Source organism: Muntiacus reevesi, chromosome 18 (genome assembly GCF_963930625.1).
Source record: "Muntiacus reevesi chromosome 18, mMunRee1.1, whole genome shotgun sequence".
In the NCBI taxonomy this organism is placed as follows: Eukaryota; Metazoa; Chordata; class Mammalia; order Artiodactyla; family Cervidae; genus Muntiacus; species Muntiacus reevesi.
Window position 1 is genome coordinate 51,603,540 of NC_089266.1, and position 242,394 is coordinate 51,845,933.

The 242,394-nt window shown below is 38.2% G+C and overlaps 1 protein-coding gene, 1 non-coding gene and 2 pseudogenes across 2 annotated transcripts; 3 read left to right on the forward strand and 1 right to left on the reverse strand.

Moving 5' to 3' along the window:
- Positions 1–3,809: 3,809 nt before the first annotated feature.
- Positions 3,810–216,781, reverse strand: PPM1E (protein phosphatase, Mg2+/Mn2+ dependent 1E). The gene is made up of 7 exons (XM_065909281.1): positions 216,330–216,781; positions 28,492–28,610; positions 21,999–22,198; positions 17,042–17,230; positions 14,239–14,382; positions 13,918–14,011; positions 3,810–6,300 (listed from the first exon to the last, which is right to left on the reverse strand). The coding sequence occupies exons 1-7, from the start codon at positions 216,779–216,781 to the stop codon at positions 5,240–5,242; spliced, it is 2,259 nt and encodes a 752-aa protein (XP_065765353.1). The 3' UTR covers positions 3,810–5,239.
- LOC136149412 (peroxynitrite isomerase THAP4-like) lies at positions 29,150–48,009 on the forward strand (annotated as a pseudogene).
- Positions 167,052–167,161, forward strand: LOC136150419 (small nucleolar RNA SNORA70; annotated as a pseudogene).
- Positions 216,782–225,428: 8,647 nt separating the features above from the next.
- Positions 225,429–225,535, forward strand: LOC136150344 (U6 spliceosomal RNA). Its single transcript, XR_010659779.1, has one exon. It is a non-coding gene; the product is annotated as a U6 spliceosomal RNA (small nuclear RNA).
- The last annotated feature ends 16,859 nt before the right edge of the window (positions 225,536–242,394 follow it).

Sequence of the window (242,394 nt, forward strand, 5' to 3'; positions counted from 1 at the left end):
CTCGCTCTCGCCGAGCTGCCCCCCGCTGCTGGCTCCCGGAGCTGCCCGACTGTAAACCAGGGCCGACCGCGCCGCTCGCCCCGTAAACGGGCCAGCTGCAACTTCAACGCCGATGAGGGTGAAAAAAGTCATAATTTGAAGTTAATCTGGCTTTTATGTAGAAGTGTGGAAGCAGTATTCCCTTTAGCTCTACATTTTAGAATTGGGAAGCTGGAAGTACCGTGGTTCTTATATATTTTAATTAAAAACATAAGTAATTAATTTCAGATTCATGATTCAGAAAGTAATGGGCCATTTTTAGTTTTCTATCCAAAAGTATTTTTAATTATAAAAGTGATGAGATTATAAAAAAATCCAGAAAATAGAGAACTGAAAGAGCCGTGTGGGTTTCTGTGCTGCTGTTTCAGAAAGACGTTCCTTTTGCACTTAGAATACTAATACTAGTAACGTTTTCCAGTATAAATAATACTTAGCAAAATACTGCTTTTCATTCCCTGCTGTAGCAACAAACTCTTACAAATAAGATTCTTTCGGACCTTCTTTTTTCTCAATTCTCGTTTCTTTGAGTTTATATAAAATCACAGTACTGAATGAATTTAAGTGATTTGGAGTTAAAAGGTTGAAATTAATTTTCTAGGACTTAATGGTGGTGAGAGGTGGGTACGAATGCAGTATATTGACTGCATTAGGACGACTGCACTGTCCTATCTCCTATCACTCTCGTAAAGCATTCCTCTGCACAGACTTTCAGCCACAATTCACCTGATTATTTCCTTTCTTCCAGTTTGAAACTAAAAGGGGGAAAGACCAAGGGAAAGGTGAGAACTCTGGCTGGATGCCGAGTTTGAAGACTAAAGTAATTGGGAGATTTGAGGAGTCAGCACTTAGCCACTGGCAGGTCCTATTCCTCATTCATCTATTTTAGGATGAACCCCCAACATTAAACTGATGGGGGAAATGTCTGTAAGATGAGAAAGATCTCTTCTGGTTTTTCTGGGGAGGGACTAACAATTGTAGCAGCACTTAGCAAACTTTTTTCAATGTCCCCACTTTAAAGTTTAGAAAATCGCCACCTCAGGATTTTATTTTCAGTTCTGAGAAAATCAACTTAAATCCTAGAACTACTAAGTAACCTTCCTTTGAACAAAAAGACAGATGACCAATGTTTTTAAATTGCTGGGTTTTATTAAGATATTGGCAAAATTTCAACATACTTTTTACCTGAATGAACAGTTTTAAATAAAATATGAAGGATCACTCATGATTACAACTGAACTCAAAAGTGAGCTGCAGAGAAGGTTTATAAATTGATAAAATTGGCTTGGTAAGAAATGATTCACTTCACTTGCTCAACTCCATAGAGAATTCTTTGCAGAGAAATATCATGAACAAGAGAACAAAGCCTGTCTCTCACCAAAGAGCACCTAGAGTAAGAGTTAGCAATGATGTATCTATAGATTATTTAATACATCAAAGTTGATTATTTTCCTTTTCCAGAACAACTGCTGTGTCAGTCTGGAGTTCCCTATCTTATTTCATATTTTCTAATTAGTACAATAAATAGTCTTTACAATAGAAGATAAAATGCTGCTAGAGAAAGTACCAATTTTTTTTCAACACAGTATCATTTGTCTCAAAAAATAGTCATTAATACTGGCAGTACTTTGTTTTTTGGGGGGAAAAAAACATTTAAATTATTCACCGGTCAGAAGGGAAGAGTGGGTACTTGTCCTTTAACATCATGTGATCTTAAAAGGTGAAAAAAAAGTATGTTCTTTCTTTAGCTAACTGACAATCCAAAGAGTAATTCTCCTAAATTGTAGGGTTAAAACTGTAGTATTCCTTTTTTATGGCCTTGCTTCCATGAGAATGATCACTGAGTGAACAAATTATGTTTAAACATTAAAATAATAATTTAGATCACTTTCTCACAAAGCCTCAGCAAGCCTTTGCTGGGGAAGGAAGTACCTGAACCACAGCAGTTTTATCTGTAAACACTTAACTTCTTTATGCATCATTTCATCTGCCCACCGGATGCTGCGCTTCTTACTGGCACAGTGTTCCAACAAAGGAGTGCTGTTGGCATGAAGATGCAGTGACACTATACCACCACGTTGACAGTGGACCACTATAAATGTGGTCAGAATCAGACTCAGGGTTGACACTGACATTGCTGACATTGTCCTTGGTAAAGGTGTTACTTTCGAGGATCCTCCTAGTTAAATTAAATGCAACAGTAACGGTATATTAATTCAAGGACAATGGATGGCACTTCTAGGTAAAGAAAAGATATATACATGTATTTCCACCCTTCTTTTCAGTACAGACCTAGATGGGATTAACAGCCCCAGTGTTGGGTGCTGTAATGCTACTTAACCTTAGATTGCTCTTAAAAGTCCACATCCGGAAAGTGAACAAAGGAAATTAGGGACCGATTGCCTTTGAAACTCACAGTGAATGTACAAGGAGTTCATGTGACTTCAGTCAGTGACTTGAAGTCTGTTTCCCTAACCAGTACTACACTGTCTTTTTAATATTTGTTTTACTATTTCCTATTCTAACAAAACTTCAGCAAGCAAACAAATTGATGCAGATCATGTTAAATCGTAAAAGGGATACTGCCACTCTTAAGGATTGGGTGTAGATCTTCTCCACCGTCACTAAATTACACAATGAATAGAAGTACAAAACACATGATTCACAGACTATATACCTCAGCATTAACAATTAATATATATTATATACTTTTATATCTGTCTAATATTTTTACAATCACCAGATACACCATCATTAAATACAAGTTACAGAAATGTGTAGATACCATTAGTTAGAGGGGTACTTATTGCTTACATCAGCAAGCAGCAAATAAGGGCACGGGATTTGAACTGAAGGGAGCTACTTTCTATCACCAGTGGCATTAAGGTATAACACTGCGTTTCACAAAGCACTGCTTTTTATCTAGTTTATAGACAGACCCAAGAGCAGCATATGTCAGACCAATAACCACTACTTTAATATGTATTATAGAGTTTTAAAGGACTTACCTTACAAGTGGTACCTAACTACTCTATAAATATGCATGTTGTGAACAAATGAATAGTTGCTAATTTGTACATTATTGGCTTATCATGTGACCACACTAGAACTACTTTTATTTTCTAGAGGGCTACTGGTATGAGAAATGGAGTTAACACTGCTTATGTAGTTACACCTACAAAATTCAGACCCTTAAAGATGCCTGTTACTCCCAATTTCATCCAACCATTTTTCCCACTGAAGAAAACCTATCACTTGTACCTTCTTTCACCTTCTTTATTCTGATCAAAATCATTAGCAATAGACAACTACAGAAGAATCTTTTTAAGATCTTTTTAACTTGGCTAAGTGCTTTGGACTATTATATATACCAATGTTCTGCTGCCTGTTTTCTTGTTTCCCTAGATAATTTGATTTGACACTGACACTGCACCTGATGGGTTGTTAACATGATCTAGGCTTCAGGAAATGACAGATGTGAGTGAGGTCCATGGATGGGGCAAAGCCTCGGGATGGTGAAAAGACTCTGGTACTATGGTTGGATTCATGTGTACTCCCTCCTTTTCAGCCATGTCTCACAAGACTTGAGAAAAGAAATGACTTCAAAAAAGAAAAATACTGAAAATCTCTACTTACATCCAAATTTTAAAAAATAAAATCTGTAGATTAACAATCTGTTGCTGAAGTGAATCTTTTATTTATTTGCTATAGCTACCCTGGCACCCCAAAATATGCTACAGTCCCCTCTGTTTTTAAAGTCCAGGAATCTCAGTCCTCCGTCCTGAGTCTGGGGAACACGCAGTCGTCGTAGCGTGCTCTGTGAACCTCTCGGCAGGAGCAGCCCGTGCCTCCGACAGCACGCGGAAGCCGGCGGCGCCACGCCTGACTGGGAGAAGGCAGAACGTCCTGCGGAGACACTTCGTGATTCTCAGAGCAGGCTGCTACCCTGAATTAACCTGATTATTGGTTTATTTGCTGCCTCTAGTTGCAGAGATGGTTCCTACTTGAAACTGCAGAAATGGCAAAAAGCAGACAATTTCAAAATATCAAATGTAAATAAATGTTGAAATGAGCAACACGTGTCCTAGCCCTCTGGTCTGAAGATGCAGGGCTCAAACTTTCAACTAAACAGACCTCAGCTGCAGTCATCTGCATTCTACTTTGCACTTGGCCTCTGGGCTCACTTTAGGCAGTTACTTTCAGCCTCTTCCATACCAATTATTTCATTCCCTCAGGGGAAACAATTTTAGAGAAGTTAAAACTAGTATTTTTCATTCTCCAGAACGACTTTTTATTTTATTGTAGTATATGCCTTTACTGTCTGCGAACTTTAAAAAAAAGGAAAAAGCCAGAAAAAATAGAAATACTATTTGATTTTCTTTTAAAATGGCAACTTGATTCTAGTATATTTGTACCTGAAATCATCTCCATTAAACAAGTTTTTATTCCTGAGATGAAGGTACAGTGAAAAACATTAGCATAAAGCCAACTGACAGCGGTCTTCTAAAAAACAATTCCGTCAAAAGCACCATACGGGGTATGAAACTCCCAAGTAGCTACAGCCCTAGGAAGTGCTTAATTCAAAAAATTTTCATTGTTGGTCTTTTATGTTACAGGAAAAAAATTAGTGAGTCTTTTTGACTATATACCACCTCACAAGTCTGAGAATATGACATTTTTACACTAGTTTTCTACTTTCATTTTCTCCAGTTAAAACCCATATGGCTTTTAGTCTTTTACCTACCAAAAAAAAAGGGAGAGGTTTTCCCTCATAGTCCCCAGTCTTTTGAGGAACATTCCTCAAGTAGATCTAATTCTGCATTAAGTTTTCCAGATATATATTAGGCACATCAGACCGAATTTCACCTGCATCAAGATTTCAGCACTACATATCCTGACTGAAATAACGTAACTCGCAAGCCTCCACTAGTGACGTGACGGGGTCTTGGGGGTGTATGTAGGTACAGAGACACATCACGGGGACCAGTGTGTAATTTTGCTAGTGAAACCGCCAATACTGTTTTTTATTAGATTGAAAACACTGTATTGAGTTTCCTAGAGATCTATTTACATTTAAGAGTTGAGCCATCCATGGCTCACTATAATGAAGCACACATATTTCAGAAATATCTACCTTGTTTCTACTCTGATAGTGGTATCTTTATTGGGGGAGAGCTAGCTAGCCTACTCTAGAGAGAAAGGATTATATTTTAAAGCTCCAGGCAAGATCTGGGTGTGGAGTGTCATTATTCTTTTTGAGCTTCCTCATCATGTTTTCACTGTATCCTCTCCAGCTATTTTGCCTCCATGGCAGAGAACTTCTTAACATCCTATTTCTCTTCCCATTCCGAATAAGTGAGGACAGGCTAATGCCTGTTTTCTGGGAAGACTCTTGAGCAGAGAGAAAAGAATAAAACTTTGGATTAAACCTGAATCCATGCCGCCTCTTTTTGTAATGGTAGTATAAATGAGACAACCTAGAAACTCTCTTTCCCAGGAACTTGAACTGTTCGTTTTCCAGCCTAGAACAGACAGGAGGCAAGCTCTCCATGCTGCATACCTGCTGCCCTGTTGAACCCACATTAAAAGAAGAGAGAAACTCTCCAGCACCACTCCATTCAGGCAATGATGATGGAACTGATTTTTTCTCCATTATTACCTCATTAATAAGACTGGCTCTCTTTGGTGCACCAGGACCAAACAGCTCAACTGGTGGCAAAAGCTGGGCACCATGAGGCTTGCTTGTTTCTATCTGTGTGAGATCTAGGTAGCCCGGGTCTTCCAGCACGCTGCTTTGGGACCCTGGGCTCAGGCTGGTTCTATCCGTGAAAGAATCCACACGCCCCTCGTAGCCCAGATCGGCCGGGGCGGAGCACTGGTGCTGGGGCCAGGGGCGCTTGCACTCCCCGTGACTCTCCTTGTCATCCCCACCAGCTTCTTGCCCTCCTTGGAAAGAGTTCTCTGTCCAATCTGAGTCCTCACTAACATTTACAGCTTTGTTCATGTCCCTCAGGAAAACCACAATAACAGTGATGTTATCACTCGACCCCGCATCACGAGCTGACGCCACTAACTTGTGGGCAACCATGCTGCTGTCTCCGTTATTCTCCTTCAAGTGGTCGGACACGACTTTCACTGCCTCGTCAGGGTTCACGGTGTCGTAGAAGCCATCGCAGGCCAGAATGAGGTAGTCTTCAGTTCCATCCAGAACAGTAGAGGCAGAATCTGCATCCCCGCAGATATATGGCTTATGTTCAGCATCTCCTGCAGGAATGAGAAAACAGGTCATTCTGGTTTATCTGGCAGGTCAGAATGTTCATGGTCAGCTCTAATGTCCTAAGCAGAGAAGGGCCCTCTGTTGAGGGAACAGTATTAGCAAAGATACACAGGCAACTGGTAGGGAGTACTCTGTAGTTGAATATTTGGTGCAGCAACAGACTGGAGAACTCGGGCCCAGCTAAGCTAGGTTTCTGTCACCAGACTACTGCGGCAGTGGATCATCTGCAATGCATTTCAGAACTTCAAGTCCAGAGCACTTCCAGATCCCTCGTTTATTCCTTTAGTACTTGGGGAGAGCCTCAGCAAACGGGTCCTTTGCCTGTCGGGTAACCAAATAACATCACTACAAGGGATACTCACTGGCTTCTTTATATGAAAAATATGGAGTACTGAGCAACAGTTCCTAGATTAGGGTACCATAATTTGCTGGTAGTTTGTTTGTTTGTTTACAAAGTGCTTTATCATTCTTAAAGTAGTAGCATATAGCTTAGTGGTCAAGGATGCAAGCAGCAGAGTCAGGATGCCTGGATCCAGGTCACAGCACTTTAAAGACTCTCGTCAGTTCCTATCCTCTTCATTGCACTAAAACTGAACTTTCTGACTGCCGCTGCCAAGTCACTTCAGTCATGTCCGACTCTGTGCGACCCCACAGACAGCAGCCCACCAGGCTCCCCCGTCCCTGGGATTCTCCAGGCAAGAACACTGGAGTGGGTTGCCATTTCCTTCTCCATGCATGGAAGTGAAAAGTGAAAGTGAAGTCGCTCAGTTGTGTCCGACTCTTAGTGAGGGAAACATGAAGACAAGTATACTTACTTAAATGATGTGGTCATATTGTCATCGTTTGTGCTATGTTATGGGTTCTCTCTTACCCTAGTAAAGTTCTCTCCAATACTTCACATCTCTGTTTAATCTTCAGATAGGCCCAGAAAGCTCAATAGGAACATTACGGATAGCTCTGTTAGAACCACCGTGGGCCACATGCCCTACCCAGCAGACCACACGATAGGATACCCTAAACAACAGATAACTTAATATTGAATTACCTGGGTTAGTTTATCTGCAAGGTAAGAAGCTAGTCTTTTTCATACAGTAGCAAGACCCATCTTCCTCAAGTATGGTTTTGATCGTGTCAACGTTAGTTCTATACTATGCAGTCTTCCAGTTCAGCTCAGTTCATTTCAGTTCAGTCGCTCAGTCGTGTCTGACTCTTTGCAACCCCATGAATCACAACACACCAGGCCTCCCTGTCCATCACCAACTCCAGAAATCTACTCAAGTTCATGCCCATTGAGTCGGTGATGTCATCCAGCCATCTCAACCTCTGTCGCCCCCTTCTCCTCCTGCCCCCAATCCCTCCCAGCATCAGGGTCTTTTCCAATGAGTCAACTCTTCGCATGAGGTAGCCGAAGTACTGGAGTTTCAGCTTCAGCATCAGTCCTTCCAATGAACACCCAGGACTGATCTCCTTTAGGATGGCCTGGATGGACCTCCTTGCAGTCCAAGGGACTCTCAAGAGTCTTCTCCAACACCCAGTTCAAAAGCATCAATTTTTTGGCACTCAGCTTTCTTCACAGTCCAACTCTCACATCCATACATGACCACTGGAAAAACCATAGCCTTGACCAAACCAACATTTGTTGGCAAAGTAATATCTCTGCTTTTTAATATGCTATCTAGGTTGGTCATAACTTTCTTTCCAAGGAGTAAGCGTCCTTTAATTTCATAGCTGCAATCACCATCTGCAGTGATTTGGGAGCCGAAAAAAATACAGTCTGACACTGTTTCCACTGTCTCCCCATCTATTTCCCATGAGGTGATGGGACCAGATGCCATGATCTTAGTTTTCTGAATGTTAAACTTTAAGGCAACTTTTTCACTCTCCTCTTTCACTTTCATCAAGAGGCTTTTTAGTTCCGCTTCTCTTTCTGCCATAAGGGTGGTGTCATCTGCATATCTGAGGTTATTGATATTTCTCCCGGCAATCTTGATTCCAGCTTCTGCTTCTTCCAGCCCAGCGTTTCTCATGATGTACTCTGCATATAAGTTAGATAAGCAAGGTGACAATATACAGCCTTGACGTACTCCTTTTCCTATCTGGAACCAGTCTGTTGTTCCATGTCCAGTTCTAACTGTTGCTTCCTGACCTGCATACAGGTTTCTCAAGAGGCAGGTCAGGTGGTCTGGTATTCCCATCTCTTTCAGAATTTTCCAGTTTATTGTGATCCACACAGTCAAAGGCCTTGGCATAGTCAATAAAGCAGAAGATGCTTTTCTGGAACTCTCTTGCTTTTTCGATGATCCAGCGGATTTTGGCAATTTGATCTCTTTTTCCTCTACGTTTTCTAAAACCAGCTTGAACATCTGGAAGTTCTCGGTTCACGTATTGCTGAAACCTGGCTTGCAGAATTTTGAGCATTACTTTACTAGCGTGTGAGATGAGTGCAATTGTGCGGTAGTGTGGGCATTCTTTGGGATTGCCTTTCTTAGGGACTGGAATGAAAACTGACCTTTTCCAGTCCTGTGGCCACTGCTGAGTTTTCCAAATTTGCTGGCATATTGAGTGCAGCACTTTCACAGCATCATCTTTCAGGATTTGAAATAGCTCAACTGGAATTCCATCACATCCACTAGCTTTGTTCATAGTGATGCTTTCTAAGGCCCACTTGACTTCACATTCCAGGATGTCTGGCTCTAGGTCAGTGATCACACCATTGTGATTATCTGGGTCGTGAAGATCTTTTTTGTACAGTTCTTCTGTGTGTTCTTGCCACCTCTTCTTCATATCTTCTGCTTCTGTTAGGTCCATACCATTTCAGTCCTTTATCGAACCCATCTTTGCCTGAAATGTTCCCTTGGTATCTCTAATTTTCTTGAAGAGATCTCTAGTCTTTCCCATTCTGTTGTTTTCCTCTATTTCTTTGCATTGATTGCTGAGGAAGGCTTTCTTATCTCTCCTGGCTATTCTTTGGAACTCTGCATTCAAATGGGAATATCTTTCCTTTTCTCCTTTGCTTTTCGCTTCTCTTCTTTTCACAGCTATTTGTAAGGCCTCCTCAGACAACCATTTTGCCTTTTTGCATTTATTTTCCTTGGGGATAGTCTTGATCCCTGTCTCCTGTACAGTGTCACGAACCTCTGTCCATAGTTCTTCAGGCATTCTGTCTATCAGATCTAGTCCCTTAAATCTATTTCTCATGTCCACTGTATAGTCATAAGGGATTTGATTTAGGTCATACCTAAATGTGGTCCACTGGAGAAGGGAATGGCAAACCACTTCAGTATTCTTGCCTTGAGAACCCCATGAACAGTATGAGAAGGCAAAATGATAGGATACTGAAGGAGGAACTCCCCAGGTCGGTAGGTGCCCAATATGCTACTGGAGATCAGTGGAGAAACAACTCCAGAAAGAATGAAGGGATGCAGCCAAAGCAAAAACAACACCCAGTTGTGGATGTGACTGGTGATAGAAGCAAGGTCTGATGCTGTAAAGAGCAATATTGCATAGGAACCTGGAATGTTAGGTCCATGAATCAAGGCAAATTGGAAGTGCTCAAACAGGAGATGGCAAGAGTGAATGTCGACATTCTAGGAATCAGCAAACTAAAATGGACTGGAATGGGTGAATTTAACTCAGATGACCATTATATCTACTACTGTGGGCAGGAATCCCTTAGAAGATATGGAGTAGCCATCATGGTCAACAAGAGAGTCCGAAATGCAGTCCTTGGATGCAATCTCAAATCTCAAAAACGACAGAATGATCTCTGTTCGTTTCAAAAGCAAACCATTCAATATCATGGTAGTCCAAGCCTATGCCCCAACCAGTAATGCTGACGTTGAACAGTTCTATGAAGACCTACAGGACCTTTTAGAACTAGCACCCAAAAAAGATGTCCTTTTCATTATAGGGAACTGGAATGCAAAAGTAGGAAGTCAAGAAACACCTGGAGTAACAGGCAAATTTGGCCTTGGAGCACGGAGTGAAGCAGGGCAAAGGCTAATAGAGTTTTGCCAAGAGAACGCACTGGTCATAGCAAACACCCTCTTCCAACACAAGAGAAGACTCTACACGTGGACATCACCACATGGTCAACACCGAAATCAGACTGATTATATTCTTTGCAGCCAAAGATGGAGAAGCTCTATATAGGCAGCAAAAACAAGACCAGGAGCTGACTGTGGCTCAGATCATGAACTCCTTATTGCCAAATTCAGACTTAAACTGAAGAAAGTAGGGAAAACCACTAAACCATTCAGGTATGCAGTCTTCCAGTAACCTGTTAAAGCTAATTAAAGCTTCCAATCATGGGGATTCAGTGTCCTCCACCAACCCACTTTACTAAATGCCCCCCATCCCCTACTCCACCTGACTGTATTATCATCATCATTATTTTCTGAATTCTAGCTCTAAAAATAAATGTGATCTGAGTCATACTGTTCCCAAAAATCTTGTTTTACTGCTTCAATTAAAAGGCTACTGCAACTGTTAGTTTGGAACAGAACATACAAAGATTTGCACAAGAGAAAATGCTGCCAGAATTCTGGCTTTTCACCTGCTCTACTGTGAGATGTCAAATTCATGACATTTCGCCCCCAAATTTGGTAGAAGGGCATGATTATCCATTTCATGGTAGAAATGGCACCATGGATTTTGTCTTCTACCCCCTCTCTCCATGTGCTAGAAAACATATCATGGCTCTTGTCAACTCTGGATCATCAATCCAAAGGGCTCATGGGGAGAAACAGTTGAAATGCCTTTTATTTTTAAAGTATTAGTGTCGTTTATTTTCTGAGTAGAGTTGAACTCTGCTTAGGAGTCCTTTTTCTTGTCTTTATTTATCCCCCTGATTTATTCCATGAGCTTTCCAAATCTCTCTTACATTCTTCAACTCTTTCCAATTAAGTTATTGGATTTTGGTAGATGGCCTAATTTCCTACTTCAAAGAAAATTAAGTTTACCAGCCCTGAATTCCCTTGACTCCTCCTCCTGACTTAACAAACAATCTCTAGCAATTTACCTATATCCACAACCATTTTCTGTTTTCAAAATTCTGTGACTTTTTTAACTCACTTGACCTCTGCAGCATTTGACCCTGTTGACTACATACTCCTAGAAAAACCCCTTTCCCCAGCATCTGATACCCTGCGTCTGTGTCTCTTCCTGATTTTCTTTACTGGCTCCTTCACTTAATAGCACCCCCCCAAAAAAAAATAATAACACCCCAAATCACTGTATGCTAAAACCGTGCCAGGCAGGGGTCTAAGTGTGTGTGTGTATTATACCATCTAATACAAAAACAATGAGTTAGGTACTATGACTGTTCCTGCTTTACAAAGGCACAAACAGATATAGAGAAGTTCAGTAAAGTCACCTAGGCCCACAGCTGGTGCAGTGGCAGAGCCAAGACACAAACCCAGAGAGCGCGACTGCATGCTCTTCTCCCGTAAGGAATGAGTCCCCTCCTTGGTCTCTCTTCACACTACATATTCCTGGGCAATGCCAGCCATTCCTGTCACTTCAACTACTGTATATATACACACACACACACACATATATATAAAATCACTTCACAGGTTGCTAATATTATTTCCAAAATGGGATGAATTCCCAAATCTCTATTTCCAACTTACAACCCTGCTAAGCTCCAGATCTGTATTTCCAGCTGCATATAAATTACCTTCCAAGACGTCCCACAGGCACCTAGAACACAAATATGTCCAAAATGAACTCATCATCTGCCCTCCCCCCCCCAAACTGCTGCTGCTTTATTACAAACGTTTTATCATCTTAGTGACATAAGTCAGAAACCTAGAAGTTACCTTTCCTCTTTCCCCCCAAAACTGTCATTTCTGTCTCATCAATTTATACCCTCTTCTGTATTCCTTTTTTTTTCAGCTGTCCACATCTCTGAATGATCTCTCATCTAGGTTTTTCACTCTAGTTCATCTTCCATAATCATTACAAATATTTATAATTACAAACCTGAGCACAGGGGCCCTCAGCTTATTCACTCAGCAAAGTCCAGACACCGAGCCTGGCATTCAAAGCCCCTTCACACTCTGGTGCCAACACTTGCCTCTTCCCATCCGCACCCTCCACCCCAGCCTCCTGCCCCTGTCACTGTTCCTGAAACAGGACGTGCCCTCTGAGACGTCCATGTGTTTGCATGCCTCGCTCCGGGGCGTCCTTCTCTAGGTTCTGTCCTCTGGTCCACCTCAGAAGCCACTTCCTCTCTGAAGTCAGCCCTGTTTCCTCTTAGACTCTCACTTATTCAAGGACATTACTTTTTCCCCTTGTGTCATATTTTTAGAAGAAATGCCAAGGATGCTCTAGTAAAGTTGCTTCTATAACAAGCATTAAAGTTATCTCGCAATGCTCTGCAAAGACAGTAGGGTCAAGAGAAAAGGTCTTTGGGGTTGTCAAAAACAATTCTATATGAGGCTGTGTTTCAGAAATCAGAAATTTCCCCCTTTTGGCCTTATTCCAGATTTCCTAATAACTCCCTTGGTCTAAGGTGAAGCCAATTCTCAATTTTTCAAGAGGTATTTGCAGAATCTTTGAGCTTCCTCTTTCTCTCTCAGCCTTCTGCTGCTCACATTTGGGCCACTTCACAGCTTGCCAGCACCTTCCCGAAGAGTGGGAGGGAAATAACATCAGTAGTGAAACGGAATCAGTCCTTTGAGATTTTATTAATGTTCTGGAATTTTTTGGTAATGATAGGCAAAATCTGGGGATCAGACATCAACTCCATTTATCCATGTTATCCTATGTCAAATCACTTCATTTCTTTAGGAGGCAGTGACTGAGAACTGTAGCCTATGTGTATACATGCATATTACCCATAGAGACACACACATTGATCTATTCTCAAAAAAAAAAAAAAAAAAAAAAAGTGAAGCTAAGCCATGAAACCCAATGAAACAGACCCAGGTGCAAAAGTGAGGCAGAAATAGGACTAGAGTCCAGTTCTCTGAACCACACCCTTGCATTTTGTCCAATCAACTGAGCTCTTTACTCTCTAAATCTTCAACAAAGAGTTTCATCGACTTTACCCTTCTTTTAAAGAATTTAGGTTCCAGGGAAGTAGATTCTCTGAAACCCCAGGGTAATCTAACGACTACACTCCACACAGAGTAGAATTAGTTTTCTCATTTTAATATAGTAAAAATTATTTTCACCCAAAAAGCACGTTGTTTGTGTCATTTTAGAATTCAATGAAAAAATAAAGATATAAGCAAGATAAAATATAGGGACTTCCATTTTCTGGAAAATACTGATTTAAGCTAAATTTGACCCAAAATGGAATGGAAAATGAGGATCATTGGGTTTTAAGCAGATTTGTATTCCAGAGATTAAAGGCTTCCCTTTAAAAAAAAAGAATCTAGTAAGTTCTGCATCTCTTAATATCGCTCCCTTTTAAAAATGGAATTTATATAAATGTGTAGGTTAAATAATTAATTAAAAGAGGCATTCAACAATAACAAGCACTCTGAAAATTTAAGTTATTATCTCAGGTTCCCTTGTTGTATCAGATTAATATTAAGAACAGTGTTCTGGAAGAGGACAGTTTGGAGAAAAAATAATTAATTGGTTTTTCCTACCAATAGCTCTGGAGACAGACAGACTTCCATTCACCCTCCAGGCACCAAACCAGACTACACAGCCTCCAAGGGCCTCAATCCGCTGCTTTTCATCCTGCATAGCAATGCAACAGAAAGAAGCAGATAATTGGATTCAGGATTTACTCAGCTACCTTAACAGTACACAACAGACACGATATTCATCGGCTTCCCGGGAAGGGCTCTCTTACTCTTCCTCTGAAAGGTGGGCTTGGTTACTGAGATCATGGTGACAATCATAACTGAGAAGTAACAACTGGAAAACTGCCCGTGGTATGTGCCCTAACAGCAGAGCACACTCACCTCTCTGTCCGGCTTGTGTGGCTTCATCAGTTCGACAGCCTGGCCCTTCCTCACAAGCATAACCTGGGAATCACCTACCCAGGCCACATGTAACATGTTGCCTCTGATGAAAGTCACCACTCCTGTGGTCCCACACCTTAAGCTCTGAAAGTAATATAAATAAAACAAGAGTCAGTAAAAATTAGCAGACGTCAAATTCTCATTGAGAAGCAATTTATAGATAATTCAGACTTTTCAGATGGAAGCAAAACTACCAATAACTTGACAAATAAAATAGCAATTCCTACTTCTCAGTGCATTTTTACATGCTTGGTGTATTTATATGTGCACAAACACATGTAGATTTTATCTGTGATATGCAAGGCAGAGACAATTATCAATTCACTTTATTTATTTTTTGACCATGCCATCCAGCATGCAGGATCTTTCCTGACCGGGGATGGAAACTGTGCCCCCTGTGTTGGGAGTGTACAGTCTTAACCACTGGACCACCAGGGATGTCCTCTATTCCATTTCATACACAGGGAAGAAGACTATGGCAGGTTATGTGACTTGCCCGAGGGCAGGTACAGGTCAGTACTGAACTAAATTTTTCCCTCCCGGTCCAGTGCTAAACCACGGTATCAACCCTTAGAGTAAAGATCTCCATATTCTGGTCTCTGTCTTGTTACTGACCTACTGTATGTTCAGGGGGAGGGTCCTAGCTTTACAAAAGAGCATACAAAGCATCTGGAACCAAGAGAGAACACACATTCCCTGGAGTACTAAGATGCTTCTACCTTTAAAAAACAAAACCAAAATCTACCATAGTTTTAGGGACCTTTGCTTTTGGAACACTGCATGAAAAACTAACATCAGCCTGGAATTTCAGAGCTCAGTACCACTGTACTTAATGCTCTGGATACTACTATCCAAAATGACATCTCCATTTCACATGAAAAAAAAAAGTGAAAGTTACAGTCACTCAGTCTTGTCTGACTCTGTGACCCCATGGACTGATCGTAGCCCACTAGGCTCCGCTGTCCATGGAATTCTCCAGGCAAGAATACTGGAGTGGGAAGCCAATCCTTTTCCAAGGGACCTTCCTGCCCCAGGAATCCAACCCTGGTCTCCTGCATTGCAGGCAGATTCTTCACCGTCTGAGCCACCAGGGAACCATTTGACATGAGTCACCATCAAATAAGCATGACTTTTTGTTACTAAGGACTTGGCCTAAATTAGAACCAGTGCATCTAGGGTGGTAGCAGGCCCCTTGCATCCAATGAGAAAACAACTTCTCCTTTTCCCTATATAGGGACAGTTTGTTACAAATCCTCACCCACCAATAAAATGTCTTCCCACACAGAATGTTCAACACCTCAGCCCCTGGAACACATGATAAACTGAGTGCATATGCCCCGGAGCGAACAGGAGGCAGGGCCGCCGCGCAACGGGAATAGCGGCTGCTTTCTCCCCAGCAGTTAGCAGCGCATGGAAGCACGAGGGGGAGGGAAGGAACTGCTGAGACGAACCCAAATTATTCAAGAGAACTGTTGGCAAGACCGAGAGACAACCAGAATCACTGGCAACGCAAATGAGGTGAACGCGGTCAGGAAGAAAGCCGTGATTCTGAGGACACAGAAGGAAAGGGCTACAACAGAGGGTGAAGGCGACAAGGTCCACGATGGCAGGCCAGCTCGCAGGGGCAGGTCACGTCCTCAGTCACAGTGAAGACAGCCGGCCGCTCCAAGCCTGCTGGTCTCCCCCCAGAGGCTGGCCAAGTCTGAGGGCAACAACTCTGCTGTTTTCTAGCCCTCTATCTGCACAGCCCAGTGGTTACTGTGTTGGGTCTGTGTATTATTCTAAACCCGGGGTGCAGGTGGGGAGACAGAATACTGCCCTTGCTTAACACCAAGTAGAGCTGAATTACTGCTTAGTTAATGCCAAGCCCCATGATTGCCCTATAGCGTAACAATGAGATCAAACAAAAAGATTAAAGGATTACCCTGTTCTGTCCACACCCATTTCAAAAAGAGTTAATGCTTAAGTCACAGGGCAGGGGTCTTATCTTTCTGTATGTATATAATTCTGCAATTACTTTTTAAAATTAAAAAAAATATTCTTTCTGTTGGTCCCTAGCTGGAAATGAGTATAAAGTCCTGTAGTTAATTATGTACCAATGTCCAGAATGATAATTAGATTAAAATCTTTACTTTTAGATCTTAATATAGCCCCTGTCATTCATTCAGAGTAAAACCTTAGGTCTGATTAACCTTAAGAAATTGGGACATGAGCTCTGACTTTTCTTCCTGTTAAGAGAAAACCAGTTCAAGGAGCATCTAAGGATTCACTCTCTCCAGGCAAAAGTTTTCCTCAAGAGACACACAGCGAACACTGCCAACCCATTCAGAACTAAATGCATGGAGAAATCCCAGCTGCTGTTTCTGTTTTAGACCATTGTTTTAATCACCATATCCAGACTTTGTCAGCAAAAGTCTGCTTAGAGAGCTGGTCCTGGTGTGAACCTGACAGGCAATGGTGAGTAAGATAAAACTCACCTGCCAAATCCAGCAACCGACTGGCTTTTTAGAAAATTATAGCTTGGAGATTCTCTACAGTACATCCTAGCACCCCACTAAATCTATTCCTAAAGAGGGAATTAGGCCCACGACGGAATCCAATACTGCGTGTCAGGAACGTAGTTTGGAAGAGAGCTTTAAATAATGTCTATCACAAAAGAGAAAACCTAAAATAGCCCTTCAGCCCCAGAACGAGTGAACTCAGCTGGCGTATCACGGCTGGAATCCGTGTGAAAGCTGCATACCTCCCTGGCAGCCTTCTGGACAAAGCGCTCATCGGTGACGCGGAAGGCGCGGCACAGGGCCTCGGCAGGGTCGTGGGGGAACATCTCCTGGCGCACCAAGTTCACGTGCAGGTGAATGGAGGCGTAGATGGCAGCATCCACCCCGCCGTGGCCATCAAACACTGCAAAGTAAGCTTGTTCTTCCTGGTCCTGTCAATGGAAGCACAGAGCCAGGGCAGGGAGTTAGGTGTGGCAGGCCCCAGATGAGGCAGTCCCCTGCACCGCTGCCCACCCTCCTCCACTGCCCTGTCACCCAGATGATGAGACTAAATGTTTCCCTTTTCTGACGTGCCTGATCCACGGCTAAAATACCTGCAGTATGAGGGCATCTGTGTTTACACACCAGAACACTGGAACACATCATGCCCAATTAGCTCAGGCTGAAGTACCCTCTCTCGCTGTGAAAGCTGTTGTCTTGTACCATGGAAACCACCCACATCCATTTGCTGTGAAGTTGCTGTTACAAGTTGTGGGGAGGGGGAGGAAAGAGAAAGGAGGAGGAGGAGTTGAGCAAAGGCTGTTTTGGATTGAAGATTTTTGTCAAAATGAAAATATTTTAATAATAAATTAGAGACTTAGGACAATAGGAAATAATTGGCCTTCCAAGCACAAGGCCAATTATGTTTGATTATTTAAAATACACAGATAATGAAAGCATACTTAGAAACTATAATATTGGCTTCATAAATCATTCATGATCACACTGTATTCTCACCATAAATAACACAGTCTCTAAACAGGCTACACAAACTTGAACCACATCAGATGTCTACATGCCCTGCAGGGTTATAACCTTGTTATAACCTTGTCCCCTAACTCAAGATTCTGCTCCACATCTCCTTGCCCACTCAGCGCCTGAAGCTGTAGGGCAACTGCAAGAGGAAGGTCTTCCACACCTGTGATTTACCATGACACAGGACGCCTAATCACGACATTACATTTAATTCAGTAAGAACTTGTTTTTTTTTTCTCTTCAACTCCAGTGTTTAAATCTCAGCTCTGGCTCACTTAGAGGAGATCTGTAACTCACTGAACTCTCACTGAGCCCTGTGATTCTTTTAGGCAACACTATGTAAGGATTTTCATTTGGAAGTTTTGACTTCTTTGGGCTCTTGGAGAGTTCAGCTGAGTCCAGACCCTGTCATTCAAAGTAAATAAAATATACCAAGTAAAGCAAGAGATGAAAACATTGCAAGTGTTCACCAATAGGTAAGTGAATAAGGAAAATCTGTACACACACTCACACACAATGGAATATTACTCAGCCATAAAAAAGAATGAAATTCTGCCATTTGCAACAATGTGGATGGACCTAGAAAATATTATGCTTAGTGAAATGCAGAGGCAAATACTTTACGTAATCAGTTATATGTGGAATCTAAAAAATAAACCAAACAAATGTATATGACAAAACAGAAACAGACTCACAGATACAGAGAACAAATTAGTGGTAACCAGTGGGGAGGGATGAGATAGGGATATGGGGAGAGAGATATAAACTACTATGTATAAAACAAAATAAGCAACAAGGATATATTGTATAACACAGGGAATTATAGCTATTATCTTGTAGTAACTTCCAATGGAATATAATCTGTACAAACACTGAATCACTATGCTGCACACTTGAAACTAATATAATATTATAAATCTATTATATTTTACTTTTTAAAAAATGGATAAACAGATATGGTATGTATATATACACACACACAATGGAGTAGTATCAGCCATATAAAAGAATAAAATGTTGCCAACTACAACAACATGGATAGACTGGAGGGTATTATGCTTAGTAAAATAAGTCAGACAGAGAAAGACAAATACTGTACTGTATGTTATCACTTATATGTGGAATCTAAAAGATAAAACAAATGAGTATTACAAAATGAAAACAGGCTCACAGATACAGAGAACAAACTAGTGGCTACCAATGGGGAGAGGGAAGTGGGGAGAAGCAAGGTAAGCGTAGGGGATTAAGAGACACAAACAGCTGTGTATAAGGTAAATAGACTACAAGGATATAGTATGCAACACAGGGAATACAGCAATATTTTACAACAACTTTAAATGAGCTTTAATCCATAAAAATTTCAAATCACTATGTTGTATACCTAAAACTAATACTATAAATCAATATATCTCAAGAAACATTTTTATTTAAAAAATAACAGTAAATCTTAAAAAAATATTTATCTAGTTGGCCACCCCAGGTATTAGCCGTGGCACACAGGATCTCTGATCTTCACTGCAGCACGCAGGATCTTTAGTTGAGGGATTTGGACTCCTAGTTGTAGCACGTGGGCTCCAGTTCCCAAACCCAAGCCCCCTGCTTTCAAAGCGAGGTGTCTTAGCCACTGGACCAGCAGGAAAGTCCCCAATAGCGGTAATTTTTAAAAATGAACTCATTTTTAAACAATTCAATTGGCAGGGTAAGGGTAAAACTTAAAATAGCATATGTAAGCAGTTTTTAAATGAGTGAGCTGATATGGGATCATCACAAAGAAGAAGGGAGCAATAAAAGTCTCATGTGGGCATGAGAATATACTTTAAACAACGTGAGACTGGTGAAGAGATTCTTAAACAATATAACATCAGAAGAAACAAAGGAGCCAACTGGATCTCTTCTTTAAAAAAAAATACTGGTATCTTCCCTGTTATAAAGATAATGGGTCTATGGAAGAAACCTGAATGTCCGTCGACGAATAGGTAAAGAAGATGTGGCGGGGGAGTGGAACGTGCGTGGTGGAATACCACTCAGTCATAAAAAAAGAGTGAAATAACGTAGTTTGCAGCAACAATGATGGACCTAGAGATTATCATACTAAGACAAGTAAGTCAAAGAGAGAAAGACGAATACCATATGGTATCACTTATATGTAGAATCTAAAATGTGACACAAATGAACTTATTTACAAAACAGAAAACATTCTCACAGACATAGAAAACAAATTTATGGTTACCAAAGGTGTAGGAGAAGAATAAATTAGGAGTTTGGGATTAGCAAATATAAACTGTGATATATAAAACTGATGAACAACAAAGTCCTACTGTGTAGCACAGGGAACTATATTCAACATTCTATAATAAACCACAATGAAAAAAATCTGAAAAATAATATATATATATATTCTTCAGGGTATTTATATATAAATATAAATGAATCGCCTTGCTGTATGCTGGAAACCAACACAACACTGTAAACCCACTATATTTCAATTAGATAATGTATGTTTATCTGGACTAATAAAGAAGTGTATGCTGTGGTTCAGCCACCCAGTCACGTCTGACTCTTTGTGACCCCACGGACTGCAGCACGCCAGGCCTCCCTGACCCTCAACATCTCCCAAAGTTTGCCCAGGGTCATGTCCACTGCATCGGTGATGCCATCCAGCCATCTCATCCTCTGATGCCCTCTTCTCCTTCTGCCCTCAGTCTTTCCCAGCATCAGGCACTTTACGTGTATAGAAGGAAATAAATATCTCTAATACAACCATCCAGAGATAACCAGTCTTTTTTCTATACATATAAATTTTTTAATAAAATAAAATTAGAATCATACTGTACATACCTTTTTTTATCTTGCTTTTTGTCACTTACCATATCATTAGCATTTCCCCCATGTCATTAAGTATTATTCAAAGACATTATTTTAAATGGATATGTACTTACAAGCATATCATAGCTATCATTTCCTATATAAGGTTTAGATCATTTCCAATTTTTTATTATTGATAATGTTCTCTAAAACACTTATGTCAAACAAAATATGTAAGTATTTTCTGCTTCCTTATAATATAAAATCAAAACTGAAATTATCAAAGTGTGTGAAAATTTATACAGTTCAAAATACATGTTGCCCAATTGCCCTCAAAGTCTGTTTCATTATAGCCAAGAGCTCCTTTCTGAGTTCGGCCTTTGGGTTGATTTTTGAGGCAAAATGAAAACCAGCTAGGTTAATAAAGAGTAATGATGCCCTCGAACCTGAGTACAGTTTTCAAGGGTGCAGTGACTTCTGTTTATCACATTATAGCCTTTAGGGGTTATGTTTGCATGGGCATGGTATCAGCTGATTTATCCTGTAAAATAAGCACCAGTCACCAGCCCACCATCGCTGCTTGACAGTCAGTTAAAATTTAACTTTAGCTGCCAAATGAAGGAAATAGTGCGCTTTGTATCAATCACTACATTGTAATTTTAAAGTTATGGACTTGAGTGAAGAGGCAAGTGACAGGCACAGGAAACAAACCTACCTCTGTTTGCATTAACATAATAGAGAAAGAAGAGGAAGATAACAAGAAAATGGTTATTAAGTTGACAAGGCTCATATGATCCAATTTGTCAGTCACAGGGATTCAGGAAAAGTAATTCCGGCTACTTTCCTATCTCAGAAACCAAGATTTTAAAAATAAAGTCATGTGAAATCAGAAAACTGTATCTTAGTTTCAAGCTCATTCTTTTATGTTTGTGTTCTGTGTTGCTTCAGCAAAATAGTACTGTGGGCACTCAATAGACAATGTTTGATTATACTATAGAAATAGTTTCCTTTAAAAAACAGCTTTATTGAGATATAACAGTTTTCTTTTTGGCTTGTATGTTTATAGAATGTCTTTGGAAGGTTACACAAGGGCTGGTAACTGCCTCCGCAGAAGGGATCTGAAGTGTCTGAGAGACAAGGATAGACTGGGACTTTTATTTTCCAATTCTAAGCCACGTGATGCATTACCTGTTCAAAAAAACATGGAATAAATAGTTCTTTTCCTTTTGTCTAATGGAAGAAGTGCCACTTTGCCCTTAGCCCTATTCTAAGCCATCAGGGATATTATTACAGTTTATTACAACTTCTCTTATTAGAACACAGGTCTGTGATGGGGTTTTATTTTCCCAATCTCACTGACACGTCGGAAGCGCCTTTTACCTCGAGGTTGAAGAGCATGTTAAAGTCGGGAATGCAGACATGCTTGTCCTCCATCTTCCTGCGCATGTTTTTGATGGCATGGATCGAGGTCTCGTAATACAGCTGGGGTCTCCTGCGGAGAGGGAAGTCTTTCACCCAGCTGCAGCAAATCTCGTGTAGTTTGCTAAAGACAGAACGGGCCAATTTCACTGTCTCAATCTCTGTGGAAGAAAGAGAGACCCCCGATGAAGAACCTTGTAAAACTGCTTCTCACTTGCCTGCCTAGGAGAGACAGAAGTCAAGTTCCGCCTTGGTAGAAGAAATTCCTCCTTCTCAAGAGAAATGAAATGCTGCTCCTGAGGAGAGAAAATGACAACCTGTCTGATGGAAAATCATCAGCCAGCAGCTGCCACTAAAATACCCTTATGTCACGAGGAGAAAACCTCTGAGCAGGGCTGGATCTAGTCCTAGGCTGGAGTCCTTCCAGCCTGTGAAGCGCTCTGGCCACGCTATCTACTTCGGAGCACTTCTGTTTGGCTGCCAAGGTTATCATCTGGAAACCCAAGCCCCCTGTGCGTAGGAAAATGACTGAAATATGAACAATGGTTATCCAATGAACTGGAATATGAGAAGCTTATGAAAATATTGCTTATTTACCAAGTAGAGGAATAAGAAGGGTTTACTCTGACTACTGTCTGTCTTAGTCTCTTTCTTTCCTGATCTCTCCCTTTATTTTACTCCAGTTTCCTTTCTCTCCTGTAACTGATCATAATTCAGAGTTGAGCTTTACATTTTTTGTTATTTGATGTATTTTTTAATTAAAGTTTTGGACAACAGCTTATATAGTTTAACCAAAAGGTTAACAAATGAATCTTAAAAGTTCGATATTTCTCTAAGGAAAATGTACTTTACATTCTGTCTCTGTGTGTAACCCTAGGCTGAGGAGTCTTCACCGTAGACTACCGAGTCTCCTACTTGGCCCATTCCGTGGAGTGGACTAGCTCACTTCTGAGTCTCCCTGCGTCCCTCAGTGGACGGACAGATGTGTAAGCTTTCAGGCAACACTGACGAGTACTCAGGAGACTGTATCTCACACCATCTCCACTCAAGCTGTCCTCTACCCAAGCTGCAGCAGTTGAAATAACCAAGGGAAGATTAGGCTTTCCCAGGCCAGTATTTTAGAAGTTCCCCCTATATCCCCGTGAAGTGAAGTGAAAGTCACTCAGTTGTGTCCAACTCTTTGCGACCCCATGGACTGTAGTCTGCCAGGCTCCTCTGTCCATGGGATTCTCCAGGCAAGAACACTGGAGTATGTTGCCATTCCCTTCTCCAGGGGACCTTCCCAACCCAGGGAACTGAACCTGCGTCTCCTGTACTGCAGGCAGATTCTTTACTGTCTGAGCCACTAGTAATTTAGAATTCTCAAAAAAACTGTTTTTCACTTTACTAAGTCAGATACAGCTTGACAGGCTGAGAAGATGTGTACCAGATGGGCAATGGTAGCACACGCCTCTTCGGATCTAGAGCACAAATCTCAAAGAAGAGAGACTGTGTGTTCTAGAATGGCCTGGGAACTGAGATTCCCTTTTTTTTTTTCATGCTCTACCCTGCTGCTGCCTTAATCTGTAACTTTACCTGTTTTCTTATTCAAAATTCTTTTAAAAATGACTATATTCAGAAAGCTGGTCTCAAGGTTTTTGTTGCTTTTATTTTTCTCATTGGCATAGTACAGGGTGGCAAACCATGTATGTGACTTTGTTTCCTTTGCCATTTTTATATAACTGAAAATCAAGGGTACATTTGGAAGAGAAAGAAAGTTCAAGGAGCAAAAGAGGTGTGTATAAGGGAAAAACTGAGGCCAGCAGACAACCTAACATTTTGATTATTTTTAGCAACTCCAATCTTTTTGTTTGTTTAAAGCACCAGCTGCCAGAGACTGTCTCTTTCAGCTAGCAATTACCTATTTCTATCACTTTCAACCCATCTGGTCTCTGCAATAATATATTGCCCCAAATCCAGACTGTTGATTTGGGTAGGCATTTGACTCAAACACAAGGGAAGATTGCAAAATAGTAAGTGAGTTCAGAAACTTTCAGGGAGCATGGGGTGAGATGAAACCAATGACTGATATTAATTATCAGGATAGTTTCCAGATTCTCAGATAATAATATAAAACATATCATATTTTGGTTTATTACTTTTTATCTTACTATATGGGCTTCCCTGGTAGCTCAGACTGTAAAACGTCTGCCTACAATGTGGGAGACCCGGGTTTGATCCCTGGGTCGGGAAGATCCCCTGGAGAAGGAAATGGCAACCCACTCCAGTATTCTTGCCTAGAAAATCCAATGGACTGGGGATCCTGGTAGGCTACAGTCCATGGGGTCACAAAGAGTCGGACACGACTGAGCGACTTAAAAAAAAAAAAAATCTTACTATATAGACCTCTACTGTCCAACAAAGTAGCTTACTAGCTACATGTGGCTAGTTAATTTTAATTAAAGTTACATAAAATTTAAAACTCAGTTTTTGGTCACATTAGCTATATTTCAAGTACTCAGCAACTATATGTGGCCAGTGGCTACCACACTGGACAACGTGCAGATAGAGAACATTTCCATCATGTCTACTGCACAGCCCCGGTGTAGACAGATTAAACTGGTCAAGGGAAACAATACCAGCTTCCTCTATTATTTAGTAACCCAATAGATCTTTGTTCACACCATCTACTACAACTCTGATCATACTTTTAAGCAAAAGATCACATTTACTGAGTATCTGCTACATTCTGTGTCTCTGGAACGTTTCACAAACAGGCAATATCACACTTAATCCCAGGTCTATCTGACTCACACCATGCTCCACTTTTCCTAAGTTAGATTGCACATGGACACTGTATTTTTACTGTCCTTGATTAGTCATAGTATAGTACCTAGCAAATAGCAGAAGCTCTAAGGATATTGACCAAATAAATGAATATGCAAACTTATAAAATTAAATAACCACTAATAAAGTATTTGTATGCTTCCTGGTTGTTAATTCTGCTTCCTTGATCTCTCCAACTGTTTCTGCAATGATGCCATTCTTTAAAAATTACTGTAACTCTAAAACATGCTTTAATATAAGGAGGACTGACTTTTCTATTATTATTAACTTTAAAGATGTCACCTGCATAGTTCAACATGTTTATTCTTCCAGATGAACTACTTATTTTGCCAAGTTTGTGGGGGAAATATGTTGCCATTATATTTGGGATCACACTGAATTTACAGAGTTATGTGGAAAAAATTGACTTCTTTTTCATATTAAGTCTTATTCAGGAACAAGTTATACTGTTTCATTAATTGAAATCCATTTTATCTTGCTCAACAGAGTTTTAACATATGTCCTATTTCTTACTGAAATTATTAATAGTTATTTTACTTTATTTGTTACTTTGAGTCAGAACTTTGTTTTAATGTGTTATTTGGCACCTAGCAAACATTCCTCTTTCTACCAATACTTTCTTCTCTACTCTCAGTCCATGTGCGTCAAGGGGTAAAATATGATTCAGGTCTAACCAATTAGAGACCACATTCCTCTGGCCATAGTTATTGGTTCAGGAAAGGGAAATAAACCAAGATGGACTGATTAGAGTGAGTCCTGTGACTTATGTAAGAGCAACTGAGTAGTTACTCTTATTTTGCTGCTTGATTTGAACCTGGGCAGATGAAGAGCTGATGTTCCTAGCAGTCATTTGCCATCCATGGAGCCTGAAAATAAAATCCAAAGGAGAGAGTACAGCTGAGAGTTGGAGACATGCCAGGTCTTTATGACATCATGTGAAGCCTTGAATCTAGCTGTGTAGCCCTTATCTTGAAGGATGGCCAATAAATTGTTTTGCTGAAGTCAGTGGTTACCTGCAACTAAAAAATTCTTGAGTATATACTCTAAACATGCATACTAGGTTTTTGGTGTAAGCCAAATTTTGTCCTACAATGTCCAGTGCTATTCTATTAAGTATATTTTAAAAATTAGAAATAAATATTAAATTTTATCAAATGCTTCTTTGGGCATCCTCAGAGATTATTCTGTTTTTTTCTTTTGACCTATTAATATAAAATTATGCTAATCAATGCCCCAATATTTTTTTTCCGGCTGTTTCCTAAGTAACATAGTGCTAAGCTATAGTAGGCCCTCAATAAAATATTCATCAAATTGTCATACTAAGTATACAAATATTTCACTTAAGATTTTTCACATTGATTATTGACTCATCTCTTATTTCTTGGTTCTGTCTCAGCCAAGTTTAAGTATCAGTGTTATGCTATGCAAATTTTCCTCTTTCCCCGTATAACTGGATAATTCATTTTAAAAAGCAATGGAATTACTATCTTTGATTGTTTGAAAACATTCACCTATAGAGTCACCTACTCTTTTTGTCCTTTTTGCCAATCTTCTCAATCTCTTTCTGCTTAGATAAAGTTGCATTAATTTGTATATTTCTAGAAAATACCCAGGTTTTCAAATTTATTTATATAAAAATTTTCATAATTCTTTTAATATCCTCTGTATTAGTGATCATTTTCACCTTCTTATTTTTAATTTTTACATTAGGATATTTTACATTGATTTTAGATAGTCTGGACAGGAGTTATATCTGTCAACAGAAATGCAAGGTTGTTTAAGAAACATTCTGTTAGGGATGGCATAAACATAAAAAGAACTTTAAGGTAAAATTTCTTGAAGTCTGTTTTTGGAAATACCTAAGACGAGAGTCACAGGGCATTTCAGTGGGGACTTCCGTGGCTTTAAGGCAACGACCGCAGGCATTACTCACTCACTCAGTTCATCCCCACTCTGTGGTATGGATAAACACTATATGCCCTGTAGAAATTCTCCACTCAGTGATTTGGGTTAAACAGATTAAGGACATGCAAATAGTTTGGAACTATAATAGATCATTCTAAATCACAGCAGTGGCATGGAGACATTACTGGGTAATCTCTTGGAAAAACATAAAATCAGGATGATTACTGATATCCACCACAAGAAAATCCCTGCCTTTCACATTTGCTATCTTACAGGGGTTCAGAAAATTCTTCCAAGCTAGGCACACAGGGCAACACTTCAATCTTAAGTATTCTCCTTGTACAGGAAGTGGTGTAAGAACATCAGTATATAAATAATTGCTGCTTGAAATGGAAAAATAAAATCAAATAAAAAAGGGTCCAAAAAAGGGAAAATGGTCCAAAGTAGCAGTCCACCCCCTCACAGCTGTAAATTACTCATCAGTCGTTGTCAGTGTACTGAGCTGGAGCTGAGTCAGTGATCACCCCGGCTGCAGTGAAGCAGAATTTAATCTCCCTCATCTTTTCATTACAGGGCTTCTACTTCATGCATCAGTACAAGAGGAAAGACCAATGCTGTGCAGCAGGAATTCCATCCAGCTTGACTCTGGAACAATTTGGTTCCAAGTGAATCAATTACTCTCAGTAAAAACAAGAGGAATTCCTTCCTTGCTAGCTTTCTATCAAAAATTCTCTAGAGAGATGAAGGAAGAACAGGAATGTTTATTTTTATATCTGCTTCACAGTTTCTGGAATCTAGCTGCCCTAATTCATTAATATATGTTTTGCTCCCTCTGTCCCATGTTTAAAGGCAAATGCTTAAAACGGGACAAATAGAATGAAATATTAAAATTCCTCAACAATTCCTCATTCCCTAGTTTTTACAAAAATTGCTGTTTTTTAATGTGTTAAATATGTATAAGCCTAATACATTAATAAACATGCCTTCATTAATAAGCATTCTCATAATTTAACTGAAAAAGATGCCCATGCAATTAAATCACATAATTGTCATAAAGAGCTCTATTTATTTATTGGTAGATGTAAAAAAATTGTAACTAATTTAATTAATTTATTTATCTTATCTTTGGCTCTGCTGGGCCCGCCTTGCTGCAGGGGCTTTTTTCTAGCTGTGGCGAGCAGGGGCTACTCTCTAGTTGCAGTGCACAGGCTTCTCGCCGGGCTGGCTTCTCTTGTTTTGAAGCCACCTGGGAAACCCGGCAGACATAAAATTTAATAGGATTAATGAGAAGTTTTGTAACAACCGATCTCCTGAATTTGTGTATCTGATTTTTTTTTACTTGACTTCTTAAAGATGAATTAAAACTTTAAAATAGATTTTTCTCAAACCACCCTTCCCTTCACTTATTCATCTTTTTTGTTGTGTCTTCACATTTCTCCCTCCTCTTCATTTACCTAGATATTATTTATGATAACATATTGTTATCATAATCTCCTGCTCCAGTTAACTGCACATGGCTTCAAAATATGCCTGTATTTTCCCCTTCTACTTTTACTGATTGGTTTGAAAAAAACATGTTTCTGAAATTTTTCTCTTGCTACCACTATAAAATATCAACCAGTGGGTAAACATAATTAGATATAGTATTCTGTAGATAATTTCTATGGATCGTTCAACAGAAAATTTTAATATTTTAAAACAAATACTGTAGAAAGGTACTTGCCTACAGTCCCTTCTGTGCCATCTGTTTCCTTTGGAATATAATGTGCAGAAAGATCACTCTGAAGGACTTCGTCTGATGTGGCTCTGGCTAAAGCGGCAGCCAAAAAAGAAGGGCAGTTACTGAAAGAAAACAATAAATGGTTATTCAGCAAGAATTAGAAACATCCCATTTAAAATTATTACTAATTACTTTATTATTAACATATTGTTTCAAAACAAAATTATACCTTTAAACAACATTCGATGCACATTTCTTGAGAGGATATCATATGCTACGCATTTTGTCAAGGCACTGGGTTATACAGTGGTGAATTAACACAGACATGGCCCCTGACTTTGCGGGGCTTACAATCTGGTTGGGGAGACAGATGATGAATAAGTAAACAAATAGGATATAATTTCAAGTTGGGATAACTTTTATAAGGGAAACAAATAGGATAGAGAGCATTAAAGAGAAGTACCTACTTAGAATATTCAGGAATGCCTTACCTTAAAGGACAAGAAAGACTCAGTTATATGGGGGTGGGATTCGGGGACAGTATTCCAGGTAGAGAAAATAGCATTGTGTTCAGATCCTTTCTGAGAGCAAGGTATGTCTGAGGAACTGGAAGAAGTCCAGGAAGATGAAGTACAGCAGGTAACGGGGAGAGTGGTGAGGAATGAGGTCAGAGGAGCGGGAACAGGCCAGTTATATGGATCTCTTGGATGGTAAGGAATTTGGATTTTACTCAAAGTGCAGAGGGAAGCCACTGATGATTATAAGCAAGAGAGGATCATAATCAGATATAGTAAATAAAATAATATGTTGACTGCTGTGTCAAAGGGAACTGGCAGGGAGCAGGAATGAAGGAGAGTGATCAATAAGGAGACTGTTGTAATCCAGATGATATTTTTTTAAAAGTGATTATGTTTTAGAGAAAGAAAATAGAGAATTTGATTATTATTGTACGCAGACGTGAATGGCGGCATCATTCACCTAGATGGAGAAAACAAGAAAAGACAGATTTGTGGAGGAAAAGGGTAAAGTAGAAAATGAGAATTCATTTTAGCCATGTTAAGTTGGAAAAAATCTCTGCAATATCCTAGTGAAGGTGTCAAATGGTTAATTATATATTTTAGTGTGGAGCTAAGAGATGTAAGGAAATCTGGAAGTCATGAATGTATGGATGGCATTTAAAAGTAGAGAAGTAAAGGGAAATTCCCTGGTGGTCCAGTAGTTAGGACTCCGAACTTCCACTGCAGGGGGCAGAGGTTCCTTTCCTGGGTGGGGAACTAAAGATCTCACAAGCTGTGCAGTGTAGCTAAAAAAAAAAAAAAAATTTAAACTATGGAAATAGAATAGATCACATAGAGAAAGCAAAAAAAGAGAACTGCTGTGGACCAGTGACTTCTATGTGCCTCTGTTTTCCCCCTTTGGATATAGTTAAGTACCTCCTCAATATACCTACTGTATGTTGGGTAGTGGCAGGGAAGGGGGTAGATAATATGCCTCTACAGTCCCTAGGTGTCAAAGTCAAATGGAAGTAGACTCAGGGAGCTATCATCAAAAAATTATACCCAAGGAATCTCATCTGGACTTGACTTCACTGAGATCCTGAACCTCAAGCCTAAGTCTGATGCCATTAAGGGATGAAATTTTGGGAGACTCTGAGGGGAGGGGTGAAGGTTTTTTGCATGTGGGAGGGATACGAATTGTGTGGCCAGAACGGACTGTGGCAAATTGTTTTCCTAAAAAAGATCAGAGCAATATTTCTGGTGCTACGTGCTCTATAAGAATCTTACCATTACACATGAAAGTGAATGAGCCTTTGATGAAAAAAGAAGTGGCAAAAGTGATGCTGTGTGGCTTCTGAGGTTTGGTCATAAAAGGCTACATGACTTTCCCCTGGCCTTCTCGTCTCTCTTCCTTCACTTTCTCCTTTTCCTCCCCCTCCTCCTCCTTCCCTTCCCCCTGGGACACAGGTTCATGTGGGTGTTAGCTGAGGCTTCCAGTCAAGAGCTGTTATTATCAGTTGCTTGACATGGTAACAGCACAGACCTTCAGAAGATACCAGTACCAGCCTGAATTTTCCAGCTGAGGCCCCAGACATTATGGAACAGAGAAAGCTGAGCCTGCTTTGTCCAGTCTTAATGCTCAAAGAAACTATGAGTATAATTAACGACTGTTTCATGACACTAATTTCTGTGCTAATTTGTTACACAGCCATAATAACTGAAAACCCAACATTTAGAAGCTTAGCGGAAGATAAGGAACCTATAAACACTGAAAAGAAATGGCAAGATAAGTAAAAGGCAAACCAAAGGAGTAGAATATTTGAGTGAAGGCAGGGTCAAATGCATTCTACTGAGAAGTCTGATAAGGGAAAATTAGATACTGAATTTAATAACATGTAAATAGATCATCACTGACTGGGTGCCAAGATAATTCAATGGGGGAAAAATAGTCTTTTCTACAAATGGTGCTGGGACAACTGTGATATTCACACACCAAATAATCAATTTAGCCTCTTTCCTTACACCATATACAAAAATCTACTCAAAATGGATCACAGACCTAAATGTAAGAGTTAAACTATTAAAATCTTAAAAGAAAGCATAGGGGACTTCCCTGGTAGCACAATGGAAAAGAACCTGCCTGCCAATGCAGGGGACACAGGTTCGATTCCTGGTCTGGGAAGATTCCACATGCCTCAGAGCAACGAGGACTGGGTGCCACGACTCCTGAGCCCACACTTCAGAGCCTGAGCTTGGCAACAGGAGCAGCCACAGCAATGGGAGGCCCAGGCACCACAGCTGCAGCGTGGCCCCCACTCAGCGCAACTGGAGAAAGCCCTTGCACAGCAACGAAGATCCAGTGCAACCAGAAATAAGTAAAATTGTTAAAAAAAAAAAAAGAAAGCATAGGAGTAAAACTTCATGACTCTGGATCAGGCAATGGCTTCCCTAAATATGACACCAAATTTACAAGCAACAAAAGGAAAAAATGAGTTAAACTGAACTGTATCAAAATTTAAAATTTTCATGCCACAAATCAAGAAAGTGAAACAACTCACACAACAGTAGAAATATTTGTGAATCACATATCTGAAGAGGAGCTGGCATTCAAAATATATAAAGAACTCTTTTAACTTCATAATAAAAAAGACAATGCTATTTTAAAATGGGCAAAGGACCTGAATAGTACTTCTCCACAAAGAAGATATACAAATGGACAATAAACACATGAAAAGATGCTCAACCTCATCAGCTGTTAGGGAAATGCTAATCAAAACCACAGTGAACACTGGGTTCACTGCAATACTGTTTACAATACAAGATACAGAAGCAACCTAAATGTCCATCAACAGAGGAATGGATGAAGATGTGGTACAGTGGAATATTACTCAGCCATTAAAAAGAATGAAATAATGCCATTTGTAGCAACAATGGATAGACCTAGAAAGTGCCATACTGAGGTGAAGTGAATCAGAGAAGGAGAAATATCATATGACATCCCTTATAGGTGGAATCTGAAAAGAAAATATACAAATGAACTTACTTACAAAACAGAAAGAGACTTACAGACTTAGAAAACACACTTACGGTTGCCGAGGGGAAGGGATAGTTAGGGACTTTAGAAAGGTCATGTACACACTGCTATATTAAAATGGAGAACCAACAAAAACCTGCTCAATGTTATGCGCCAGCCTGGCTGGGAGGGGGGCTTGGGGGAAAATGGATGCATGTAATGTATGACTGAGTCCCTTCACTGTTCATCTGAAACTATCACAACACTGTTAATCAGCTATACCCCAATCCAAAATAAAAAGCTTAAAAATAAAACCTATCACTAAAAGTTAATAAACACAGAAAAGTAACCACAATGAGATACCATTTCAAACCCACATGATGACTATCATTAAAAAGGCAGGTAATGAAACAAGGTTGACAACTATGTGGAAAAATCGGAACTCTCATGTATTTCTGGTAGGAATGTAACATGATGCAGGTGCTTTTGGCAGTCCTTAAAATGTTAAACATAAAGTTACTAAATGGACCAGCAAGTCCACTCATAGGCATACATCCAAAAGGAACGAAAATAAGGCCTTCCCTAGTGGTCCAGTGGCTGAGATTCCATGCTCCCAGTGCAGGGGGCCCGGGTTTGATACCTGGTTAGGAACTAGATCTCACAGGCCATGCTAAAAATTCTGCACACCATAACAAAGAACAGAGATCCCATGTGCTCCAACTAAGACCCACCAGTGCAGCCAAATAAATAAATAAACAGTACCCCCCCAAAAAAAACCTCAAAAGAAATGAAAATACACATCCACACAAAAACTTGTACATGAATGCTCATAGCAGTATCATTCATAATAGCCAAAAAGCATAAACAACCACATGTTCATCAACTGATTATGGATAAATAAAATAGGCAGTACATTCATCAGCCAGAAAAGAATGAAGTATTAATATATGCGTAGTATTAATACAACGTAGATGAAACTTGAAAACATTACAGGAAATTACAGAACCTGGTCACAAAAAACCACAAACTGTAATCTTCCATTATATGAAAAGTTCAGAATTGACGAATCTATAGAACTAGTAGGGTAGTGGTAGGCTAGGGCTGAGGAATGAAGTGAGAAGGGAACTATTGCCAATGGGGAGGGGGCTTCTTTTGGGGGTGATAAAAATGCTCCAGGGACTTCCCTGGTTAAGAATCGTAGCCTTCCAATGCAGAGAACTAAGATTCAATCCCGGGCCAGGGAACGATGTTACGACATGCTGCAGTGCAATTAAGTCTGTGCGTTGCAACTCCTGAGCCCAAGTGCACTGGAGACCCGGCGCACCGCAGCTAAGACCAACCCAACGCAGCCAAATAGTGGTTTCAGTATGCTGAGGATGGTTTCACCATCACTCTAATCTGTGGTTCAGAGCAACTGAAGAAATATTTATTCAAATACATAAATACAGTCTTAATATTCAAAGTCTTAGATTATACTGATGGTTAAACCATTCTGAATATACTAAAACCACTGAATTGTATACTTTAAATGAGTAACTTTCATGGTATGTGAGTTACATCTCAGTAAAGACAGCTGGAAAAATCACTGACTTTGTTAAGAACCACTGAAGAGTGGAAGTGAAAATCAGATTAGAATGGGTTAGTTAAGGAGGGGCAAGGAGGTGTGACAATGGACAGAGTGGCGTGGTAACTTAAAGGGGACCTGGGCCAGAGGAAGTCTGCTGTTTTAGAATGCTGTGGAATCTGACCGCATACTAAATGAAGTCATCCAAAATGAAAGACCGAGATACTGTGGGAGAGAGGGCGTGACCAAAGGAGCAAAGTTCTCGAGAAGGTGGAAATGGATGAGGTGCAATCCGGGCATGGAAACCCTGACATGACAGGATGTGGCACATTTCCTTAGTTGGAAAAGGAAAGAAGAAAACGGATACAGAGGCAGGTAGGTTTCAAGATTTCTTAGAAGGAAAATAACAGAATTCCCATCTAATGGTTTGATTCCACCATAACTTATTGCGGCTTACAGTGTGGAAGGCACTGTTCGTGCTCAGGATATACATAACCAAAAAAGACAAAATTCCCTATCTGTGGAGCTTACATTCTAGAGAATGGTTTCCCAATGAAGTATGAGGCTAGATCGGTAGTTCTCAAACTGTCACACGGATCAGAATCACCTCCATGGCTTGTTAAAATACAGATTTTTGGGTGCAATCCTCAGTTTCTGACTCAGGAGGCCTGGAGCAGGGCTTCAGGATTTTCTTTTCTAACATGTTGTGGTGCTGGAGAAGACTCTTTGAGAGTCCCGAGGACAGCAAGGAGATCAAACTAGTCAATCCAAAAGGAAATCAACCCTGAATATTCACCGGAAGGACTGATGCTAAAGCTCCAATACTTGGCCACCGATGAGAAGAGCCAACTCACTGGAAAAGATCCTGATGCTGGGAAAGATTGAAGGCAGGAGGAGAAAGGCAGAACAGAGGATGAGGTGGTTGGATGGCATCACCAACTCAATGGACATGGGTTTGAGCAAACTCTGGGAGATGGTGATGGACAAGGAGGCCTGGTGTGCTGCCGTTTACGGGGTCACAGAGTCGGACACAACTGGTGACTGAACAGCAGCAGCGTGTTCCCCGCTGATGCTTATGCTGCTGGTCTGGAAACCACATTCTGAGAACCACTAGGTCAGGTCATCAGCTGAGTGGTGACAGCAGAAAGCATGTGGGGGAGAACGGATGGAGAGAAAGTAAATAAGAAATATCATTCAACAGTGCTAAGAGATTGTTTGAAGTTTGAGACACTTTTTAAATTAAATCAGTCCTTCTGCTTCTATAATCATAGAATAGGTGATTTCTCTACCTGTGTTCATGTGCCATATATAACATGTGTGGGTAAAAAGAACTCTAGTTCATCAAGATTTGAAGTTTTGTGAGGTGAGTACTATTAAGCATAGATGTGGAAGTTGAGCAACTTTTAAAGGATATGATTACAATGTTAGACCATGAACTCTAAGTTGGCTGAGAAAGAAAGAACAGATATGAATTGTAGATCAATGTGGTCTAAATGCAATTAAAGAACTGTAGTGGGAATACCTGGACACATAATCTAAAAGGAAAGAATGCTGTAGTCTGAGAACAAGATACTTGCATGTATGATTTTGGAGCTGGTGCAATTTTTATAACAAGGTTTAGGTGGGACCAAGAAAGTGAGTGGCTTAGAAACAGACAATATGGCAAAGTTCACCTCCTAAGTCCCCAAGAAAACTCTGAAAATTTCGTTTATCATTCATCAGTATTTTTCAAATTGTAGATTATGACCCATTAGTGGGTAATAATATCAACTTATGAATTGTGAGCCACATTTTTTTTTAAAAAAAGGAAATAGAATAAGGTACAGGAGGTAAGGCTAAGTATTCCAGATATATATTAGGGAAGTATATACCGAATCCTGATTATGATGAAAAAAATTGAAAGTTACTGCATTTTACCAGACTACCTGACCAGTCTCTTGAGAAACCTGTATGCAGGTCAGGAAGCAACAGTTAGAACTGGACGTGGAACAACAGACTGGTTCCAAATAGGAAAAGGAGTACGTCAAGGCTGTATATTGTCACCCTACTTATTTAACTTATATGCAGAGTACATCATGAGAAACGCTGGACTGGAGGAAGCACAAACTGGAATCAAGATTGCCGGGAGAAATATCAATAACCTTAGATGTGCAGATGACACCACCCTTATGGCAGAAAGTGAAGAACTAAAGAGCCTCTTGATGAAAGTGAAAGAGGAGAGTAAAAAAGTTGGCTTAAAGCTCAACATTCAGAAAACTAAGATCATGGCATCCGGTCCCATCACTTTATGGCAGATAGATGGGCAAACAGTGGAAACAGTGGCTGACTTTATTTTTCTGGGCTCCCAAATCACTGCAGATGGTGATTACAGCAATGAAATTAAAAGATGCTTACTCCTTGGAAGGAAAGTTATGACTAATCTAGACAGCATATTAAAAAGCAGATACATTACTTTGCCAACAAAGGTCTGTCTAGTCAAGGCTATGGTTTTTCCAGTGGCCATGTATGGATGTGAGAGTTGGACCATAAAGAAAGCTGAGTGCAGAAGAATACATGCTTTTGAACTGTGGTGTTGGAGAAGACTCTTGAGAGTCCCTTGGACTGCAAGGAGATCCAACCAGTCCATCCTGAAGGAATTCAGTCCTGAATATTCATTGGAAGGACTGATGCTGAAGCTGAAACTCCAATACTTTGGTCACCTGATGCGAAGAGCTGACTCATTTGAAAAGACCCTGATGCTGGGAAAGATTGAGGGCAGGAGAAGGGGACGACAGAGGATGAGATGGTTGGATGGCATCACTGACTCAATGGACATGGGTTTGGGTGGACTCCGGGAGTTGGTGATGGACAGGGAGGCCTGGTGTGCTATGGTTCATGGGGTCAGAAAGAGTCGGACATGACTGAGCGACTGAACTGAACTGAACTGCATTTTAACAATTATGAAATAAATTGATGACTTTCCCTGAAACACACATGCTATATAAACAGTATTACCAATTATCCTTTCATGCTTATCTGATTTTTCTTGATGAGTCAAAATCTTCCTTCACAGATCTAAACTCTTTGTTGGCATTGCTTGTCTTTACCTTTCATTATGCTTTAGTTTGATTAACTGGACACATTTAGATATTTTGCCTAAGTGGACTTTTAGACATTTATAACACTTATTTGGTCCCTTAGCTATTTTAAAATTTATGTTTTAAAAAATCTGAAAATCTTGATTGCAATCATTTCCTAGAGTTCACCCCAAAAGGATATCTTTTTTTATAGTTATCAAACTATCTGGATCTTGGTTCACTAAAGGTAAGAATGTGAAAACTTCACAGAATAAGGCAAGAACCATTAGTCTCATTTATGTGTCACCTGCAATACATTTTTAGACACAGTTAATGCAATTTTTTACTTTTTGACAGACAGAATGAAAATATTTTCAGTGAAGGAGGGAAGAAGATTAGCTGACTAATACCTAGATATAAAACATCAAGCTAGACACCTCACCCACATCAGCTATTCCGACATGTCAAAAAGCTGTAACACTTAGCATGAATAAGTTCTTATGGTTTTGATTCTGAAATGAAGGTGATTATTTCTAAAAAATCAGAATTGCAAATATATTTTAAAACATAGTCACATCAGAGAAAATTTTATCAACTCAAATAAAAGCTTATCATTAAAGCCTGTCATCTTTAAGAGAACTACCAAGAGCAACTAATATGATAATAACATAGCAAACCAACTTACTTCATTGTTTCCTCATACAATATTTGAAAGAACCCAACACAGAAGGCTTTAGAATTTTAACGTTTGGCAAATGTATTATACAGCAAATAATAGAGGAAGGCCAATAATCAAGGCAATCTGGGGAACTGGGGTTTCAAATGTTATTATGTTGAGAACACTGCTGAAGAAGAGTGTGGTTAGAAGATTTTTAACTTTTGCAGTGTGTATCATTTTGGGGGACTGGCTCTTTTAAAATCAAATTAATCTTAAGGCCCTTCAGATCCAGTCAAAGAACACTCTTTTGCTACTTTAAAAATTAATTAATTAATTTGAGTGTATTGGGTCTTGGCTGCAGCTTGCGGGATCTGTCACCGTGGTATATGGATTCCAGTTGTGGCGCATGGGCTTAGCTGCTCCATAGCATGTGGGCTCTTAGTTCTCCAACCAGGGATTGAACCTGCATCCCTTGCATCGCAAAGTGGATTCTTAACCACTGGACCACCAGGGAAGTTCTCTCTTTTGCTATCTACTTATATTAACAGATATTTCTGAAGTGCTTACCATTTCTATCTCAGTCAATTCACATCCTGCAAACAAAGGAAGTATGTTTTCCTACATTTCAATTTGTTACTTTCTTGTTCTGAGAATCAAAGTACAAACTTTATATATTCACAGATAAAAATAAAATCCTTTCTATTTTATGTCTAAATCATATACAAGATATATGCATAATCACTTTTTGAACAATGTTGAAATATCATTAATTAGGGGTCTGGTTAATTTTTAAGCTTAATCACATACGTAATTCCAATTCATGGGAATTCCCTAGAGGTCCAGGGGACCTCTTGCTCTCACTGTTAAGGGCAAAGCTGAGGGCCTGGTTTCAATCCCTGGTCAGGGAACTAGGATCTGCAGATCATGTGGATTGGCAAAAAAAAGAAAAAGAAGGAAAACGTTTCACTTCATTGAAGTCATCTGTCAATCAATACATGAATGCATATTTGGATTTCTGTGTATACTGACTTTTTCAACATTATATATTGTGAAACAGAAATCCAGCTCTATTAAGTTTCATAAACTGAACTCTGTGAACAAAGCATGGGGTCTTGTTTTAAATAGCTCAGTTGGTAAAGAATTCGCCTGCAATTCAGGAGACCCCAGTTCCATTCCTGGGTCGAGAAGATCCCCTGGAGAAGGGATAGGCTACCCACTTCAGTATTCTTGGGCTTCCCTTGTGGCTCATCTGGTAAAGAATCTGCCCGCAATGTGGGAGACTTCGGTTTGATCCCTGGATTGGGAAGATCCCCTGGAGAAGGCAAAGGCTACCCACTTTCACTTTTTTTTTAAGATGATAATTTTTTAAAAATTTATTTAATTGGAGGCTAATTACTTTACAATATTGTAGTGGTTTTTGCCATACATTGACATGAATTAGCCTTGGGTGTACATGTGTTCCCCATCCTGAGCCCCCCTCCCACCTCCCTCCCCATCCCATCCCTCAGGGTCATCCCAGTGCACCAGCCCCAAGCACCCTGTCTCATGCATTGAACCTGGACTGGCGATCCGTTACACATGTGATAATATACATGTTTCATTGCTATTCTCTCTCACTTTCACTTTTTTCAGACACACAAAAATAAAACATAGATTCACAGTTTTCCCTGTTGCTCATATTGGCTAGTATCACCTTTATCCTCAGACTATTTATCTGAGTAGGTAAATGTTAACTCCTCAATTCAACTTCAGAAATAACCACAGCCCCAAATATGTTTGGCATAAGATTTTGAACTATAAAAATACAACTGTATTTACTGAGCATCAACAGTTCAGTACTTATCAATGTTTATACTATTTTATTTTTATCAGCCTTTCCCCAAATTGGTCTTTTAAAAAGCTATACAGAATATCTGGGAGCAGTATTTAAGGATGAGGCAGATGTTAAGTATCATTATGGACTAAAAGTTTGTCTCCCCGCCCTAAATCCATATGCTGAAATTCCAATTCCCAAAGTAATGGTATTTGGAGGTGGAACCTTTGGGAGGTAATTAAGTGATGAGGATGGATCCCTTGTGAATAAGATTAGTGCCCTTATGAAAAAGAAATCCCAGAGAGCTCCCTAGTCCCTTCCACCAGGTGAGGACACAAGGAAAATAGTTATCCATATGCCAGAAAGCATGCCCTCACTAGACAGTGAATCTGCCCATGCTTTGATCTTGAATTTCCCAGCCTCCAGAAAGGTAAGAAATAAATTTTTGTTGCTTGTAAGCCTTCCAGTCTACAGTCATTTGTTAAAGCAGCCCAAATAGACTAAGATAATCATGTGTGCACGCTCAGTAGCTCAGTCATGTCTGACTCTTTGTGACCCTATGGATTATAGCCCACCAGGCTGTTCTGTCAACGGGATTTTTAGGAAAGAATACTGAAGTGGGTCGCCATTTCCTTCTGCAGGGGACCAAACCCAGGGATGAAACCCGCATCTCCTGTGTCTCCTGTATTGGTAGGCAGATTCTTTACCACTGAGCCACCTGAGAAGCAAGACAATTATTATAGGAACTACTCAAATCACTATCATAATCAGTGGAGCACAGAGAAGGAAAACGTCTGTTCTGAGTACGCTCATTTCTTATGCTCTAGATGAGCAAGGATTTCCTTAGATTTCATCACAGGACCAAGTCACAGAAGAATCCAGAGCATTCCCTTCACCTAAAGTGCTTCCAGGAATATTTTTAAAAGACGAAGAATAATTAGGGATCACTACTGACTTTGAAGCCTGGACATAAACAGTTGCACACAAGCAAGACCTAAAATTTCTGCCAATTTATCCTTTAATTGCTATTCACTCAGTATTCTGGCCTGGAGAATTACAAGGACTGTATAGTCCATGGGGTCGCAAAGAGTCAGACATGACTGAGCAAGTTTCACTTTCACTTGTTGGAGAGAGGTTTTAGCAGAAATATGAGGAGCTAGAAAGCTTGGTTCTAGTTCTAGCTGGGTAACCTGAGAAAAGATGCTTAAATTCTCTGGATTTTAGTTCCTCAACAGAAAAAGGAAGAAACGGGAATAAAATGACTGTGAAGTCTCTTCCAGGTTTAAAATCCTAATTCTGTAATTCTATTCCAATAAGGTTTTGAATTTCAAAGATAAAACAAAGGCAATTTAAAGGTATAAATTAACACACTTCAGATCCAAACAAATGTTTTTACATACATACACCAAAGAGAATGGAAATAAATTCTATATATTCCTTATGTAAGCAATATGGGGACACTCTCCTTTATGTACCAGGTGTATTGTTAAAAGCTGAACGTGTATTTATTTTGATAAATGCGATCAATCCTTGCAGTGAATCTACCAGTTAAGGAAAGAATCCTTCAGATTTTACATACTGTTTTCCTAAAGAGACATGCCTATGCCATAAGCATCATATGAAATAATATTGTCACCAACTGGTTATGAAGTTTTACATTTCACTGCATTGGGTCTTCGTTGTTGCACAAGGGCTTTCTCTAGCTGCACTGTGCTCGCTTCTCACTGCCGTGGCTTCTCCTGTTGCAGAGCATGGGCTCTAGGGTGTGCGGGCTTCAGTAGTCACCGCACACAAGCTCAGTAGTTGTGGCTAGCTTTATATTTAAAACAAAAGAAAACTATTTCCTACCTCTTTAAAAATGTTTATTTACAAGAGCTTATAATTCTTTCTCCACTTTATAGGTTGACATGAATCCAGTCCAATTTTTCCACTAGAGAAAAGGAAAGAAGTCAGATTGGAACTGAATATGAAAGCTGACTCTCTTTCAGCACGGTATATTGCCATCTTGGTATGAAGCATGAACCAAGAGCCAAATAAGATTATTCTAGCATAAAATATCTAATTTTCATTTATTTTCAAATATTTGGGTGGATAAGTTTTGTTAGATGGACAGGATAGTATTTTAGTCGGATCTTTTCCCTGAGTTGTCTTGTTAGTATCTTCTACTTGCATAATAAGACAATACACATTTTAAGACTGCACTCTGAATTCTTGCTATAAACCAAGTCAGGAAGCATTTTCCTCACAATGCCAAACCTACACAAATCACTAAAGACATTATTAGATAAATTAGAGGTTTAAAAGTACATCCTTCCTGACATTGGCAACGTGGGCGTCGGCAAAGCACCCACAGCTGTGTTTCAGCAGTCTTGGCAGAGCATTCCTAAGGTGATGAAAATTCTGGAAGGTGGAAGTTTCCATCAGTTAACTCTTAGAGAGACTTGTCTAGAGCAGCCTCATCTCAGCCCACATATCATGATGCTGTCTACTCAAGTAGGCCCTTGCTAGGGTGATAACATGTAAATGTTAAATTTCTGATCATTCCCCTCCCCCAGATTAATCATATGTATTTTAAATCTAGAATAACACATTAAATTAAAATAAAGAAGGCAAATTTTCTACCAGACTTGGTATTCTTTTTCTTAGTGGCCCAAATGGAGTTAAAATCAGGATTGAAGTTTTTCCTCTTTAAGCTATTTTCTTTCTTTCTAAAACAACCTCTAGGAATACCACCTGGAGTCAGCTGATTATAATACCCACACATCACAGATTCTCTTAGTGAGCTTTTCTGAATATAAATAATGTTAACTACCAAATGACTAGCTTCTGAAGTTCTGGGTTTAAGGTTCTTACAACAGAAATTTCATTCCCTACTGTTGCTATCAGTATAATTCTAACAATCATTCATTCACTCTGAACAGGTTGATATTCAAGCAAAGCCAAGAGTATCCTAAGTTTTCTGTGAAGAGCAGTCTAGGCGTTACACAATCACCAAAGATCAAACTCGCACCAGTGGCATAAGACCACAAAAAGAAGACAGCTTAGCAGTAACTCTTTCCTCTCATTACTCTTCCATGGCCAAAAGGAATTAAACTGTACAAGTTACTGAAACGTGTCCACATCACCAGTGTTCCTTCTAGAGGCTAACTCCTACAGTCTAGTCTCTGGTCTGACACAGTGAGAAGCATCTGACTGCTGATTACTCCCTCTGCTTTGATACACTTCCTTTTCGAGGTTTCCAGAACATCACACTCTCCTACACGTTACTCACAGGATTCCGTCTTCTCAATCTCATCTGATGGTTTTCTCTTCTTCCTGCATTTGGTTCCTTTTACCATGTTGCAAGTCTTTTCTTCTTTTTGCACAGACTTTATCAATTTTTAGTATACAATATATGTTTGTTATTATGTTTATCATTTATTTTAGACTTTATTCTTCTTCCCACTAGACTGCAGATTTTTAAATTTATTTTTGTTGGATTATAACTGCTTTACAATGTTGTGTTAGTTTCTACTATATAGCAAAGTGAATCAGCCATATGTATACATATATCCACTCTTTTTTGCATTTGCTCCTCATTTAGATCACCACAGAGCATTGAGCAGACCACAGATGTTTTGGTCTACTTTTTGTCATTGATACCTAATGCCCACATCTGTGCCTGGCACACAGTGATCAGCAAGTATTTGCTGAATTAATATTGAATAAATAAGCTTCTGTCTTCCTGATTTATATATGTCTAAGTCAGGCTTCAGCAATACGTGAACCGTGAACTTCCAGATGTTCACGCTGGTTTTAGAAAAGGCAGAGGAACCAGAGATCAAATTGCCAACATTTGCTGGATCATCAAAAAAGCAAGAGAGTTCCAGAAAAACATCTATTTCTGCTTTATTGACTATGCCAAAGCCTTCAACTGTGTGGATCACAATAAACTGTGGAAAATTCTGAAAGAGATGGGAATACCAGACCACCTGACCTGTCTCTTGAGAAACCTGTATGCAAGTCAGGAAGCAACAGTTAGAACTGGACATGGAACAACAGACTGGTTCCAAATAGGAAAAGGAGTACGTCAAGGCTGTATATTGCTTCCCTGCTTATTTAACTTCTATGCAGAGTACATCACGAGAAACGCTGGGCTGGAAGAAGCACAAGTTGGAATCAAGATTGCCGGGAGAAATATCAATAATCTCACATATGCAGATGACACCACCCTTATGGCAGAAAGAGAAGCAGAACTAAAAAGCCTCTTGATGAAAGTGAAAGAGGAGAGTGAAAAAGTTGGCTTAAAGCTCAACATTCAGAAAACTAAGATCATGGCATCTGGTCCTATCACTTCATGGGAAAAAAGACGGGGAGACAGTGGAAACAGTGTCAGACTTTATTTTTTTCGGCTCCCAAATCAATGCAGATGGTGACTGCAGCTATGAAATTAAAGGACGCTTACTCCTTGAAAGGAAAGTTATGACCAACCTAGACAGCATATTAAAAAGCAGAGATATTACTTTGCCAACAAAGGTCCGTCTGGTCAAGGCTATGGTTTTTCCAGTGGTCATGTATGGATGTGAGAGTTGGACTGTGAGGAAAGCTGAGTGCCAAAAAATTGATGCTTTTGAACTGTGGTGTTGGAGAAGACTCTTGAGAGTCCCTTGGACTGCAAGGAGATCCAACCATCCTAAAGGAGATCAGTCCTGGGTGTTCACTGGAAGGACTGATGCTGAAGCTGAAACTCCAGTACTTCGGCCACCTGATGCGAAGAGTTGACTTGTTGGAAAAGACCCTGATGCTGGGAGGGATTGGGGGCAGGAGGAGAAGGGGACGACAGAGGTTGAGATGGCTGAATGGCATCACCGACTTGATGGGCATGAACTTGAGTAAACTCCGGGAGTTGGTGATGGACAGGGAGGCCTGGCGTGCTGCGATTCATGGGGTCACAAAGAGTCGGACACGACTGAGCGACTGAACTGACTGACTGAATTGAAGCCATTCCCTAACTTTTCATGATGAATGTCCCGAGAAAGGAGAAAATCAATACATTTTACTAGAGTATCCCACAAAACATGGTGTTGAATTCTTCCATGTAGGCTATGGAACCTGGGCTAGTAAACAGGTGATAACTGTTGGCAAACAGGGACGATGGTCATATTTACACCTTTGCTGTCACACTCAAATAACTGGTTTATGCTGACACTTCATTTATAGGTGTCTTTAGCCCCTTTCATATTAAAAGATATATTATAGCCCCTTTTACATTATAGCCCCTTTTATATTATAATATATTGAAAAATTTAAAACATATATGACTCTTTAATAGGAGCTAAAATAGAACCAGTATTTTTATTTTCTAAGTTTATCACTCTCAGACTGGCTTGCTGCATTTTTTTAATATATAATTTTATCTATTTATTTATTTTTGGCTGTGCTGCGTCTTGGTTGCTGCAGAGGCTTTTCTCTAGTTGTGGCAGGCAGGGGCTACTCTCTGGTTGTGGGTGTGTGGGCGTCTCATTGCATGGCTTCTCCTGTTGTCAAGCGTGGGCTCTGGGGCACTTGGGTTCAGTAGCTGCAGCTCCTGGGCTTGTCTAGAGCACACGTTCAGTAGCTGTGGTGCACAGGCTTAGCTGCTCCGCAGCATTTGGGATCTTCCTGGTTGAGGGACTGAACCCGTGTCTCCCGCATTGGCAGGTAGATTCTTTACCACTGAGTCGCCAAGAAAGCAGGTGCTTCCAAACTCCTTAGGCTACGCCGACAGCCATGCAGGGCCCCAGGCTCACCAACCAGGAGGTCAGCAGCAGCCCCATGCACCTCCTGGGTTGGACAGGCAACCTGCCCTCCCAGTGGGCCTGGCCCACAGCCACTGCCCAAGGTTCAGCCTCACACCAGCCAGGCTAGAGGCCAGCCCTTCCTACCAGAGCCCCACAGCAGTCAGCTCATCCCAGCTAAGGGCCCATGCAGCCCACACAGGGAGCACAGCTAGACCGCACAACTCTAGTGGCCATAGAAGGCTCTCCTAAAAAAAGCCGTTTTCCCAAGATCAGGAAACATCATTGACCAATCTAACACAAAGAAATAAACAGATATTTGGGCAATATGAGGAGACAGAGGAATATGTTTTAAACAATGGAATACGACAAAAACCTCAGAGAAAGATTTAAATGTGGAGATAAGCAATCTATCTAACAAAGAATTCAAAGGAATGACCATAAGGATATGCACCAAATGTGGGTGCATAGGAAGGAAGACAGTGAGAATTTTAACAGAAGCACTAAACAGAGCTAAAGAACACAGTAACTGAAATTTTAAAATACACCATAAGTAATAAATGGTAAATTAGATTATACAGAGGAATGGATCAGCGATCTGGAAAACAGATTATAGAAATCACCCAGACTGAATAGAAAAAAGAAAAAGAAATTTTAAAAAAAGGCAAGATAGTCTAAGAGACCTCTGATAAGACATTAAGCATACCAACATTCATATTACAAAGGTCCCAGAAGGAAAGGAAAGAGGGGCAGAGAAATTTCTTGGAGAAATAAGAGCTGAAAACTTCCCTAACCTGGGACAGGAAAAAGATATCCAGGTCCAAACAAGATGAACAAAGAGATTTATACTAAGACACATTATAATGAAAATGGCAAATATTAAAGAGAAAAGCAAGAGAAGAGCAACAAAAGAGAAAATATAACAACTAATACTCTACACCTGACAAGGTTATCATTCAGATTTGAAGCAGAGATAAAAAGCTTTACAAACAAAAGCTAAAAGAGTTTAACACCATTAAACCAGCTTTAAAAGAAATGTTAAAGAGACTTCTGTAAGCAGGAAAGAAAAGGTCACAACTAGATATATCAAAATTATGAAGAGAAAAATCTCACTGGTAAAGGCAAACATACAGTAAAGGTAGTAGATCAATCACTTATATAGCTAGTAGAAAAGTCAAAAGACAGAAGTATAAAACCAGCTGTATCTACAAGTAGTTAAGGGATATACAAAACAATAAGATGTGAAATATGACATTAAAAGCATTAAATGTGGTGAGGGGAGTAAAAATCATTCATAAATATGAATAATTATTTTAAGGTAATGATCTCAGGTTCAAATGCAGTCTAACCACCCTACATTTTTACTCCCCTCATCACATTCAAAAAATGATTATTTTAAATTGATATATATAAGTATATATAGATATACGATTGATTATTTTAAGTTGATGATCTTTATAAACACAGACATACACTGTTATATATGAACTTCATAGTAACCACAAACCAAAAACCTACAAAAGACACATATACAAAAAAGAAAAAGGAATCCAAACAAAACACTAAAGATAGTCATCAAATCACAGGAGAGAGCAAAGAAGAAAGGAACAAAGAACTACAAAAACAAGAAAACAATCAATGAAATGGCAATAAGTATAAGTACATACCTATCAAGAATTATTTTAAGTATAAAAAGACTACATGCTCCAATCAAAAGACACAGGGTGGCTGAAAGGATAACAAAACAAGAGTCATATATATTTGCTGCCTACGAGAGACTCGTTTCTACTCTAAAGACACACAGACAGGTCTAGGGCTGGATGCCCAGGCGGCAGGCAGCTGGGTGCTGCCACTAGCCACACCGCGGGAGCCACGTGCCTGCCTCCCGTGTGCTGTAGTCATGTAGCCTTGCACCCTCCCCTCAGGGCAGTCCTGCCCTGGCACGGGATCAGTGAGGCAAGGGCCAGAGTCTGATGCCCGAGGTGGTGATTTGTTATGTGGCTGTGAATTATTCCAAGGGCAGAGCAAGGACTCAAAAGGTCTGATCCAGTTATTAAAAACTGTTCAGAAGCATATCTGGATCCCCCACTAAATAGTCTTTCCCCAGTAGTGAACAATTCACCAAAGAAAGCTTCTCCACAAGGCTGGGGGCTCAGCACAGACTACTCGAGCTTACGGTCATCATGCCTTCCATCTCCCACCTCACTGAGAAGAGGGAGGCTGGTCATCACAGCTGCACCAGGAGAAAGGATACCAGAAAGGCCTCGGCGGGGCGAGGGCACATGTGAGTGAAGCAGACAGGAGAGAAGCTGCACGGTCATCAACAACCTCAAGTGAAAACCCAAAGGCCACGCCAGAGTCCTGCCAGTTGAACTGGGCAGCCTTGCAGAGTAAACTGTACCCAGGGCCACCCCAGAAGCCACCTGTCAGAAACTGGAAGTACTCCAGAAGGCAGTCTGGCCATCAAAGCGTTCGTCAGTGAGGGAGAAGCAGACACGTCTGCTGTAGATGCTGGCGATGGGAACACCGCGTCCCCTGACAGGCCTGGTAGATAAGAGTGGCATTTCCACACATGATTTTACACCCCCCAGGATCTGGGGCATGCAAATTTACTGGCTCACTTCTTTCTTATAGTTTCTCCTCTAAGCATGCTGGAAAGAGGCTGTCTGTCCCCTGAGAGCCTGTCAAGTGAAAGAGGCTGGAGAGAGATGTGGAGCCTGGCTGAAGTGCAGTTAGCCTGGGGGTCTGACAAGGGCTGGGCACAGAGCCCCGTAAGTTTATCACTCCCAGCAAAGCCTCAGAAGCCCTCCCAACGGGCCTGCACCTCTCCGACAGATGTCTCCCTGAAGCCCAGTGTGGAAGCTGCTCTAAGTGAACACAGTGACATCAGCCCCGTGGTTATCAAGGAGGTGATCCTGTCAGCATGCAGTTTGCTGTATTCCTGCCGCTTCTCGTCCTGGCAGAACAGAAACAGAGGGCACTGCCTGTGGGAGCAGGCAGAGAAGAACAGCAAGCTAAAACCCTGCGACAGAGGACAGCTTCTCGGACAGTCAGCTGTGCAAGCTGCAGGAGGACCTGGACCGGCTGAACAGAGCAAGTTTCTCCTGCCTGGGCAGGCTGCTCTCCTCTTAGCCCTCACCCCGTGGTCGGCACGAGTGCCTTGAGGCTCCCACACTGCCTGGCTATTATGAGGCGGGCTTCCTGCTACACACTGATGGCCTCTGAACATTTCTGGGTGTTGCGCGCTCTCTGCTATCTCTGCACAGGCTAAGACGGTAGCTGTACCTTGCAGAAGAGGAGCCCAGGTTGGTGAGCTTACCTCACTCTCTCCAGGGCACTCAAGAGGTATCTGGAGGAATGCGGCTTTAGCTAGTGAGACAGAAGTCTTTATGTCAGCTGGGAAAGCAGAACTATTCAACAGGGGAAATGCCTTTGTAATACATATCTCACATAAAATCCAAATGAATTAGCATCTAAATGTAAAATAAAATAGATACAGTAAACTATTAGAAAAATTATGGGAGACTCAAAATCATGGGAAGAGTTTTCATTCCTGTTCTAATGAATATCCTTGAAGTTAAATGCATTTTGAACGTTAATGATAATTTCTTTAAAATAAATAAAAGCACACACAAAGAATGTAGGTGAGGGGATAAAAAAAACTTATTCCATGTGAATGAAAACAAAAAGAAAGCTAGAATAGCAAAATCAATATTAAAAAAGTAGACTTTAAAACAAAGCTGTCACAAAGAACATTACATAATGATAAGGTGATCAATCCAACAAGACAATATAGCAACTGTAAATATATATGTATCCAACATAGAAGCACCTAAATACATAAAGCAAATATTAACAAAATATAGGGAGAAACTGAGAACAATACAGTAATAGTATAGAACTTTAATACCCCACTTATATCAATGGACAGAAAATCAATAAAGAAACTGGCTTTAAATGAAACATCAGCTCTAATGCCTATTAGGAGTTAGTAGATATACACAGGACAAAATGGGCAGAATACCTATTATTTTCAAATGTACATGAAATATTCTCCAGAGCAGACTACATTGTAGGCCATAAAACATCTCAATAAATTTAAGAAAAGTGAAAGCATATCAAGTTTCTTTTATGACCATACTAGGAGACTAGAAATCAACTATAAGGGAAAAAACTGCAAGAAAAACAAGTATGTAGAATCTAAACAACATGCTACTAAATACCTGGAAACAAAAGAAAATGGACACACAATGATTCAAAATCTACGGGATGCAGCAAAAGCAGTTCTAAAAAGGAAGTCTAGTGATACCAGTCTACCTCAGGAAACAAAAAAATCTCAAAAAAAGCAATCTGAACTTAAACTTACATCTAAAGAAACTACAAGGAGAACAAAGAAAAATCAAAGCTAGGAAAGTAAAGAAATAATAAAGATCAGAGCAAGCTTCCCTGGTGGCTCAGCAGTAAAGAACACAGCTGCCAATGCAGGAGACGGGGAATTGATCCCCTGGTCCAGGAAGATCCCACATGCCGTGAAGCAGCTAAGCCCACGTACCACAAGTACTGAGTCTGTGTTCTAGAGTCTGGGAGTCACAGTTGCCAAGCCCATGTGCTGCGACTTTGGGAGCCCTCACACCTAAAGTTCATGCCCTACAACAAGAGAAGCCACTGCAGAGAGAAGACTGTGCAATTAGAGAGTAGACTCCACTCACGACAATTAGAGAAAGCCCCTGCAGCAACAAAGACCCAGCACAGCCATTAGTAATAGAATTACATTAAAAAAGAAAATAAAGATCAGAGCAGTAGTGAATAGAACCTAGGAAAAGACTGATGAAACTAAGAGTTGGTTCTTTAAAAAGACAAACTAAACTGATAAACCTTAAGCCAGACTCACATCCAAAATAATAAGGTACTTGAGACCAAATCTAACCAAGGAGGAGAAAGACTTGTACTCTGAGAACTTTAAGATGTTAATAAAAGAAACGGAAGACAACACCAACCAATAGAAAGATACACTGTGCTTATGGATTGGAAGGATTAATATTGTTGAAATGACCGTAACACCCAAGGCAATCTATAGATTCAACAACCCTATGAAATTTTTAAGGGCATTCTTCACAGAACTAGAACAAAGAATCCTAGTATTTGTATGAAAACACAAAAGATCCTGAATAGTCAAAGCAACCTTAAGAAAGCGGAAGAGAACTGGAGGCATCTTGCATCCTGATTTCAAACTGTACTACAAAGCTACAGTAATCAAAACAGTTTGGTACTGACATAAACAGACACATAGATCAACAGGACAGAATTAAGAACCCAGAAATAAACCTATACTTATATAATCAATCTATGACAAAAAAGGCAAGAATATACAATGGGGGAAAAGCAGCCTGTTCAACAAATGAGGGGGGGGGGGCGGGAAATTGGACAGCTACATGAAAAAGAATCAAATCAGACAACTTCCTCAAACATATACAAATATAAACTCAAAATGGATTAAAGACATAAATATAAGATCTGAAACCAAAAAACTCCTAGAAGAAAACAAACAGTACACTCTTTGACGTTGGTCTCAACAATAGATTTTTCAATATGTCTTCAGGCAAGGGAAGCAAAAACAAAAATAAACAAATGGGATCATATCAAACTAAAAAGTTCTTGTACAGTGAAGGATGCAAAATGAAAAGGCAGCCCTCTGAATGGGAAAAGACATTTGCAAGTGATATATTCAATAAAGGGTTAATATCCAAAATATAGTTAAGTCCCCTAAATACAAACGAGTTCCATTCTGAGAGGATGTCTGTAAGTCAAATTTGTTCCTAAATCCAACCAAGCTATCCAACCAACACAACTGGTTATATAGCAATTTACTATAATAGGTTTATAAAATTTTTCACACAAATAATACATAAAAATAAACACAAAAATAAACATTTTTAATCTCACAGTACAGTCTCAGAAAGTACAGCAGACAGTACCACGGCCAGCATATGGGGGCTGGCATCAAGTGAACAGGAAAGAAGAGCTACTGACGGGAGGAGGAGGAAGGAGATGGCAGAGTTGAAGGACTGTCAACATGGAGGAGACAGAGGGCAAGCTGCAAGTTCACTCACGCCTGATGCTGACGGCACCGGTTCTGGTTCCTTGCTGTATTCAACTTTACCCACCCTCTTGAAAAAATGGTTCAGTAATGTCTGGAGAGAAGCTCTTTTTTTCTTTTTTGTTTAAAAGTCATTTATTTATTTGTTACTTTTTATCTTTGTGGCCACACCATGCAGCATGTGGGATCTTAGTTCCCAGACCAGGGATTGAACCCGTGCCCCCTGCAGTGGAAGCATGTAGTCTTAACCACTGGACCACCTGGGAAACCTCAGAGGCTCTTTTTTTCTTGTCACAGATGACATGGTAGTGCTTGATTGCATTCATCTGAATGGCTGCTACTTCGTGTACCATCCTACGTTCGGGTCCTGTGCCTCAAAAACTAACAGTGCCTCCTCATATAAAGAAAAATCCCTTGTCATTTCCTGCACCGTGAAATCTCTTCAGTTTTTCAGCTACTTCTTCTTGTCTCTCTTCATCCTTTCTCTGGGCCTCCAATTCAATCAGGTCTTCATTAGTAAGCTCCTTAGGATGCACAGCAAGGAGTTCAAAGAGTCTTTGAAGACCCAGCTTTTGCAGATTTAGCTCCAGCTTCTCACTGAGGATCACTAAGTTGCTGATGACCACGTTCCAGTCTTTGAAAGTTCACAACCCAAAGGTTCACATGAAGGGTTTACTGTACATACAGCACCCAAACCACTCAACATCAAAAAAAAAAAAACCACGTTACTAGACAATGGGCAAAGGGACTGAATCAACATTTTCCCAAATGAGACAGATTGATAGCCAAGAGACACATGGAAAGATGCTCAACATCACCAGTAATCAAGGAAATGAACATCAAAATCACAAAGAGACACCATCTCACAGCTGTCAGAATGGCAACCATCAAAAAGACCACAAATAACCAGTGCTGGTGAGGATGTGGAGAAAAGGAAATCCGTGTGTACTGTTGGTGGGACTGTAAAATGGTACAACCACTATGGAATACTGTATGATGGTTCCTCAAACAATTAAATATAGAACTGCCATACGACCCAACAATTTCACTTCTTGGTACACAGCTTTAAAAAGTACTAATCTGAAGACACACATACACTCCAAAATTCACTGCAGCATTTTTTATAGTAGCCAAGACACGGAAACAACCCAAGAGTCAGTCAAAAGATGAACAGATAAAGAAGATGTAGTGTATAAATACAACAGAATTGTATTACTTAGCCATAAAAAAATAAAATTTTGCCTCTGCAACATGAATGGATGTAGAGGGTATTATGCTAAGGAAAAAAGTCAAACAGAAACAAAAAGAGAACAGATTCATTGATACAGAGAACAAATAGGTGGTTGCCAGAGGGGAGAGGAAGGTTGGGGCTGGGTAAAAAGATAGATGGAGGAGATAAGCAAGTAAAAAAAAATATCCTTCAGTTATAAATAAGCCATGGTGATGTAATACAAAGATAAGGAATATGGTTCAACAGTATCATAGGAACTTTGTATGGGGACAGATTAAGGTACTACACTTAATGTGATGATCATTTCAAAAGGCATGCAAATGTCAAATCTCTGTAGTATACCTGAAACTAAAAAAATATTATATATCCAACTATATATATTTGTTGTTGTTCAGTTGTTCAATCACATCCGACTCTTTGTGACCTCATGGACTGCACACAGCACACCAGGCTCCTCTGTCCTCCACTATCTCCCAGAGTTTGCTCAAATTAAAGAAAATTTGAGCTGTTGTTCAATAGCTAAATTGTGTCTGACTCTTTGAGATCCCATGAACTGCAGCATGCCAGGCTTCCCTGTCCTCCACTATTTCCTGGAGTTTACTCAGATTCATGTCCATTGAGTCAGTGATGCCATCCAACCATCTCATCTCCTGTCACCAACCCCCTTCTCCTCCTGCCCTCAACCTTTCCCTCTATCAGGGTCTTTTTCCAATGAGTTGCCTCTTCATATCAGGTGGCCAAAGTATTGGAGCTTCAGCTTCAGCATCAGTCCTTCCAATGATTTCCTTTAGGACTGACTGGTTCGATCTCCATGCAGTCCAAGGGACTCTCAAGAGTCTTCTCCAGCACCATTGTTTGAAAGTATCAGTTCTTCAGCACTCAACCTCCCTTATGGTCCAACTCTCACATCTGTACATGACTATTGGAAAAAATATAGCTTTGACTAGATGGACCTTTGTTGGCAAAGTGATGTCTCTTCTTTTTAATATGCTGTCTAGGTTTGTCAAAGCTTTTCTTCTAAGGAACAAGCATCTTTTAATTTCATGGCTTCAGTCACTGTCCACAGAGATTTTGGAGCTCAAGAAACTAAAATCTGTCACTGTTTCCACTTTTTCCCCATCCATTCGCCATGAAGTGATGGGACCAGATGCCATGATCTTCGTTTTATTAAAGACCAGGGACTTTACTAAAATGAAACACAATTATCCTTTGAAACATAACCAGAAATAGAACCCTATTTAATGATTCTAACATTACAAATCACTATTTCTAGATATTACTTTAGGTCATAAGCTATTACATCTACATTTTTAATGTAATATTGATATAACAAAATATCTTATTTTCACAAAAAATGATAAAAGTAACTACAATCTTTTGAGCTTTTACTACTCACCAGCTAATGTACTAAATCCTTTACATCTTTTACCTTGTTTAATTCTCAGAATAACACTGTGAAACAAGGTGTTTCTGAAATTCCTAACTGAAGAAACTGATGATTAGAGAGCTTAATAGTAGAGCCACATTTTAAATCCAGTTGTAAAGTCTTGAAAGCTATATTGTAAACCTCTAATAGTTAACTGTTTATCCCAGGAACACATGATAATAATAAGATCCTATTAAGAAAACAGAGATGCCTTACCTGGTGACTCCTGCCAACGCAGGAGACACAGCTTCAATCTCTGATCTGGGAAGATCCCCCATGCAGCAGAGCAGCTAAGCCCGTGCATCACAACTATCAAGCCTGTGTTCTAGAGCCAGGGGGCCACAACTCCTGAGCCCATATACTTCAACTACTGAAGCCCACAAGCCCCAGAACTCGTGCTCCACAACAAGAGAAGTCATTGCAACGAGAAATCCACTCACCCCAACTAGAGAGTAGCCTCCGCTCTCTGCTACTAGAAAAAAGCCCATACAGCAATGAAGTCCTAGCACAGCCATAAATAAATAAATAAAATAGAGACATGAGACAATTTGCTAAAAGTTATTTAGCTTATCAACAACATGGTGACTATAATGAACATATTTTCTGAATTCCAGTCCCTTAATCTAATTTTTTCATGAACACAGCTTATGTCTTTATTAATTTAATTAAAATGTAACAGATACCACATTCTTGCTTAAAAAAAAATCAAAGAATACTTAAGTATTTAAAGCAAAAATTAAAGGTAAAAGTAATCAGTTTGCTACATCCTTCTAGATTTTTTTCTAAGCATTGATAGACAAACAGAAAAATATAGCTTTGTTTTGAATTTATTGTAATATAAATGAAACTGTATATGTACTATTACAAAATGTATTTTTCCCTTAGCAATATGTTTTACAGAATTTTCCATGCCAGTGAACACACACACACAGAAAAATTATTTTAAGCTGCTACAGAGTGTCTGTATTATTGATTATTTATAATTTTTAATACCATAAACAATGCTTCAAAGAGTATTATTACATCCTATTCTGTGTACCTGTGCAAAGATATATAATCCATTGTTAAATTGATTTAATTTTAAATAAAATATTGTAATCATATATAAACTTTTTAAAGTAAAATTGAACTAAAGAGAGTCATGATAAGACAGAAAATCCTTACGCATTGTCTTCTATCTATGCTGCAGAGACTACCAGCCTAGTCATCCTCCTGTTTCCATATTTCTAAAAAATGTTTATACTGATACTTCTTAATTTATCAATATTAGATAGCAGATATATTCTTCCCATGGTAGAAAAGGTGTTAGTTTTTGACTTATCAATTATTTATATCTTTTGTCCATAATGAAGATTTACTTATTCTCCTCACACACACAATTCTCCTTTCTCCCGATATTTGACTAAATCAGTAAGTTTTTTAAAATTCCAGCTATACAAATACTGTAAATTTCTGAAGCATATACAAGAAAGGACCATAACTCCTTTCTTGTACAACTTTTTCTCCCTAGAGTTGATAACTGCTTGATTTTTCCCCCCATTTGCTTTCTTTTCAACATACCTACCAATAATTTTTTTCTAAATGCTTCACCACCACTGTGGCACATGATTCAATGATATTTTCCATATGCTGAAGCAAACCAGCTCCTGTTTTTCTTTCCTGGAAAATAGCCTGGACACTACAGTCTTGTAAAATGGCACCTTGGGACTTTCTTATGGTGCTCTTCTGTGTTCAGTTTCCCACCGTCTAGATCCCTCGTCTCCTTTTCTCATTAACTTGGTTTTTAGATTTTGTGAGAGTACATCCTCTGTAGTTTGAAGCATAAACAATGCTTCAAAGAGTATTATTACATCCCTTTTTGTGTACCTGTGCAAAGATATATAATCCATTATTTGTTAAATTAATTTAATTTTAAATAAGATATTGTAATCATATATAAACTTTTTAAAGTAAAATTGAACTAAAAAGAGTCATGATAAGACAGAAAATCCTTATACATTGTCTTCAACTTACGCATACCTTCAACTTACGCAATCCTTACGCATACCTTCAACTCCCTCAAGTATCCTTCTTGTTCTTTTGAGTCACATAGTATCTACACTATCAGTGATTATAATATATAAATTCTGTCCTAGGATAGTAAGCCCCCCATAAATCCTATGGATTCAATGCTCATATCAGGTCTTTCGCTATATTTTCAACACTTGGTTAGCTATAGTGTGTCCTCCAGTAGTTTCTCAAAAAGGCATTACAGAAATTATATTTTTTGAGTTTTTGCATGTTTAAAAAAATCTTGCCTTTTCACCTGAACAGTTTGACTAGATATAACATTCCTGCATCATACTTTTTGTCCTTGTGGACTTACCAGATCTTGCTCTACTGTTTTCTGACACTGAACTTTTCAGAGAAGAATCTGGGAGCCAATTGGAATCTTTTTCCTCGTCATATTTATTCCTTTATTCTGCAGTTATTTAAAAACATTTTGCAGTTCAATAATACTATTAGACTATACCTCAATGTTAACTGTTCTGTGTAAATTCTTCCTGGCTCATGATGTGCCCTGTCAATCTACAGATTCAAATCTGCATTTGTTTCTGAGCAGTTTCTTTGAAAAGCATCTGTAAACATTATATTGTATTATTTGAATTTTATTTTTCAAGGACAATTATTCCCCTTTATCCCTGTGCCACGTCTAACACTGGCTCTCTATTCCTTTTTAGACATGTGGTTAATTTCCATTTCATTTTGTTCATTTTTCCTCAATTTTACCATCCATAAAGTACCTTACTGTGTTTTCCAAAAGGGTCTCTTCTCCTTTTTCCTGCTTCCAATACACCCTTCATTGACAACTTTTCTCTTCCACTTATTTTTGAGTTCCTTTAGTAGCTAAACTTCACGTTTTGTACTAACCCTTCCTTGACCTCTCTGCTTTGAGTTCTAGTAAGTTCAAAGCCTTGCAGGACTAAGTTTTAGGAATTATCATTTAAGACATTACATTTTATTACAAGTTTCATCAACTTTTTTCCATTAATCAGAAATATTTTTCAATTGTCATTTATCGACTTATTTATTTTTGAATACAAAGAAGTTGCTGTCTCTTTATTATTGACCTGCTCCACCTATAATTAAGCAAAACTAACATTCAAAGTACATGTTTTTTTTCAAAGTACATTTTGATTGAAAACACAGAAGCCATATTTTCTCAATGTCAGTACCATGATCAAGAAGAAAACCAAGGTTTTACGTTTTTCCTACCTTGTTATTAAGAGATTAATGTAGTTTAATCACACCTACTTTACTTTCTAGGCTAAGTAATATTAAATGGCGATAATTCTTCTCTGAAACTTACACATACAGTCTGGACATACATGATTTTGAGAAGAATTTAATACGTTAATTTCTGATATACAACTATATTTTAAAGTCAGTTTTAAATGTAAAGAAATGGATCTTTACAAGACCAAAATAACCCACAGGCCATGAGACTGGTTTTTCCTTTTTTGTTTTAACAAATGTGTACCACAATGGTTCAATATGTAAGGCAAATGCTGTGAATATGAAAGCTACAGTCTGCGATACACATCTAGAACCCAGGGAAGATGAATCAGACTGGCTGTCACTGACATCTTCAAACAAGGCATTCTGTCTCACCATTTGCCTCAAACATTCAAGTTTTGTTGCATTTTGTAACCCTTAAATTGTTATTTGTTATTACTACTCTTGATTTTCTACTCTTATTGAAGATGGAGTCTGCGTTTTTCTTTCTTGTTCATCCTCCAATTTTTTTCCTGGTGATTTCTGAGAGAAGCAGACAATATCACTGTTATTCTCCTAGCTTAAAATCTGTAATGAGACCCTCCCCTCCCCACTTTTTTTAACAAAGGATTGAACTGCTTTTCAGAGAGAGATTGATAATTACTCACATAATACTGAGGCATATACATTAAGTCTATCTTATTTCTTGAATACTGCAAACGACAATATAATACTCTTTTGAAGGAGTGCATATTCAGTGAGTTGAATCAAATACATTCAACTATGAAGCATAATAAATTAGCAAAAGAAGTTATTCCAGAAGGAAAATTGATATGTGAGAAATATGTAATTCTAAACTCTGACTCTATGCTATTTAATTCATGCTGTGACCCTGTATTAGGCATTTTGCCATCAGATTCTTCTTTGTAAACTTAAAATCTTGAATTATTTGTTACATGTATTTTGAATGGAATGTAGAGATCCTGTTTATATCTGTAGCAACTGAGTAATATTGAGAGTTAACATTAAATCAACCAAAATTAATGAAGTGCTTATGATCATTTTTTATTCTCCATCTTGTCCTCTAAATTATTCCAATAAGCTCAAGGAAAACTGAAGCCAGGCAAAATCTACAGCAGGTTGTAGATTCCTTCTTTCTAGTCTGTACAGCTAACATATGTGCGAAACCAACTGCATTCACCAGAATTTAAATAAATTACTGAGGAGAAAAAGCTGTAATTTACTTTCCTACTTTATTTTAATCCCCATGATTATACAAAAATTTCAACAAATATTCTTTCATACAGTTGCTTCTTATAAATTGTGTTAGAACCTCAAATAAATTCTCAGGACAGAAGTAAGAAGAAATTTTTCCAATACTGAAAGTAATGACAATTATCCCAATAAGACCTTATAAACCTACCAGACTCTGAAATGATAAGTTGAGATTAAATAATTTCTCAGTAACAAATATAAACAAAATAACATGGTAACATAAAGAAATTCAGTAGTGTTTCATATTAGTTTTGTGAAAACTTACATCCAGCCAGAAACATAATAAGTAACTTAACTTTCAGGGGTTACTGCTTATGTTGCTTCCCTCCGTTGAATAAATAAGGAAGTAATTGCTTTTGAGGACATTAAATCCTTTTTGCCTTCTCAGTATTCTATAATGGAAGATTTCAAATGTACAGAAAAGTTGAAAGAATGTTACAGTAACCATTCAGATGCTCATTACTTAGATTCTTCAATTAATATTTTGCTACCTATTTATCCATTGATCAGTCTTATTTTTTTAATCTGTTTTAAAGCAATATGCAGATTTCAGTGTACTGCCCCTTAAATACTTTAATATGCATATTACTAACAAGAATTCAATATTTGTTTACAGGTTTTAGCAAAATTTTCATACAATAGAAGATACAAATCTTACATGCATTTTCACTGAATTTCAACAAGAGCATGTACCTATGCAACTCTAATTCCTATAAAGCTGTAGGACACCATCAATACTCAAGATAAGTTCTTTCAGGCTCTTTTTCAGTAGGCCCCACTCCCAGCTGCCCACTGTTCTCACTTCTCCCACCACAGATCAGTTGCACTGCTTCCTTAATATATACTCATAAAACCATGTAAGTCTTCTTTCACTCAGCAAAATGTTTTTGAGATTCACCCATATTACTGTATATCATTAGCCCATTCCTTCTCATTGCTGAATAGTTTTCCACTGTGTTAATATACTACAGTTTATGAAAGAAATTGAAGATGCCATAAATCGATGGAAAGATATACTAGGCTCATGGGTTAGAAGAATTAAGACTACTAAAATGACTATACTACTCGTACCAATCCACAAATTCAATGTAATTCCTATCAAAAATACCCAGGGCATTTTTCACAGAACTAGAACAAATAAAGTTAAAATTTGTATGAAAACACAAAAGACCATGAGGAGTAACAGCAATCTTGAGAAAGAAGAACAGAGCTGGAAGAACCATTCGATCTGACTTCAGACTATACTACAAAGCTACAGTCATCAAAACAGAATTGTGCTGTCACAGAACAGACAAGTAGATCAACGGGACACAGGAGAGAGACCAGAAAGCCCCACACACTCACTGCTAATTAATCTACGACAAAGGAGGCAGGCTATGCAATGGAGAAAAGGCAGTCTCCAATAAGCGGTGCTGAGAACACTCAACAACTAAATGTAAAAGAATAAAATTAGAGTATTTTCTAACACCATATCAAAAAATAAACTCAAAGACCTGAATGTAAGACTAGAAACCGTCAAACTCCTAGAAGAAAACATAGGCAGAACACTCTTTGACATAAATCATAGCAATATTTTTTTGAATCTGGGTTCTAAAGCAAAGGAAATAAAAGCAAAAATAAACAAATAGTACCTAATTAAACTTAAAAACTTCTGCACAGAAAAGGAAACAACTGACAAAATGAAAAGACAACTTACTGAATGGGAGAAAATATGTGCAAATGATGTGGCTGATAAGGGGTTAATATCCAAAATATATACACAGTTCATATAAGATTTTTAAAAAAACCTGATTAAAAGCTGGGCAGAAGACCTGAATGGAATTTTTCCAAAGAAGACATACAGATGGCCAACAGGTACATGAAAAGATTGTTTTCATGTGCTCAACACTGTTAATAATCAGAGAAAAGCAAATTAGAAGCACAAGAGATATCATCTCACCCCTATCAAAATGGCTATCATCAGAAAGAACACAAATAACACATATTGGCCAAGGACATGAAGAAAACGGAATCCTTGTACACTGTTGGTGGAACTGTAAATCAGTACAGCCATTGTGGAAAACAGTATAGAGGATTCGCAGAAAACTAAAAATAGAACCACCATATCATGCAGCAATTCCATTCTCAGGTACATATCCGAAAAAACAAAAACACTAATTTGAAAAGATACATGCACTCCAGTGTTTATAGTTGCATTGTTTACAATGGCCAAGATATGAATGCAAAAAGTATACATGGAAGATATATGGAATATTATTACTCAGCCATAAAAAATGAAATTTTGCCATTTGCGACAACATGGATGGACTTGGAGGGCATTATGCTAAGTGAAGTAAGTCAGACAAAGAAAGACAAATACTGTATGTCATCACTTACATGTGGAATCTAAAAAAACAAATGAATCAACACAACAAAATGGAGAACAGGCTCACAAATACAGAGAACAAACAAATGGTTACCAATGGAGAGAAGAAAGCGGAAGGGGCAAGTTAGGGATAGGGGATTAAGAGGTACAAACTACTATGGATAAAAGACATAGGTTAGGGACTTCCCGAGCAGTTCAGTGGGGAAGAATCTGCCTTCCCATGGGGGGTTTGTTTCCTGGCTGGGGAACCAAGATGCCACATGCTCCATGGCAACTAAGCCTGAGTGCTACAGCTAGAGAAGCCAGTAGGCCATAACCACTGAGCCCACACACCCCAGACCCCTCGCCACAAGAGAAAGCCACATGCTGTAATAAAAATGCAGCATAGCCAGAAATAAAGTAAAATAAATAGGCTGGACTTCCCTGGTGGTCCAGTACTTAAGAATCCACCTGCCAATGCAGGGAACACGGGTTTGATCCCTGGTCTGAGGAGACTGGGCTTCCCAGGGGGCTCACTGGTGAAGAACCCAAGCAGGAGACATAGGTTTGATTTCTGGGTCAAGAAGATCCCCCAGAGAAGGAAATGGCAGCCCACTCCAGTATTCTTGCCTGGGAAATCCCATGGACAGAGGCGCCTGCTGGGCTACACAGTCCATGAGGTTGCAAAGAGTCGGACGTGACTTAGCAATGAAAGAGCAGCAGCAACAGCAGCTGAGAAGATTCCACATGCTGTGGGGCACCTAAGCCTATGTGCCACAACTACTAAAGCCTGCCGCACCCTAAACCCTGGGCTCTGCAACAAAAGAAGCCACTGTAATGAGAAGCCAGCACACTGCAACTGGAGAGTAGCCCCCAGTCACTGCAACTAATGAAAGCCCACAGGCAGCAACGAAAATCCATCAGAGCCAAAAAGTTAAGAAATAAATTAAAATTCTAAAAATAAATAAATAGGCTACATGGATATATTGCACATTTGGATAATACAGCTAACATTTTATAAAAAGTATAAGTGGAGTATAACCTTTAAAAACTGAATCACTATGTTGCACATCTGCAACTATAATATTGTACATCAACTATCCTTAATAAAAAAGGAAAATGTACAAAAAACAAATAAACAATTAACATGTATACTATAGTTTATTTATTCTCCTGTCTGTGGCATGTGGGTTGTATCCAGTTTTGGCTGTGACAAAGTTGCCATAAACATTCTTGTATGAGTCATTTTGTAGACAACTGTTATCATTTCTCTTGAAGAGGAATTGTTGGGTCATAAGGTAGGTATATGTTTGCTTTTTTAAGAAACTGTAGACCTTTCCCCAAAGTGATTGTAACTGTAGCATTTTTACATGACCACACTCATCAGCATTTGGTGTGGTCAGTCTTCTTATTTTAGCAATTGTGGTGGGTGAATGGTAGTATATCTTATTGTGATTTTAATTTGCAATCAAATCCTTTTTTAAAAAGTTGAGATAATATAATAAATAATAGTAATATATAACAATTCCTAGCAGTCTCAGAATGTTTTTTATCTGAATAGTAAATTTTTCCATACTAAGAAGCTTTTTTACATTTGTCAGACAAAGCAATTCCACTTTAAAAGCAAATACATTGTTAAGTGAATCTTTTATTAAAAGAATTAATGAATGAGAACATACAAATTTTATATTTTCAAGCAATCAGAGAAACAAATGTCACACATTAACTAATTAACATCTGATAACCCTGATGATACCTTGAGAGTCAAAACCCTAATAATCTTAGGTTTAAAGCAAAAACTAGTCATTTATGTCATCAATGAATTCTAAAGTGATACAAAACAGAACTAAGGATGCAATTTCATGAAAACAAATTGTGTCAGGTGGTCATATTAGGGGGAATTATGACAGAAAGAAGGAAAATACTTGACCATGGGCCTTAGCAGCACCAGTATGTGTCAAGAAATGTTACAGAATTGCAAATCTATATAAAGCTATTAAAATAGAAGATTCATTATCAGAGAACTATGGATGCAGTAAAGGAAAAGTTACTGAGGGTAGGTGAAATTTAAAAATATGTAGACCTAAAACTGGTTCCAACAAAAGGATGTACTATTTTCATCACCAGCCTTATAAAGATAACATATTTTATAAGACCTTCCAGTAAAGGATGACCTTTTTTCTTTTTTTAAACAAACACAGACTATTCCTAAAAATGCTTTCTACAAAGTTATATATCACAGAAAGTCAAGGGAAGAAGCCCCAGCACACCTTTAGGGATGCTCACTTCTAGTTCTCTTAGCACAGCAAGTACTACATGATAGCATAAGCATGAAAGAAAAACGTGGGCCTCCACACTTCACCTACCTAAAGAATTAGTATCAGTATTAGTAAATGGTATGGGCTAAACTGTATCACCGCAAAATTTACATGTTGAAGACCTAACCTCCAGTACCATTTTTGGAGACAGGGTCTTGAAAGAGGTTATTAAGCTAAAGTGAGGCCAACCCAATATGCCTTGTGTCCCTATAAGAAGAGGAAATATGGATGCATACAGAGGGAACACTGTTTGAAGTCACACAGAAATGACCATCTATAAGCCAAGAATGGTCTCAATAGAGACCAGCCCTGCTGATAACTTGATCTTAAAAGACTTTTAGCCTGCAGGAATGTGAGAAAATAAATGTGTTGATTAAGTCACCAAGTCTGTGATACTCTTGTTATAGTAGCCTGAAAAAACTGATAGAGTATAATACTAATGGTGTAGGACACTTTCAAATTAAAATAAAATCAGGTGTTCACCAAGCTTTTTTCTTTCAGTTCTAGACTAATTTGTTTAAGACTCTGGCGTTTTCTAACTGTAATGGCAGCTCTATCAGGAAAGCAATGTGTGAAAGTAGGAACTATTCAGATTAGAAAGAGTACTGACCTAGGACTCAAGGGAATAAATCTTAAACATATCGAACTTCAGTTCACAAATCCATGAAGTTTGGAATTATGGTACCCTCACCATTCCTGTCTACTGTCTACATATCTGTGTTCCATAGTTTTAATCTTATTTACCATCAAACTATACAATAATCCCTCAAAGTATAACCCTGACAGATGAGATGGGTGAGAGACTTCTAAAGACAGAGAAAACAGTGTTATTCAGTGTACAACAAAGAATTAAATGAATCTACTGAGGTGACCATTATAGTAACAGAGGCACCTAGTGGACCTATTTTGGGAAACTTGAGAACAGTGAAGCAACTGCAATTCAAAGACTCCATTATTTTTGTACAGGTAGCTATAAAAAGCCAAAAAAACCCAAAAATGTGTGTGTGTGTGTGTCAGTATACAACTAGTTTAAAAGTCAGTAATACATCTGTAGGGCATAAAAATGAGTGTATTTTAAAGCAAAGCTGTTTATCACAAGGCCATATAGTCTGACAAATCTAGATCAGGGTAAAAAAACTAAATTGTGGCTTAATACATTAAAAAGAAAGCACAAAATGTCTGATTCATTGTTAGCCAACATTTTAAAAAAGTCAATTATTTATTTCTCATGTTATAATTTGAAAAACTTGTTTTAAGTACACATTTATTTTATACACTTGAAATAACATTTACACCTTATAAAGTCAATTCCATTAGAAAATGAGGTTGTTTTAATTAATGCAAACAGTTTAAATCTGAAGTTTTAGAAAGTTCTATCAACCTTGATATTTAGCTTTTTCTATTTTTTTTTATGTTATACTGAAGACAATCCAATTTCAACAAATGTCACATAAATGGTAACAGTTTTTTTTTTTAAATGGGCTTCTTCTACTCTTCAATTAAATAGAAATTAAATAGAAAATTCAGTAGGAGATAAACACAAGCACCAAGTAATCTGGCAGCACAATTAATTGGCTGCAGTCTCTAAGGGCATTAATATTCATCTCTTTATTATAACTTGTATATAGCACATATAAAACCCAAAAATAAATATATAAGCATATATAAATCTATTTTTAAAGTATACAAAAATCAAAAATATAAAAAGACATAATAAAAAGTAGCAGTGCTTTTCCCTCCTCTTTTAGTTTTATTCACCACAGACATCCTAGATGTATTTCAAATGTCCCATCAATAGGGAAATGGTTAAATACAATCCATTAAAAGCTGCATGGCATGGCCAAAAAAAAAAGCTATTAAAAAGAATAAGGTAAATCCATATATTCTGCTGGAGAGATGTCCAAGATACACTGTTAAGGAAAGCATCAAGTAAGAGAACAATATTAGGATTTTAAAAAGGCATTTAGATGATGACACACACACACTCAGCACTAGTAAGAAATGCAGTTTCATTTTTCTGTATTATCTGAATTTGTAACCACAACATAGCATTACTTTTAGAAATAAAGTTAATAAATCAATGGCATAATGGACAGGAAGCCTGACAGCTTCCATTGTATGTCCTATTTAGAAGTCCTAGGTAACACAGTGGCAAGGGTTTGAGAATCATCTCCTTGAAGAATCAATCCAATCATGCCTTATATCTCAGTCACCGCAAAAGCCAATGTTTCCCAAGTAATTCCTTGTATCACAGTTTCTCATCTCCATTAAATTCTGTATGTCCCTTAAAATAACCCAGACTCATATCCTTCCTCTTCAACCTCCGCAACTCTTCCACCGTGCTCTCTGGAGCTAAATATCTATCATCAACAAGCCTCCATCTTCAGCCTCCTCGCTGAGCGTTTCATCCCTTTCACCTTCTTACATTACCGACACTTGACTCCCGTGAAGATACTGTTCTCCTTGAGCCTTCCCAGGCAGCGTCAGTGTTTTCTTTCATTCCTCACTTCATGGGCCTAGAGACAGATTAGAGGTCTTTCTTGCTCTTCATTGCCATCTACCTTCTTCCTAAAACCCTTTAAAACTACACTACCGGACTATTTCATTCATTACCCACCACTGTTAGAATCTCCAGCAGACCTGCACATCATATAGTCTCATTATTCAAATATTTAGCACCTACCTTACTGTCCTTCCACCACAACTCTTACAAAGTTGTACTGATTTCAGTGTCTACACAGATGATCTTCCCAACATTCAGAGGTGATGGACCTCCTCACCTCCAATGATCTTGTCCTCCATTTCAAATCAGTCCCACAATCATCCCCTAGGCTATGTCACTACTAATAACCTTCATAATATTCATTTCAAGCATCTCACTCTTCACCTACCAGCACCTATCTTTTCAACTCACTCCCTGTAGAATATGGACTTCAACAATTTAAACTCCACCAGGACCTTTAACCCATGCTCCCTACAATCCTCACTGCCCTCCCTTCTTGGTTCATCATTATAATAACCCCCTTGCATAGATTCTCAAATCACTTATCCCTCTGCCAAACTCACTTGGTAAAATCCTAGTTAACACCAACTCTCTTCTTATTCCAGCTGAATGTGACAAAAATAAAAGTCAAACATACTGACTCGTCTTCCTTTAATCCATGACCACTAATTTTAAGAAAGCACTTAACGCTGCTTATCAACTTACTATAGATTTTCTAAATCAGCTTAAATTCTCTTCCTTTCCTCTCATTCTCATTGAGAAAACAAAAACAATTAGAACTTGCCTTAGTTCCCATCACTAAAGTTGCCAACCTATATATATACACCTGTAATCGTAAGCTGTCTTTCTCCTTATTACAATGATAAAACTGTCCATGCTCCTATGAAAGGCCATCTCTTTCACTTATCTACCAGATTCCATCCCATATAAATCATCAAGGATATTATGCCTGCAACTGTCTTCTCTCTCACGTTATCAAACTTTTCCCTCTCTATAAATCAGCCCTCAAAGTATAAAGTACCTCCAGTGTTAAAGTACAAGTTTCTTGACCAGCATGTTACCTTCCCAATGTCCCATTTCTCTTCTGCCTGTTAAAACCAAATTTGAAAGAGCAATCTCTACTTGCTGCCTCTGCTTTCTCGAATCCCCCTGTCTCTTAAAAAAACATTTAATTGTGTTAAAATACATAACACAAAATTTACCTTTTTAAGTGTATGGTTCAGTGGTTATTAAACATATTCACAATGTTGTGTGATCACCACTATCCATCTCAAAGAGCTCTTCTCTTCTTGTAAAACTGAAACTCTACACTCATACAACTACCCACAACAAATCTCCTATCTCCCCATTCCCTCCTCCCCCAGCCTTTGGCAACCACTATTCCACTATCAGTCTCTATAATTTGGACTATACTAAGTACTTCATATAAAGGAAATCATACAGTATTTGCCTTTTTGTACTTGACATTTCGCTTAGCATAATGTCCTCAAGATTCATTCATGCTGTGGCATATTAGAATTTCGTTCCTTTTTGAGGCTGAACAATGCTCCATTGTATATCATATTTTGCTTCTCCATTCATCTGTTGGGGAAGTCAAAGTCTTTTACTCTGTGGATCACAAGAAACTGTGGAAAATTCTTCAAGAGATGGGAATATCAGACCTCCTGACCTGCCTCCTGAGAAATTTGTATGAAGGTCAGGAAGCAACAGTCAGAACTGGACAAAGAACAACAGATTGGTTCCAAATAGGGAAATGAGTACGTCAAGGTTGTATATTGTCACCCTGCTTATTTAACTTACACGCAGAGTACATCATGCAAAACGCTGGGCTAGATGAAGCACAAGCTGGAATCAAGATTGCCGTGAGAAATATCAGTAACCTCAGATATGCAGATGACACCACCCTTATGGCAGAAAGCGAAGACGAACTGAAAAGCCTCTTGATGAAAGTGAAAGAGGAGAGTGAAAAAGTTGGCTTAAAGCTCAACATTCAGAAAACTAAGATCATGGCATCTGGTCCCACCACTTCATGGCAAATAGATGGGGAAACAATGGAAACAGTGGCAGACTTTATTTTTTGGGGGCTCCAAAATCACTGCAGATGGTGACTGCAGCCATGAAATTAAAAGACACTCCGTGGAAGAAAAGTTATGACCAACCTAGACAGCATATTAAAAAGCAGAGACATTACTTTGCCAACAAAGGTCCGTCGAGTCAAAGCTATGGTTTTTCCAGTAGTCATGTATGGATGTGAGAGTTGGGACTATAAAGAAAACTGAGCACCTAAGAATTGATGCTTTTGTACTGTGGGGTTGGAGAAGACTCTTGAGAGTCCCTTGAACTGCAAGGAGCTCCAACCAGTCCATTCTAAAGGAAATCAGTACTGGGTGTTCACTGGAAGGACTGATGCTAAAGCTGAAAACTCCAGTACTTTGGCCACCTGACGCAAAGAACTGACTTATATGAAAAGACCCTGATGCTGGGAAAGATTGAAGGTGGGAGGAGAAGGGGATGACAGAGATGAGATGGTTGGATGGCATCACTGACTGAATGGACACGAGTCTGAATAAAATCAGGGAGTTGGTGATGGATGGGAGGCCTGGTGTGCTGCAGTCCATGGGGTCGAAGAGTCAGACACGCTGAGTGACTGAACTTCATCTGTTGATGGACACTTGGGGTACTTCCATTTTAATTATTGTGAAAAATGCAGCTATAAACATAGGTGTATAAATATCTATTTGAGATTGTTCTCAATTCTTTCGGGTAATTCTAACATGGTAATTCTATTTTTAAGTTTTTGAAAAATTATCATACTGTTTTCACAGCAGTTGTACCATTTTATACTCCTATGAGCAATGTACAAGGGTTCCAATTTCTCTATATTCTCACCAACACCTGTTATTTTCTGTTTTCTTTTCTAGAGGAGCCATCCTAATGAGTGTGAGGTTGTATCTCATTATAGTTCCAATTTGCAAGGGAAGTTAATAAAGCCTTCGTAAGTGAATAATGCAAAGAAATAGAGGAAAACAACAGAATGAGAAAGATTAGAGATCTCTTCAAGAAAATTAGAGATACCAAGGCAATATTTCATGCAAAGATAGGCACAATAAAGGAAAGAAATGGTATGAACCTAACAGAAGCAGAAGATATTAAGAATAGATGGCAAGGATACACAGAATTTATTTAAAAAAAAAAAAAAAGATGTTAATGAACCAGATAACTACAATGGTGTGATCACTCACCTACAGCCAGACATCCTGGAGTGTGAAGTCAAGTCAGCCTTAGGAAGCATTACTACCAACAAAGCTAGTGGAGGTGATCGAATTCCAGCTGAGCTATTTCAAATTCTAAAAGATGATGCTGACAAAGTACTGCACTTAATATGCCAGCAAATTTGGAAAACTCAGCAATGGCCACAGGACTGGAAAAGATTCAGTTTTCATTCCAATCCCAAAGAAGCGAAATGCCAAAGAATGTTGAAACTACCCATACAGTTGCACTCATTTCACAAGCTATAGCAAGGTAATATTCAAAATCCTTCAAGCTAGGTTTCAACAGTACATGAACCGAGAACTTTCAGATGTACAGGCTGGATTTACAAAAGGCAGAGGAATTAGAGATCAAATTGCCAACATCTGTTGAATCATAGAAAAAGCAAGGAAATTCCAGCAAAACATCTACTTCTGCTTCATTGACAATGCTAAACCCTTTGACTGTGTGGATCACAACAAACTGTGGAAAATTCTTCAAGAGATAGGAATACCAGACCACCTTACCTGGCTCCTGAAAAGCCTGTATACAACTTAAGGAGCAACAGTTAGAACTGGATATGCAACAATGGACTGGTTCAAAATTGGGAAAGGAGTAGGTCAAGGCTGTATGCTGTCACTCTGCTTATTTAACTTGCATGCAGAATACATCATGTGAAATGCCAGACAGGATGAAGCACAAGCCAGAATCAGGATTGCCAGAAGAAATATCAATAACTTCAGATATGCAGATGACACCACCCTTATGGCAGAAAGTGAAGAGGAGGCTTTAGTAAGAGCCTCTTGATGAAAGTGAGAGAAGAGGGTGAAAAAGCTGGCTTAAAACTCAACATCAAAAAACTAAGATCATGGCATCTGGTCCCATCACTTTGTGGCAATATATAGGGAAACAATGGAAACAGTGAGAGACTTTATTTTCTTGGGCTCCAAAATCACTGCAGATGGTGACTACCGCCATGAAATTAAAAAGACGCTTGTTTCTTGGAAGAAAAGCTATGACCAACCTAGCATATGAAAAAGCAGAGACATTACTTTGCCAACAAAGGTCCATATACTCTAGAGCTTTGGTTCTTCCAGTAGTCATGTATGGATGTGAGAGTAGGACCATAAAGAAAGTTGAGTGCTGAAGAACTGATGCTTTTGAATTGTGGTGTTGGATAAGACTCTCAAGAGTCCTTTGGATTGCAAGGAGATCAAACCAGTTAATCCTAAAGGAAATCAATCTTGAATATACAGCGGAAGGACTGATGCTGAAGCTGAACCTCCTCTATTTTGGTCACCTGATTCAAAGACCAACTCATTAGAAAAGACCCTGGTGCTGGGAAAGATTGAAGGCAGGAGAAGGGAATGACAGAGGACAAGACGGCTGGATGGCATCACTGACTCAATGGACATGAGTTTAAGCAAGCTCCGGGAGATGGTGATGGACAGGGAAGCCTGGTGTGCTGCTGTCCATGGGGTCGCAAAGAGTCAGATACAACTGAGCAACTGAACAACAACAACAAAGGCAGATGACACCACCCTAAGGGTAGAAAGTGAAGAGTAACTAAAGAGCCTTTTGATGAAGGTGAAAGAGGAGAGTGAAAAAGCTGGCTTAAAACTCAACATTCAGAAAACGAAGATCACGGTATCTGGTCTCACGGCTTCATGGCAAATAGATGGGGAAACAAGAGAAACAGTGACAGACAATTTTCTAAGGGCTCCAAAAATCACTGCGGAAGGTGACTGCAGCCATGAAATTAAAAGATACTTGCTCCTTGGAAGAAAAGCTATGACAAACTTAGATAGCATATTAAAAAGCAGAGACGTCACTTTGCTGACAAAGGTTCGTCTAGTCAAAGGTATGGTTTTTCCAGTAGTCCTGTATGGATGTGTTTTCCCTGGTGGCTCAGAGGGTAAAGCATCTGCCTGCAATCTAGGAGACCTGGGTTCGATCCCTGGGTCAGGAAGACCCCCTGGAGAAGGAAATGGCAACCAACTCTGGTACTGTTGCCTGGAAAATCCCATGGATGGAGAAGCCTGGTAGACTATAGTCCATGGGGTCGAAAAGAGTCAGACATGACTGAGCAACTTCACTTCACTCTTATGGATGTGAGAGTTGGACCATAAAGAGAGCTGGGCGCCTAAGAATTGATGCTTTTGAACTGTGATGCTGGAGAAGACTTTTGAGATCCCTTGGAAAGCAAGGAGATCCAACCAGTCCATCCTAAAGGAAATCAACCTTGAATATTCATTGGAAGGACTGATGTTGAAGTTCCAATACTTTGGCCACCTGATGCAAAGAGCCAATTCATTGGAAATGACCTTGATGCTGGGAAAGATTGAGGGCAGGACGAGAAGGGGACAACAGAGGATGAGATGGTTGGACGGCATCATCTACTCAATGGACGTGAGTTTGAGCAAACTCCAGAAGATAGTGAATGACAGGGAGTCCATGGGGTTGCAAATAGTCGGACCTAACTGACAACTGAGTAACAGCAATTAGTGATGTTGAGCATCTTCTCATGTGCTTATTGGTTATTTGCATATCTCCTCTGAAGAAATGTCTATTCGAGGCCTTTTTTCCTTTTTTAATTGGATTTGTTTTTTTGTTGTTGAGTTTTAGGTGTTCTCTATATATTCTGGATATTAAGCCCTGATCAAATACATGATCACAAATATTTTCTTCTCCTCTGTGGTTTGTTTTAACTGCTTTTTAAAATTTTTATTTTATATTGGAGCATCACTGAGTAACAATGTTGTGTTATTTTCAGGTGTACAGCAAAGGGATTCCATTATACAAACACCCTATCCTTTTTCAAATTTTTTCCCCATTTAGGTTATTACAGAATAGTGAGCAGAGCTTCCTGTGCTATACAGTAGGTCCTTGTTGGCTATCTATTAAAATATAGTAATATGTACATGTCAGTCTCAAACTCCCAATCTATCCCTCCTCCCATCCTTCCCCCAGCCCCGAGAACCACACGTTTGTTCTCTAAGTCTCTGAGTCTGTTTCTGTTTTATAAATAGATCCATTTGCATCATTTTTTAAAGATTCTGCAGATGAGCAATATCATGTGATATTTGTCTTTCTCTGTCTTACCTTACTTAGTTATGACAATCTCCAGGTCCACCCACGCTGCTGCCAATGGCATTATCTCATTCTTTTTATGGCTGAGTAGTAGTCCACTGTACACCTGTACATCTTCTTTATCCATACATGCTTACTGGTGGCTCAGCTGGTCAAGGATCCGCCTGCAATGCAGGAGACCTGGGTTTGACCCCTGGGTTGGGAAGATCCCCTGGAGAAGGGAACGGGGCTACCCACTCCAGTGCTGTGGCCTGTATAGTCCATGGGGTCACAAAGAGTCAGACACAACTGAGCGACTTTCATTTCACATGCCTTGGATATTGTAAACAGTGCTCTCTGGAGTGCATGTCTTTTTGAACCATGTTTTTCTCTGAATATATGCCCAGGAGTGGGAATGCTGGATCATATGGTAATATCCAACATATCACTGTAAAATCCAATGCTGTAAAGCTTTCACCCTAGATTTTCTTCTAGGAGTTTTACTGTTTTAGGTCTCACATTTCAGTCTTTAATTTCGAGTAAACTTTTGCATATGATGTTAGGTAGGGGTCCAACTTCATTCTTTTGTATGTGGATATCCAGTTTTCCCAGCATTATTTGTTGTAAAGACTGTCCTTTGCCTATTGAATGGTCATGGCACCCTTTCCAGAAATAATTTCACCACATATGTGAAGGTTTATTTCTTGGCTCTGTACACTATTCCATTGTTCTTTATACCTGTCTTAGGCAGGTATACACACAATTTTGATTACTGAAGCATTACAGTGTGTTTTAAAATCAGGAATTGTGAGTTTGATTTTGCTCTTTCTGCTTCCATGATTGTTTTAGCTATTTGGGATCCCTTTAGATTACATGTGACTTTTAGGATAGGTTTTTCTATTGCTGCAAAAAATGTAATTGGGATTTTGATAGGAATTGCATTGAATCTATTTCACTTTGGGTAGAAATCTTAACAGTGTTACATATTCTAATCCACAAACATGGAATTTCTTTAATTCCATGTGCACGTTTTCTTTAATTTCTTTGAACATTTTGTAGTTCATTGTAAAAGTCTTTAACCCCTTTAGTTAAGTTAATTCCTAGTACTTTATTCTTTTTGATCCTATTTTTTTTTTTTTTTTTCCAGGGGGTTTTGTCATACATTGATGTGAATCAGCCATAGAGTTACACGAATTCCCCATCCCGGTCCCCCCTCCCACCTCCCTCTCCACCCGATTCCTCTGGATCTTCCCAGCCCAACAGGCCCGAGCACTTGACTCATGCCTCCCACCTGGGCTGGTGGTCTGTTTCACCACAGATAATATACATGCTGTTCTTTTGAAACATCCCACCCTCCCCTTCTCCCACAGAGTTCAAAAGTCTGTTCTGTACTTCTGTGTCTCTTCTTCTGCCCTGCATATAGGGCCATTGTTATCATCTTTCTAAATTCCGTATATATGTGTTAGTATACTGTAATGTTCTTTATCTTTCTGGCTCACCTCACTCTGTATAATGGGCTCCAGTTTCATCCATCTCATTAGAACTGATTCAAATGAATTCTTTTTAATGGCTGAGTAATATTCCATGGTGTATATGTACCACAGCTTCCTTATCCATTCATCTGCTGATGGGCATCTAGGTTGCTTCCATGTCCTGGCTATTATAAACAGTGCTGCGATGAACATTGGGGTGCACGTGTCTCTTTCAGATCTGGATTCCTCAGTGTGTATGCCCAGAAGTGGTATTGCTGGGTCATATGGCAGTTCTATTTCCAGTTTTTTAAGAAATCTCCACACTGTTCTCCATAGTGGCTGTACTAGTTTGCATTCCCACCAACAGTGTAAGAGGGTTCCCTTTTCTCCACACCCTCTCCAGCATTTATTGCTTGTAGACTTTTGGATAGCAGCCATCCTGACTGGCGTGTAATGGTACCTCATTGTGGTTTTGATTTGCATTTCTCTGATAATGAGCGATGTGGAGCATCTTTTCATGTGTTTGTTAGCCATCTGTATGTCTTCTTTGGAGAAATGTCTGTTTAGTTCTTTGACCCATTTTTTGATTGGGTCATTTATTTTTCTGGAATTGAGCTTCAGGAGTTGCTTGTATATTTTTGAGATTAATCCTTTGTCTGTTTCCTCATTTGCTATTATTTTCTCCCAATCTGAGGGCTGTCTTTTCACCTTACTTATAGTTTCCTTTGAGAGAAGAGCTAACACCTATCTTACTCAAACTCTTCCAGAAAATTGCAGATGAAGGTAAACTTCCAAACTCATTCTATGAGGCCACCATCACCCTAATTCCAAAACCAGACAAAGATGCCACAAAAAAAGAAAACTACAGGCCAATATCACTGATGAACATAGATGCAAAAGTCCTTAACAAAATTCTAGCAAACAGAATCCAACAACATATTAAAAAAATCATACACCATGACCAAGTGGGCTTTATCCCAGGAATGCAAGGATTCTTTAATATCCGCAAATCGATCAACGTAATACACCACATTAACAAATTGGAAGATAAAAACCATATGATTATCTCAATAGATGCAGAGAAAGCCTTTGACAAAATTCAACACTCATTTATGATTAAAACTCTCCAGAAAGCAAGAATAGAAGGAACATACCTCAACATAATAAAAGCTATATATGACAAACCCACAGCAAGTATCACCCTCAATGGTGAAAAATTGAAAGCATTTCCTCTGAAATCAGGAACAAGACAAGGATGCCCACTCTCACCACTACTATTCAACATAGTGTTGGAAGTTTTGGCCACAGCAATCAGAGCAGAAAAAGACGTAAAAGGAATCCAGATAGGAAAAGAAGAAGTGAAACTCTCGCTGTTTGCAGATGACATGATCCTCTTTTTGATCCTATTGTGGACAGAATTGTTTTTGTAATTTCCTTTTCAGATTGTTTACATATAGAAACACAACTGATTTTTTATGTATTGACTTAATATCCTGCTACTCTGCAGAATTCATTTAGTAATTTGATATGTTTTGTGTGTGTGTGTGTGTGTAACCTTTAGGATTTTCTACATATAAGCTCATATCATCTATAAACAGATCATTTAACTTCTACACTTCCAATTTGAATGCCCTTTCTTTTTCTTGTCTAATTGCTCTGACTAGAGCATTGAGTACTACGTTGAATAGAAGTGGTGAAAATGAGAAGTACTATTTTGATTAGAAACAGTGATAGCTCTGCTCTTATTTATGGCTCAGTTAGCATGCTTGGAGTCTTAAAGATACCAACATCCCAGTTTACTTAGATAAAACTTTAGATCCCGGGATTATAGCTTATAAAAAACAATGTCTTTTCTATTTTGTCTAGATTTAGATTTTGAATTTGAGAAGCAAAGATCATACCTGAATCCAAATCTTTGAAAGTATCTAAAGAAATGTTTCTTAGTCAGTTTTTCAGAAGGCTGCATTTAAAAAGTGTGTTTTATTTGTAAAAGGTCATTTTAGGAAATTTATGGTAAGTAAAAAGCACCAAACTAAAATTATAAATTAAATATAAGTCATAATGAGATAGTATAGCATTAAATCTAGCTTTACATGAAAGAGGATTTCTTTCTACTTGACACAAATTCCACTCATCTAAATAATCTCTACCTGATAAAGGAATATACCCTTAGGAATTCTACCAGTTAAATAGTTCAAATTTCTGAAGGAACTATTTTTAAATAAGGCTTAAATATACACCAAAACCCCAACACAGTTGGCAGCTTCAGAAAAGCTTAATTACCCTTATTCTCTTAACCATCCAAAGAAACCAATCCAGTGACTACCATAGTACTTATTACCTGCTGTGAACACAGTCAAATGGATTCCCCACTGTTAAATTCAGAAAATAAACTAGGGAAGAAGAAAAAAAGAAAAAAATAAGAATGCTCATGGGGGAAGTAACAAAATACAGCAACCAGGGACAAAGTGAAAATCTCAGCCAGGCTTTTGATACTGAGAAAGACCTGATAAATTATTTTCAGGAATTATATGAAAAACAACTAGGAAAATACCTTTGTTCATAGTGGCACAATTTGAATTTGAAATTATCTGATAAGGTCAATAAATGAAAACTTAAAAAAAAAAAGATGGTCTTAAAACTTTTTTTTTTTTTGCAGAAGAACCATAATAGCACAAAGCATGTGTTATGTTCATAATGAGAATAAGAAATAATTGGTAGTAGACATTGGAGCAGAGCTTAAATTCATTTTGCTTTTCAGCTATAGCTTCCCTTCTGAAGTCACCATAAAATTGGTTCTGTGCTGTTTAAGTTAAACCAAGAGTAGTGGCATCAAGCTGAACAAATCTGACTGCAGAGAGCTACTGTCTATTCTACAATGGATTTTAGAAAAAATGTCTCCTTAATGGAAATACTGAATTATAACCTTAACCATAGCAACACCTCAGGAAAAATTATCATAGAAGTAATGAACTGAAAGAAATAGGAGAATAGGTGTTATATTTTAAAAGTGCTATAATTCTCTAGCTAGGAAAACCAGTATCAACAAATAGACAACAATGGCAACAATTACAGCAATAAGAATGAACTCTAGGTCTCACCAGAAAAAAAATCTTATCAAGGGTAACCTTTAATTTCCAGTGAATACAGATAGTTCTTACTATAAGGAATCTCTGTTAACTAATTACTGATAATATCATATCATATGTTTGTATGGTACTTTACAAAAGGTTTTCACATATATTATCTTGGTTATCCCTCATCAAATCCTATGGGGTACGCACAATAGATATTAAAGCATAGAATCATAAAATTGGGAGGAAGAATAGAACTTATGTAGTCAAATTTCAATTTACAAGTGGAACTTCTATAGTTCTATAACATCTGATTAGTTAGATTCTGCTATAATTTATTTAGTCACAGAGAATTATCAAAGACTTAGAAAGACGGAACAAGGCTTAACTGAGTATTTCCTTAAACAAGATCAGGAAAATGCGGAATAGAAAATTCTGCCTTTATCAATTACTCTCTGTTTATGATAATTTATTACGTGCCAGGCACTGTCTTTATGTATATGATCTCATTTAATCCCTAACTTACGTGAAAAGCTGACTCACTGGAAAGGACCCTGAGGCTGGGAATGAATGACTGAAAGCAAAAGAAGAGAGGGGCAGGGGATGAGATGGTCAGATAGCATCACTGACTAAATGACACAAATTTCAGCGACCTCCGGGAGAGAATGAAGGACAGAGAAGTCTGGCATGCTGCAGTCCAGGGGGCTGCAGAAGAGTCAGACACGATTCAGCAACTGAACAACAACAATCCCTCCAACAATCTGCAAGGAGCAGCTATAACTGCCTAAATAGAATATTTTGCTAGAAACTATTCTTCCCCAAACTATTTAATGGCCTTTAAAAATCTATTTAAATAGAACATGTCTGAGAATGCATGTTGAATAGTAGGCATAGCTGCAGATATGATTATTCCCATTTTATAGATAAGAAAAATGAGTTAAGTGAGTCAGTCACATTCAGAAAAGTAATGGGGGCAGAAACTAGAATACAAATCTTCCATCTACTAGCCCAATATTAATTGTTTCCTAATGCAAAGTAAGTCTACTACAATGCATTTTAATAGAGATAAACATTTTAAAAGTCCCTTGAATTTATAACAGAAATAAAACTATTTGGGGTAATAACAGTATTTAATACAGTCAACTCTTAGTTGAGATAGAGTTATAAGGATGTGAAGATCAGAACTTTTCAAATTAGCAAACTAGTGACCATACATGATCAACATAGTCTTTGGTCACTGTTAACTATTGATACGATATACTTGTGGCTTACAACAAAATCAGACACAAACAGAAAAGTCTGCTTCACTGCTCTTGCTCTTTCCCTTTCTCCTCTCCTCTCTCTCTCATATACACACACCACAAAATGACAATAGTCTAAGATGTTAAGATAACCATGGAAGATAAGGAGAAATGTCAAAAATCTATATTTAAATTAACCTTGCCACAGGTTATGTGCTGAGTCTATGTAAAAATCACAGCTTTCTCAAAAATCAGGCTTTGTTGACAAAACTTTCTCAAAAATCAGGTTTTGTTCACACATTATACCAAAATCTGTTCAGCTCATCACATCAAATTAATATAACTTATCACTGGTAATATTAACCCTGACCCCTTGGTTAAGACAGTGTTAGCAGGTTTCCCAGTACACTTTAATTTGGAAGTGAGACCAGCCCTGAAGCCAGGGACAGTTAACTCTCGTCATCTCACTTCTTGGAAAAGAGGACTTCATTTCTGTGTATTCTTCTAAAAAATATCTATAACCCCAGTTGAGTCATTTAGAAAACATTATCAGATTAATTCAATTGAAGAACATTCCATAAAACACTTGGCCAGAATTCCTTAAGACCATCAAGGTCATAGGAAACAAGGAAAGACAACAACTATCATACACCAGAAGAGACCAAGGAGACATGAAGAGTAAATGCAATAAGATATCTTGGAAAGGGGCCTAGAACAAAAAAGGGATACCAGCAGAAAAACTATGAAGTCCAAATTAAATCTGAAGCTTAGTTAATAACAATGTACCAATGCTGGTTTCTTAGTTTGGTCACAAGATGTAAACATTAGGGGAAACTGGATAAGAGGTAGATGGGAATATTATCCTAACAGCTTTTTGTAAATCTAAAATTACTCAAAACAAACAAGTTTATTTTTTAAAAAATCTGCCTAAGGTTACATACTCACACACTCCTTCATTTCCTCACTGACCATTTCTCATTTCTACTCTTTCTTCAGTCCATCCCAGCCATACCAGCCTCCTTGCTATTTCTTAAACATACCAATCATGCACTCGTTTCAGGCCCTTAGTTCTCTGCATCATTTTTTCTGCTTGGAATGACCTTTAAGATATTCATATGGCTCATATCCTGACTTTCTTTAAGTCTGTGTCAAATGTAACACTATTATAGAGGGTTTTCTAACCCACTTTGTATGAAAAAAACAGTTCCTTGCCATTTTTATTACTTATTTGTGAATATATCATCTGTCCACAGGGGCACAGTCAGTTTTGTTCACTGCTTTTATCTCCATCACTTAGAAGAGTACCTAAAAGCAAGTTTTAAAATCCTTCAGGGATATCTGCATCTTAACAGGAACGAAACCTTAAATCAAAGGAATGAACCTCTTGTGTTATAATTTTAGATATCATTATTAACGAGTAGAAGTATTTAAAAGTAGAACAATCTTCAAAACACTCCTTGGACTGGTTCTAAGGCTCACACTATTCTTTAGCACATAAGGAGTGGCTAAAGGTTATCCCCTGTTCTTGTATTACAATGAAAATTGAGGGAAGAAATGTAAAGAAACTTCTTTAAATTAATATGATCAGAGCCAAAACAGGAAATTAAAGCTGCCTTTCTGAATATGAACAGTATGAAAAGGATACCCTTAAATAAACAAGTTTGAAACAGTGATATTTTTAAGTATGAAGAAGGGCTCATAACTAAAACTAATTTCTCAGATTTGTTAGGAGCATGTTATTCGACATGATGCCAGATTATATTATATTCTGAAATTTCTTTAATTACACTAAAATTAAATCTTTAATTTCAGATTTCAATTTGGATGACCAAAGCCTAAGAGCTAGTTTTAGTTCAGATGTTCATAATAAAAATCTACCTGTTTCTAACGAAAACTGCAGCATCTGCCACGGCATCTCATCGGCACCTACAGCCCAGCATCAGAAACTCAAAGTGTTCTTGCGTTAGCAAGCCAACTGCCTCCACTATATCACGTTCCTCCTCTCTGCCAAACTGTTTATGCACCAGGCAAGGTTGCTAAAAATGAACTAAAATGGTTCTCAGAAACAAAACCTATTTTATTACAATTAAAGTCCAAGACGCAGCACAGCTCAGGCTAACTCAAAGGTATCAAGATAGCTGGAATTACTAATAAAGCTCTGCCAGCACACATATTTCTGTTATAAGTTATTAACATGAGAAAAGCTTTAACAAGTGAGGAATCATTCATTTATTCAGCTAATGTTTACTAAGTGCCTGCAAAACATCATAGAATGGTCCCTTTTTGTTCTATGGGGCATAGAAAAATATATAACCCAGAGACCACCCTTCAGTAGTTTACAGTCCATTAGAATAATTAGAACTTTATTCCACTTTACAAGTCTTTCTTATACAGTACTTGTACAGGCTTGGCAGGTGTTATCATCTCCATTTGCCAGAAGAAAAAAATTCAGTTGGAAGTGGTTAAGAATCTGGCGAAGAGCAAGTGATAGGATGGTATAATCATAACCTATAGGAGATCAGGGGAGGTGGAAATTATTTCTAGCAAGGGTACAAATTTTTTTTCTTACTGACTGGTAGTTTTACACTTTGAATCTGATTTACAGGCTTAATCTTCAACACTTAATTGTGCCCCAAAACATACACCATTATCCTTCTCCCAAATTAGCTGCCTGTTTAGAAGAATTTACCAGCTTGTAGAAGATGATTAAAAGCATTGGCTTGGAATCTGGAATAAAATCTGTGCTCTGATACTTATTATCTACATAACCTTAAACAAGCCACTTAAACTCCTAAGCTTTTTATTCTTCTGTAAAATAGGCACATTACTTGCCATTAAGGGCAGCTGTGAGAATTAAAGGGCATAAATGACATATAGTACTTATTATTACAGAGCTACACTATCTAGTACTGTGCCTGGATTAAAGTAAAAACTTGATAATGATAACATTATTTCATTTCCAGGGTTTCTACGGTGGTAATTGTGTGAGATTTTACTATTATTAATTCCATTATTCCATTAATTCCATTCCATTATTTATTAATTCATCCTTTCTCGCCCTCTACTTAGTTAATGACTAGGTCAAGAAATGTTACTGAAGATGTTTTGTGCTCTGCCACTCCATCAGACAAACTTCCTCTTTTGGACACTCCATCATAGCTTTTACCAATAGATGTAATCATCTTACTTGTTTTGGTTCATTGTCTAGCTTCCCCCTTTAGAATGGAAAATCAGTGAAAGCATTCTTTTATATTCACTGCCCATCCATTGCTGTTGTTCCGTCACTCAGCTATGTCCGACTCTTTGCGACCCCATGGACTGCAGCACACTAGGCTTCCCTGTCCTTCATATTTCCTGGACTTTGCTCAAACTCATGTCCGTTAAGTCAGTAATGCCATACAACCATCTTGTCCTCTGTCATCCCTTTCTCCTCCTGCCTTCAATCTTTCCCAGCATCAGGGTCTTTTCCAGTGAATTGGCTCTGTGCATCAGGTGGCCAAAGTATTGGAGTTTTAGCTTCAGCATCTCCCTCCAATGAATATTCATGGTTGATTTCCTTTAGGATTAACTGGTTTGATCTCCTTGCAGTCCAAGGGACTCTCAAGAGTCTTCTCCAACACCACAGTTCAAAAGAATCAATTCTTCGGCACTCAGCCTTCTTTATGGTCCAACTCTCACATCCATACATGACTACTGGAAAAACTGCAGCTTTGATCATATGGACCTTTGTCGGCAAAGTGATGTCTCTGCTTTTTAATATGCTGTCTAGGTGTGTCATAACTTTTCTTCCAAGAAGCAAACGTTCTTTAATTTCATGGCTGCACTCACTGTCCACAACAATTTTGGAGGCCAAGAAAATAAAATCTGTCACTGTTCCTATTTTTCTCCCATCTATTTGCCACAAAGTAATGGGACGAGATGCCATAATCTTAGTCTTCTGAATGTTGAGTTTTAAGCCAGTTTTTTCACCTTCTTCTTTCACCTTCATCAAGAGACTCTTTACTTCCTCTCCATTTTCTGTCATTAGGGTAGTATCATCTGCATATCTGAGGTTATTGATATTTCTCCTGGCAATCTTGATTCCAGCATGAGCTTTATCCAGCCCAGCATTTCCCATGATGTATTCTGCATATAAACTAAATAAGTAGGGTGACAATATACAGCCTTGATGTACTCTTTTCCAAATTTTGAACCAGCCCGTTGTTCCATGTCTGGTTCTAATTGTTGCTTCTTGACCTGTATACAGATTTCTCAGGAGGCAGGTAAGCCAGTCTGATATTCTCATCTCTTTCAAAATTTTCCAGTTTGTTGTGATCCACATAATCAAAGGCTTTAGCATAGTCAGTGAAGCAGAAGTTTTTCTAGAATTCTCTTCCTTTTTCTATGATCCAACGGATGTTGGCAAGTTGATCTCTGGTTCCTCTGCCTTTTCTAAATCCAGCTGGTACATCTGGAAGAAGTGAAATATTTGATGACTTGATGAATGAATGAATAGAACTTGGTCTGTTCTCTTGAGAATGTTAGAGACTTCCAGGGAGTATACCCTAGTTAGATAATCTTAATAGAAAATTAAGACAGGCTTGCATGTTAGATGCAATAGAAATCTGAAAGATGGCTAGGACAGTTTCCTGTAAGAGGTGACACCTCAGCTTTTTAAAACATATTTTGTTTCATTTCTTAAGTTCAGCTTGTTCTTTTCCTCAGGGGGAAAAAAACCCCAACAAAGTCCAAAAAAACCCAAACGTGCCAACTATATTTATTCAAAATTTATAATTATCTAGGCACTATTTTGGGCACTTCCCTGGTGGCTCAGTGGTAAAGAATCTGCCTGCCAATGCAGGAGGTATGGTTTCGATCCTTTTGTCAGGAAGATCCCTTGGAAAATGAAATGGAAACCCACTCCAGCATTCTTGCCTGGGAAATCCCATGGATAGAGGAGCCTGGCAGCCTAGAGTCCATGGGGTTGCAAAAGAGTCAGACATGACTTAGCAACTAACTAACAACAGGCACTGTTTTTAGTGCTTTCCATTTAATAACTCATTTAAACTTTAAAACAATTCTAGGAGATAGATACTACGATAGCTCAAGAAACTGAAGCACAAAAATATAAGTAACTTGCCAAAAGTCACAATGATTCAAAATTGGGCATTTTGCTTTTTATCACTTCAATAAGCTGTCTCTCAAAATCAATGGAAATACATTTTTAATGGAAGAACGCAAGAGTAGTTTTTTTTTTCAAAAGTAGTTTTATAAGGAGATTTTTCTTCTGTAAGGAATGAATTTATACTGTAGATTAAGAACCTAACTCCTCAAAAAAATATTAACAAATTGAATTTTTATTTATTTTTTTCAAATTGAATTTTTAAAAGCATAAAAAGAATTACACGCAAAGACAAACTGGGATTTATCTCAGGTATGTGAGGTTCATTCAACATTTGAAGATCAACGAAATCTATCACACCAACATGATCACAAGATCATATCAACAGGTGCAGAAAAAGCATTTAACAAAATCCAATACCCATTCATGATAAAAGCTCTTGTAAACTAGGAATACAGGGGAAATCCCTCAATTTGATAGAGAATAACTAAGAAAAACCTACACCTCTAACATCAGACTTTAGATCAGGTACAAGCAAGGATGTTCCCTCTCACCACTCCTCTTCAACATCTCCCTGGAAATCCTTGTTAATGCAACAAGGTAAGAAAAGAAAGTAAAAGGTATAGAGACTGGGAAGGTACAAAAGTACCTAGTTATAGGCCACTCATTTAATGAAAAATGGTAAGTTCTTTCTTACCCAACGCTATTTTCACTCTGTAATAACTCTGCAAATCGAATTTTCCATATTATTTTTTTATCTCAATATAGTCTCCAAAGAGGAATGCCTATTTTAAATATTATGTAAATGGAATTTTTAGTACATACTCAGTCTCATTTTCTGATTCTTCCTCCTATTTCTGATTTCTAAACATTGTAGTACCCCAGGGGTCAGTCCTTGAACCTCTATTATTGTCTACATTTACCTCAACTTATATTATCTACCTTATCTCAACTTATAGCTTTAAACACCACTATTTCTTTATGACTCCCTAATATTTACTTCTAGCCCAAACATCTGAATCCAGGCCTCTATTTCCTCTTGCTTACTCAATAACTCAACTTGAAAGTCTAATAGATGTTCTGAACGTAGAATGACTGAAACCAAATTCCTGACTCCCAGTCCCAAAACCTGATCCTCCCACCATCTTCCCAATTTCTGCAAACTGCAATTCCATTTATTGATAAAAGCCTTCAAGTCACTTTTGACTTCTCTTTCTCGGTCCTAACATGAGCAGATTCAGGTGACTTTTCTTCAAAATATATCCATATTGTGACCATTTCTCACCATCACAACAGCTATCACCCTAGTCCATCTTCTGCGATAGCTAAATAGCTGGAATCTGCCTACACTCAAACTTACAGTCTATTTCCCACCCTGTAACCAAACAGACCAAACTTCAAACCAAAGTCACACTCCAAAGAAATGAATTCAGGAAAGAATCATTAATGGATATCTGCGTCAACAAATAATATTGTGGCACTGTGATTATATAAGTAAATATGCTTATTTTTAAGGATGAAGTGCTATATCTGCAACTTTCAAATGGCTCGGCAAAAACAGATAAATGGACAGACATAGATAAAACAAAAAAGGCAAAAGGTTAACAGCTGCTGAAACCAACAGGTGGGCAAATGGATACTCACACTGTTTTTTCAACTGTTTTGAAAGTTTGGACAATTTCATTAAAAAATTTGGGAAGAGGCTTCCTTGGTGGCTCAGTGGTAAAGAATCCACCTGCCAATGCAGGAGACAGAGGTTGGATCCCTGGGTTCGGGGAGATTCCACATGCCACGGAGCAGCTAAGCCCGTGCACTACAACTACTGAGCCTGTGCTCCGGAACCCAGGAACCGCAACTACGGAAGCCCTAGAGCCCAGTACTCTGCAAGGAAAGAAGGTACTGCAAGGAGAAGCCTGCGCCACAACTAGAGTATCCTCCACTCTCCACAACTGGAGAAAACAGCTGCTCAGCAACAAAGACCCAGCACAGCCAAAAGCGAATAAATAAAATAGATTTTTTAATTTGGGAAGAAAACTACTTTTAGTCAAACTATGTCTCACTCAAAACCCAATGGCTTCCCATTATATTCAAAGTAAAGTCAAAGTCCCCACAATGGTCTATGATGCCCTGAGAAATCTGGGTCTGTCCCCCAGCCACAGCTCTCAGCCCTAACTCTCTCACTACTCACTGCTTCACACCTGTTTCTCAGATGCACCAGGCACTGCTCCATCTGAAGGAACTACACATACCCTCACCTCATGTGAGACACAACTCGATCGTAACCCTATATTGTGCGGCAGTCTCTTCTCCATTCCTTTGTGCTTTCTATGACCCTTACTTTCCTTTATTTTTCCCCAGAAATTCACCCTACCTTATATATTATATATTTGTCTGCTTTTGTTCACTGGCTAGTCCCCCAAAGTGGTGCTCTCCATGAAGGTCAGGACTGTTCACTGCTATATCCCCAGTACAAAGGAAAATACCTAGCACAGAGTAGCAAAATAACTAATATTTGTTACACGAAGGGAAAAAAGAATAACAAAAAAGGGGCAGCATAAATTGCTTTTTATTATTAACTTAAATGAATATCCATGAAGAGAACTATACTACAAAATCTCCAGTGAAAAACTGGAGATAGAGGAAAACACATATTTTTCCTTAGAAATAAATCCATTATCTTCATCCTTATGCTTTACATGCATTAGTAGTTTACATGATGAAAAATAAAATAAAAATTCTCAGAGTTAGGTTCATAAACTGAAACTCATATTGAAACATTCTTGGTTATTTCATGTATAAAAGATCACTTTATACAAAAAATTTATAGCTTAGAAAACTAAGAGTAAAAATTTATGATCCTGAAAAGTAAAATTTGAAAATAACAACCTAACTTGGGCAATTGTGGAGTAAAATAACCAACTGATTCTGAATTATAAAATAAGCATATTTAATCCACTTATAAAAACCTAACAGTGGCTTCCTATGAGAACTGAAGAAAGACGTTGAATGGCAAAGATTAGAGAAAGACATGCTTTTTACTGTATACCAATTTGTATCTTTTGATTTTGTATCATGTGCAATCAGTTCATTTCAGACATTCAGTCGTGTCCAACTCTTTATGACCCCATGGACTGCAGCATGCCAGGCTTCTCTGTCCATCACCAACTCCCAGAGCTTACTCAAACTCATGTCCATTGAGTCAGTGATGCCATCCAACCATCTCATCCTCTGTCGTCCCCTTCTCCTCCCGCCTTCAATCTTTCCCAGCATCAGGGTCTTTTCAAATGAGTCAGTTCTTCGCATAAGGTGGCCAAAGTATTGGAGTTTCAGCTTCAGCATCAGTCCTTCCAATGAACATTCAGACTGAATTCCTTTAAGATGGACTGGTTGGATCTCCTTGCAGTCCAAGGGACTCTCAAGAGTCTTCTCCAATACCACAGTTCAAAAGCATCAATTCCTCAGCACTCAGTTATCTTTACAGTCCAACTCTCACATCTGTACATTACTACTGGAAAAACCAAAGCTTTGACTAGTAGGACCTTTGTCGGTAAAGTAATGTCTCTGCTTTTCAATATGCTGTCTAGGTTGGTCATAGCTTTTCTTCCAAAAAGCAAACGTCTTTTAATTTCATGGCTGCAGTCACCATCTTCAGAGATTTTGGAACCCAAGAAAATAAAGCCTCTCACTGTTTGCATTGTTTCCCCATCTATTTGCCATGAAGTGATGGGAACAGATGCCATGATCTTAGTTTTCGGAATGTGAAGTTTTAAGCCAACTTTTTCACTCCCCTCTTTCACTTTCATCAAGACGATCTTTAATTCTTCTTCGCTTTCTGCCATAAGGGTGGTGTCATCTGCATATCTGAGGTTATTGATATTTCTCACGGCAATCTTGATTCCAGCTTATGCTTCATCTAGCCTGGCATTTCGCATGATGTTAAACTCTGCATGTAAGTTAAATAATCATGGTGACAATATACAGCCTTGACATACTCCTTTCCCTATCTGGAACCAGTCTGTTGTCCCATGTCCATTTCTAACTGTTGTTTCTTGACCTGCATACAGATTTCTCAGGAGGGAGATCAGGTGGTCTGGTATTCCCATCTCTTTAAGAATTTTTCACAGTTTCTTGTGATCCACACAGTCAAAGGCTTTAGAAAACTCAGCAGTGGCCACAGGACTGGAAAAAGTGAGTTTTCATTCTAATCCCTAAGAAAGGCAATGCCAAAGAATGTTTAAACTACCACACAATTGTACTCATCTCACACGCTAGCAGGGCAATGCTCAAAATTCTCCAAGCCAGACTTCAACAATATGTGAACCATGAACTTCCAGATGTTCAAACTGGATTTAGAAAAGGCAGAGAAATCAGAGATCAAATTGCCAACATCCATTGGATCATCGAAAAAGCAAGAGAGTTCCAGAAAAACATCTACTTCTGTTTTATTGACTATGCCAAAGCCTTTATCTGTGTGGATCACAACAAACTGGAAAATCAGATGCAATAGTAAACATAATTTTTAAAAACATTGTATGTAAACTTCAACTTCTCGCATTAAATAGGTACTTAGATTAACTCTTTCACTGAAAATAATTTAGAATATTATTTTGAAATCTTTTTTAACATATCCAGAAGTTAGCAAAAATTACGCAATATTCACACCAAAGAAACAAGGCAGAAGCCCCCAGAGAAGTAAAGTGAATACTGAAGCTAACTTTTGCCTTGAGGGCATTTGCTAACTGCCCTGGCTGATTTGGAGATCAAGAGCCAAAGTGCTGAGTATTCCCAAGTAGGAGTCTAGTTAGTGATACCCTGATAAAGCAGGGACTTTTCACCTGCTTTAAAGGTGAAACACCTCACAGTAAAGGTAAACTGGAAATGTCACCCTCCCAACTTCAAATGCTAGAAAAATAACCTGCTTTAAATCACAATGGAGGTGGGGAAAAAAATCCCCCTGGGGGTTCATAACCTCAATGTGGTCACACAAAAGATTGCAACCCATATTCATACAATCTGTAAAGTCCAAGAAAGTTCATGCTAAGAATTTAGCTGAAAGTTATTTTTAGTCTGGTTAATACTCTTAGGACACCCAAGAAAAGCAGACTCAAAATGCTTTCTGGATAATCCAAGCCTTATTTTAGGCTTCAAATAATTTTCCACAAAAAAATTCCAAGGGTAATTATAGCTCATAGTCAAAATTATAAAGTATACAAGGAAAGAAGTCACCACAAGCAATAGTCAGTGGAAACAAAAGATAACAGAACTACAAAATCAGATATGTGAACTATGTATGATCAGGTTATAAAATCAGTTTATTTATTAAGAAATAAAAGATCTGAAAAATTAAGCAAACAAAAAAAAAAGCAGATCCAAAAAAAATCAAACCAAACATCTAGAAATTAAAAATATAAACTCAACGGATCAGACTAATAACAGAATAAATTCAGGGGAAATCTATACTAGTAAATTAGAATATAAACATGAAAAGAATTTTCCATAATGAAACACAGAGAACCTAGAGATGAAAAACGTAAGAGCATTCCCAGCCACAGCAATCAGACAAGAAATAAAAGGAATCCAACTGGAAGAAAAGAAGCAAAACTCACTGTCTGCAGAAGACTCTGTACTGTACGTAGAAAATCCGAAAGATGCCACCAAGATACTATTGCAATAAATGAATTCCAGAAAGTTGCAGGACACAATATTAATATACAGAAATATGTTGCATTTCTATACACTAATAATAAATTATCAGGAAAAGAAATCAAGAAGACAATCCCATTTACAATTGCATCAAAAAGAATAAAATACCTAAGAATAAATCTGAGACCTGGACTCTGAAAACTATAAGACACTGATGAAAGAAATTGAAGACAACACAAACAAATGAAAAAATTGACTGTGCTCACGGACTGGAAGGATTAAAGTTATTAAAATCACTATATTACTCAAGACAACCTACAGATTCAATGCAATCCCTACCAAATACCAAGGGCATTTTTCATAGAACTAGAACAAAGAATCCTAACACTTGTATGGAAACACAAAAGGTCCTGAATAGCCAAAGCAATGGCAGAAAAAAAGTTGGAGGCATCATGCTTCTTGATTTCAAACTATACTATAAAGCTAGACTCATCAGAACAGTATGATACTGGCATAAAAACAGACACATAGATCAATGGGACATAATAAAGAGCTCAGAAATATATATATATATATATATATATATACAGTTAACGTATTACATTATATAGTTAGTGTATAACTATATAAGTTAACTGTATAGTTAACTATATAAGTTAATGTATTACATAAAAGGCAAGAATATACAGTGGAGTAAAGGCAGTCTCTTCAATAAATGATGCTGGGAAAGCTAGATAGCTACATGCAAAAGAATCAAACCAAATAACATCCTCACACCATATACAAAAATAAACTCAAATATGGATTAAAGACTTAAGACCTAAAACAAAAAATCTCCCAGAAGAAAACACAAGCAGCATACTCTGACATTGGTCTCGACAATATTTTTTTTGGAACTGTCTCTTTAGGCAAGGGAAGCAAAAGCAAAAATAAACAAATGAGATGAAATCAAACTAAAAAGTTTTTGCACAGTGAAGGACATCATCAATAAAATGAAAAGGCAGCCTACTGAATGGGAAAAGATATTTGCAAATGATATATCCAATAAGGGGTTAATATTCAAAATACAAAGAACTCATACAACTCAACATTCAAAAAAAGAAAACAAACTTGATTAGACAATGGATATGAATACATTTTTCCAAAGGCAACATACTGATGGATGAAAGGCACGTGAAAAGATGCTCAACATCACCAATAAACAAGGAAATGCAAATCAAACCACAAAGAGATAACACCTCATACCTGTCAGAATGGTTATCATCAAAAAGGCCATAAATAACAAGTGTTCACAAGAATGTGGACAAAAGGAATCTTCTTGTACTGTCTGGGGTTGTAAAATATATAGCCACTACGGAAACAGTATGGAGGTTCCTCAAAAACTTAAAAAATAGAACTGTCACAAGATCCAGCAATTTCACTTTTGGGTATTCACCCTAAGAAAACAAAAACTAATTCAAAAAAACATATATGCATCTCAGTGTTCACTGAAGCATTATTTACAGTAACCAAAACATGGGAACAACCTAAATGTCCATCAACAGATGAAAGGATAGAGCAGCTGTGGTGTATGTAGGTACATACATACATACATGCGTGTACATGCTCATTTGCTTCAGTTGTGACCAGCCTGCCAGGCTCCTCTGTCCATGGGATTCTTCAGGCAAAAATACTGGAATAGGTTGCCATTTCCTTCCCCAGGGAATCTTTCCAACCCAGGGATCAAACCCATGTCTCTTGCATCTCCTGCACCGCTGGCAGATTCTTTACCCACTGAGCCACCTGGGAAGCCCCACATACACACAAACAATGGAATATTACTCTGCCATAAAAAATGAAACCTTGCCATTTGTGACAACAGGGATGGATCCAGAGGGTATTATGTTAAGTGAAGTAAATGAGTCACAGAAACACAGATACCATAGGATCTAATTTATATGTGAAATCTAAAAAACAAAACAAACAAAGAAAAATGAAAACAGACTCATCAATACAGAGAAAGAAATGGGTGGTTGCCAGAGGGGTGGTGGATTAGCAAGGTGGGGGTAGGGGATTAGATGAATAGGTTAGGAAGTACAAACATTTAGCTACAAAATGAATGTCATAGGAATGCAATTTACAGCATAAGGGATATGGTCAATAATATTGTAATAACTTTGTATGGGGACAGATGGTTACTAGACTTATTGTGGTAACCCCTTCATAATGCGTGCGAATGTCAAATCACTAGGTGACATACCTAAAACTAACATAATACTGTACATCAACTGTATTTCAATTTTAAAAATATGAGAGTTAAGAGACATGAAATATATAAACAACAGGTCTAACATTTAATTAGACTTCTAGAAGAGGAGAGGAAAAAAGGATAAAGGGGCAATATTTGAAGATATAAAGAATGAGTATTGGTTCAGTATATATATGATTACTTTGTAAGAAACTGCTTTATCTTTTTTCAAACTGGTTATTCCTTTTTACATCTTTTAAAAAATTTTTATTCATTTTTTAAATTCTTTTTTACATCTTTTCATCATTCTTTAAGCACCTTCTTACTTTCAGGTACAAGATGGTCTAGGATCATCTTTTATATCCTTTCCCCAGCTTGAAATCAGCAACTCAAGTTCCTTTTAGGGGATAACAGTATTTGAAAACTTATTTTTTAGTGCTAGCTATGCTCACTGGTATTGAATATAACTACCTCGAGGCCTTCTCAATAGACATAGCTAGAGAATGTAGGTATGAAAATATGTGTATTTGTGGTGAAACATATACACATACACACATTTCATCTCTGCTTCTATGTGTGTGTATATCACAATGATAATCTCTAATTTCAACTTAGTATCAAAAACCCATTCCAGGTTTCTCCCTTTCTATACATGTAGCTCTATTCCAACAGTAAGAGACTTGGTTCCTGTTATCCTTACTGTGTTTACTTCCTATTACCTTTAACACATCCTGCATATGAGCAGCCTCCCACTTGTCATCGCGTCCCCATCATCCCCCCACTCTGCTCTGCTTGCTCTGCCTGGACACCAGCGCCCCGCCCTTGGTCAGAGCTGCCCCTACTCTTTGCAGACACTCTCCTAAGCTGAGTTCAGTCTCTAACACCCATAATGTGATGACACTATAACCTTCTACATGGAATCACTCTCTATAGGCTCTTATATCCCCCACCATACCGCCCACCACTTATGGATACCTTCTCCTTACCTCACTTGGGCTCTGACAATCTATATCAGGATGCCCTCTCGTGTGGATACCATCTTGACTTGATTCAAGCTCTCACAACCTGTGCCAAGATGCCTGCAATATGGACACCTTCCTCACCTTCTTGTTTTGGCTTTGACATTCCACAATGGGACAGAGCTACTGCTTCCATGACCTCATGAAAACATCTTTCTCCCTATTCTAGGCTACCCTCCCACATGGATGTTCTCCTTACCCCATTTGGATCACCCTTCTACATGGATATCCCCCCACTGATACAGATACCCTCAATTTCTGACATTAAAGTGCTCTTTTTACATGGATAGTCTCATCTCTAGGCTCCAACAATCTGTGTTGGAAATGACACAGGGTATGTTCTCAGATCATTGTGAACTTAAGTTAAATTCAATATTTAAGAGATAACTAGAAAGTCACCATTTGTTTGAAAATTATATAATTTGCTTCCATAAGATCCACGGATCAAAATGTCATCAGAGTGGAAAATAGAGACTATTTTGAACTAATGATAAGGAAAATACTACATATCAAAAATTGGTGGGATACAGTTAAAGTCACACTTAGAAGAAATTTTTATCTCTAAATGGATACATTAGAAAAGAAAAAAGTCTTTAAAATCAATGGTTTAAGCATTTATCTCAGAAAGTAAGATAAAGAACAGAAAATTGAAACAAAAAAGCAGAAGGAAGAAAATAATAAGAAACTAACGAATGAAAAAATATACATACAATGAAAATCAACTAAGATAATGAAAAGCCTAGTTTAAAAAAAGACTAATAAAATTAATCAACCCTGGTGTGGAAAAGAAAAATCATAAATTACTGCTATAAGGAATGAAAATGGTATACTGTTATAAATCAGACGGATTCAAAAATAACCAAAAGGGGGACTTCCCTGGTGGTTCAGTGGTTGAGAATCTGCCTGCCAGTGCAGGGGACATGGGTTCAGTCCCTGATCCGGTAAGATCCCACGAGCAGCGGAGCAACTAAGTGCGTGGGCCACAACTCCTGAGTCTGTGCACCCAGAGTCAGTGCTCTGCAATGAGAAGCCAAGACAATGACAAGCACACGAGGCATCGCCCCAACTAGGAAAAAGCCTGCACGCCGAAACAAAGACCCAGCGCAGCCAAAAGTAATAAATAAATAAAAATAACCAACAGGATTTTAAGAAAAACCTGTACTAGTGAATTTTAAAATTTAAAATAAACTCTCAGAAAAATACGAACTATCCAAATTCTTATAAGAAGAAATAGAATAAAAATTCTGAATAGACCTTTATTTCTTAAACAATTTGAATTCATAATTAAGAATTTTCCCATGAAAGTCTAGTCCAGGTGGCTTCAACAATTAAATCTAACATTTAGGAAAAAGAATAACACCAATCTTAGACAACATATTCTAGAGAACAGAAAAAGAGGAAACAAACCTCAATTCTCTTTATAAAGCAACTATAACTTAGATACCAAAAATCTAAAAAAATTAGAAGACATTTAAAGAAAAGAAAATACAGTCTAATCTCCTAATTAATCTAGATGTAAAGGTCAAAAAGAAATATTAGCAAACTAAATAATATATCATAGTTAAAAATTATTCCAGAAAATAATGTTACGTTTAAAACTAGAAAATCAATCTTCATGACTTTGGTATAGGCAAAATTTTCTTAGACAGGACACACAAAGCTCTTAACTTTTAAGGTCTGACACATCTGACTATATTAAAGTGGTCCAGTGGTTAAGACTCCTCCTGGCAGGGGACACGGGTTCAGTCCCAGGTCCGGGAGAATCCCACAGGCTGCGGGACAACTAAGCCCATGTGCCACAACCACTGAGTCATGCACAACAGAGGAGCCCCCCACTCGCTGCAACTACAGGAAGCTGCAGGCAGCAACAAAGACCCAGCGCAGCCAAGATAATGCTAAAAATACACTAAAAAATTTATTTTAAAGAGTGAGAAGTAAGGACATGGAAACAAATCTTTTGAAAGAAGAAAAAACTGTTACAAATAGTAATTAGAAGAAGGGCTTTTTAAGATGAGAGAGACCAAAGGGATATTTTTGACTACTGATAATAAAGATCCAGTAAAAAAAAAAAAATGGAAAAGCTAAAGACGCAGAAGAGACAATAACCTATGGAATCACATCTCTAAGAAAGCAGAGAGAGACGTAATTTAGGTCACATGTAGAGGGGTCAGTCTTTGACAGGAGGATGGGAGGAAAAGATAGATGCAGATAAGCCTGTAGAACTGGCATCTGCAAGGAGAGGAAATTTTCATGCAATTGCTCCTGTTTTCTCTATGAATTATTGACGCAAGCTGCAGTAAGGAAGGAGAGGACATCAGGAAGTCTACACAGACAAAAATGTATGAAATAGAAAATAAAGACTGTAGAACAGTGAACATACTAGAAAAAAAAATGAGTTAATGACTACTCTGTTGAGGCTGTTTATCATGATTTTCAGGGAACCCTAAAACCTGGTTATGGATCAATCTTTCTTGAGCAGTCCTCAGCTGATTACAAGTTGTAACAGAGAAAGTAGGGGCTAGAGTTGCTAGGCAGAAGGTAAACAAAGAGAGAACGGCAAAGGGCCTGATCATATATACAAGAGCAGGATTATAATGAAGAATGGTAAAATCTAGACAGAATAAATCCTGAGAGTAAAAATAAAAGGGAACCAACGGAATGAAGGTGTGAAGGAAATCAAATGAATTTGGAGAACAGGAAGATGTGGCTGATGAATAGGATGTCTGAATTAACAGTTTTAGAAGTGGGGGAATTTTGAGTAATTACAAGATCTTTGTACACAAGTAACACTTTGGCAGAAGAGAAGCAGAAAATGCTAGGAACTGGGGCTAAGATCATCTTTACTTATTAGCAGTTACTTAAGCTACTGTTTCTCACATGACTGCCTAGAGGAAGCTAAATCCATATTACATTCCAACAGAAGCAAATTCAAGTAGATCTATAAATATATACCAGACCAGTTAATAAGATGCACATGTAACAGTAGGCTGATACAAAAAGGGAAAATAAAGTCATTCAGCTGTATTTCAATTTAACTCACATGTCTTTTCTCAATCATTAAAAGTTGATAACCACCCTCTTCCAGTTTGGATATATAACAATAAAAACAAACTAAGTAATATTTGGCATATCTCAGGCACTGTAAGTTTAAGTAATCATTACTACTTGTTCCTCACTATGTGAAAAGGGCATTTGTTGGCTAACATGTCATTGCAACAAATGCCATTTAAAAACAAGGGATTAATTTCCAAAATATACAAATAGCTCAAAACAGCTCACTATCAAGAAAATAAACAGCCCAATCAAAAAATGGGCAGAAGACCCAAATACTTTTCTCCAAAGAAGACAAAGATATGGTGAATAATAACAGGAAAAGATGCTCAACAGGACTAATTATTAGAGAAACACAGATCAAAATTACAATGAGGTATTACCATCACACAAGTCAGAATGGCCATCATTAAAAAAATCCACAAATAACAAATGCTGAAGCGGGTTTGGAGAAAAGGGAACCCTCTTACACAGTAAACTGGTACAGCTACTGTGGAAAACAGTATGGAGAGTCCTCTAAAATGAAAAACAGAGCTGCCATATGACCCAGCAACCCCACTCCTGGGGATATACCTGCAGAAAACCATGATTTGAAAAGATATATGCACCCCAATTTCACTGCAGAACTATTCACAGTAGCCAAGACATGGAAGCAATATAAATGTTCACTGCTAGATGAATGGGTAAAGATCTGGTATATATACACAGTGGAACACTATTCAGCCACAAAAGAAGAACAAGATAATGCCATTTGCAGCAACATGGATGGACCTAGATATTATCATAGTAAGTGAAGTAAGTCAGAGGAAAATACATGATATCACTTATATCTTCAGGATATATATCTGAATCACTGCTATACATGAGAATAATACAACACTAAAAATCAAAAAATAATAATATAAAAACAAAGGCAACTAGGATTTTTTTTTTTTTGGCAATGCAAATTTTATATATTTTCTTGAACAAGTGAGAAATGACCCCAGATTATCTTACTGTATTTCAACAAAATTTTAAAGTTTTGATTTATATAGCAAATTGAAAAGTTTCCTCTAAGTTTAAGTATTTATTTGGCTGCACCAGGTCTTAGTTGCAGCAGGTGGGATATTTAGTTGTAGCATGTGGCATCTAGTTCCCTGACCAGGGGTCAAACCCAGGGCCCTGTATCGGAAAGGCAGAGTCTTAACTACAAGACCACCAGGGAAGTTCCCCTCCTTTCATTTTAAACTGTCACCTTTTTTTCAAAATGGAAATATCTTGCTTTTTATTACAAAAGTATTAATATGCTCATTATAAAAATCACAATAAAAATAAGAATCAAAACTCTACCTGCTGGTGTTCTATATAATAAAATACACATTTATTTTCCAACCAACGAGATAAGTCGGATGGCATCACTGACTCAATGGACATGAGTTTGAGCAAGCTCCAGGAGATGGTGAAAGACAGGGAAGCCTGGCGTGCTGCAGTCTGTGGGGTTGCAAAGAGTCAGGCATGACTGACTATAAAACAACAACACATAGATAAGACATAAAGCGTAAAATGCAGGACATAAACACAATTTCTTAAAATTTAGATGAGTATCAAGCTTTATTCAGTTTCCTAAGAGTTTTAATAGTTTCTCACCTTATGTAAATTGTTAACCACTTTACCTAAGCAACATCAGAGCTAAAGCCTCCCTTACCTTCTCACCAGTTATAATCAGAAAAGTAGGCATACCATTTATAAACATTAATTAATGAAGCCAAAGACATTAATCTTGCTTGCATTCAACAAGAGCAGAGGCTAATTAGTAGACCTGTTGGCAGACCAATAGTTACAATTATACTGGCTTTTCCAGTGGCTGAAATTTTTTTGATGAATGAACAAAGAATTTATAACCTGAATATAGAAAAATTCCTATGAATCAATAAAAAAGACAGAAAACATAAATAAAGGAAAAAAACTGAACAACTTCATGACACAGGAAATCCAAATGGTCAATAACAAGATGATTAATACATCGAATGATCAACAAAAAAAATCATACTTATTACTAATTAGAGTAAAATAATATCACAATGACATATTTTACTCAACAGAATGGCAAAAACTTTGAAGAGAATGCATCTAGTGTAGACAAGAATGTGGAGCAAAGAGAGCTCATATCCTGCGGATGGAGATATAAACTGGCACAATCAACTCTGAACAGAGTTTTATCATCGACAATCAAGCTGAAGATACAAAAGACAGAGAAACTCCATTCCGAAAAAGCCCTCATGCTCACATGCCAGGATACACGCATGTACGAAGAAGTTCCCAGCAGCATTAACTGTGACAGCGCCAAAGTGGAAACGAGCCACCTGTCTGCCAACTGAATGAATGAACTGGATGCTCTGGAGTGTCAAATGACAAAACAATGCAAGCCATGACTCCACTTATTGACACAAGAGTTACAACGACCGTCAGCCCACAGCAGAGGGCACAGGACATAGGACATGTGCACAGGCGCTAGCCAGAGGGAGGCAGGGATGCCTGCTGAGCAGCCAGGATGAGCAAAGGCTCAGCAACGTCTGGCAGAGCTTTCATCTTGACCTGGGTGTTGGTTACACATATGGCTGCTTTATAATTATGTGCAAACAACACATATATACTTTTTCTAGTTTGGGTATGCACACTGTTTATCAAAAGAAATATAGTTGTAAAAAATTAGGATGATGACTAAACTTGACATTTGGGTTGATTGTGACAAATTCAATTCACATGTTCCTTCAACTAGATAGCCCTAAGAAATACTGACCAGTAATGTCCCTGGACTCCTCCAAATTCTGTGGGCTCCAGTGTTGCCCAGAACGTGCAGCTATCCCAGCTCGGGGCCTGACTGATTGTGCACTGGAAACTTACACTGCCATTTTCTTCTTGAAAACTCATTAGGGTTGTCTGGTGCATCCTAAGTACAACCAGAGGAAACACGTGAATATGAGATTTTTAAAATACTTCATAGTTGTAACTGATTTGTACTGTATGACATTTGGATGTACCTGATTACTAGGGCTACCTTTAGAATAAGCAGCCAGATCTAGGGGTAAAGGTATATTTAGAAGAAAACAGATAACAGGAGAGTCAAGTAGAGACTATAATTAAAGACTGTCATCTGGAGATAAGTGGGAGATGGTAAAAGTAGAAACAGTTTCAAAACATTAGAGATGTATGTCTAACACAGTTTCCCCTGACCTGCTAACACAGATGGTGCAGGACTTCCCTTCTATTCAGTCTTCTCTGAGATTTTCTGTTCTACTGCTGCTTTCCACTGGTGTAGAAAGCAAAATAATTCAATTTATTACTTTTAAAGTAAGTTTCTCTGTTGATTGACAACTACCTAAAGACACTCCAAGAAGGTAAAAAGAACACTGTTGATTTCTTTCAACTTGTTACTCAGTTAATATGGAAAGTTAAAATAATTTGACCGTTTCCTAATAATAGCATTAACTATGAAAGAAGTTTATTTTTAGTTTTCATTGAAACTTACTGAAAGCTCTAATACAAAATAATTTCTACTATCCTGAGTTTTGCTTTAAAAATTGCTCCTGAATATCAAAACTCGCAACTTTCTCTATATTTACATGCTGTTTCAAAATATTCTATAGTACCAAAGACACATTTTGTTTAGTTGTAGAATGCTATGTGATCAAATGGTAAACTGAGAAGAAACTGTACTTATTAGCTAACTAGAGAAAACTTTTAACAAATGGTTAGGGTAGATTGACTGATTATTCAAAATTATCCTCAAGTGTTCACATAAATGTTGTCACTTTCATCAGTTCTGTTCAGTCGCTCAGTCATGTCCAACTCTTTGCAACCCCATGGACTAAAGCACGCCAGGCTTCCCTGTTCATCACCAACTCCCAGAGCCTGCTCAAACTCATGTCCATCGAGTCGGTGATGCCATCCAACCATCTCATCCTCTGTCCCCTTCTCTGGCCTTCAATCCATCAGGGTCTTTTCCAATGAGTCAGTTCTTCACATCAGGTGGCCAAACTATTGGAGTTTCAGCTTCAGCATCAGTCCTTCCAATGAATATTCAGGACTGATTTCCTTTAGGACAGACTGGTTGGATCTCCTTGCAGTCCGAGGGACTCGCAAGAATCTTCTCCAACACCACAGTTCAAAAGCATCAATTCAAAAAAAAAAAAAAATTCAAAAAAAAAAAAAAAAAGCATCAATTCTTCAGCACAGCCTTTATGGTCCAACTCACATCCATACATGACTACTGGAAAAACCATAGCTGTGACTAGATGGACTTTTGTAGGCAAAGTAATGTCTCTGCTTTTTAATATGCTGTCTAGATTTGTCATAGCTTTTCTTCCAAGGAGCAAGCGTCTTTTAATTTCATGGCTGCAGTCACCATCTGCAGTGATTTTGGAGCCCAAGAATATAAAGTCTGTCACTCTTTCCATTGTTTCCCTACTATTTGCCATAAAGTGATGGGACCAAATGCCAAGATCTTAGTTTTTTGAATGTTGAGTTTTAAGTCAGCTTTTTCACTCTCTTCTTTCACTTCATAGTGTAGGTTTATTACCCAATCTTGCTGTTTAATAAAAATCATTCTTTTAACTGCTTTTCTTAAAATTTTTCCCTCTTCATTATTCCAGTCTATTGAGTAATAACACCATTACTTCAAATACTTAGTAACATATGTGCCAGCAGTAGTTTGATCGAATAAATTATGTATAGTGAAAAATAATAAGTAATCAGCAACAAGATAATAAAAGATCAAAGTAGCTCTCACTTGTATGTCATAATGGTGCTAAGAGATAGCTCCTCCATGGGATAGCACTTAATTAGAAACTTATGGATAGCCACGTAAGAGTTAAGGTAAACTTAACAAAACAGTAAAGGGAGGCAGTTTAATATACTTCCTCTGGTTTTACTTTTCTAAGAAGGTCTTCAGTGGGAAGATTATAGAAGCAGTAGCTAAAAGGTCCCCAAACACCTCACCATAGCATATCTGGCCCATGCTGACTCTCTTCTGCCTTCAACCCATGCACCCACTGTTCCAGTCACATGGAACTAGTTACACGGTAGAAACAGTCATAACTGCCATATGTTGTTTTTTATGTTAACACAAACTCACAAATGCCATTTCCTCAGCTTGAATCACCTTTCTTTTCTACACTTAGTCAACAACCCTTACTGGGCTTTAAATCCATTAAAGCATTAACTTCTTCAGGAAACTTTTTTGACTCCTTTCCTTCTACTTTCCTCTACTTGTATGCCTTCATAGCATTTTTTTCATGTATTACTCTATAAATATTTATTTTCTTATGTATATTGTTCACTAGTCTGCAAGATTCTTAAGGATAAAGACATACTATGCTCAAATGTATTCTCTCTCAGCTCTTAAAATTATATAAGCCTCAATAATGATTATTGAGTGTTCTTGAAATTATTTCAAGCTCAAGTAAAAGTATTAATGATACATATCAGATCTGGGTTTTATGGGCTCCTTATACAATAGATATGTGGTACTTTATCATTCCTTAATGCGTATTAGAATATACAATAATGATTTATTTTATTTGGGAGATATATTGCCTTTTAAATAATTGAGGGGAAAAGTCTATGTAACAGGATGCTTTACTCTTGATTTTTACAGCAAGCGAGAGAAATATAACACACAACTAGCACATTTTTATGTCATGGTTCCATTATTCGTAAGTGCTCAATAGAAACTGAACAACTCAGAAACAGCCCTAAGCAAAAAGACAGCATACCGCCTGTACGTTTGTGGGTGTACATGTAAGAGTTTCAGGGCTATTTATTAAGATTTTAATTTGAATTTTGTTCTCCATTTATTTCTCTCTTCCCCATTCTATAGAGATAACCAGGTCTTCCAGCCACAGGACTGGAAATACCAGCTTTCATTCTAATCCCAAAGAAAGGCAATGCCAAAGAATGTTCAAACTACTGCACAATTACACTCTCTCACACACTAGCAAAGTGATGTTCAAAATTCTCCAAGCCAGGCTTCAACAGTATGTGAACCGTGAACTTCCAGATGTTCAAACTAGATTTAGAAAAGGCAGAGAAACCAGAGATCAAATTGCCAACATCCATTGGATCATCGAAGAAGCAAGAGAGTTTCAAAAAAACATCTACTTCTGCTTTATTAACTATCCCAAAGTCTTTGACTGTGTGGATCACAACAAACTGCAGAAAATTCTTAATGAGATGGGAATACCAGACCACCTGACCTGCCTCCTGAGCAATCTGTATTCAGGTCAAGAAGCAACAGTTAGAACTGGACATGGAACAACAGACTGGTTCCAAATGGGGAAAGCAGTATGTCAAGGCTGTATATTGTCACTTTGCTTATTTAACTTATACACAGAGCATTTCATGTGAAATGCTAAGCTGGATGAAGCACAAACTGGAATCGAGACTGCCGGGAGAAATATCAACAATCTCAGGTACACAGATGACACCATCCTTATGGCAGAAACCGAAGAAGAACTAAAGAGCCTCTTGATGAAAGTGAAACAGGAGAGTGAAAAAGCTGGCTTGAAACTGAACATTCAAAAAGCTAAGATCATAACATCTGGTCCCATCACTTCATGGCAAATAGATGGGGAAACAATGGAAACAGTGGCAGACTTTATTTTTTGGGGCTCCAAAATCACTGAAGATGGTGACTGCAGCCATGAAATTAAAAGACACTTGCTCCTTGGAAGAAAAGCTATGACCAACCTAGACAGCATATTAAAAAGCAGAGACATTACTTTGCCAGCAAAGGTCCATCTAGTCACAGCTACTAGTTCCAGTAGTCATGTATGGATGTGAGTGTTGGACTATAAAGAAAGCTGGGCATTGAAGAATTGATGCTTTTGAACTGTGGTGTTGAAGAAGACTCTTAAGAGTCCCTGGGACTGCAAGGAGATCAAACCAGTCAACCCTAAAGGAAATAAGTCCTGAATATTCATTGGAAGGACTGATGTTGAAGCTGAAACTCCAATACTTTGGCCACCTGATGCAAAGTACTGACTCATTGGAAAAGACCCTGAAGCTGGGAAAGATTGAAAGCAGGAAGAGAAGGGGACAACAGAAGGTGAGATGGTTGGATGACATCACCGATTCGATGGACATGAGCTTGAGCAAGCTCCGGAAGTTGGTGATGTACAGGGAAGCCTGGCATGTTTCAGTTCATGGGGTTGCAAAGAGTTGGACACAACTGAGTGACTGAACTGAACCAGGTCTCTGGGTTCCATTTTTAATGGAAGGTCTTTAAGGAATGAAAAATAGAAGTAACTCACAAATAATCTGCCTTCTAGCTTTTATTTTTAGGAGTCTGATTTAAAGGCAAAACTTCTGAAGCTGTCAGGAAGACTGGGAAAGAGCCTCCCAAATGCAATTTCCCCAGAATGGCCAAGGTTCAGCAATACTAGCATAGCAAATATCTGAATCTTACTGCATAGCAGTACTTCAATGAAATGAAAAGTCCACTGAGGAGAATGGCTACATGGAGTACCTTGGGAAGCTACACTGTATTTCCGGGGGACTCAAGATAAGCTGAGACATTCATGCACGAACTTGGCCAAAAAGTTATGTCCTTTTACTTTAAGAAATAAAGTAAATGGCCTTTATAAATAATAGTATCAGTTATGATCATGATAAACTGCTTACAAGTGAGCCCTTCCCAGCTTGTTTTCCTTTAAAGGCTCTTAGATTTTTGGATTGGGGAAGAAAAAGGAAGAAAAGAGAGGGAGCCTCATTCTTCTCCATGGGCTCCCATAAGGACTTAGGTGAATCACCATCTTACCAGGTTGGGCAATTAAAAGTCAGATTTAACTTATCAGGAGTAAGATAGTGGAGAACAAGATGGCAGAGGAGTAGGTGGACGTAGAGTATATCTCTCTCCACAGATGCATCAGGAACACACCTTCAGACACAGAGGTACATGCATAACAGCAGCTGAGAGCAGACAGGAGGACCTGACCAGTGAGAAAGAACACACAGAACCACGCAAAACTCGGTAGCACCAAGGAGCTGGGGGGGGAACAGGAGTGTTAGCAGGACTGGACCTGACCTAGGCAGTGGGGGAACTGAAGCAAGGGTCCAATCCCCACATCAGGGCAACTGTCTGAATCAGAAAAGGAACATTTAAGGCTGAGTGAATCAGTTGATCTGTGGCAGCCTAAATGGAATGAGAATCAGACAGTCCTTGCCACAGCCATACATACATACCCCAGAAAGGGATGCAGGTCTCCTGGAAGGCGCAGCAGCTGGGGGCTGGAGTTTAGGGATTGTGGAGCAATCCCAGGGCGAGGGCTGCTGTTGACTGTGGAGAGACAAATTGAGGGAATGTGTGTGAGGAGACTGTGGTGGGAAATACCTCTCGAGGAAAGCCAGGCAGCCAGGGAAGCAAGGCGATACTGCTGAGTCACGAGTAGGGGGTGGAGCCATCACCACAGCCTCTCTCTCCCCAAAGGCCAGCATCCACAGCTGAACAATAGAGAGACTGGCCCATCAATCACCTGGCGCACTGAACTACAGAGTAGGACCCCAGCCAGGGCGCCCCGCTGTGTGCCTGACCTGGGGAACAACAGAGAAGGACCCAAGCAAGGGAGCCCTCTAAGCGCCTCTAATGGGCGGAGCTACGGAGAAAGACAGGGCAAAGAGGCCTTCTGACTGCCAGCTACAAGAGGCTTGGAAAAAGACTGATAGGGCCACAACTCCTGCGGGCGAGGCAGTCCATGTCCCTGCACACTTGGCGCCGCCAGGGTCCCCACAAGCCAAGCAGCTGCACTACCTTCACACTCAACTCTCACTGGGGCAGAGCTGCCACAGCCAAAGAATGCCTTGCATGTATGCGCGCAGGGTTGCTTCGGTAGTGTCTGACTTTTTGCCACCCTGTAGACTGTGGCCTGCCACAGTCAGGGAGGGGGGTTCTCCAGGCAAGAACACTGGAGCAGTATGGGCCAATACTGGTTGCCATACCCTTCTAGAGCACTCTATGTCCGGCTGCCCTAGCCGCAAACTCCCCCGGGTCCCTGGTGCTGCCAGAACTCCTGTAACCCAAGCAGCTGTACCACCTCCACACCTGGCCCTCACAGGGGCAAATCCAAGCCCTCCAGGGCAGCCTCAGGAGCAAACCCCAGCAGAGGTGGAAACAAAACCACAACTGAAACCCAGGGGCAGTGTGGCTAAGGAAGAAGACCCAAAACCTTCCCACCAGCTGTACAAGCTGCATATTAAATCCACACCATCAACTAGGCAGACTCTGAGTCTATGGAATATATAAAAGGTCATTGAGAGCAGCCACAAAAGAAAACACACTGGCTCTGATAGCTGTGGACATTGGAGGCAAGAACACACAGGAGAAGAACCAGATAAGAATCTGAGCTGCGCTCACAGCAGGTCCAGAGATCAGCAGTGTTGGAGGGCATCTTAGGGAGGTGAGGTGGACTGTGACTCCCAGTGAGGGAAAGGACTCTGACAGCAGTGACTCAAGAAAAAATTTATTATTCTTATACTTTGACTTGTTCTGTAGAATCTTTTAGATTTTTTTTCTTCCACCGCTGCAGTTGTTGATTTTATTAGCACTATGAAATCTAATTAAGCCTTTGAACTTTTTTTCCCCTCAGTCACAATTTTTGTTACTTGTTATAAACCTCTGCCTCTACATTGCAGAGAACTGCAACTACATTTGCAGTTCTGTGGAGTTTTCCCTTTTTTTTCTTTTTGCTTTAAAAAATTTTTTTAACCTATTATCATTTTTTCTACATTTATTGCTTTGTTTGCTTTTCCTACTGTTCTTTTCCCCTTGGAGTTAATCTGTAATGTATATAAATCTTCTTTATCTACCTCTATTTAACTGTGTGTATCTATTCTTTCCTTTCTTTCTTTCCTTTCCTCTTAACATACTTGTTAGTTTTATTTTCATTGCTTTATTCACCAATTGGCACCTTGCTTTAGTTTTGTCATCATTTGTCCTTAGTTAGCTTTGTTCTGGTAGATACAACTTTTAGTTTCCTTTGTTCACCAGGTAAATCTATTATACTTTATTTTTGCTGGACTGTTTTCATTTTGCTTATGGGTATATATGTATACTGGAGAAGGAAATGGCAGCCTACTCCAGGATTCTTGCCTGGAGAATCCTATGAACAGAGGAGCCTGGTGGGCTGCAGTTTGTGGAATCGCAAGATGTCTATATTCAGTCACACTTTTTATTGTTGATATAAACCTCTGCCTCTACTTTGGGCTTTTGCAATTCTGTGAAGTTTTTTTTCCTTTTTTTCTTCCATTTTTTTCTTTTCTCCTTTTTGTAATTTTAATTTTTTTAAACCTGATGTATTTTTTTCTACATTTATTCCTTTGTTTGCCTTTCCTACTGTTCTTTTCCCCTTGCAGTTAATCTTAAATGTATATAAATCTTTCATCATCTACCTCTATTTAACTTTGCATATCTATTCTTTCTTTCCTTTCCTCTCAACATATTTGTCAGTTTTATCTTCATTGCTTTATTCCTCACTTGTCACCTTGCTTTAGTTTTGTTTTCCAGTTTGTGCTTTAGTTAGTTTTGTTCTTAACTGGTAAATATAATTGTTGATTTCCTTTGTTCACCGTATCAATCTACTGTACTTTATTTTTGTTGGATTGTCTTGACTTTGCTCATGTGTATATGTGTATATTCCATTATTTTAATTAATATTTGTCTGACTTTGTAACTGCCATTTGTCTGGGGTTCATCTTTGGTTTCTCATTTTTGGATGTTTGTTTTAATCTCACTTAATGCCATAACAAACCACTTGGGGAATCTTTATTCCTGACCAGAGATCAAGCCCTGAGCCTTTGGAGTGGGAGCACGAACCCTAGACTACCAGAGAATTAACCCTAGGGAGTATCAAATAGTGAGATCTCACACAAAGGAAACCACTTGAATACAAGACCCATCACTCAACCACCAATAGCACCCTCTGCAGGACGCCTCATCTAAACAAAAATACAAACTCAATCAGCAGCAGACAGGATTACCACCTCTCTCAACCTTGCCCATCAGAGGAAAAACAAACAAACAAAAACTCAGCACAAATCTCACCCTATATGAAGCTTACACAAACCACTGAACTAACCTTAGGAGGGCAGAAACCAAAAGTAAGGAAGAACTCAACCCTGAAGTCTGGGGGAAAAAAGACCTCAAACACAGTAAGTTAAAAAAATAATGAAAAGGCTGAAAAAAAATAATATGAAAAAAAATAATGAAAAAAAATAATGAAATGTAGAGAAATACTACACAAATGAAGGAACAAACTAGAAACACAGAAGTCCAAATAAATGAAGAGGAAATAGGCAAACTACCTGAAAAGGAATTGAGAATAATGATAGTAAAGATGATCAAAAACCTTGAAAACAGAATGGAGAAAATGCAAGAGTCAATTAACAAAGATCTAGAAGAAATAAAGAATAAACATACAGAGACAAACAACACAATTACTGAAATTAAAAATACTCTAGCAGGAATCAATAGCAGAATATCCAAAGCAGAAGAATGAATCAGTGAGCTGAAAGATAAAATGGTGGAAATAATTTATGAAGAGCATAATAAAGTTAAAAAAAAGGAAAGAACTAAGGATAGTTTCAGAGACCTCTGGAAAAATATCAAACACACCAACATTCGAATCATAGGGGTCCCAGAAGAAGAAGAGAAAAAGAAAGGGTGTGAGGAAATTTTTGAAGAGATTTTATAGTTGAAAATTTCCCCAACATGGAAAAGGAAATAGTCAAGTCCAAGAGGCACAAGGAGTCCCACACAGGATAAACCCAAGGAGAAACATGCCAAGACACATACATACTAATCAAATTAACAAAGACTAAACACAAAGAAAGAATATTAAAAGCAGCAACGGAGAAGCAACAAGTAACATACAAGGGAAACCCCATATGCTTAACTGCTGATCTTTCAGCAGAAAAACTCTGCAGGCCAGAAGAGAATGGCAGGATATATTTAAAGTACTAGGAGGGAAAAATCTACAACCAAGACTACTGTACCCGGCAAGGATCTCATTTAAAATTGATGGAGAAATAAATGCTTTTCAGAAAAGCAAAAGTTAAGAGAATTCAGTGCCAGCTTTACAACAAATGTTAAAGGGACTTACACAGTCAAGAAATACAAAAGAAGAAAAAAGATCTACAAAATCAACCCCAAACAATTAAGAAAATGGCAATAGGAACATATATATCAATAATTACTTTAAATGTAAATGGATTAAATGCTCCAACCAAAAGACACAGACTGGCTGAATGGATACAAAAACAAGAGCCATATATATGCTGTCTACAAGAAACCCACTTCAGACCTAAAGACACATTTAGACTGAAAGTGAGAGGATGGAAAAATATATTACATGCAAATGAGAAGCAAAAGAAAGCTGTTGTAGCAATCCTCATATCAGACAAAATATACCTCAAAATAAAGATGATTACAAGAGATAAGGAAGGACACTACATAGTGATCAAGGGCTCAATTCAAGAGGAAGACATAACAATTGTAAATATCTATGCACCCAAGTTAAAAAAAAAAAATATCTATGCACCCAACACAGGAGCACCTCAATACATAAGACAAACACTAACAGACATAAAAGAAGAAAATGACAGTTACACAATAATAGTAGGAGATTTTAACACCCCACTCACACCAATGGACAGATCATCAAAACAGAAAATTAATAAGGAAACACAAGTCTTAAATAATACATTAGATGAAACGGATCTCACTGATATCTTCAGGACATTCCATCCAAATGCAGAAGAATACACCTTCTCAAGTGCACATGGAACATTCTCCATGATAGTCCACATCTTGGGTCACAAATCAAACCTTAGTAAATTTAAGAAAACTGATATTGTATCAAGCATCATCTCTGACCACAACACTATGAGACTAGATATCAACAAAAAGGAAAAACTGTAAAAAACACAAACACAGGGAGATTAAACAACACGCTTCTAAATAACCAACAAGTTACTGAAGAAATCAAAAGGGAAATCAGAAAATTTCTACAAACAAATGACAATGAAAACATGACAACTCAAAACCTATGGGATGCAGCAAAAGTAGTTCAAAGAGGGAAGTTCACAGCAATACAATTCTACCTCAAGAAACAAGAAAAACATTGACTAGACAACCTAACTTTACACCTAAAACAACCGGAAAAAGAAGAACCAAAAAAATCCCAAAATTAGTAGAAGGAAAGAAATCATAAACATCCGAGCAGAAATAAATGAAAAAGAAATGAAAGAAACAATAGTAAAGATTAATAAAACTAAAAGCTGGTTCTTCGAGAAGATAAACAAAATTGACAAGCCTTTAGCCAGACTCAGCAAGAAAAAAAAGAGAGAAGAATCAAACCAACAAAATTAGAAATGAAAAAGGAGAGGTTACAACAGACAATGCAGAAATACAAAGGATTATAAGAGACTATTATGAACGACTATATGGCAATAAAATGGATAACCTGGAGGAAATGGATAGATTCTTAGAAAAGTTCAATCTTCGAAGACTGAACCAGGAAGAAACAGAAGTTATGAACAACCCAATTACAAGCACTGAAACTGAAGCTGTGGTCAAAAACCTCCCAAAAAACAAAAGCCTAGGACCAGATGGCTTCACAGGAGAAGTCTATCAAACATTCAGAGAAGAGCTAATGCCTATCCTTCTAAAACTCTTTCAAAATATTGCAGTAGTGGAAGGAACACTTCCAAACTCATTCTATGAGGCCACCATCACCCTGATACCAAAACCAGACAAAGACAACACACAAAAAGAAAACTACAGGCCAGTATCACTGATGAACATAGAAAAAATCCTCAACAAAATTTTAGCAAACAGAATTCAGCAACACATCAAAAAGCTTATACATCATGATCAAGTTGGGGTTTACTCCAGGGATGCAAGGATTCTTCAATATTCACAAATCAATCAACGTGATACATCATATTAAAAAATTCAAAGATAAAAACCATATGATCATCTCAATAGATGCAGGAAAAACCATATGATCATCTCAATAGATGCAGAAAAAGCCTTTGAACAATATTCAGCACACATTTATGATTAAAACTCTTCAAAAAATGGGCACAGAAGGAACCTACTTCAACATAGTGAAGGCCGTATATGATAAGCCTATAGCAAACATCATTGTCAATGGTGAAAAACTGAAAGCATTCCCAGGAACAAGATCAGGAACAAGACACAAGAGTGTCCACTTTCACCACTGTTACTCAACATAGTTTTGGAAGTCCTAGCTACAACAGTCAGAAAAGAAAAAGAAATAAAAGGAATCCAGATTGGAAAGAAGAAGTAAAGCTCTCACTGTTTGCAGATGACATGATACCATACATAGAAAACCCTAAAAATAGTATCCGAAAACTACCAGAGCTAATCAGTGGATTTAGCAACATTGCAGGATACAAAATCAATACACAGAAATCACCTGCATTTCTATATACTAACAATGAAAAATCAGAAAGAGAAATTAAGGAATCAATTACATTCACCATTGAAACAAAAAGAATTAAGTATCTAGGAATAAACTTATCTAAAGAGATGAAAGAACTATACACAGAAAATTATAAGACACTGATGAAAGAAATCAAAGATGACATAAACAGATGGAGAGATATTCTATGTTCCTAGGTAGGAAGAATCAATATTGTGAAAATGACTATGCTACCAGAAGCAATCTACAGATTCAATGCGATCCCTATCAAATTACCAATGGCACTTTTCACAGAACTAGAACAAAAAATTTCACAATTCACATGGAAACACAAAAAATCCCTGAATAGCCAAAGCAGTCTTGATAAAGAAGATTGGAGCTGAAGGAGTCAACCTTCCTGACTTCAGGTTATACTACAAAGCTACAGTCATCAAGACAGTATGGTACTGGCACAAAAACAGAAATACAAACCAATGGAACAAGATAGAAAGCCCAGAAATAAACCCATGCACTTACGTGTACCTTATTTTTGACAAAGGAGGCAAGAATATACAATGGCGCAAAGAAAGCCTCTTCAATAAATGGTGCTGGGAAAACTGGACAGCTACAAGTAAAAAACCGGAATCACAACACTTCCTAACACCATACACAAAGATAAACTCAAAATGGATTAAAGACCTAAATCTAAGACCAGAAACTATAAAGCTCTTAGAGGAAAAAACAGGCAGAACACTCGATGGCATAAATCAAAGCAAGATCCCCTATAACCCAACTCCTAGAGTAATGGAAATAAAAACAAAAGTAAACAAGTGGGACCTGATCAAACTTAAAAGCTTTTGCACAGCAAAGGAAACTATAAGCAAGGTGAAAAGACAACCCTCAGAATGGGAGAAAATAATAGCAAATGAAACTGACAAAGGATTCACTTCCAAAATATACAAACAGCTCATACAACTCAACGCCAGAAAAACAAACAACCCAATCAAAATGTGCAAAAAAAACTTAAACAGACATTTCTCCAAAGACATAGATGGCTAACAAAAACACTTGAAAAGGTGTTCAACATCACTCATTATTAGAGAAATGCAAATCAAAACTATAATGAGATATCACCTCACACCAGTCAGAATGGCCACCAGCAAAATGTCTACAAACAATAAATGCTGGAGAGGGTGTGGAGAAAAAGGAACGCTCTTGCACTGTTGGTAGGAATGTAAATTGATACAACCACTGTGGAAAATGGTATGGAGATTCCCTAAAAAACTAGAAATAAAAGCACCATATGACTCAGCAATCCCACACCCAGGCATATACCCTGAGGAAACCAAAACTGAAAAAGACACATGTATCTCATTGTTCATTGCAGCACTATATACAGTAGCTAGAACATGGAAGCAACCTAGATGTCCACTGACAGATGAATGGATAAAGAATTTGTGGTACACAATGGAATATTACTCAGGCATAAATAGGAACACATCTGAGTCAGTTCTGATGAGGTGGATGAACCTAGAACCTGTCATACAGAGTGAAGTGAGTCAGAAAGAGAAAGATAAATATTGTACTCTAACACATATATATGTAATCTAGAGGAACGGTACTGAAGAACTGACTTACAGGGCAGCAATGCAGAAACAGACATAGAGTTAAACCTGGGGAGAATAGACATATGAACCTGGAGAATAGACATATGAACCTGGGGAGAGGGTGAGATGTATGGAAAGAGTAACATGGAAACTTACATTACCATATGTAAAATAGAGAGCCAACAGGGAATTTGCTGTGTGGCTCAGGAAACTCAAACAGGGCTCTGCATCAACCTAGAGGGGTGGGACAGGGAGGGAGACGGGAGGGAGGTTCTAAAGGGAGGGGAGATATGTAACCTAAGTCCGGTTCATGCTGAGGTTTGACAGAAAACAACAAAATTCTATAAAGCAACCATCCTTCAATAGAAAAAAAACAAAGAAAGAAAATAGAATTATATTCCTGAACATAAGAATCTTTGGTATAAATTATCTAACATGACAATATGAATCTGTATGCTTCTAATATACTGAGTACACACTTTTCATTGTTCATTTTCATATTTATGTGCTTCATAACCCCTATAGCAGAATTATTGAAATGGTTATGTTTTAAAAGACTAAAAAGGTTTTTGGAAGCAAAACAATATAGCTTTACTGGCAGAATTGATTATGGCTGTTAATAAAAAGTTCATCATCATAAAAAGCAAAACACTGAAAGATAAATTTATAATTTAGATTAAGGGGTTACAAACAAAACATCTGAAGGAATAAGAGAAAAAAACAATCTCATTAAGTGTTCCCTAGAAAGACCTATACATAGCAGAAACTGATGACACGACTCCTTTCCTCCCATGTTAGACTAAATGAATGATACTGTGTTAAAAATCAAACAAACAAAAAAACCACTGAAGGATCCCTAGCATCCTAAAATCTACCCATATATAAGGTTTAGCTGGGGAAGATAAAATTTAGAGAAGTGGCTTCAATGGGAGGGAAGGGGCAGGCACAGGATTAAGGAGGTGTATGTAGTGGACCTTCAACTTACACGTTCAGTGTTTGATTAAAAAAAACTCTTTAAATAAATATAATAAATATTAAATATGGGTTGTGGGTTTATGGACAGGTGTTTGCCTTGTTATTTTTTTCAGTACTAGTCTATCTCTGGGAATTCCAAAATCAAAATCTAGTGTGAGCACGTATCCTAATTTTTTTCTGAGTATAAACTTTCTCCCTGCAGTTTAGAATCAGCACAGTTTCATACAGAGCCTAGCGCATTACTGTGCTAACTCCATGTCTGCATGAGTGAGTGAGTCAAAGTCGCTTAGTGGTGTCCGACTCTTTGCAACCCCATGGACTATACAGTCCCTGGAATTCTGTAGGCCAGAATACTGGAGAGGGTAGCCTTTCCCTTCTCCAGGGGATCTTCCCAAGCCAGGAATCAAACCCAGGTCTCCCGCATTGCAGTGGATTCTTTACCAGCTGAGTCACAAGGAAAGCCCATAAAAAAAACCTTAAAAGATTATTAAAAAAAAAAAAAAAAAAAAAAAAAAAAAAAGATTGGTTCATTATTCATGCCTTTAAAAGCAAAGCAGTTCATCTAAATGAAAAAAGGAACCAATAAAAAAAGAGGTAACAAGAGATGCTCACTGGAATCAAATATGTAACTATTTGTACCTCAATAGTCTGTAATTTTGAAGTAAGACAGATCCATCTGCAGAGAGACTGAGTAGATTGATTAAAATTTAAAATTTATTTAATGTCAACTATATGAAAGACCCTATGTTAAGGACTAAGGATACAGAAATGAATGAGAAAGGATCCCTGTTCTTAAGGAGCTCAGAGCCTAAAGAATCCTGAAAAATATTAACATAAAACATAATAAAATGTTATAAAAATGTACAAAGTGATATGAAATCATTCAATAAGTACTGATGGACAGGATAATTCTGTCTCAGAGCTGGGAAAGATTTCAGAGACAGGATGACAGTTGACATGAAACTTGAATAATGAGTAGAAGGTCAATAGATAAAAAAGAAAGGAGTGTGCTTCAAGCAGGAATGAAAAATATGTATGTATTAGATCCACATTATTCATAGAGTCTACATTTGCAAATACACCTACATATTCACTAAAATGTGAAACCCCGAAGTCAAAACTTTTTCAGTCATTTATGGACATACACAGAGCGACAAAAAATTTGAGTTGCCTAAAGCACACATTCTAAGGTGAGGTCAAACAAGGCAATCAATACTCACCATTCTACTTTCTTGTTTTGGCTTTCATACTGTAAAAGAAGTGTCCTTTTCACAGGCTATTTAGTGCTACATTTCCTCCATTTCTGGGCTTTGTGTTGGTAATGCTGAATTTTAAAAGGTCCTCAAGCACAGTGCTGAAGTGCTAACTACTGCTCCTAAGCACAAGAAAGTTCTGTTGTGCCTTATGGAGAAAATACGTGTAGTCAGTTGATAACCATCTTTCAGGCATGAGTGCTGCTGGCTGTGAGTTCAATGTTAATGAATCAACAGTATATATTAAGTAAGTTTTAAGCAGAGACACATATAAAACAAGGCTGTATTGACTGGTGGATAAAAATGTTGTGACCAGAGGCTAACAGGAACCTAAGTCTATATTTCCCCTTAGAAAAATAGTTTGTCACTAATTCAGTGTTTGTGATGACATTACAGAACATGACTACTGTGAATAATGAGAATCAACTGTGCATGTGTGTGCATTTATATGTATTCACCAGTTAACAAATATTTCTTTGAGTAACATTTATAGGAACCACTGACTATTTTGATTAGATATACATAGCATATTACCTTGTCTTGAGTAATTAACTATAATAAAGATAACTGGTGGCTTATTGTACATACTTATAGTCTTTTTTTTTTTTTTTTTTACTTACAGTCTCTAAAGGCTTTAAATAGCATGGATATTACAAGATATTTTGTAGTTTCTAGTAGAGGGCAAAAAGATCTTGCTTAAAGATTGCTAAAATACTTGCAACCACTTAAAAAAGATGGAGTAGAATTTTACAGTAGATATGGCATAATTTTACTGATTTAGCTATTTCTACAAGATATTATTGTGAATAACGGCAAAAGCAGTGTGGTGAAAATTAATGCAGTAGAAAATTCCTAAGATGATGTTTAAGTTTCCTCAACTGTTAACAGAACTGAACTATTACTTTCCCAAAGTGATCCCAGTGAAAAACAGAGAAGATCCCACACACAAATTAGCTCATTATAATAAAAAAGAAGTGGGTAATGCTCTTAAATAGTCATGTTGTTATAAGGTTAATCTTTACAGAAAAGTAGAATAAGCCAAGCCGTACTATTTAATATTTTATAAAGACTTTCTATCATTTACATTTCCTATAATAATTATTCCAATAGCTTTTAAACACCCAATTTAAAAATTCACATTTAGAATAAAGAAAATGAAAAATCAGAATGAATTATCTAAAAGAACACATAGACACTTAGGTCATGACTGATAACGATATCACAAATCCATATATGACTGAAATGTTACATTTTAGGTTCATAATCCCACTTTTTCCACCTTTGGTGAAGGCCTTGAATCTTTTAAATTATATTCAACAGTCCGAAAATTAAAAGCTGTATCTTATACATTTTAAATATTCATTTATAGTTTGAAAGCCAGTTTTTCAGAAGCTAATGAGATTGACAATGCCAACAGATAAAAGTCTCCTGATAATTTCAAATTCTATTTAAAAATATTGAGCAGTGAGGGTGAAAATCATTGTTTGAAGAGGTCAAACGAGAACAAGAGATTACATTCCATAATGCACAAAAACAAAGAGTACAAGTTTTCATTGTGGTATAGATAGATAGTAATTGTAAAGCCAGTTCCATGGATATCACTCATTTATAGATACTGCTTAAATTTGTATCTTCAGTCATCCCTCCCTTTTGAACTTCAGGTTCTTATAGCCAACCAAATATACTCAATATTCCCCCTTGGAGAGGTGCCACGTCTCAATATGTTCAAAACTCACCTCTTGATTTTCACTTAAGCCTTCTCTTCCTACAAGCCTTCTCCATCTTCTCCATGATTCTTCCAATTGCTAAAGCCAAAATCCTTGGACTTACCCTTGACTCATTTCCTTTCTCATATACCACATAAACAAATCATATTGTTTCTTCTTTCAAAATATATATAGAACCTGACCACTTCTTACTGCCTCCCAGATTATCTCCTTGATCTAAGCCATATCATTTCTCACTTGGACAACTGTGTTAGCCTATAAACTGCTCTCCCTTTTTCTACCTTTTTCCTTCAAATCCTAGTTTTCACACAGCATCCAGAGTGATCTGTCAAAACACAAATCAGATCATATCCTTACCCTGCTCAAAATCCTTCATTGCTTTCCCATCTCATTGAGGGAAAAATTCAAAATTATGATAACCATGGTTTATAAGCCCCTATTTGATTCAAATCGCTGTCACCTCTCTGACCTTGTCTTAAACTTTTTCATTCACGTCACTCCAAGTCACACAAATCTCTGTGCTGTTCCTCAGACCTGCTGAGCATTCTCTCACCTCACTGTCCCTGCACTTTTTGATTCCTCTGCCTAGAAAGCTTTTCACCCAGATAGCTATTACACATCACTCATTCCTTCCCTTATTTCAGGTATCTATCTTATCAGAAAGGCTTTCCTTGATTACCCTATAAAAATAATCAGGGACTTCCTGGTGGTAGAGTGGATAAAGAATCTGCTTGCCAGTGCAGGGGACGTGGGTTTGATCTCTGGTCCAGGAATATTCAACACGCCATAGAGCAATTAAGCCTGGGGGCCACAACTACTTTGCCCACATGCCTACAAACCCTGCTCTGCAACGACAGAAGTCACGGCAGCGGGAAGCCCACGCACTGCAACCACAAAGTCTGTGCCCAGCAATGGAGCCCCAGTGCAGCCAAAAATAAAAACAGATAGTTAATCAAACTCCCCAGAGCACCCCTACCTCATCATTCTTTTTTTTTTTTTTTTTACCTCATCATTCTTTAATCCCTTACCTTGCCTTTCTTTTTTTCTTCACGTGAAAGTGTTAGTCACTCAGTTGTATTTGATTCTTTGCAACTCCACAGACTACAGCCCGCCAGACTCCTCAGTCCCTGGATTTCTCCAGGCCAGAATACTGGAGTGGGTAGCCATTTCCTTCTCCAGGGGATCTTCCCAACCCAGGAAACAAACCCAGGTTTCCCGCATTGCAGGTGGATTCTTTACCAGCTGAGCCACAAGAGAAGCCCAAGAATACTGAGTGGGTAACCATTTCCTTCTCCAGGAGATCTTCCCAACCCAGGGATCAAACTCAGGTCTCCTGCATTGCAGGTGGATTCTTTACCAGCTGAGCCACAAGGGAAGCCCAAGAATACTGGAGTGGGTAGCCTATCCCTTCTCCAGGGGATCTTCCCAACCCGAGAATTGAACTATGAGGGAAGCCCACTTAATATAAACATAATCACAATTATTTATCCTTTGTATCTGGATTCTTTCACCTAGTATAATATTTTTTAAGTTCTTTCCTATTGAAGCATGTATCAATACTTCATTCCTTTTTATTGCTAAATTGCATTTATTATATTGTATGGACATGCCACCTTCCTTTTAATTGCTTAGTAGTATTCTATTATATGGACATACCACATACGGTTTAGAATTGCCAAGGTGGGATCTTATCTTTCCTATGTGTCAGAAAAGAGGAGTCCTCAACGAATGCCAGGATGTAGAACTGGTAAGAGGAAGTAGGGGAAGAAAAGGAAATAGACTTGTGGTTGAGTAAAATCTGTTCCTAGAAGAGATGAAAAAGTCAAGTTGCAGTGAACTATCTGTAGATAGAGGGATCTGCATTGGCTGTAGGAATTTAAGCTCTTTCCACTGAATCCTATGACCTGAGTTAATTCACTACTACTTGCTTTTTAGAAGAAGGGTGGGGTCATGGCAACCACCCTCTACATCAATAAAAAGAAAATGGTCTTTTCTTTCCAGATGTGTCACAGATTGCCAATCCATAATATAATTAAGCAGTACAGCTAAAAGCATTTATAAAATATCTTTAAAATAACATTGATCTCATGAAGTCTGGTTAAAAAAATGACAGATTAAGTATACGCACTTATCCCTTCTCTTTATAAAATGATAGCAAAGTAAATTAAAAGATTTAAATCCACAAGGAAAAAAGCAGCAGAAAGCAACAGTAGACAAGATATTTCAATACATTTTTGGAAAACAGAGAACAAATGGAGGAATGGGATTTTATTTATTAGGGTGGAAGAAGCTATTAATATAACCTCAGGGACACTGGTGACAAGAGAGTCAATTCACTCTCAAAGAACCTGGGAAAGACTCAGACCCTGAAGTGCCAAATGGGTGGAGGGAAATACAAAGTGAAAAAACAGGATAAAAGTACATTATGTGCCTGAAACCAACACAACATTGTAAATCAGTCATACTCCAATAAATTTTTTTTTAAAAAGCATACATATGTGAATGGTTGATTGCCCTCCCCCCACTTACACATGTAGAATACCAACAGCTAAGTGGCATACTCTAGCTAAGAGTATAAATAGATAAGAGAATGAAAGTTTATCCTCTAGAGAAACTGAAAAGGAGTATTCTAATAGATTAGGAGACACTGGACAGGGTAGAGAGTAGAAGTGAGATAGAATTTTAAAAAAGGGATTTATTGAAATACCAAATGGCAGGATCTTAATTCCTCTATCCCTCTACCCACCCCACCCCAACCCACCCCTTATCCCCAACCCTCAAATACTTGCATTTTATTGCCCAGGCAAGAAATTTGTAAAGTCTTTTTCTGAAGGAACAGAGCAGTCCTAGAGAAAAGTCCTCGTCATAGTGATGTATGGTCATGTCTTCATCCTAACAGCCCAAAATGAGGCTACTCACAATAAATCTTCTTATTCCAGAATGCTTTTAAACAGTTTAAAAGAAATATATACAGACCACCAACAGTCATCATACATGTAAGGAAATCTGACTTAAAATCAGATATCAAAAGAGCTATTTGATATTTAAAATATGGTTGCCGAAATAAGGCATAAAATAGAGGTTATGAAAAACCTCAGGAAAAGAGAACTGAACATGAAATGGAAAAGTGAAAGAAAAGACAGTCAAAGAACCAATCTAGGGAGGTTAACCTTTGACTAACAGGAGTTCCAGGAATAGAGGACAAAGAAAAGAGAAGGAAGAAAATAATCACAAATACTTATTAAGGGCAGAGTACATGTACTAGGCACTGCTCTAGTGCTTTACGGAGAAGGCAATGGCACCCCACTCCAGTACTCTTGCCTGGAAAAAATCCCATGGACAGAGGAGCCTGGTGGGCTGCAGTCCATGGGGTCACTAAGAGTCGGACACAACTGAGCGACTTCACTTTCACTTTTCACTTTCATGCATTGGAGAAGGAAATAGCAACCCACTCCAGTGCTCTTGCCTGGAGAATCTCAGGGAAGGGGGAGCCTGATGGGCTGCCGTCTGTGGGGTCACACAGAGTCGGACACAACTGACGTCACGTGACTTAGCAGCAGCAGCAGCAGCTAAGTGCTTTAAGTAAATTAATTTAACTAGTTAATTCTCCAGTCAGCCTATGAAGCAGCTATTTTTTTTTAAAGCAGGTATTATTTTTGACCCCATTTTATAGATGAGGAAAAGTAGGAATGTAGAGGTTAATCTAATAGCTAGTAAGTATGGAAAATCCCATGGACAGAAGAGCCTGGTAGGCTATGTCTACAGGGCTGCAACGAGTTGGCCACAATGCAGCGCCTGAGCACACACACCTCAGAGCCAGAGTTCAAACCCAAGCAGTCTGGTGCCATAACTCATATTCTCAACAACTATGTACTGCTGCCTCTCCACCAAAAAATAACATTACAAGACTTCCAGGCTAAGATGGCAGACTGAACATGAACATTCAGTTTATTCCCTCCAGAAACTCCACTAAAACAACAGTAATGGGAATTTTTAAAAATAAGTAACCCCAAACAGTGAGGAAGAAAAGAGAAAAATGAAAAACAATGACAACAGACTTTTGGACATCAGAAAGTAGATGACAGAGTGGTAACTGATTTAGCAGATGAGAGAAAGCCAAATCTTAAACCAACAGTGAGGAAAGCTGAGCACAAACTCAATATATACCATGGAATCCTCTAAACAAGAACTGGTAACACTTAGTTACCTGTAGAACTGGAGGTAAGTGGAGAGTGAGAAGAAGCTGTTAGATCCCTCTCTCTCTAATCCTGGCAAAAATCTGCCACTTATTCCCTGCAGAGGGTAAAACAGGGATCTCTTGATTGGGGGACAGCAGGTAGTTAAGGGTATAAGTACCATAATGAAAAGCAAGGGGGATTAAAGGACTTTATGCAGAAGTGAATGCTGAATTTTAAGATTAGTGGTCCCCTTCCTTCATTTTATTGAGTCAGACAGATTAGAAAACTTTTCTTTCATTAATCTGAATTAGGGTCAGAATGTTCCCTAACAAATGACCCAACCAGGTTATACTAGAATGAAATCCAAAGTTAACAAGTCCTCTTCTTGTGTTTAGGCCTCCCAATCTTACTTAAGAATAGACAGCTGAGATAATAAGATAAGCTAAAGGAAGTCTGCATATGCATGATGGAGACCAAAATCAATAAAATAATACAAAGCAATTAGGTAGAAAGAAATCATGCAAGGAAAATTTTAAGGAAAAAGTATTTCCAAGAGATACCGGAAACAAATTTTATTTAAAAAGAAACATAAAAAGAGGAAGAAATACTTTCAAACTAATTTTATGAAGTCAGTATTACTCTGATACCAAAATCAGACAATGACACCACAAGAAAATAAAATTACAGGCCAATATCCCTGATGAACATGGTTGCAAAAATCCTCAACAAAATATTAGCAAACCAAATTCAAGAATACACTAAAAGGATCATACATCATGAGATGGTTAGATAGCATCACCAAATCAACATGAATTTGAGCAAATTCCAGGAGAAAGTGGAAGGCAGAGATGTCTGGTGTGCTACAATCCATGGGGTTCCAAAGAGTCAGGCATGACTTAGCAACTGAACAACATTATAGTCAAGTGGGATTTAATCCAAAGACTTACAAATGGCTTAACATCTACATGTCAATCAATATGCTACACCACATTAACAAAATGAGGGATAAAAATTATATGACCATCTCAGTAGATACAGAAAAAGCATTTGACAAAATTCAACATTCATTTCTGATTTAAAAAAAAAAACCTCAACATAATAAAGACCATATATAAGAAATCCACAGCTAACGTTATATTATAGTGAAAGATGAAAAACTTTCCCCTTAAGATCAGGAAAAAGACAAGTACGCCATATTTCAGTACTTCTATTCAACGTAATACTGAAAATTCCAGCCAGAACAATTAAGCAAGAAAGAAATAAAAATCATCCAAGCTAGAAAAGAATCAGTAAAATTTGTTTACAGATGACATGCAGAAAATCCTAAACACTTATTTTATTTTATTTATTTTTTTTTTTTTTAAATATTATTTTATTAGTTGGAGGCCAATCACTTTACAACATTTCAGTGGGTTTTGTCATACATTGACATGAATCAGCCATATAGTTACACGTATTCCCCATCCCGATCCCCCCTCCCACCTCCCTCCCCACCCGACTCCTCAGGGTCCTCCCAGTGCACCAGGCCCGAGCACCTGACTCATGTATCCCACCTGGGCTGGTGGTCCGTTTCACCATAGATAATATACATGCTGTTCTTTCAAAACCTCCCACCCTCACGTTCTCCCCCAGAGTTCAAAAGTCTGTTCTGTACTTCTGTGTCTCTTTTTCTGTTTTGCATATAGGGTTATCGCCACCATCTATCTAAATTTCGTATATATGTGTTAGTATACTGTAATGATCTTTATCTTTCTGGCTTACTTCACTCTGTATAATGGGCTCCAGTTTCATCCATCTCATTAGAACTGATTCAAATGAATTCTTTTTAACGGCTGAGTAATATTCCATGGTGTATATGTACCACAGCTTCCTTATCCATTCATCTGTTGATGGGCATCTGGGTTGCTTCCATGTCCTGGCTATTGTAAACAGTGCTGCAATGAACATTGGGGTGCACGTGTCTCTTTCAGATCTGGATTCCTCAGTGTGTATGCCTAGAAGTGGTATTGCTGGGTCATATGGCAGTTCTATTTCCAGTTTTTTAAGAAATCTCCACACTGTTTTCCATAGTGGCTGTACTAGTCTGCATTCCCACCAACAGTGCAAGAGGGTTCCCTTTTCTCCACACCCTCTCCAGCATTTATTGCTTGTAGACTTTTGGATAGCAGCCATCCTGACTGGCGTAAACACTTATTTTAAAACCTGTTAGAACTAATACACAAATTCAGTAAAGTTACAGTATACAAAAATCAATATTAAAAAAAATTGGTTGCGTTTTGAGTGCTTCCTAAGGGCAAAAACAAAACTTGAAGCAAAACAAAATCTCACGTCCATAATACATTTAAATCATAAACCACAGACTCATCATGCAGTCAGTTTGACAAAATGTAACATCCCAACAACAGAAAAACATAAACTCTTTATGCACTGAAGAAACATAAAGTCATGTGTACTCCATGGAGTCATTCTCTTCAGATGAGATATTTGTAAAATATTTCTCACTGATGACAGTGCAGATGTGCTGACATCCTTGGGATGCTTTACTAAGATTCAAACTCACTGCATCCCATCTCAGGGGTCTCTTTTTTGACGAGCTGCATTTGCCCGCTTTTGTATTATTTGTGATGTTAGTAAGATTAGTAAGACTGGAACTAAAACAGACTTAATTACAGTGCCTCTCAAATAAGGTACTAAATATAGTCTTTGTTCAGTCAAATGTGATTGTCCATGAAAATTACAAGAGTGTTTAAAAACAAGATGAAAAGAAATCTATTAAATTATGTTCTGGGACCAATGCTTTTTTATATAGGTATTTAAAGATAACTTGCATTTGGAGAATTGATTATAATTTTAGCACAGTGGACTTGGTTCTGCTGTATGGGTCTCACAATGGCAATACCTGAAACACTGGGATTTACAAATACAATACAGAGCCCCCTTATCTACGTGGGATATGTTCCAAGGTAAACCCCAGTAGAGGCCTAACAACCATGAATAGTACCTAACCTAGATATACTATGCTTTTTCCTATACATACTTACCTAGGATAAAGTTTAATTTATAAATTAAGCACAGTAAGAGATTCAACAACTAATAATAAAAGAGCAATTATAACAACAGACTGTAATAAAAGTTATGCTAATATACTCTCTCTCTCAAAACACTGTACAAATGTAATGCCTTTTCCATCTTAACTAAGCATTGTATCAAGCATTGTGGCTATAAAACTAGCAAGGATTTCTTCACCTCAGAAAGCATAACTGAGGATAAGGAGGGGACTACTGTGTATATTGAGTCTGTTCATTTTGAAACGAAGAATTGCTTCTATAAGAGCCAAGAAAAGAAAAATCAAAGTAAACTTGTGAGACCTAACTACAGGTTCAGCCAAGGTCAAGAGAGGAAATCCTCTGACTCACTTTTTCACACATTCCTCAAGGCATCAATTTAAACCCTACTTTCTTTTTAAGATTCTTTTCCCCAAGTATTTTCATTCCTAGCTGACTGCTGCTAATTTAGACAAACTGATATTTCACACAAAGAGCATATGTTATATAACATATACTATAGAGCTACTTAGTTATTCAGCTACTTGGTGGAAAATGTTCTGTGTCTTAAGTTCATCATGCTATAATATTTTTTAATCTAAAAGAAATCTGCAGAGCAATCTTTTTCAGACCTTCTATTTTTACATTTACAATTAGGTGAGTAGAGAGAAGTTCTATTGTTTTTAGAAATAATTTTATAAATTAGGCACACCAAATTCATAACAGATTGCCTCTAATGGAAAGAGACAGAAATGAGACAAAGATGGAGTGGGGATAGGATAGTGCTTGTTTTAGCTGTATCTAGTCATGTTGCATAATTTTTATATAAAATATTTAAATATTGGAACTTTTCAAAATAAAAAAATTAATTTAAAAAACTGTATAGGAACTCAAATATACTCCTTGTCACAGCCAGCCAATCTCGTTTGTATAGGCTGTATAGGAAATCACAATGTGCAAAGTTTCCAATGAGAAAGGGCAGTTACTTTCACCTCCACATCTTTAAACTCCCAATTATCCAAAAAATCACTGAGAAAATATAACCAAAGGCTCTCTGAGGTAGTCCAAAACAGGTTTTCACTTATTTTTCAAAAGACCCAGATAGATGCATATTATTATTGTTTTATTTATTTATTTATTTTTTAAATTATTGTTAACTGTGATACCTCTGAGGTCCAAAACTGACTTCTACCTGAGTAATGACATCTTCATATAGACATCTTACAGTATAAACACTCTGGCATAATTCTTCTTATACTCTTAGGTAGGAATATTATTTTCATCTAGGGAGATTTCTGTAATTATTACAATCTTAACAGAACTCTCAAAGCTACATGAATATAATCAGTCATAAAATTGTAAAACAGAAGTCTACTTGTCCTTCAAGAGTGAGGGATTGATTATACAAGTAGACAATGACCGGACCATATATGACTGTGACCCACAATTTCTTCAGCCACTACCCAGGAAAGTAAAATCACAGCCTCTGCAGCAATCAGCCCAGAAGAGAGTTAACTAACGGCTTACCTTTTTTTTTTTTTTTGGTCTGCAGTCTACCATACACTTTAAGCTCAGCAACAACCAGAGGAAGACAAATATGGTCCCCAGATCAATAACCTAAGATGCCCAGTTTCTACTTAGTCCATTTCAGCTTCCACACGCCAACAGTCTCCAATAAGCATACTAAAGTCTTCTCTTTTTTACCATAAAACCTGCCCACTCTTATCTGAATCTGCCAAATACAAGAGATGGTGGTAACTTTCTTCTTACAGCAAGCTTTGAATCCATAGTCTGTTTGTTCTCATTTTGGATAGTTTTCATTTCCACAGTACTGCAAAAATCATATAAAAAGAAAACTAACACTATGGGCATTTTATTCTAATCAAATTTAAGATCATACTTCAGTATGATTGGCCAATAAGCTCACCAGAAACAATTAACTTCTATTTGATAGATAAATGGTTTTTCAACACCTGGGAGACAAATCTTGTATTCCACTTCAATATTTGGTATTTCAGACTCAAACTGGTCAAACTTGAGAACTTTGACCACTTGAAAACAATACCCAAAGATTGTGCTATATTTTAAACAAACAATATTGCTGATGTTATAAATCAGAACTAAATAATGCAGTAAAATATCTGCTATCAATATGTGAAAATATCTGCAGAAAATGTCAGAGGGTGAGTCCTAAATGTTGTTGATAATGAAATCATAAATCAGACCAACCTACAAAGAGTTACAAAAACTTATCTATAGTAACTTGAAATTGTTTTGGATAAATTGTGAGCTTAGGCCTAAAATGGCATAACCAATGTGAATGGAAATTTTAATGGCTTTAGTAAGAAAAAGGTTAACAATGAGAAATCAAGAGCATTATATCTTTAATCCCATATTTTGGATTTGGTAATAATGAAGTTTCCTAAGGAAGCAAAAAATCTCCAAAAAGTTCTCAACATTTTGTGTGACAATATATACCTGAAAAAAAATTTCAAAATTTTTGTTAAAGTAATGAAGTGTAGTATGTAGGAAGCAGGGTTTATACTAAACATACTGGATGAAGTCTTTCCATAAATTATTTGCTATGAAAAACGAGCTTCCACAATTATTAGAACAACAGAAGTTTTACCAACTGAATTAAAAAAAAAAGTCAGAGAATTGAATAATTTATTGACTTCAATTTTTATTTATCTTTTTAAAAAACATCTATAAAAAAAAAAAAAATCTATTATGTGCTATTCCAGGAAGGTACACTAAAGAGCTTCAAAGGAAAATGGGCATTCTCCTATATAGTTTACAATTTTAATTTTAAGGTCATTATTCTGAGAAAATATTCCTTTATTATTAAAAATAAGTAGCCCCACTGGAAATAGTTCATCTGAAATACCATTAGTAACTCTAAGAGCAAAGCTATCTCAATATGCATTTATACTAAACATGTCTACAAAAGTTAACTGCCTCATCTGACAAACCCTCTCTCTCAGTTGCATTCATTATCTTGATAGCATCATATAAGTGTTGAATATTACTGAATAAAAGACCACAACCTCAATCTTAGGAGTGCTGCGTGCTGTGCGTAGTCACTCAGTGGTGTCTGACTCTTTGCAGCCCCTGTAGTCCACCAGGCCCCTCGGTCCATGGGGATTTTCCAGGCAAGAATACTGGAGTGGATTGCCATGCCCTTCTCCAGAGTATCTCCGCAACCCAGGGATTGAATCCAGGTCTCCCATGTTGCAGGAGGATTTTTTACCATCTGAGCCACCAGGGAAGCCCAATTTTAGGAGTAATACCTCCAATTAGGAGACAAAACACTGATTTAGTGTTCACATTTAAAAAGGAGTGTTATTGTTATTCCAAAAGAAGATGATATCTTATTTTATGCAGTGATATACCATTCTAAACAACTAATCTCATTTGATTGAAAATCATGAACCATGATCTGAATGATCATGACTCAAGATAATGGCAAAAGTAAACATCACATTTTAGGAATCAGTGAACTAAGATGGACTGTAATGGGTGAATTTAACTCAGATGACCATTATATCTACTACTGTGGCCAAGAATCCCTTAGAAGAATTGGAGTAGCCATCATAGTCAACAAAAGAGTCTGAAATGCAGTTCTTGGGTGCAATCTCAAAAACAACAGAACAATCTCTGTTCGTTTCCAAGGCAAATCATCCAATATCACAGTAATCTAAGTCATGCCACAACCAGCAATGCTGAAGAACCTGAAGTTGAAAGGTTTTATGAAGATCTACAAGACCTTCTAGAACTAACACCCCAAAAAGATGTCCTTTTCATCACAGGGCACTAGAACGCAAAAGTAGGAAGTCAAGAGATATCTGAAGTAACAGGCAAAACTGGCCTTGGAGTACAGAATGAAGCAGGGCAAAGGCTAATATAGTTTTGACAAGAGAACACACTGGTCATAGCAAACACACTCTTCCAACAACACAAGAGAAGACTCTACACATGGACATCACCAGATGGTCAATACCAAAATCAGATAGATTAAATTATTTGCAGCCAATGATGGAGCTCTATACATTCAACAAAAACAAGACTGGGCGGTGACTGTGGCTCAGATCATGGAATCCTTATTGTCAAATTCAGGCTAAAATTGAAAAAAGTAAGGAAAACCACTAGACCATGCAGGTATGACCTAAATAAAATTCCTTACGATTATACAGTGGAGGTGAAAAATAAATTCAAAGGATTAGATCTGATAGAGTGCCTGAAGAACTACAGATCGAGGTTCATGACACTGTACAGGAGGCAGTGATCAAGACCATCCCCAAGAAAAAGAAATGCAAACAGGCAAAATGGCTGTCTGAGGAGGCCTTACAAATAGCTGAGAAGAGAAGAGATGCTAAAGGCAAAGGAGAAAAGCAAAGATATACCCATTTGAATGCAGAGTTCCAAAAAATAGCAAGGAGGGATAAGAAAGCTTTTCTCAGAGATCAATGCAAAAAAATAGAGGAAAACAATAGAATGGGAAAGACTTGAGATCTCTTCAAGAAAATTAGAGATACCATGGGAACATTTCATGCAAAGATGGGCACAATAAAGGACAGAAATAGTATGGACCTAACAGAAGCAGAAGATATTAAAAACAGGTGGCAAGAATACACAGAAGAACTGTAGAAAAAAGATCGTCATGAACTAGGTAACCACAATGGTGTGATCACTCATCTAGAGGCAGACATCCTGGAATGTGAAGTCAAGTGGGCCTTAGGAAACATCACTACAAAGCTAGTGGAGGTGATGGAATTCCAGTTGAGCTATTTCAAATCCTGAAAGATGATGCTGTGAAAGTGCTACACTCAATATGTCAGCAAATTTGGAAAACTTAGCAGTGGCCTCAGGATTGAAAAAGGTCAGTTTTCATTCCAATCCCAAAGAAAGGCAATGCCAAAGAATGCTCAATCTACCACACAGTTGCACTCATCTCACATACTAGCAAAGTAATGCTCAAAATTCTCCAAGCCAGGCTTCAGCAATACGTGAACCATGAATTTCCAGATGTTCAAGCTGGATTTAGAAAAGATAGAGGAACCAGAGATCAAATTGCCAATATCCGTTGGATCATCGAAAAAGCAACAGAGTTCCAGAAAAAAGTCTACTTCTGCTTTACTCACTATGCCAAAGCCTTTGATTGTGTGGATCACAGCAAACTGGAAAATTCTGAAAGAGTTGGGAATCCAGACCACCTTATTTGCCTCCTGAGAAATCTGTATGCAGATCAAGAAGCAACACTTAGAACCAGACATGGAATAAAAGACTGGTTCCAAACCAGGAAAGAAATACGTCAAAGCTGTATACTGTCACCCTGACTATTTAACTTATATGCAGAGTACATCATGTGAAATGTAGGGCTGAATGAAACACAAGCTGGAATCAAGATTGCCGGGACAAATATCAATAACCTCAAATATGCAGATGATACCACCCTTATGGCAGAAAGTGAAGAACTAAAGATAAAAGTGATAAGAGGAGAGTGAAAAAGTTGGCTTAAAACTCAGCATTCAGAAAACTAAGATCATGGCATCCAGTCCCATCAGTTCAAGGCAAACAGATGGGGAAACAATGGAAACAGTGACAGACTTTATTTTCTTGGGCTCCAAAAACACTGCAGATGGTGACTGCAGCCATGAAATTAAAAGACTCTTGTGTGGTACATATACACCATGGAATATTACTCAGCCGTTAAAAAGAATTCATTTGAATCAGTTCTAATGAGATGGATGAAATTGGAGCCCATTATACAGAGTGAAGTAAGCCAGAAAGATAAAGAACATTACAGCATACTAACACATACATATGGAATTTAGAAAGATGGTAACGATAACCCTATATGCAAAACAGAAAAAGAGACACAGAAGTACAGAACAGACTTTTGAACTCTGTGGGAGAAGGTGAGGGTGGGATGTTTCCAAAGAACAGCACGTATATTATCTATGATGAAACAGACCACCAGCCCAGGTGGGATGCATGAGACAAGTGCTCGGGCCTGGTGCACTGGGAGGACCCAGAGGAGTCGGGTGGAGAGGGAGGTGGGAGGGGGGATCGGGATGGGGAATACGTGTAACTCTATGGCTGATTCATGTCAATGTATGACAAAACCCACTGAAATATTGTGAAGTAATTAGCCTCCAACTAATAAAAAAAATTTAAAAAAAGAAGAAGAAGAAAAGCTATGATCAACCTAGACAGCATTTTAGAGGAATCGGGTGGAGAGGGAGGTGGGATGGGGGACCGGGATGGGGAATACGTGTAACTCTATGGCTGATTCATATCAATGTATGACAAAACCCACTGAAAAATAAAAAATAAAAAAATAAAAAATAATAATAATTTTTAAAAAAAGGAAAAAAAAAAAAAAGCAGGGACATTACTCTGCCGACAAAGGACCATCTAGTCAAAGCTATGATTTTTCCAGTAGTCATGTAAGGATATGAGAGTTGGACTATAAAGTAAGTTGAGTGCCAAAGAACTGATGCTTTTGAACTGCGGTGTTGGAGAAGACTCTTGAGAGTCCCTTGGATTGCAAGGAGATCCAACCAGTCCATCCTAAAGGAGATCAGTCCTGGGTGTTCATTGGAAGGACTGATGTTGAAGCTGAAACTCCAATACTTTGACCACCTGATGTGAAGAACTGACTCATTTAAAAAGACCCTGATGCTGGGAAAGACTGAAGGCAGGAGGAGAAGGGGACGACAGAGGATAAGATGGTTGGATGGCATCACCGACTCGATGGACACGAGCCTGAGCAAGCTCCAGGAGTTGGTGATGGGACAGGGAAGCCTGGCGTGCTGCAGTCCATCGGGTCACAAAGAGTCGGACATGACTGAGTGACTGAACTGAACTGAAAGCTGTAAAGGAATCTAGTTGCTAGGTTGCTATATGCTACCATTGACTCCCTCTTGAAAATACTAATTAATGATGACTCCCAGAAAATATGCAGATACATACTATGTAAGAAAATTTCAGCAAATTCAGATTTGGTCATACAATTCTTCTAAATGAATGGCTACATTAAGACTGGGCATTCCTACATAGGCAAACCATATTATAATGGGGAAAGTGACCATCTCATTCCTTGAGTGTACTACTTACAGTCTACCATCCATACCCACAGTTCTTCCATAACTGAGTTTCCACTCAGTTAGTTTCCACTCAATAGTACTATATTGCTTACTATTGAAAAAAAAAAAATCTGTGTATAAGTGGACCTATGCAGTCTAATAAGCAAGGATCAACTGTACAGGAATACCTTGGAGGTGCTGCAGGTTTGGTTTTAGACCACTACAATAAAATGAGTATCAGAATTGAAAACCAAAAGTTTTTTGGTTTCCAGTTGCATATGAAAGTTGTTTACACTATACTGTATAGTGTATTAAGTATGTAATAGCATTACATCTAAAAAATGTACACTTCTAAATTTAAAAATGCTTTATTGCTAAAAAATGCTAGTCATCATCTGAGCCTTTAAGCAAGTTATAATCTTTTGGCTCATGGAGATTCTTGCCTCAGTGTTCATGGCTACAGACAGATCAAGGAGGTGGTTGCTGAAGGTTGGGATGGCTGTGGAAATTTCTTAAAATTAGATGACAATGAATTCTGCTGCATTGATTGATTCTTCCTTTCATGAATGATTTCTCTGTAGCTTACAATGAAGTTTGATAGCATTTTGCCCACAGTAGAATCTCTCTCAAATCTGAGGTCAATCTTCCCAAACCCTAATACTGCCTTATCAACTAAGTTTGTGTAATATTCTAAATCCTTTGCTGTCATTTTAACAGTCTTCATAACATCTTCATCAGGAAAAGATTCCATCTCAAGAAACTACTTTCATTGTTCATCCATAAGAAGCAACTCCTCATCTGTTAAAGTTTTATCATGAGATTGCAGCAATTCAGTCAACATCTTCCAGCTCTATTTCTTGTTCTCTTGCTATTTCCATTACAACTGCAGTTGTTACTTCCTACACTTAAGTCATGAACCTCTTGAACGTCAGCCACAAGGGTTGGAATCAAATTCTTCCAAAATCCTGTTGATGTTGATATTCTGACCTCAAAAATCAAGAACATTCTTAATAGCGTAAGTATGGAGAAAACCTTTCTCCATACTGGATCCATTCCTTTAACACTGAACTGTGTTCTCCTGCCTGTGCTTAGTCTTGCTGGCTCCGCACCTTTGTAAAGAATTGTTAACCTATAGTCTGACATATATGTGAATGGCACCTTCTCAAGGCTCTACTTCCTAGACTTGATTTTTAAAAGTTTAACACTTTTCCCTTTTCAAAATGTTATTATTGCTTATTATTACTTTTAAATTTTATTTTTTTGGCTGTGCTGGATCCTCACTGCAGCACAGGCTCAGCAGTTGTGTGTGGGCTTAGCTTCCCTGTAGCATGTGGAATCCTCCCAAACCAGGGGTTGAACCCAAATCCCCTGCACTGGCAGGCAGATTCCTAAACATGGGACCACCAGGGAAGTCCTAGAGATGTAACACTTTTCATACAAAGATAAAAAGCTACAGAACAGAGAATAACATTCATCTTGTTGGAGACTGACAGTAATGTCATGACCAGACCTTCATGAACAGCTGCAAAAACAAAGGGTTATCACATCTCCTCTGGGGTCTAGCTAGCACCAAGAAACTTGTAACTACCACCCATATTCCGACACTACCCTCCCAACTTTTAGTATTAAAAAAACCTTGAATTCTCAATTCACGTTAAGATGCTTCTTTGGGACACTATAGTCTGCCATCCTTCTTAGGCTGCTGGCTTTCCAAATAAAGTTGCTATTCCTTACCCCAATAACTTGTTTATTAATTTACTGACCTGTCCTGGGGCAAGCAATAAAAGCTTGGACTCTGTAACAATGGTACCTAGAACAGTGAATCTTTTCCAGAGGTTTTCAATTTACTTCGCCCAGATCCATCAGAGGAATCACTATTTACAGCAGTTATAACCTTACAAATCGTATTTCTTAAATAGTAAGACTTTGAAAGTCAAAATTACTTTTTGATCTTGGGATGCAGAATGGATTTGTGTTAGTAGTCATGGAAACAATCCGGTTCATCCCCATTACAGCTTTTGGGTGAGCAGGTGTATTGTCAACAAGCTGTAATATTCCAAAGGAATCTTTTTTCTGAGCAGCAGGTCCCAATAGTGGACTTAAAACAGTAGCCCACATTGTAAACAGACGTGCTGTCATCCAGGCTTCGTTGTTCCGTTTCTAGAGCACAGGCAGGGTAGATTTAGCATAGTTTTTAAGGTTCCTAGGATTTTCAGAATGGTAAATGAGCAATGACTTCGACTTCAAGATACCAGCTGTATTAGCCCCTAATGAGATATGACTCTGTCCTTTGAAGCTCTGAAGCCAGGCATTAGCTTCTCCTCTCTACTACGAAAGTGCTAGATGGCATCTTCTTCCAATAGAAGGCTGTTTCGTAAATACTGAAAATCTGTTGTTTAGTATAGCCACCTTCATTAATTATCTGAGCTTAGATAAAGCCGGTTTAAAACTCAATATTAAAAAGCTAAGTTCACGACAAGTAGAAGGCAAAAAGGTGGAAGCAGTGACAGATTTCCTCTTCTTGGGCTCTAAAATCACTGTGGATGTGACTGCAGTCATGAAATTAGAAGATAACTGAGTCCTTGCAGGAAAGTTATGACAAATCTAGACAGTGTGTTAAAAAGCAAAGACATCACTTTGACAACAAAGGTCCACATGGTGAAGGCTATGGTCCTTTCAGTAGTCATGTATGGATGTGCAGTTGGACAATGAAGAAGACAGAGCACCAAAAATCTGATGGTTTCAAACTGTGGTGCTGGAGAAGACTCTTGAGAGTTCCTTGGAAAGCAATATCAAACCAGTCAATCTTAAAGGAAATCAACCCTGAATACTCTTTGGAAGGACCGATGCTAAAGCTGAAGCTCCAGTACTTTGGCCACCCGATGCGAAGAACTGACTCATTGGGAAAGACCCTAATGCTGGGAAAGATTGAAGGCAGGAGGAGAAGAGGGTGACAGAGGATGAGATGGTTGGATGGCATCACCAATTCAATGGACATGAACTTGGGCAAATTCCAGGAGCTGGGAGGGACAGGGAAGCCTGGTGTGCTGCAGTCCATGGGGTTGCGGAGAGTCAGACACAACTTGGTGACTGAACAGCAACAACATCTTTTGGATAACTTGCTGCAGCTTCTGTATCAGCACTTGCCATTTCATCTTGCATTTTATGTTATGGAGATGGCTTCTTTCCTTAAACCTCATAAACCAACCTTTGCTAACTTCAAACTTTTCTGCTGCAGCTTCCTCATGTCTCTTAGCCTTCACAGAACTGGAGATCAGAGTTAGGGTGTTGCTCTAGATTAGGCTTTAGCTTGAGGGAATGTTGTGTCTAGTTTCATCTTCTACCCAAACCACTAAAATTTTCTCCATATGGTAACAAGGTTGTTTTGTTTTATCATTCATGTGGCCCTTGAAGTAGCACTTTTAATTTCCTTCAAGAACTTTTCCTGTGTATTCACAACCTAGCTAGCTGTCATAAGAGGCCGAGCTTTCAGCCTACTTCAGCTTTTGATGTGCCTTCCTAAGCTTAATCATTTCTATCTTTTGATTTAAAGCTAGAGCTCTTCCTTTCACTTGAACACTTAAGAGGCCAATGGAGGGTTAACTGTTGGCTGAATTTCAATATTGTCTCAAGGAATAGGGAGGCCTGAGAAAGAGAGGTAGTGGAATGGCCTGTTGATGGAGCAGTCAGAATACACACATTTATTAAGTTCACTGTCTTACACGGGCACATGGCATCCCAAAACAATCACAACAGTAACGTCAAATAGTTACTTATCAGAGACCACCCAAAAAATATAACAATGAAAAAGTTAGAAATACTTTATGAATTACCAAAAAGTGCCACAGAGACATGAAGTGAGTATATGCTGTTGGAAAATTGGTGCTAACAGACTTAACAATGTATAGTTGCAACAGATATTCTATTTGTAAAACAATGTAGTATCTGCAAAGTATAATAAAATGAACTATGCCTGTATGAGAAGCGAGCCCAGTAATTTAATGAAAAATTATAACATCCAGTAATATTTGAATAAAAAGTTATTAGCAAAATATTGGGCTTCCCTGATAGCTCAGTTGGTAAAGAATCTGCCTGCAATACAGGAGACCCCCTAGGTCGGGAAGATCCCCTGGAGAAGGGAAAAGCTACCCACTCCAGTATTCTGGCCTGGAGAATTTCAAGGACTGTATAGTCCATGGAGTCACAAAGAATTGTACATGACTGAGCGACTTTCACTTTCAAGGCAGATTAACTTAAAAATTTAACCTTTAAGTCTCTTTAGTCTTAGTTCAAAACAAATTATCTATAATACCATGTGATATGCCTGTTAGTATATGTTTTTCTTACTCATGTGTAAATAAATACCACAAAAATCACCTTTTTTGCAAATATGCAATATTTCAAAGATTGCTGCTAATGTCTTTTTTCATTGAATCCTTGTAAAATAAAATGCCTCTATAAAAAACTCTCAGTAGAAATAAGACTCAACAGTAAAATAAATTCCATTAACACATTTTATGGAAATAATAAGTTTAGTGACAGCCTTCCAAAGTCCCATATGGAGAGGTGGCAAACTGTCTTTTAAAGTCCACATCAGCTACTTATGCTGCCCACTCTTGGAGAAAACGATCAATATTTCTTTTCAAACTAAATAAGACTGAAAGATAAGCTTTAAAGGTCAGCACTCTTAAAGTTTTTATTTAAAATTTTCTTGATAGGCTTTAATCTAATCTGAAAAATTATATCTTGACATCACTTTTACCTATAAACATTATATTCTCATCTTTATTATAACATTTAACTTTCTTCCTTTTAACATTTCCTTATCATTCACTTCCATATACCCATTTGCAATATAAATTACAATTACCTACAATTCATTTTATACCAGAAATTTGTTAAGTTTTTAAATAAACTCATATTAGAAAATCTTTACAATAAATTCAGATAATTCAATACATTTATAAATATGGATCATGTTTGTTTTTACTCTCTAAAATGAGTACAACTCTCTTGTATCTCAGGACCTATGTAGGGTAAAGTGATATTGGAACACACTTCTCAAAAAACAGTATTTAATTCTTATGGACTGAATCCCTCAAATAATGCCTCTCCATATCTAATAGTAATAAGGTATACAGAAATGTATGAAAATGTTGTGACAGAAACTAGAATGATTTGTCAAAAACAAATACTTGTGAAACAAACTATGTCCCCTCCTTTGAAGGTCAGAAAAGTGAAATGAGGGAGGCGGGAGAGGGGATCCGGATGGGGAACACATGTAAATCCATAGCTGATTCATGTCAAAGTACGGCAAAAACCACTACAAGATTGTAAAGTAATTAGCCTCCAACTAATAAAAATAAATGGAAAAAAAATAAAATAAAAGTGAATAAAATGATAAAATAAAGTAAAAACAAAAAAAGAAAAGTGTAATGAAAGTGTTGGTTGCTCAGCTGTGTATTGACTCTTTGCAACCCTAGCCACTAGCCCACCAGGCTGCTCTGTCCGTGGGATTCTCCAGGCAAGAATACTGGAGTGGGTTGCCATTTCCTTCTCCAGGGCATCCTCCTGACCCAGGGGTCGAATCTGAGTCCCCTGCATTGCAGGCAGATTCTTTAACCGCCTGAGGTCAGACATTCGTTTAAATTGTATGCTTGAGGCTCTTGGTTATGACTAATTACTTTTATAGATGCTATTTCCCCCATGATCTTCTTTGTTCCACAGGAGTATCATTTTTTTTTAATCAAAAAACACTCTCAAACTTTCAGATTTAAAGACAAGAGCATATAGTCCCAAGAGTTTATGACCATCACCACTGCCCCCTCACATGCATACAGTGTCCCTTGTGATTAACATCTTACATTAGAATGTACATTTGTTACAGTTTGCATGTTCAGTCACTAAGTTGTGTCCGATTCTTTGGGACCCCATGGACTACAGCCTACTAGACTCCTCTATTCATGGATTTTTTGCCATTTGTTGCCATAGGAAATTTGCCATTTCCTCCTCCTCCGAGGGATCTTTCCGACAGATGGAAGGAACCTGCATTGTCTCCTGCAATGTCTCCTGCATTGACAGGCAAATTCTTTACCACTATGCCACCTGAGGGGTCCACAATTGTTAGAATTTATGAACTAACATTAAAATGTTATTAACCATTTCAAGGTTTATTCATATTTCCTTAGTTTTCACATAATGTCCTCTATCTGTTTTAGTATCCCACTTAGGTTACCACTTGCCTTTAGTCACCATATCTATTTAGGTTTCTCTTAGCTGTGAACATTTCTCAGGCTTTCTTTGTTTTTTTAGATCTCGATAGTTATCAGTAATTCTAGTCGGGTAAATTGCAGATTGCTCCCCTATTAGAATTTTTGTGATGTTCTTCTCATGGTTAAACTGAGGTTAAGGGCTTCTATGAAGAGCACAGAGGTTAAGCACCAGTTTCATGACATTGTATCTAACCGACAGGCTTCTCTGTCCATAGGATTCTCCAGCAAAATACTGGAATGGGTTGCATTTCCTACTCCAGGGAATCTTCCCAACCCAGGGATCGAACTCATATCTCTTACATCTCTTGCACTAGCAGGCAGTTCTTTACCACTAATGCCACCTAGGAAACCCCATCATATCAAGGGTACACACTATTTGTAATGATTTATGATTGACCTTGATCATCAGGCTTAAGTAGGGTTGATCATCAGATTTCTCCTATAAAGTTTCTCTCTCTCTCCCACTTCCCACACTGTATTCTTTGAATTGAAGTCACTATGTGCAGCCCAGAGTTAAAAGAGTAAGGAGTTACACTCCTTTGCATAATTTGGTATTATTTTGTATGAAGAGTTTATCTCTTTATCTCCATTTATTAACTTATCCGATTATTCATTTAAATCAGTATGGACTAATAGATATTTACTTAACATGGGAGTATATTATTTATTTTTTGTTATTCAAATGTTTCCAGGTTTGCCCGTCAATAGCTCTTTCAGTTTGTTCCTCTGCCCCTACAAGACGCTCCAGGATGATTTGTTATATTTTTTGCTCTAATACTTAAAACACAGACACATGAGAAGAATGGCATGTAAGGACGAAAGAAGACTGAAGTGCTACAAGTGCAACCAAGGAACGCCAAGGACAGGCAGAGGAGCTACAAAAGGCGAGGCATGGGAAGAAAGGGTGCGCCTCCACAGGCCCACAGCGGCCCCGTCAGTATGACACCTACTCTCCAGAACTGTTAAGGAATAAATTTCTATTGTTTTAAGCCAAACAGTTCATGGTACTTTATCATTAAAGTTCTAACAAACTAATATATCCACCTGAAACCTGCCCGATAAGATTTTTCCCAACCAATACATGGCACCACCATTCACCCGAGTTGCTCAAGACACAAACCTGGGAGTTCTTGATTTTACTCTCTCATTCCCACATCTAATTTATCAGCAACTTTTATTGATTCGATCTCCCAGATCTACCTTGAATCCATCCACTTTCATCTCCTCAGCTATCACCATAGTCCAGTGACAATTATCCCTAGCCTACATAGTGTGAAAAAAGTGAAAGTCACTCAGTCATCTCTGACTCTTTGCAACTCCATGGACTATACATTCTATGGGATTCTCCAGGGGATCTTCCCAACCCAGAGATTGAACCCAGGTCTCCTTCACTGCAGGCGGATTCTTTACCAGCTGAGCTATAGATTACTGTAACAGCCTCTGAAGCACTCTACCTACTTAATTCTTACCCTTTTCCAGTCCATTCTCCACAAAGCCAGCATGAGTTATCTTCTTAAAACGTAAATCTGATCATGTTACTCTTTCCTTAAGAAAAAAATTCAAACTCCCTATATGAGTCACAAAGGCCCTAACAGGGTCTGACTTGATTCCTGCCCAACTTCTCCAACTTTGTATTTGGTTACCCTCTTCCTCATCTACAAAGCTTCAGCCATGATGGCAGCTCTCTACTGCCGTATGACTTTTACCCTTCTGTCTGGACCCGTCCTCCACACTCTTCATGTGGTTAGATCCTTCTCAACTCCTTCGGGTCTAATATTTAATATATTAGGTATATATTTGTTAGATAAGGGCTTCCTTCCTGGGTCCAGTGGTTAAGAATCTGCCTTGTAATGCAGAGGACACAGGTTGATTCATGATCGGGGAAGATCTCACATGTCCTGGAGCAACTAAATCCCCCAGCAACAATAAAGATCAAGTGCAACCAAAAATAATTAAAAATAAATGAAAAAAAAATATATATATATATATATTATCATAAGGGATTTGATTTAGGACACATCTGAATGGTCTAGTGGTTTTCCCTACTTTCTTCAATTTGTCTGAATTTGGCAATAAGGAGTTCATGATCTGAGCCACAGTCAGCTCCAGGTCTTGTTTTTGCTGACTGTATAGAAGTTCTCCATCTTTGGCTGCAAAGAAAATAATCAACGTGATTTTGGTATTAGAGTGTTATCATCTGCATATCTGAGGTTGTTGCTATTTCTCCCAGCAATCTTGATTCCAGCTTATCCGTCCAGCCTGGTTTATCAATAAGACTGGAGGTAAATGGCAGGGTAATGGGGGAGGTAGTATACTCTCACAAGGAACATTTAGAAAGGTCTACGTGGAGTGGTAGTTTTTGTTACTACAAGTATGGGGTGAGGGCTGTACTGTCACAGACATTTGTAAGAAGAATTCGGGGATGTTAAATATCCTATAACACATAAAACAGTCTACATAACGAAAAAGTGTCCTTCTCAAAATACCAATAGCACATTCTCCTAACCAGCCCATCTCTGCCATTATGAGAGATTGGATCCTTAATTAAAAGGTATTTAGTTAATACCTGAAGCACCATATTCAGAAATGCCATTCGGAGTACCTGAATTACACACTGCACCTACATACATGCACATACATATATAACAAAAGCAAAATTCCTACTCTATAAATTTTAGAGTTTGGTATATTCACATTTAATGTAATTAGCAACATGGTTGAACTTATGTTTATTATTTTGCTATCTGTTTTCTGTATGTCTTATAGCTTTTTAGTTTCCCTATTCTTCTCTCACTGCTTTAATGTTAAATCATTTTTTGGTACACCATTTTAATTTCTCTGATTTTTATTTTTTTAAAATTTTTGGCTGCACCGTGTGGCCTGTGGGATCTTAGTTCCCGGATCAGGGATCAAACCTGCACCCTCTGCATTGGAAGCACAGAGTCTTAACCACTGGACCACCAGGGAAGTCCCAATTTCTCTGATTTTTAAACTATAATTTGAGGTTATTTTCTAGTATACTTCTCCTAATTGGTTGCTCTAGAGATTAAAATATGTATCTTAATTTATCACAATCTACTTAATGCTAATACTAATTTAATTCTGATAAAATACAGGAACTTGGCCACAACCTAGTTCCATTTTCTGTCCCTTCTTTTGTCCCACCATTGTTATATATACAATATTTCTATGTATTATAAGCGAAACAAACTATCATAATTACTGCTTTTTACAACCTTGTATTTGGAAAAGATACTAAGAAAAGTAAAGAGGAAGAATATTTATACTATCTTTCACATTTACCACTTCTGGAGTTCTTATTCCTGTGTACTGACTTATGGCCTGGTATCATTTCTCTTTGGCCTAATTTACTTCTTTTGGTAGATCTTATAATTTTCTCTCGGAGTATCTTTATTTCACCCTGATGATATTGCTGGATATGGAAATCTTGATTGGCAATGTTTTTCTCCCCCAGCATCCCACTGCCTAGTGGCCTCTACGGAAAACAGTTACACATTTTGCTGTTCCTTTTTATACGATGAGTCATTTTTCTCTTGTTGCTTTTAAGATTTTCTATTTGTCTTTGGTTCTCAGTAGTTTGCCTATGATGTATCTAGGCATAGATATCTTTGTATTTATCTTTTTGGACCTTGAGGGTTTACTGAGCTACTCAGGATCTGCAGATTAATGTTTTTCATCAAATTTAGAAAATTTTCAGCCACTATATGTTCAAATACTTGTTTTGCCTCTTTCTCTTCTCTCTTTCATGGGTATATATTTGAGGTCTCACAAGTCTCTAAGGTTCTTTTAATTTTCTTTTAGTCCTTTGTTCTCTATTCTACAGACTGTATACTTTCTCTTGATCTATATTTCAACTCACCAGTTCCTTCTCCGCCATCGCAAACCTTCTGCTAGCCCAACTACTGAATTTTCATTTCAGTTATTGTACTTTTCAAATCTAAAATTTCCATTTGGTTCTCTTAGTTTCTACTTATTAATTTAATTACTTAAATCAAGCTCAATTACTTGGGCTTCTCTGGTGGCTCAGATGGTAAAGAATATGCCTGCAATGCAGGAGACCCTGGTTCAACCCCTGGGTCAGGAAGATCCCCTGGAGAAGGGAATGGCTACCCACAGCAGTATTCTTCTTGCCTGGAGAACTCCAAGGACAGAGGAGGCTGTCGGGCTACAGTTCATGAGGTCACAAAGAGTTGAATATGATTGAGTGACTAACACTTTAATTACTTAAACATGTTTATAAAGGCTGTTTTCAAATCTTTTATCTGCTAAATCCAACATCCAGGTCTATTCAGAGTTAATTTACTTTTGCCTCTCTTTCCTTTGAGTAGGACTCGTATCTTTTGTTGAGAACTAGAAATTTTAAATAATCTATTATAGCAATTCTGAATTCTGATTTTTTTTCCTAAAGGTTGTTGTGGTTGCCTGAATTAAAACTGTAGAAACTGTCTTCCCCATGACGTGCAGCTGTTAAAGTTTTGCAGCTTGTCTGCTTTTCATTATTTTATTATTTTTTTTCAAGAGGATCTGCCTCCAAAAAGGTTCACTCACTTAGGTGTTAACAGGAAGCCTCTGTTGACAGAAGGCCTCAGTTCCTCTTTATAATGGCTACTACACAGGGCTGCTTGACAGTGATCATGATCCAAGTAATCTAAGGCAGAAAGCAAGGAAAAGTCACATGTCTTTTATGGGGTAGCCTCAGAAGTCATATGCTTCTACCATATTCTATTGGTTATACAGACCAACCATAGTAAAATGTGAAAGATGATGACACAAAGGCATGAACACAAGGGGTGGGGATCACTGGGGACCGTGATAGCAGTTGACTCTCAGCCAGAAAAATGCTTACATATACATCTAACAAAATAAACATATAGATATGTTTACTGAAAACTACAAAATGTTGATGAAAGAAAAAAAATGGCCTAAGTAACCAGAGAGACATAGCAAGTTAATAAATTGGAAGATTTAACATAGGAAAGATACCAGTTCTCACAAAATTTATCTGAAATTGGTTTAATCAATTCCTATAAAATCTTAACAGGGCATTTCTGTAGATATAGAGAAGATATAGAGAATTCTGTAGATACAGAGAATTCTGTATATATAGATATATAAACATATATAGATATATGTTTCTAAAATTTATATGGAAAGGCAAAGAAAGTAGAAAAGCTAATTTTGAAAAGAAAAGAAAATGGGGAAATTGCACTATCCTTCTTAAGATTTACTATGCAGATAAAGGGCTTCCCGGGTAGCTCAGCTGGTAAAGAATCCACCTACAAAGCAGAAGACCCAGGTTCAATTCCTGGATTGGGAAACTCCTTTGGAGAAGGGCTAGGCTACCCACTCTAGTATTCTTGGGCTTCCTTGGTAGCTCAGACAGTAAAGAGTGTTAGTCGCTCAGCATATCCGACTCTTTGCAACCCCATGGATTGAACCTGCCAGGCCCCTCTGTCCATGGAACTTTCTAGGCAAGAATACTGGAGTGGGTGGCCATTCCCTTCTCCAAGGGATCTTCCCAACCCAGGGATCGAATCTGGGTCTCCTGCAATGCAGGCAGATTCTTTACTGTCTGAGCTACTCAGGAAGCCGAAAGGCAGTAATGAATCTGCCTGTAAATCGGGAGACCCGGGTTAAATTCCTGGGTCGAAAGATCCCCTGGAGGAGAGCATGGCACCCACTTCAGTATTTTTGCCTGGAGAATCCCCACGGACAGAGGAGCCTGGCAGGCTACAGTTCATGGGGTTACAAAGAGTTGGACATGACTGAGAGACTAATAAGCAAGCACAGCACATGTAGACAAAAGTAATAAAGACAGTGGTATTAGTGGAGAGACACAGAGATCAATAAAATAGAATAAAGACTCCAGAAACAGATTCACACACATGCAAAACTAATTTTTGGGAAGGCATAAAAGCAATTCAATCAAGAAAGGACAGTCTTTTTAACAAATGGTCACCTATATCCAAAAATATTAACTCTAATCTAAACCTCATAATGTATACAAAAAATCAACTCCAAATGGATCACAGATCTAAATGCAATACTATAAAAATTTTAGAAGAAATTCCTTGTGACTTAAATTTAGGTAAAAACAGATACTACCCCAAAAGTATAATATGAGAGAAAAAAGTCAGACTTTATCAAAATTAGAAATTTTTCCCCTGTGAAAGATACTGTTGAAAGAATAAAAAGACAAACTGGAGGAAAATAATATTAGTGAATCACATGTTTGATATAGTAATTATATCCAGAATATATAAAGAACTCTCTAAAACCAACTGAAATGGTATGGACCTAACAGAAGCAGAAGATATTAAGAAGAGGTAGTAAGAATACACAGAACTATACAAAAAAGGTCTTAGCGACCCAGATAATCACGATGGTGTGATCACTCACCTAGAGCCAGACATCCTGGAAGGTGAAGTCAAGTGGGCCTTAGGAAGCATCACTACGAACAAAGCTAGTGAAGGTGATGGAATTCCAGGTGAGCTATTTCAAATCCTAAAAGATGATGCTGTGAAAGTGCTGCACTCAATATGCCAGCAAATTTGGAAAACTCAGCAGTGGCCACAGGACTGAAAAAGGTCAATTTTCATTCCAATCCCAAAGAAGGGCAATGCCAAAGAATGTTCAAACTACCACATAATTGTACTCATCTCCCACACTAGTAAAGTAATGCTCAAAATTCTCCAAGCCAGGCTTCAGCAATATGTGAACTGTGAACTTCCAGATGTTCTAGCTGGTTTTAGAAAAGGCAGAGGAACCAGAGATCAAATTGCCAACATCCAATGGATCATGGAAAAAGCAAGAGAATTCCAGAAAAACATCTATTTCTGCTTTATTGACGATGCCAAAGCCTTTGATGGTGTGGATGACAATAAACTGTGGAAAATTCTGAGAGAGATGGGAATACCAGACCACCTGACCTGCCTCTTGAGAAACCTGTATGCAGGTCAGGAAGCAACAGTTAGAGATGGACATGGAACAACAGACTGGTTCCAGATAGGAAAAGGAGTATGTCAAGCCTGTATATTGTCACCCTGCTTATTTAACTTATATGCAGAATACATCATGAGAAACGCTGGGCTAGGTGAAGCACAGGCTGGAATCAAGATTGCCGGGAGAAATATCAATAACCTCAGATATGCAGATGATACCACCCTTATGGCAGAAAGTGAAGAACTAAAGAGCCTGTTGATAAAAGTGAAAGAGGAGAGTGAAAAAGTTGGCTTAAAGCTCAACATTCAGAAAACTAAGATCATGGCATCTGGACCCATTGTTTCATGGCAAATAGATGGGGAAACAATGGAAACAGTGGCTGACTTTATTTTGGGGGGCTCCAAAATCACTACAGATGGTGATTGCAGTCATGAAATTAAAAGACGCTTACTTCTTGGAAGGAAAGTTATGACCAACCTAGATAGCATATTAAAAAGTAGAGACATCACTTTGCAAACAAAGGTCCGTCTGGTCAAGGCTATGGTTTTTCCAGTGGTCATGTATGGATGTGAGAGTTGGACTGTGAAGAAAGCTGAGCGCAGAAGAATACATGCTTTTGAACTGTGGTGCTGGAGAAGACTCTTGAGAGTTCCTTGGACTGCAATGAGATCCAACCAGTCCATCCTAAAGGAGATCAGTCCTGGGTGTTCATTGGAAGGACTGATGTTGAAGCTGAAACTCCAATACTTTGGCCACCTGATGTGAAGACCTGACTCATTTGAAAAGACCCTGATGCTGGGAAAGATTAAGGGCAGGAGAAGAAGGGGGCAACAGAGGATGAGATGGCTGGATGGCATCACCAACTCAATGGACATGTGTTTGGGTGAACTCTAGGAGTTGGTGATAGACAGGGAGGCCTGGCGTGCTGCAGTTCATGGGGTCGCAAAGAGTTGGACACGACTGAGCAACTGAACTGAAAACCAACAGTAAATAATCCAATTAGAAAATGGACAAAAACAACCAAAAAGATAAATGCAAAGTAAATATGCACATGAAAAGATGTTCAACATTATTACCCATCACAGAATGCAAATTAAAGCCACCACGAGATACCACTACACATCTATTAGAATAGCCAAAATTGAAAGTACTCACAATATGTACTGGGTTTAACTGTCCACTGAAATTCTGAAATTCATATCTACCTGGTACCTCAGAATGTGATCTTACTTAGAAAAAGGGTCTTTGCAGATGCAATTAATGAAAATGAGGTTATCAGGATCAGAACAGGCCTGAAATTCAATGACTGATGTCCTTATAAGAAGACCATGTGAATGTACAGAAATACAGAGTGGATATATACACAGAGGAAGACAGACGTATGAAGACAGAGGCAGAGACTGGAGCTGTGCAGCCCAGCACAAGGAACACCAGGACTGCTGGCAACCACCAGAAGACAGGACAGACACACAGCATGTCTGTTTCCTCAGAGCATGGCCCTGCTGTCACCTTGACTTCTAACTTCTAGCCTACATAACTATGGGAGAATAAATGACCACCTCGCTTATTTAATTTGTTATCACAGCTCTAGGAAACAAATACAAATACCAAGTGCGAGTAAGGATATGAAGCAATAGGATCTTTCACACACGGCTGGTGGGAATGTAAAATGGTACTGTCACCTGGAAAACTGGCAATTTCTCATACAGTTAAACACAACACAACTCAATAATCACACTCCTGAGTATTAACCAAGAGAATTAAAACATGTTCACACACAAATCTCCACATGAATGTTCATAATAATCTTTATCTGTAATAGTCAAAAGTTAGAAACAACACATATATCCTTCAATGGATAAATAGAAAAATAAGCTGTGAGTATCCATACAACGGATTACCACTCAATAAAAAGGAATGAACTATTAATAACATAACAGTTAGGTGGATTTCAAGTGCATTTTGCTGAGTGAAAAAAAAGAATCTAAAAAGGTCACATATTATATGATTGACATAACATTCTCAAAATGACAAAATTATAGTGATATAGATCAGTGGCTGCTAGAGGTTAGGGTTGGGAGGGCATATGGGAGTTTCTTTGGGAGTTCTATATTCTAGTTGTGGTGATGGCTATATGAATTTATACACGCAATAAAATTTCATAGACCTACACAGCAGAAAAAAATTTTTAAGAGTTAATGTAAATTGTAGTGAAATCCAAATAAGATCTCTAGTTTTGTTAATGAACAGTATTGTACTAATGTTAATTTTCTAGTTTTGAAAATTATACTATGGTTATACTGTTTGGGGCTTCCCTGGTGGTTCAGATGGTAATCAATCTGCTTGCAAGGCAGGAGAATCTGCCTATAAGGCAGGTCTGATCTCTGGGTCAGGAAGACCCCTGGAGAAAGGAATGGCTACCCACTCCAGTATTCTTGCATGAAGAATTCCATGCACAGAGGAGCCTGGTGGATTACAGTCCATGGGATCACAAAGAATCATACATCACTAAGTCACTTAAGTCACCATATTGTTTAGCCGACAGTACTCTCAGTATCTTAACAAAATTATACACATAGATGCAGGCAGTAATAAATTTTCATCCATTTGCACTCATATATGAATTTGGCTTTGGGTTTCAGCTATTTGTATTTATTTGTTGGTAAATGTATGCTTCAGAAGCTTGGAAAAGAAAGCAGATTTGCCTCACCTTTTCCCCACAGTTTTCTGATGATATTCAATCAGTCATACAGAAACAGCTGCTGTTACTAGGGGAAACTAGGTGAAGAATACATGTGAACTCTACTATTTTTGCAACTTTCATAAGTATTTAAAATTATTTTTTATTAATTCTTAATTTTACTTTACTATAACTCTTAGCCTATAACCCAAAGTTCTGATATAATTATACTGGGGGATGTGAGTGAGGAGCAGCAAGTAAGTAGCAGTAGCAGCAAGTAAGAGTAAGTAGCAGTTCAGTTCAGTTCAGTTCAGTCACTCAGTCATGTCCGACTCTCTGTGACCCCATGTACTGCAACACACCAGGCCTCCCTGTCCATGACCAGCTCCTGGAGTTTATTCAAACTCATGTCCATTGAGTCGGTGATGCCATCCAACCATCTCATCCTCTGTTGTCCCCTTCTCCTTCCGCCTTCAATCTCCCAGCATCAGGGTCTTTTCAAATGAGTCAGATCTTCGCATCAGGTGGCCAAAGTATTGGAGCTTCAGCTTCAGCATCAGACCTTTCAATGAATATTCAGGACTGAATTCTTTTAAGATGGATTGGTTGGATCTCCTTGCCGTCCAAGGGACTCTCAAGAGTCTTCTCCAACACCACAGTTCAAAAGCATCAATTCTTCGGCACTCACCTGTCTTTATAGTCCCACTCTCACATCCATACATGACCACTGGAAAAACCATAGCCTTGACTAGACGGACCTCTGTTGGCAAAGTAATGTCTCTGCTTTTTAATATCCTGTCGAGGTTGGTCATAACTTTTCTTCCAAGGGACAAGCATCTTTTAATTTCATGACTGCAGTCACCATCTGCAGTGATTTTGGAGCCCCAAGACATAAAGTCTGCCACTGTTTCCACTGTCCCCATCTATTTGCCATGAAGCAATGGGACCAGATGCCATGATCTTAGTTTTCTGAATGTTGAATTTTCAGCCAACATTTTCACTCTCCTCTTTCACTTTCATCAAGAGGCTCTTTAGTTCTTTGCTTTCTGCCATAAAGGTGATGTCATCTGCATATCTGAGGTTATTGATATTTCTCCTGGCAATCTTGATCCAGCTTGTGCTTCATCAAGCCCAGCATTTCTCATTATGTACTCTGCATATAAGTTAAATAGTCAGGGTGACAATATACAGCCTTGATGTACTCCTCTCCAGATTTGGAATCAGTCTGTTGTTCCATGTCCAGTTCTAAGTGTTGCTTCCTGACCTGCATACAGATTTCTCAGGAGGCAGGTAAGGTGGTCTGGTATTCCCATCTCTGGAACAATTTTCCACAGTCTGTTGTGATCCACACAGTCAAAGGCTTTGGCATAGTCAATAAAGCAGAAATAGAAGTTTTTCTGGAACTCTCTTGCTTTTTCGATGATTCAGCCAATGGATGTTGGCAATTTGATCTCTGGTTCCTCTGCCTTTTCTAAATCCAGCTTGAACATCTGGAAGTTCACGGTTCATGTACTGTTGAAGCCTGACTTGGAGAATTTTGAGCATTACTTTGCTAGTGTGGGAGATGAGTACAATTGTGCGGTAGATTGAGCAGTCTTTGGCATTGCCTTTCTTTGGGACTGGAATGAAAACTGACCTTTCCAGTCCTGTGGCCACTGCTGAGTTTTCCAAATTTGCTGGCATATTGAGTGCAGCACTTTTACAGCATCATCTTTCAGGATTTGAAATAGCTCAACTGGAATTCCATCACCTCCACTAGCTTTCTTCGTAGTGACGCTTCCTAAGGCCCACCTGACTTCACCTTCCAGGATGTCTGGCTCTAGGTGAGTGATCACACCATCATGATTATCTGGGTCGTGAAGATCCTTTTTGTATAGTTCTTCGGTGTATTCTTACCACCTATTCTTAATATCTTCTGCTTCTGTTATATCCATACCATTTCTGTCCTTTATCGAGCCCATCTTCGCATGAAAGGTTCCCTTGGTATCTCTCATTTTCTTGAAGAGATCTCTAGTCTTTCCCATTCTGTTGTTTTCCTCTATTTCTTTGCATTGATCACTGAGGAAGGCTTTCTTCTCTCTCCTTGCTATTCTTTGGAACTCTGCATTCAAATGGGTATATCTTTCCTTTTCTCCTTTGCTTTTCGCTTCTCTTCTATTCACAGCTACTTGTAAGGCCTCCTCAGTCAGCCATTTCGCCTTTTTGCATTTCTTTCTCTTGGGGTTGGTTTTGATCACTGCCTCCTGTACAATGTCACAAACCTCGGTCCATAGTTCTTCAGGCACTCTATCAGATCTAATCCCTTGAATCTATTTTTCACTTCCACTGTACAATCGTAAGGGATTCACGATTTAGGTCACACCTGAATGGTCTAGTGGTTTTCCCTACTTTCTTCAGTTTAAGTCTGACTTTGGCAATAAGGAGTTCATGATCTGAGCCACAGTCAGCTCCTGGTCTTGTTTTTGCTGACGGTATACAGACTTTACATTTTTGGCTGCAAAGAATATAATCAATCTGATTTCGGTATTGACCACCCAGTGATGTCCACGTGTAGAGTCTTCTCTTGTGTTGTTGGAAGAGGGTGTTTGCTATGACCAGTGCGTTCTCTTGGCAAAACTCTATTAGCCTTTGCCCTACTTCATTCTGTACTCCAAGGTCAAATGTGCCTGTTACTCCAGGTGTTTCTTGACTTCCCACTTTTGCATTCCAGTCCCCTATAATGAAAAGGACATCTGTTTTGGGTGTTAGTTCTAAAAGGTCTTGTAGGTCTTCATAGAACTGTTCAGCTTCTTCAGCATTACTAGTCAGGGCACAGACTTATATTACTGTGATATTGAATGATTTGCCTTGGAAATGAACAGAGATCATTCTGTTGTTTTTGAGATTGCATTTAAGTACTGCATTTAGGACTCTTCTGCTGACTATGAGGGTTATTCCATTTTCTCTAAGGGATTCTTGCCCGCAGTAGTAGGTATAATGGTCATCTGAGGTAAATTCACCCATTCCAGTCCATTTTAGTTCACTGATTCCTAAAATGTCAACGTTCACTCTTGCCATCTCCTGTTTGACCACTTCCAATTTGCCTTGATTCATGCCAGGCTCCTATGCAATACTGCTCTTTACAGCATCGGACTCTACTTCCATCACCAGTCACATTCACAACTGGGTATTGTTTTTGCTTTGGCTCCATCTCTTCATTCTTGCTGGAGCTACTTCTACACTGATCTCCAGTAGCATATTGGGCACCTACCTACCTGGGGAGTTCATCTTTCAGTGTCCTATCTTTTTGCCCTTTCACATTGTTCATGGGGTTCTCAAGGCAAGAATACTGAAGTGGTTTGCCATTCCCTTCTCCAGTAGACCACGTTTTGTCATAACTCTCCACCATGACCTGTTCATCTTGGGTGGCCCTACATGGCATGGCTCACAGTTTCATTAAGTTAGACAAGGCTGTGGTCCATGTGATCAAATGGTTTAGTTTTCTGTGATTGTGGTTTTTAGTCTGTCTGCTCTCTGATGGAGAAGAGTAAGAGGCTTATGGAAGCTTCCTAATGGGACAGGTTGACTGAGGGGGAAATTGGATCTTGTTCTGATGGGCGGGGCCATGATCAGTAAATGTTTAATCCAATTCTCTGTTGATGGGTGGAGCTGTGTTCCTTCCCTGTTATTTACCTGGGGCTAAACTATGGTGGAGGTAATGAGGATAATGGCGACCTCCTTCCAAAGGTCCCATGCCTGCACTGCTACACTCAGTGCCCCCAACCCTGCAATAGGCCACCACTGACCCACACCTCTGCTGGAGACTCACAGGCAAGTCTGGGTCAGTGTTTTGTGGGGTCACTGCTCCTTTCTCCTGGGTCCTGGTGCACACAAGGTTCTGTTTGTGCCCTCCAAGAGTCTATTTCCCAGTCCTGTGTCAGTTCTGGCAGCTCTATGGCGGGGTTAATGGCGACCTCTTCCAAGAGGGCTTATGCCATACCCAAGAGTTGGATATATAAGAGTTGGATAAGATCAATAAATCTTTACCTCCCAAAATAAGAAACAAAGATTTTAAAATTGAAAAAGCATGAGACAGAAATAGAAACATTCTTTAGAGACATAGAGGTAAATTTAGAAACAAACTATAGAATTAAAAATTGTTGCCTCAGGAAATTCCCTGGCAGTCCAGTAGTTAAGACTAGGACTTCTTAACTACTTCCACCTGTGCTTCCACTGCAGGGAGCACAGGTTCCATCTCTGGTCAGAGAACCAAGATCCCACATGTACAACCAGAAAAAAAAAAAAAAGTTGCCTCTAAGGAGGAACTGGGGTAGACAAGAAAAGGGTAAGAGACTGTTTTTTCTTATTATAAAATTTATAGCAAGCTATTTCACTTTAGGCTTTCCTGGTGGCTCGGACGGTAAAGCGTCTGTCTGCAGTGCAGGAGACCTGGGTTCGATCCCTGGGTTGGGAAGATCCCCTGGAGAAGGAAATGGCAGCCCATTCCAGTATTCCTACCTGGAAAATCCCATGGACGGTGAAGTCTTGTAGGCTATCGTCCATTGGGTCGCAAAGAGTCGGACATGACTGCACGTGTTATACTGAACAAAAATGAAATTATTTAAAAAATCTACAGCATCCAACACTCTACTTCCAGATTTACTATGTAACAATATGTGAATAGACCCACATATTTCAATTACCGTAAAAGATTTTTAAAAGGTTCAAACTTTGGTTTAGTTGGATAAAGCACTGGTGTCAGATCATGGACTTAAAAGCCCAATGCAGTCTTTAGCATACTTCATGGACTCAAAAATGCACCCTCAATCCTACACAGATTTAAATAAACATGCAACTCATTAAAAATTGAACCAAGAAAAAAGAGTTTAAATGGGTCAGTATAATCCATCACCACAATCCAAAGGATCCTTAAAAAGTCATACAGACAGTAAGTAAAAGAAATCTCTGTACATGAAGGAAAATAATTTATATTGACAAGTTAAAACTAATTTCTCTCTTGCAATCTAAAATGATAGTAAGCAATAATATTTATCATATATTTGGATTAAATGTATCTTTAATGTACTCTCCTCCTTCAATATAGCTTATCTATGAGGTTCTGGTGAATTTTAGTTGCCATAACAACCTGAGTAAACCCTTTATTGCTGTAGATATCTGTAGCTATTTATAAATGCAACAGCTGGATCTGTCCAGCTAATTTCTTTTATAAGATACAAAAGAAGTGTTCATTTGTTCTGAAGAAACTTGAGGAAAATGTCAGGGACCATTAAAAGTAAATTTTCATATTTTTAAATATAGAAATGTACTATAAAATATACAGAATAAGTCGGAAAATGCCTGTCAGCACCATTTTCTAAAGAAATATCAATATAAACACCTAAGCTTTCTAAATTGTCAACCATTTTCTGAACTGAAAAATGCTTAGATATTTTAAATGTATTTCTTCTTTTCATAGTTTAAAAAAAAATACAAGACAATACTCAAAGAAGTAAACATTAGCATTTATATAAAACAACATTTATCAGCAGGTAGGGCAAACTAAATTCATTAAGAAAAACCGAATAAGTATTTTAAAGGTGAATCCTTTCTCTTTTCAAAATGATTATATTGGTTTTATTAAAATGGCTAATAATATTTAGAATGGAGAAATGTCTATCTTCTCTGATAGGAGTATTTGAGTACACAAGATTTAAAATAAAAAGTTTAAACACAACATTGTAAAGCAATTATCCTCCATTTTAAAAATAATAAAAATAAAACAATGACAAAAAAATAAATAAAAGGTTTATTCTGCAGCATGCAGCAGCTGATTAGGAGTTTTTAAACAGGGTAAGAAGTTCTTACACAGGGGCCATGCTAAACAGTCTCACGAAGTGTTGGCCCAGTAAATCACTCAGATTAAGACTGTGATATTTAGGACAACTTACAACTTTACCCACAGGGAAAAAACTGTTTTAAATTACATATAAATAAATTCATTGACTGATATTATTACATATATTTTTCTACCCTGGATTGGGAATTTTTTCTGTGTGCTCATCTCCTTTTTAACCCTTTCCTTTCTCCAACTATGATTTGTATGTTTTCGAAACACAGTATCTTATATATCTTATATTTAATTTGCATGAAAATTAAATATCTACATTGTCTATATTTAACATAATCTATACGGAGAGGCAATGGCACCCCACTCCAGTACTCTTGCCTGGAAAATCCCATGGACGGAGGAGCCTCGTAGGCTGCAGTCCACGGGGTCGCCAAGAGTCGGGCACGACTGAGCAACTTCACTTTTCTCTTTCCACTTTCATGCATTGGAGAAGGAAATGGCAATCCACTCCACTGTTCTTCCCCAGAGAATCCCAGGGACGGGGGAGCCTGGTGGGCTTCCGTCTGTGGGGTTGCACAGAGTCGGCCACGACTGAAGCGACTTAGCAGCAGCAGCAGCAGCATACTTAATTTTACAAAAATTAAAGAATGTACAAAAGACAGTTTCCTAAGGAAATAAAACTAAGAACCAAACAATGGGCAATCCAAATAGCAGTAGCAATGTTATTCCAAATTTCAGAGATTAACAATAGATGCATAAAAACTATTCTCCTATATTCATTTTTGCTGTATTTTGATGTAAAACATATCCAATTATTAAATGAGCCTTTCCCCTTTCACCTAGATCTTTTGGAAAACCACATAATGAAAATCCTAAGAAACCATTCCTGTGCCTGGAATTTCAAGTAAGTCTGCCTTTCATGAAAGTATCCACAAGATTATTTTTCCAATACTTTTATAGTTCCTCTCCTGGCCATTCCATTCCTTGAACAATTTATTGAAAGTGCTTATATGGCAGCAAGATGCCCACTTAAGTTTTTCTTCAACTAGATACAATTTCCCCTGGGTGACAAAAATAAGGATAAGACTTTATTCTTATACTTTGCCTTAATAGTTTAAAAAGTACTCACATATATTATCTGCTTTGACATAGGTAAGAGAGCTATTATTCTTATTTTGAAAATCAGAAAAAAATAGGCTAGAAGCGTTTGCCTTAGGTCAAACAAGAAGAGCAAGAATAATCAGAACTCAGCTCTCCTGACATATCTTTTTCACAACATTTTGTTGCCTCCCAATTTTAAGTGACAAGGAGGAGAGAACCGTGTGACTGACTCTGGCAGCCTGCAGTTGTTACAGACCCTGAACAACAGAATCAATTACAATCTATATTCTCCAACAGCCATGGTCGACCTGTCTGGTATCATAGCTTTATTAACCAGAGGTTTAAACTTATGCTTGTTAGAATTTCTTTACAGAAAAAAAAAGAAAAAAGAAAAAGCACACCGTATTTCAAGAGAACCACCTATTAGACCCAAACATGAACATTTTCTATTTACAGCCAGTGTTTAAAACAGGAATCATCTTAATCAAAGAGCAAGTTTACAAATGGGTATGGGATATACCTTTAGGAATGTGAATACACTATTTTTAGCAAACACTTAAATCCTAGCATGAGGCCAGAATAAAACAGAAAATGAAAACAGAAGAATGTCCAACTTTGACATTCTTCCTACCACTTAACAATATGGCAAATACTTTTTAAATATATATATATATTTAATTGTTTTACTTATTTATCTATTTTTCGCTGCACTGTGCAGCTTTCAGGATCTTAGTTCCCTGACCAGGGATCCAACCTGGGCTATGGCAGTGAAAGCACTGAGAGCTAACCACTGGATCACCAGGGAATTCCCAGAAATACTTTCAGGTTGTTCTAACCCTAATCATCAGCTAAAGTGAAAGTGAAGTCAGTCAGTCTCTGTGACCCCATGGACTATGGCCCTCCAGGCTCCTCTATCCATGGAGATTCTCCAGGCAAGAATACTGGAGTGGGTTGCTATTCCTTTCTTCAGGGAATCTTCCCAACCCAGGGATCAAACCCTGGTCTCCCACATTGCAGGCAGATTCTTAACCATCTGAGTCACCAGGGAAGCCCAACTATTAGTTAAACCCATAACAAAATCAGAGGGCAGGTTCATATTCTCTCCTGCTTTGGGGGAGCGTGGGGACTGGAGTAAAATGGTGACACAGAGAGAGAGAAACTATCCTTCCAAGTAAACCACGCACCACTGCTCATATTCTATAACCCCTGTTCCTATTCACATACTTGCTAACCTCCTTCAGGACCCTGTCTCAGTGCCTCCTTTCTTGGATCCATTTTCCAGCTTTTTTGTTTATCGTTCATTACTTGTTGTTTCGTCGTTATATCATGTCTGATTCTTCACGACCTCATGGACTGTAGCCCACCAGGCTCCTCTGTGCCAAGGATTTCCTAAGCAAGAATACTGGAATGGCTTGCCATTTCCTAATCCAGGGGATCTTCCCAACCCAGGGATCAAACACACGTCTCCTGCATGGGCAGGCAGATTCTTTACCACTGAGCCACCAGCGAAGCCTCTTGTTACTTGCCTACCTCCATTATTGTATCTTTCTTTCCATCTCTCTCTTTAGTAACCCTTACCTAGGCAGTCTTTATCTTCTGTGTGCCAGATTCCTCCCTGATGCTGCCACCTCAGTTCCCACTTAAGGCTTTGCCTTCACCAACTCATGCTTTAAAATTATCTCACTTTTTCCTGGAACACCTTTCCAAATCTCATTACCTTGATGTATCTGACACAGTTAGTAGAAAAGCTAGTTGATTAAAGTAGTTCATACTAAAAGGTGTGTAACTTAAATAACTGGTATCATTACAGACAGAATGCAGAGAGAAATTTAGGAAAGGACAATTTTCACATTCAGCCCACTCCCATTCCTGCCTCCAGCAAAGAATAATGGAATTAGTAAGTCTAGGAAAATCCTTTCACAAATCCCATTAACTCTTAAAAAAAATTCCCTTCATTGTTGAAGAAGACTTTAGCTACTATTCTATTTCCATCTCTTCTACTAGTTTCCTGAGGCCCTAATATTTGCTCTACAATGAAGAGAGTCCATTTCCATTATATTGGGAAAGTACCCACCTGCTCTAAGCTAGGTTAAATCAAATACCTAAAGTGTGTATATAAAGACAAATGATTATTCTGGCCTCTGAGTGGCACTCACTGGAAAAGAGGCTTGAATGTAGGACTCTTCATATTAAAATGAAATTGCTTCTTCTTTTCCTAGTGAACTCCTTCCTTCTAATCAGGTGACTATAAAAACACAAAGTTAAGCTGAAGGACATTAATTTTTATATGAGATACATATATATAGAAAGAATATAAACACAAGGATTGCTTACCATTTATACTCGAAACTATACTTGAAAATAGTAGTAAGGTATTACAATTAGAATTAAGTACACAGTTAAGTATTTCAGATTAAGTTTTGTTTTACTGTACACAAAATTTGGTGTCAGTTTGTTATTCATACAGCACAGTAATCTGCTTAACTAAAATCAGTAGGACTATCGCTACTAACTCTTAATTATGACTTATTTCCAGAAGTAATTTCTTTTATTCATGATATACTTTAAATGTTTTTATTTTTAAATACTTTTGTATGCCTAAATGAAATAACTTAGCACATAGACAATAATTCGGTTGAGCTTTCTGGAAACTATGATGAAATAACTGATGGGAACTCAAAATGGAGTAAAGACTTAAATGTAAGATTTAAAACTATAAAACTCCTAAAAGAAAATATGGAGAAAAAAGGATATTAGTCCTGGCAATGATCTTTTTGGAAATGACACCAAAAGAACTGGCAATAAAAACAAAAATAAACAAAATGGTACTACCTCAAACTAAAAAGATTCTTTGCAGTTTATAGGAATTATCAACAAAATGAAAAGGCAACCTATAGAATGGGAGGAAATATTTGCAAGTCATATTTAATATGCAAAGAGCAAAAGAAAAAAATTAGCCTAATTAAAAATGAGCAAAAGACCTGAATAAATATTTTTCCAAAGAAGACAAACAGATGGCCAAAAGGTACATGAAAAGATCTTCAACTCACTAATCGTCAGTTCAGTTCAGTTCAGTCGCTCAGTCGTGTCCGACTCTTTGTGACCCCATGAATTGCAGCACGCCAGGCTTCCCTGTCTATCACCAGCTCCTGGAGTTTACTCAAACTCATGTCCATCGAGTGGGTGATGCCGTCCAGCCATCTCATCCTCTGTTGTCCCTTTCTCCTCCTGCTCCCAAACCCTCCCAGCATTAGGGTCTTTTCCAATGAGTCAACTCTTTGCATCAAGTGGCCAAAGTACTGGAGTTTCAGCTTCAGCATCAGTCCTTCCAATGAACACCCGGGGCTGATCTCCTTTAGGATGGACTGGCTGGATCTCCTTGCAGTCCAAGGGACTCTCAAGAGTCTTCTCCAGCACCACAGTTCAAAAGCATCAATTTTTTGGCGCTCAGCTTTCCTCACAGTCCAACTCTCACATCCATACATGACCACTGGAAAAGCCATAGCCTTGACCAGACGGACCTTTGTTGGCAAAGTAAAGTCTCTGCTTTTTAATATGTTATCTAGGTTGGTCATCACTTTCCTTCCAAGGAGTAAGTGTCTTTTAACTTCATGACTGCAGTCACCATCTGCAGTGATTTTGGAGCCCAAAAAAATAAAGTCTAACACTGTTTTCACTGTTTCTCCATCTATTTGCCATGAACTGATGGAACCAGATGCCATGATCTTAGTTTTCTGAATGTTAAGCTTTAAGCCAACTTTTTCACTCTCCTCTTTCACTTTCATCAAGAGGCTCTTTAGTTCATCTTCACTTTCTGCCATAAGGGTGGTATCATCTGCATATCTAAGGTTATTGATATTTCTCCCAGTAATCTTGATTCCAGCTTGTGCTTCATCTAGCCCAGCGTTTCTCATGATGTATTCTGCATATAAGTTAAATAAGCAGGGTGACAATATACAGCCTTGACATACTCCTTTCCCTATTTGGAACCAGTCTGTTGTTCCATGTCTAGTTCTAACTGTTGCTTCCTGACCTGCATACAGGTTTCTCAAGAGGCAGGTCAGGTGGTCTGGTATTCCCATCTCTCTCAGAATTTTCCACAGTTTATTGTGATCCACATAGTCGAAGGCTTTGGCATAGTCAATAAAGCAGAAATAGATGTTTTTCTGGAACTCTCTTGCTTTTTCGATGATCCAACGGATGTTGGCAATTTGATCTCTGGTTCCTCTGCCTTTTCTAAAACCAGCTAGAACATCTGGAAGTTCACAGTTCACGTATTGCTGAAGCCTGGCTTTGAGAATTTTGAGCATTACTTTACTAGCGTGTGAGATGAGTGAAATTGTGCAGTAGTTTTAGCATTCTTTGGGATTGCCTTTCTTAGGGATTCCTGGAGAAGGAAATGGCAACCCACTCCAGTATTCTTGCCTGGAGAATCCCATGGACAGAGAGGCCTGGTAGGCTACAGTCCATGGGGTCGCAAAGAGTCGGACACGACTGAACGACTTCACTTCTTAGGGACTGGAATGAAACTGACATTTTTCAGTCCTGTGGCTACTGCTGAGTTTTCTAAATTTGCTGGCATATTGAGTGCAGCACTTTCACAGCATCATCTTTTAGGATTTGAAATAGCTCAACTGGAATTCCATCACCTCCACTAGCTTTGTTCATAGTGATGCTTTCTAAGGGCCACTTGACTTCACATTCCAGGATGTCTGGCTCTAGGTGAGTGATCACACCATTGTGATTAGCTGGATCATGAAGACCTTTTTTGTACAGTTCTTCTGTGTATTCTTGCCACATCTTCTTGATATCTTCTGCTTCTGTTAGGTCCACACCATTTCTGTCCTTTATCGAACCCATCTTTCCGTGAAATATTCCCTTGATATCTCTAATTTTCTTGAAGAGATCTCTAGTCTTTCCCATTCTGTTGTTTTCCTCTATTTCTTTGCACTGATCACTGAGAAAGGCTTTCTTGTCTCTCCTGGCTATTCTTTGGAACTCTGCATTCAAATGGGAATATCTTTACTTTTCTCCTTTGCTTTTCCCTTCTCTTCTTTTCACAGCTATTTGTAAGGCCTCCTCAGACAACCATTTTGCCTTTCTGCATTTCTTTTCCATGGGGATGGTCTTGATCACTGCCTCCTGTACAATGTCACGAACCTCCGTCCATAGTTCATCAGGCACTCTGTCTGTCAGATCTAGTCCCTTAAATCTATTTCTCACTTCCACTGTATAGTCATAAGGGAATTGATTTAGATCATACCTGAATGGTCTAGTGGTTTTCCTCACTTTTTTCAATAAGTCTGAATTTGGCAATAAGGAGTTCATGATCTGAGCCACAGTCAGCTCCTGGTCTTGTTGATGTCCATGTGTAGAGTCTTCTCTTGTATTGTTGGAAGAGGGTGTTTGCTATGAGCAGTGTGTTCTCTTGGCAGAATTCTATTAGCCTTTGCCCTGCTTCATTCTGTACTCTAAGGCCAAATCTGCCTGTTACTCTAGGTGTTTCTTGACTTCCTACTTTTGCATTCCAGTCCCCTATAATGAAAAGGACATCTGTTTTGGGTGTTAGTTCTAAAAGGTCTTGTAGGTCTTCATAGAACCATTCAACTTCAGCTTCTTCAGTGTTACTGGTTGAGGCATAGGCTTGGATTACAGTGATACTGAATGGTTTGCCTTGGAAACGAACAGAGATCATTCTGTCATTTTTGAGATTGCATCCAAGTACTGTATTTCGGACTCTTTTATTGACCATGATGGCTACTCCATTTCTTCTAAGGGATTCTTGCCCCCAGTAGTAGATATAATGGTCGTCTGAGTTAAATTCACCCATTCCAGTCCATTTTAGTTTGCTGATTCCTAGAATGTCAACATTCACTCTTGCCATCTCCTGTTTGACAACTTCCAATTTGCCTTGATTCATGCCCCTAACATTCCAGGTTCCTAAGCAATATTGGTCTTTACAGCATTGGACCTTGCTTCTATCACCAATAACATCCATAACTGGGTATTGTTTTTGCTTTGGCTCCATCGCTTCATTCTTTCTGGAGTTATTTCTCCACTGATCTCCAGTGCATATTGGGCACCTACTGACCTGGGGAGTTCCTCTTTCAGTACCCTATCATTTTGCCTTTTCATGCTGCTCATGGGGTTCTCAAGGCAGGAATACTGAAGTGGTTTGCCATTCCCTTCTCCACTGGACCACATTCTGTCAGACCTCTCCACCATGACCCGACTGTCTTGGGTGGCCCCACACAGCATGGCTTAGTTTCATTGAGTTAGACAAGACTATGGTCCTGTGATCATACCCCACGTCCAAAGTAAGAGAAACCCAAGTAAGATGGTAGGTGTTGCGAGATGGCATCAGAGGGCAGACACACTAAAACCATCATCACTAATCATCAGGGTAATGCAAATCAAAAGCACAATGAGGTATCACCTCATGCTTGTTAAAATGGCTATTATCAAAAAGTCAAAAGGTAACAAGTATTCAAATACAGAGAAAAGGAAACCCTTGTGTACTACTGGTGGGAATGTAAATTACTACAGCCGGTTCCCCCCAAAAATTAAAAATAGAACTACCATATGATCCAGCAATCCCACTTCTGGGTATACATTCAAAGGAAATAAAATCACTGTCTTGAAGAGGTATCTTCCACTCCCATGTTCACTGCATTATTCACAGTAGCCAAGACATGAAAACAACTTTTAAGTGTGCATACACTGATCAACAGATGAAGAAACTAGGTGTACATATACAACTAAATATTATTTAGCCTTAATAAAGAAGGAAATCCTAGCATGTATGACAACATGGATGAATCTGGAGGGTGTTATGCTAAGTGAAACAAGCCAGAGATAGAAAGACAAATAGCACATTATTTCACTTATATGTGGAATCTAAAAACAAAAGTCAATTTCACAGTGATAGAGAACAGAATGGTAATTAACAGAGACTAAGGGGTAGGGAAAAATAGGATATATTGATGAAAGGGTATAAGCTTTCAGTTATAAGATGAATAAATTTGCAGCCTGGTGACTATAGTTAATGATAATCTATTGAAATTTGTTAAGAGAGTAAATCTCAAATGTTCCTACTACAAAATAGTAACTATGGGAAGTGATGGATATATTAATTAGTCTGTGATAATTATTTCATAATGTGTATACATATATATAAAAAAATCATATATCACAATTATATACAATATATAAAGTTTTAAAGTTATGTATATATGTGTTTTCTATTTAAGAGGTACATTCCTTTAAGACACTGAGCATGTCTTATAAAGTAATCTGAAACAGAAAAATAACATTTATTGCATATTAAAATGGTTCTGGATCTCATTTAGCACATCACACATGTTCTATTATTTAATCATCCCAACAATCCTGTAAGGATTTCTATTTTCCTGATAAGAAACTTGAGGTTTGAGAGGTTAAGTGCCTTGCTCAAGGTTACATAATTAGTACAAGGAGTCAGATTTAATTCCAAGTTTGTCTGACAACAAAATCCATGCCCCTTATTACTGTGTTTTACTGTTTCTCATGTATTCAAGCAAAAAACATGTAATTACAAGTATGGCTCAGGAAAGTCAACAACCATAACAACATTTATAGTACAGGATCTTATTTTGTAAGGATTTATAAAGAGAAAGCAGATTTTTACAAACTCGTTCACCAAAGATCTATTGAGCACTAACGGATTCCCTGATAGCTTAGTTGTTAAAGAATCTGCCTGCAATGCAGGAGACCCTGGTTCAATTCCTGGGTCAGGAAGATCCACAGAAGAAGAGACAGACTACCCATTCCAGTATTCTTGGGCTTCCCTTGTGGCTCAGCTGGTAAAGAATCCACCTGCAATACAAGAGACCTGGGTTCAATCCCTGGGTTGGGAAGATCCCCTGGAGAAGGGAAGGGCTAACCATTCCAGTATTCTGGCCTGGAGAATTCCATGGACTGTATAGTCCATGGGGTCACAAAGAGGAGAACATGACTGAGCAACTTTCACTAGTATATACTATATGCATCATTGCTAATGAATGAGATACCAAAAAGACAGTGAACTTGGGGACTATATTAAATAAAAGATTACACTAATTACAGTCTATAAATGGAAATAAATAGCCTTTGAATATCTATAATTAATATTAATTACCTTTTTCCCTGACTCCCTAAAATAGTAATACAAAATGGTTTGGGCTCACCTTTATTACAATTTTTTTATTACAAATTTTTAAGATAGGAATAAAGATAAATTTATTACCCTTGTTAGTGCCAACAAGTAGTCACTAAAATATGCTTTTTGGTAAAGATGTTCTGAATTAAATATGAATCTACTAGTTGTTAGCTTGAGTGACCTTAGGCAACTTATTTAACCTCTCTGTATGCCTCAAGTTCCTCATCTATAATCTATAGATAATAAGAGTTCCTACTTGGTGGTTGCTGTGGGGGTTAAATAAGATAATGTGATGAAAGTACTCAGCATAGTTGAGTACTCAATACAATTTATCTGTTATAAAACACTATCTCTTTTCCCCCTCCCCCCCGTTAAATATTATTTACCTTTTATCTAAGGTACTGATAATGGATGAGATTCTGTATAAATTTAACTTCGGAAAAAAGAGTTTATTCCTCTTGGAAAAACTCAAGCATTTTCTAGGAGACAAGCAAAATTTAGTTTCCATTATCATACAAGTTTCAGAATGCCTGGAAACCTTGAGTGTTAACTAGTTTGAGAAGTGGCATAATTTATTTATAGCATGGTTCACTTGCTGGAATGTAAGAATTTTTCTAGCTTCTCAGTAAATGTATATCAAAGAAAGTGGTATTTAATACTTCCTTCAAATTTAGAGAAATGAAAAAAAGTACTAAAAAGGCAAATCTAGAAATGTTATTACCCCCAAATGATAACACGTTTATAAAATTCTAAAACATCTCATATGTTAAAATGAAAAGTATATTTTCAAAATAAGTTATCAAAAAGCCTTCCAAAACTATCTTTTTAAACATAATGCCTGGCACAGTCACTGAAAAACTTTGGCAATTCCTCAAAATTAAACATAGAATTATCATATGATCCAGTAATACCACTCCTAGGCGAATGAATAGTTACTATTTAATGAGTACTGAGGGCTTCCCTGGTAGCTCAGCTTGTTAAGAATCCTCCTGCAATGCAGGTGACCCCAGTTCGATCCCTGGGTCGGGAAGATACCCTGGAGAAGGGAACAGCCACCCACTCCAGTATTCTTGCCTGGAAAATCCCATGGACAGAGGAGCCTGGTGGGCTACAGTCCATGGGGTTGCAAAGAGTCAGACACGACTGAAGCGACTTATCACAGCACACAGTGAGTACAGAGCTTCTGGTTTGAGATGATGAAAAAGTTCTAAAGACAGCAACACAATACTGTGACTATAATGCTTCTCAAGTGTACAATGAAAAATAATTAAAATAAGTTTAATGTTACGTATATTTTGTTCAGTCACTAAGTCATGTGTGATTCTTTTGACCCCATGGATTGCAGCACATCAGGCTGCCCTGTCCTTTACTATCTCCCAGAGTTTGCTCAAATTCATGTCCACTGAGTCAGTGATGCTATCTAACCGTCTCATCCTCTGCCACACTCTTCATATCTTACCACAATAAAAAAGTTTCAAAAAACAAAATGCAAGTAGAATGTATACATTATATAGAATAAAGAGAAATATTTTTAAATGTAGAAAAAAAGAGTATCATTTATTCCACAGCTAAAATGACAACTACAAAAAGTTTCTTTTAACATAAGACAGTGAAAGAACAGAATTATGTATGGCAATTCAACATCAAGATATTCTCATAACATATAACATCCTAAAAAGAGCAATTAACCTGTTACTCCTAAAACTAGACTCAAAAGTAATGTCAAAATCAGCCCTAGTAGATAATCACCATTTGATTTATATAATCTGATATGAAGCCTCTTCACAGCACTGAGGAAAAAAACACAGAAAAATTAAAAATATGCCTTGAAAGGAACAGTATTAACAAAGCTATAACTAAGTGAAGGGAAAGCCCATATTCACCTCACTCCTTCTGGGTATGCCTAGTATAACATATGCTTTTTCCCAAAGTTTAACTATATTTCAAGCATGATACAGTGGTGGTCTGATGTGGAGGGGATCAAAATCAGGACAGCACTACTTCCATATACTATTCTGAAGAGAGCCTGAAGAGTATTCACTCTCCAGGTAAAAGTCCTAGCTGACCTAAAGTAACACAAATCACATCAGACGCTGAAGAACAGTACCATCAATTTGAACTTTAAGCTCCCTATCACGTTATGTTTAAGACTACTACATAGAGGAGCACTCGGTTATAACAACGTCTCAGCCACGATTCCCAGTTATTTTAAGGAATTCAAAACATCATTAGAGATTTCACGCTAACTTATGCACCTGAGAATTTTGAAGTTGAGGGCAAAGGTTTAAGTGGTTTCCCAAGATTTCAATGGCAATAACTTGAAAAGGGAAGAGAGGAAGGTGGATGGACTTTTATCATTGAACATTCACATGTACTAAGTTAGAACTATTTCTGCATTGTAAATATTTCTTACAATTCATGCAGTTTATTCCTTAAAACAACTTATACCACATCATTGCACAGCTCAAGGGTGCCACATTCATATCCTGGTCTATGTCAGGAGTAAGCAAACTTTGGGCTGTGGGCCAAAACTGGCCCAACACCTGTTTTTGTGAATGAAATGTTATTTGAATACAGCCACACCTGCGTCCTCACAACTGCCTTATGGGTGATTTCGTGCTACAACAGCAGGGTTGAGCAGTTGAGGCAGATACCCTGTGGCTTGCAAGGCCTAAAATATTTACTATCTGGCCCTTTACAGAAAAAAAAATACTACCAATCTCTGGTCTGTGTGAATGCTAACCCTCCAATAACGTGGTGCACAGCTCAGGTAGCAGCCCTGGAAACAACCTACTGAATCCACAGCTGACAGACAAGAAGACTAAGACTCCGTAAAAACAAATAAGGCCACAAAACTTCTAAGTGTAAAGTCAACTTTAAAATCCAGTTGATTTTGTCACTTAAAAGCTAATATTAGAGAAATGGATGGCAAAACTACAATGAGGGATTACCTCACACCAGTCAAACAGCCAACATTAAAATTTAAGTCTACAAATAATAAACCTGTGGAGAAAAAGGAACCCTCGTACACTGTCGGTGGGAATGTAAGTTGGTGTGGCCATTATGGAGAACAGGATGGAGGTTCCTTAAAAAACACTAAAACTAGTATCACCTACATAGCACCCAGCAATCCCACCCCTAGACATATATCCTAATTTGAAAAGATACATGCACCCCATGTTCACAGCAGCATTATTTACAACAGCCTAGACATGGAAGCAACCTAAATGTCCATCAACAGATGAAAGGATAAAGACACACACACTACAGACTTTACTCAGTTACCAAAAGAATGAAATAATGCTATCTGCAGAAACATGGAAGGGCCTAGAGATTGTCATACTAAGTGAAGTCAGACAGAGAAAAACAAGTATCATGTAACATCAAATCTTAAAAAAATGATACAAATGAACTTATTTACAAAACAGAAGTACTCACAGACACAGGAAACAAATTTAAGGTTACCAAAGGGAAAGGGGGGAGGGATAAATTAGGAGTTGGGGATTAACAAACTACTATATATATAAAGTAGGTAAACAACAAACAAGGACCTACTGCATAGCACAGAGAGTATATTCAGTATCTTGTAATAACCTGTGATGGAAAAAAATCTGAAAAGGAAAAAAAAAAAAAAATATATATATATATATCTGAATCACTTTGCTGTAAACTTGAAACTAACACAACATTGTAAAGTAACTACATTTCAATTAAAAAAATAAATAACGAATCCAGATCCTTCCACTAAATCACACAAGACCATGTATAAATTGAGACTAGTAATAATACCTCCCATAGCAGTTCTTATAAGTGTCAAATATGTACATGAAAATATTAGAGAAATGTTAGTTGCTATTAACATCACAGAGTAAAAACTAAGTGCTCATATAGTTCAGCCTTATATTCTCCTTTATCCTTCCATTAAATCAGGGCTTCAGCCATGCATGCCTTCACATTTACCAATCCCCCAAAATGAGATCTTCACACTCCTCTTCTCAACACTTGCCATTTATCCAAATACTACTCCATTTCTAGAATCAACTTAAATGCCACATTCTTGGTAATACTTTCTCGATTCTTTAATCAATCTTCATTTATTTCTCTTTCTTATGTTCCCCTATAGCATATTGCTGCAAATTCTATTTAACATTTAATTCTATTTTATATTATTTACTGATTTCCCCCACTGGATTTTACATTTACCAAAGACTATTTCCTATTCATCCACCTCAACAACCTCCCTACCTACCTACCGCGTCTATTAAAGTTTCTTATACATAGTAAATGTACACTGAGTTGGACTCCTGACACTGTACACCTAGTTCTGCTCTATATTCCAACTTGCTGCTCATTACATCAAGCTAGGATGCCTTCAGTGCGCATGCCCACTGCTCAGAAAGGGAAGAGGAAAGCTAGAAAACTCTTTTGAAGGAAATATACACAGAATTTTCTATTTCTACAATGTTCAGTGTGATATGAACTTCTCCCTATAATTTGGTAATTTTCTTTAAAAAATTAATGATTTCACCAGGTTTACCAATAGAATTTACTCCCTCATTTAATCTTTAAACCAAACTGTTCATACTCAAATCCTCTCACAAATAAACACCGTGTTCTAGCTCAGCTGCTGGCAGCATAACGTGTTCACAGCGAGCACCCCCTGCTAGCCTGGCAAGAGCTGCAGGGCTACCTAATCACGGTAGTCTCGCGTATCTGTTTTCACTGGGATGAGGAACAATATGGATATATCAAAAAGCAAACGGCCTGGAAAGTATCTTGGAATTTTCCCACAAATACGGAAGCCACACTGAGCAGACTCAAACTGGACTTTTCTCCATCATGTGCAGTTTTTCTATGTGCAGATAGTAAGTTTACTATGTGCAGATAGTAAGAGAAATGCCAGAGTATAAGATTTTCATCAGAAATAAGATAAAAAGATCCTATTATACAAGCTAAGACAGACAAAAGTATTTTGAATAAGCTGAAGATTTAAATGGACCTTAAGTTTGACATAAAGAAGATAGAGGACCTCGCTGGCGATCCAGGTAAAGAATCCATCTGCCAATGCAGGGGACACGGGTTTGATCTCTGATCTGGGGAGATTCCCCATGCCACAGGGCAACTAAACCAGTCCACCACAACTAGTGAGCCTTGCATGCCCCAGCTACTGAAGCTCAGGCACCCTAGAGGGCCCATGTTCTGCAACAAGAGAAACCACTGCAATAAGAAACCCATGCACTGAAACTAGAGAGCAGCCTCTACTCAAGGCAACTAGAGAAAGCCTGCATGCAACCACAGAGACCCAGTGCAGACAATAAACAGGTAAATAAATACCCATGCTTAAAAAAAGGAAAGAGAATTTTAAATGGACAACCAACAAGGACCTAGTGTATAGCACGAGGAACTCTGCTCAGGGTATGCGGCAGCCTGGATGGGAGAGGGGACTGGCAGATAAGGGATACATGTATATGTATGGCTGAGTTCCTTTGCTGTCCAGCTGAAACACTATGACATTGTTAATCAGCTATAACCCAACAGAAAATAGAAAGTTTAAAAAAAAAATTCTTTTTAAAGGATTAGAAGAAAATAGAGATATACAAACAGAACAGAATACAGTCTCTACCACAGAAGGGCTTGGGTTTTCTTTGGGGGAGAACACATACACAACATATGAAACAACTTGAGAATGATGATGAATACTGTATTTAATGCTGGTGGTTCAAAACATTTCTCTCATCTCAATCTTACATCACAGATTATTTTAACTACTGCCCTAAAAACACCAGACAGAATTATTTGGTCCTTAAGACGAGCTTCAAAAATTAAAAGATTTTTTTCATTTTTCATAATTTGTATTCTCTTCATGAATGTATTCTCTTTTCTAGCTGATCATATAAACTTTACAAAGAAAATGTGTATTAGAGGACTTGCACACATTTTTTCACTTTATGCCTGCTAATCAATAATTAGTAACATCTTGGACTTCCCAGGTGGCGCAGTGGATAAGAATCTGCCTGCCAGTGCTGGGGACATAGGTTCGACCCCTGGTCTGGTAAGAGTCCACGTGTAGGTGCAGCAACTAAGCCATGCGCCATGACTACTGAGCCCGCCCTCTAATGCTCACGAGCCACAACTGCTGAAGTCTGCATTCTCTAGGGCCTGCCAGCCACAACTAAAGAGCCCCTGTGCCGTAACTGCCGAAGCCCACGTGCCCTAGAGCCAGTAAGCTGCAACTACAGAGGCCATGTGCTGTAACTCCTGAAGCCCATGCCCTCGAGCCTGTGTTCCACAACAAAAGAAGCCACTGCAATGAGAAGTCTGAGTATCACAACTAGAAAGCAGCCCCCACTCTCAACAAGAGAAAAAGTCTGCAGCAATGAAGACCCAGTGCAACCAAAAACAAACTAAATAAATTATAAAAAATAATTAGTAATATCTTACAGAGACAAGTAAAATAGGACTTCACATATATAGAGATAGACGTCTATAGTTTAAGACAACAGTTAATGCAAAAGAGGTGACAGTGCAAAGAATAAATTCTAAAATTTCTGTTTTAAAAGGCAGAGTCCCATTTTACGGTGCCATAGATACATTATTTCTATTTCTCCTAATTAACTAAAAATATCTTGTATCTTCCGTTTCAGGCAAATAGAACACTAATGTACCCTGAAAAAAAAAAAATTCTAAGTTACCTAAAAATGCTGGCTAAACTATGAAAACTATCTTGAAATAAATGAACACAGACTCACAATCAAAAGACAAAACAAAGGAAACAAGCCACTGTGATTAAGGGTCAGCAAAAATAATAAACATGAGACTCATATCCACAAAGATACCAAACATTAATAGCTGTAGAATAACAGTTAAAGAAATAAGAAAAGATATAAAAATATGAAAAGAAACAAACTATATTCAGTGAGCAAGAAGATCTGAAAAGGAACCTAACAGAATTTCTAGAAACTGGATATATAATTAAAATTAAAAACTTTGTAGACAAACAGCAGGATAGATGAACCTAAAGTGAAAATTCAGTTTGAACTCAAGAGAGATCTAAAGAATTAACTCAAATGCAAAATTGAGACATAAAAGAAGTGAAATTAAGATACAAAGAAAGAGGACAAAGGAAGAATGTTTAATATATCTAATTAGAGTTCCAGAAGAAGAACACAGAGAGACATGAGGCAATATTGAAACAATAATGGCTAAGAATTTTTCAAGCTTGTTGAACTATAGATTGTCATATTCAGGGAGCCCAACAAATCACAAGCAAGATAAAAAAAAAAAAGTGTGCAATGGCTGCAAACAGCAGCCTCCTTGGTAGTGTATGCAACCTGCTGCCTGTACAGGTAGCCCTAAGGGACCTTGGAGACAACTCTTCCTAGTGGGCACTCATGACTGGCCTGCTGTTTCTCAATCTAGACTCCAGACAGGTACGCGCGGTGCCTTTGGAAAGCCCCAGGGCACAGTGGCCAGGGTCCACACTGGTCAGGTCATAATGTCCATCCGCACCAAGCTGCAGAACAAGGAGCATGTGATTGAAGCCCTCCGCCGGGCCAAGTTCAAGTTCCCTGGCCGTCAGAAGATCCACATCTCCAAGAAGTGGGGATTTATCAAGTTTAATGCGGATGAATTTGAGAACATGGTGGCAGAAAAGCGACTCATCCCGGACGGCTATGGGGTCAAATACATCCCTAATTGTGGTCCCCTGGACAAATGGCGGGCCCAGGACTCATGAGCATCAGCTCCATTCCTCCTTAATCACGCTCACCAATAAATGCTATTTCCTGTAAAAAAAAAAAAAAAAAAAAACACACACACACAAAAAACACCCTATATAGAGTGTGGGGAAACTGGAAAATCAAAGACAAAGAAAATATTTTAGGAGTCACAAGAGACAGAAAACAGATACCTGATAGACAGACAACCAATTTCTCAATAGCAGCAATAAAACTCAGAAGACAGGAATAGTCAACTAAAAAAGAGCTAAAATAATAACCATCAAGCTGGAGTTGAAATAAATAAAATAATCTTTAAAGTGTAAAAGCAAATAATGACATTCCAAACAAACAAAAACTGATAGCATTAAATACTAAGAGACCTTTAAATGCATTTCTAAATTATGTACCTTAGTAAGAAGGTAATTTGGAAGAAAGGTCTAACTTGAAATGCTGGAATTCTGACAACAACAAAAAGATAAACATGAATAAATCTAAACAAACATTTATTTATAAAATAACAATGATGTCTACTTTGTAGAATTTTTTAAAAAACAGATCTAAAATATCAACAAATAATCACCTTTGAGGAAGATTCATCAGAATTTAAACACTCAGAAGTCCTTGTCATAAAAACACACTGGGTAAGTATAATTTAATATTGGGTTTAGGGTGCATCTATCTCTTTGAACTATGGCTTTCTCTGAGTATATGTCCAGTAGTGGGACTGCCGGGTCATACTGCGGTTCTAGTTCTGGTTTTCTAAGGAACTGCCATACCGCGATAATGCCTATATCAACAGTGCATTGAGGGTTCCCTTTGCTCCCCGCCTCTCCAGCATTTATAGTTTGTAAATTTTTTGATGATGGCCATTCTGACCAGTGTGAGGTGATACCTCACTGCAGTTTCGATTTGCATTTCTCTAATAATTTGTATGTTGAGCATCTTTTCATTTATTTGTTGGCCATTTGTATGTCTACTTTGGAGATATGTCTATTTAGATCTTCTACCATTTAAAAACTTTTTTTCATTTACTGATTTTTGGCTGGGCTGGGTCTTGGCTGCTGCTTGAGCTTTCTCTACTTGTGGTGAGTAGGGGCTACTCTAGTTGCAGTGCGCCAGCTTCTCATCATGGTGGCTTCCCTTGCTGCAGAGCTGGCTCTAGAGCAGACGGGCTTTCGTAGCTGCAGCATGCTGGCTCAGAAGCTGTGGCACATGGGCTTAGTTGCTCTGCAGCCTGTGGGATCTTTCCAGATCAGGGACTGAACCACCGTGTCCCCTGCACTGGCAGGTAGAGTCCCAATCACCGGACTTGGGACCAAGTCCCTTTCACCTGTTTTTTGATTGAGTTGTTATTTTTTATATTGAGCTGCAAGAGCTACCTGTATGTTTTGGAGATTAATCCTTTGTCAGTTGCTTTATTTACAAATATTTTCTCCCATTCTGAGGCCTGTCTTTTCATCTTGTTTATGGTTTCCTTTGCTGTACAAAAGCTACTTAATGTACTGTGGGGACCTGAATGGGAAGGAAGTCCAAAAGGGAGGGGAGAATGTATATGTATGGCAGATTCATTTTGCTACATAGTAATGTTGCTATGACAACATTATAAAGCAAACATACGTCAATAAAAAAAATTTTTTTTAAACTTTGGGGTTTAGGTTAAATATGCATCTTAACATTTTTGGAATAACCAGTAAAAGAAACATATTGTGTATATATCCCAAAGAAGGACAAGAAAAAGAAAACAAGGAGGACGAAGGGAGGAAAAGAACCACAAAAACAACAAGATACAGGAAAAGTATGAAAATAAAAAACACAAAAGATGGCAGAAATAAATCTGCTATACCAGTAATAAAAGAAAATATAAATGGACTCACATTTACAATTAAAAAGACTGTCAATCTAGATTTTTCAGTATTAAAATCCAACTACATATGTTCTCAAAAGACATATAAAATATAAGAAAAGAGACTGAAAGTAAAAGGATGAGTAAAGTTGCACCTGAGAATACTAACCAATATTACTATCAAACAAGATAAACTTTTATGCAAAAAGTATTATTAAGATAAAGAGGGTCACTATATGATTAAAGGTTCAACTCACTAGGAAGACATAACAATTCCAAAATTGTATATAACTAATAGCCGAACTCCAGAATATATAAAACAAATACCAATAGAATTACATAAATTACACTATTATAATAGAAGAAATTATAACTCATCTCCTTCAGTAATTGACAGAGCAAAAAAAATCAGTACAGACATTAAAGAATGTGAATGATATAATTAATAAGTTTTATTTTATAATCATATTTAGCAAGGTACCCAACAACTGGGGCACAAACATTCTGTTTAAGCACAGATGAAATATTTTTGGAACTGCCCATATAATAGACCATAAAGCAAGATTCAACAGATTTCAAAAAGGGCATCACATACAGATCACATTTTCTGATCACTATTTAACTAAATTTAAAAATTAGTAACAAAGTATAACTATGGTTAAAAAACACTTTAATAGGAAAGCAACCAAACCACCAGTAGGAAAAATTCTTTATAGACCAATTCTGATATTAGATGCAAAAGTAATGACAGAATTAGATAGTCACCATTTTCAATAATTAATGATATGAATGTAGGCAATTATCATCAATAGCAGCTAAAACCATGAGGTGAAAAGCTGACAACAAACAAAACTCTGGAACAAACTTCACACACACACACACATACAGAAACAGACATCTGCCTCCTGCTGTAATGCAATATATTAATAAAGTATATAGCATCACCTGTGAATTGTTCTTGACAAAGATTTAAGCCTAAGTCTGATCAAGCCTCTAGATCTGTACTGTCCAATCCGGTAGTTACTGACACCTGAAATTTCCCACTCTGAACTGAGATATGCTGTACATGTATACTACATAACAGAGTTTGAAAACTAAGAATGTAAAATATAATTATTTACATGGAATATATGTTAAAATGGTAATACCTTTATACCCTAGGTTGACTAAAATGAGTCAAAATTAATTTCATCTTTTTCTTTTTTAATGCAGGTACTAAAAAATTTTAATTAGGTGGCCTGCATTTGTGGTTCACATTATATTTCTACCGGACAGCATGTCCTGCTCCAGAACTACCTACCATTATAAAAAAATATTTTTTTTTTACAGATTACCAACAAACGATCTAATTTCTTTAACAAATAGGTGGCAAGAAAGAAATAGAGAAACAGGAAATCATCACAGATTAAATTAGTTTTAAGAGACATATCAAATGAATGCAACATATAGATTACTCTTGAATATTGCTTTGAAAACTGACTGAATGTTGTAGTTGTTGTTGCTGCTCAGTTGCTAAGTCATGTCCAACTCTTCGTGACTCTCTGGACTGCAGCACACCTGGTTTCCCTGTCCTTCACTATCTCCCAGAGTTCACTCAAATTCATGACCACTGAGTTGATGATCCTACTAACCATCTCATCCTATGCCACCCCCTTCTCTTTTTGCCTTCAATCTTTCCCAGCATCAGGGACTTTTCCAATGAGTCAGTTCTTTGCATTAGGGGCCAAAGTACTGGAGTTCCAGCTTCAGCATCAGTCCTTCCAATAAATATTCAGGATTGATTTGCTTTCAGATTGACTGGTTTGATCTCTTTGCTGTCTAAGGGACTCTCAAGAGTCTTCTCCAACACCACAGTTCAAAAGTATCAGTTCTTCAGCACTCAGCCTTCTTTATGATCCAACTCTCACATCCATACATGACTACTGGAAAAACCACAGCTTTGACTATATGGACCTTTGCTGGCAAAGTGATGTCTCTGCTTTTTAATATGCTGTCTAGGTTGGTCATAACTTTTCTTCCAAGGAGCAAGCATCCTTTAATTTCATGGCTGCAGTCACCATCGGCTCCAAAGTAGCCCAAGAAAAGAAAGTCTGTCACTGCTTCTACTTTCCCCCTTTCTGTTTGCCATGAAGTGACGGGACTGGATGCCATGATCTTAGTTTTCTGAATGTGAGTTTTAAGCCAGTTTTTTCACTTTCCTTTTTCCACTGTTTCCCCATCTATTTGCCATGAACTGATGGGACCAGATGCCATGATCTTAGTTTTCCGGATGTTGAGATTTAAGCCAACTTTTTCACTCTCCTCTTTCACTTTCATCAAGAGGTTCTTTAGTTCTTCTTCACTTTCTGCCATAAGGGTGGTATCATATGCATATCTGAGGTTGTTGATATTTCTCCTGGCAATCTTGACTCCAGCTTGTGATTCATTCAGCCCGGCATTTCACATGATGTATTCTGCATATAAGTTAAGTAAGTAGGGTGACAATACATAGCCTTATCATACTCCTTTCCCAATTCTGAACCAGTCAGTTGTTCTGTGCCCAGTTCTAACTCTTGTTTCCAGTGCCATTTCTGTGAGAACCCTTCACTACGACCCATTCATCCTGGGTGGCCCTGCACAGCCTGACTCACAGCTTCATTGAGGTATACAAGTCCCTTTGCCACGATAAACTGTGATCCATGAAAGGGTGACTGAACATTAGATGATACTAAAGAATTATTGTTAATCTCATTAGGTGTGATAGTGATATTATAGTTAAGTTTTTAAAAAGAGTCCTTATACCTTGAAGAGACATACATACTTACAAACTTATGAAAGGAATGAAATTATGATTGAAATAGGTTTTAAAACAATCCAGGGAGAGGTTAGATAGAATCTGGAGGAAACAGAAAATAAGATTCACCAAATTTGCTTTTTTGGAGTCACTGTTCTATTCTTTTGACTTTGCATATTTATTTTTAAATGTCCATAATAAAAAGATTTTTTGGTGTGCATGTGTGTTTACCAGATTAGTAGTTTCCTAGAGCCGGGGTGGCCAGAAAGAATGCCAATGGGCACAAGATTTCTTTTTGGGGTGATGAAAATGTTCCAAAATTAGATTGTGATGATGGCTGCACAACTCTGAAAATTTCCTTTAAAAACAGTGAATTGTACTGTACACTTAAAATGGGTGAATTTTATGGACTGTAAATTGTACCTCTATAAAGTTGCTTTTAAAAAAAATTGATTAGTTTTTGGCTGCACTGGGTCTTAGTTGCTACGTGTGGACTTTGTCTAGTTGTGGCAAGAGGGGGATGCTCTTTGTTGCAGCGCACAGACTTCTCATTCGGGTGGCTTCTCCTGTTGCCAAACATGGGCTTTAGGGCACATGGGCTCAGGAGCTGCAGGTCATGTGCTCTAGAGTGCAGGTTTATTAGTTGTGGTGTGAGGGCTTAGCTGCCCTGTAGCATGTAGGCTCTTCCCAGACCAGGGACTGAACCTGTGCCCCCTGCATTTGCAGAGAGATTGCTAAACACTGGACCACCAGGGAAAGTCCCAAAGTTGTTTTTTAAATTGACATTATTCTCTCTCTCTCTCCCCCTCTCTCACACACACACCCCTCTAGGAATTAATCTAACGAAAGAGTATGAGATCTTTATAAAGAAAATTATAAAATTTGATTGAAAGGCACTAAAGAAGACCTAAATAAATAAATGGGGAAATATACTATCTTCATGAAAATTATTTTCAAAATGACCCACAAATTCAAAATAATTAAATGTAAGTTCAATAACAATTCAGCAGGACTTCTCATAAGACTTGCAAGGTGATCCTTAGATTTATATGGAAAAGCAAAGAACCACAAATAGCCAAAATATTCCTAAAGAACATTTCTGAAGAAGGTGATCCTACTAGATATTAACGCTTATTTTTAAACTTTCCTGATGGTCCAGTGGTTAAGAATCCACCTGCCAATGCAGAGGAGACAGGTTTGGTCCCTGTTCCAGGAAGACTGCATATGCTGAGGAGCAACTAAACCGCCGTGCCCCAACTACTGAGGCCACAGGCATTCTAGGGCCAGTGCGCCGCAAGAGGAAAGCCATCTCAGTGAGAAGCCTAAGTACCACAACTAGAGAGTGGCCCCCACAGAAAGAGAGCCTGCACACAGCAATGAAGACCCAGCGCAGCCAAAAAGAAATAGATAAAGCCACAGTACTTAGGGCTTCCTCAGTGACTCAGTGGTAAAGAATCTGCTGGCAATGCAGGAGACTTGCAGGAGACTCTGGTTCAATCCCTGGGTCAGGAAGATGCCCTGGAGTAGGAAATGGCAACCCACTCCAGTATTCTTGCCTGGAAATCACAAGAACAGAGAAACCTGGTGGGCTACAGTCCATGGTGTCACAAAGAGTTGGACACAACTGAGCAGCTAAACAACACAATCATTACGCAAGAACAAAATTAGTTCATAAATAGACACATTTAAAGTAATAGAGAGCCCAGAAACAGGGCCATGAAAATGTGCCAACCCAATAAAGGTGGCATTACAGATTAAACACACACAGGTGTATATACAAACACACACACACAAATGCCCCAGGAGTAGAGCTGCTAGATCAAAGGACATGGGTATCTTCATTTTTACCAGATAATACCAAAATATTTTCAAAAGTGATTGTACTAGTTAACATTCCCACCAGCAATGTACAAAGGTTCTTGATCTGTACATCTTTGTCAATAACTGGAATGATTCAACTCTCATTTCTGCAAATCTGGTAAGTGTAACAATTTTGTTTCATTGAATTTACTATGTGCATTTCTTTCATCTCTAATGAGGTGGGCATCTTTTTTTCTTGGGAATTCTTTCCTCTTTGTGATGTGCTGTTCCTGAAATTTGTCTATTCGTCTATAGAATTTGTCTTTCCTTATTGATTTGTGGAATTTTACGTGGTACAACTATCTTCTCCTAGTTAATATCTTGTCTTTGCATATTTTTACATTCTTTTTTAAACTTAGGATATAACTCACATACTTTAAAACATATTCATTTAAAGTATACAAGAGTCAATGTTTTAGTATATTCAGGGTTCTGCAAACACCACCACTATCTAATTTCAAAACATTTTCTCACCTTTACAGTATTAGCCAAAAAGCCTGTTTTTACTTTACATATTAACTACTGCTTAAATATTCCTTTTTTACAACTGAATAACAAAATAGTATATTCAGTTCAATTCAGATGTTTATTTATTGGGTGGCTACTACATGTAAGACACTCACAAATACACCACAATAATACATAAGATATAGTTCTGACACTCCAGGATTATAGGAGGATCATTAACAATCAAGTACAATCACTAAGACATTTTCTTTATTCTAGCAAATATCAAAACATATACAAAAATAAAGAGAATAACACAGTAAACTCAAATATCCAAGTTCAAGAATTATCAACATTTTCTAACACTGATACACAATTAGGAGCTACTAGCATTCTCTGTCAGAGAAGGCAATGGCCTCCACTCCAGTACTCTTGCCTGGAGAATCCCATGGACAGAGGAGCCTCCTAGGCTGCAGTCCATGGGGTCGCCAAGAGTCAGACACGACTGAGCGACTTCACTTTCATTTTTCACTTTCATGCATTGGAGAAGGAAATGGCAACCCACTCCAGTGTTCTTGCCCAGAGAATCCCAGTGACGGTGGAGCCTGGTGGGCTGCCGTCTATGGGGTCGCACAGAGTTACTGAAGTGACTTAGCAGCAGCAGCATTCTCTGTGAGATTTGAAGAACTCCACTGAAAAGCTTTTTATATATTATTCTATTTATTTATTTATTTTAAATTGTTTGCCCATGTGGCATGCAGGATCTTAGTTTCCAGACCAGGGTATGAACCCATGCCCCTACAGTGGAAGCACAGAGTCTTAACCACTGGATCACCAGGAAGTCTTGAAGTTTGTTTTTTTTTTAATGCAACCATGACAAGGTACAAAGCAGAAAACACGGATTAATACAATGAGGCTATACTGCAGTGGCAGCTTTCATATTCCTTCTATCTCATCTCTGTCTCTCAATTCTATATTACAAATCCCCAAAGACCTAGCCTGACAAAACAGCCTTCCTTGGAGCTAGGGAAAGTGCAGGAAACACAATTAGCAAAGGCAGAACTATCCCAGAGGAAGAGGAGAAAGCTACAAACTCTCACACAATGCCCATTATATTTTTTACCATTTATTAGTTAGATAAGGGATCTAATCATTTTCAACTAAATCCCTATACTGTCAACAGCTAACTTTTCCCAGCTAACTTTTAGCTGTTGTTAGTTTTCAACAGCTAACTTTTCTATACAGTTTACATTTCTGATCATATTAATTTTCAAAATGATAGTAATAAAGAATGTGGATTTTGGAGTTGATTGGTATCAATCCCAATTCTGATGCTACAAGTTGTGTGACCTTAGCAAGTTATTTTAATTTTGGAAGCCAGTTTACTCATCCGCAAAACTGAGATACTTCCTACATTGAGAGGGATGCTAAGAAGTTGGATGGGACAGAGTATACAGAGCACAGGATATGAAGTAAGTCTTGTCAATTTATTTTCCTCTCATGCCCTATCAGGTGGCACTTTCCTTGACAATTTATATAAAAATGTTCCCTGCTTGGATGAATAATTTATTTTGCTTTAACCAGCCATACATACTGACCATCTGGTGATGTCCACGTGTAGAGTCTTCTCTTGTGTTGTTGGAAGAGGGTGTCTGCTATGACCAGTGCATTCTCTTGGCAGAGCTCTATTGGCCTTTGCCCTGCTTCATTCTGTACTCCAAGGCCAAATTTGCCTGTTACTTCCAGGTGTTTCTTGACTTCCTACTTCTGCGTTTGAGCCCCCTATAATGAAAAGATCTTTTTTGGGTGTTAGTTCTAGAAGCTCTTGTAGGTCTTCATGGAACCATTCAACTTCAGCTTCTTCAGCATTATTGGTTGGGGCCTAGACTTGGATTACTGTGATATTGAATGGTTTGCCTTGGAAACAGAGATTGTCCTGTCATTTTTGAGATTCCATACAAGTACCACATTTTGGACTCTTCTGTTGACTATGAGGGCTATTCCATTTCTTCTAAGGGATTCTTGCCCTCAGTATTAGATAAAATGGTCATCTGAGTTAAATTCACCCATTCCAGTCCATTTTAGTTCACTGATTCCTACATGTCAATGTTCACTCTTGCCATCTCCTGTTTGACCACTTCCAATTTGCCTTGATTCATGCCCCTAACATTCCAGGTTCCTATGCAACAATCTTTACAGCATTGGACTTTACTTCCATCACCAGTCACATCCACAACTGGGTGTTGTTTTTGCTTTGGCTCCATCTCTTCATTCTTTCTGGAGGTATTTCTCCACTGATCTCCAGTAGCATATTGGGCACCAACCAACCCGAGGAGTTCATCTTTCAGTGTCCTATCTTTTTGCCCTTTCATACTGTTCATGGGATTCTCAACGCAAGAATACTGAAGTGGTTTGCCATTCCCTTCTCCAGTGGACCACACTGTCAGAACTCTCCACCATAACCTGTTCATCTTGGGTAGCCCTACACCACATGGCTCAAAGTTTCATTAAGTTAGACAAGGCTGTGGTCCATGTGACCAGATGGGTTAGTTTCCTGTGATTGTGGTTTTCAGTATGTCTGCCCTCTGATGGAGAAGGATAAGAGGCTTATGGAAGCTTCCAGATGGGAGAGACTGACTGAGCGGGAAACTGGGCCTTGTTCTGATGGGCAGGGCCATGCTCAGTAAATGTTTAATCCAATTCTCTGTTGATGGGCAGGGCTGTGTTACCTCCCTATTGTTTGACCTGAGGTCAAACTGTGGCAAGATAACCATTTTGTGGTAAGATAACCTTTAATAATGGCAACACCACCCTTATGGCAGAAAGGGAAGTAAAAGAGGAGAGTGAAAAAGTCGGCTTAAAACTCAACATTCAGAAAACTAGGATCATGGCATCCAGTCCCATCACTTCATGGCAAATAGACAGGGAAACAATGGAAACAGACTTTTATTTTCTTAATCTCCAAAATCACTGCAGATGGTGACTGCAGCCATGAAATTAAAAGACGCTTGCTCCTTGGAAGAAAAGCTATGACCAACCTAGACAGCATATTAAAAAGCAGAGACATTTTGCTAACAAAGGTCTGTCTAGTCAAAGCTATGGTTTTTCCAGTAATCATGTGTGGATGTGAAAGTTGGACCATAAAGAAAGTTGAGAGCTGAAGAATTGATGCTTTTGAACTGTGGTGCTGGAGAAGACTCTTGAGAGTCCCTTGGTCTACAAGGACATCCAACCAGTCCATCCTAAAGGAAATCAGTCCTGAGTACTTATTGGAAGGACTGATCCTGAAGCTGAAATTCCAATACTTTGGCCACCTGATGCGAAGAACTGACTCATGTGAAAAGACCATGATGCTCGAAAAGATTGAAGGAGGGAGGAGAAGGGGACAATAGAGGATGAGATGGTTGGATGGCCTCACTAACTTGATGGACATGAGTTTGTGTGAACGCCGGGAGTTGGTGATGGACAGGGAAGCCTGGCATGCAGTCCATGGGGTCGCAAAGAGTCAGACATGACTGAGCAATTGAACTGAACTGATACATACATATATAAATTACAAAAACATCAACGATGAATGCATCATTAAAAACATCACTAGAACTAGCTCTACATTTCCTATGTTTCATTAATATAGAGCACATAAACACAACTGAGAAGCACGAATTGAACTAATTTAAAAAATTAACAACAGCAACTCTTTTATGTTTAGTTTATTGCTAATAAAGTATGATAAGGGGCTTCCCAGGTGGCATCATGATAAAGAATCCACCTCCAAATGCAGGACATGCAGGAGATGTGGGTTCAATCCCTGGGTCAGGAAGATCCTCTGGAATAGGAAATGGCAACCCACTCCAGTATTCTTGCCTGGACAATCCCACGGACAGATGAGCTTGGTGGGCTACAGTCCATGGGGTCCCAAAGAGTCAAGCATGACAGAGCACGCATGCAAATTATGATATATTTTGTTGTTGTTCAGTTGTTAAGTATATCTGACTCTTTTGAGAACCCATGAACTATAGCCTATCAGCTCCTCTGTCCATGGGATTTTTTCAGGCAAGAATTTTATTTGAGTTCCAGGGATATAGCAGAATTGAGTCCTATTTATTACACAGTTTAATAAATGATTTATACCACTTGACATCATAGAATATCACTAGATTAAATGCATCTGTCTTACAGAAATGGCATTTTTCTTACCTAGAGGACTCCCTGATGAGATTACTCATGATTAGTGAATAATATTTCTAAACTCCAAAACTTACCATAAGAACTGCTTCTGTCAAAAATTATTACATTGAGTACTTAGGGATTTTGAAACAAAACCATATGAAAAGTGGTCTTGATTTAAATAGGTTTTTTCTATTGAAAATGTATCCTATGTGTTTTAAATTCTACTTTTTCTTATGTAAATAATAATTGTGTGTGTGTTAGTCACTCAGTCGTGTTCGACTCTTTCAGACCCCATGGACTGTAGCCCACCAGGCTCCTTGGTCCATGGGATTATCCAGGCAAGAACACAGGAGTGGGTTGCCATTCCCTTTTCCAGGGGATCTTTCCGACCCAGGGATAGAACTCAGGTCTCCTGAAATGCAGGCAGATTCTTAACCATTTGAGCCACTGGGGAAGCCCCAATTATAATTAGTGAAGACTAACTTTCCCTGGTGGCTCAGAGGTTAAAGCATCTGCATGAAATGCGGGAGACCTGGGTTCAATCCCTGGGTTAAGAAGATCTCCTGGAGAAGGAAATGGCAACCCATGCTAGTATCCTTGCCTGAAGAATTCCATGGACAGAGGAGCCTGGTGGGCTACAGTCCACGGAGGTGCAGAGAGTCGGACACGACTGAGTGACTTCGCTTCACTAACTTTCCAAAAGGAAAAAAGTTTACACTTTTGTATAGCATTTTCTTTACATACCTGTTAGAAAGGAGGACTTAATAGCAACACTGGTAAATGTTTTGCTTATATTATACATATTTCGTATTTTCCTTCAAGAAACTACAATTTTGAATCCTGATGACTTTTCCATAGATGGAAAGACAAGCCAGTATGAAATAACAAATATGGAAGAAAATGTAGTAGTATAAATACCAAGTATCTGAATGCAATTCATTCATGGAAAATCAGTCAATATATTAAAAATTATCAGTTCTCACCTTAAACTATAAAGTGACTCTTCCTTTATACCTATTCTGTTGCATGTGTAAGACTGGTAAACATACACATTACACAGAAAGTCAGGCACTATTTATTGAAGAGAATATAAAAATGTTTTTAAAAATATGAATCATTTTCTAATACTTATTTAATTTCATAAGTCTAAAACAACATAATTTGTGAAATATTTCTTTAATGAAAAGGATCATATGAGTCTCACCTCTTGTTTAACAAGTTGAATCTATTTTTATAAAAAGACTACATCAAAATCAATATATTACTATATATGAGCAGAACAGTTCAGTCTCACCCTAAAAAGTTATCAGAACTGCTTTGGATCCATATTTAATCATATACCTTTAGGTTACCTAGTCTTTTTTTTTTTTTAGGTTACCTATTCTTATAGGTGCAATGATTTTACAAAGACACAGGATAACATATTTGATTTCTTCATATTAAAAAAAAATACATTTTCAGATCCTTAATGATCAGAAAATGAGAGTAGTTTGTTTTCTGATTCCTAAAACACTACTAGTATATTAACTTTCCTCCCATTCAGGGCTGTTTCAATGAAGTCATGTATTATCACAGAATATCTGAAATAAAACTGTATCAGTAAATACAAGTGGATCTGTGTATTTATATGAAAATAATGGCACCATTCGAGAGCAATTCCAAGAAGATTCTGTAACGGGATGTATTTTAACTAATATCTTTTCAAACAATTTTTGAGTATACAAGAACTATTATACCTGATCATATTTGGAAATTGTAAAAAAAAAAAAAATAGATGGCCTAATCTTTAAAAAATCAAATTTATTATAATAATGAAACAAGTAAATCACAACATGTGAAGTCAAAACTATTTTTATGTATTACCTCCTTCTCTTACAACCTCCATATCTTCCAAAGATCTATAAAATATTGATGGACTATATAGAATAATTCACTAAAAGCTGGATTGAATCTAGTTTGAGAGAAATGTTTTGGTGGGAGTAAGAAAATAAAACAGGATGTCAGAGGGAATATCCTTAGTCACTGGTAGGATAACAGCAAAAGGTATAAAACTTTATTAGACTCTTAATTAATTAATATCTTAATTAATCAAAAAGAGAAAACAGGATGAGGCAGCAGTACATTTCAAGAAATACTAACCAAAAATTTCCCAAATTTTGGAAAGACAAAAATTTTCAGATTTGAAAGTTTAGTGAACCCTAAATAGGAGAAATACATAGATAACCCTATCAAGGCACACCATAGTCAACTTGATGAAAATCGAATATGACAAGAAATTCTTAAAACCTGCCAGAAAAAAAAAATCACACAATTTAGCTGACTGAGAAGACCAAATGATATCCTTTAAAGAAATAAAAGGAAAAAAAAAAACCTGTTAACCCACAATTAATATCCAGTAACAGTATCTTTCAAGAATGACAAAAGAACTAGAAAATGTTTTTCTAGATAAATGAAAATTAGAAAATCTGTTTCTGCAGCACTACAAGAAATGCTAAAGGCAGTTCTATGGACTACAGGAAGAAAATTTAGAACTTCACAATTGAAAATGATAAGTACGTGGGTAAATAAAAGACAAATTTTTCTTAGTTTCTTTAAATACAAATGATTGCTGAAATCATATTTTAACAATTATGTGTACATAATACATAGAACAACTGTATCATACAGGATGGTAAAAGGGGTAAACAGACCTATAAATTGCTAAGTTATTGTATTTAACACAAAGTGATATAATACTAGCCTTAAATAAAGTACAAAGAGTTAAAGATACACACTGTAATCCAGGGATCAAATATTAAGTAACTAATGCAAAGAAATACAGATATAAAAGCCAACAGATAAAGAAGACTTACACAAGAATATATATTGTATGACTCCATTTATATGAGAGTCTAGAGCATGCAAAATTAATCTGTGGTAGAAAAGAGTCATGGTTCCTCTAGGAGATGCAGATGGGGACTGACAGGGAAAGGACATGAAGACACAGTCTACAATCATGTTGCTGTTGTTGAATTGCCAAGTCATGTCCAACTCTTTGCAACCCCAAGGATGGCAGCATGCCAGACTTCCCTGTCCCTCACCAACTCCCAGAGTTTGCCCAAGTTCATGCACATTGAATCAGTGATGCCATCCAATCATCTGATCCTCTGTTGCCCTCTTTTCCTTCTGCCTTCAATCTTTCCCAGCATCAGGGCCTTTTCCAGTGAGTTGGCTCTTCGCATCAGGCAGCCAAAGTACTGGAGCTTCAGCTTCAGCATTAGTCCTTCCAGTGAGTATTCAGAGTTGATCTCCTTTAGGATGGACTGGTTTGACCTCCATGCTGTCTAAGGGACTCTCTAAAGTCTTCTCCAACACCACAGTTCAAAAGCATCAACTCTTCAGTGCTCTACCTTCCTTATGGTCCAGCTCTCACATCCACACATGACCACTGGGAAGACCATAGCCTTGACTGTACAGACCTCTGTCAGCAAGGTGATGTCTTTGCTTGTTACTAGTGTAGTTTGCCATTCCCTCCCCCAATGGATCACACTTTGTCAGACCTCTCTCCTGTGACCCGTCCGTCTTAGCAGGCCCTGTACAGCATCACAGCTTCACTGAGTTACTCAAGCCCCTTCACCACAAGGCAGTGATCCAATGAAGGGGCTAGAATAGCTGTAATGTTCTAATTCGGATATGGGTTTGGGTTATCAGAAACATGCATTTGTCAAAATTCACCAAAATTCATAAGGTTAAGATTTATGGATTATACTGTATGTGAATTTTACTTTAAATAAAGTAAATGAATACTGAACTGTAGTAATATTTTCTTATTTATTAGATATTTAGGAGCAATCTGCAACTTTATTATTTTTTAATATTTGATTTTTAACTTTTAAAAAATTTTCATTCACACCACACAGCATGTAGGACCTTAGTTCTCTGCAAGGGATTGAACCCACATTACTTGCAGTGAAAGCATGGAGTTTTAACCACGGTATTGATAGGGAAGTCTTGAAACTTAAATGCAACCAAAAATAAGATGGACAGAGGGTCATAAATGGATAAAACATGACAAAGGAAATACAGTAAAACATTAATTGCAGAATCAAAAATGTGGGTATTTACTGCTCAATTCTACTTTACTATGCAAAAAGTAAAATAAAAGTTCAGGAAAGAGAAATATACTTAAATTGCAATCTTCCAGGAACTTTTAAGAGAGGAAGTAGACTTAAAATGGCTCCTTGTTCATAAGGAGAAAGGAAAGGGAAGCCTAATCAAGGGAAGGGGAAAGATGCATGCAAAGAAGACACAGAGGTGGGAGTAACAGTGGTTTGTGAGCAAGAAGCAGGCAAGGAAGTCGTGTTGGGTGTAACCTGAGTAGAAAATTACTCCCTGGACCATACTAAAATGAAATTAGGCAGACAGGTCACAAGAGGAATAATGGAAAATAGAACAGGTAAGGGTTACAGAGGACGCTGCCAGAATAACAGACTTCATCCGAACCTTAGTTTCCTTCTAGTAAGTAGGCCCACTTCTGTGCTCCTTGGCATCTGGCCCTCTCATCATCTGCCTAACCATCATGATTAAGTTCCCAAAATTCAAAGCCCTAGTGCTCACACATAATCTCTGGAAGGAAAATATTTTCCCATTCACATGAATCCTGCATGTAGATATTCAACCAGTCCAGAAAATCTGGAATTTTGTGCTTGAATAGAATGTGGATCGCATCAGGTGGCCAAAGTATTGGAGTTTCAGCTTCAGCATCAGTCCTTCCAATGAACACTCAGGACTGATTTCCTTTAAGATGGACTGGTTGAATCTCCCTGATGTTCAAGGGACTCTCAGGAGTCTTCTCTAACACCACAGTTCAAAAGCATCAATTCTTTGGCACTCACCTGTCTTTATAATCCAACTCTCACATCCACACATGACTACCGAAAAAACCATAGTCTTGACTAGACAGAACTTTGTTGGCAAAGTAATGTCTCTGCTTTCTAATATGCTGTCAAGGTTGGTCATAACTTTCCTTCCAAGGAGTAAGCATCTTTTAATTTCATGGCAGCAGTCTTCATCTGCAGTGACTTTGGAGCCCAAGAAAATAAAGTCTGCCACTGTTTCCACTGTTTCCCCATCTATTTGCCATGAAATGATGGGACCGGATGTCATGATCTTAGTTTTCTGAATGTTGAGCTTTAAGCCAACGTTTTCACTCTCCTCTTTCACTTTCATCAAGAGGCTCTTTAGTTCATCTTCACTTTCTGCCATAAGGATGGTGTCATCTGCATATCTGAGGTTATTGATATCTCTCCCGGCAATCTTGATTCCAGCTTGTGCTTCACCCAGCCCAGCATTTCTCACGACGTACTCTGCATATAAGTTAAATAAGCACGATGACAATATACAGCCATGACATACTCTTTTTCCTATCTGGAACCAGTCTATTGTTCCATGTCCAGTTCTAACTGTTGCTTCTTGACCTGCATACAGATTTCTCAGCAGGCAAGTAAGGTGGTCTGGATTCCCAACTCTTTCAGAATTCTCCACAGTTTATTGTGATCTACACAAAGGCTTTGGCATAGTCAATAAAGCAGATATAGATGTTTCTCTGGAACTCTCTTGCTTTTTCAGTGATCTAACAAATGTTGGCAATTTGATCTCTGGTTCCTCTACCTTTTCTAAATCCAGCTTGAACATCTCGAAGTTCACAGTTAACATAACTGTTGAAGCCTGGCTTGGAGAATTTTGAGCATTACTTTACTAGCGTGTAAGATGAGTGCAATTGTGCTGTAGTTTGAGTGTCCTTTGGCATTGCCTTTCTTTGGGATTGGAATGAAACCTGACCTTTTCCAGTCCTGTGGCCACTGCTGAGTTTTCCAAATTTGCTGGCATATTGAGTGCAGCACTTTCACAGCATCATCTTTTAGGATTTGAAATAGCTCAACTGGAATTCCATCACCTCTACTAGCTTTGTTCGTAGTGATGCTTCCTAAGGCCCACTTGACTTCACCTTCCAGGATATCTGGCTCTAGGTGAGTGATCACACCTTCGTGATTACCTGGATCATGAAGATCTTTTTGTACAGTTCTTCTGTGTATTCTTGCCATCTCTTCTTAATATCATCACTTCTGTTAGGTCCATATCATTTCTGTCCTTTACTGTGCCCACCTTTGCATGAAATGTTCCCTTGGTAACTCTAATTTTCTTGAAGAGATCTCGTCTTTTCCATTCTATTGTTTTCCTCTATTTCTTTGCACTGATCGCTGAGGAAGGCTTTCTTATCTCTCCTTGCTATTCTTTGGAACTCTGCATTCAAATGGGTATATCTTTCCTTTTCTCCTTTGCTTTTCATTTCTCTTCTCTTCACTTCACAGCTAATTTTAAGGCCTCCTCAGACAGCCATTTTGCTTTTTTGCATTTCTTTTTCTTGGGGATGGTCTTGATCCCTGTCTTCCGTACAATGTCATGAACCTCTGTCCATAGTTCATCGGGCACTCTGTCTATCAGTTCTAGTCCCTTAAATCTATTTCTCACTTCTACTATATAATCGTAAGGGATTTGATTTAGGTCATACCAGAATTGGTCTACTGGTTTTCCCTACTTTCTTCAACTTAAGTCTGAATTTGGCAGTAAGGAGTTCATGATCTGAGCCACAGTCAGCTCCCGGTCTTGTTTTTGCTGACTGTATAGAGCTTGTATATCTTGCTATACAAGATGAACGAGGAGGAACATCTTCCTGCTAAGAAGTAAATCTTAATTTTTTGGAAGTTATAGAATTCTTTAAGAATCTAGTAAAAGTTCTTTACTAGTATATCAGCAGATATTAAGCATATATGCCATATACTAGAGGTAGAGTTAAGAACAGGACAGATACATTCTCTACCTTCATGCAATGTATAGTTGAGCTGGTAAGATAGAAATTATTAAACAATTATAGTCTGGCTTCTCTAATCATCTAAATTAGGTTTTCCCTTTATTCCTGTTCATGTCCACCCCTAAACTTAATTGCCTGAAACAATTCATTCTCTCTCAAGATTCTATGGGTTGACAAGGAATAGCTATGTAGTTCTTACCTGATCTTCTCACATGTAGTTGCAGTCACATGGTACCAGAGAATGAAGTCATCTATAGGCTCAACTGGACTGGATGTCCAACAGGGCTCACTCACATGGCAAGCTGACATTATCTAAGGTCAGCTGGAACTATGCAGGGCCTACACAAACCCTCTCCACATGGCTTGAGTTTTTCACAATGTAGTGGCTTGGTTTTGAGAGGGATCATCCCAAGAGAAAACATTCTAAGAGGCCCAAGTAGAAACTGCAAAGCTTCTTTAGAGTTGGTCTCAAAAGTTCCAAAACATCACTTTTCCCACGTTGTTTTGGTCAAGAAATTAAAGTTAGATCAGCCTCAAGGTGAGAAGAACAGACACCTCTTCTTGGCATGAAAAATAGTATGCATGTACACAAAGGGAAGGAACTGATGGTGTCCACCACAGACTATCCTAACTGGCCATTTGTTTAGAATTTGCCTTTCCCATCAGATCATAAAGACAAAAATCACATTTACTTTTTCAATGATCCATACATCACTGAGTCTGGCACATTGTAACTCCTTGATAAATGCTCAATTAATTCATTTATTCAGTAACAATTTCACAAGTACACAAGAACCACTACACATTGTTCTAGAATGACAATTCTGTAGTGCCCGACCTCAAGAAGCTTACTTTCTGGTGGCAAAGATAAAAACAAACTAACAAAACTCTGAAACTGGACCACTATCTTATGCCATACATAGAAATTAACTCAAAATGGATTAAGATTTGAACATAAGACCTGAAACCATAAAACTCCTAGAAGAAAACATAGGCAGTAAATTCCTTGGCACTGGTGTTAATGAGGATTTTTTGGATTTGACACTAAAAGCAAGGCAACAAAGCAAAAATAAACAAATGGCAAGTCTTCTGCACTGTAACAAAATGAAACTACTGAATGGGAAAAAAAATTTGCAAATCATGTATCTGACAAGGGGTTCAGACTTTAAAACATATAAAGAACTCAAACAACACAGAAGCAAAGAACACCAATGTGATTTTTAAAATGGGCAGAGGATCTTAACAGACATTTTCCCAAAGAAGAGGTCAACAGGTACATGAAAAGATGCTCAACATCACTAATCAGAGAGATGCAAATCAAAACTATAATGAGATATCACATGTGTTTGAATACCTATTATCTAAAAGACAGTAACAAGTGATGGCAAGGATGTGAAGAAAAAGGAACTCTTGTGCACTGTTGGTAGGAATGTCAATTGGTATAGCTGCTATGGAAGACAGCATGGAGATTCCTCAAAAAAATAAAATGGACCTACCATAAATGAAAACACTACCTCAACAACATATCTGCACTCCGAAGTTCACTGCAGAATGATTTGCAATAGCCAAGATATTACTGCAATCTAACTGTTCATTAATGGATGCATGGATAAAGAAAATGTGGTGTGTATTATACATACACACACACAAAATGAAGTATTATTCAGCCATAAAAACGGAATATTGCCATTTGCAGTAATATCAATGGATCCTGAGGGCATTAGTTAGTGAAATAAGTTAGAGAAAATATCATATGATCTCACTTTTCTGTGGAATCTAAAAAAATAAAAAGCTGAACTCCTACAAGAGAAAAGATTTGGTGGTTTCCAGGGGCTGGGGATGAGGGTGGAAGAAATGGGTGAAAGGAGTCAAAAGGCACAAACTTTCAGTTAAGTCAGTGTGATGTAATTAATGTATAGCATGGTAACTGTCCTAGTAACATACTGTATATTTTAAAGTTATTAAGAGAATAAATCTTAAGAGTTCTCATTGAAAGAAAAAAATTGTAATTATATGTGGTAATGAATGTAAACTAAACTTATTGTGATCATTTTGTAATATATACAAATACCAAATTATATTGGCCATCTGAAATGTTACAAGTCAACTCTATCTCAAAAAAAACAAACAAAAAACCCAGCTATTTCAAAACAGTGTGCTACATACTACATAGAATATGAGTGAGATGTCTAGCCCAGTTTTGAGGGGTCAGGGTGATGGTGTCAGTAGTCAGGGAAAAGATCTTAAGAATATCTAACTGAAGACTGAGAAATTAGGTTGCTTGATAAATTGGAATCAGATAAAATCAAATGCTTGCTGAATGTCTGAAATAGGCAACAGGGTTCACGTGTGTCACATCAGAAGGCAATAGGCTAGGATCACAAGTACCATGCAAAGGATCACATCTAATAGGTAATCTTAGCTGGGAAAAAAATAAGAATAAGATGACTTTGTTCAGACAGTAGATAAATGTCAAGTTAACAAGAAAAACACTACTGGATCATAACTAATTCTTCTGATAAAACATCCTACACGTTGAGACAGAGAGGTTAGCTAGTGAATTTTGCAGAGTTCCTGGGATTACCTCAGAGACACATGATGGAAAGAGTGCAAATTTAGCCTACTGCTATAAAAAAAAAGATGTAAGCAGGAAACCCACTAAAAGACATAAAAATGAAGACCAGAACTAAGGTGGTTGTAATAAGAATAGAGAATCTGAGACATTTCAAAGAAATGATAAAACGAAAGTGGCGAATAACTGAATAGAACTAAGGATGGAAAAGATTGAGATGACTTTTTAGAGTTTTTAGAAATGAGTTTTTAGAAATTCTAACAAGGTGCTATTTAATGAGGAAAGAGGCAGAATCCTGACTTGGGTGAACTAAAATGATAAGTGACCATGCTTCCTATGTTCTCTGGAAATAGAAATCTACAACAAGAGTTTGTATAAAGTGGCATTCTCATGCTTTAAAGAAAACTATTATCTCTGAATATGGCAGAGCCATTTTCTTTGGACTATTAGCATTTCAAAATTATTGTTTCTTTTCAAGCATCATTGTAGTCTTATAATTCTGATTTGCGTCTTCATATTACAGGCTAGAGCAATAATGAGTTGTAGACAATTATTCAAATACTGAACACATTTAATAATTCTACAATTGAAAGAGCTACTAACAGTTGAACACTGCTAATTAAATATACATTATATAGGACTGAGATGTCTTGATCAGAAATGCTACTGTGTATATTCTCTCCCAAATACTAAAATTCACATATTTAAGATATCAGGAAATTCTGACTTACATTTAAGTATCGAAGATTTCTAATTCATTCTCCACTCTCTTTTTTATTGTTCTCAGTCAAGAAACAATTTCTGGGAACTCTCTGCTGGCTCAGTGGTAAAAAATCCCCCTGCCAATGCTGGAGACAGGTTCAATTCCTAGTCTAGGAAGATTCCACATGCTTCGAAGGAACTGAGCCTGCATCACAACTACTGAGCCTGTGCTCTAGAGCCCTGGAGCAGCAACTACTGACGCCCATGTGCCTAGAGCCTATGTTTCACAACAAGAGAAGTCACCACAATAAGAGGCGCACATATCACAACTAGAGAGTAGCCCCACTTGATGCAACCAGAGAAAGTCCATGTGCAGCAACAAAGATCCAGCATAGTCAAAATTAAATAAATAAATTTTTTAAAAACCTTTAAAAAAGACAATTTCTGTACTGATTATGTATGCGTTCTCGACCCTTTGGAATGGCAAACATTACACAAATGAAACAACATAAAATGATTAGTTCATGGGTTCCAAGAACAATGTATCATTAAATCTACAAAGAAAAACCAGTCTCCTTACTTTTTTTAAAATTTTGACCAATAATGCATTCATACTTTGCATTCATACTTAACAAGTATCCAGACAACTTTTGCACAAAATACCTAATCTACTAGAGTCAACTCTGTAAGAATCTTGCCAAACATAATTGTTACGTCCAATCTGGGAATCAGTGGAGTTCTGGAGTCACAGAGTCCTGGATGCCACTTTTGCCATTTATTAGTCATACAACTTTGGACAAGTTATCAAACTTTGGCCTTATCTAACAGAATTTGTAGGATAATTAAATACAACTACACAAACTATTCAGCAGATCACCTGAGCCACAGAGATATCAGTCGCTATTGTTATATTAAAGTGAAAGTGAAGTGAAATCCCTCAGTCGTGTCCAACTCTTTGCGACCCCATGGACTATAGCCTACCAGGCTCCTCCGTCCATAGGATTTTCCAGGCAAGAGTACTGGAGTGGGTTGCCAGTTCCTACTCCAGGGGATCTTCCTGACCCAGGGATCAAACTTGGTCTTCTGCGTTGCAAGCAGAGGCTTTACTATCTGACCCACCAGGGAAACCCTTATTAAATGAGCCAACAATTACAATACACACAACCCAGGATTCCACAATTCAGAATTATATAGCTAGTCTCTAGTTGGTTTTCAACATATGCTGAAAGAAATCCTTACAGAAGATTATCTAAGGAAATTATCCAATGGTAGGTTAATAGGTTATACACAAAGATCATAATTACAATGTTATTTAAATAATAAAAAAATTAGAGTAAACCCAAATATCTAAAAAAAGGGATTGATTTTATTAAATTATGGATAGCCTAACAGAACATTTAGGCAACAACAACAAAAATTTAGAAATCTATATAGCAATATGTAAAGTTGCATCATTTCTATATTAAGTGAAAAAGAACATATTAATTAGTATATTATGATTGCAACTATATAAAATGTATAAATGTATATAATGTATACAATGTATACATTGTATAATGTATACATTTATACATTGTATAAAATGTATATAAAATGTTTATGAGGTGGGGACTAGAAGGGAATACACAAAATAGTGAAGTTATGCAAGGGTAGTAGAATTATGCATTAATTCTTTCCCATCTTGCACAGTTATTATGTTTCTTATTAAAAATAAAAGTTATACTATTTAAAATTTTGAGTGTTACACAATTAAATTGGGAACAGAGTAGTTTTTCAATAAATGGTGCTAGGACAGACAACTGGATCTCCACATGCAAAAGAACAAAGCTGGACCCTTACCCTACCAGACACAAAAAATAACTCAAAATAGATCACAGAACTAAATCGAAGAGCAAAAACTATAAAATGCTTAGGAGAAACATAACTGTGTTTTTCTGACAGCTCCACCAATTGGCTGGCCCCCCTCTCTCTTCCTCTTCTCAGGCCTCCTAATGCTCTGAGACATGAGAATATTGAAATTAGGCCAATTAATAACTTTGCAGTAGCCTTCAAAATCCTAGGGCCCTTAAGAATTATGCTAAGTCTAACCTGCCTGTGCTCTATAAATGGAACAACAAAGCCTGATGACTGTACATCTGTTTATAACATGGGTTACTGAATAGTTTAAACCCACTGTTGGGATCTACTGCTCAGAGAAAAAGGTCCCTTTCATAATATTACTGCTCTTTGACAATGTACCTGGTCACCCAAGAGCTCTGATGGAGATGTACAAGATTAATGCTATTTTCATGCCTGCTAACACACATCTATTCTGCAGCCCACAAATCAAGGAGTAATTTTGACTTTCAAGTCTTAGTAAAAGAAATATATTTCTTAAGGCTACAGTTGCCATAGATAGCGATACCTCTGATAGATCTGAGCAAAGTAAACTGAAAACTTGTAAAGGACTTGTCATTCTCGATGCCATTAAGAACATTTGTGAGTCACGGGAAGAGATCAAAATATCAACATTAACAGAATTCTGGAAGAACTTGATTCCAACCCTCATGGATGACTTTGAGAGGTTCAAGACTCTAATGAAGGAAATAACTGCAGATGCAGTGGAAACAGCAAGAGAACCAGATTAGAAGTAGAGTCTGAAGATGTGACTGAATTACTGTAATCTCACAATAAAACTATAATGGATGAAGAGTTGCTTCTTAAGGATGTGTAAAGAAAGTGATTTCTTGAAACAGAAATTACTCCTGGTGAAGATGTTGTAAGACTGTTGAAAAGACAAGTAAAGATTTAGAATATTACATAAACTAGTTGATAAAGCAGTGTCAAGGTTTGAGAAGAATGATTCTATATTTGAAAAAAACTTTCAATTGATGTGGTAAACTTCATTGCTGTCTTATTTTTAAAAATTCCCAATCTTCAGCAACCACCAGCTGGCCAGTCAGCTGCCATCAACATCAAGGCCAGACCCTCCATAAACAAAAAGATTAAAAATCACTGAAGGCTCATATGATGGTTAGCATTTTTTAGCAATAGAGGATTTTAATTAAGGTATGTACACTGTTTTTAGACATAATGCTATTGCTAACAGAGCACAATTTAGTATAAATGTAACTTTTATATGCACAGGGAAACCAAAAAATTCATGTGACTTGCTTTACTGAAATAACTGCTTTATTGCAGTGGTCTGGAACCAAACCTGCAGTATATCCAAGGTATGCCTGAATGTGGGCTTCCCAGATGGCACAATGGCAAAGAATCTGCTTGCCAATATAGGAGACCCAGTTCAATCCCTGGGTCAAGAAGATCCCCAGGAGTAGGAAATGGCAACCCACTCCAGTATTCTTGCCTGGGAAATCCCATGGACAGAGGAGCCTGGCAGGCTACAGTCCATGGGGTTGCAAAGAGTCGGACAGGACTAAGCACATAGGCATGGATGCTTGAATTGAACTATATAAAAAGTTTCAAAGTTTTGTGCTGCAAATGATACACCATCAAGAAGGTGAAACACTGACAGAATGGGAGAAAAAATTTACAAATCATATATCTGATAAGAGAGGGACTTGATACATAAAAAAACTTTTATAATAAATGACAAATAACCCAAGTAAAAAACAGTAAAAGGTTTAAGTAGATATTTCTCCAAGGAAGAGATTCAAATGGTTAATAATAACTTATGAAGATACAAAATCAATACATTCAAAAGTCTTTTGAATTTTAATACCCTCTGTATCACCTTTACTTGGATAGTAAACTAACCTTGTTCAAACACTCTCTCAAGACAGCCTGTTATTTCCTAAGCACTAGAAAATTCTTCCTTTTGGTTGGAAAGTTGTTTTACTATAATCATTGGTCCCAGAGCTACTTTATGGTTTAGATCAAGCCTAATCCTTTTTCTACACCACAAATGTCTGATACTGCTATCACCTGGACTTATGCCAAGGTCCCCAAATGTGGTACCTAAATATGGTGTATTTAGGTATGAGGTAGCCCAACTACCTTCCCTTGTTCAGAAAACCATAATAAAATTCCAGCAGGCAAATCAAGCTGCTGATTCATATTAAGTGTGAAAGTGAAAGTCACTTAGCTGTGTCGGACTCTTTGCAAGCCCTTGGACTACACGGTCCATGGAATTCTCCAGGCCAGAACACTGGAGTGGGTAGCCTTTCCCTTCTCCTGGGGATCTTCCCAACCCAGAATCAAACCCAGGTCTGCCGCATTGCAGGTGGATTCTTTACCAGCTGAGCCACAAAGGAAGCCCACGAATACTGGAGTGGGTAGCCTATCCATTCTCCAGTGGATCTTCACGACCCAGGAATAGAACCAGGATCTCCTGCATTGCAGGTGGATTCTTTACCAACTGAGCTAATAGGGAAGCCCAATATATTAAGTGTACCAACAGGGAAATTCCCTTTGTCATATATACTCACTATGCTATTATCCTTTTTCATCAATCCTTCAACTCATTTTTTAACCCAAATGCAGGATTATACAGTTATACTAAATTTCTTATTTAAACGAATCTGCTACAAGTCCTTGTTGCTACAGACTTATAAATTATTTTCATTTCTTACATAAAAGTTCATCGTTTTGTGTCACTTCTGAATTTGATCAACATGCATCAATGTCCTTATCTGCTGCTCACTTCCATTCTTCCCTTCTCCAATAATTCCTCAAACTTTACCTTTCTTACCTACAAGTTCTCACAACATCCTCAGATATAACTAGTTCAGGTTACAAAACAAAGTCATACTGAGCAGTTAGATACTTCTTTAATTAATTTTACCTATACTGGACTTTAATTCTTCTTTACTAGGAACTTTTTGTTGTTGTTACAGCATAAAGATTGTTCTCCTTGAGAAAAAATAGGGAAATCAAATACGACCTGTTAATATTAAGCAGGCATAAGACTTCCTTGGTGGTCCAGCAGCTAAGAATTCATCCTGCAATGAGGAGACCCTGGTGTGATCCCTGGCCGAGGAAGGTTCCACACAGCACAGTCACTGAGCTGTGCCCTGCGGGCCTCGGGCCACAGCGGGAGATGCCACCACACTTAGAAACCACGCACCGCCACCAGGGCAGCCACCGCTCACCACGGAGGAAGCACACACCCAGCATGAAGACCCAGCGTGGCCCAAAACAAAAGCTAGAGCCATCAGGACTGACATTTAAAAATATATATATTAAATTGACATGGATCTTCCTTATTATTATTTCTGAATTTAATTCAGTTCAGTTCAGTTGCTCAGTCGTGTCCGACTCTTTGCAACCCCATGGACTGCAGCACGCCTGGCTTCCCTGTCCATCACCAGCTCCCGGAGCTTACTCAAACTCATGTCCATCAAGTCTGTGATGCCATCCAACCATCTCATCCTCTGTCGTCCCCTTTTCCTCCCGTCTTCAATCTTTGCCAGCATCAGGGTCTTTTCCAATGAGTCAGTTCTTTGCATCAGGTGACAAAAGTATTGGAATTTCAGCTTCAGCATCAGTCCTTCCAATGAATATTTAGGACTGATCTCCTTTAGGATGGACAAGTTGGATCTTCTTACAGTTCAAGGGACTCTCAAGAGTTTCCTCCAACACCACAGTATTGCATCAATTCTGTGGCGCTCAGCTTTCTTTATAGTCCAACTCTCACATCCATACATGGCTACTGGAAAAACCATAGCTTTGACTAGACAGACCTTTGTTGTTCCTTGAATATAACTGCAAGATCTGTTGGACCTTGAATATAATTGCAAGATTTAAAAATTGTCCTTAGCATATTCCCCACATCTGTGATTTCTGTATTTCAGCTTTTCTGACACACTTGAATGTTTGTGTCACTTTTATATATTCATCTTCTATAAATATCCTTTTAAAACCTGAGCTAAGATTGTTTCAAGTAGAGTTAAAGTAGTTTTATTTGCTTCTGCCTTTTAAAGCAGTTATAATCTGTAACTGTGTAACTACACAATTGATCATTTTTGTGTTCTTCCTAACATTCTGAGTCTCATGTCATAACATCATGATTGTACTGTCCTAAAGTTTTCTTCCTACAATCTAGAGTATGTATACACGTGGCCACTTCCAGAATTCTCTCCCCCAGTTATAACAAACTATATAATGATACTGTCATATTGTTTTCAAAGGTTTCTTTCATTCCTATCCTATTTGCAGACAATTCTTCCTTATTGTCTGCAAATACATACATAGCATCAATATCCTTCATTGCATTATTTTATCTCCTCCATTTTATTTTTACTAAGCAAATAACAATTTTGGGTGATAAAAATGTAAAACATAATCCAAGTAGAAAAAAATTAAATATATCTGAAACCTTTCCATCCAGAGAAAATCATTCCTAATAATTTGGTGTATATCCTTCAAGAATTTTTTCTCATATACATATATAAATGTTTCTCCCTCACATTCTAAGAGAGAAAATGTCAGCAAGGCAACATTCGTCAAACACATAGTGTTATGTTTCAAATGAACTTGATTGATCGTGAAGCCTGCTGAGAAATCGACATTTTTCGTTAAATGTTTTTCTATCCAAAAAATATCTACTCTTATACCAGCTCCTTATAAAGTTTAGATTCATGCTAAACCAATCATATTTACCATCAATTCAAGCATTTTAACAAAATTAGAACTCCCTTCAGAAACTCACTAATTGGGAGAGACTTCCTTGGTGGTACAGTGGTTAAGACTCTGAGCTTCCAATGCAGAGGGTGTGGATTCGATGCCTGGTCAGGGAACTAAGATCCCCCATGCCATGCAGTGCACCCAAAAAAGTTAAAAGAAATAAATAAAATTTTAAAAAGAAAAAACTTAAAAAATAACTTTTAAAGTCACAAAAAAGAAATCAAACTTCCTAATTGTAAGAGTTATTTAGTAATAATTATATCAACTTTAAGCAACCAAATAGTATCAAGTACAAAAATTCTCAATGAATAAGCAAAGAAAGCTATAAGCAGAGGATAAATATAAGAAAATAAGTGGAAAAGGTCAACTACACCCTTTAAAATATGACACAAATCCAAGAATCCATAATGGAAAAAAAAAGAAAGCTGATTTAATCAAGGACTAAAAGTTAAACTTCTATATAGAAAAAGATTTCATAATGAAGTTTCAAAGATAATTTCTAGACTGGGAGAAGCCATTTGCAACATATAACACTCAAGAGGCTAATAACCATAATATATAAAAATTTCCTACAAATCAGTAATCAAGATAAATATAAAAATCCACAAGGATATAAACAAGCATTTTCTGACACATAAATCACCAATAAGCATATGAAAAGATGCTTATCCAAAATATTCAAATTTAAAAAGAGACTTTTCTTCTCATCAGACTGGCAAAAATCCAGGTTGAAAATATCTGATGCTAACACCATGGGAAATCTTTTCCCTCATGTACTATTAAAGGCAGTTCAAACTGGGAACTCCCTGGCAGCCCAGTGGTTAGGACTCCGTGCTTTCACTGCCAGGGCCCTTTCTAGTCCTGGTTGGGAAACTAAGATCCCAAAAGTTACTCGGAGTGGCCAAGAAAAAAAATAAATAAATAACAGTGGAAAAGCTAGGACTTCTCTGGTGGTCCAGGGGTCAAGAACCTACCTGCCAATACGGGGACACAGGTCTGACCCGAGGTTTGGGAAGACCCCACGTGTCTCAGAGCAGCTAAGCCCATGAGCCACACCACTAAAGCCGAGCACCTAGAACCTGTGCTCTGCAACAAGAGGAGCCACCACAGTGAGAAGCCCGTGCACCTCAACAAGGGCGCGTCTCTGCTCACCGCAGCTGGAGAAAGATCGCATGCAGCAACGAACAGCCAATGCACTCAAAAATGAGTCTTTTTAAAAAGTGGAAAAGTTAGATTATGATCCACCTATAACGACATAACTTTTTACATATTGATATGAAAAGATACCGATGATACATTCATTAAAAAATTTTAACGGTGTTAGAATATTTTAACCTTATTTTTGTTTAAGCAAAAAAAAAGTGAGATTGACATAGAGACTGATATAGAGAGTGAATGGATTGAAAAATCTGTCACTTTACACTTTGTACAACCTAAACTATCAATATTATGTGTTAATTGTACCCTAGGAAAGCTGGAGGAAAAAATTAACAACACAAAATGCCCATGCCCAGTACCAATGTAAGGCAAGTTATTAAACCGTACTGAGGACCATAAAAATAATTTTAATAACTGGACAGTGTATCTCACCTTTGCATGAAAAAAAACGAAAATCTGAAAGGCTATACATCAAACAGATAAAGGAGATTCATAGTTTAATACTTTAACAACGATTAATTATAACCAGCATGAATTACATTGGTAAATATGTTCATACACACTTTTAAGAACTTACAAATAAGAGCAAAAAAAATGGGAAAGAACCAAATTTGTCCAACAAAAGGGGCATGCTTGAATTACAGAATACTCATACAAGAGAACTATACTTTTCCAACTGTAGGCTGCTGGGTATTACTGAGATGCCAAATCAGTTTGGAGAGATGTAACAAGCATATTAAAAATATATATATTAAAAAAAAAAACAGGAAAAAATCAGAATTCACTACCCTTAGTAACTACTGCTTTACAATTAACAGGAAAAAGAACATTTTATGAACAACATATTGTTCTCTAAGTTTGAAACCAGTATGAACCTTACTCTAAATGTTTAAGTTTTTAAAAATATAAATGAAAGATCTGGTTATGCTACTAACTTATCATTTTGCCTGATGGCTAGGAGGAGTCAAGCATAGTCAAGAGGGGTACCTAACAAGTACCTTTACAGAGTACATAAGGCATTCAATAACTGTAGGAAGAATGATACTGTCCTATTTGTCTAATAAACAGAACTTAACTTACTCTTACAAGGAAGTTACTCTGTATTTACCTATTTTATGTAGAATTTCCTACTAGAATTTAAGCTCCCTAAAGACTGGGACTTTGTTTTACACAACATCCTATCCTCAATACCTAGAATACTGAATGCTTGAGTGTGAGATAAGTCACTTCAGTTGTGTCTGCCTCTTTGCAACCCCATTAACTATAGACCATCAGGCTCCTCTGTCCATGGGATTCTCCAGACAAGAGTACTTGTGGGCTGTCATGCCCTCCTCCAAGGGATCTTCCTGACTCAGGGGCCGAACCCAGGTCTCTTACATGTCCTGCATTAACAGGTGGATTTTTTACCACTAGCGCCACCTGGGAAGCCCCAGTGAATGCTTAATATATAGCAAATTTTCAGTAAGTACTTGACGAATAAATGAATAGATGTTTATACAGATTTCATTTTATTAAAAAAAATACTTTATTTAGGTACTTATTTGGTTGTACCATGTCTTAATTTTAGCATGTGGGATCTAGTTCCCTGACCAGGGGTCTGGGCCCATGCCTTGCGAGCTCAGAGTCTCAGCCACTGGACCACCAGGGAAGTCTCCTACATCTTACAATAATACCATGAGTCACAAACTCTCTTATAGGAAATTATGCCCTAAAAGACATCTATGCATACAGCAATACAAGAATATGTCATTAAGAATGTTCAAAGCATCTTTTTTTCATCTTTAGTTATAAAACTATGGTGTTTTACTTCAAATGCATTTATAGAAAATGAGCATCACTATTTTAGATTATTTACATTTAAACATGCTGTTTAAGACTGAAATTTCTAGAATACTGAACACTGATCTTTCCTGACATACAGAAAGATTACACTGAAAATACTCTTCTGTTCATTTTTCTCTTCTTATATTTTCATTTTACATGCTACCTACAAAATGTTACTTTTTTATTTTTTTAATTGAAGTATAGTTGATTTACAGTGCTGTGCCAATCTCCGCTATACAGCAAAATGACTCAGTTATATATTCACTCTTTTTCAAAGTCTTTTCCGTTATGGTTTAAACTTTATTATTGTTAACATTAAGTATATCTGTAATTTAATGTAAACTCAATTTTAACTTGGATTCTTACATTCTCCCTAAGGCAGTGGGTTCTCAAACTTTAGTGTACATCATAATTATCTAGTGTTTTTACTCACAAGATTCCTGGGAACCACAGAAATTCTTATTCAGTAGGTGTGGGCAGGAGTATAGGAGCTTGCATTTTGAATAAAACATTCCAGATGATTCTGAAGTAAGGGATTCATGTCCAACACTTTAAGAAACACTGCCCTGGGACGCCCCCGTTTGTCCAGTGGTGAGGACTCCATGCTTCCACTACAGGGAGCACAGGTTCGATGCCTCGTTGGGGAACCAAGATCCCGCAGGCCACGCTGTGTGGCCAAAAAAAGAAACACTGCCTGCATGATTTAGTTTATGATAGGGATGCTATGCTTTAATTCATTAAATATTAGCTCAGTGCCTTATATGTACAAAGCTTAGTGCTGGAGATCAAACATGAATTTTGCTTCAAGGAAGGTATGCACAGTTTAATAGAGGAGATAAGACATGCATATAAATGACATTATAAAAATGCAGGAATTATTGGATGTTTTTAAAAAGATACAGATAAAATTCTGGGGACTTCAAGAGAGGGAATAATTACTTCTAGCTGACCTCAGGGAAATTCTTCTACTAGAAGACAGCATTTGAAATAAGTGTTGAAACTTGTCTCTTCAGATTTTAAAGATGGAGAAAACTAATAATCAATCATATCACTGAATGATAAATATGTCCTAATGATAAACATCATTCCTTCAAACTCAGAAAAATCATCCCCTACCTCCTAGATTTTATGTGTTGATGTATAATCTGGGTCATGGTCTCATGTTGTCCTGTATCTCCACCCAACAGCTTGACGTGCTTCTCTCTCTCTAAACATGTCCTTGAAAGGATCTGTTTTATACTTCCAGTACATTTACCCTCTGAAAGATAAGTTCATACAGTGGATACTGACACAGAGAAGTATACTTAGCCTTTCATAAATTTTTACGCAGTAAACCGAACTTAGGCATAGTTCAACTGAGAACACTTTAGGCAGTCTTCAGTTCTAAAATTTTCACACTAGTTGGCATCAAGAAGCATGATGAAAGAAATGATCAGAAAAGAGGAAGATTTTATAATTTAGAAGTCGCTGTTCTAAAAGCCAAAAAAAAAAAAAAAAAAAATTAGAGGACAGAAGAAAAAGCATAAGGTTTTTCTGGTTCCTGATTATGTGGCATTTTAACATTACTGGTATTTCTATGACTTGTAGTTTTAAAAAGTCCAGTATCATCCCAGAGATGCAGTGAATACAGAGTCTACAATGCCCAATACTGACTGAATAAATTAATGAATGAATGAATGATTTAGGGGTTATTTCTCCAGTTTTTCTTACAGGTTTACTCCCCTTTATTCAGAAAAATAAGGGCTTATCAGACAAGTCCCAACTGGGCTACGCTTTCTCATCTCCACACCTCTGCACAAGGTAATCTCTCCGCTGGAATGCTTTTCAGCTCCCTCCTCTTCTTGGCTAATTCCTATTTAGTCTTCTAAACTTGAATTAAATCTTAAGAATTTAAGATTCTTCTAGAATCTAATAGCTTACATTGGCACACCCACCTTCCAGTTCCCATAAAATCCTCTGCATCACTGTGTCTCTCCAGTATAGACAGCAAGATAAAGAGTTTTGGAGTCAGGCACATCTGAATTCAAGTTCTGATTCCACCCCATGGCTTCCTCTGTCACCTTAGGTCAGTTAACTAATCTTGCTAAACATTAATTTCTTGATTTAAAAATAGAAAATAACAATGCAACGTGCTCAGTATATAACCTCATACATAACAGGGTTAATAATAATTTTTATTATTAACTATACTTGCTGGTTAACTTGTCTGGCTTTTCCTCTATACTGCACACTTTTTGAGAAAAGGAACATGTATTTTATTTCTGTATAAACAGCAAGTAGCACAATGCTTAGCACATGGTAGATGCTTAATTTTTTGAGGACTAAATAAATATTACTCCCATTATTGTAAAATTAATTTGCTACTTGAAATCCTTTCTGTAATGAGGTGGAAAACAAGTGAATAAGTAAAGAAAATAAATGCCATTAATATCAGTTTCAATAAAGGATACTGTCTTTAATCATACTGTTTTTAGGATTTACTACTAATTATACATATTACACGGAGAAGGCAATGGCACCCCACTCCAGTACTCTTGCCTGGAAAATCCCATGGACGGAGGAGCCTGGTAGGCTGCAGTCCATGGGGTAGCGAAGAGTCTGACATGACTGAGCGACTTCACTTTCACTTTTCACTTTTATGCACTGGAGAAGGAAATGGCAACCCACTCCAGCGTTCTTGCCTGGAGAATCCCAAGGATTGGGTGGCACAGAGTTGGACACGACTGAAGTGACTTAGCAGCTGCAGCATACATATTACAAAATACCAAATGATTCGATATCCTACTTGAACATAAATGCTCATAAATGCTGATCATAAATGCTTCATGAACTGAATACTATAATAATTTTTTCATGACATATATTAACCACAAAAATCACCATAAAAAAACACATAAGGTTGTCTTTTTTAGACAATCACTTAGAAAAGCTACAGTAAAATAAACAGGTTTCTAAAATCAAGGAAATTCTCAACATAGCAAACTTTAATTCAAATCTCTTTCATAGTCCTTGGGGAAATGAGAAGAAATTCAGTTTTCATGGTTTGGTAATTTTGACCTATGTAGGAATATAAAAATTACTAATTACTTAATGTAATATTTAATGAACTTTTCCATCCTAATGTTTAACTCGTTTGATCAAGTATTTATAAAAGGCCTCATTCTGAGAGAATGCTTTTATTTTATATTTGATTTTCAATGTATTTTGATCTTAACATATCCATAAACTGGATATGTTAATATATAAAATGGAATTTTGGAATTCCTGGTGGCACAATGGATAACAATCTGCCTGTCAATGCAGGCAACATGGGTTGCCTGATTCGGGAAGATTCCACATGCTGTGAAGCAGCTGAGCCCGTGCACCACAGCTACTGACGCCTGCACCCTCTAGGGCCTGCGAGACGCTAGCATGCCCTAGAGCCCGCAACTCCCAACAACTTAGCCTCGGTGCCCAGAGTCTGTTCTTCACAAGAGAAGCCACTGAAATGAGAAGCTCATGCACCGCAACTAGAAAGAGCCCACGTGCAGCAACAAAGACCCAGCAGAGCCAAAAATAAAGCAGTGTGTACAAAGAAATCTTAAAATGACATTCTGATTCCAAAGGATAAACCATTCTTGTCTTTGAACCATTCTTGAGTGCATTATGCAAAGAAATAATGGTTTACTACAATAATGACTCTAGAACAGTTCTAGAATACAAGCGATCACAGCTTTATGTTAATTTATAATCCACTGCTTATTAATGACCAGTATGTATTTTACAGGCTTCTAAAAGACTACATAGTGAATATATGACATTAATATACACTGCAAATTAACTGAACAAAAATTACTATTGTTTATACTTAAAATTTTTTGAAAGGATTTCTTTCTAAGAGACACTATATTGAGTAGATAGTTATGATATTAGGCATGAAAACTGTATAGAAAAGAGGTGTCTTTGGCTACTTTAACAGTTAATACGAAAGTTTAAAAATTGAAACACATTGCAGGATTAGACAACTACAATACAGAAAAAAATATCTCCAGGCACCTTAGTGAGTGAATAGGGATGTTTGCTTGTTTGCCATTATTATGAACTATATCCCAAGTTATGAACTTCTTTCAGTCTATTATTTAAAGAGTTTCTGGATTCCAAATTGTGCTTTTAATAAAAAAACAAATTTTTAGTTTTTCCTTGTCTTTCATTAGATGCAAGAGTTTAGAAAATTATTTGGTGCAAACCTAGCATGTTCTTTATTTACAGTTAGTAAATATAGGACACTATGGTTGAAGATAAAATAAAAATCCAACCATCCTCTCTCCCTGAGAAAGTAAATTAAGCTAGCCAAGAAAGTGATTTTCATGAGGAAGAAACAGCATTTACAAAGGCAGAGAGGCAAGAAATAATCTGGTATCTTTAGAGAACTGCCATGAATTCAATCATGTCAGAAAACTCAGGGAAAGAGACTAATGGCAGGCACATTAGTTGGGAGGCTACCAAAGTAATCAGGCAAGAAACAAGAGCCTAAACTCAGAAATGGTGGTGGTCAAAATTCAAACAACTGAACTGCATCTTTACCAAGATTTTTCCCCATAGAAGCACATTTATAACATAGCGTGAAAACCATGAAATGAATGTCAAAGCAACAACCCTTTAAGTCAGTCGGCCTGGGTTCATGTCCTAGTGACACCACTGATAGTAAAAACTTGAGTTCTTTCAGCTTTCTGTGCCTCGGACTCGGCATCTGCAAACTGGGCTAATAATAGAACCTGACATCAAACACGTTTTGTAAGATTAAGTGAGTTATTAAATATAAAGCAGTGCCTGATCAAGCTCTCAATAAATGCAGTACCAATAAGAGAAACAGGAGCAGCTTACGACTTACTTTGTTACTTATTACTAGTTGTACAATTATTATTTCAGGTATAGAGGTGTAAACCTCTGCAAGCTTACACTGTTAACTAAGTCTTACAGAAAGATATTTATGATTAGAGGCTACCCTGGCAAAGGGCATTTAAATGCAAAGTTGTATTTATTTGTTTTAAAAGATTGAAAGTTATTTTTAGATGCAGTTAACTTTCCATATGACCTTGAAAAACTAAAAATATTTTTGTTCCTCCAATTGTGTGTACATAAACTGTGAATAACAAGTCTCTAAGTAATATACGAGATTATTAATAAGTTGCCTACACCAAGACTATACGAACTAATATTCAGTGTTGCCAGAAATCAAATTGCAAAACTTCAGAGGTCATTCCCACTGTAAAATTCATGATAACCTGAAATTTAATGGCATCACCTCTCATATTTATACCATAACTTGTTAGGTTCAGTAAAGAACATGCTTACAACATGATTCTGCCCTCTAGATTTTTAGCCTAAGAAAGAATTTTATATATCACATACCCCAAACACAATTTTATAAATACCATATATACCAATTTAAAAGCATTACATTTTTGTTGTTTTTATATACAAATGTGAAAACTGGATGTAGCACAATACACTTCTCAAAAAACAAGCTTACTAAAAACCAGTTTTTATTTTAGTTTCTAAGATTCACAAAGTAGAAAAAATGTGAATAAGAAATCACTGTATAAATATCAAAGATCAGAGGCTGTGCCTTTTGGTTCTGTAGAAAGTAGGTCAAAGATTCAAATCCATAAGAGACAAAAATTGTAATGCTTCTGTAGGAATCTTATAATTCATTATGAAATCAAGTCACTTGGAAAAAGATTATCTTTGATATTTCTAACCTAGCAGATTAGTCTTTTGGTTTGTTTTTTTTTTTTTAACTTAAGCATAGTTGATTTACAGTACTGTGTTAAAGTCTTTTGGCTCTTTTTCTTTGATGACTTAAAACTAAAACAGGAAGTAATGGACTAGTTTTCCTCAGAGCTATACACTGGAAGGTAAAATCTTAAAGGAAAATACACACAAGGAATTAAGAACAATCTCAACCTTTTAACTAGCTCGAAGAAGGTAATGTAATGTGCGTTTGTGCTCAGTCATGTCTGACTCTGTGACCCCATGGCCTGTAGCCCACCAGGCTCCTCTGTCCACAGAATTTTCCAGGTAAGAATACTGGAGTGGGCTGCCATTTCCTACTCCAGGGGATCTTCCTGACCCAGGGATAGAACCCATGTCTCTTGCATCTCCTGCATTGACAGGCAGATTCTTTCCCACTGAGCCACCTGGGAAGCCCTTTACGTAGCTCAAGACTCTCTATATCATCTTCCCTTGTGGCTCAGGTGGTAAAGAACCCACCTGCAATGTGGGAAACCTGGGATCGATCCCTGGATTGGGAAGATTCCCTGGAAAAAGAAAGGCTACCCACTCCAGTATTCTGGCCTGGAGAAATCCACGGACTGTATAGTCCATGGGGTCACAAAGAGTCGGACATGACTGAGCGACTTTCACTGACTCTCTATAAAGTATTATTTTGCTTCAAAACTGTCATTGTTCACAGTATTCTCAAGGAATTTACATAAGAATACTCAAGTTCACAAAATTTTCATTTTGGACTGTATAGTTTGCAGTAATGAAAACTGCAAACATATTTCTGCAGCTAGATGAAAATGTTAACACATACCAATAACCACATAAAATAGAAGCCACATATACCAATAACCATATAAAATAGAAGCCAAGCTCCTTCACCATTCAGAGTAAAGGAAAGGAAGAAAATAATAACAAACAGAAAGAAGGTAATGAGAATAGGCCTATAAAAATCTAGAAAGGAAACAACCTGGACAGAGCAGAGAAAAAGTTGAAGATTCATTGATTAGTCAATAAATATTTAACGAGTGCCTACTATGTGCCAGGACCTGCACTAGGTGCTGGATACACAAAGGTAAACAAAACATTCTTTATCTATTGCCCTCAGTCTGGGACAGAGACATCAAATAATACATATATGTATAAATTATGGTAAGTAGATATAAAGAAAAAGCAAAAAGATACTATGGAAACCAAAATCCAAGACTCAATTTAGACTTTTGGTAAAGAAACACCTCTATGAGGAAGATATATTATAGTTAAGACCTAACGGTTGAGCTGGACAGTGGAGAGAAGGGGGAAAGTTGCTTGGGAAAAGAAAAAAAAAAGTGCAGTCCCTGAGGCAGGACAGAGCATGGCAGTTTCTGGGAACAAAGTCAAGACCACTGAGATTAAAGCACAGCTAGGAGAGTTGCTATGGGTTGCTAAGAGTTGATGGAAGTTTGGACCACAGTGGTGGGAGTAGAGACAAAAAGAAACGGGTAAAAAGTATTTTTCTTTCATTTAGAAGTGAAATCAAAAGACCTCAAAATAATTAATGCTCTTCAATCTTGCTTCTCTACTGTAGCAAAAAAAGTACTGAAATGGTCTTCCAACGATGCCCTGAACTAATTGCTAAAATCTGTGAATACTAACTTGATATCGCTCTGGTGATTGTGCTATATTATACGGCAAGTTGATCTTAAGACAGGGAGACTATCTTGGTGGGCCTGATCTAATCAAATGACCCCCTACAAGCATAGCGCTTTCTCTGACAGCAGGAGAAGCCAGACAGATTGAAGCATGGAAACACTTGATGAACACTGCGGGTATGAAGACAAAGCAGAGCAAAAGACAAGCAAAGTCGACGGCTTCTATCAGTAGGTAATCAGTGCCCCTCCCCAACCTAACAACCAGCAAGGAAACAGAAAGCTCAGATCTACAACAAAGATCTAGATTGTAAACCTGAATGGGCTAGGAAGTGGAGTCTTTCCCTGAGTCTCTAGATAAGGGTCCAGCCTCTCCAACACTTTGACTGACCTTGACTGAAGGCCATAAGCAGAGAACCCAGCTGAACATACCCAGACTTCTGACCTACAAAACTGTAAGATAACAAATGGATGTTGTTTCAAGTCACTTAATTTCAGTAGCATGTTACAGAGCAACAGAAAACTACCACCCCATAAACTATGTGAGGAGAAATTAACAATTTGATAATCTAAATCTAAATCATATTATTCTAGGAACTTTCCAGGCAGTCTAGTGGTTAGGACTCTGTACTTCACTGCAGGGGAGCATGGGTTCAATCCCTTGTCGCAGAACTAAGATCCTGCATGTGGTACAGAGTGGCCAAAATAAATAATTAAATAAAAGGGGTGTGGGGGTGTGTGTGTGTGTGTGTGTGTGTGTGTGCGCGCGCGCATGTGGTACAGAGTGGCCAAAATAAATAATTAAATAAGAGGGGTGTGTGTGTGTGTGTGTGTGTGTGTGTGTGTGTGTGGTGTCACAGAAAGAAATCTAAGAAAAACAAATTTAGCTTGTTATTACTCCAAAGGCTAGATAAATATGAATTTGGTGACTGGAGTGAGCACTATTTAAATATGACTTTGAAATTAAATGTCAGATATATTTTATAGAATTCAAATTTCTGTTATTAAGTCTAAACCTGTGCCATTCAATATGGTAGCCACTAGCCCCATGTGGCTACTAAATATTTTAAATGTGATATTCCAATTGAGATATGCTTTAAGTGTAAAATATAAATAGGATTTTGAAAACCTGGTATAAAAAATGAAAAAATTTTCAATATTTTAATATTCATCATATGTTTAAATGGTAAAATATTTGGATTGTTGTTGTTCAGTAACCCAGATGTGTCCAACTCTTGGCGACCCCATGGACTGCAGCACACCAGGCCTCCCTGTCCCTCACCATCTCCCGAAGTTTGCCCAAGTTCATGTCCATTGCATCAGTGATGCCATCCAGCCATCTCATCCTCTGACACCCTATTCTTCTGCCCTCAATCTTTCCCAGCATCAGGGACTTTTCCAATGAGTTGCCTGTTTGCACCAGGTAACCAAAATACTGCAGTTGCAGCTTTAGTCCTTCCAACCAGTAATCAGGGTTGATTTCCCTTAAGACTGACTGGTTTGATCTCCATGCTGTTCAAGGGACTCTCAAGAGTCTTCGCCAGCACCACAGTTCAAAGGCATCAATTCTTTGGTGCTCTGTCTTCTTTATGGTCCAATTCTCACAACTGTAGGTGACCACTGAGAAGACCATAGTCTTGACTATACGGACCTCTGTCGGCAGAGTAATGTCTCTGCTTTTCAACACACTGTCTAGGTTTGTCATAGCTTTCCTGCCAAGAAGCAAATGTCTTCTGATTGCATGGTTGAAGAAAGTTCTGCAAGTTCTAGTTTATGTAATGCCAAAGCCTAGCATGCAAGATTTTAATCATGATCTTACTAGCGAGGGAGATGAGTGCAATTGTCCAATGGTTTGAACATTCTTCAGTACTATCCCTCTTGAGAACTGGGATGAGGACTGACCTTTTCCAGTCCTGTGGCCACTGCTGGGCCTTAGAGATTTGCTAACATATTGAGTGCAACACTTTGATAGCATCATCCTCTGGGTTTTTAACAGCTCTACTGGAATTTCATTGCATCCACTAGCTTTATTAACAGCAGTGCTTCCTCAGGCCCACTTGACTTCACACTCCAGAATGTCTAGCTCTGGGTGACTGACCACACCATCATAGTTATCTGGTTCATTAAGATCTTTTTTGTACAGTTCTTCCATGTATTCTTTCCATCTCTTCTTGGTCTCTTCAGCATCTATTAGGTTGCTCTCATTTCTGTCCTTTATTTTGACAACCTTTGGGTGAAATGTTCCCTTGATATTTCCAATTTTTCTGAAGAGACCTCTAGTCTTTCCCCTTCTGTATATATGAATATATTGGGCTAAGTAAAATAAAATAAATTCACCGTGTCTTTCAATTTTTTAAATGGGGTTAATTCTAGTCAATGGAAAGTGAACAAACTTGTATGCGCCACTTCTAAGGTCTGGCCTCTAATACCATTCTCCACTCCTATGTTTGCTAGATGTACGCTGATGCCTAGAGCAACCTTGGAAACCATAGACCAAAGATGAAAAACTCTACTAGCCTGAGTCCATTAATCACTCCATAGAACACAGTGCCTTCTCCGTTCAAAGTACTCTCTGAGCAAGAAATAAACTAACATTACATTAAGCTTAAGCTTTTGAGATATCACGATTTACCCACAAGAGCAGCAATTTTTAGCCATTATAGTACAGAACATGCAAAAATTAGAAACAACTCGACTGTCCTTCCATAGGAAATTAGATAAATAAATCATAGTATATTCATACAGAATACTATATAGTAGCTAAAATGAAAAAACTCTTGTATGTATCAATGGATCTTTTTTAAAAATGTTAGTCTCAAGAAAGCTATTTATGAAAACAAAAACAAAAAAGCCACCCATATTTTGACCATACAAATATGTGGGTAGTAAAAATATAAAATGAGCAGAGGGCTACATTCCCTAAATTCCCAGATTACCCCTAGAAAGAAAGAAAAGGAAATGAGTTCATAGAAGAGAGTGACAGTCTTCAATTTCATACGAAATGTTAATTTATGTATAAAATGCTTTACTTCCTTAAAATAATCTTAATCATGATAATTTCTTGGAATGGGGGTATATGGATATTTTTATTATTCTGTTATTTTGTAAATGTTTAAATCATTTCATAATATCAACAATCTTTTTCTTATATATATATCTTCTCAGACAGTAAACTAACAAAACTCTGTTAGAAGACATTTAAAAACTATGTACCAAAAGCCTTAAATATGTGAATATCTTTAAGGTAATCCCAACACTATATACTATTTATAAATATACTCTAAGAAAATCAAAGGTTTGCTCAAAGGATGACCATCAAAATATTCTTAGAGTAACCAAAAACTGGTAACACCTAAAATGTCTAATAACATTGTGATTAAATTACTGTGTATTCATTTAAAAATTACACAGGAGGTAGAGTGAGATGTGTGAAGGTATAGATGAAAAAAAGACTGGCCACAAATTGATCACTGCTGAGGTTGAGCAATAAGTACACAATTTTTTATATACTTTAAATTTTTTATAATAAAAAGTTTTAAAATATGAGAATACAAAACTTTACTAAGTTTTTCAAAAATCAGTTTAAAATAGTTATGAACAATATTTTGTGTTTAATCTCTTGGCTCATTCACTGGATTTATCGTGTGTTGTATATGTCCCCGTCATTGTTGGCCTAGGGATTTGATGGCAAACATGTAGCTAATAATCTAATGTAACTGCCTTCAAGCACTTTATCAAAATCATTTGGAACATTATGAATACCCCACTTTCAATGTAGATATACATTTCTCATGTGTGGATGTGTATATCTACATATATAAATTTCATACATGCATATACATGCATACGTACCACTCTCACCAGCAGTATTATCAGTATTTCTTTGAATACGCTGTATTCTATATAAACTACTTAGTAGTTACATTTTCACAGATTTCTCATCAAATATAATCACCCTTTAAAAAAATCTAATAAAACTAAAGACAGAAGTATAGGCTTTCAAGTTTTGTTGCTTCTTACACTTGCATTACAAATAATATGTTCAACCTATGATTTCTTTGCAGAAATTTTTTAGGTCAATTATCTATTTTGTGAGGGTTAATTTTGTTAAATACAACTAAGGAATCCATTTAATGAGAGTAGGTAAACAGCAATAATCAAGAATGTTCTGAAAATTGGAGGAAAGGCGCCACTGTCAACTCTAAGTCAAGGAACTCGCAGGCCATCAGGATACCTCATGTATGGTATTTAACATGAAGCCAGCTGTCACACAGGACAAGCTGCCATTCTCAATCAATACGTCAAGTATTACTAGCACTTAACTCCTTTTTTTTTCTGGTCATGCCACCTGTCTTTTGGGATCTTAGTTCCCCAAACAGGGATTGAACTTGGGCCATGGCAGTGATAACGCCAAATCCTAAGCACTGGACTACCAGGGGATGCTCTTAAGTTCATATTTTGTACACAAAGAAATAGATTTTAATATTTTATTCCTTCACTGAAATGGATTGTTTTAGGTACACCTTAGTTTGAAGACCACTAGTCAAGATACATAAATATCTGTGGGGAAAAAAAACAAGTGCTCTATTTTTGGGGGCTCCAAAATCACTGCAGATGGTGATTGCAGCCATGAAATTAAAAGACGCTTACTCCTTGGAAGGAAAGTTATGACCAACCTAGACAGCATGTTAAAAAGCAGAGACATTACTGTGCCAACAAAGGTTCGTCTAGTCAAGGCTATAGTTTTTCCAGTGGTCATGTATGGATGTGACAGTTGGACTGTGAGGAAAGCTGAGCGCCAAAGAATTGATGCTTTTGAACTGTGGTGTTGGAGAAGACTCTTGAGAGTCCCTTGGACTGCAGGAGATCCAACCAGTCCATCCTAAAGGAGATCAGTCCTGGGTGTTCATTGGAGGGACTGATGCTGAAGCTGAAACTCCAATACTTTGGCCACCTCATGCAAAGAGTTGACTCACTGGAAAAGATCCTGATGCTGGGAGGGATTGCGGGCAGGAGGAGAGGGGGACGACAGAGGATGAGATGGCTGAATGGCATCACCGACTCGATGGACATGAGTTTGAGTAAGCTCCGGGAGTTTGTGATGGACAGGGAGGCCTGGCGTGCTGCGATTCATGGGGTCGCAAAGAGTCGGACACGACTGAGCGACTGAACTGAACAAGAGAAATAAGCACTAGGTGTTCTGTAAGGAGACACAGAAGAGACATCTAATTCATCATGAGTGTGAGGTTGGTGAACAAAGGAAGCGATGTGAAATGGAGACTTGAAGAATGGGTTAAAGATTGGACAGAGTAAAGTCGGAGTGGGAGAGCAGGGTAGATCAAACATGTTGTGTCCACAGGTACAGAGGTAAGAGCAAACACAGCGCATTCAAACTAATATATTAATAGTCTAAAACAGCTGAAGTATAGTTTCTAGGGGTGGGATGGAGTGGGTGGACAGTGATTCAGGGATGGGGCTGATAAGATTATAAGGGCTTGTTTGGATTCTATCTGTAGGGCAATGGAGAAATAGGTGATGAAGGTATACAATAAAGAACTGGCCTTGCCAAAAAGAAGTCTGGCCTTTGTCCCCAGCTCCTGGGAGGTAACCTCTAAATCCCTGGAATTTCTAGAGTAATAGGAGTGTCTTTGTTATTCATGGTGGGCCCCTTGGATCACTTGGTATCAGCCTGGGGTGGGAGACTGGAAACTATTAATAAGTTCAACCATGTGAGCAATCTACCAATAAATCCCAATAAAAACTGGACAGCGAAACTTAGGTGAGCTTTTTGGGCTGGCAAGACTCCATGAGAGAGGGACACATCCCTGAGGACAATGGAAGCCTCACATCTGAAACCCTTCCAGATTACAGCTCATGCATCCCTTCCTTTGGCTGGTTCTAAGTTCTAGCTTTTCCTTATACTGAACCATAATCCATTAATATAATAAGCTTTCAGTGACTTCTGTGAGTCTTTCTAGCAAATTATCAAATCTGAAGGTAGTTTTAAGAAACCTGAAAATTATAGTCAGTGTCAGAAGTGAGGGTGGTCTTGTGCACTCTTCCCTCTAACTTTATAGTTGGACCCTAACCCCTTGCAACTTTTGCCTCGGGCAGACTTGGCTGTGTCTGACTGGAGAGCTGTGCCTCTGACCCCAGTTTGGCTAATACCGGGTAAACAGTAAAATATTTAAGCTATGGGTGACAATTAATCAATCTATATAATCTAGATTCTAGAGGAAACACTTTACTATTAATACACTGGGGAAAATACATTGGAGAAGACTGGGAAGAAACAGCAAAGACAGTAGTGATGGCAGTAGTGATGGCAAGGGACATATTTAGGAGGTATTTATAAGGCAAAATTTGACTGAACGTGAGGAGGAGAGAAGGAGAAATCAAGGATAAACCCACTAAAAAGAGAATCAAGTTTTAGCTTTGTCTTCTGTGGAGGAGACACAGAGAGATGGAAGATCAAATTCAGTTTTGGACAGTTTAATTTGAGAAGACTTTTAGACATCTGGATAGAGTCATTCCATTAGCAGTCAAAGCAAGGATGGAGACAGAGTTGGGAGCTATTAGCATAACTACAATAACCAAAATCATGGGAGAGACTGACGGTGACCACAGACAAATAAGCCAACCAAACTTGAAAAGGCCAAGGACCAAACAACAATATAAAAGGGTTAGGCAGAGTATTAAAAGCTCACAGAGAAGTGGCAGTCTAAGATGTAAGAGAAAAACCCGAAAATTATGGCTTACGCCAAACGGTTGATATTTTCTTTTTTCTGCTACTTCTTACTACTTTTAACAATAAAAAAAGCGGGGGAGAGCTAAATGAGTGGCCTAACTCCCATCCATGTATTTTTTTCATATATATACACAGACAAAGTTTAATGGCTTTCTAATCTATCTCAAAGTCATTAATGAGTCACATAATTCAATACAACTGAATTATTAGTGTCTATAAACAATGATTTCTTTCCCAAGCCATTTTTAAAGTGGCCACCCTCATTACTACTGTAAACCATCTGTAAGTATTTAACTTTGCCAGGCTACCAAAATATCTCCCCCTCCTTGAGAAGTCCAGACTAAATGAATAACTGAGGAGACAACTGCTCTAAAAATGTACTGACATGTAGCTCTAATACAGACTTCAGAGTATTTGTTTCTTCTGGGTTAAAACAAATAGATTTATCCTCCATTCAATAACATAGAGAAATAAAATACAGCATTGACCTATGCAACCTATCCAAGGTTATTCATATCTGCTATAAGATCAGCTGTAAATTTTATTTGAAATTATTTCAAAGCTATAAAATATCTTACCTCCACCTTTTCAAAGAGATCCATTAACCTCAAAAATCCTAATTTTGCATCATTAGAATTTATTTTACTCTCTTGGGGGGCATTTTAGTTTACAGGAGTAAAGGAGATAATTTTTACATGAGCAGCTGAAGATTCCAAATCACTGGAATTTTTTGTTGACATGGAATAGACTAATTCAGTTAAACAGTTCTAAGGAACTGCCGGAATTTATTATTCATTCTTAAAGATTTAATTAGTTGAAACAAAACTGTTTAAATGGGCCTTTAAAAAAAAGTATTTATAGCCCACAACAGAGATCTTTCTCATCCTAGGGGATTTTTAAAATTTCAAATAATTTTTCTTTCAAAATGTTACATGTTTTTATCTAGTAAAGAAATATTAAGTACATATTTCCCATTAAAAGCAAAAACTCTGTCACAAATACTGAAAAACTTTCAAGTTGCTAATTATAACTATATTTTGTCGATTTAAACCTTGATCCTTTACTTACCTAAGTAACTGCTTATCTCAAGCTAATCCTAAGCTTTGAGTTTACCAAAATGAAGAATGATAAATATATCTGCTGTTCTTAAACTCTGAGAGAAGCAAAATATTGGGGAAAACATTCACTATATTTTTTGAAGTAAAATTTCAGCCAGTGTATACATAGAGTATTGAGAAAGTAAGCACCTTTATTTTTTTCTGTAGCTTCATACTATATATTTATAAAACACTGACAGAAAAAATAGTCTAGAGACTTGTGAAAGTGGTTCTAGTTTCTTCTTACATTAGTTTCAACTGTGAAATTGGTGTATATATTTCAAATAACTTCATTTAAGTATTTTAGCACACTCTGACAAGCATGATAGTTTCTAAAGAATATTAATTATTCCCAAAATAAAGAGAGAGTGGGTATCTGAGAAAATATTTTGAAAAACAAAAAAACAAAACCCTTCACCTCCCCCAAATTAGTAATTCCAACATATTCCTAATCAGAATGATCTCAAAGTGTTTCCTAGGAAATTTGATAACTCAACTTTTCCTAGGAAATTTGACAACTCAAGAGTTTTGAGGTTCAAAAACTATATTGAAAAATGCTGGAAAACCATTTGTACATAAATTGTCATTTCTGAATCAGGATCCTCAGTTTTCTCTTCTGTAAAATGAAGCGAACAAGAAAATGATCTATCTCTACAATGTCTTCCAGTACTGATTCTTGTGGCCAAGTTGCATGATTTTCTTTCATAAATAATAAATAAAGCCAAAAAGTATGTGTTTTTTAAACTGTGAGACTTTTAGGTTTTGGGGTGTTTTTTTTTTCCAGTCTGTTAACAACCTTGAAGATACTTTATATAAACAAGCCAGGCATTTTATATCTGAGTAAAACATAAGTTAATAGCTTCTGCACAAAACAGTACACATGATGAAATCTCTGATTTAAAGTGAAATAATGTTTTCCAACTTCAATTTTGCTAGTTTTACTTCAAAACTAAACTTCCTCAATTAGATGGGCCATTTTATAATCTGAATACTTTTCTAGTTTATACATGTATTGAAAATCTTGCTTCCTTTCCATGTGGCAAAACACACATCTACCTACCATCATCTTTATAGAGATTTTTAAAAAACCTTGAATGGTACATATTCAAAGCTGTTCTAAACTAATGACTCTTTTTTTTTTTTGAAATGGACTTTCTCTAATGTTTAAATGCGTATTTCTTTAATTCTGCAATTGCATTTGTAAAGGTAAAATTGTCAAAATAGAGTTAGTCTGATGCTGAGATAAATCTTTCCACTTCAGTAAACAATTCCATTTTATTTTAAGCAAGCAGTCTTAAGTGTCTATATAGTATTAAAAATGATATTTCATAAACTCTATTCTATGATTGTTTACAAACACTAGGAAGAAATACTCCTAAGATGTTTTTACATGCCATTTTACATTTCCCAAAAAGCAGTATAGTATACCAGATAGTATTTCAAAATTGAAATTTCAATAGTGTATAAAGTATGGGACACATCAACACAGTCCACTTTTACAACAGGTATGTTCAGTGCTTTTTCCTGTTGACAAGCTTCTGTTTTAACAGGAAGAATGATTTGATCAGGTGTCTGTTGGGTTGGAAAAAGACAAAACCTTTACTTTCCAGATCCTTCTCTTAATCTAAAATTTTAAAAAAATCCAAGAAGTGATCTTAACTGCAGTGAATCTTGCAGTAGTAAACTTTTTGATGGGGACAGAGTAACACCTTTCATTACAACTATCAGCAGAATGGCAAAAGGCTCCAGAGGTTTACCAGTGTTCTCAGAAACTTGTTAGTATTCTCCTCTGTCATTATTTCAAAACAATTTCATTTAGAAAGAAACGCAATTGTAAACTGCTTCTATTTCAGGCCCATAAAAACTGGGATGAAAGGCAAAGCCTTGACCTTTCTATTTTAGACTTTCATCTGTGTAGCTAAGCCATCTGCTTTCTCTCTACCCCATCTACTTAATGGACTGAAAATACTGCACCTAATTGCAATTTTATCAAACCAGCCAGAGTTTACCACTTTAACGAATTACGGCTCTGTCTTTCACCTGAAGGCTCGCAGGTAAAATTTTCCTTACCCGTCCCTCCCCATTTCCTTCCCACCTCCCCCAATTATGAGTTATCAAGTATCATTAAACTACGATACGAAGCCTCCGTGTATTAAGCCATCTACACTTTCAACACCGAGCGCCCAATAGGAGAAAATCGACTCCAGTCTCCCCTCCTGTGGATCTGGGGCCGGGATTATCATCTTTGTTGCGGTTACGCAGGAAGCACCTAGCAAGCAGCTCCTGCCTGGAAAGGAGTCCGCGTCTCTCCACCGCCAAACAACAGGGGGGGACTCGCGCCGGGAAAAAGACAGACCCGGGTGGGAGGAAAACCTCCAGGAGGAAGGAGAGGGCTGGGAAGAGGGAGTTCTCAAGACCAGATGGAAGGACCTTCCCAGGCACCAAGCAGAAAAGGTGTGAGAAGTGGAGAAAGAAGTGGGCGGCCGGGGAGAAGCGGGAAGCCGGGGGCCTGGCGGGAGGGCGCGGGGGGCGGCTCCCGGGCCCCGGCGGGAGGCGCGGGGGCCGCGGCGGGCGTGGGCACCTCGCCGCCGACCGCCCGAGTCCGAGCAGCGGGGGCGCTTCCAACCTCGCCAGGGCGCCGGCGTGAGGCGGGCGGGGGGGATGAGGAGCGGAAAAGCGAGCAGTTCGAGCGGCAGAGGGAGCCGCGTCGAGGCCGGCGCGGCGGGGACGGCGGGCCACCCCCCGGCCGAGCCCCGCTACTTAACTATTTGTAGAGCTGCTGCAGGCACAGGTCCAGGCTCTCGCCCTCCACCTCCTCGCGGGTGATGCGCTCCGACAGTGGCCGCGGCAGCGGGGGCAGCGGCGGCAGCCGGGTCTGCGGCGGCGGCACGGCCGACTGCCCCCGGGCCGCCGCCTCCTCGCCCGCCGCCGCCGCCGCCTCCTCCTCCACCGCCTCCTCCTCGGGCTCGGGGTCTTCTCGCTCCTGCTCGTGCTCCCCCTCCTCCGACGCGGCCCCCGTGGCCGCCGCCTCCCCGGCTTCCTCGACCGACGCCTCGCGCGCCTCAGCTGCCACCAGTTCGGGCTCGGGCTCGGGCTCCGACTCTTCGGGTTCGGGTTCCGGCTGGGGCTCGCCGCCGCCGCACGGTCCGCGAAACTCGCCCAGGAATAGCTCCAGGAAGCGCCGGTAAGTTTTCTCCTCAGGGCTGCAGCCGGCCATCGCTGCTCATGCCCCAGGGCCGACCGGGGAAACGGGTGGGGGAGGCCCGCGAAGGGGAGGGGGGCTGCTGGCGAGCCTCCGGCTCCCGCAAGGGCGGTTAACGGCCGCGCCGGCACGAGCGATCAGCACTAGGTTGCCTGGAGAGGGCTCCCGCAGGCGTGCGCGCCGCCGAGCCCGGACGTGCGCGGCCCGGGGCCGGGGGGCGGAGCGCGCCGCCCCTCGCGGGTCTGGAGGGAAAGTTGGTCTCGGGCGCGCGCGCGGGGTCCGGCGGAGGCCCACCCTCTAGCCCTACGGAGAGCTCAGCCCAAGCTGCCTAGAGACCGTCGCCATGGCAACCGGCCTCTAAGGAGGAATTTCAGGGTCCCTCCCGTCGAGTCCACAGAGTCGAAAGGGGCACTCGACTTGGTCCCCTCTCCAACTCTGAATGCTTTCATTGTGTGGATACCCTAACCTCAAAGTGGTTAAGAGGGAACTAAGACGTTCGCCCGGTCTAGCTGTTGGCCTCCCCTTGATTTGGATTCACCTCAGTTTTCCTTATCTGTCCTGTCATGTCTTAGGGTCTGTATGTGCGGAAAGATACCACGGTGTGAACACCTTCTGTTGTCGATGACAGTAATTTGATAAGTAGTTTGCAGGGGAAGGCATTCAACATCTACAAAGGTAGGTTCCTTTGCCTTCATTCTCTCATTCTGTGAAGTGGTGTTATCCTCACTTCCCAAAAAGAGGAAGCAGGATTAAGTACATTTCTTTTCTCAAGGTGTGGAAGCTCCTAGTCGTGGCCTTGGAATTGGAACCCAGATTGTCAGCTTCTAAAGCCTTTCTAGACCGTTTTTCCTGTACTCTTCTCTGACTTTGAAGACTCAACAGTGTAATAAATCTATCAAGCCTTATTTTTAAAAAGCTTTATAGTTTATGCGTTATAGTCATCCCCTTAATCCTTGTAATAGCGCCTCAAGGTAGAAGGTATTACCATGATTCCATGCCATGGATGAGAAAACTGAGACTTCAAGATATTGCGATGCAACAAGGACTAAAAACAGCTCTTTTTACTGCAAAGCCATCAGTTTTCCAGCACGTCAAGACACCCTTCTTGAGTGTCTGCAGGCAACCCACTCCAGTATTCTTGCCTTGGAAACCCCATGAAGAGAAGACAGAAGAACCTGGGGGGGCTACAGTCCATGGAGTCGCAAAAGAGTCTGACATGACTTAGTGACTCAACAACAAATATATACTTTATTACATAATCTGTATTTTTTGGTACATTTTGTTTGCTCTTCTTCCCCATCCCCCTGAGTCTCTATTTTTGTAGACTGAAAGTGAAACAACTTTAAATTATTCTAATTTTCTTACCAAACTACACACAAACCTATTATTTTCAAGCCTTACCGAGGGGAATGGGAGAGGGAGAAGCTGTGTTGTTACACAGCTGTATAGATGACAGCATCATTACTGCATACTGCCATGGCCATGGCAGCATATAATTCAGCAAAAATACAGTGATTCTTCCTCTACTTTGAAAAACATGTTCACAAAACATCCACCTCATCCTCTCCATTTATTCCTTCTGGATTTCAGTTGGATTTAGGGTCTGAAATAACATTTCTAGTCAGTTATTAATGGCAGAAGGAGTCTCCCTGCCAACTGTTTTCATATAATACTGTATTCTAAATCCCTGATGTGATACTGTTATTTTAAGAATAAGTGGGTTGAGCTCACTAATGTACATTATGGCATCATGTAAAATAGACGTCCATTCTCTTTCTTAGCTTGAAATTAAATAATACATGATAGAAAGTGTATACTGAGTAATGCATGAGTCCTCTGTAACTACTTATTTTTGTCTCAAAGGTAAATGGTAAGACCCAATAAATAAGTCTGTTTCCAGACAAGCTAACTGTATTTATACATGTTTTGTTTAAAATATCACCAGTGTAGAGCAACTTCTTTATGCGATGCCAAGAAAGTCTTTAGACTCTTCATTTGCCTTTGTTTTCAGTCCACCTGTTCATTTCCATTTCAGAATGTCTAGAAAAGATTGACATAACTTATAAGGGTACAAAGTCTAAATGTCCGCAATTTTACATTCTAATAACTATCTAATATCTCAGAATTTGACACAATGACATTTAGTTCAAGAGCACAAAGCTGTCAACTGTTAACAATTCACATCAAGCTACACCTTCCTACTTTGTAATGTAGTTGCCTCCCTCGTCTAGGTGACATTTATTTGTGACGTTAATTTATGACTCAACCCACATATCAAAGGGAAGCGTTATGTGTTGGGGAAACATTACTACTAAGAGTAAAAGAAAAAGCCTACACCTCTACATTGCTATAAATGAGAGGTGTGTTTGCTTATATTAATGAAGATATTTCTTTACAAAAGATCAATATGGATCCTGCTGCATCCATTTGACAGAGGAGCTTCGCCAGAAGGTTGCTGACAGCAGTGCTGGGATCTCAGAGCAGCTGTGTAGGATGATTCTGCCATTGTCAAGAAGTCTTTTTAGACATTATTTTGCATTGCTTTACTTTCCTTTTCAGTTCCTCTCCTCTTATACTTCCCTAATCCCTTTTCTTGTTGTCTATTTTAAAATAGAGCTATAAAAAACATATGTATTAAAAGCATTTAATTTTTTTAAGTTTTTTTTTAGATTTGTCATAAGAATTGTTCTCTCTCTAACCCTTAGCTCTTTGGAGGAAATGCACATGTTCTTTCAAGGACATTCATGATTAAGGATGATATTTCAAGATTAAAAAGGGGAATTCCCCTGGTGGTCTAGTGGTTAGGATTTGGTGCTTTCATGGCCGAAGGCCCAGGTTCAATCCTCAGTTGGGGAACTAAGATCCCACAAGCCATGAGGTACGGCCAAAAATCATAAAAAACTTAAAAAAAAAAAAGGTTAAGTAAAAGTGTTGAGTTGGGCAGTTTCTTGTATGACCCAGTAATCCATCTCCCAGATATTTACCCACAAGAAATGAAAACATATCCACCAAACACACAGACACACATCACCAAAAAAACCCCTTGTATATAAATTTTTTACAGTAGTTTTATTCATAACAGCTCAAACTTGGACATAACCCAGGTGTACATCAATAGTGAATGGATAAACAAATTGTGGTATATTCATACAATAGAATACTACTCATCAATTAAAAAAAAAAACTACTGATAAACACAACAACATAGGTGAATCTCAAAAACATGATGAATGAAAAAAGTCTAGGCACAAAAGAGAACATACCTCATGATTCCATTTATATGAAATTCTAGAATAGGCAAAACTATAGTCACAGAAAGCAGATTAGTGGTTGTCTAGGACTGATGTGGAGTGGAGGATTCATGGAAAAGGAGTAAGTGGAACTTTGTGGGAGGGATTAGAATGTTCTATATCTTGACTGGGTGTTTTATATAGGGGTATTCATTTGTCAAAAATGATCCAAGTGTACATTTTAAATAAGTGTATTGTTACGTAAATTATACCTCAATAAGGTTTATTTTAAAAGTTAAAAAGAATTGATTACTGCTTGGTCCCTTTTTTGTTCTCACATCCATTTCTTCCCCTACTTTGCTCTCCTTGGTATTACAGGGGTGCTGACTCTTTCAAGCTGCATTCACCAGGTTCCTGGATAGCTGAGTTCCAGCTGCGTTTTCCCCAGTGGGAGACATCAGCAGGAAACTAGAAGGTGAAAGGAAAGGCAAAAAGCCAAGATATTTCTTCCCTGTCCCCTACCTCAGTCCTAATGCTTGCTGCTTCTCCTTTATAGCCTTGCTCCTCCTGAACCTGTCCACTGGGATTCCAGCTTTTCTCTTTGACACCAGTCCCAGAGCTCCAGAAACATCATCTTCCATTTGTCCATCAGCCTAGAGATGGTGGCTGGCTTTAGCTGCCTAATCTTGCCTGCTATGGATGGATTATTTGTGTGCTCCAAAAATTCATATGTTTAAATCCTAACCCCCAAGGTGAAGGTATTAATTAGGAGGTGGGGGTCTTTGGAAGGTAATTAGGTTATGAGGGCACAGCCCTCATGAATGGGATTAGTGCCATTAAAGATGAGGTGCAAGAGAGAAGCCTCTCCTTTTCTAAATGCGAAAACACAGTAAGACCACTGTCTGTCCCAGACACTGAACTCCAGCCTCCATAACTGTGAGAAATAAACTTCTGTTGCTTGTAAGCCACCCCACTTTTGATTTTTTCATTGTAGCAGCCCAGTCAGACTAAGATACTGCTATACCTTCCCTTTTGGCTTTTTAGCGCTCCTATCATGTGGGTAACTGATTTCCTGTATTCTGTTCCCTCTGTTTTCTTAACTGGATCTCAACTAATACAATAACAAATAATACTTTAAAGAGTGATAAAAATATATAAGACAACTATAAATGGATTAAGCTGTCATTAAGGCAAGTCTAGGTTTTCAAAGGTGCTACTTGAACAGTGAGTTTACTTGAAGATAGCAGTAAATGATTTCCTATTATGCATATGTTAACTTTTAAGAAATACATGTTATTTTTAAAACCTTAAAAAAAATTATGAATAGGCTGCCAGTGGTTCAAAGGTAGGGAGGGGAAAGATGAATAGATAGAACACAGGATTTTTAGGGAAGCAAAGACTATTCTGTATGATACTATAATGGTGGATACAAATCAGTAGACATTTGTCAAAAACCACAGGACATACAACACAGAGTGAACCCAAGTGTAAACTATGTACTTTGGTTAATAATAAAATATCAATATGGGCTCATCAGTTGTAACAAACATACCTCACTCATGTAAAATGTTAATAATAATTGGGGAAACTGTGAAGGGGACTTACATATATCTCTGATCTGTTCCTAGAGAAATGTTTAAGGCTAGGCCTAATGATGAATATTAAATTGCAAATATAAAATTTTCCATTCATATTTTTTAAATTGATGGATAACTAATAAATAAGTACTTTGGAGATACTAATTTGATTGCATTGTCAAACTGACTAGTCGGGAGCAAGAGAATACCTATCAACTGAAAAATCTGAGCACATAAATGTTTTCAAATAAGAGCATCTTCCTCCCTCCTCAACATACTCTGCCTACATCTGCTGCATCCTAGAAGATGTAGAAAATAAGGATAATTAACTATAGATTAGTTTTGCCTATTCTAGAATTTCATATAAACGGAATCATGAGGTATGTCCTCTTTTGTGCCTAGACTTTTTTCATTCAGAATGTTTTTGAGATTCACCCATGTTGTTGTGTTTATCAGTAGTTGTTTTTTTTTTTATTGATGAGTAGTATTCTATTGTATGAATACAGTTGTTAAATCACATCCATTTGCTGCCAAAAGTATTACTACTATATTTTTACTTCTCTTCTTTTGCTGGCTACTATGGTGGGCTGCCGTCTATGGGGTCACATAGAGTCGGACACGACTGAAGTGACTTAGCAGCAGCAGCAGCATGGTCATATTGCAGCAACAGTCCATAGCCGTCAAAATTAGAATTCACATCAGGTAATAATTCATATCAGGTCCACATGCACTATTTTTGTCAGTTTTAAAAAGCAGGTTCTAACTTTTTTTTCTTAATGCTTTAACCACTGATGATAACAATCTTTTGTTTTTATTTTGCTTAGCTCTTTGAGAAATCAAGCTTTTTTTTTAACTTACTATGACATGCTTATGAAACAGGAAGAGGGCAGGGGTTGATGGCAATTTCTAATAAGGATACTATAAGTGGCTGAGATGTAATATATTCCTTCTATAATAAATGGTTCTTCTCAAACGAATTGACTCCATTTTAAAAATCCACTTCAATATTTTGCTACTAGTTTTTACTTTATAAAAACCAAAAAGTACTTTATGGTGATAAAAAAAAGTCTATATTATTATCATCTAATTTTTTATTCCCTTTATATATTTATTTAGAATAAATACAAGCAAGAATTAAAGAGTGATATTAATTGTATTCTCTTTTAGTCAGCAGATGCCCATTACGCACTCCAGAGCATTCATCAAAAGTCCAACTGCTTTTTTAAATGAAAAGGAAGCAGACAACTAAATATGAAAACATCTCACAAAGTCATCTCCTGTGCTCAGATAGTACCAACCACTCTATTCATTGAGTGTGGAGCTGATGGAATTGAGCCACAATGACATTTGTGACTAGAGGGGAAGATGGAAATGATTCCATTAACCTAGAGTGCTGTAACATATGGTAATCATAGGTGGTAGAATAGCTGGGTTGGACAAGGGTAAAGTAAGCCATGTGGCACAGACATTATCAATTACCACACATGGTAACCATGCTGATACAATGTAGCTTTTCCAGAAGGGAAATGATTTGGGCATATGAATTGACTTACTGGCTTATGAAAGAGTGATCTATAAATGACATATCTGGCACCAATATAGCACACGTGGTTTCTAGTAATTTTGCAAGTTGGGGACTATTAAGATTTGAAGAACCTCCATATAACTAAATGTCAGTACAATGTATTGCAGTTATTTGCGCAAAGGCAGCAAGCCAAAATATCGATGCAAAATAAACTTGGACCATTCATATAAAACTATCAAATATCTTTTTCAGGTGTCATATAAAATCCTGGAATTTTGTATCTCTGGAAAAAATAATTTCATGAATCTTTAAGGTATAAAGCTTACAGGCATGGCAAAAGCTCAAGATTAGATCTAAACTGTACTGGGAGATGGAATTACAATTACTTGTAAGTATTGGCAAAAATATTGATTTTGAAAGAAACATGATGAAAACTGTATTTTAAGGAAATTTAATATACAAGTACTATTTGAGAAGAAACACTGAAGGCTGAAAGATCAGTTGGGCAGTGGGAGATAATGAGTACAGAGAAGAAGAGTGTCAGTGGAAATGAAGATGAACAGAAGAAACTAAAAGACACTCTATAGGAAGATCGGAAATTCTAACAGGACACCTGATGATTCAACTTGAGAAGACCAGTAAACCACCCACAGAGGCTCACAACTAACTATTGTGGCTATCTATTGCTGCAAAACAAATTACTGCTAAACTTAGTGGCTAAAACAAAAACCACCTTAAAAAGGGTCTACTGTATAGCAAGGGAGCTCTACTCAACACTCTGTAATGGTCTCTATGGGAAAAGAATCTAAAAAAGAGTGGATACATGTATATGTATTACTGATTCACTTTGCTATATACCTGAAATTAATACATTGTAAATCAACTATATTCCAATTAAAAAAAAAACCCTACCTTGCAACTGAGGAACAAATTTGAAAACAATTAGGATAATTAAAATAGAACATTATAGCATATAGCACAAAAATTATTTTACAAACCCTCTTTGCTGTATTTTACAGCCCTGTAGGTTGACTGGACTCACAAAGGTGGTTCTCACTTGTAGGTCTCTGAGGCTGGAGTCTGATAGCAGTTGGTTAGGGATAAAATCATTTGAAGGCTCAACTAGGCTAGATGTCCAGAAACTCACTCACATTCTACTTTTTTCCAGTGATTTTGAAAAGAATTGAGTAGAAAATGACTAATATATAAATTATTTTCAAGATATTAATTTGATTGTGCTGATGCAGGTTATTAACCAAGAGCTCAGCTGGGACTTCAATTAGAATGTCTACACATAATGTCTCTATTATAATAGTCTTACAGTAATCAGATTTCTTACATGGTACCTGAGAGTTCCAAGACTGAGTGTTTCAGTGAGTAAGACAGAAGGTGTGAACTGGTGTCATAAATCAATAGCATTAGCATTAATTCTGTGGTACAGTAAGGGCCTAACAGAAGCAGAAGAGATTAAGAAGAGGTGGCAAGAATACACAGAAGAACTATACCAAAAAGGTCTCAATGACTCAAATAACCACGATGGTGTGGTCACTCATCTAGAGTTGGACATCCTGGAGGGTAAAGTCAAGTAGGTCTTAGGAAACATTACTATAAACAAAGCTAATGGAGGTGATGGAATTCCAGCTGAGCTATTTAAAATCCTAAAAGATGATGCTGTGAAAGTGCTGCACTCAATATGTCAGCAAATTTAGAAAACCCAGCAGTGGCCACAGGACTGGAAAAGGTCAGTTTTCATTCCAATCCCAACGAAAGGCAATGCCAAAGAATGTTTAAACTCTTGTATGTACTGTGCTGAGGCGCTCAGTCATGTCCAACTCTTTACGACGCCAGGGACTATAGCCTGCCAGGCTCCTCTGTCCCTGGGGATTCTCCAGGCAAGAATACTAGAGTGGGTTGCTATGCCCTCCTCCAGGGGAATCTTCACAACCCAGGGATCAAACCCAGGTCTCCTGCATTGCAGGCAGATTCTTTACTGTCTGAGCCACTAATTGTGCTCATCTCACATGTTAGCAAGGCTATGCTCAAAATCCTTCAAGCTAGGCTTCAGCAGTACATGAACCAAGAACTTCCAGATGTACAAACTGGATTTAGAAAAGGCAGAGGAACCAGAGATCAAATTGCCTACATTCATTGGATCATAGAGAAAGTGAAAGAATTCCAGAAAAACATCTACTTCTGTTTAATTTGACTATGCTCAAGCCTTTGACTGTGTGGGTCACAATAAACTGGAAAATTCTTAGAGAGATGGGAATACCAGACCACCTTACCTGTCTCCTGAGAAACCTGTATGCGGGTCAAGGAGGAACAGTTAGGTGCTCGCTTCGGCAGCACATATACTAAAATTGGAACGATACAGAGAAGATTAGCATGGCCCCTGCGCAAGGATGACACGCAAATTCGTGAAGCGTTCCATATTTTTGAACAGACTTTTGGACTCTGTGGGAGAAGGCGAGGGTGGGATGTTTCGAGAGAACAGCATGTATATTATCTATAGTAAAACAGATCACCAGCCCAGGTGGGATGCATGAGACAAGTGCTCGGGCCTGGTGCACTGGGAAGACCCAGAGGAATCGGGTGGAGAGGGAGGTGGGAGGGGGGATCGGGATGGGGAATACGTGTAACTCCATGGCTAATTCATGTCAATGTATGACAAAACCCACTGCAATGTTGTGAAGTAATTAGCCTCCAACTAATAAAAATAATTGAAAAATAAAAAATTAAAAAAACAGTTAAAAAAAAAAAAAAGAACAGTTGGAACTGGACATGGAACAAGACTGGCTCAAAATTGGGAAAGGAGTATGACAAAGCTACATATTGTCACCCTACTTATTAAACATATGCAGAATACATCATGCGAAAGGCTGGGCTGACTGAAGCACAAGCTGGAATCAAGACTGCCAGGAGAAATATCAACAATCTCAAAAAAAAAAAAAAAATCTCAGATATGCAGATGATACTTCTCTAATGGCAGAAAGAAAAGAGGCACTAAAGAGCCTCTTGATGAGGGTGAAAAAGGAAAGTGAAAAAGCTGGCTTGAAATTCAACATTAAAAAACTAAGATCATGGCATCTAGCCCCATCATTTCATGACAAATAGAAGGGGGGAGAGTGGAAGCAGTGACAGATTTTATTTTATTGGGCTCCAAAGTCACTGTAGACAGTGACGGCAGTCATGAAATGAAAACACACCTGGTCCTTGGAAGGAAAGCTAAGACAAACCTAGCACGCGTGCGTGTCTGTGCTCAGTGGCTCAGTTGTGTCCGACTCTCTGAGACCCCATGGACTGTGGCCCACCAGGCTCCTCTGTCCATGGGATTTTCCAGGCAAGAATACTGGAGTGGGTTGCCATTTCCTCCTCCAAGGGATCTTCCTGACTCAGGGATCGATCTCACATCTCCTGCATTGGTAGGCAGATTCTTTACCACTGAGCCATCTGGGAAGTATGACAAACCTAGAAAGCCTATTAAAAAACAGAAACATCACTTTGCCGTAAAAGTCCTTACAGTCTATGCCAGACAGCAAAAGAGACACAGATGAAAAGAATAGAGTTTTGGACTCTGGGGGAGAAGGCGAGGGTGGGATGATTTGAGAGAATAGCATTGGAACATGTATATTACCATAAGTAAAACAGATCACCAGCCCAGGTTCAATGGATGAGAAAGGGTGCTCAGGGCTGGAGCACTGGGATGACCGTGAGGGATGGGATGGGGAAGGAGGTGGGAGGGGGATTCAGGATGGGGAACACATGTAGACCCATGACTGATTCATGTCAATATATGGCAAAAACCACTACAATATTGTAATTAGCCTCCAATTAAAAAAAAAGTCCGTATAGTCAAAGCTATGGTTTTTCCAGTAGTCACGTACAGATATGAACATCAAAGAATTGATGCTTTTGAATTGTGGTGCTGAAGAAGACTCTTGAGAGTCCCTTGGACTGCAAAGAGATCAAACGAGTCAATCCTAAAGGAAATCAGTTCTGAATATTCATTGGAAGGATTGATGCTGAAGCTGAAATTCTTTGGCTACCTGATGCGAAGAGCTGACTCATTGGAAAAGACCCTGCTGCTGGGAAAGATTGAAGGCAAAAGGAGAAATGGGTGGCAGAGGATGACATGGTTAGATAACATCACCAACTCAATGGACGTGAATTTGAGCAAACTCAAGGGATAGTGAAGGACAGAAGAGCCTGGAGTGCTGCAGGCCTTAGGGTCGCAAAGAGTTGAGCGTGACTTAACGATTGAGTAACAACTCGATTAGTCAAAGCAGTTACAGGCACATTGCTTTCAATAAAAGGGGACAAAATACACCCCATTTCCTGACGGGAGGAGTGTCAAAGAATTCATCTTGAAACTACCATAGTGACATTTACCTGTATAAATTTATGATAAAATCTATCAATTTAAACCTGGAAGCTCAGGGCACTTCCCTGGTGGTCCAGGGATTAAGAATCCACCTTCCAATGCAGGGGACAGGAGTGTGATTCCTGGTCAGGGAGTCAAGATCCCATGCAAATGAGCTTATGTGCCTCAACTAGAGAACCCATGTCCTGCAAACTAGAGTCAATGTGCTCTGGGGCCTGCATATACCACAACTAGAGAGAAGCCTACGCTGCAAGGAAAGAGCCCACATGCCACAACTAAGACCTGATGCAGCCAAAATAAATAAATATTTTAAAAAATAAAATGAACTTGGAAGCTCAGAAATTTGAGTGTTCTACAACCCAAGTGTCCATCAACAGATTATCGGATGAAGAAGTTGTGAGATATATATATATATATATACACATTTGTATGTATTTATACACACACACACACATACATACATACATACAATGAAATATTATTCAGCCACAAAAAAAAAAAAAAAAACATGAGGAAATCCTGGGAACTTCCCTATGGTCCAGTGGTTAGGACTCTGAGGCAGGGGGCAGGTTGAGGAAATCCTGCCATTTGCAACAGTACTGATGGGTCTTGGGAGCATTATGCTAAGTGAAATATGTCACACAGAGAAACACACTGTATGATCTCTCCATAGAGAATTTAAAACAAAGTCATAGAAAATGAGATCAGATTTGTGGTTACCAGAGGCAGAGTGTTGGGAGAGGGGCAATTAGAGAAAGGTGGTCGAAAGGTACAACTTTCAGTTACAAGATAAATAGTATCAGGGAGATAATGTACAGCACATAGTTAACACTGCTATATAATGTACATGACATTCAAGAGAGTAAATCCTAACAGTTCTCATCCCAAGGAAAAAGTTTTTTTCTTTTTGCTTTAATTGTATCTATGTGAAATGATGGATGCTAACTAAACTTACTGTAGTAATTTACAATATAATGTAAGTCAAGCCATTATGCTGTATACCTTAAGTCTATACATTGATGTATGTCAATTATATCAATAAAACTGAGACTCTTTTATTTCTTTTATTCCTACTTTCATTCCGCAGTAAAACAGGTGAAGGGACATCGTTGGTGGTCCAGTGGCTAACACTCCACACTCCCAATGCAGGGGGCCTGGTTTCAATCAGGGGTCAGGGAACTAGATCCCAATGCTGCAGTTAAGAGTTCACATGCTGAAACTAAAGGTCCTACATGCCATGACAAAGACCGAAGATCTTGGGTGCCCCGAGTAAGACCCAGCATGGCCAAATAAATATATAAATTTGTTTTAATCTGGGGAAAAAAAAGAAACTTGAGTGTTCAAAATTACTACGGAAGTATACGAACTGACACTAACAAATCTCAGAAGAAAATGATGTATAAAAATCACAATGACAATATAGGAATTTACAGTGAGAACTACTACTTCCATTGAGACCAGACAATTCTATCCATCTGGCTAAAACCAAAGTATTAATAACTGAGAAATCAAACTATCAACAGGTTGATAACTGATGTGTATGGAATCAGAGTTCATTATGATTCCAATATCTAAAGCATCAAACTGAGAGAGCCTGATGCAACCATTTCTACAATTAGGATTAGATATCAGGATCAATCTAACTAGGACCCTCATTCCCATGAACAGGGCTTGAGTGGTTAAATCAGAGTTAGCGCCATTTTGATCCTCCTTTTTCTACCATACTGTATAGAATGTTGACACTTCTGATTGACATACTTAAAGATATGGCCTCAGGCCATATCTTCTCAGGTTAGAGTTTCTAACCTAAGCATTATTGATATTTTCAGTTCAGTCGCTCAGTTATGTCCGACTCTTTGCAACCCCACGGACTGCAGCATGTCAGGCTTCCCTGTCCATTCTGTGTTATTGGGGGTAGTAAGGTACATTTTAGGATGTTTAGCCACATACCTGATCCTTATTCACTAGAAGCCGTGGCACCTGTTCTTAGCATTGAGATAAGCAAAATATCTTCACAATGCTAAATGTCCCCTGGGAGGCAAAATCATCCCAAGTAGAGAACCACTTCATTCATATAAGAGCAAAGACTGTAACTTTGACTTTCTGATAGGCTGTTTCCTAATCATAAGACTTTGAGCCAGTCATAAGTTACAATGTACCTCCCTTGTTTTTGGTTGCCCAGCAGCTATATCCCTTTCCTAGCAGCATCTCCACATCTTTTAGGCAATCACCTCTCTCCCACTGCAGGAAGTTTTGGTAAGCCTCCAGGCCTCCTCTTGCAGAAGCCAAAGGTAATTGTACTGACTTTTTTTCTCAGATGCTATCACATCCTGGGGTCAGACTCGGACCTAGGTAGGTCAACAGAATGCTCTCTCCCCTGACTTTGAATCTTGACCGAGAAATAAAAATAGAGAAGGGTGATAGTTCATTCATCTCTGTGGGCTCCTATAGTGAGACTCTCCCTGCTGTCTGGGGCTCTGGAACTAACTAGGTTTTACATTCCCAAGTGGGCTTATTCTGCCTTCCTACTGTTTCTGTAACATTAATTAATATTAGGGACTAAACAACAACTATTAGAGATCTTAAAGATTACATAGTTTAATTCTGAGAGCAAACTTATATCTCTAATCTCCAAGTTCTTAGAGAACAACTTGCTGACACTTGAGCATACCACTTATGGAATTAATAATTTGGCAACTGACTAGATATGTAGTCATTATGAGTTAGTCTTTGAGAAAGGTTCTGACATTAACAGAAATGAAGCAGAAAAAGAAAACCAATTTAGGGGAAAATGGGTTTGGTTTTATATGTGTCAAATATTTGATAAAATGATGAAATTGTTAATTTAAAACAGATTGCAGCAGGTTTGGAGCATGAGTGAAAGAGCTTAATATGTTGGTTTGGGACACAAAAAAGGATTTAACATGACAAGTGAAATAAGGAACTACAATAATTCTTTTGAGGTTATAGAGAGAAAAGTGAACATCCAAAGGAATTCATTCACTACAAACAGAAGCCAATTCTGGCTGCTTTAAACAAAAAATGTTTAATATTTATTAAATAAATGAATCAAAAAACCCCAAAATTCATGAAGAAAAATGCATTAGCTATAATACTACCTACCGTATTCCACCAATTGTCCAGTATATACCTTGCTTTTAGAGTTTGACTGATACAGGATAGAAAACAGGGATTTCCCCAGTGATCCAGCAGTTAAGACTCCGCCTTTCAGTGCAGAGGGTGTGGGTTCAGTCCCTACTTGGGCAACTGAGGTCCCACATGCCATACAGTGCAGCCCAAAATCAATCAAACAAACAGAGAGTACATTGACATTTTCTGAGATATCACCCAGTGCCCTCTTTAATCACAAGCCCTCTGCCAAATTCAAAACTCAAGGCCCTGGTTTACATCCAAATAAATTCCAGATGGAGAGATTTAAACATAAAATAAAACTTGACAGTTCCATAAGAAAAAAAAAAGAGAATTTAATAATCATGGAGTGGGAAGGTCGAAATAGGACACACAAACAAAATAAAAAGAAGAAAACTGACTACATAAAAATCTAATTTCCATGAGGCAAAAAAAAAAAAAAGACAAACTGAGGAAAATATTTGCCGTATCATGAAGGCCTCCTTCCTTAAAATGGAAAGAACTCTCACAGATTAATAAGACCAACCATCTAATAAATAAATGACCAAAAAAAATAAGAACAGCAAGTTCAAAGGAAATATGAATCAAAAAGCATTTAACCTCACTTTAAAAAGAGGAAAGAACAAGAAAATGTTAATATCACACTGTGAGATGTCATTTTAATAAACTTATCAAATTGGCAAAAAAGATAAAATACTATGTTGAGGGTATAAACAGCCATTCTCAGACAACACTGGTAGAGGTATACATTAGTAGTATCTCTGGAGGGTATGTGTGCAACATCTATAGAAATTCTAAATGTACACGTACTTTGACAAATTCCTTATATCCTCACAAAAAACCTAAATATCCATCAATTTCATAGTGATTATGTAAAAGGATATTTGTACAATGGAGTATCGCACAGAAATTTTTAATTGAGAAAATTCTATATGTACCAGTACAAAAATAGGTGCAGATTTGAGTGTTGAAGTCTGTGGTTAAGATTTAGGTGTCAAAGAAAAATTGTATTTTAGATACATGTAATAGCTCTAGCAGGTCACACAAGAAACTGGTAATGATGATTGCCTCCTAAAAATGAACCGAGCAACTGAAATACAGGGGAGGAAAGAAGACTTACTTTTCACTGAATTTCAAATCTTCTGCAAATACTTCTCAGTAAAAAAAAAAAATATTAAAAAATAACAAGGACCAGAAAAACATTTTTCTCTTGAAGAACTAATGACAGCAATTATATTTCACATCACTGGATCAAGAGTTATATAATCAGTTATGTTTTTCTCTTTGCCTTAGTTCATATGACTTAATATAAATTCTCTTTACTTTGCTACTTCACTTTTTAAAAATCTGTGTTCATTTTTAACTTTTGAAAGTAGGTAGGACATAATTTCCATAAGTTCTCAAGCTCTTCTGAGTGAATCCAACTTTTATGTTCTCACAAAATAAGCTACACGTAAAATCACTATCTGAGCATTAGTGTATTTAAAAACCTCCACATCTTACCAAACATAATGAGAGTCAAAAGGACAGCTGAAACACAAAAAGGCCTAGGTGAGCTAAATCTGAAAACAGACAACAGAATATATTATGATCAAAAACACATGAAAACTCGTCAACATGTTTTATGCCAAAATCAGTTCTGAGGGAGCAAAATGTTCTATAAATTTTAACAGTAACAGTAAATTTAGGCACTGACGTTAACTAAAAATACTTATTATGAACAGCAAGCCTCCCTCCCATAACTCAATTTTTTTTTTTAAGTAATAGAACATTTCAACATCATGTCTCAAAACTCAAACACCATGTATTGGAATGGAAACCCTAGAATTATTGATTTTGAAAATTAAAATGTGTAAATGTCACTCTTCTGTATTTCCAGGATTGTTCATTTAAAGTGAATATTCAATAAGTGCCTCTACAAAGACAGAAACCACAAACTTTTGACCCATGAATTTAACACTCATGTAGTCCTATCTTGTTTTAAAAATAAAAGAAAGGAATGAGAAAATAAAGGTGTTTAAATTGACATGGCTTATTAATGTCTCAGCTGGAATTAGGATCTAGGTCTGCTGACTTTAGTCCTATGTTCTTACTACCACATTGTATTGTAATTTTATCACTAGTCACTGGTTGTAAACATTTTCATGAGAACATAATTAAAAAGAAAAAACAGGGTAATTAGAAAATTAAAATAGCTGATCTAGGAAACGAAAATAAGTCTACTAGGGTTAAAATTTAAGCTACTAGGAACAGCTTTAAAATATGTCAAGGACAAATCAACTGTCCTAAACTTAATAAACATTAAAAATCAATAAAAGTTTCAAGGAACAAAAAGTGTTGCTCATATAAATTTATAAACAATTAAAACACTACTAGCAACAACCCAAATATCCATCAAACAGATGAACAGATAAGTAAAATATGGTATATACATATATACATTGGGATATTACTCAGTCTCATAAAAAGAACTGAAGTTCTTCTACATGCTTCAACATGGATGAACCATGAAAATATTAAGCCAGACACAAAAGGAAAAATATTGTATGATTCCACTTATATGAAATACATATGATAAGCAAATCACAGAAATTGAAAGTAGATTAAAGATTACCAGGAGCTTAGAGGAAGAAATAATGAAGAGCTACTGCTTAATGGGTAATCTGTTAGGGGGGATGAAAAATGTTTTAAAAATAGTGGAGATGTTCCTACAATTATTAAAAATGCCACTGAATTGTACACTTAAAAATGGTTAAAATGGCAAAATTTTACATACTATTTTACTCCAATTTTTAAAAGTAAAAAAATATTGAACAGACTACTATTACACATATTTATTTTATAATTAAAAAATGTTCAGAAACACCATCCTATGTATGACCAAAGATTCTAAATCTTGTATGAGGGACTTTCCTGCTGGTCTGGTGGCTGAGACAACACTCCTAATGGAAGTGGTCCAGGTTTGATCCTTGCTCAGAGAATTAGATCCCTGGATGCCACAACTAGGATTTCGAGTGCTACGACTAAGTGCCACAAAGACCTTTGCTGTCGTTCAGTTGCTCAGTTATGTCCAACTCTTGGCAACCCCATGCACTGCAGCACGCCAGGTGTCCCTGTCCACATCTCCTTGGAGTTTGCTCAGACTCATGTCCATTGAGCTAATGATGCCATCAACCATCTCATCCTCTGTTGCCCTCTTCTCCTCATGCCCTTAATCTTTCCCAGCATCAGGGTCTTTCCCAATGACTCAGCTCTTCACATCAGGTGGCCAAAGTATTGGAGATTCAGCTTCAGCATCAGTCTAAGACCTGGCACACCCAAATAAATATTTTAATTTATTTGAAATATTTATTCATGCAACAAGTGATTGTGAAACGTGTGTTATGCAGTAAATGGATGGCTGAATTGACGAATAAAAGGAATGTAAGTACACAGGCCAGCCTATCACACCTACTTGGAGTTGAAAAAAAGATCAAATTAAATGATGTAAAAGTGTTTCAAAAATCATAAGGCACTATATAAGTACGCTCTAAGTTCTATATTGGGCCCCCGGTGGCTCAGTGGCAAAGAATCTGCCTGCCAATGCAGGAGATGCTGGAGATATAGTTTCAAACCCTAGGTCAGAAAGATCCCCTGGAGGAGGAAATGGCAACCTGCTTTCTTACCTGGAAAATTCCATAGACAGAGAGGCCTGGTGGGCTACAGTCCATGAGGTCACAAAGAGTCAGACACCACTGAATAAGCACACGCACACAAGTTATAAATCCCCAAATTGAAGCTAAAAGTCATCAGTTCAGTTCAGTTGCTCAGTCATGTCCAACTCTTTGCGACCCCATGAATCGCAGCACGCCAGGCCTTCGTGTCCATCACCAACTCCCGGAGTTTACCCAAACTGATGTCCATTGAGTAGGTGATGCCATCCAACCATCTCATCCTCTGTTGTCCCCTTCTTCTCCTACCCTCAATCTTTCCCAGCATCAGGGTCTTTTTCAAATGAGTCAGTTCTTCACATCAGGTGGCCAAAGTATTGGAGTTTCAGCTTCAACATCAGTCCTGCCAATGAACACCCAGGACTGATCTCCTTTAGGATGGACTGATTGGATCTCCCTGCAGTCCAAGGGACTCTCAAGAGTCTTCTCCAACACCACAGTTCAAAAGCATCAATTCTTCGGCGCTCAGCTTTCTTTATAGTCCAACTCTCACATCCATACATGACTACTGGAAAAGCCATAGCCTTGACTAGATGGAACTTTGTTGAAAAGTAATGTCTCTGCCTTTTAATATGCTGTCTAGGTTGGCCATAACTTTCCTTCCAAGGAGTAAGCGTCTTTTAATTTCATGGCTGCAATCACCATCTGCAGTGATTTTGGAGGCCAGAAAAATAAAGTCAGCCACTGTTTCCACTGTTTCCCCATCCATTTGCATGAAGTGATGGGACCGGATACCATGATCTTAGTTTTCTGAATGTTGAGTTTTAAACCAACATTTTCACTCTCTTCTTTCACCTTCATCAAGAGGCTCTTCAGTTCTTCTTCACTTTCTGCCATAAGGTTGGTGTCATCTGCATATCTGAGGTTACTGATATTTCTCCCGGCAATCTTGATTCCAGCTTTTGCTTCTTCCAGCCCAGCGTTTCTCATGATGTACTCTCCATATAAGTTAAATAAGGAGGGTGACAATATACAGCCTTGACATACTCCTTTTCCTATTTGGAACCAGTCTGTTGTCCCATGTCCAGTTCTAACTGTTGCTTCCTGACCTGAATACAGGTTTCTCAAGAGGCAGGTCAGGTGGTCTGGTATTCCCATCTCTTTCAGAATTTTCCAGTTTATTGAGATCTGCACAGTCAAAGGCTTTGGCATAGTCAATAAAGCAGAAATAGATGCTTTTCTGGACCTCTTTTGGTTTTTGATGATGCAGCGGATGTTGGCAATTTGATCTCTTTTTCCTCTACCTTTTCTAAAACCAGCTTGAACATCTGGAAATTCACAGTTCACGTATTGCTGAAGCTTGGCTTGGAGAATTTTGAGCATTACTTTACTAGCGTGTGAGATGAGTGCAATTCTGTGGTAGTTTGAGCATTCTTTGGTAATGCCTTTCTTTGGGATTGGAGTGAAAACTGACCTTTTCCAGTCCTGTGGCCACTGCTGAGTTTTCCAAATTTGCTGACAGATTGAGTGCAGCACTTTCATAGCATCATCTTTTAGGATTTGAAATAGCTCAACCAGAATTCCATCAGCTCTACTAGTTTTGTTCATAGTGATGCTTCCTAAAGCCCACTTGACTTTACCTTCCAGGATGTCTGGCTCTAGGTGAGTTATCACACCATCGTGATTATTTGGGGTGTGAAGATCTTTTTTGTACAGTTCTTCTGTGTATTCTTGCCACCTCTTCTTAATATCTTCTACTTCTATTAGGTCCCTACCATTTCTGTCCTTTATTGAGCCCATCTTTTAATGAAATGTTCCCTTCGTATCTCTAATTTTCTTGAAGAGATCTCTAGTCTTTCCCATTCTATTGTTTTCCTCTATTTATTTGCACTGATTGCTGAGGAAGGCTTTCTTATCTCTCCTTACTATTCTTTGGAGCTCTGCATTCAAACGGGAATATCTTTCCTTTTCTCCTTTGCTTTTGGGTTCTCTTTTTTTCACAGCTATTTGTAAGGCCTCCTCAGACAGCCATTTTGCTTTTTTGCATTTCTTTTTCTTGGGGATGGTCTTGATCCCTGTCTCCTGTACAATGTCACGAACCTACATCATCAGGCACTCTGTCTATCAGATCTAGTCCTTTAAATCTATTTCTCACTTCCACTGTATAATCATAAGGGATTTGATTTAGGTCACACCTGAATGGTCTAGTGGTTTTCCCCACTTTCTTCAATTTAAGTCTGAATTTGGCAATAAGGAGTTCATGATCTGAGCCACAGTCAGCTCAGATAATATTCTGCAAAGTCATAATATTCTGCCCCCCCAAAAAATTTTTCAATAAAGGATAAATGTTTGTAAAACCAAGAAAGAGTTACTCTTAAAAAGTGTTTGCAGAAAAAAAGAAAGAAAAAAAAAAAGTGTTTGCAAAAAAAAAAAGTGCATATTTGAACAATTATAGGCATATCTCATTTTATTTCATCTCAAAGATATTGTTTTATTACAGACTGAAAGTTTGCAACAACCCTTCATTGAGCAAGTCTATTGCGCCATTTTCCCAACAGCATTTTTCACCTTCTATCTCTGTGCCACATTTTGCCAATTCTAATAGCTCAAGCTGTATTTGTTATGTTGATTCATGATCAGTGATCTTTGTTAACTTTTGCGAGACTATGACTTGCTGAAAGTTTGCAGGTTTTAGCAACAGAGTTTTCTTTTTAGCAATAAAGTATTTTTGTGTGTGTGTCTTTTTAAGGCATACATTTCCCATTTATTTTTAAGTCTTGAACATAATTGTTTTCCAAAATATTTTTGATGTGAGTTACAGAACTTCTCCCCTTGAAACCGCAGTTCCTGACCCTGAAATGCTACTCTTTTCTGTGAGAATGAATGTGCCCCACAGGGGCCTGGCGTATCATGCACTTTTCACAAGGCTGTACAAGCATGAATAAATCAATCCTTGTGGGACAGAATATGCATTTGGTATGCACTTTAATTTTCATAGATATATATGAATACTCTTTCAACTTTGTCCTTTAATACTAAAGGAAAGGAGAAAACCTATACATGAGTACTAAAAAATCTGATCTTCCTCAGAAATGAAAACAAGTAAGTTGTCCTTCAGAACCAAATATGTGACTGTTAGCTGGTGATTTTTTTTTTTTTTTCTTTCTCATTCTTTCTTTTGAAAGTAAGTCACTCAGTCCAGTTTGACTCTTGCAACCCCATGGACTGTAGCCCACCAGGCTCTCTATCCACAGAATTTTCCTGGCAAAAATACTGGAGTGGCTTGCCATTTCCTACTCCAAGCAATAAATTATTTTTAATTAAGCTATATACATTGTATTTTTAGACACATGCTTTTGCACACTTAATAAACTACAGTAAAGTGTAAATAAAACTTTTGTATGTACTGGGAAACTATAAAAGTTTGTGTCATTTATTTGCTTTATTGTGGTGGTCTGGTACCAAACTGTACTAGCTTTTTTTTTTTCTCCCCAAACTGCACTATTTTAGAAATATGCCTGTACTACATATTTTATAATTAAGAAAAAGTAACAGTCCTCAAAATAAATAAATAAATAAATAAAGCTTTCAAAAACCTAAGAAAACATCCTCTCTTTTCTTTCAGTTTCATACATGGGAATAATCATCTATGAAAAGTTAAGAAAACAGTAAAATATCCCAGGGCTTTTGAAATTTTATGCATATGAATTACCCAAGGATCATGACTTCTTGAATCATGTTGCCACATAATTTAAAAGAGCTGAATAGTGGTTTCCCCCCAAATGTTTACAATCTAATCCTTGAAATTTGTAAATGCTAATTTACATGCCAAAAGGGACTCTGCAGATGTGATGAAGGACCTGGAGATGGGGATATTATCCTGAATTATCTGACTGAGCCCTAAATGTAATCACAAGTGTCCTTTTAAGGGGGAGGCAGGAGGAGAGAGTGTGAGAAAAAGACAATAGAAACCCAGAAATAGAGCCTGGAAGATGCTACGCTGCAGTCTTTGAAGATAGGCTATGAGCCAAAGAATGCAGGCAGCTTCTAGAAGCTAGAAAAGGCAAGGAAACAGATTTTTCCATAGACCCTCCCAAAGGGATGCAGGCCTACTGACACCTTGATTTCAGCCCTTTGTGGTGACCAACCTAGACAGCATATTAAAAAGCAGAGACATTACTTTGCCAACAGAGGCCCGTCTAGTTAAGGCTATGGTTTTTCCAGTAGTCATGTATGGATGTGAGAGTTGGACTCTAAAGAAAGCTGAGCACTTAAGAATTGATGCTTTTGAACTGTGGTGTTGGAGAAGACTCTTGAGAGTCCCTTGGACTGTAAGGAGATCCAATAACTAACACTTTAAAAGAAAATTTAAAAGTATGTGTGTTAGTTGCTCAGCTGTGTCTGACTCTTTCTCACCTCTTGGACTGTAGCCCGCCAGGCTCCTCAGTCCATGGAATTCTCCAGGCAAGAATACTGGAGTGGGTAGCCATTCCCTTAGGCACAACCATTGAGAACTATTATAGAAAAATTTAATTATGTGGAACACATGAGGATATATTAAGATTTACAAAAGGTTACAATGCTATGTAATTTAAAAACTATATTTGTGTATGTATTTTGTTTACTATAGACTCAATTGTATCTCCCCCAAATTCTTGTTATTCTTATTCTCTAACCTCCAATGTGACTATAGTTGGTGACAAGGTTTTTAGGAGGTAATTAAGGTTAACTGAGCTCTGGGATTCAGTTTGAACTGTGGTGTTGGAGAAGACTCTTGAGAGTCCCTTTGCCTGCAAGGAGATTCAACCAATCCATCCAAAACAATCAGTCCTGAATATTCATTGGAAGGATTGATGCTGAAGCTGAAACTCCAATTCTTTGGCCACCTGATGTGAAGAACTGATTCATTGGAAAAGACCCTGATGCTGGGAAAGATTGAAGGCAGGAGGAAAAGGGGACAACAGAGGATGAGATGGTTGGATGGCATCACCGACTTGATGAACATCAGTTTGGGTAAACTCTGGGAATTGGTGGTGGACAGGGAAGCCTGGCATGATGCAGTCCACAGGGTTGCATAGAGTCAAGGCACGACTGAGCAACTGAACTGAACCGAGATCATAAGGGGTCTTCCCTGGTGGCTCATCCAATGACGAATCTGCCTGCAATGCAGGAGACCTGGTTGGGGCTTCCCAGGTGGCACTAATGGTAAGGAACCCACCTGCCAATGCAGGAGATCTAAGAGAAATGGGTTTGAGGGTTGGGAAGATCCCCTGGAGGCCACGGCAACCCACTCCAGTATTCTTGCCTGGAGAATCCCATGGACAGAGGAACCTGGCAGGCTACAGTCCACAGGGTTGCAAAGAGTCAGACATGACTGAAGCGACTTAGCATGCACACACAAGAGGTCCTAAGAGCAGGTTCTTCATGATAGGATTGGCACCCTTACAAGGACAACTGAAAGCTTGCTCACTCGTGCTCTCAATGTCTGACCATCACGTGAGAACATAGAAGAGGCTGTAGAAGAGATCTCTCACCACATTGGAAACAATGCAAGCACCATGACCTGGGACTTCTAGCCTCTAGAACTGTGAGAAAATAAACTTGTTTGAAGCCACCAATCTATGGGATTTTGCCATGGCAGCACAAACTATCACTACAAATTTTAGTATTGAGAAGCAGAGCATAGCTTTAAGGAATACCTAAAATGGGCAAGAAGCTTTGGGACAGTAAAGGAGGCTGGAAGAGTTTGGAGGTGGCAAGCTAGAAATATGGATATTAAAGGTGATTCTGGTAAGATTTCACACAGAAATGAGGAATGTGTTATCAGGAACCGGAGAAAAGATGACCCTTGTTATAACATGGTAGGACACAGGCTTTATGGAATTTAGGAGTTTTCAGGTAATGAAACTGGCTGTTTAGCTGGGGAGTCCAAGCAAAGTACTGAAGGAGTGGCTTGGTTCCTTACTTAATAGTAAAATGCAAAATGAGATACATGAATTGAAGATGAAATTGATAAGCAAAAAGGAACCAGAATCTAAAGATTTGGAAAATTCTCAGCCTATCCATATTGCAAAAAAATTGGACATGTTCTGAAGAGGACATCAGGGGTGTGGCTGGACAATCACTCCATAAAAAGTTTATGGGATTATAAGAGAAGAATCATTGCCAGTTTGAACAGTCAGGAGCAGAGACAGGAAAAAATGAAGGCAGGCTGATTTCTTGGATTTGACAGAATTTGAGAGCTGTTTTGCTGCAAACATCAGGTATTCTTTAAGAAGAAGGAAAACTAAACGTGAGGGCCATTCAGAGGTCATCAAGACTAGTGCCTCATTTTCAACAGGTCAGATGGCCTCTGGCCAGAGTTCAGGGGCAAAACCCCCCCACAGAGCTGTGGGGTGATACTGCCATGACAGTAGGGCTGGAAGGCAGAGTATCAAACCAAAAAGGATTAATGTCAACCCTTAAGATCTAATGGAATTTACCCTGCTAGGCTTTGGACTTCCTTGGGACCCATCACCCTGTTTTTCCTCCTGATTTCTCCCTTTAGGACGTCTATTCTATCATTGTCCTGTCACTGTACTTTGGAAACACGTGTCAGGTTTCACATGTTCACAGAGAAGAATTTTGGCTCTTAAAGAATTATACCTGGGGACTCCCCTGGTTGTCCAGTGATTAAGAATCTGCCTTGCAGTGCAGGAAACAGGGGTCAATCCCTGGTCAGGGAACTAAGATCCTACATGCTGCAGAGCTATTGAGCTTGCACACCACAACTAGAGAGTTCATGCGCTGCAGTGAAGATCCCATGTACCACAACTAAGACCCAATGCAGCCCAATAGATAAATTTTAAAAATTGTACTTGGAATCTCACATATGTCTAATTTAGATGATATCTTTTAAAATATTTATTTATTTAGCTATGTTGGGTCTTAGTTGTGAAACAGGGGCTTACCTACCCCATGGCATGTGGTACCTTATTTCCCCAACCAGGGATTGAACCCACATATACTGCATTGGAAGACAGGTTCTTAACCACTGGACCACCAAGGAAGTCCCAAGAGGATATGTTAACGAGACTTTGTACTTTAGAGTTGATGCTGGAATGAGTTGGGGCTGCTGGGATGACATGCATGTGTTTTGTATGAGAAAGACATAAATTTGGGGGGACCAGGGGCAGAATGCTATGGACTGACTGTGTCCTCTCAAAATTCATATGCTGAAGCCCTACCTCCAATCTATTTGAGGACAGGGCTTTTAGGAGGTAATTAATGTTAAATGAGGTTATAAGAGTGGATTTCTCGTAAGATTGGTGGCCATATAAGACAGGGAAGAGAGAATGATCTTTTTCCACAGACATCCACCTAGGAAAATCTTTGTGAGCACACTGTAAGAAGGCAGCTGTCTGCAAGCAAGGGAGACAGCCCTCACCAGAACCAGACCATGCTAGGACGCTGTGAAAAACCATGAGAAAATTCTGTTGTGTAATTCAATGGTATTTTGTCATTTCAGCCCAAGCAGACTGAGTTTATAACTAGAAAAATAAATGTCTTTTCAGCAATAGCAACAATTTTGAAAAACTATGATATGTAAATTTTATTTTAAAAGTTGCAAACAAAAGAAATACACTTGGCTTTGTCTATATTCAGAGTCTTACAGTTCTTTTAAAGTACAGTGTTATAAACTTTAGAAAATGAGCTCTTACAGTATCTGATGACTGGTAACACTGATATTTATCACTTAACAAGCCCCTTACTCTCCTGATGTCATGACTGGAATAGACAGAATATAAAATGACAAGTCAATTTTGACAAGGACTGCATTAATTATAATAAAAACATATGCTTTAAACCCTCAAAAATAAGATAGCTACACTTGGTTATCCTAAAGTAATCAATTGAAATTAGTCTTGGGTAATTAGGACACACGTAAACCTGATTTTCCTGGGACAGTCCTGATTTATGTCCTGGTATAATGGCGAGCAGAGCCTTCTCTTGCTTTTTAAAAAGTCTTTGCAAAACTATAGTTAAGACTGTGTACAATCAATTACAGAATAACTACATGATAAAAATTTTATGAATTTAGTGTTCAGTCTGGGACAGGAAATACCAACTGTCACT

Coding starts and splice junctions, on each gene's coding strand:
- PPM1E (XM_065909281.1), bottom strand. CDS start 216,781: ATGGCCGGCTGCAGCCCTGAGGAGAAAACTTACCGGCGCTTCCTGGAG. Junction 17,231..21,998: donor ACATGCTCTTCAACCTCGAG/GTAAAAGGCGCT, acceptor TTCCATTGACAG/GACCAGGAAGAACAAGCTTA. Junction 14,012..14,238: donor CACACAAGCCGGACAGAGAG/GTGAGTGTGCTC, acceptor ATTGCTATGCAG/GATGAAAAGCAGCGGATTGA.